Source organism: Dromaius novaehollandiae, chromosome 17 (assembly GCF_036370855.1).
Source record: "Dromaius novaehollandiae isolate bDroNov1 chromosome 17, bDroNov1.hap1, whole genome shotgun sequence".
NCBI classification, from domain to species: domain Eukaryota; kingdom Metazoa; phylum Chordata; class Aves; order Casuariiformes; family Dromaiidae; genus Dromaius; species Dromaius novaehollandiae.
Genome location: NC_088114.1, coordinates 5,841,823 through 6,087,695, shown reverse-complemented (window position 1 = coordinate 6,087,695; position 245,873 = coordinate 5,841,823). Strand labels below are relative to the sequence as shown.

Here is a 245,873-nt window from a genome sequence, read left to right as displayed (position 1 = left end):
CTTAAGAGAGATTTCTCCAATGAAGAATTCCTCACTGCAGGGTCTGAATCGCAGAGAAACACCCCAAAAAAGCCCCACAGCTACAGCATGCGTATCCCAAACATGAGAGAAGTCAGACTAGTGAGCCCAGCACAAGTACAAGGGATGCAGGATCTCCAAAGGAACGTAGGTATTTGGCATCTGCCTACGGTCCAGTAAACCAGCTCTCAGTCCCTCCCACGCCCTGCTCCATGAGCACCCATGTTACACAGCCAGCTGCCACCTGGGCTCTCTTTAGAAGATCCCTTTTAAAACAAAAGGGAGCACAAGACTGAGATAGGTCCCTGCGAGGCTCCCTCTAGCCCGTGGCAGGGGCAAGGCTGCCCCAGGTTTCGCTTCCTCTGCCGAGGCCTCAGCCCCGCACGGCTCCTGTCTGCGGCCACCAGCCGCATCGTGCCCCAGCGCGACGTGCACGCCCAGCCTCGTGCCATGGAAACCCCACCCCAACAGCTGCGAGAGCCCTTATGTTATGTCAGACTCTTTGAAATGAGGAACAGCACAAGCAAAATAATTGCTTTGAGGCCGCAAAAGCGCTCCACGCAGCTGGGGAGAGGCAAGGCCGGAGCACTGGGTCAGCCAGCAGGGTCCAGCCCCGAGCAGCACAAACCCGGCCTCTGCGGTTTGGGAGCCATGAACAATGTGGGCAGCTGCACTGGCAGCACACTGGCAATTTTAGCTTTCTGCCTCACCCTGAAAGCACGGGCTTTCAGGGCTTGCTGGTTCCTGGCCAAGCACACGGCCCTCTGCGCCCCGACCCGCTTGGGCACAACACGGGCTCCATTTCACGCCCGTAGCGGGGGCTATTTCCTCACCTAGGGCGACGCATGAGGAACCCACACGCTTTCCTCCTGCCAGTTCCCAGCCTCAGGACACCTAAGCAGGCAGAAAGATTTCTCTCTCCCTCCAAACACAGCCCCATAATAAAAAACCCCAAATAAGCTAAGACTCACTTTTTCCACGAGGTCCTTCCTGCGTCAGCAGCCAGCTGGCCTCCCGGGAGTCCCTTCCTCTTCTCTCGCCTCCAGCAGCCACCGCTCTCCTTCCCAGGTGGCCTCTCACCACGCACAAGCAACACATCTCAGCTGTGGAGCCCTTCAACCTGCTGTCCTCTCCCCCAGCAGGCCGTGCTCCTCGTTACTGCCTTCCTCAGGTGACTTCACTAATTACCTCCCCTTGGGCAGGCTGGCCCAGACCCGGTCCCGGCACAGCTGAGCTCCCCGGCCTTGGAAAGGGAAACGTGCGCCCTGGCCCAGAGCACCGGCCTCTCCCCGGGAGCACGGGCCCCCTCGGCCTTCCTCATGGGAAGAGCAACTCTAAGTCACTGCGCTTTTGAGATGAAAGGCACGCTTCTCAGCACAAATTTATTATTAATGAATTTCCGTCCTGGCTCCTTGACAAAAAGCCTACCTTGCGGCGTGTTATCTCTGCAGCCACGCGCCCTGGCACTCGGCGATGCCCTCCTCGGGCGAGCGCGGCCCCTCGCCAGCAGCGCCGTTCAGAGCCCCGTGCCGGTGCCTTTGTAACCGCCGCGCCGCAAAGCTTCAGAAATGTAAATCCTGACATTTGACCCAATGTGAATTTCTCAAATAAATGATATCTCACGGCCTGGTGGTTTCTCCCTGCTGAGAGGATCGTTTATGCCAGCTCGCTCAGAAATGGGCTTTGACAGAATTTTTGGTCAGCGGAAGATAAATTGAAAAATTTCAGCATCTGCCTCTGTCTCTAAAGCACCACATCCTGCAGCTTCAGGAAAATTAAATGTGATGTCAGGGCCGCATATTTTTTTTAATCCTCTCCCTTGTTTCTTGAAATAAGACTCTTCCTCACAGAGACCGTGCTGTTTTGAAGACATGCTCCAGTTCAGCTGCACGTTACAGGAATCAGTCAGACCACACAAGCCTAGTGGCCTCTTCTGGGCTTAAAACCTACGAGTAGCACAGAGAACCACAGTGCCAAGTCTCCAAGGAAAGAAAGAAAACCCCTCTGCCTCCTTCTCTTCCCTCTGAAAAAATGGAAGCCTTATTTTGGAAAAGTTTAACGGCTTTTATGTAGATATCCTACAAACTGTTCCCTGGTGTTTAGTAGGTCCATGCAGACAAGTGAGGAGTGCTCTGAATTTCCATCCTGCTCTGCACTGGGAATCCTTCACACACGTTTACCTGGGAAGGCATCAGGCCGTTGTGCACTTCCCTAGAGATGCACCAGCAGCTTTCTGGCCCCCTCCCCAGCCAGGGACCTTGCAGGATTAGGTTACAAATTTGAGAAGTTTAGAGGCCACTTTGGGCTCTTGAGATACAGAAGGCTTTTCTGGGCTTCAGGGAATGCCTCTGTGCAGAGCCTGGCACCTGGCCCCTGCCAGAGAGCAGCAGCAGCAGGGCAGGCTTTGCTCTGCCCACACTGCACAACCCTTACAAATAACCCTCTCCCTCTCTTCAAACTCAGCACTGCCCAAATACGAAAAGCACCTTTTCTTTTAAAGTTGCATGCTAGTGGGACTCGGGAGGAGCAGCCATAAACACCCCAAACCCTTCATGATTTGCCTTGCCATTCAACCAGGCCCAAATTGAGGTGAGGGCAGAGGCAGCAGGTACCTTGGCAGCAGACTGCTGGAAGCAGCAAGAGACAGTCACCTTGCTTACTTCATTTGAATCAGTGTCCTAACAGCCAGGCTGACACCTGTTACTAAAGGAAATACCAAAATACATAAAACAGTTTCTGCTGCTGAAGAGACCAGCCTGTGCCAGGAGAGGCAGTCATCACCCCATCCCTCCTACTCCAGGCAGCAGAGCCCAGCTCTCTACAGCTCTTCTGCAGCCTTCTCTCTTCTTACTTCCATGGCAGAAGCAAACCAACCCATCAGCCAGGGAAGTATACAAGTTCAGTTCCACCATGTGGCAAGACAGCTTTAAAACAACTCTTTTCCTAAACAGTCAAGGACTTCTCATATATATAAAATCAAAGGTCCAGACTCCCAGCTGCTCTCAGTTAACGTGGCTCTACCAGATGGCGTCAATGGAGACGCACAGATTTACAGCACATGTGGATCTAGACAGAAATGCTGTAGTTGTGACTAGCAAAACAGTTGATGCAGGATCTTGGAACTGGAAAGGCTTCCCAAACCCCCCCGCCCCCCCACCCGCAGGCCTCACATTGTGCAGGCCTGTAGTTAAACACATCTCGCCCTGTCTGAACCCATTTTCCACATTTCAATTACTATTGCATATCTGCTGCAGAGCCTGAGGCTGTGGTTCTGCCTGTTCACTGTAGGATGATGCCATATTAAGATAAGCAGTATGTCAGGTGTCTTCCTCTTATATCTTTAAAACCCCACCTTGTAGCCAATATGGAGGTTAGCTGAAATCCATCAGTTGATAACCTGGGAACTAAAAGACATCAATAACTGGCATGTGTTAGTGAAAAAGCAACAGAGAAAAACATTGCAAGGGCTTCAGGGATGTTATGTTTCCATTTCAATTTGCTCCGGGGAAGTGGCTGCACTGGCTACCCCGAGAATCCTGCAGTGCTTCTGAAACTGCTGCTTATGCCTCTCCTTTCGGCCACGGCATGTGTTTATGCTGGCAGTTGTATGTGACTGTCATCGTTTGGGAAGTGATTATTATGGCACAGACAAGATAAAAAGTCAGAAGTGTAACAAATGTACATGGTAATCTGCAGCATGTGTAAAATGCCATGTGCACGGGTGAATGGCACAGGTCCAGCCCTGGGCTACAGGCTGCAGGCAAAGGAGCCCCACATGTGTGTGAGGCTCCGAAAGCACCCGCTTGGGAGGCACTCTACAGAGACAGCTTCTTCTAATTCAAATACCATGACAAAATAATGTCATTGAGAACTCATACATGGCTAATAGTCAGCAAAATTTTTGCTCTTACAGGAGGCGTCATTTGCACTTTGGCCAATGCCACAATGATCATCACTGTATAAAACAAATACTATTTTTAAAAGGGCAGTTATCTCAAACATTCTGCCTCAGTCTGAATCTACACCAGAGAACTATACATACAATCAATAAACAAAAAAAGGAAACAATTGTGATTATTTCACTGTAGTACAATGAATAAATGGTAACTTTCCTACTGATAACAGAATATCTCTGCTCCTCTCTGGGAAAGTTGAATCCAACCTGAGTTGCACTAGTATAGCAATGTGTCTTTCAACACAAATTTACCTGCTGGTGACAAGGGATGGCAACATAGTTTCTCCTAGGAAACTTCAATTTTTTCCCATCCTCATTTCCATGAAAAAATGTCTCTCTTTCTTGAAAAAACATTTGAGCTTTTGGAGCAGAGGTGAATTAGAAATAATGTTTCTATTCACTGTGAAATACTTTTCCTAGACAAGATGGTGAAACAGCAAGGTCAAAAAAAACAGGCACATGCCATCATGAAAATACAGAGCAAGATGAATTCTCCTCCTAAGTTTTTCTCTCAGTAACCAACTGTTTATTATGTTAGACGGAGATACCATTTTCTCTTCTGATCCTGCCAAAACTCAGCAGCCGAAAACAAAGTCAGGGTGCACAGATCAGAAATAGTGATTTAGAAATCACTCCTTTCCTCTCGAGCCAGTATTGTACCAGCATCCCAGAAAGTGCAAGGGAGAGCTGGTTTTCTGGAGGTGCCATCTTTCATGTGTGCTGTAACCCACCGGGGCTGTTAGGAACATTTTCCGCCTTCTTAAAAATGCATTTTATACAATTATACTCTGTGTAGGTTCGTGCTACCCTGGCGTATTATTTTTGTTCTGTACCATCTTTCTTGCTCCTCTCCTGCTGTATTTTGCAGCTCCTTGCTGTAAATGTCTTTTTCACCTCAGAGACACCTGCATTTTCGCAGGAAGATATACTGATCCCTGAGGTGTGGCTGATGCATCACTGTGCTTAGCTTGTAAAGGAGCTGGGGGTCCTCTGGGATAGAGGGTGCTTTGTACATGTCAGTTGTGATTCAGTGCAACTTGCTTCCATCTGAACCTACTGTATCAATCAGAGAAGCAACATAATTAATTATGACTGGGCTGCAAGGAAGTTACACACATCAGAAGCAGGATTCCTGGAGTTGTTCATGCTGATGGTAGGCATGAAGATGAGCATGATTAATAGTGACAATGCAATGAACTGTGCCCGCCTGCTGTCCTCTCCTGCCATCCATCATCATCACCACATGTTGGGTGGGAAGGGGAAATGGTTCACAAAGGAAGGGTCAGAGCAGTGAAAAACTTCTATACGTCTCTATTCTTCTCTCTTCAGAAAGCAGCTTAGATTTTTTTTTCCAGTTGTTCAGCATTGGATGCAGTACTTCAACACAAAAATGACAGAAACGGATCCCTCCCCTCAGAAAAGAGAGGTTAATTTGTCAAGCCATGTAAAGCATTTTAATTACAATTTGTATAACGTATAAATAAATATTACATTCTTTCAGTCTACAATGCATACTAGGCATATCTTGTTAAAATGTCCATCTATGTTACTGGGTGGCAGGATTGATTTTGTCCACATAAAAAAACCCTCAAACTACTGAGTTTAGTAATTAAAAAAAAAAGGAATACATGGGTCTAAAGACACGAACTGACAAATAATGCAAGTGCTTCCAGCTAACAGTCAAGAGATAATACTGCTTGCCAAAAGGCTGGCTATAACAACCTCCTTTCAGTTACAAAAGATTTTGGATGACAGTGGTTTCCTCATTGCATAGACTTTGATCTGCATCCTCCATTAGTGTAAACTGGCACCGAGCGGACGTTCTGCCACTTTACACAAAGAATCTACTACTCCATTTTGTATTTGCTTCGGATTCATTACTGGTCTTCTATTTTGTTATTCAAAACAACAGCTTTACAATCTAATCTAGAATTTTCAGTCTGAGCTGGTCCAATGGCAAAAAAATCTATAAAATAGCTCCAAGTATTTCTTCATCTTGGTTCAATAACATTTCCCTCCCTTCAAACAGTGAGTCCAGAGGCCAGCTCTTCCAGTACAAGGACATAAACATTTGGGGACAATCAATGTCTTTCTGTCCATTCTTCTAGCTTTCAGAGCTTGATTAGAGCTGGTGACATTAGAATAAACAGAAAATTACAGAATGAAATTACAATTTCATGGACTTGGCAAAAAACAAAATCCAGGCTGTACATATTTGGCCTGTGATGGTCTCAGTTCCAGGTACATTTAAAATGCACCAGTGGGGCATTCCCATCGGTTGTTACTTCTAAATGCTAACATAAAACAGCACCTTCTTCCCCTGGTGAAACATGGGAACTTTGGTTGTGGAAATTTAGAACAAACAACTAAACAAACAATCCAAACCTGAAAGTAAAATTAACACTTCTTCCAAACAGAACATATTTCTAGCTAGTGCGGAACAATTGAGGCTTATGCTTCCAGAAGAGACACCACACTGAAATTATTAGTCAATATTTATCCTCTGAGTTCTTTAAATGTCAGGAAATTATTTGTAGCTAACTTAGAAACAAAATATTCTTGGTCCACTGCAAGCTTAATGAATTGCAAATTTTCCTGTTTTTTAAAGATCTTTAAAAGAAAAATACAAAATGGAAAATGATTCAGTATCACCTTGCAAGACAAACAGAAAAGTAAAAATAAAAATACCAGGTAATTCCTTCCTCCTTCACACACACTTTATGCCAAGGACATGTCTTCACTTCAAATGAAGGAACAGAAAGAAACGGATCGAGTAACAATCTAAAAAGTCTCCTTACGGGTCATGTGTCCAAAATCCTGATGTTTTATTAGAAATATAAACAAGTTATTGTTTGTTTCCTGTTTATTCTTTTCATGATCTCTTCTGTTCTTTTTTTTTTAAACAAATATTTTTGGTACTTTGAAACATCACTATCATTATGATTACGATGACCCATAAAATACATTTTCACAACCTCACCTTGCTCAGTTCATCATACTGGTCATTCCAATTTCTTATTCCTTTCTGCTATTTATATTCCACTTCCTAAATCCACGAATGGTAGAATATCCGCTGGAAAAACAAAACAAAGCGAAAAAACGAAACAAAAAACAAACCATGGACAGTTTGGCAAATTTCTTTCCCTGATTATAAAAACTGCCTTATCATTTCTCCTGTGGATTCCTTCCCCTCCCCCTCTTCTGTCCCAATATATACTGTAGAACTGAAGGCATCAAGGTGTGGTTAAACCCAGAAAACCAGCGAGGAGCTACACTTTGTCTTTGAACTTCTCCATGTAGTTTCGTATCTCTTTGGAGTCCCCCAGGTCCATATCCTGGCACACCCACTTAATATCATCATCATTGCTACTTAGGATTGAGTTGACAGTAGGACAACCATCGTCAGGTGGGATGGTAGTGAATGTCGTGAATTTTACCCGCTTCCGTTTAGATGTCGGAGAATGTAAAGGTTCGGATTTCTGTTCCTTTCCGAGTTTGCCCCCTGAGTCAGCACACCTATGAATCTGGCTCTGAATGTTCTTCTGAGCACTGCCATTGAGGAGCTGGTTGCTCTCCTCACAGCCCGTCCCTCGGTCAATAATAGTTGTGTGCTCATCCTGCTGAGGTGACACGTCTGCTGTGTTCTCCAGCAGTTCCGCTTCATTTCCTAGCCAGACCCAGTCATGAGAATGGGTCATAGTGGCCTGTCCTTCCACCAGAACCTGCTTGTGACGGTATTTCAGTGCAAATGTTGCACAGTTTATTAGGAAGACAAGAATTGCCAGGCAGAAGACCCCTAGCAGAGCATACATCCCGATCTCCAAATCGCTAAGGCCCCTAGGTGTCTGTACCAGGTCATTTTCCTCCATGCCTGTGTTGCTTTTTGGGAGGTCAACTTGAGCAGGGAAGTTGGTGAAGTCTATGGGAATGTTCTGCAGCTGGCTATCATCTGCGAGTTTGCTGCCATCCAGCCTATTGTTTTTAATTACTTTATTTTTTATTACGGATTTTGCTGTGGTACTGACTTTCCTGATGGCACTTTCCTCTCGCTCTGCCGAAGAGCTACCATAATATCGTCCATCCTGACCATATCGTTCCTGATCTGACACCTTGTGCCGCCGGTCACTAGCGTGGTTTTCAATCTCATCAGCATCATAATCTCCACCTGTATCGGAGTCGGCATCATTCTGGCCAAACTTGACTTTGATGTTGCCATTCCCCACAGCCAAGACACTTTTCCTCTTGGACTTTTGGCAGGCTTCAGAAATCATCATATCTACCTTGATTAATGTGCCCTGACCTTCACCTTCTGCTGTCACAACTGGCCATTTTAAGGCAGCATTCTGATGGGTCGAGACAACAGATTCATCTAATGATATAGCAGAAAGGGAGAAGTCCTTGGAGTCATAAATGTCCAGGGGAGTAACAGAGCTGTCACTGAATTGGATCCAGGTGCTTACCACAGCTTCCTGAAAGGAGAGGGACATGGTTAAAGACAGGGTCTTTAATAAAACAACTCAACCCATTGCAGCTCATCAGCTTCTCGGCTCTGAAAGGCAGCAGGAGGACGTGGGAGACAACAGCTCAACACCACATTCAAAGCACACCACGCTTCAACTGAAAAATTGGTCACATTTTTCACTAAGATTCCACCGCTATCCTTTGCATAAATGTTTTGCAAAAGAAAATATAAAATAATTGATATGAGATGTCCATAATACCAACATTAGCAAGCTACAATTTATATGATTTATAAAGAAAGCCATTCCTGTCATACAAAACCTGAAAGAGGCAAACAGAAAAATTACTAGAGGCACTTGACGGTAGACTTATTTTCCTCATGTTCCCCATGCAGAGGTTTCACAGGGAGCTGTCAGATTAAACAGGGCATAAATATCTCAGCAGGAATAAGGAGCTACCATAGCATCTTAGAAATGGCTGGAGCGAAAGATTCACCTGAAAGAAAAAGATTCACAGAACAATTGCCATTTTGCAGGAGAAGGGTTTGTTTTAAGTGAAACACACTTTATCCTCGAGATAATTAAAAAGTTCACTGTATTTCTATGTCAAGGAGAGGACGATGGGGATTCTGGTGTGATCTCTGTGATACACAAATGGCCTGGATTTAATTGGACTGTCTTTGTTCTCTGCAGGTAGCACTGTTAGTAGTCATCATTAGAAACAAATACAAAGCTAGAGGTCAGCTCTTTACCATTTGAATCCCATCCAGATGATAAAGATATTTACTTCTCCACGTCTCAGTAGCTTTCTTTGCAGGAGATTTCTTTATTTTTTCATTTGCTCCATGTCTTGCCTGTTTAGCCAGAATACCTGCAGGCAGGCTGCCGGAATGCAGCTTCACACAAAACGAACTTCTTTTCTTCACCAAACTTAAACTGCAGATAGCCTTAATAACTTTACATTTGGGTACGTCAGAACAAGTGGGTTGAAAATCACCACTGGGGAAAAATATTGCCACCCTGTTAACATCCAGTCATAATACAAATTTACAACCTAATATGGTTTTCAATTGGTTACAATTTGTTATGCTATGGTTATAAACAAAGGGAATTGCTACCCTTCTAGTTAAATTTAAAGCTTTTCAATGAAAACAGCAAGGGGCATTTAGCTGTGCAGAAAGCTGGAATATACTGAATATTTGATTTCCAAAGTGCTATCAGCAAGTTCTTAAGGGACTGAAAGAGGGAAAGTAAGTTGTGGCACAACAGGAAAGAAGGCAAAGTACTTGGTGATTCAAATGCACTTCAAACAGCTGAAATGCAGCCAGGGTAACTCAAAAGCTGGGAAGGGTGATGTGCATAAGGAAATTAAAACAGCTGATCTTTCATTAGAGAAACAATCCTGAAATGGGTGAACAGTCTGAAACACAGAGCTGCAGGGCACAGCTTGAATTTACATCACAGAAGTCTATAGTGGAGCAAACCCAGCCGTGGGAAAGTAAAGAATATTTTTCTAAGGATTTGTTTGGAGAGAAAAAGATGCATCTCCTCAGGGAATTTAACACCCTGGTGTTTTCCTTATCCCTACAGCAGAAGGAAGACAGCCTCACGTACCACTGGAGAGGTACCATAGTATCTTAGAAATGACTGGAGCAAAAGATTCACCTGAAAGAAACAGATTCATAGAACAAGGGCCATTTTGCTGGAGAAGGGTTTGTTTTAAGTGAAACACACTTTATCCTTGAGATAATTAAAAAGGTCCACTTATTTTTCATGAGCTTACGGAAGGCAAAAACAACAGCATCATTTCAAGCATATATCAGAGCAGGCTTGACATTGTCTACCAGTGATACCCTCTTTTGGAGAGCAGAATGAGAAAATGAGTGGAAAATTTCATAGGGTCAAGGTTGGAAATGAGGAGGCCTGCATCTCTTCCTAGCTCTACTATGGACTTCTTGCATAATGGGAAGGTCTCACCTCACTCCGTTGTTCCACATCTGCAAAAGAGGATTACATTGCTAAGTCTTTGGTGTAGTCCTTAATAGCCAAACACAGCACACCTAGTTTTACTGGCGGTAGAATGGCAAGTCTCAGCGATCTGGGGTATCTGTCCAGACAGAGAGGAATATGCACTAGAAGGCATAGATTCTTCTTTCCCGTCCTCTTCAAGATGTCCATATCCCTGTTTGGTTTTCCTACCTCGAAGCCCTTCTGCCTTACCAGCCCTCACATACCTTTCAGGTTAAGAGATATCCAGCACAGAAAATTTCAGTCCAAATAGCTAGAATTTGACAAAGTTGTAAACAAAACTACTTTTATTTTGTACATTATTCCTCTGCTAATCTGTACTCCTGGTTTTATGAAGCAGATGTAGAGAAGAATGAAATGGTAGTCAGCTGAGGTTGGTGGGCACACATGTGATTTACTATAGATAAAAGAGGTGTGCAATAGCCAAGCCATTATTTTCAGTCAGCACTGAAGGTTTTTTTTATTTCAAAGAGACTCTATTTTTATAGGAAGAACCAGCTTCTTCACAGCACAACACAAGGCTGTCATGCTTAGACTATGGACGACATTAATTAAAAGGAAAAAAAGAGAGAGAAAGGGGAGAGAATCTCAAATCCTGCCAAAATGCATTGCATCAGCCCAAATATTCTACTTGGCAAAAGATCATCTCCCCTCATTCACATAGTTAAAGGCAAGCTTAAGGCAGGGGAAGGAAGTGAACTTCCTAAATGATTATAAATTCTAAAAGGCCAAAAAGAAAAAAAGAAAGAAAAAAGAAATGATTTAGTGCCATGTCCTTCAAAGAGCTGTTTCTGCAAATCCTATGTACTGCATCAATAAATCCCCTCTAAATCTCTGACAAGGCCCTCCAATTACTATCAGCAGATGAAGACGGATTGGAGCCTTCTTACCTGCAAAGCTGCTGCCCCATGTCTGATGCTACCAACACAGAGGTGACAAATGTCAATGCTCATTAATTATTAAGCATAAACAAATAGTTTGAGGAATTATCTGGCTCTCCAGTTGTTCTTTCCTTCTCTTTTGCTCTCTTTCACATATGCACACACAAATGCATACTCATTTGCACTCTAAACAAATTAACCACAACTACACATTACTGTCAGCATCTCTTAGAGGACAGGATGATTTATGTGGTGACTGTGATGATGTGAAGTGAGTCAGATACTGTACATTAGATCACATCAATGACAGCACAATTCAGTGCAGAAGAGATAAAGAAATTACTTTGCAGAATCACTGTTGATTGCCAAATACCATGCTTTCTAGAAGTACGTAAAGCACTTCCTTTATCATTTTCCCTTGTGCCCTTTGTTATTCTCCTCCTCCATACCAGGTATGACTACATACCAGATCAGCAAGTTGGCCAGTTTTTCCTGACCAGCTGCAGTTCCACCACCTTTTTTGGCCTTGAATCACATTGCTGCTCATCACCCCAAAGATGCTACTTGATATACCTTCCTGATAAACAGCCAACTTGCACTTTGCTTGCAGTTAGTAGCTTTATCTCCCTTGTTATCCACTTGTTATGTTCAGGTGGGTAGAACACAAAGGGGGAAGTATCAGGAGGCATCAGCAGCATGGCACTAACAGAAGCCAACAGCACCTGAGGAGCTCTGCACTGCCTAAGCTGGCAAGCCTCGAACCCTGCGGCAGACGTCGAGCGCAGACCCCCTTTTGCTGCCTGTGTGTGTTTAGTTAAAACAACCAGCCTCATGACCTAAGTGACCTAAACGCAGAAGCGGAGCTGGTTTGGAAGCTCAGCATTAAGTACGTCACACTGAGAGCGAGTGAGTCCTGCTGCACTGCGCCTCACACAAGTTGCCTGTGAAAATCCGGGAGACATAGCGATGATTATTTTGCCCTTTAAAGCCTTACATAGCATCCGAAAGTCTGCTTATCTTACTCTGTTCCAGTGAGCCCATCTGTGGCATCACAGTCCATGTTGCTAGTTACCTTTCGCTACCAGAGACTGTGATTACAATGTGTCCTCCAGTACCTGCTCGAAAAAGCTGGGGTCAGTGAGATATCAGGGCACAACAGCTTGCATTCTTTAAGCAAAAATTAGGGAGAGTAAAAGATGTAGGATTGGCTGCATTTTAGAGATCCTGCTGCTTAGAAAGATGGATGAGAGGACTGATCGGTATATTTGATTTTATTCCATGCCCAGGAGTAAAAGTCCTTTTAATGGTCTTCATTCACCAAAGCACAAACAAAAATATTTGTGAATAAGCCTTCAATTGCTGGGGTCAGCTGCAATAGCCTTGGAGTGATCAGGACACCAAGGGCAAGAAATGGATGGCTGGATGGCTCTGCAGAAAACAAATGCATCCCTCCCTCAAACAAAGGCCAGGGAATACTGTTTTCAGCAGCTTCTATTAGAACAGCTCTCATTAGTTTATCGAGGGACTTGAATGCTGAAATGGGTTTCCCTAGCAATTTTATCACATGAAATATCAAAGTATTTCACGTGCATTTATTTTTAAGCCTGTGGCTTACATAGTAAAAGTTGGGCTTGATCGTTATGATGTGGAAATGAAAGGCTGCCAAGACTCAGATCTTAATTCAAACCATGCATTCCCCTACTGCGTATTTCTGTCTCTCCTTTTTGTCCAATCTGCTAATGTGACATTCCTTTCCAGTGGGAATTTGCTTGTATTTGCAAGGGGAGAATTCAGATTCTTATCTAACAATACATCCTTTCTCCCTCTCCCAAGCTGCTTAATTCCTTTGTCCTACTTGTGTGCCATGACATTGCTCTGCCACTTTAAAGTAGATATAAACACAATTTAAATGTAACTTCTATTGCCAGAATGGGATAATGAATCCATACCATAAAAATACTCTTAATATCTGTTACTTAACTCTGAGATGTCAGTGAACTCCCAGAACTAGTCTGCACAAAGGACATAAGTTAAAACAGAACAGCATTGTGTCAATCCAAAAGGCAGGGATGCGTAAGTAAGTCCAGCTGGTCTCCCTGGCTCAAGCAGTGCTGGGCACGGCACCTCCTATCAGAGTGAGAGCTGACAGCTTGGAGGACACCTCCGGAGGTGAGGGAGGACCTTGCAGGGTCGGGTCTTGTCACTGATGTCAATAGGAGTTACACGTGTGAAGGAAAAGAACTTGGCCTTTAGAAAGCACTAACATTGCTCTTTTTTGCCTAAGAAAATGTCTGTAGTTTTCTAGTAGCACTTAGAGATATATTAATGCAAACAGCTATTTATTAAAGACTTTCTTTTTTCTTTATTTTATCCATTCTCCCATTCAGTTCCTTAGACCACAGGCGATACCCTACAGTGATGAAAAAGCTATAATATGGCTGTGAGCTTCCCCTGCAGAGCCAGCTGAAATGTAAGAGTCCTTGAAGCTCACTCTGATCACAAAACATTTAAAACACTGAAAGTTTTCTTTTATTTATGATTTTGGAGAAGCGTTGGAGAAGTTGGCCAACCTGCATTTATTTTTAGTCACCTAAATTAATGATTCACTCTTCAGCATCAATGAACTCCCCACTGATTTCAAAAAAAGAGACGTGGGCTCAGCATCCCTCAGGGTCACTTCAGGTAATTAGTTGCCTAACTACAGACAGCGATACCTAACTTAAGCCATCCAAGATTAAAAATTTTGACTTACTCTCTTTGGATTGCTAAGTATTTGGGGGAAGTGTCAACTTTTAAAGAGTTGTGCTTTGGCTGCTTCATGCTACTTATGCAGAAATGGCGCAGTCATTATAATCAAGAAAATAATCTAGTCATTATGTTCATTGAAGGAAAGTCACAGCTAAAATACTAAGTTCATTTGTATGATATTGAAGGATGTGTAATAGCACAATCTGTATAATGCTTTATGCCTTCCATTGTACTATAGCAATGCACTGTTTAATTTGCAAGGGACAATACTGTGCCTGCCAGAGGCAATTACCCAAGGACATTCACTAATCTATGCTGAGGCTTGGCTATTGAAGATGTTAAAGCAGAGCCAACAAAAATATTTGACTAAGAACACACTGACTATTTTTTTCATACAACAATGTTGAGACATATACAATCATTTCTGAGAAAAATAAAACCTTCAGCTATCTTAGCTACTATTTCATTTGTTTTTCAGCTGTATCAGTAAGGTTTGCATGATTGATTTGGTCTTTTTATAAATCTGTTTGACAGAAAAAAACACATGTCAATAATGAAGTCCTTGAGACATTCATAAACTGACAAGTATATGCTTAGTTCTGGGCTGCCCCCAAGAAAATGAGCCCCTTCTTTCAAAAACACTTGATTTTCAGAAAATACTCAGTGCTTGCCTTCTGAAATTCCAGCTCCAGTAGGGATCTCAGGTGGTTTACTCCAAATCGCTAGTCACTTCTTGTAAATTTGAGCCACAAGCATTCCTGCATTTGCATTAAAGCCTCCAAAGACAAGTGGCTGAAATGTTATATCCTGCATTTATATTGCAAGCGAAAGGAAAAGCTGAATGTGACTCTATAGGCCATGCCTATGCTAGGACTGTTCCCTTCAACATCTTTTCTAGTGTGAAAACTATTCCTGTCTTGTATTTTAGTGATGCAAATGTGAAGTTCCCAAGGTCTCTTTTCAAGAGCCCTATCTTGGGCAAGGAGTGTTCCCTGCACAAGGCTGAGTAAGGTTTAGGCCTGAGAACAAACAAATGGCTTATAATCAAGTGGGATGTGAATTCCATAGCACATGGAATTAGCAGAGGCTTCTGGCATGAAGCCACTATGGAAAGGCCCTAGTAGCTGGGGGACTGTGTCCCCAGCAACCTGGTGTGAGCAGGACCGCTAAGAGGCAAATCTCGCAATGCTTGAGTAGGAGCTCATCATCACCAACTCCCCAGAGGAGTGACGCTCTGCGCAAAGCGTTCAGTGGGGCAGCAGACAGGACACTTCTCTTTCTCCCAGGAAAGGGGAGGTGGGTGGGATACAGATGTAGGCAAAGGGTAGGAAGGCTCCAGAGTGGAAGGGCTGAAAGGGGAGACAGAGATGGAAGAGCTGGCTCTGTAAGACATGGCTTTGCAAGATCAAGGAGCTCTAAGTTTGCTGGAGACTGGGACAGAAGATGCCTGGAGTGGAAAAAACTGATGAATTTGGGATTGCTACTAAGCAGCTAGGTTTCTCTGGGCTTTCCAGGTCCTGGTTTAGAAAAGTTTTTCCATTGCCTTCTAATGGAATCCAGATCCTGATTTTTTACACTTGAAGGCTGGAGAAGAAACAACAGATTTTAAACTTCTCTTACTGAGGAAAAGGTGTTTGACTGGCTCTCGTCTCCTATTTTATGGTCAGTGTCTTCAGAGAGCGCACAATGCAGTAGTGCTATCTGTAGGCTGAGCAAGAGGACAGTAGCAACATCACTGCACTGTCCAGCAGTGCCAGAATCAGAAGGTATTGCTCAGAACAGGGGCCTGGTATGCCCACCACTTTTGTGTCAGAAAGTGCCATTCCAAGGAAGCTGAAATTGTTTTGCAAAAGAACATCAGCTTCAACAAAGTATCTCATGAACATCATTCCATAACACAGATACTGGGAAAAGCAATTTCAAAACAAAACCTATTTTATGTGTTTATATTTTTATAAACTATGTTTAAACTAAACTAAATTACATTTATAGTTTCATATTTATAGCATTTACATTTTTTTACTCTTGTCTATTATTTCATAGCTTGTCAACTGTAATGATGTATAATGCCATGTCATATCATATCATATCACCATGCCATAATACAATATGGCATGCCATGTTAGGACCTCTTGGAATGCCATGTCGTAATATGTCATTACCTGCTCTTGATAAATATCTTTGCATACTTAGGACAGAATATCTATAAATCTGAACGGCTGATTAAACACCTCTGCAACCTTTCCAGATTCACAAGCTCTTTTATCTGCAGTCAGAGCCACGATACTTCCAATGATGCTGGAGGACAAACAGTGCACTCTGTCCTATACAGCAGAACTAGGTTAGGCATGCTTTAGTTTTTGCTTTTACAGTCTTTGTCTAAAGACAATATGTCAGGAGTGGTTTCTAAGCCCTGGAGAAGGGTATAAATGGGTTAATTACATAAGATTCTTATGTTTACAGGATGAAGTAAATTGAACAGATGGGCAGCATGTCCTTCTAGTTTGGGCATTTTCCTGTCACTAAGTTATAAAACAATCTAAATTATTTTTATGTTCCAGAAAATTAGGTAGCAATAATCACGAAAATGGGCCATAAAACTTGACTTGAGTTCTTTCCTACTTATGTGAGATGAAATACAGTTTTTGTGAGAGCAGTAGCTGTGGATGGCATTAATTGCGTGGTCCCCAGCCCCACTTGTCAAATCAACTGACTGAAAGAGCAATGAGCATACAGCTTGTTCCATTGCTGCTGACCCTTGTTTTTAGTCTGTTCCACAGCGACTGTTTGCCTTGATCTGGTGTCATTCTCCAGTCCTCTTTTCCATATGGGTTGTGACCTGAAACACGCTTCTTGAAAGACTCCCTTTATGGAGATGGAAATTTGCTGGCTTGAATTAAATAGGATCAGCAGAGTGATGCCCTAATGAACTGAATAATGAACCCCCAAAATTCCAACTAGAAAATAAAAGAAGAAAGGAGCTTGGCTGTCTGCTGTGACTCCAGGGGGAAAAACAAATGTATTTGGCTTTCTTCTGCCTCTATTTCATAGCCCTCCAAAATACTAAATTGTTGTGATACCCGCAGCTCTGTGCTCACTGGCATGGAAAACAAGGGCATGCTTATATAGCAAACAGGGACCACTATCTACAGACTGCCTGTGTTGCAACAATAAAGGCTTGGGACAGCCACAGATGTTGAATTATTTAAAGAAAGTGTACTAAAAATGTAAATAATACAAACATAAGTGTAGTCAGAACTTCTACTTAGGATTAAGTCCATATTTCAAGGTAAGAAATGAGAAGACAATTCCAGAGTGCCTCTAGAGGAAAGCGATTGCCAAGGCTATCCCGTGGCGCTTAGCTTGTAACCTTGCCACTGAAACACCATCCGTATACCACATTGATAAAATATCGACCAATCCCAAAAGGCAGCAACAGTAAAAACTGGAGTGCACACTACCTGCTTAGGAGTATGAAGCAGCTCTTGGGCAATGGTTGTAGCCACAATAGCCCGACTACTTGCTGTGCTTGGCTGAAGAAACAGTGAAAGCCCAGCCACCAGTTGAACTCCAAGGTCTGTTATGGTCACTTTGTCATCCAGCACAGTCACTGTCTTCTCTGCCAGGATGGAGTCAGACAGAGGAGACAAAACCTTTGGAGAAATCCAAAAGAATGCATTTAGGAAAAGGCTGATCAATTAAAACAAAATTTATTTGGTCATTATTCCCACTTGTCTTCAAAGTTTTAGGCACAGAAATGAAGTGACAGAACATGCTGAAAAGGCCATCTGGTTTCATGCAGAGGATGGGCAAAAAATGCTCAGTAGAGAAGTTATGACCAAGAAGACTGTACCCAATATTGAGCAGTATCCTGTCTCAGCTGTGTTATTTGCATCGCTTCATTTAAAGTGTTCATTTAAAACTTTCTTCCCCTGCTACTCTGGGTCCCAGCATGGATGAGCTCATTAGACTCATCTCCCAATCATTTCAAAGGGAGGTTAGCACCGTTTAGGATTTGTCCTTCACTTCTTTGCTTGGAAATACTCATCTCTCTGTCTTTGCCATTTCTGATGGAACATCAAGGCATTAGGATGTATTCCCTTTAATGAGACTGATGGCCATATGGCTATCTTTAGGGAACTGAGGATAGCAAATTTGTGCACATCCCTTTTTCTCCCCCTTTCATCTCACATCTATACCCTAGACAAGCTTTATTCACTCTTTCTTCATTGGCTTAAATGAGGATGCAGCTAACGGGAGAACTGCGACATGGCACTGGTAAATTCCACTATCAGCCTTTCAGGGTTCTGAATCAGGTTGTATTTTTGTTTCCTGATTAGTGTTTAAATGAACTGTTCAAAAGAAACTCAGCATTATCTAAAGATCTCTCTGTCTCAGAGTCAGAATGCTGCCCATCAGCTGACTGGTGGTAACCTGCAGCCGCGAGGGGCAAAGACTCTGAATTCCCACTGAGTCTGAAGTGCTGCCTCTCCTAAATGTCTCTGAAGGCTCTATGGTTTCCAGCTTCTGGCCATGGAGCATGCCTGACTGTAGCTAGCTTGGGTCAATGTCCTTGTGTGGTGTTGCAGAAGGCCACAGGAATGTTATGGGAAATTATCCCATTTCAAGATAGCAGAACACTGTATGGGAATGGCAGAATCTGATCCAGAGCACAGTACCTGCATTGTTGTCATTCCTACTTCCCGTCCGATCAATATCCTGCCATCCTGCAGCTTGGCAATGTGAGGTTCCTCCACTTTCATAAAATCCATTACCAGGTCTGTGATGTCAAACTGCCAGTCTGAGCCAAGGAGGTAGTTCAGCTGACCCCAAGGGCTAGAGTCCTCAGCTACGAACTGTGTCAGGACGCGCACCATGGCATGCTGGTACTGCAGAGTGCATCCTCGTCCTTTCCGTTCATCTTCATCCTCATCATCACTGTCTCTGGTGGGTCTTTTTTCATTAAAAAATGAAGCACAAGGAAATGTTTTCAAGAACGTTAGTGAAAACTAACATTAACTAGTTAATGGAAATTAGCTCATGGACAGTATCCCCTTAAGTAACAGCCCTCCCTTCTGCAGTGTTGGTACCACCGCTGATTCCTGGCTAATTAGCCTGGTGAAGAACCATTCGAATGGAGTATACTGCTTCTTCACCTAAGCTACTATGTCTGAATAGCACTTATTAACTTGGGCCAGCTGAAGTAAGTGGACCTTACCAGGGCATCACGCTGTACTCTCTTGCACATGATAGACGCACACAAAGGACCAAAACTGTCACAGACTTTAAAAGCTTTACTACACTTGCAGATGTCCCATGCAAAGCTGGGGACTCCAGCATTGCTCTTCCTCAGGGAACGACCCTGCATTTTGGGTGTAGGTGTTGTAGCTGTTCTTGCTGAGGGTTAAAATCAACTCCATTCTTTTCACAAAAACACCCAAGAAACTGAGCAACTCAAACCCACCTTTTGTTGGAAACAATGGGGACTCGCCAGCCTTTTATTTGGCTCAGTTCAGTGTCCGAAATGTCGATCTGAAGAGGCAGGCGTGGAACCCAGACTGTGATTTGCAGAGGAGCACTCAGATACTGATACGTGAAGTTCACGAGCGCGTTCACCTTGCCTTTCATTTCTTTGCCATTGACAAAAATGTAGTCACACCTGTCAGAAACCTAGCAGAGGGGGAGGAAGGAGAGAGAGAGAAAGAGGAGAAGGTAATTGCTGTGACAAAACAGGCTCAAAATGGAACCCGGGCACCTCAGCAACAAAAACAAACAGAAAAGGCTCCCTTCTCTTCATGCATGTTAATGACGGCCTTTTACACCGGGAGCAGCTGAGTGCAAAAGTCCCTCATAAGGCCAGGAGGCGTAATTACGTTGCAGATGCCTGAAGACTGGATCCTATTTCTGAAGCGGTGGTGGATTTTCTGTTTGTTATACAATGAGCCACTAGCAGACCACAGCTCTCTGGAATTTCTAATGAGCAAAGCTCCTTCACAGCTTGGCCAGGAGGAGCCCAACAAACCAAGACAGGTCTCATTGGAGGCATGCAGCAAATCAAAGCTCTGCCCTGATGAGTTTTGACCTCCACGGGGGGTGACAGTGCTTTTAGTCTAAAGTCAAAGCTGGCTCTGGAATGGATTTCATCCATTGAAGAGTAACCACAATAAATGTTATCTGTTTATAAATGTTTACATTTTGATTAAAGTTGTAAAGTATTTCTAAACACTGCAGTAGATTTATCATTAACATGTAAATACTGTCCTGACATATAAGCAAGCATTAGCATAGTCATGTAAGAGTTATATCAGTAATCACTGCTTTAATCAATGTTGTAATTTACAGACCATTGAGTTTTCTCATTTATTACCTTACTGAGTACTAGTGATAAAATCACTCCCGAATATATAAATCATTAAGAGGGATGCAGATAGTATGAAGTGACTCCATGTGATAAAGTCATTGTCATATCTATTCCTAAAGGTGTCATAAATGTCTAGGGAAATCCTGTGGCACATTAATCATATATTAAGTGGCTAGCAATGGGAGCTGTTACATTACTAAATGAGTTGGTATGTCTGCAGAAATTAACAGTAAACCCAGCAGATCTCTTCAATTCCTAGGCCTGCTCCCATCCCTTCAGAATCCTATTTCATCATCCATAATGAGTATCATTAGCAGTGGTAATGTGTCTCCCACCTGAACATCTATTTATACTATCATCCGCTCCCTTTAATCTCCACCCGCCCTTTCCAATACCATTTTATTCAAATGAGGTTTATCAGCTGGAAATGCTCATGTCCCCAGGCTAATCAAACAGATGGGTGCCCTCTATGACCACAGATACAGGAGCTAAACTGTTCCCAGTCGGACATCCACATCCAATTTGTATCCTCTGTCAGCATTAGGCACTGCTTGCATTCTGTAGAATATTTGATGGTGAAATTGCAAGAGGAAACCTCAGGGAACACAGTACAAACATTTCTATGACACATTCCCTAAAGAAGCTTATGCTCTAATGGGGTTGTGTGCACTGAAAACAGGATTACATACTACAATACTAGACCCACCTACTTGCTTAGGCTTCTGCCTCAGACCATCTCAGGCAGGTTAAAAAGTGGGAAGGTGGTGGAAATTCCCTCATTTCATAAATATGAATGGCATGCCCTGTTTTCACATGTGTTGCTTGAACGGTAATACCAAGAGGGCCTTAGTTCATATTAGGCTGCTTCAGAATGCCTACCTGTCTCATATAAAAGTCCTATGCAATGGAGATGCATCATATAATATATAATATAATACAGTGATTCAGAAGCCTGTCCTAGGTGGGCTGCAGTGCCATTGCATCAGCTTCACCTTGGGAGAGGAGAGCATCATGGAAGTGCTTCTCATGAAAACAACTCCGACTGCACATGCAAGCAAGAGTTACATGTCAGGAGCTAGTGTTGACTTCCTGATCTAGGAGTTATTTCTGCCTAAAGCTGTGTACAGCTACCAGGACGTATTGGGGGCATTCAGTCCTCTTATTTTCACTGCTAGTATCTAATGCAAGCTCACTGCTTAGCTGCTGTTTGATGGAAACAGGAATGTCCCATGGGTGACTCTCCTCTCTAGACACTGAATTCATGGATGGATAAACTTTAAAGGAATTCACATCTAATCAATACACCATGATTAAATGTTACCTGTGGCACATCACCCTCAGTGCACAGCTGGGTACAGGGAAGTCCTGGCTTACATGGACTCTAGTCTCTGTCTTCCTCTGTGATCTCAGGAAAGTCACTTCAACTCTTTCTATCCATTTCTTCCCCTGGTGTGAGCATCACTTAGCTCAGGGAGCCTTGGTTAGCGAGAGCTGGAGAGCCGCACTGCACCTGGAGCGGGGACCATCTTCTAGAGCAAAGCAGGAAGCAGTCGGTGTGCCCGGGGGAGAAGGCCCTATCTCTGGGACATTTGAAAAGCAGCTTCAGATATGGCTCTTCTTTTCTTAGCCTCTCTCTTCCTTTGCACAGAAGCTTTCAGGAGGCTTGTCAGTACAATCTAATCTAATTCTGCTTGGAGCAGCAACCATTCCCATTCTGACACTGGCTCCATCCTGTTCATTTCTGCAGTTGCTCCCAAAGGCAAACGAATGAATGAACCTTTTCGAGGCAGTTAATTGTCTGAGTTTCTGATTTATGCACATAGTAAACCATGTACTGATAAAGATTTCTGGTAACATGTTCAGCTTCAGATGACCTGGTCTGGCCTAGGTGTATGATTTAATATTATCTAAAGTGCAACACTGTCAGTAACAGAACAAATGCAACTGTCAGGGAGAAAACACAACAACAATAGTAGCAAAACTGCAATTCCTAAACAGTTCTGGGCTGAGATCCAATCTCCATCTTTATTTGTAAAGCTGCTATATGCCTTCATGGATATGCGACAAACAAATGGCTAAACAAATATATCCAGCATCCTAAGGAAGTAGCTGCTGGAGCTATCAGGCAGGCCTTAAAATTGCCACAGATTAATATTTATTACTGGATATGCATCAACCACAGTGGCAGGTCTTTATGACTTGCAATGAGAAAAACATTACTCTTTTCACCAAGTACAGGCATTGTTAATGTCCTTACATATGCTCTTTCTTCTGCTCCTTTATTTCTGATAAAGAGGCAGCATATGGAGAGTACAGTAGGACCAAAGCTTACATTGGATTGCATTACCGTATGCATTTTAACTGTTGTACTTTCAGGTAGCCATTCTTCTTGAGGTAACATTGCTTTTGACAAAGAAAGGCTACAGTTAGCGCTATACAGCAGCTAGGAGAAGGGAGCAATAACATCTCACCATCTAATTCACAATGTGAATGTGCTCTTCATATGCACAGGCTTAGGATACTCCTTCTCTAGAAACATTCAATTAAAGCTATTCCATAGTCTGCAGCTGCTGTAATCACTGCATTTCAGGTAAGCTTAGTTGTACAAGACTAAGTGGAATAAGAGCTAGCGGAATCACTTCCCTTTTCCTTGTCTCATGCAATACCACTTAAAAAGAAAAAAGAAAAAAGATTTCTCAGCCTGAGTGAACAAATCCCGATGTACTGATTCTGCTATAATTTAGAGCATCAGAACGCATGTGTAAGGTCTGATTTGCTAAGTGGACTCCCTTGCAAAAAAAAGGATAGAGGATTACATGACTGCATCACGTAATAACGGACCCCCTTTGCTCAGATTAACTCAGATGGAAATCACATCACGGTCATCTTGTTTCTGGAGCTACTCAAAACAGATGTTGTAACACTATTTTGTTCTGTTCTCATATGGGGTTAGAAAAGGTGCAAACACAAGACTGGTAGGGAGAACCTAAAACACAGAGGAAGGATGGTAGGGAGATTAAAAAGAGTAATAAATTAAATGGGAGCATATTAGAACTCAAAATCTTTTTAACTAAAATGGTGTATTTGTCTAAACATTTTTGATTGATGACAGTATCTCTTTTTTTTCCACCGGTGTTTTAAAACACCCGTGGGAAGGTCACTGAAAAATACAATGATCACCTCTCATCTCACAGTCTTGTCCACAATACTTTGAGGAAGTTTCTGAGAGAGTCTGGAAGGCTGGAGATTTTGCGTGAACAGTGATCTGCCTCTCACCTCCTGTAGTATTTATGCTTTTACCACGAAAACATTTTCCTTCTGAAACTGCTTTTTATCTTTGGCATCTGAAGAGGTGTGAGATGATGAAGAGAAAGCCTGCTTAGCCACCACCTTTACATGATTGCTTTTTTCCATTCTGGGTAGCAGATCAGCAGGAAGTTTTGCATTTTAAAGAGCTTTTTGATGCTATTTCAGCAGTTTCTTTCATTATTAAGCTGCATTCATCTACTTTTCCCCCTTTTTTCTGTTTTTCTAACTTCTCTCTAGATTAAAACTAAAATAAAGAAGCCAGACAGCAAAAGACAGGGCTAAGCACAATTCCCAAGAGGTTTCTTCTTTGTTTTTCTTTTTTTCTGCCATTACATTTTTGTGCCCCTTTGTAACAAAGCCCATTGCCTTTCCAAATGACTTGGATAGTTTCTCTCTGCCACAAATCACATTTTATTGAGCTGAGAGAACCAACTACTGTCTGGAAATCAAAAGAAGAGTCACTCCTGAATCACAACATATGGCACTAGCTGGCTTTGTGATCTGAGGAGCAAACGTAGCTTTCCACCTGGGAATGAACAAATTAGTTGCAGTGAATATTAAGGAAATTCCTAGTGAGGTTCCTGAAGAAATGCAAAACCTCTGTCTCTTCCTTTACTTGCTACTTTGCAGATTAAGGTCTTGATCCTACAATGAGCTCTGCTTTGCAGAACTGCAAGAAGAAAGAAGCCTATCACAGCATGAGCTGCCTGAAGTCACCATGAGGACTGCAACAACGTACTGCCTTGGACTCTGTAGCCATAAAAGGGACTGTTGACACTTCTGTAAGAGGGAGGAATAGGGTAACCTTGTGTTGTTGGGTTCAACTCCACTGCAGATTCCTGCGAAATCTTCATTCAGTCACAGACAGGTGGAGGCAGATGCTTTACAAGACAAATTCCATATCAAATACAAGTTAAGACTGTCTTTTGGAAGATGGTGAACTCAAAACACCGTCAGCTCTGTTTCATATCTGCAGTGGCCAGCAGTGGAACGAATGATGACTAGAAGATCTAAAAATGAATGGGTGTTATAGACCCTGTGAGTTTACTCCAAGCTTGTTTAATCCCCTAGTGGTTTTTCACCTCTGGAGACATCAGTCTCTACCAACAGGCCTCTGAAGGACAACTCTGAGGGACAAAAAAGAGACACTTTTAATGTAGCAATACTGTTAAGCTTATAAACACTGCGTATTTGCAAGTTGTCAGCCCATTTTCTAGGAACAACTTTGTGTGGCTTGGCCTTAATTAAACATTGAGGTTTAAAAGGTCTCAGAACTTTAAAATGGAACAGAAATGAAGAGATATGATAATGGTAGATGTCCTGATTGTATTCATTAGCCTATTAAATCTAGAAAAACCTCCTGCAAATAAAGACATACGTGCTTCAATACCCATCTGAAAAGTATTTTAAACTCTAGTTTTTGTCAGCTGCTTCACAGACTGCCTGGCTGCCATCACTTGAAAGTAAAAAAAACATTGTGTTGGAGAAATCAAAGGAAGATAATTATGGTAGAAAGGGAATTTGTTAAGTACACCAAGAGGATCCTAGCTGGCTATTGCTCAGTAAATGCAGGCAGGGAGACATAAATGATTAAAATTAACTTGTATTCTTAGAGATAAATTTTAAATGTGAGTGGCAAGAGCTGGGCCTGTGGGTGATGAGGACCTTGTTTGGATACATATGTAAAGCAGAGGCACCAAGTTAGTGACCACTCTAAATTAGGCCCAAATGACTTGTCTAAGGTCAGTAGTAGAAATGAGAATATAACTTAGGAGCTGTGACTTCTACATCACTCCTTCGAAAGTGAGACTGCTCTGCCTTATTTTATATATTATCTCCCCTCCTCATCAAACTTTGCATGAAGACAGTAATTACCTAATTCAGATCTAACTCTAGGTTCAGCACTTGGTTTGTGGAAAACTCTTTGATGTTCCAAACTCCATTTGGAGATAGCACCAAGCTGTCAGAAAATCTGCTTCGCTTTAGAATAATCCATATAAAAATGTCTGGACTGTAACAGCAGGAATATTGCATGCCAGGAGAAAGACATATCAGTAGGTTTGCATGATAGAGCCCCTAGGGTCCTTCATGTCTAGTACTCCTGACGTTGACTCTTCTTTTCACTAATAGTTTTAATACGATAGATAAAAAGAAGCTTGCATTCCTGTAAAGAGACCATACATCACAGAGATTTTTCTTCTGTTTCTGTCTCTACTCCAATCTGTTTTTATTGCTGGAAGAACATATTTACATTTGTGCAATGGTCTCATATAGTGAAGAGACTACTGCTGCAATTTAGAAGAACCTGAGTCTCTTCGCAAGACGCAGCACAGATGGAATCCCTATTTCTGACCCCGATGGTTCAACCCCGATGAGCTCTCTTCTCAGGGCCCGGCAAGGTCAGTTTTTTGTGATTTGTGGCTTCCAATCTTTCCTCTAAGACTTAGGCTGACATTCTCTTCACACTGTGATTTTGATGTGCCAAAAAGTATTGTCGAGTGTTCTTAAACGAATTAATCCTTTATTTAAGATAACAAGTTCTGCAGTACTTGAGCAGTGGTTTTCTGATAAACTTTCCTATCTGGCTGGAAAGGTTCAGAATCTTATATTTTGGTGTGTAAACCCATTTACTCATTTCTGTTATACAAATATAAGTGTTGCTAAAATATTCAAATATTACATAGATGCTTAAGTATTTATGAAAGCACTTCTATGAACAAAAAGCTTTTTCCAGTAGCTTGTAAAGGAAACTCAATTTCAACGAAAAAAATTTACAGGATAATTAGTAAAGAACAGTGATGTTCAGCAGTTTTCAAATATATGACTCTCCTAGTATTTTAGCTCAGTATCATCACTCTTACATAACAGAAGGGCAATTGAAGCACATGAAGGTTAAGTTTTGTGAACAAAGTCACTTGTTCCATTAGGAAATACAGAGCACCAGAATGACTTATCTGTTGACTACCCCGCCACATTACATATTGTCATATAGACTATACTAGACAGTGATAAACTTTCCACAACATTTTTGGACATTCCTTTAGAATTTTGTAATATTAATGTCCTTGCTATAGAATTTCATGATATTCTTTCAAAAAATCATCTGCAGAAAGGATATTATTCTCTATTAAATTTGAGAAGTTTTGAGAGAGACTAGCCCTATGTCTCTAGCCTTAATTCTAATTAAAGACTACAGTTTTGTGCATAAAGGAAGTCCTATGCTGCATGCATGCTAGGTGATGGCAACTGCTTCATAAGAAGGATTCGAATGCCTGGCTGCATAATCCTGAATAATCAATAAGCTGCTACTGGAAAATGGAAGCTGTCTCAAGGCCTATGCTATTTATTTTTTCATGTAAAACTGCTTAAGTATGGTAAGAGCTAAAGCTTCAGACTTGAGCTGTTCCATGATCTCTGAAATGGTATTCACAGACTTTGTGACACTGCTAGAGCAGCCTTCGAAAAGGAAGCATCCACTGCAGGAGCTGCTCACTGCTAGTGACTGCGACTTGACTTGCCGGAGCCACCGAACGTTCCCAGCAGCTTCAGCTGGAGCTGTGCGCTGTGACTTGGAAAGTGAGCCAAAAGCTTCCCGCACAGGCAGAGCAATAAAGGTAAATACAGTAATGAAGGCTTAACGCTGATGACTGTCATCTTAATAAATGAAAGACTTGTTTTTTCATGTTACAGGCAAGAATAATGCTGAGAGCTGTTTTTACCTAGCACCCACTGAAAGAAAAAGAATGAACTTGTTTCTGGAGAGAGTTGCATGGAATAATTACTCCCATTCTGGAAACAGTGATGAGGGAGGAAGGCAGGTATTACATTTTAATAACTGATTTAAGCCTTTTACATTCTGCCATTCTTAGAATTAACTTTCTGCAGTTTTCAATGGATAAAAAGGCTTGTGCTTTAATGTTGCTTTGTGCTTGTAAGCAGCTGCCACGTTCCAAATACGGCTTCAATCCCTGTGATCAGTCCTCAGGCAAAATTCCCAGCAACCTGCACTAAATAACACAGGGATCAAGCCCTGAGGGCTGAAGAAGAGGAGAGCTCTGTAAAATCAGGGCCGTAGTTTAGGAAGCAATTTGGAACCGCTCTGTTTAGAGGGTCTGCATTTTCAGTGTTAGCAGCCAGATTAGCACCATTAACTAGAAAGCCCCCAAAGCTAGAGAGCATTTCTTAGGGAAAAGGCTGCACATTACCTAATCTCGTTACAAAGATTTTGCTGGCAGCTTTGCAGAGCAGAAGCAGTACATTTAACTAACTGACTATCATTCACTGCGACAGAACTGAGAGAGTAAAAGGGGCACAAAATGCCAGCTGAGACTGGAGGGCATCTATTTGCTCCCAAATGACCAGCTTTTGAAGCTGAACTGCAGCTCCGCTGAGCCACAGGAGCGCTCTGCAGCTCGCATTATCGTGTAAACCCAAATCTGTCTTGTTTTGTGCACTCTCAAGTCAAGTAATTTCCAAAAACAGGGACAAGCAGAGAGTTTGGCTCCTATTCACTAGGGACATGCCAGACTATATATACAGCGTGAGTCCAAATAGCTTGCGTGGCAAAGCAGGATCACAGGATGAATGCAGTGACTTTTAATCTCTTTAAACTACACACTTTGGACAGTAATTGCTCATTTGTAAACATCACAGTGCTTTGCTGTTTTCTAACTTAGTATGTACCTACAATATGGAAATTCCCAAAGTGTGAATTTCAGCTATCGGGGGAAAAGGAAAAAAAGAGAACCATTGTTTCTTCTGACCCTGTATTGCTCTCAAAAAGTTTGGAGGAAACTGCTACTAATCCTCCCATCAAGCCTACAGCTGTCACAAGACTAATATTATTTCTCCCATTTCCTTTCTCGGTCTTGATCGTGCAGCTTTGAAGTTGATTTTGAAGCACTTTTGTGGGACTTCAGGCATTGTTTTTGCCACTCCGCTTTGATTTTTCATTTGTGATGTACAGGTTCTCCACACTGACATTACTAACACAGCCGGGGAGCTGAAGGAAGGCATGAGATGACAGGGAAAGAAGTCTGCACGGATACGGCTTAAATGTTTCTTAGGCTGCCCTTGAAATTTTTGCATATTATGTGACAGCAAGGTATTTACACCTTTCATTGCTGAATTTAAGTATCTCAGCCCACGTCGATTTTGAGTTTCAATCTCCAGACAGGCTGATGCTGGGGAGTAGGGTTATATATACATTCATGGGAGCACTTCCTCTGTGAAAGCTCCACACATTGCTAGCCTGTATGTTGTATTTGCATCTGACAGAAGCGTGCAGTAAAACTTCATTTTTCTAAAGCTTTTCTGAAGTTTTTCTGCTCTGCTGATGTATATTGATCCCAGTAAATCACAGGACTAGGAAAAGTATGGGGGATGGACTTTCTATTTGTAATTATGTTCACAATACAATACATCATATTAGATTTACCAGAAGAAAACCCAAAAAAGTAACAGGGCTGCAGACCAATAAAGCAGTGGAATTTCCAAGCTCTCACTGATCTGTTGTGTTTTAAAGGCTTCTCATTTTGACACAGATCTCAAGAATAGAAAGGATTAGAAGAGAAAAGGGGAACTATCAGATAAAGACGGTGCTGCTGGGTTTGCACTCGAGAAGAGATACGGCTTCTGCTTTTGAGGGCTTCCAAGGCTACGTGGGGATGCGGTGAGTCGTAAGCGTATTTGCAGTTCCTCAGCTGCCGCCCTCGGACTGCAGGGAGCCGTTTGGGGTAGACCCTCCGGGGAGGTCTGCGCCGCGCAGCGGGGCACAGGACAGGGACCCCATCTGTCCTGAGCCCCCCGGTGTGTCCCACAGCTCCGGCGGACCCCAGGCTCCAGGCCCCCCGGCAGCGGGGCTGTGTTGGCTCCGACCCAGCTCTCTGCTCCTGCTCCTGGAGCGAGCGGAGGGCTTGCACACCTGCGAAGGGCTTGCACACCTGCGAAGGAACACACACATCCCTCACGAGCAACAGCCCAACTCTTCTACGCTCCTGCCAGAAAGCTAGACCATTATTTTATTTTTTAAAATGAGAGCACTGGTACAATTTAGACTGTGCTCTGGGACGAAGTACCTGAAGGAGGATCCACCCTGCCTGAGGAGCTGCCTGCACGTTACCGCGGAGGAGGACTGGCAGTAGCTGCTGCTGTTTAGATCGACCCCTTCACGCTTTCACTGAGCCCTGTAGGACTCTTGTAAAACCGCATAAGAGAGATTTGCAAGCATCACATTAAAGTGACTGCACAGAATACGGCCGGGCTATTATTAGCCTGTATTAGATTCCTGGAAACCCCATCCAGGGTAACCTTCCACCTCTCCCTTTGCTTTACAGGACTGAGTTAGGAATGAGACTTGTTTTAAGCAGAAGTTTATCCACTTACTTGTTATTCAGCATGTTCATCTCTACAACAGTTGCACCTAGCTAACAAACTCCAAATAGAGTTTTATTTGACCTAAGTAAGAAATGAGCCATAAATCGTGTTATATTCACTGTACAAGCTTTTTATTGGAAGTCAGTGTTCTTCCTGGGTCGAAATTGCTGGTAGGAACAACCAGTCCTTTCTAGTCACTCCCTTGTTTTTATTTTCTCCTATAACCTGCACTAAAAACATAATGTGATGCCCTAAATCTTCCGAGACTTGAAGGCTTTGTAATAAAGCCCCACACAAAGAATATATGTGTATGCTAAGATGCAGAAATGCAAGGCCTGTTTGGATGCCTACCCTGCCGGATGCAGCAGGAGTCAGAAGGTCTGAGGAAAAACTGTAATGTGCCCATGATGTGCCAGGGTTTCTAACGGGATGAAATCTTCCGAAACTCTGCTTCCCCTTGAAATCACCATTTGCATGTCCCCGTCTCACCATTCCCTGGGTCCCGGCTTCACTCTCTCTTGAGTGCAGGTCTGGGAAGTTCACAGGGACCTGGGAGCAGCCGAGCCCGTGCAGCAGGCATGGGGACTGGAGCAGACTGGGCAGCAGAAGCTGGTGCTGCAGCAGGACGTTATCCCCAGTCAGTCCATCAGCTGTGTGGAGAAGCTGATCCCCATTCAGATCAATACACGTGCAGAGTGTGGGAACTAACCGTATCAGCCTTGCTTATGTGTGTATAACCGTGCTCTTCCAGGTAAGGCCAACCCAAATAAAGGACTGAATGTTTTCCCTGAGCTCCAGTGGCAGAAACCTGCTTTTGAATCTGAAGGTCCTGACATCCAGGCTCTGTATTTCAGAGAGCAAGCCATCTTGCTGCCTCAGTGCCTGGCCACTGATTCAAGTCAGAGTAAATAACTTTCTGGTTGTTGCCTAAACAATACGATGAAAGGCCATCTGTAAATACATACTCTTACTTTTGTTAAGAGTTTTTGCTTTGGAATAACCCTGGTACTATGATGAGACTTTAAGGAGCCTGAGGGACTGTTCCCATACCATTAAAATTTCAGGGGAGCTTTGCTGATGGCTTTAATGAATGCAGGACTTTAATGAGTGCAGGACTGAGGCTTAAGAGATCGATTCTTTATTAGCTGCCTGCAGCTCAGCCACTCAGCCTGGAACTGCATTCGACCTACCGGCAGAAAAATGCATAACTCAACTTTTATTAAAAATACCTATGGATGCTGCTAACTAGACGTTTCTCTGCATATCAAAGGGAAAACAGCATTTCTGTATCTAGTTTTAAGATAGATATAAGTTTTGCAAATACTTAAAAGCAAGGCAGAGCACTGAAAGTTCTTTGTAGTTAAATAAACAGCTGAAGAGCTTGAAGTATAGCTAACTGTTTAAGATTGGGAATATTAAGACAATAGTCAGGTATCTTCTAAATAACAGCTGACGTCTGTTTTTCATTAATAAATAGGGTCTTGTGATAGAGCTCCAGTTATAAAATTTTGAAGATAAGCTATTAAAATTAGTACACAACTATTCACTGATCTCTTAGGAAAATGCCCACCTGTCAGCTTCTTTCTTGGCAAACTGAGACCTTCCTGCAGCATGTGTTATAGAGCATCCAGACTGGCCTTTAATCTGAATAGATTCACAAATGAACAGCTGACTTTTCAACAAAAGTTTGTGTCTTTTTAGTGAGAATGAATTTCATTTTATAAACCATTTTCATCACAAATGGCAAAATCTCTGAAACTTCTATGAATCCTAAATAATTATTTCATGTGAGTAGGTTCACTGCACTCAGCAGTATTCACAGTGAAGTTATCCATGTGGGTAAATAACTACTGGACTGGGCCTTCAGACAAGAACTGTAGCCTTCACAGGTGCCTATAACTCCCATCACTATTGCTTTGAAAGCATTGACACCAGCAGCGTTTCCAACACTTGTCACTATTAAGCTAGAGTTCAACCATAAAAATCCCTAGCCAGATTTTCAGCCCCCAGCAGTTCAGTGTTGCTTTGATCCGGGATTTTGTTTCAACTTACTCTGATAAGAGAGGGACAGCTGTGACACTCTGCTCTGGTTCCGAGCTCAAACCAGAAATTCTTAATATTTTTCCAGTGGCCTTTACCTGTGGTTCTGTCTCTCTCTGCTCGCTGGTCCCAATGGAAACAAGAGCCCACATCTATTAACAACTACTGAGGGTCATCTTTAAGGTAACATCTCTGTTTCTGTTCTTAGTGATGACCCTAGCAGCTACATGTACTGATTAGTACTATTTGAATCCATATTTTGGTCTGAAAACATCTCCATGCTATTAATGCCATTTAAAAATAGAAAGAAACTAGTAAATAAGGTCTTCAGAATATGGTTTAGGATGACAACATTGAGATTATTACCCATTTTTTAAATTTACCAATTATAAATAATATAAATAAATAGGAGAATAAAATACCATGTATATAGCATCCCTTCATGTAGCAATGGCATAAAAGCTAGTCCAAGAATGACAAAATGCAAACCTAAAATGCTTACGGTAGCTTCTGAAATACACATAGACAGAAGATTTTTGAACACAGATTATTTCCATGGAAAAACTATCCACAACTTTGTAGGCATCCCCAAGAGTCTGCAATCTGGAGATGTCACTAGGTATTACCAGTCTCCTGAAACCCTGCTCCTTTCCACAGCACCAAACTGCAGCTGTTTTAGCAGCCCAATGACCCGGGAACCTGGAGCCGTGTTTGCTCTTGAACAAACTGCACCGAAGCAGCTACAATCCACTGGAATTTCCAGGAAATGGGAAGGTGTCTAGGTAAGGAACTACAATTACTCTTAATGGATCCAGATATATGGATCCTATTGGTAAATTCCAGCTTAGCACAGTCAAATTTGGCTGTTACTTGATTTTTACTGCCATAATAAATTTTGTGTCCACTTTTAAAAGGTTGGATCACTGTGTGAAGGTCTAGAGCATTCAAAGACTTTTAAAGTTCATGAAATCAACTGTAAATTTGGAAGTAGAGGAGCTGAATGCCGTTAAGAGCTGAAACAGGGTTATTAAAAAAAGTAAAAGGAATTGTAGTCAGCAGATTAAGCCAGGACACAGACTACGTGCTGAGCTGCCTAGAGACCATGCTTCTTATCCCTGGGGAAACTGTTACCTGTTACTTGCAGATATATCTATGTTTAGATGTCCACTGGGCTCTGCCACTGAGAACCATGTAATTGCAGCCAAACTGAAGGTACTGCAAAAATTAATACAAATGGGCTTTTACCTGGTGGCTGTTCAAACAGAAAGGCATAAACATTACCTCTGGGCTCTTTACATGAACCACACAAATGGACACTTATTTATTTGATGACTAACTATTACAGACTAAGTCCTAATAGGCACCGTCAGAAATTCCACATAACTGAAATTGAACCAAAATATCTGTGTGAACCTCTAGAAGGTGAAATGTCTAAGTATTAAACAGCTCTCATCAATATCTCCTTATTTTTCTTAGTTTGTGGTTTAAACTCATTAATCGGCTTTCATACCGGTAAATACGTACTGATGCTGCTATGATTTGCTGTGCTTGGGAACATGAACTGAAACATGTGAACACATTCCTTCTTGGAGATACCATGATCTTCCACCAGCAGGTACTATTTATAAACTGGGCATTTTTAAACACAAATGTTACTCCCAACAAAGCCTCTAAAACAACATTTTAGAGAGGAAGATGATATATCCAATGAATTTAACATAAATCTTGATGGGGACTTTCAAAAACGAATTAAGGATGAAATGCCTTTGTGCTTAGATTTGAAACTTGGAGTGCTTTTTAAAATCAGAATCAAAATGAACATTTCAATTTGACTTGAACCGCAAACTTCATTCCCCTATGTTAAGAAATTTCCTGGGAATTGGAACATTCTAGGTGAAAAAAGCCCTTTTCCCTTTATGAGGAGATGATAAATTTTTGTTCAAAGCATTTCATTGAACTCTATTTTTTAACTAACGGCATGATTTATAGCAGTTAGCACTCGTGTGCCACAGATGCATTCCTCTTGGGACTCTGCATATATTTCTAAATGTACAGAAGATAGTCTATCTATTCATCAGAGCAATTTCAAAACACTTCTGAAGAGAAAGAAATTACACCTGAAAAATTTCTCTAGTTGATTCCAAAAAACATTGTGTGTTGGCCTCCAGTTACTTGCTTCACTTTAACTTCAGAGTGGCTACACAGGGAAGCTTCTAGAAGCCACTTAAAAATGTTCAGCTAGTGCTGAGACTCCATTTTAAGAAAAATCCTTTTAGTGGAAATAAATTATTTCTGCAGAAAATCAGAGAAGAGTACAGCAGGTTCCCAAGTGCTAATCAAAGGACACAGCACTTCAAGGAAACCTTCCGTCCAAACAAATAGCTGGAGAGCTGCAAGAGTTCAAGATGTACTGCAATTACTGCGAGAACACTCTCGTTCTTGTGAGATTTGGGAATTTCTTTTCTTCTTGATCAATATGCTTCAAAACCATGAAACCCAGAAGACTTTTTTTTTGCGGAGGAGTTCTTATTTGGGAAATCACTGTGCTGTCATCTTCTGTGCATCATGGGGTGATGTAGAACAAACACCCATCAGATTTATTTTGTTCTCCTGACACGAGTCCTTCTCTAAATGGAAGATGTGGAAGTTCCGTGGTTGTTTTCACAGTCGGGAGGAACAAATCCCTGTGGGGCTGGAATTATTTGGTGAAATTCTGCAAGCTGTCTAAGGAAGAAGGCTTGTCTCGGTGATCCCAGCAGTCCTTCCTGAATTTAGTTTTTTAAAAATTTGTAAATGCCATCTTGTATTTTTTCTTCCTCAGGAACACTTCCAATGTGGTTTCCAACAAGGCTACAGTCAGGATGAACCCCAAGTCAAATTCTAGCTATTATTTTTATTTGTAGTAAGGTGGGTACCTTACAGGAAAAAAGGTTAAGAGGAATTCTTTGGAAAAAGCCCTGTGAAACATCTGATAGATAGGAGCTCCTCAAGCTCCAGCAGACCAGAGAGATTTGTTTGGCTTTGGAGGGTGCACTAGAAGGAGAAAACCAACTCTGCATCTCTGTAATGGCTTCATTTTTCCCACCTGCTTGGCTGCTGGTATAATAAATGCTTCTACATAAATTGTACAACAGTGCAGGAAGCAGCTGGATGCTGCAAGTTTACATAAGTTTTATTGCTTTCCATGAACCTACAAACCAAACTCACTGCAATACATAACACGGTGGCAGTGCTATTTGTACGCTATACATCCAAGAGAGCTGATAGCCTCTTAAAAACACCTAAAGATTATAATCACAAAGCCCACTGTGCTATGTGCTGTAAAGTCACATAACATAATAAAAACCCTGTTCCAAAGAGCTTATGGACGGAGGATAAAATCACCCTTGCTCAAAGACCATGCGCTATGGAAGCCCTATCTGGAAAGCTGCAGTGGGCTTCCCGGGGAGCACTGTCTTTGTACCGACTCACTGCACAACTGGGAATTCCCTTCAGGGCTGTGACTGCACATGCACAGCAGAAATAGCTGAGCTGCCTTAAGACCCTACCACCCACTGGTGTTTGTTACTGCGTAACATTAAGCTGCTAGCGCTAAAGCTGGCAGGTCATATGAGTGCTTTCCAGCCCCTTCTGTGCAGAATCAACTTGTTAATTCGAAACAGCCCTCAGCAGAATGTGAAGTGGAGCAGGGTGACTTTGCACTGCAGTTGCTGGGGCAAGCTTGTACAGTCCGTCCCACTGACTCAGCTGCAGAGGTGATAATCACAGCTGGAAAGGTGATGAGAAACATCTGGAGAGGCAGTACTAACCAGCTGCAGCAGAGCTGGTTTTGGAGTGAATGACTAACTGCGCACGGAGGACTTGAGGTGACATTATCACGATCTTTTAAAGCAAGGACACAGATAAAAATTAAACACCAAAATTCTGCTGAAACTCGGTGTGGTGACTGTGCTGATGCACTTAACTCTCTCTTTGTCTTTAAATACCTCCTCCTCGCACTACTGAAACCAAAGAGTGATCAATTTGCAGGACTAAATTTACTGGTCAATCCTGGACTATTATCCTGTTTTAGAGCAAGGCGTGACATTTCAGAAGCCAACACACAGCATGAACTTACCTTGATGACATCTTCATCAGAGGATTTGCACTCCACTGATTCTGAGATGTCTGTCACAGCACTGTTCTCCTCAATGGAGACCACTTTGATGGGCACGGCAACAGTTTTTCCGGTGAGAATTGCTGTGTTCAGAATTTCCGTGTCCTGCAAACGGAGCAAAGCAGAGCACTGTTACGGGACTGCCCAAGAGATTTCCAGAACACAAGCTCCAGCTCTTCAGCTGTGCTTATACTCAAGAGAAACAGGTTATTTCTCAGCAGCTCATCTAACCTCACCTGCAGTCAGGCTCAACTTGGTAAAATGTAGTAAACCCCCATCTGTACATTTGCTAAGAAACAACCATCAGCTGCATTGTACACTGTTAAACAGGGAGCAAAATGAGAGCAGCTTAGCTCAGTGCAGGCAGGAACACATCACAGGTCACCTCTACTTTTTAAGTATGTGCTGCTTTTCCCAACATCTACCTTCCAAAACATGAGTTCAGCATTTTTACTAAACTGGATCTCACTGGCAACATTTGGGATAGGTTGCAAAAGTCTGGAAGAAAAAATATTACTCTTTGAATCAAAGCCCATTGCAAAGATGGGGCCTCTCTGTGAACTTTGTATCTGGAACTGTTTCAATATGATTTAATTTCCTTTGATATGGCCGATGAAGAAATGTAAGGAATCCAGAAAGAGTTAGCGATTCTATTAACTGTAGAGAAATAACAAGGAAATCTGGAGTTTGAACTTGGGTCATGGCATATAAAAGCCTTTCAATGCACCATCAGCTAAGCTAGCTCTTCTAGCAACTGGAATTGTTTCATCATCGCTGTATTCCCAAGATTCCCATGCAGGAACAACTTTACGGTTTTCTCCAACTTTCCAGCTTTCAGGTCTATAAAGTGAATAAAATATTCAGCAAAATCCTCAGCACCAAAGTTGAGAGGACTGCAGCTACTGAAGTCAGCAGTAGCAAAACGGAGCACTGATTCAATAGACATTGTTTTCGATTCAAGTTTAGTGAGTTTGATATCTGGGTCAGATTTTCTTTTCATCTTGCAACTTGTTATTTCTCAGGTTCTCCTACAGCTCTCATAAGAAACCCCAACAAACTTTAAAAAAACTGTTAAGAAAAGGGATGTTGACTGTTCTGGGAAAGTAAGAACCCTACGTAATTCCTACAGCATTTACGGAAACCTTGCTATGCAACACAGTAAATCAGAGCCAAATTTATAAATAACGATTTTTAGGTGTCTAAGGCCATTTTTAGGAACTCCGTATTGTTTCAAAGGTGGAGACTCCCCACCCGATACAGGTTCTGCCAGGTGCCTAGCATTTTTTAACAGCAGAATATTGTAGGGAAATGCATGGCTTTTGGCACTTAACTTTTGCGAACCAAACTTGAAAATTTGTTTCCAAAGTATTCATTTCCTTGTACTGTTTTTTTCCAAAAGGCCAGAAACAGGCACAAAGGAGCAGATTGTGACTAAGAATTCAATAATAAACATGACCACTTTCTGTCTGCAGATTTCCAAAGCAACAAACGTTGAGCAACCCAGACAGGCTCACCAACAGGCAGGTTCAGCACATTCTTCACTGCCTGTTCGGCTATTGGAAGCACTGTGTGTCCTTGGAAATGGATCTTTTGCCTCAATCCCTTAACGCCTTTACTTATTTTTTGTGACTCAGAGTGTTAAACAGTGCGAACTAAGGACTCCAGGGTGAAGGAGCAGAAAGAGACTTTGTGGAAATGACAGGGCACCTTTTCAGGCTATCTCAGCTCTGCTTTGAAATGATTCCACTCTGATCCAGTTTGTCTTTAGCTACTGAAATGAATTACTGATAGAGAAATCTAATTTAAAGTGACAGGTTCAGAGAAAGAGAAATCCCATAAACAGAAACATCTTTCAGATATAAAACATACTGTGTGGCTTGGAGATTCATCCATGTGTGCATTTAATGGCAATTTATGATGTTTCAGACACATAAGAAAATCATATACACACAAAACAAAACAACCCCACCCCATTTCCAAGAGAAGATGAAAATGAAGAGATGTGGTTATGCGGTGAGGTGAAACTTAGGTGCCAGGAGCAACACAGCAAGTTCATCATCTGGGTGTACCTTGCAACAAACTGCCTGCAAGTCACTAGATCTTCCCCCAGTTCGACTTTGCTCCTGCCTGCAGTGCTGAGAAACCAGTGGGTCTAACATAAAGTCAAATAATAACACAAACAGGAGGGTAGGTAAGTGGGAAGCCCAGCAGACAAGACCACATGGCACTCTGACTTGCAGGAGAAATCCTGTGCTCCTAAGATTGCCCATGCTGTGAACCAGCAGGGAAAGACCAGCTTTTTCTAATCTGGTGCTACGCTGGGTGATGGGGAGAACGGCAGCAGACCACGCTAACTCGCGTTTGCTGCATCGCCAAGCAGAGCCGCTGCTAGGCTCTGAGCCTGCACCATGGCACTGCAACCACACCAGAGGACAGGATAAGAGTCCAGTATTGGAGACATGGCTTGAAAAAGCAGGATGCAATTAAGGTTAAATGCAAGGTGCTACATTATAGTAGCAAGAACTAATTCTATAAATACAGGATGGAGAAGATTTAACAAGAGAAGCTACTCTCAGAAAGCATTCGGGAGTTACAGTGGATCACAAGCTGAGCATAAGTTAGCGATTTCATGCTGCTGTGGTTTAAAAACAAATCAAAACAAAGGATCCTCCTGAAGTAAGATGTATAAACAGAGTATCACCTGTAAGATACATGAGGTACTCCTTCTGCTCCACTCGGCACTAGCAAGGCCTCAGCTAAAGGACCATGTCCAATTTTGAGCATTACACTTCAAGACAGACATGGATCAACTGAAGAGAAATAGAAGAGAGCGATGAGAGTAATCTGAAGTCTCGAAAATATGATCTGTGAGGAATGACTGAAAGAATTGGGATAGTTTAGCCTAGGAAAGATTAAGTGGAAAGATGCTCACTGTCTCCAGATATGTAAAAGTCTACTGAAAAGGAGGAAGAATAAACTGTTTTCCATATTCATGGACAGGGCCTGCAGGAACAGGCTTAAACTGCAACCAGAAAGATTTAAGTTTGACATTAAGACAATCTCTATTATAAAAATAATGATAGGGAAGTGCTGGAATAGGTTGTCTGGGAAAGAACAAAATGCAGTTTATCATAAGAGATTTTTTAAGTACTTTATATACATCTTTCAGAAATAACACTGGTTCTTTGAGCAAATGAAAGGGAGCAGAGGACCTCTTGTGGTTCCTTCCACCCCTCTATTTTATGATTCTGAAATTTTCCAAATGGACAATAACACAATATATATCTTGTATCCTAAACGATGCTATTTGCTTCAATCATCCCAAAATGAACCTTTAAAATGAAGAAGCTGGACAAGCAACTGTGACTGATAATCCTGCTTTGTGCACTATTACAGTACAGAACTCATGTCCCAGTTGTTAAGTAATAACCTGTCACTTCTGTTTCTTTCTTTCCAATAGGTCGTTACTGGGGAATCTGAATTCTAAGTGGGTTTGATATAAAGCTACGATTACAAAGGTTAAAAAACCTACTGAAATTCCCCAAAACCTTTCTGGAGAGAAGACACAGCAAATTTGACTACTAGCACATTATCAGCAATTAGAAACCTCAATCTTCTGCCCTTTGCTAATGGATTCATTAAAGGAAGCACTCTGCATTTGAATGGATTTATTTTGATTAATTGCTTCAGGTCAGCATCTGCACAAAAAATTGTAAAAGGCATAGTTTGTCATGATAAAGGCTACTGAAGTTCTACATACAGTTTTACAATACCAACTACAGGAATTTTGCATTCATGATGTGCACAGAGGAAATGGAAATATATTGGACACATCATCTAATGAGTCCATAGCTGGTACCATTACAATCAGTAGCGATCCTCAGCATTAGGAAGCAATTGGTAGCTACCTTGCTACAGCTTTGAGGAGAGATGGAAACCTTCATACTTCACCTCCACTGAACTCAGTTACAACTCATTGGTATTACACAGATTAAGAAACACTAAAGTATAAGCTATTAATATACTACACATTATGGCACAGGCAATTTTCAAATCTGTCACTTCCCTTATTTGGTCTGTAAATGCCCTGTGCTCTTCAGCTGTGATATTTAAACAGGCAAGACCAAGGAATTCAGTCTTACTTCTTTTGTCTCTGGTTACGACTGAAATAGAAAAAAGTACATCCTATACCCCCGTATACTGAATGGCCTTATGGTGCAACTTCTGCCTCCTCTATGTTTCCTTTATATTGCTGCGATAGAATCAAAGGCCTCAATGTGACAGAGAATCGGCCCACTGTCTGCGCCCATACACAAGCTGTTAGGCAGAAAACTGTAAATAATATATGAAAGGATCCATGGTCCAAGACTCCTCAAAAGCTGAACTGGAACTTCATAAAAATAAAAGGAGCTTAAGTAGAACTCTTATGTGTGCCTGCTCCACAATATTGAGCACTCTGAACAAGCACCAAAGACAAGAGGGCTCTCATTCAACACCCAGGACCGGCGTTTCCCTTACATTCGGCCATTGCTTCTAGCACCCTGGATTATCCATTGATAAACAGAAATTGCAGTTGAATCTTTGAGAATACATCAAGCAATATAAAGAAAACAATTGTTCTCACATCAGGCAACTGCAGGAAATATGATAGCTGGTATAGGTGGTGATTTTTATGTTCTATTTTTAAATGCAATATACTATCCTGTTTGCAAGCTAGTTTGGGAGTATACAAACAAGATTACTAAGAAACCTTTGGAGAAGCTAAGAACTCATTTAAAATGTAGGCACTTTTCAAAATCACAGCAACTTGGCCATTTCCACTTTCCTTAATTTTTAAAATCCCCCAAGAACTAATCTACTTTCTGTGCAGGCAGCAACTAAAGTTTTAAAATCAAATTTATTCTGTGTGGCAAAAGACTGAAAATGTCTGATAGCAATATTTGGACTTGTTCCCAATAAATTTAAAAATGGGGAAAGCCGTTTAAAGTAAATTGAGAGAACAGAAAGAGGATGAGTTATAAGTAGGCATCAATATCCAAGCTGGAAAGAAGTTTCTGTAAGAGTATTACGAACTTTCAAAAAACAAGGGTTGTCATTTCCAAAATCAAAATGGGGAGCTACTTAAGTAATTCCCACTGATTTGGAGGTGAGATGTGAGCCGTGAACTTCTTTGGGAGGCTCATGCTGTCTTTGCAGTACGATGAGAGAAACACGAGGTCTGACTGACACTGCAGAGACAAAGTCAGTCGTCTTGCATGAAGAACCGCCTGTCAACTCTTGACTAGGATCATCCTTTCCTGTTACCAGGGCATCGCTTTAATGAATATAGCATATGGAGGAAACCATTACTATTTGTACATACTTAACTAGCAAACAGTGGTATTAAGGAGTATTTTCTTTCTTGTTCCTGTACGGGTTATAGGAAGACTTTAGTGGCTAGACTTAAGGCTCCCACTGAAGGAGACAGTCAGACACAAACCATTTAGTTGTGTGCATAAGAAATGACTTTAAAAAGTGACTGAAAAGTTTGAACTTCAACCTAGTTCTCCTAAACAGAAAACAGTAAATGTCTTCACCCAACATAGCATTTTCTTTACCCACTAACAAAACACCTATCCTTTCCCGGCTCAGATAATGCCTTGTATCCTTGCCCAGCTCAAGTCAGCACTTCTTTTGCTTGATGGAAAATTTAACAAAGGACCTGAACCATCACACTCATCACCAAGGCCACAGACTGTCCCTCCTCCGCACCAACCTTCAGCATGTTTCAGTGGCCTCACAAATGAAGCCCAGAGGTCACAACAATGTAGTACCTAATACAGACACAGAACCTTCTGTGCTGGCACCTCATACCGCAAGCACGGTACGAACCCTCTGTGGTGTGAGCAACTTCTGTTGCTTATCTGTCTTCCCCAGATACACAAAGAAAGTAGGAGGTCTCAGTGCCTTCCCTACCTCTTTGTAGCTAAGCGCTCGATTACGTGTGACTCCAGAGCAAGCAGTCAGGACAAAGGGGATACTCGCATTTCATTTCTCTGCATGATTTGAAAAAACATTTGATCAAGAATCCCACGGGCAAGAACTGGTTAAATTATGTCTAGTGATTTCAAGTTCCTCTATATATGCCAATACCAAGTTACGACAGTCACAAATCTCCATACCACATTTATATAAAAGGAGAAGAATCAACTGGCATTACAAAGAAAAATGATGAGACCAGAGTCAGGCTTTGACACCAACATTACATCACATTGAGAGCTGAGTTCAGTGAGACCAGTTGCAAGTATCACCACTATGACAGAAAGTCACAAGCTTTGCTGCTTAGAAGCAGGTGAATTTTGGACTGCAAGCTAAGCCTGACATAATGATCGAGAGTACCATAAACTTTTGGTCATACTCTGGTCTTGGTTACTTCAGAGTTAATTTGGATAAAGCCCATTACGAATAATGTTGGTATAAACACTTTTTCCACACTCATTGTGCTATGTCACAGAAAATTCAGCAGAGCTGGTATTCAAAAAAATCAGTTCTTTTTTAGAGGTGGAAAATAACATCCATAAAGCTGATGTGTTCTAGCCAGAGCTGAGGAGATGCATGCGCTCGCATTTCGTCAGCTACGTATTCCTGGAAGTTAGGTAACATTATGGTTAACTCTGCAAGAATATCACAATTTATTCCATCGCTGTTTCAGCCAGGGAACTTCCACTGATGTCAGTGGGAGTTCTGCGCAAAGAGCAAGAATACAGAAAATGAGCCTTAGTTGCTAAAATTTAGCTGAAGAGCAAACCTTATGTTCATTCAACCTCGCAATCGTAAGAAGGCAAGCATTCAACCATGACTAATTTAGGAACTAATTCAACATTAAATTGCGGCAGAATGAGGAAGCAAAGTGACAGCTGTTTAATTAAACTCTAAATCCGATTAGATGGTGTTATCAAGAGAAATCCATGGGAGCCTGGGGTCATGAGAATGGTCCTGTTTACAGGCTGCAAATTCTGCAAGTGGAATCGCACCGAACGATGTTAATCATAGCTTACCATTAAGATTTCTTCCTCACCCAAACACCCTACCTCATGAGTAACAAACCTGTGTTGTAGATCTGAAGGAGTGACACAGAAAAGCCACTTAGGTTTCAATTTACAAGGAAAGTTTCTTGAAAGAGTTTGTGGGAAAGAGGCAGTCAGACACTGTCTACCTTAAAACCAGAAACGTATTTGCCTTACGGAAAAAGGACAGGAGCAGCGAGCCCTTGCATGGCGGTGACAGCACTTGAATTGGCGGGGACGACGGTGACACAGGAGAGCTGCAGGAGCCACACTGTGCTTCCAACCACTGTTCAACCCGTCACCCCGATGAACAGTGACAGCTTGGCAACAGTTACAAGAGATGAAGATGGAGATGTGGAAGACAGAATGTAAACTCCACATACGCCAGCTACAAATGCCATAAATATGCTACCGCTGAGCGCTCAGTTATGCAGCACGAGTTTCCAGGGCACCCGAGTTAGAGCGACGCGCAGCATCCTGCTGCACTGCAGACAATTGTTATGCTGATTTGTGAGGCTGGCTGACATGATGGTTGCAGATTTGGGTTATTAATACTACTAAGATTACAGCTGATTAACAAACTGACATTGTTAGGCAGCAGATTCTGTTTATCCACATAATCCTGCGATTAAAAATAAATTATACATTGAGCTTTCAGCCAACTGGGTTCTCTGACACTCCACACTCACAGATATTATGTATGAGAAGGGAAAGGAGCTGATGTTCAGTTTTTAAATTCTCAGCACACACTTCAGAATAGCAGGAAGGTTTCCAAGGACCAAAGAGTTTGCATCGTGACTTAGGGCCTCCCTGAGGCAAAGCCACCCCATTGCAGAGAGTGGTGGATGGCAGCTTTTGTCGGTGGGATTTGGGTTGCCTCTTCCCTTTCACTTGATTTCAGTCTTGCCCACCACATGTAAATCCTGCTCTGCTTCATTTCAGTTTATCAACATGAGGGCTTTTACTTCATTAGTACCATCACATTGCAAAAGAAATGGGGTAATGCTGTTCATCATTAAAACCAAAAAGGCAACCTGCTTACTTAATTCCATCCCTCTGTATTCAAACGCGGATCCAGATGGAGACCAGCTTACTCCATGATTCTTAGACACACAGTGCCAAGGAAAACAGAAAGTAATGAGCAACCTAATACTGGTGGAAAAATCAGGCCATTCAAAATCCACATAAGAAACAGATTTATTCAATAAGAGATGCCATTCCTGCAGTCTGTTTTTGATCAGGATAGCAGAACAAAAGGTCTCAAAGTTTCTTCTGGATGCTAATTCTTCTCGACACACGACAGCCCTGTAAGGTATCTTCTCTTTATTAAATCTTTGTTAAGTGGCCAGCACTGTACATGGCACAAAAATTAAGGACAATACCTGCCCTGAAGAAACCAGAAGACGAACACAGATAAAACCCCAGCCACAGGAAGGCCCAAAGGAGGACGTTCGCATTGCTCTGTCCCCTGCATGCACAGTATTCGTTTGACGAGCTTGATGAATGTATGTGATGCCTGGGGGTCTCTAGGGGTCTTGATGAGAAGGTAAATGGAGGAAGAGTGGAAACAGGGACACAGGGAAGGGATTCAGACCCACGTTTCTCATCTCCCAGAAGAGTGGCATCAGCACTGGCTGGGCAGCATTCACCCCTTCCTCTCGAGGCTGGTCCACTACAGGGAAACCACTGGCAGATTCCTGGGGCCAGAAGGAAGGAAGGCAAAGAGGCGCCTGTGGTTACGGCGCTCAGCTGGGATGGAGAAGTCTCCCGTTCAGCACAAGCTTTCCTTTAGCTTTTGTGAACCATGTAATTTCTGACAAAGATCTGAGTGTCTTTTCAAGACGGGAACTCAGTGTTCTGCAGCTGCAATGCTTTCTTAATCAATGATCTTGTCTGTTTACAGTCTCCGTATTGAGATAAATCTTAATTACTGGCCCCCCACAATAGTAACAGACCGTTCCATTTTCTTGCCTGATTGTACAGTTTTCAAAAACCCTACCGGTGGAATTTTTAAGTCCTGATAAATTAGACTCTGCAGGCAGTAAAGGGGAATGTGGAGTATATTAAAAGATACGGATGCAGAAAGATATGCTTGGATATCTAGTCCATGCTTTCTTTACAGTGAATCCACCCTGTTAGCATCTGAACTTCCAAAAGGGAACATAGCCTATGATTACTTTGATTTACCAGATGAAGACTGTATTGCTAAATGCAATTATATCATCACTCAAAAGTAAGCATCTCCTTAAAAAAGTAAGAAGAAACTGGAGCAATTGAACAAAATAACCCATGTGTTTAATTGCTGTGTTCAGTTTACAGTTAGCAACATAATTACACAGCTGGAAAAAGGTTATAAAGCCATTACTAAAATCTGTATATCTGTATGAAGGCCACATTGACTTAGGGTCACACCAGAGCCCTGACTCTATCAAGGTTGTTATGATAACAGGATCTTGCTTTTTTACTTCTTGTAATTTTGAATAAAAAAGAAAAATCTTATCCGCATAACCTGTTCCCAGGTGCAAAGTCTACAGACGATATTCTGGCTAGCAGAGAAACATGCAGCAGACACAGCTTGTTTCAGAATAAGAACAAACTCTCCAACAAAGACAGCAAGAAGCTTTCTGCTTCCTGAGTGAAGAAGTCTCACTAGCCACTAGGTCTAGAAAGGCGTAATGCCTCTGAAAAAGGTTATATATGCCACTTCTTCCACTGGTGATCAGTTGATGATCAAATTCTGATTTCTTTTGTTTTGGGATTAAATATTTACTTTATTGCATTTGTCATACCCACTAAAATAATCATATACAGTTCACAATGCCAATTCAAAACTTGATTTCGGAGCAATACTATCTTACCATAGGCACTGAAATGAATCAAGAGATCTCATTTCCTCTCCCTTGTGGGATGAGGGTCCAAGGAATTCCATTAATATTTCTTCCAGTAAAGCTCCACTGATGCTACTAGTATTTATTATTTGTATAAGAGCAACCCTATTCTGGCTCCACATGATAGCTGGGCCTCAATATGTTGAGCACTGACTATAATAAGAGATAGTTTCTACACCAAGGAGCAAATTTCAGCAACCAGATCAACTGATTCTCAGCCCAGCTTGGTGGATAACTGATTCTTGTTGTTTGCTGAACAGATCTAGGAATGAGAAAAAGCATTCCAGCAGAGTCTGACACAGTTTGTTTTTGGTTTTCTCATTGAAAAAATGCTCAATAGATGTTTATGTGTTCTAGTTTTCTTCGCATTTTATTTTCCAACAATATTTTTGAGAAATATGTAGTCCCAATATTATATCAAAACAAAAAAGATCAAATTACTTTTGTTTATAAACTATGGACTGCTCAATTAGCACTTGGGCTTGATGGGTCTTGATTTGATCCCTTATGGCCCTTTTAGTTTTTTTATGTATAAAGCTTTTGTTTTGTTTTATCTTAAAAATTTGTCTTAATCTAGCACAAAGCAAGGTGCAACTGAAAAACGTACGGTCTTTTCCCCTAGACATTATGGATTCAATTAGATTACTGATCCCTTGGAGAACTTGCATTCTTGGAGGAGTTTAGAAGATCCAGAGGCCCAAACTGAGGGGGAGTGAATTGCTTAATTATCAAATATTCTGGAGAGAGGCATTCCCTCCAGCAGCAACAACCATCATCCCTTCTGCAAGGAAAGAGACGTCAGACAGACTCCCTCCGACTCCGGACAAGCAAGTGCACTGTCTCCAAAATGCCTTCCTTGCATCCCTGCCGTAAGAACTACTCCAGTCCTCGGATCAGGCAGAAAGTAACATGTTCAGCTCACATGAACTTGTTATACTGCACTTGAGTTGAACATTTTTTTTTAATGAATCTGGTCCACAGGAAATAACTTCAGACCTTCCCTTCCACCCTAAATTAATCTGACAAGATGATCTCATTAGATAATCTAATCCCTTAGGTGACGGGAAATGCAAATGAATAGGGACATGAAATAGAATCCACAGTACATTTGCATGCTTGATTGTGTCTTCCTTTACTGTCTTAAAAGCTGTAAATGTGCATAGTTTGCCTTTTCTAAGTGTCTATCATAATCAATGTGTATCAACAGTGACCGAGCCTCTGGCTGGAGGCTACTCTGCTTCGCAGAAGCTGTGATGCTAAATTCAATTAGGTAGAGCTTCCTGAAAAGACAAGTATTATGCTAAAGCTCTCTCAACTTCCTGCTGACTAGAATGGCTGTGTCAGGATCCAGCGACCACTGGCTATTTTCAAAGAAAGATGGTATTTCCTGCTGTGTGGAGAAAGAGTCTGCAGCTGAAAATGACTTCAAACAAAAAAGCTCTGGAACCACTTAAAATGTAGAAAAAAGGACATAAGAGTGACTGGAGAAGATGGGAAGCAGAAGCCCACATTTTGTTTTTCCATACTTAGACATAAATGAACCAAAAAAATTTTTTAAAGATGCAAATGTGTAACACAGGCAACTACCTGCTCCTCTTCTTTGTCAGATTTAATTCCTCGCTTTTAATATTTTGCTAAATGGACTTAGAAAATGAGAGCATTTACATAGGAAACTACATTTTCTAGAGAGAAAAATTTCTAGTTTTGCATTGAAATGTGATTACCTGAGATACTCTGACTCCAGAATTGTTGTTGGTTATTTCGAGTATAGAAAAATGCAAACATAAGAAAACCATGAACTGACAGGTTGTAAGACTCCCTGTTTTGAGACCTACATACGTGAGAATCTTAGCTCTTGTTGCTTCATAGCATTGTTACTTACGGATATAAGTATATTCAAGGATACTTACAAATACACTTAGATCTGATGAATATGAGGCAATTAACTATCTTAAGTTCTCTTGAAACTCAAGTTTACATTTACATAGTGCATAAATTATATATATTCCATATACAGTAGATATGTGCATACAACTATAATACATACTCATAATATTTTTCTAACAGGCACTCTTAGAAGTGTAGCCATATGCTAGAAAAAGACAGCAGAATCAAACACACCAAGAACATTAGTTTGGTGACTGTAGCTATTTACAGCATTCCCAGGGAATGATAAATATTTGTTACTGATTCCAAAAGCTGTGCCAATAAAATGGCCTCAGAACCTGCAACATGTTCTGTCCTTTTTAATCATAAAAATAGCTTTTCATTTACTCAAACATCTAAGGAATAATTGTCTGGGAAAGCCTTCAGCTATGATGAACACCTCTCATGTTTTTCTCCATTGCTGAATGGTCCTATTAAGTATATCACAGATGGGAACAGGAACAGTGGTACAGCCTGAATAGGAGAGAAGGGCAATAGCCACCTGGTGATCTTATAATGGAATGGTTCATGGATGCTTAAGCAGCCAGGGATGGGGCTATATAATGTCTTCTTGCTGAAATCATTTCATGGCTTACAATTCTCTTTCTGTTGCAAAAAGACTAGCAAGTGAAATTTGTCAATTTAAGGGCATTTTCTAGGCTCAAGATGTATTAGTCATTTGTTCTCCTTTTTCAGGAGTCAGAGGAGATTATTTGGAAAAGCACCTCCATTTAAAATTGGGCTCGTTCTGCCATGAACCAGAACCAGCACAGCTCTGGTGATGTCTCCGGTCTGTGCGACTACCATGGGAAAATAGCTCGTAGTAACAAGGCAATTTTCATTAGCAATTTGAAACTCTTCCCACATTCACACCAATTAAATCTGTGGCACTGTTACATAGTTGGCTATATATCTATAATAATATTGCTATAATAGCTGTAATCAATAGATACTTGCAGATTGAAAATATACAAGCATATTAGCTACACATGCATGGATGCACAGACAATTATGTACTGTACATATATATGAGTAATCTATATCCACACATACACATACACAACTATAATGCAAAATAGATTATGAGGCATTCTGTGTTAATAGAAGCCACATACTTGGTTATAGACAGATAGAGGCAGTACTTTTCATTTTATATAGAACACATTTCTACCTCATGTATTTCATACCGCAATTATTTTGCAAACCTCATGGCTCAAATCCTGACCCCAGTGAAACCAACAGGGATTTTGCTGGTGGCTTCAATAAAGTGAGTTTTGTTCTGTCCAGCAGTATGAGGCAAGCCCTAAAGAAGCTGCCCTAACGTGCTATCCTTCGGTCCGACCCTGCACTCCTACAGAGCCTGGCTGACGTTAGCCTCAAGGACTGAGGTCTTATTCCTCAGACAAAACTGATTGATGTAATTGGCTGTTATGCTAATAAGATATGAAAGATATCAGGGTTTTTCCATCAATTAGTGACGATCTGGATTACAATATTTTTGTTGTGAGTTTATTGCTTGACGTGTTCACTGTAGTTGATATGAAACCAGCACCATCACTGACACAGATGGAGCTGGTAGAGAGGCAGGACACAACAGTAGCACAAAGTCATGCTGGACAGCAGAGATGGAAATCTTAACGTGGCTTCTGAATGATGGGAGTCAAGAATACCTTAAAGTGGCCTTCAACTGAGGGCCTGATACTTATGAACACCTATGTGCACTCTCTATTTGTTTCAGTTCAGAGCACTGTACTGTTCAGCAGCAGGAGGAAATGCTATCCAGGAAGCATATTTTAATAGAATAAAACTGTACATTGAAGAAATCCATATATTTTCAGACAATGAAGATGGCCTTTACAGGCAGGTGCTTCACAACAACTCTGATTCCCAGTCTGTAGCTCTGGGAAAAGAGTTAAGTGCCTAGGAATAGAGTGCCATTTAGATGTTCTTAGATATCATGCCTGGCCTCCAGATGCTCTTCCAGAAGGGCACAAGTCTCCTGCAGGTCCTGTGTGATACCTGCCAGTCCTGGATGGATGGCTCAGACTTTAGGGCATCTATAATGGTATTAGACACCTACGTTTAGGCACCTGGATCACCTCCTCCTTTCTTCCCCTTGAAATAATGTGGGCAAGTTTCCAACCTGCCTTCTTTGTGCTTCAGCTTCACACCTACACGGGGGCTATAGGACTTCCTCTGTCAAGAGTGGAAGCAGAAATTCTTTTATAACAAGTGAAAATGTGGTACCTACTGTAACCAGCTCCTGGGACTTCAGTCGGAGCCCCCAGATCCCAGTGAAATAAGCCATGTTTTATGTAGCGCTAACACAAGCCACGCTGACGATGAATAAACAGTTCAGTTTGGATACAGGAGCTGAAGTCTCATCTAGCCTGCTTGCTTCAGGGGAACGGCATGGTCCTCGTGGCACCATGGGGTCAGATGCACTCTACAGCTGGGGTGAAGCGACTGCAAATGCGTTATGGACTTTAAGGATTAAGTCCCAAGGACAATTTCTTTTTTTAAGTAACTGGGGTACTGCATGATACACAGATGATTTTTATGGCCACTGTGGAGGGTTGTGAACTTGTTTCATTTGGGTAGATTAACATGTCATGGATTATTAATGAGTTACTTTCTCCCTCTAACGGGGAGTATTCATCTTCAGCAAGTTTCTTAAGCTCTTTAATTTTTTGGCTGTGGAGTATGCATGAACACTCGGCTCAAGTTTGTGGATTTTAGAACTCCATTTAAAACAGTGGAAGTGAATCAGACGGCTTCTGCTAAAATCTTTTGACTTAATATGGTCTACTTTGAAATCAGCAAGAGAAAATTTCTACTTGCTCTTTCCTCATTTTGGCTGTACAACTTTAATTTTTGATACGCACAAGCTATAACAAAGACACACAATAGAGTTTCTTAGGGAACTGCTATGAAAAAGTACTAATAAAAATGCAGAAAAAAATCATTCTTATTATTATTTCCTATTCTTGCTCCTTGATTCTTTTTCCTTTTCAAATACTTTATTGATTTCACTGACTTCATAGCAAGCCCACAAAAGCAAAGCACACAGAGGGCAGAAACAAGATTACGGCATTAATGAGAGCAGATACTGTACAGACATCAGAGACTTAGTACAGTTAAAAAGATGAGAGAGAGAGTGACACACGGGAAAATTAAATTATTGACTAGGCACACGTCTAACAGACTGGGGGTTCTTACTATATATAGGAATTAAAAATGGTATATATGTAAAAGGAGACAAAGTAAATATAGGAAGCATAGGTATAATCACAGATTCAATTCTTTACTCCTTACTCAAGCAAAAATGTCCTTTCACTTCAGGGGCTGCTTTGCAGGATCACCGTGGTGAGGGGTTCACAGCTCCAGCTGGAGAAGCATCCTTGAAATATGCTGCTATGACTAATGTGTGTCACTGATATGAAGGACAAAGGGATCAAATCCGTTTACTTAAAGCAGTATTTTATTTGTTAGGACAACCTGAAGCAAGCACAGTGACCATTATTATCTTTATCTGAGTGTATCACAGCAACTTAAAACATTGTAAGAGGCTCGAAAAAGGGTCTGTGTGCTTGAAAGCTTCTCTGTTTTTCCTAACTCTGTTGGCTGGCCTAACAGAAGATATTACCTCGCTCTATAAACCTTGCCGCACCTACTTACACTTTTACTCTTCATGACTGGAACAACATAACCAGGACGGAGCGGGGGAGACTGCACTTTGCTTTTAAGCAGGGAGTTCTCGTTTTTAAAGAATCGGCACTACAGAATGAACCTGTAAATCAAATACCTGCTTTGTAACATAGGAAATATTAACTACTGTGTCCATTTTAAGGATGAGTAAGCTGGTGCGAATGTGAGTGTTGCCCAAGATCTAAGAGGCAGGAACTAACTGCAGACACGTGGCTCCCAGTCCATCAGACAACTCCTGTTTTTGCGTATCAGCGTCTCCCCTTGCTTAATGACTAGTCCATACTTTGCATGAGGTAAGAGCAGCGAGGAGGAATTACTGAGTCTCCGATAACTTATTTATTATCACACCAAACGCACTCCTGGAGCTTCCAGGCATTCTTAAAACATATGCCGCAGGGTGCTTGGTGCCAGCTGGCAACCGCACCCTTAGTCGCTGCTTTTCAATGCCTGCAATCCACGTTTTGTCCCAGATCCAGAATCTAAAACACAGTGTTTTCTGCTGGATCAATCTAAGCTTCAAGCCCGTACAAAACTTGTCGCTATTGGCAGGCAGACGCGCAGGACCCTACACAAAATGATCCCGAAGTACCTCCAGGTCGCAGACTGATCGCTTTGGTTTCTGCTGCTGACATAACGCGTGCGGCAGGAGGCCTCCGCCTTCTGTCAGCTCTCCCGAGCGGGAGGGAGTTCAAGAGCACTACGAGGTTACAGCAAACCTTCTGGATTCCACTCACTGGTGCGCCGCTCCCGAACACAAAAGGAAGAGAATTCACCTTAAATCACACACGCTGATTTTGTCCACACACTCTTTCCCCATCTACATCCTGGTAAAATCTGGTTTCTGCAAACTATGACAGATGTTTTATGCCTAGGTAAAAACATTTCACACTAAAAGAAAAAAATAAATGAGAGAAGTCATTCTCGCTGCGATGGCCTACGGGGAGGAAAGCTGCACAGAGAACCCGGAGGCTGAGGCTGTCAGGAGGAGTTGGGGGGGCTGGATAAACGGGCAAACGTCAGTAAGGACAGTGTTCACACGGTGCGGTAACACGCTGGCCTGTTTCTCAATACTGCGTTTACAGACTAACGTTTCATCCTATCCTTTTTCTCAAACTCTCCATAAACTTGAGCTATTGTTTTTTACACTTAGTTCAATCAAACCCCTCATTCCTGAAAAACAAGCACGGCTCTGCTTCTGCAGGGCCTCGGAAAGCAAAGGCCAGCACAGCCAGGAATCCCGATAGTGACAGTCACTATTCAATATTCCACTACCGCAATTAATAAAACTACCCTGTTGCCATTTTTCACTAACAGAGGATTTCCAAAAGCAAATTGCAGTAACAAATTACATCATTACAGCCTTTATTATTGTTCTGTGAGGTAACAAATCTTGCAGAAAGACAATCAGCTCTGACAGGAAAAAAACCGCGGAGGACAAATCACATGACTAGGAACTGATTAAAATTAATGTCAGTGTTACTTTTTGTTCCCGTCTGTCTGCTGAAATTCCCTCGCTCGCTAGCGTGCGGGCTTGCGACGCTCATGCCATGGTGCTGGTGCTTTAAATACTAGGCCTGACTTGCTTGGGAAGGAATTAAAAGCCTCGACAGGTCTGTGTCTGTGAAGATTTACACTGCCAGCCCTACAGCCGAAGCACAGCCTGCAGCACGCGCCAGGGCCGTGCGGCCACTGCCACAGCCTGAGAGTTTTGATCCGTTAATTCACAGCCGTCTGGGCATCAACCTGCACAGCCAGCGCTTTGGAGCAAGACCTTCATGTACAGCCCTCCAGCTTGGCAAAGCCGGCTTTACCAGCAGCCCCAGCTCCGGTGCTTCTTGGTACCCCCTGATGCCAGGTCCGTGAATAAACCAAATCCTATCACCGCTGCTGCTCCCCATGGTGCTGCCCTTCTCCCCAGGACAGCACTCACCCTGGGCTCGGTTTTACTGTTTTATCCCCCGCAAGCTGAAGCGGAGTTGGAGGTACGGGTTCCTGGTGCCTTGCTTGACAAACATCCTCAGAGCTCACAGTCTGGCTGGGTAATAAACTGTAAACAGGGTAAGGCAAACATGCATCCAATAACACACCGAAGGTGAAAAGTTGCTGGGTTTTTCTCATTATAACCCTGAGGCTTATACAAGTCCTGGTGAATTTTCTCCCCCTGCTCACTCATTAACTTCCTTTACGGTAAAGTGTCTCCTTGCTGTCTCGTTAGTCCCGCTGCCCTGCACCTCAGGGCCTCATTAATTAGAGCCAGCTAAACAATTCGTACTTCTGCTAGGCATTTCACCTGATGGGGAACAGTGAAGTATTCCCCCCAAACATTCAAACCTTCTCTACAGATCAAAACCATCATTACAAAGATGCCAATTAAGAGCAGCTGCTCCGGTTTTCCAGCGCGGGTCACAGGTAGCCTCCTCGGCGCTCAGGCTGGCTCAGCGCTGGCCGGCTTTCGGGCCGTGCCGGGTCTGCTCTCACGGCCCCCATCCAGCCTCGCACCTGCTTCAAGTGACAGCACGAGACGGCAGAGACCGTTTCGTCTCCAGGGTAATCCACAAATATGCATACGCTCAAATAAGTGTTTGGGGAGCGTCTGGGCTTGCATTTATCAGTTAACTCCAATCCCTCCTTCCCACCACGTTAGCATGAACACAGGATCCTGCATCCTGTGTTTCAGTGCCAGCTACCCTGTGCCCCCTCTCCCCTTCCTGGAGCTTGGCTTCATCCACCCTTGAAAAACTCCCAAAATTTCCTCAACTTGACTGGTGGACTGCAAATTTTCTGGAGAAGATTTTGACTTTTCCATCATTAGTCTGTGCAGCACTTAGTGTTGTGAGACACTCCGAGGGGAGAATTTAGGTACTTCCATAAGACTAGAAGTAAAATAATTAAGTCACTGGATGTCTCTCTGCACATTTTGGCTGTTTTGCCATTTTTTTATGGGGTTCTCAAGATCTCTCTCTTGTCAAGGCTGAGAAGCATATAATATATATAAAGTCTCACACTGGTATCTCTCCAGTACCAGCAGGAAAACTGGCAAAGAAAAAGAGAACCAAAAGTGCTCTATAATGGCAGAGATCCTTTACAGAATACTTAAAAAATGTGGAAGCTTGCTAACCTCATCTCTCCTTGGCACTTGAGAAATCCCGAAGTAATCCATTCAATGGCATTGTCAGAAATGAGGGGTGCTGGAAGAGGAAATTACATATACTGTTGTGCTGCATAGAAAATGACACACAAGTCGATCCAATGGAAAAATTAATTCCAGCCAGCTGAGATAGCCTTATTGATCCAGTCTCATTTCCTGCAAAAGGTAGGACTCAATGTGATTGTAGTAATGAGAAGGAAAACAAAAGCTAGTGGCAAAAGTGCAGTGGCTGTAGAAATGACGACTGGGACTTAAAAAGGCACTGTCAAATTGAGCAATTTTGAATTCTTTTTGCAGTCTGCATCTTCTGACCAATTTGGGCTCAATGGACAACAGCACATTCTTTTCTTTGCTTTTGTTTCCTGATGGGTGGACAACAAAAGAGCTTACTTTTAACAGATAAGATTAACCAATATGAGTTGCTAGTGGACAGTGTCTTGAATTGAAACACTGCTCAGCACAGTACACGACATGGTCAATTTATAATCAGGCATGCAGGCAGTTGAGTTCATCTGGTATAAATACAGAGCAACGACACAAACTTTAGTGAAATTGTACCCGCTGTAAATCTAAAGGAAGAAATGCTATTCTCATTTAAACGACTGTAACTTGACATAATGGAAATTGTAGGGATATATGTGATCTGGGTTACTGATTCTCTGCTACCAGTCAACATCACAAAACTGTAAGTCTGGTCTTTCGCCCAGAATACAGAGTCCTGTAATTAATCTGGGAAAACTCATGACTTACTTAATGGTATTATTTAGGGCTTCACAGTTAGCTTAAACTTGTTCCAGTTACTAAGAATAATAGGATAATTTTTAGATCAAATTTCCTTTACCTCACAGTATTTATTTGATGTAATTCATCACTTCATTATCTGACAAAATACATGTCAGCTGAAAAGTTTAATATGTGGATTATCTGTTAGTTTGTCTGTGTTACGTAAATTAGGAAATGGATGTATTTATATAGCTTCAGACTGTATCTTTTGGAAAGCTCCTGAACCGTGCAACTCCTCATAGTGCCTGTTGCACCCTGCATCATTCCAGACTCAAGGACTAACGGGAGTGGGAATTCTGCACTGCTGTGACCTTGAAACAGATGCAGCTTCATGGTGTGAAATGACTATGCAGGGATGAGAACTCAATTTTTGTAGGTCCATATTTTAAAATGGTATACCGGGACTTAGTTTCCCTTTATTGCAATGAAATACCTTAAAAAAGTCTGTACCTTACAGAATGGTATACAAATATGTATATACAAACCAACCATTGCTTTGGTAGGTACATTTTTGATGATGTGGGTTTTAAAGGAAAGGTCAACAAGCATACATAAAAATGGCAAAAAGCATTTTTGGCTTAGGCTGAGTCACAGCTCCGCATCTTAGATCTCCACTTATTTTTACAGAAGAACTCTGAATATATTCAGTTCTGAATGTAAAGAAAGGCATATGCAAACCAAACACCTCCTGATGAAACAACTTACCACAGAGCAAAAAGTATGCGTGGAACTGTACTGAGCAATGATAAGCAGAAGAGAATCTAGCACACTTTGTGACTGGGTTTGCCAGGTTACTCTACATAAAAATTCTGAACTTGGATTAATCAGTAGTTCACAGCAGGCTATTAAGCAGGGCGAAGATGCAGTTTGCATCAGCAGCAAGGCAGGGTGTGTAGGGAGAGCAGATGCCTCTTATTAGACGCACTGATGCGGATGGGGAAAAGACAAGCTTCTGGGCACACGAAGTCTGAACAGCAGCAACAGCCTCTCATGGCTGAGGACTGCTCCAGCTTCAATTTGCTTGTAAGCAGTTATCAATGGGTTACAGAGCCTAATGAAGGAAGCCTCTAAGAGCCATCATAAGTTTAGTATTAGTGTCATTTTAAAGAGGAAATATGCGTGGGTAAGTTACACGGCTTCCCACAGTGACAAAGTCCTTTGGAGCAAATTCAGACTGGAACTGTGTGCTCCTGACATCTGGTTTATGCTCCATCACTTTGAATACCTGCATTTCATGCAAGTCACAGTTAGAGGTGGACTAACTCACAGGCAGTTTGTCTTGTTGTTGAAGGACTCCTTCTCCAGTTCCACAGAGAGGGACTCAGATGGTCTTACACACATATTAAACGACTGATTGATCAAGCGACCACCCAGGAAAGAGTTTTACTTTAACACTGATGTTGCCTTACTGGCATCAAACAATGAACTTTATGTATAAGTCTTCTACCTTTTTCCAAAGGTTTGCTTTGGTACCTTCTACCAAAGCAAAATTTAATGGTATTAAAAATAGGTATTATTCATTTAAAGCATAAAAGAAGTCTCCTTCTAAATTTCCTAGCCCTTGCTCTAGCACTGAACACAAACATATAGACTTCTTAATTAAATGAGATTTGTGTGTGTGTGCATCCTACAAAGTGAACAAGTTTCGTTTTGTTTTTTAATCTAGTCAAGTGGCAAAATCAATACAGTTGGCTGCGTTTGCTCACGACAAGACAGAAATTTGAGGAGAATGTGGGAAGTTAAGCTAAGCAACCCTGTACACCTTAATTGGCAAGTTCTGAGGATACTTGTGATTAATTGAAGGTTTTAAAAAGCAGCTTAGCAGATAATTAATTAAGCTTCTACGAAAGCACTCTTCTAATTGATCCTGGAACAAGTAACATGAAATAAGAAACGCTTGAATAGGACACAGTTCAGACAGCAGATTCTCTCTACTAGACGGTTAAATCTTTGCAGCAGATTTTTCCTGTCGGTAAACTGTGGAATGCATTTTGTGGTTTACCTTAAGAAATCTCTTTGTTTTCTTATTTAACTCTCTTCATGAATTTTACAAGCCTCAATTTTTCTAGCTGTAGCATTTCACAGCTGTTGTGGTCTAAGTAAATAAGCGAGGCAGAGATCTGAAGGAGGGATTGTGTGCCTGAAATAGCATCTATCTTCCTCCGTCTGTATCGCTTGGTCTACCAAATCACATTACCCCTTTACAAGTCTTGCCTCAGTTAATTATTGCTACTCAGTGATGGAAATATAATATATAAATCTAATCTCCTACTCTGAGTGAGACACACAGAACCTCATAGCCAGCAAGAAAGACATACAGAATGAATAGCTGCACCAACTGCCATATTCAAGATTTTGGGAGTGAGAAGGCTACCGCATATGTCTGATGGAGATCTGTTCTTTGAAGCATCACCCCCCACAGTACTTACTTAACTAACACTCTTGGTTTGTGAAAATCAAAAAGCACCAGAGCCAGTTGGAATTACATTTTTCTAACTTTTTGTCTCATTTTTCTCTCTAAATATCTCCAGGGGTAAAAATTACTTTACTCCAAAATTACTTTGACTGTAACAACTTCCAAACTCAGGAAGAAATATACATCTACCAAAAATTTACGTCTAATTTTTGCCAGTTTTTTAATGATAAAATGAGACAAAAAGTCATTACAGTTATTCTCAGCCAAGTAGTTCTGATGTTCCTCTTGTTCACTGTAGTTTGTGGCAGTACTCATTGCAGCAGCATCATAGCATTGCTGTTTCTTCCTTGTCCACTCTATTTAGCTTTGCAGGCACAGGATCTGGGTTCTACTAAAACGCTCTCTGTTGAGTGTATGATAAATTTCCACTGATTTTTCAGCAGCTGTATCTTACCAATTGCTCCACTGATCCAAGTCCTATATGGCTCTTTTTAAATTCTAGGTTCAGTTCTCACTGACAATGTCAATTCTTTAATCTCTTCCATTCCAAAATACTGTAGCAACGATTGCACTAATCCTTTGGAGGCCCACTTTTGCATTTTACCTCTTTTTTCTAGGGTAATCAAGCAGAGGGCAATAAAGGGCACATGATCTTTCCTGCTTTTTAAGTTTTAGCATTGGGAATGGCTCACATGAGAGATGTTTTACTCCGCAAGTTGGAGGCAACCTTCGTGTTATACTCAAACGAAGGAAAGATTTGCTGCTTTCATCCCCAAAAAACTGACTAGGATCCCCATCAGACCAATGGCAGAGACTCGATCTGATCTTGGGAGACCCAAATCCTAATCTAGTACAATACCACTGGCAGCTCCTTCTTTCCCTTTTTTGGCCAGCTTTAAAAACTCTGAAGGGCAGATTTTACTTTTGATGTAACCGTTTTGCTACACAGGAACACTTAATGCTTAAATCACTCTAATCTACTTTACTGGCGAGAGGCTTTAAGAAACACACTTGCTGATAAACACTGACATCTAAGATGTAATTTCTGCCCAGAATAATGGGCTGAGCTTTACAGTGTGTGGTTAAGACAAAGTGTGCAGTCTGATTTCTCAGTAGACACAGTATCACCCTTTCTTTTTCCAGTGTGACTCTTGTTTCTGAGCAGCAGAATTGCCAGCTCAGCAAGAGATTAATGCCTAAATGAAGAAAGCACCCTGGCTGGATCTGCAGTGTTAGCTAGCAGAAAACTGTGAAAATTCCCCTTATCTATTAATATCTTGCTAGTAAAGCCAATTTTGCACTGGTATCCCATCCAACTGGATTCTATTAACACAGTATATTTTGGCTCCATCCAAGTGTTATCACAAGGTAGAGTAAAGAGAGAAATAAACACAGGAAAGCTTTGCAAAGAGAAAGGTTTAATGTTTCTTTAAACCCTCTGCAAAAATCACAGTGCCTAATAGCACATCTGTTGGGAATAAAGGATCTCACCACATATGATTTGTTCCCCCTTGAATTCATTAAGTTAGACCTTAGACGAACCATCGCAAGAGGACAAATTTTCGTCTAGAACAGATGACACAAGTCTGCACATAAAGCTTGAATCTTGTATGCAGGTGCAAAGGCATTAGACCCTGCTATGAGATACTAAAAAAAATCTTGATTCCCTCAGGTATGGAATAGAAGAAGCTGATGAATGATTTCAAAAATGAACAGGAAGGGGATGTTAAGTCTGCCAGTGGACAGACGTGTATCATTTGGTACTGGAACGCGTCTAACTCAAAATAAAATCTGACCAGAAGGGACTTCCTTAAGCATGTCCATAAGTCTTTACAGGACAGAAGCTCAAATCTGTATTTCCCTGTTCAACTCCACAAGCAATGAGGACAGCATTTCCCTATCAGACCTGGAATGCAGCACGGGCATTCTGCTGACTTAAGCAGACTTTGGATCAGGAAATTGCTGGGCACGACCTCATTTGATATGAGCAGCAGTTTCACTCATCAAAGTGAAAGAATATACTGAAGACCAGGATTTCCAGGAAATAATACTCATCTAATTATGTGCTGCAAACCACAGAACACTGTTCAAAGAAAAGACTGACAGAATTTCACCACTAAGACTATGCACAGGATGGAGATGTCCAACTCTTCTTCCAAAACCTGAACTCTAGCATTGATTAATGGTGGCATTCACAGCTCCTCTACTTAATGGCCACTTGTTCCTATTCTGGGTAGCTGGCAGTTCTGTGCTTCTCCCCTTCCTGAGGTTTGGTAGGACTTCCAAAATAAATGCTCACTGCCCACCTCACCTGCAAGTGTGGAAGGGATTCTTCTCAGCATGTACCTAAATCCCATAGAAAATAAAGTGCCTACCTAAAACGAGTGCACCTGAGATATAGGATACTCCAGTGAAATTTCTTGTTTGCTTGATTTGGAACAAAAATTTAATCCTAGGCTGTTCACTCATAGGAGAGGACCCTAACTGCTAGGTTGCATTGCTCCTACCGGCACTTTCTTGCTTTGCAGAAGTAGCTGCATCTTCATTGAGCCAGAGGAAGAGAAGATGACTGCTTCCACAAATCCCATTTGTGAGCCTTGTAAAGACAGGCAATAAGTACGATTTTACTGGGAGGTAGGTGGCCAACAAGTGGCAATACAGCACTGAGCAGAGCAAGTAGATTTTAACCTAAGGCATCCTTCCACATGGAGTGGACATGCACAGAAGTAAGGTAAGTAACATACTTGCATGATACTTCTACTTCTTAGATATGTAAGACGCTTGCATGTATCATGGAAGTCTATATAGAGTTCTTCAGTTCTGCTCAACACCTGCTTTCCTTAAAACTTACTACCAAGGCTAATCATTAGAAATTACATGACAGCCAAACAGAAGTTTTCCTGAACAGAATCTTGATCAATGTTTTCCTGGAGAGGCCGATGGCTTTTTTCCTCCCTTGAAAAACATTTTTTGTTTCTTCCTTGAAACTACAGGTTCTTACATCATTAGGGAAACAGCCAGCAAATTAGTATCAGCCTCAGCCTGCTATGAACCAAGCAACTTTAACTTCAGCAGAAGGTGCTCAAGGCTACCTAGAGTTGCTCTGCATATTGCAAGTTCAAGCCCTGTAGCACTAATGTAATGGAAAAATTAGAAATGGGAAGGTAAGTCTACTTGGCTGTGTGTTACCAGCTGGTAGCCTGGTGGGAACTGTGCGTGACAAATTCAGGATTTAAAGTCTGAGAGAGAGATTTTTAAAGTGGCAGCATCCTTTTCTTCTGCAGTAAATTAATAAGAATTGAAATTGTGTGACATGTACAGACTACTAAATGCGAGCATAATTTTAGCAAGTAGACCTATAGAGCTATAAAAAGGAAGGCAGGGCAGAGAGCACTCCTTTGCAAAGTTGCTGGTGTATGTTTTCTCGGGCCACACAAAGGTAGGATGGAGCAACATGCTGAAACAGTTTCTTACCATAGCCAGTGGAACAATTCCAACAAGATCCTTCTGGCAGATGAAGATTTCAGACAAGGTTACGTCTGTTGTCCCCTTCCGAGGGTATTCCACCTGCCAGGTGATGGGCTGCGTTCCAGAAAGGCTGCTGAAACTGGCTATTTCAAAGTTCATCTGCACGACCTCATTGAATAAACTGTTACTTCTGCAAAGAGGAAAACAGGGAAAGGGAAGAGCTATTACTTTCATTGAAGAAGGCAAATGAAGTGAATCATATTAGCTACTAGAAAATGCAGCTATTTACATGCAGATATAAAACAAGGCCTTTTCCAATCTACAACTTTTCTTCAGAGCAGACAATCTGGAATTATTCAAAATGGGTCAGCTGCTCTGTGAACACTATGTGAAGGGACAAAATCCAGGATAATGTGTCTGATGAAAGCAAAGTACATTTACTCAATTACTCTATCATTTTTTATGATTTTGAAATACGATTCAATCTTACAACAAGATGGACTTGACCCTAATGGGCTGGAGTCATGTCCGGTGCAGCTCATAAAGACAGAAGAGGCCAGAATTAGCATAGTGAAAAAGACAGTAAGATTCATTGTATAAATCCAACATCAGAGCTGTATAAATCCTTAGCAATGAAACTCAATGTAACTGAAGTTCATATATGCAGCCCAGAAGCCTTTCAGAAATCTAACATGCTTAAGTGGCAAAATGACAAGATTAGTCAAGACTTAGAGGTACCCTCTGGAAATTAAAAACCCATGCAATTGAAACCAAATAGAAAGAACAAAGGTAAAATATACTATGAAGTCTGGAGGGCTAAGATAATTTGAATAACAAATAGAAAAAGACAAGCTAAAATTCTCCTCCTTCACCTTAAATTTCTTTCACTTTATCAGAAACAAAAAAGGTATGAAAGGAATTTGCTGGACTAGCTGCTGGTTTTCTTAAAAAATAAAACATATATGACAAATTTGAATCAGAAAGTATACATTAACTTTTCTGGTGTTTTCCAAATGTCTTTCCACAGTGTAGAAAGTCTTGATATTTCACAATGTATTACTTCAAACTAACCATACTCTGTAATAATTTTAAAATGAAGAGAAAGACAGGCACCTGCCTAATATCAGTAACCCAGTTCTAGCCTCATCCAGCTTTGGATGCATTCACCAAACAACAGCTTCAATTATCCCTTTTGTTAAATATACAATACACAAAGGTCCATTTCTGAGAAAATCCATTAAGAATTGATCATGTACCAAGCACTTATATTCTCAATTGCTATACTTTCTTTTTACCTCTTGAACAGAAACCACTATTTTTTATTACTTAAGACATACTTTGTGCTTTACTTTGCATGATTACTTTAAAAGTAAATGCATTCCCCTGATAATTATTATTTTGATCATGGGCTTCCATTTGGATGGCTTACTCTGCAAAGTCTTAATATTCCCAAATGCTTTAAATTTATTTCCTTGCTGTTTTGCTACAGTGTCAAAAGAGAGACTTTCTAACAGTTGTGTGATAGTGGTCCAGGTTCGTCCATGCATTTAAAGAGTGATTTTGTGTAGTAATGTGACAGACAGATTTAGCAATTCGGAACTCAGGATCAGCCTATTCCCATTTGAAGAGTTCCTACCAAATAAATCTTATAGCTTGTAAATACAAGGCGACTGTGGTAACTGTAGTTTACACACTTCTGGGACATCCCAAAATGACTGCATACTGGATTGAACTTTGTAATTTATTTGAAAGCATGATTATATGCAAAGATACCTGAATCACCTGAGCTACAGTGTTCATTTAGCTGTTAAAGACACCATTATGCCTCAGATTAATGACACCTGAAAGGCTATTATTTTCACCGTTTCTAGGTCTGATGCTTAGTAACTGACAGAGGAAAAGTTTTTACATGTGATTGACTATCTCAGTGCTTTCACTTATGTTAAACAGAGAATAAATTTTTGCACACATCAAAGCTGTTATAAGAGATAATATATGTCAGGAAAGCTTCCCTTGATCAGCAAGTCAGAGCACTTCTCTAAACAGCCTCTGAGCAGATGTCAATGTGTAGCTTTACAACACTGAAAGCCCAGCAACCACACTGGTATGATCAGAGAGCTCCAGGTGGGAAGCGGTAGGTGGAAACAGCTTCTTTCCAGGCAGCCCCTGCTCCCTGGCGCAGCCTTACGTGATGGCTGATCATCGGCTGCTGGCTCCCAGCTCTTGAGAGAGCACAACCAATTTTCCCTGGTCCTTCAGACAATTTCTAAGAGCAGCCTGGAGCTCTGTTCAACTGCCTGTATCGCGAACCTGTGGGCACACCCTTGGGCCTGGTTTTGGGATATCCAGGTGAAATACCCAGAAGGAAATCTTTGGGCATCCCATTTTTATAGAACGTTTAACGGCATGTTAAACTGCAGCGTGGCCAGCTCACAGCCTGCTCTAGCTGGCCATCTTTAGGTATCCATACACCCTGTAACGACGTCCTGTGAGTGACAACAGGCAATATGAGGGGACCAGATCTTTTCAACGTGATTCCCCAAGTCACCTGCAGCACGGGCAGATGCTACACGTACGCAGCATGAACCTTGGCTCGGGCTGGTTACAGTTAGCATGCACACATGCAGACACATTTGGAAAATGCTTCAGTGATCATATTACAGGCAGGGACTGATCAGTGCAGACATAATGTTCTTAGGCTATTGTCTCAATATTTCTATTCCATATCTCACACGTATTTTTATATATTCTGTAGTTTATAAGTCAAGAGATCCTACTCTTACTCCATCCTAACAATATTTAGAGGACTCCAATACACCTTTTGGAGTTGTATTTTAAGGGCATGATGCATAATGATTTTGATTAATGCAATCAAAGAATATTGCAATTTTTTTTTACCTATCACGTGCACTCATATCTGCAGTACTATAGGGCAAAGTGCACAACCATAATATAAACTGCCCCGGATGGTAATTGCCTCAGTTGCACTCTGTGCAGTCTTATCTGCACTAGAAGCACAAGCAACAGTCTAAATCTCTAAGAAGCATTAAACTCCACCATAAACATGTGACAAAAATTGTCTTTCTTCCTCCCCAGTGTAGAATTGTAAGAATCACTCTTGCACCACTGACAGTTGCATCTGCCACCTTGAGATCCTCTAGGACTAAAGTGAGGGACTTACTGTCCATGCTCTATTTATACACCATCTGCTGCAGTGGGGTCTGAGGGCCACACACTCCCTGATGTCTTCCCTGTTCCACCAGAAACACAGCCACCTCGGTTCTGCACACAAGGAATGGCAGAGAGGCTGTGTGACAGGCACAAGGTCACTGGAAGGACCTGGGCAAGGAACTGACCTGTGCTTTTCCACATCTCCTGCGAACCACGGACCATGATTTTGGTATTACTGCAAATGGGAACTACAATACTTGATTTTAGTCCTAAATGATCTTTAGTGCGTGAATCTTAAATTTCAACTTCATCCTGTATGAGGCATATTTTTGATAACTGCTGAGCTATTCTGTGGAAGAAACCACTGCTATCGCCCTTTACGACCCTGCTTCAAAAACACCTACTTAATTTGGATTTCTAGTTCTCACTGAGCCCCTAGACTATTTCAGCCAAATATCTTCCTGGTCCATGAAACAGATGGGCTCCTTCCTCGCAAGGTATCAGGCTCTAGTGGTGGAGGGAAATAAAAAATGGTTCCAATCGAATTCTAAAATTCTCTAAAACATTGCTAAAATGCTTCTTCTGTAAAATACATGATATATAGTACCCAAAATCTGTGTGGTACAAGATAAAGGTTTTATTGGCACTTTAGGCTGACCTGCATAATTATTTCAACACCTCTATTTGTGAGTAAATGCACCCATCTCACTCTCACAGCAATAAAACCTTTATACAGTGCCACACCACCATCAGTTTCCTCCTTCTCTCTTCTTATAGAAGAAACAGAGAGATGATCAACAGCTGGGAAAGCATCCACTTGAAAAAAAAATATGCCTTCCGAGATGTGTAATGGCTGAGAAAAAAACTTCTCATGAAGCACATTTAATGTTCAGAGCTTGTTCACTGACTGAAACAGCAATTCCTTAATATCTAACATTTAGAACTGCTCAACAGCCGGAACAGCAAGTAATTATAAAACTTTTCTAAAGTACACAGCACGTAGTGATTACAAATGAGGCTTCAGGAAGGCAGGGCTTCTAAGGAATTGCTCTGAGGTGAACGTATGAGTCTAATTTGATTGAATTGAGAGTTCCCCTGAGCCAGTTCACTGTGCGGATTTATCCTGATTTATAAATATGTTAATCAGTCAGGGCTAGACTGGACCACACGCTCGCACAAGGGAGTAAGGGCCCCCTTTGATCTGCTGAGGGCCTGCTCTGGCTCCGGGTCTGCGCACCCGGGCGTAAGCGAGGAGCACTGAACCCCGCTTACTCCCTTGCCGGAGCAGATGGGCAATGATTAGGTGCTGCTCACTCCTGACAGCAGCGAGTCAGAGATGGGGCCGGTAATCTACGGCTGGCACCGGCCAGCGGTAATCACTGCCCGCAGAGCCCCGGGGGGACCGTGCTGCGGGGCTGCGTGCATGCTGCTGAGGAGCACTGTTTTAGAAAGAAGGGGGAACAGAAATTCTCTGTTAATGGAAAGAAAATTAAAAATGCAGAAATGGCAAAACAGAGGTGACGTAGGGAGAAACTGTGCCATGGAGCTTACCAGCTCTTGCCAGCTCTCTGGACAGAATACACACTTCTGGCATCAGCTAGTGTTCATTTAACCAGGATCCTTCATTTTAGAATATTTTTTGAGCATGTTATTAGTCATTTCTTAGGAACTATTTATTGATCATTCAAACCTCCAGTGCCTTGAGATATACTTCCCCTTAGCAGGAGACTGTTTTTGCATGGATTCCTAAGATCAGCTGCATCAAAAGCTGTATTTAATCCCCTCTTTAACACAGCAATTTAAAAACATGCTATCATGCACACCTGACCCAGCCATAAGCCCATGCTGGCATTCGCAGTGTGGGTGACACCACTGAGGCTGGAACACCAAACAGATTCACTTTATCTGCATCGGTCTAGGAACAGGTAGAGCGATGCTCAGTGGTGGCTCAGTGCTGAAGAGGGTTGCACCGGCCACGCACGGGCAGGGCTCAGCAGAGCCCCGGCGTAGGCACCTCAGGACCAGCGCTGCACGGGCTTGCAGAGTGCAGCGAGGGAAGGTGGATAATTACTAAGAAAAGCAGGGTAGAGACCTCAGCTGATGTAAGATCCAGAAACGAACAGAAATCTTTGCTGAATACCTGTCTACAAGTGTGGACCAGGAGTCTCCAATGAGAGATTTCCAAGTGTTGCATTATTGCTCTGTGTAATAGAGGAGTTTTGACTCTTAGATGACTGAATCTTAGAACTGCTACAGGCTAAATCAATAATTTTGATTTATTACAGTGGCCCTCAGAAGAGAAATATAAAAAACCTAGATGAAAAACATTTTAAACCAGCCTTTACTCCAACAGACTTTTACTGAAAGTCCCTACAGAACCAAGAATACTTTGACCTGCTGAAAATTTTGCAACCCTTTTCCTCTTTAATGCTATCCAGTTTGACAGTGACACCTTAATGCAACATCAGCACTTACTAAATGACATAAAAATTGCAAGGAGTACAAACCCCCATTTTCCCTCACTTACATTGCATATCTTACACTTCACTGAAATCAGTGTGATTAAGTATGTTACTACCACATACACTAAGATAAACTCTCATCAAAGGCCAGTGGTCAAACAGGACCCCAGAATGATCTGTACTTCAGTCCACTTAAGCTTACACACCAATTCCTCTTCCTATCTCGTATCAGGCCATGACGAGGTAAAAGATTCTCCTCCTCTATTACTGCTATTTTCAATTTCCTGCTCCTCCTGCACCTTTTCCTAACTACATTTGATAGCTGGGCTACCTGCAATGGACTCACCTTTGTATCAAGATGAATCACAGCAATTTAAGCAAAATTAACAAAACACAAAGATTAGAGTCTGATCTGGGAAGTGACTGATGGTGACTTTAAAGATAATGAAATGAGGCAGATAGCTCTGTACTAAAACATACTAATTCACTTTCATTGTTAGCACCCAACACTAACAAAAGGTGGGTAATTAGCAACCCAGGTTGCTTTCAATCAGTCACCTAGGAGCTAAATGCTCTAATATCCACTACTATTCCCTTGAGCCATCCATTTCCCCTTTGAAAGGCTTGATCAGCAAATGAAGTACAAATGCTAAGTATCAATTTATTTTGGCAGATACTTAATAAAAGCTGTAAGAAAGGTAATCCCTATGCAAAACTATGGAAAGCACGTGGTAATTAAAGAAGAATGCCAACTACTGGAGACAAAATGCAATTTAAATTTCTTATTTTGCAATATTAGCCTAGCTTTCATCTTTAAACCATAAAATCCAGCAGAGGAGAAAGAAAAGGATGAGCTATTTTGGCAATTAACATATAGGGAGGATGTAATTTCATGGAAAACTACCACATTAAAAGTATTATGAAGGTCTTTAAAGGAAAATATCCAAAGTATAACTCAGGAAACTCTTGAGCAACATAACTTAATTTATGTGAATATCCTTAAACAGACAATATTATCCTGTACTTGATTTCTTCATACAGCCCAGATGAAGAGCTGGATCAGTTAATAAGGTTTCTTAGCTTTCTTGTCATAAACTGTGATATAAAACATAGCCTTTTGATTAAGGTATTGGACTGAGACAGGAAATCTCATTTCACTTCCCAGCTCTTCCACAGCATCCTTGAATAACCTCAGGCAAGGCACTAAGATACAGATCCTTACTGCTAGAATAAAATCAATAGGAATTAGGCATCATGAAGCTTTAAAAAAACCTAGCATCTGTCTGCCCCTTTAGGCACCTGAATACAGTACCTTTAAAACTCTGGTCCTGAGGACCATGATCTCAGCTGGGTTCAACTATATTCCATGCCGGAAAGGGGCAGAAGACCACTGCATTATGCTGAGAGCTCCCACATGCTAGGGAAATTCTTAGATGGCTAAATATGCACCATCTGGGTGGCAAAAGATAGCTAGAGCCTGGGATGTTGTCTTTCTATGCCTTTGAACATTCCCATTTGAACAACGAGAACAATGATTTTTTTCGTCTTGTCTTAAACAATAATTAAATGTATGTGGTATCTACCTGACTTTCTCTTTACAAGCCTTGCCCACTGACACTAATCTCAGTTAGTGATGTTAATTGCTTTCCCAGAACAAACAGCAAAAGTCATGTTGTTTATTAGAGCAGAGAACAAGAGGAATGCTACTTGCCTGGACAGCCAGAAAGCTGAATGAGAGATTCCCTAATGGAGGCAGACCTGCCTGGGATCGTAATAACCCACCCATCCCTTCCTTCTATGCAGAGCATTTTCTTAGAATCACTAATCACCAATAAATGCTGCAGTCAAGATAGCAGGCTCATTAGTCTTCCCTGATACTACATCACATCCAGCCAGGTAGATGAGATTGATTTTCCTTTTTCTTAAAGGAAAATAGTGTGTGTCTCTCAGCCTCAGACTGGTACCATTACAAAAAGGCTACATGCACATCCCAATAGTGAGCTATCATCATCTCCCACTTTTATTTCATCTTCCATGCAGTTTGCACAAGATATTAGTCTGCTAATGTCTTTGTATAATTTCAGATAACAAAATACATTGGCAGATTTCTCAAAAAATAAGCTTTCTCAGTGATTCATCATCTCTTCCTTCCTCTAAGAAGGGCATTTACTACTTAGTATTCATTCGGTGCTGGAATTTCTCCAGAGCCACTATAAGTAAGCAGTATTTTCCTCTTTTGGAGATAGCAAATGTTTAAGCACTGAAAATCTTCCAAGTGACATCACTGAAAAGGAGACCATGAGCAGAGATTGTCACGGACATTCACTCCAAATCGCGTTCAAAAAATTTTTTAATTTGAAAATGTCAATGGAAGAAGGAAGTCAGAACCATTCTGATCAGTATTAGATTATATAGCTGTTTCACCCTGCTAAAAGCAGCAAGATGAGATCAGATTAAACAAGCAAAAGCATGTTTTACCATTTACTTTTAATTGCTTAGTTTAGTAGTTTGGGACCAGCTGGTGAAATGTGTTCAGAGACTGGAGAACACCTTTGAAAAAGCAGACTCTTTAAAGGTTTTTGCTGATTACAAATGTCTTGCGTGTGTGTGCTTTATTCTAGTTTTAAGGAACAGTGCAGCTGGAATTGATACAGAATAAGGTACACCGCGTTCTAAATCCATTTGTGGCTTGGATGGACTCTGCCTTCTCTTCCAGGCCTGCTTGTGTGTGTCATTCACGCCAAGTCCTACCTGTGGATGCTACTGTGCAGCATGACTCAGAGACAGATCACCAATTTCTTGTGTATGCAATCTCAGTTGGCAAACTGGTATGTCCTGGAAAGGTATTGAAAAATCAAGGTACCCAGAATTATCTATCGGTTTTTGAAAATAAGATCAAAAAATGGCACAGAGATGTAGGAGGGTCTGGTTACTGGACTAATCCCAAATAGGCTACTCTTTCCAGTGAAGACATGTCAGTTGTTGTGGATATTAGCAATTGATTTCTTTAATAACCAGTTACTAATACTGGACTGCATCCAGGCACTTGTGGTCTAATTCCTCCCTCAAATGACAAACTGACAAAGAAAGAGATGCAGTTGGAGTGCTGTCTGCTATGCATGACATCCCTCCAGGTATTGCTCATGTGGATTTAAGTGATAAAAGGCATTAGTGTCTGTTTTCAAATGAACTGAACATGCAACTGCATTATGAATCAGGTGGCTACACAAATCACATTTTTTTATATGGAACTGCATATGTAAATCACATGTGTGATACGCACATCTAATTTACAAGTCAGGTGTCTTCAGACTCCAGTTCATACGGCTTTTACTGTTGTTTTTTTTTGTACTGTTCTCCTAGCATATCTGCTGTTGGGCTACGCTTGATGCTTGAAAAATATTTGGGTGTACAGATCCCCATTCCTTTCCAAATGGCTACCTGCACTTGTCTCTTGGAAAAACACCTAGAAAGGTAAACATCCACCAGGCATGTAAAGTTGATAAAACATCTGCATTTCATAAAGGCAACTGATGTAAATAAAGCATGCACCTAAAGGCATACTAAAGGAAAACAACATATGAGTGTTGAATATTAAGGAGAAAACAACCCCAAGGCAAGATAAGTAAGTTTTTCAAACTTTATGGCCATGAACAGTTCATAGGGTGCTGGAAAGTAAAGCCTGTGGGTGACACTGCTGTCTCCTCTCCTGCATTGCACTGGAGCATGAGTGCAGCTTCTCTAATTCAAGTGCACAAAGAAAGTAAAGGGTTTTTTTAAGATCAGAAGCACTGACGTTACAACTGCTTGGTGGCAGCTCTCCGAAGGGATCTCCAATTTAGCTGAAGAGCTTTTCTAGGTGTCTGTGAAGCTGCCTGAGTAGAGAGTAAAAGATCTTGGAATGAGCTGCATCCTTTGAGAAATAAGCTCAACAGCTGCAATTTCATCACAGAGCAAACTCAGTTTGTGCGGAGTCCCTCAGACTAGAAGCTGCAGGGAACTCAATAATACTCTGTACAATCCAGACTTAGAAAATGTCATCCTAGGAAAAGTAGAGAAGTAGTTTTATTTCTAAAGAATCAATATATTTTCGCAAGCTTCACTAAGGTGGAGTCTGCAGCAGGAATATTTTTAGTTTCTTCCACCTCAGGCTACATCTCAGACCACATTATTCTTCTTATTGGTACTTGTATAATACGATGTCCTATTTAAATCTATTTCTGACTCTTTTCTTGTAAATTCTCTTTTATCTTTTATGCTACTTATGCATTCTTTACCATGCTACAGTAAAATATGATTGAGGTTAACTAGAAACATCAAACTAGTCCAAAGAAAAGATAATTTGGGCAAAGATAATAGGATAAATACTGAACTCAGCTCTACTGGTGTAAATCAAGTGGAACTTCACTTAAATGTGAGAAATGGTATCAACGAAAATTGATAGGAGAGTAGTGCCAGGCATAGTGGCCTAATTCTGATCTAGTGATTCTTTGCAGGTATACTTATACTTTAGGGCACTGCCCTGAATAATAGAAAAGACTGGTTCACCTTGAATACATATGTCCAAAAGTTATCACCACAATGATGAGTAGCAGCGCTTTGCTCTCTTGCAATCTCTGTAAACTCCTGCAATTATGTAGGATGATCCTGCAAGGTCAGACTTGCAAAGGAACATTTTACCATCTCTTGGCATAGCTTTGCTGCAGTGCATTGCGAGTTTATAGTATGAAACTGTGACAAGCACTGTAAAACCGAGGCTGTGCATGGAAGAGTGTGAAGGACAGGGGGACGGGGAAGCTCTGAAAGCATTGCTCACACAAAGCTTCCCATCTTCAATTCACCATTTTGGCCTCAGGCTGGCCCTTACATGATGACCATAGGAAAAAAGTGTATAAATCTATGAAGAATATGCATTTAGTATCTCTCAATGTACATTATGTATGCAGCTTACCAAATCTGTCCTCAGAAAGATATGAAAGAAATCATCCCAAAGCCAGGAAAGGGCAGAATGAGGTACACACTAACACGTTAATCACAGAACTCCCCCAACCCTGGGGAAAAGGGGAAGACAGTGCCTCTGAAACACCAGACAGCATCCAGATACTCCATCATAAGGAACAAAGTTTCCTAAAGTAAGACAGCGGCAATCTAGGTTAGAAGGCAAAAAAATGTTTTAGCTTTTTCGCTCTTCCTTTTTCCTTCCTCTGAAGGAGTAAAGAGGGAGAGGAAGCTGCAGGAGCCATCTTAGACAAAGAATCTCCATTTTGAGTTCACAGTGAAAAATTCTATCTTACCCTAAAAATAAAATTTAGTAAAATTATTTTAATGGTGCATTTTATAATTTTATCTTTTTGTAACTTTGTGCCATTATTTAAAATTCAAGTTTTTAAATAAAGCTGTTTAAATGCCTCACTCTTAACTAGTGGCGGAGCTGCCTCTGTGTGACCTGACCTCCAGAAAGGGAATCTTTTTCCATCTGCATGGGTCTCCTTAAACCACAGTGCTGGGATAGAAACAAGTTCCTAATTCCTCCTTAGGGTAAGCTTGGGATAACAGCACCTCATCCTGATTGAGTGGCAGTCAAGGCAGGGAGAAGTCTCCTCCAGGGAGCAGGCATGATTGACAAGGTTCTCTGCAAATACAGCACAAGGAAGTGGAGAGCACATGAACCATGAACAGACTGCAGGAGTTTGTTACACATGTAATTCAGGATTAGTTAAGTGATGATTTGAAGATTCATCTCAAAATATTCCCCTACATAAACTGAAAGATAAGGCCATACAGGTAGCACTGACCACTGCTGGTGCACCACCGCCTGGGTGGAAGAGGCAGGAGATGCTCGCTCACACCTGGGGCACCCCCGCTCAGGAAAAGGCTGGACTCCAGTGACAATTACAACTGGTGCAAAAACGCCAGCAGCGTCTGTTGGGATGTTTTATTCCACTTTCCCTTCCTCCTTCTTCCCCTTCTTTTTCCCCTTCCCGTCTTTCTGCACATTTAAAATATAAATGTATGATAGAGAGAGCTGACGGCAGTGAAAATCCTGTGGAAGTTAGACAATGATGTGACCAACTTCCACGGTCCGTGGTTAGAAGCCAGCTCCTATTCAAGTTTACAAAAATCATGGACCCCAGGGCTTTCAGCATCTGCAGCTCCGGAAATTTAATGGACAAATCTTTATTTTACAGTTCATAAAGCAAAGCTTCACAATATAGCCTTCCTAAAACCACCCACAGCACTCTTTCATTGTAAACTTAAAAAGAAGCTTATTAAAAGCTGGACCAACATAAATACCAGAGGTAGATCCATTCGATTTCACAATACAGTTATTTGGTGGCTAACTCTAGTAGTTCACTTCTCTTGTTCAAGGATAATAAAATGAAAAAATGTCCCCATGACATTCAGTGGCAGAAATGTCATTGCTGAAGTGCCTATGATGTGCAATTAACATTTTTAAAGAGTCATTTAGAAGGATACTGTCAGGGCTGATAGATTTGAGATTATACCAACTATCTATGTTTGGATTTCTGCATATTTCAGCATCTCCCTAGAAAGTTCACCCTTTCACTTCTGGATAGTTGTTTTTCTTTCTCCTTATGTCTGCTGTATAGAAAGTAGAGTATGTATTTACCAGTGACTTCTCCCCCACAGGAACATTCTGATGTAGTGCTACAGTTACAATCATCACGGTTGCAATCAAAAAGTTCTTTTTTTTAATGTTCCACTTTCCTCAAGCAAGTTGTATTTTTCTCCACAAAAAATATTTCTGTTTGGAGCAGAGAAAGCATACTATGGGGCAAAAGCATTTTGGTCTTAGAGTGGAGTTAAAAAAAGGAAAAGTAGGAAAGTCGTTCTCTGTTATGGATGTGGCAGTTGGTTGTTGTGGAAACAACAACACTGTCACCAGCAGGATGGAGATTTCAGGTTTAGAGTCAGCATTTTTGCATGGAGGAAAAAAGTCCTGCATCTTTGCTTCTTGGCAGTCCCGTCTGACACTGCTGCTTAACAGAAAGAAAAAGGACAGAAATACAGAATATATCTGCTATAGTAGCAGAACTGTCTCTAAACTAAATGTTCATCAAAGTTTCTAGGAGCTGCCAGCTACTTTTTAAAGACGTCATTGGACAACAACTGAATATTTGTATTTGCAGCTAAAATGTTTCTTCTAAGAGCTGATAGCGGACATCAGTTTTCAGGCATAGTGCAGACGTTTCTGTCTGCCTGTCAGGCACATGAAGAGCAATGTGTCCTCAATATTTCAAGAAGACAAATGAAGGAGACATGATCCTAATGTTAAATGGCCTGTGAGAGAAGCAAGTGCCTACTCTACTGACAAAATGCTTACAGATAAACTCCAAGAACAACTTTCAAGCGATGACTCCGACCTCTCTGGTTCTGTTCGTATCTGTATTGTCCCTACAGAGCCTCAATTAGAAAACAGCGAAGACCAATCTGTTAGTAGGTCTCAGTTTCAAATCTGCTAAATCAGTCCCTGATTCAAAGCAAGAAAATACTTCCTTATCACAATGGATTTGGATGAGGCTTTTAAGAGATGTCATGATTTATGGAGGTGACTTTCCATCACTAGGAAAAAAATGTTCATCTGAACTGGACCCTTAGGAAGAGCGTAAGAGGGCCAGAGGGAACCATATGCTGCAAGGTATCAGAATACCCTTTAAACAACAGTAAGCTTTTTATTAAAGAAAGTAATAAACAAGAGCGTAGCACAAAATCTATGTACCATATAGTTACATATTTGTCTCACAGCCCAGAACGAAGAGAATCTACTGTGATTTTTTTCCAAGAAAACATTACTGCCTTTTTATACCCCTTTTGCTATGCCTTTCTGCAAGAGGTGCAAAAAGTTTCTATGTAATCATACAAATGACATTAAGAGGACACTGTCAAGGAGGAGGAGAAACCATGTGAGAAAGCAAGCTTTCCCTTTTATATTGAAGTTTGAAGCAGTATTAGTCACCATTCCTGCTCCTTGCTGACTTTCTACACTTCACCTGATCAGACAGGTGGCATTTGACTGATGGCAGGCCAGTTTTCCAAGGCTCTGAAGTAATACAAAACCAGCGGCCCAAGCTCGCCTGTACACTTCGCATGTGTGCGAGGTGAGAGCGGTGGAAAGCCCATGTGAGAAGAGAAAGAGCACAAAGCGGCAGGAGCAGTTCGGCTCCAGGCGCTGCAGCTGGGACGCCATCACTCCGCGCCAAAGCACGGTCTGTCAGCAGCGGGCGGCTAGCAGCGCCGTTTCGAGACAGGGCTACCCGGGACGCACGCGAAGAAGGAACGGAAACTAGTTAACTTATTTGCAGTCACGCGGGGTGACATTCACCGCTGTGTGGATTTGTCTACACAAACCGACGTACCAGAGAACCGAACCGAGAGGCACATTAGAGACGAGGGGACCGCGTGCCAACTCGCGCTCAAACCACGGTGAGGCGAACCGCCGCTACCCCAGTCGGACCAGGCGCATCAAGCAGGGCCAGTTAGTTTCATTTCAAAACTAAAATTGAGTTATCTCCTCGTTAAGTGAGAAAAGAGTAGGAAAAACGGAGAGATTGGATCGTACAGGAAATGAGAAGAGGGCGCGTTATCAGACTTACAGCCCTCTTCTTCCAGAAGGTTCCTGAGGCGGAGACGCAGCGTGGCGACATTTGCAGGGCTGACGATGCCATGTGCTCAGATTTTTTGCGGGTTATGAAGGGTGAAGCCTATGCTCAAAGAACTGACCACGTCCCACCGCAAGCCTTACACAGTACAGGTGGTCGGTGCTGGTGTGAATTGTATACATAAAGGTTTCCTCATTCTTTAAACATGATTGAATTGGGGTCTGTAGTAACTACTTGCTAGTGGTCTTTCAACAAAACCTCTAGCTCTCAAATCCTATCGATTTGTCTGTCAGGCCATGTCTCTGGGCCCGATTCGGCCCTCGGTAACCCTGCCTCAAATACTTTTGCAGGAAGCAAAAGCTTGGTGCCAGCAGACACTTCAGAAATTACCGGTGTCGTTAACAACCCCTTCCTCGGCCTGCTGCCGGAGGGCCCGACCCCCGAGCGGGAGCAGGCCCAGTGCCGCCAGCTCCCACGGCACATGCCCCGGTAAGCTGCGCGTCCCCGTGCGGCCTGCGCTGCCAAGCTGAGGCAATTCAATTACATTTACACCTTTGCCCACATCTTAAAGAAACCTTGTTACTCTTGTTAATTGCTCTTCAATGAGAACGCGGGCAGAATATTGACTCCATAGCTGTGCGAACCTCAGATAAGAGACGATTCTTAAAGACAGCCATTAGCCTCCTGTCAGCACAAGCTGTGCTACACGCTAATTCGAACTGCCAGTGGGAAAATGCAGTTGGACTACGCGCGGAGAACATCCAAGAGCGCTGGTGTGGACTCTGATTTGACAAAACAGGAGCAACGCTGAAGAAAAGCTTTGGGAGGGGGAAGGATGACAGCCAAGCACTGACTGGGTGGTCTTTGAAATTAAGAGCACGAATATAAAGGAGTTTGCACCTTCCAGCCTCTTCCCAGCTACAGATACTTAACGTAGTTTGATTTTCCTGGGGTAGAGATCTGTCAGATGCATCCCCTTCAGAAGCAGATTATAAAAGAAATGAATCATGGACGCATTATTATTCCCCTCAGCATGTGGCACTTTTCCTTTAAGTACAGAAACTGTAGTATGCAGGAAATAATCCATCTTTAAAAATTTGTGTCAACATCTCTCAAAACTCTTGGAGCTGCAAAGGGAACACCGCTAACCATTCTCATGTGTCTGAAAAATCAGTGCGATGACAATGCTGAAATATGTTACATGCGACACTTTGCTCCTGACCCTACTTTCACTCAAGTCAATTGGCGTTCTGCTTTTGATTTCGATGGGAAGAGGGCCACTGTTTCATCGTCATCTCTCTTGAACCCACAGGCCCTCTCCCAAGCAGTAAAATCTGATTAGAGAAGTCCGGGCATGTCTCAACAATTTTCTGATGCCCAAGGCAAGCCAAGAGATGACCTTTCCCACCAGCAGAGAGCCACTTCCAGGCTGGTATTGACTATTCCACCAAGCGTAATGCTCTGCTCCCTGAGGTGACCTGGCTGCACTACATGTAGGAGATGGCTTTTCCTTTCGTTATCCATCTACTCCCCCGATTCAATGAACGGGGCTCACCGGCTGATTCTCCTCTGCTTTGCACCTTCGCCATAATTCCCATCTGTGACAAGACATATGCTGTATTAGAGTCACTTGGCAGAGTATTCAGCATAGGGCTGTGAAGGAAAGGACAATCAAACAGTAACCCTGCCCTCGTGCAGCGATTATTTCAACAAAATCGGTTCCAGGAATGTGTATGCTGACTGGTACCAAGTAAAAACGTCCACGTCCAAACTTTTTTGGTCACAAACCAAGAAAACCAAGAAAATAGCTGGAGCTGCCTGAATCATTCAAGTCACCTAAAATACCTTGATCAATCTGATGCCTTGATATCGCAACAGAAAAGCATCAAGTGTTACAGGGTCAATAGAATTCAGGCTAAAATTATTGAATAAATGCTTTCAATTGCAGATATTTTAAATTCTGGCTAATGCAGAGACAAAATCTCTTCAGAGTAATCTGACATTAAGAGTTGAATTTCCAGAGGTGTTCAACTCTGCTACCCTGATGAGGGAGCAGTGTTAAACCAACATGGTGTATAAAGAACTATCAAATACAGGTTATAAATTGCTGCAAATATCTTACTGTTGCTGACTGCAGAGTATACATTTTATACCAGCAAGAATGAGACTAACATATTCTGCGTGGGATGGGTCTTCTGAGTCTGTTACACACTCTGGACATGCTCTTATCTACATGCCATTTAACCTAAATGATTTTTGAAAATGGACAAATATGTTATTAAGGATTTTCAGCAGCACTGACAACTCTTTCAAGAATTACATTTCACAGGCAAATTAGTTTTTATTTCTGCAGTTAGGATGACTGTGTGATCCAGTTACTTCTATAAAGAGATTTGGCATTTATGAGCAATTTAAAGGGTTTCCCAAAGCAGATGGAACATTTTGAATACACAAAAAGGGAATTATAGGAATTTGGAGCTCCAAATATTCAAAAATAAAGACAAAATTGTGTCTAGGGAAGGAAGAGGTGCTCTGGGCTACTGGAGATCATCTCTTCATCCTCAGCAGATGTCAGGTAGCATACATTGACAGTATTTCCCAACACTAGTGTATTTAGATTCGATTCCTCTTGGTGATGATGTGGTTCATGGAATGAGAATATCTTGGTGAAATGGACAGAGAAAGGGAAGAAAAAAACAGAGAACATCTTAACTGGCCATATTAATGTTCACTATTTCCACGTTATTCCTATACCAGCAGACAAAAAAAAAGTTTCTGGAATTATTGATGTACTTTACTGGCAAGCACAAAAATATCTGTGACAAGCCAAAAAACTGAGAAAATTGAACTTGCAAATGAAATGCTGCGCACACGCATGTGCGTGTGTGTGTATAGTGGAAGCTAATAGAGACACAAACATCATGTTGGACAGGCAGAGTTTGTCAAGCTTAAATTACATCTGCTTTCCTTCCCTGTGCTCATTCTTAACCTACAGATTAGATTTACATTATCCTTACCTAGCCAACATCTACTGCCAACCCTCTTCAACACTTAACCATACCAGCTGGGCCCATTCCATGTACAGGAACATTGCCGAAGGGGATTCAGATCAAATCTTCTATTTACAGATAAATTCTCCTTGCTCACTTGCCGTCCCTCTCTCTTTCTTTACTTCAAAGCTCTGGTAACTGATTCTGGGTTAAATGGCAGGAATCTCAGCTAGCTCTATGCTGTTGGCTCATGAAAATACCACGTGCTCTAGTGTTAAGAGTCTGTGTCAAAGCCCTTTCTGGGGTCAGGGACTAACTGTATGATCTCACACCAGTCATTTGTCTTGCCTGTCCTTCTAGTAAGCCTGTTAGAGAATTGGTTCAATAGAAGAAAAGCAGAAGCTCCTTAAAAATGTATTGAGACATCTGAGTTGAACTTTTTGGGTGAAGAAGCTATAAAAAAATGACTCTGCAGTGAACTTTGAAATATCAATTTGTTAAAGAGGCAGTTATTCCTTTCCTGAGCAATGCTTTTCATGGTGTGAAGCCTTGCAAAGGGAAAATGATGAGTATTGAGAAGCACTTTCAAAAATATTCATGAAGGAGTGGGTGATAAGAAATGTTTCAAAAATCATTAAGGCTGCCTAAATATCTGTTCTCTACCAAGCCCAAGCTACGGTTTAAACCCTGGCAATATATTTATTGAGATTCTCGTCCCTGGCTGGATTTCCTGACATTTATGCCAAAACAAAATTCTGTAAAAGGTTGTAATAGGACTCAAGTGTTACTAAGTGTATGAATGAGCAAACAAAACAAATGACCTTCATTCACACTTGCCTGATCCTTCTGTGAACGCACAAACAATAGATCCTGACCACTTTCTCAGAGTCAAAGAAATATCCATCTTGGGTGAAATCATCCATATGCAGAGAGTCAGCAGAAGCTGTAAATGCCTTTAAAGTACTTCAAAGCAGGACTGAATTATGGCTTAGGCTCTTTGCAACTCTTATGTTTTCTTTCCTTTTACAGTATCCCACTGAATAGCATGCCATTGTGCTAAGTGTTGTGCATTACCTACTAAAGGACGATTTCACAGACTAGGAGACCTTGTGGGCCACAGAGAGGAAAAAAACAATAAAAGAATGAAAGGAAGTTTATTAGTCCCATTTATAAATGGAGAAATGAGGTACTGAGAAAACAGAGTTACTTGTCCCAGATCAGGCTGACTATCTGCAGCAGTCAGACACAGGCCCTGGCTCTCGTTTCCCTGCCTGAGCCTCAAGGACTGCCCTTCCTTCCCGCGCAGCTCAGCAGCATTTGCAGAGGGACCACAGGAAGCTGGAGAGTGAGGTGTGAACTGCAGCTCCATCTTCTAGATCCCCCTCTGGTGGTTTTGCTGCAAGACTATGCTTGCACTTCCTTTCCAAGAATACATTTCATTTCATTTCTCCCACAGTACTACTCAAACTTTTGGAGACTTTCATAATACCCCACCAAGAGCTCCCAATAGCAGCTAGAATTGCTTTTACTGCTGTTTAACACAGTATTGAATTTAAATGGCTAATGTACATGCTCCTCCCACACACACATGAACACAAACTGCTGCAGAACAAAACTTTAATTTATCAAATTGAAATGCACTATAGCATGAATTTATTGTAACACTGCTCATAAATGTTTTTATGCGTTTGATTTTTTTTTTTATCTTTTATGGTTTTGGCAATAGATGGAAAACAATCAAGGTTCCATTTGAAGCAGCCGTGTAAGCAATTCTCACTTAACAGAAGACAATGAAAAATTAATCTAAACTGAGTGTAACTAAGTTTTCATAGAAACAACAAAACCACTCAGACATTATCATCTTCAACAGATGTTTACTGTCTTCATTTACAAAATTACCTGTCAAATTTTACTATTTCCTCCAGGAAAAAAAAAGTGCCTACCCCAACTGTCTCACTGAATTAATAAAATGCTCTGCGTATAAGAGGGATATTACGGATCCCTTTCTTGCAATCATAATACTTAGCAGGGATGATTAAGGTGAAGTAACATTCAACACTCTCTTGTGGGTTTCAATTCCACCCTTTTAACTACAGGGAAAAAGTTCAAACATGTCTGGTGGGTAAAAGCCTGGGTATTTTCCTCCCTCCCTCTTACTCTCTGGAACATCTGCCCCTCTTTTCAGTGGGCAAAGCAACATTTGTCATCTCTGGAAAATTGTTTACTGCAAAACAATCACAACTTTCTTGATATAAAATATAAAAAAGGGATAATAGCAGAATGGAGTTATTTTCTGGCGGAAAGCTTCATTGTCTGGGGATTCATCTCCCAGTATCAGTTTGCTTCAGTGATGAATTGCATTTGAAGAATTTGGTTAGCCAGGAGAACATATGCAGCTGGCTAATGCCATGCAATGCGCTTGGTGGGAAGGATGCCAAACAAACATCAGGGTGAAACCCAAGGGTTCAGGGAACGTGCAGCCCGCTGCTGGTCTGACCGCCTGGCACCAAAGCCAACGGGAGACAGCAGACATTCTGATAATTGCAGGCTTGCTTGCTTACCTCGCACAACAAAGTCAGCAGCTTAGCATCTCAGGAAAGAGAGGATGACAGGAATGAGGAAACAAATACAAAATGACTGAATAAATTGTCCCCCACACGCACATTTCCCAGGCTGAATGCTCCAAACGGCTGTCTCAAGGGCTGCTGCTATGCCTGCCTCTAGATTTAGGAGATTTGAACGAGTTAATTATTGAAGGGCAGCTACAGCGAGTGGGATGCACAGCTCCTATTGACTTCCTTAATGGTGGTAAGATGTGCAAAGCCTGTGCACTGTAGCTGAATTTAAATTACAATGATTACAAAATATAAAGCCTAAAAAAGAGGATTTACACATGAGCAGATTTAGCTGAGAGACAGACTCCCCCAAGACCTACATTTTGTTTACATGCAAAGCAGACTACGCCTCTTAAATGACTTTAAATCCTGATGATAATTATTTATATATTAATCCACACTCCTCACATGGCTCTGAACCATAGTTCCTGCTGCTAAATGCCTTGGGGAATATTTACTAGTTTTAGGCTCATCGCTGCATTCTGGCCATTGTCCAGCAAAGCACTTCCAATGTGTAAATAGTCCTGCTGCCTTCAGTAGGTCTGCTGACGTGATACGTTAGACCATAAGAACATGTTGCTTAAATAAATACATAACAATAACAACAAGAGCAATACTAATACCTTTCTCTTGTTGCTTTTGGACAGAGCTTTTTATTCACAGCTCTCAGGAGTAGAGTACCATTATCCTATTTTATGATATGCAAGCTAGGGAACAGAAAGATGAAGTGACTTGACCAAGGACAAACAGAAGGCCATTGCAGAAATGAGGACAGCCTACAAGCGCATGGTTAAATTGAGTACTGAAGGCTCTGCAGAACCCTGCCTACTATGTAAGTGAGGCTTTGAGCACTCTGACATTGCTTTAAAGGAAATCAGTGAACTTAAATAGTCAGGATCAAATCTTTTGTAAATGATTTGTAATCTACTATCTTGTTAGCCAATCCAGCTCCATTCTCTGCAGAAAGTGCAACTAATGTTTAACTCATGTTAAAACTAAGAAATCACAAAGCAAAGGCTTTTACATATTCCTGACTCAGCAACAGGAACAAATTTGAACAGTCTCCATTGAGCTGAATTAATAACAATCAACATGCAGTTAAAAAAAAGGACAAAAAATTTCAGTACCACTTTTAAACAAAAACTTGTAGCTAAAACGATTTTAAAATCTTAAAGCGAAAAATGTTTGTTGAGAAATAGTGATGCCATCAAGCCCCTCTGAAAGATATCTATCCACAGCCATACCCATACGGATTTTAAATTCTCTGCTGATGCAGCTCTATCAGAGAGTTTGTATGAGTCAAGCTGACTGGTGTGGAAAATAGTTGGCAGGAAAAATTGGTACAAACTGTATGCAAAATGGACTGGAGATAGACTGAGGCTATCACTCTGTCTGGCTTACTGGCATGCTACTGTAACAACCTTTGGGAATGTGTACTCGATGTCACCTGGATCCAGGAATAAGACAGAACTAGCACTGGCTGAAATTTGCCAACTGAATGTTTTTGTCATCAAAAAATGCAGTAGCATCACAACAGAACCATTTCCACCAAGCATTATGAATATGAAAATGCAGTGCTTAATATTTAAAACAAAATAATATGGACTATTCCTAGATTTTACTGTCCTTATGGTCAAGGGAGGATACAGTGGAGCAGGACCAGTAGTAAGTTAGTGCTGATCCTGATGCTCTGTGATCAACAAGCTCCAAAGCTAAAACCAGCCACTTTTCAACAGCATCAAATTCTCTGGCAATTTGAAAAGGAAGGCAGGTGACATAATCCTGAACATTTCTGGAGACTCAGACTGTCCCAAATAAAAATCTCCAGTGGTATGAGGCTGGGCCAGGGCCCTGACAGCTCTCAGTAGGAGATTCCCTCGGCGTTACGTGGCCTGGAGGTGGCTGTTCAAACTGCACTCAGCGCTGTTTCCTTAGGCTAGGCACAAAATTAAAGCAGTGATGGATTTGCTGCTTCTGCCGTCTATTTGGCCCAGTTTCATAATGTGGCAGTGAGGAAATGCTGAACTCCAGTTAAAACACGGATGTTGCTACCACTTGTCCTAAGCTAAACACTCAACCCACTTACTCTTACGTCTCTTCTATTCTTTAAGCTCAACAGTCTTCTGCCTTCTCTGTTGTCAAGCTCAAAATACAGTTCTCTTTTCTCAATGCCAAGATCTTCCCAAATCTTTCTTCCCATCCCCCCATCACCAGAGCCCTGCTAAATATCCGGCACACTCTCTCCATGCTGCACTCCAGCCGTATCTGGCTTTCCTGCCCATGTTCAATTCGAGCAGCTAACAGAAACAGCTTCCCCCACTACCCCAAGCGCCTCCTGTTTTCAGGCTCTTGACTGTGTCCTCCCTGCCTCATTCTCACAACCTATAGACCAATTTGCAATAGCAGAAAACTATTACATATGCTACAATTTTCCATCTCAGTTTTCTACCCCATTTAAAGAAATAATCTTCCTTTTCAGGGTCTATTGTCGGATCTCTGGTGGAGAAGACAGGTGAATTTTCTGGAAGTACCTTAGTTCCACCTTCAAAAGTGATGGGATAACCCTGGGGTTTTCAAAAGCACAAGTGTACCTGACTACAGTTGCTTTCAAATGTGTCTGCCTTCTCTCAGGCAGTGGGAATTAGAGGCCCTGGTGCTTCTGAAAATCCCTATAGGTGTCAAATGGCTGAAATAGCCGTTCTTTAAAATCTAGGTATTACAAACTATACTCATCAAAGTATTTAGGCATTGCTTCACTTGGCACTGCAAAGCCTAAGTGAAACAGATGGCCAACTCAGGTTTCCAAAGGCAACTCAGATACTCAGGAGCTCAGCTCACACTGGAAGTCAATACCAGTTAATCTCCTGAATGTCAAATGGCACTTTTGAAAATAGCACTTTCCATTACCAATAAGGATCTGAAACTTCGTGCTTTTTAAATATCTGCTTTGTACCAAGTAATACCCCAAGCCCTACCTGTCTGTCTTTCCATGTTCAAAGGACAAGTGAATACTTCAGCAATACAGTCCCTTACAAGTAGGTCACCAGCAAATGAAGCACTACGGATTTCTTCTTGTAAAGGGCATTTTTAAGCAACAATCTTAAGGCTTAGTGAGGGGGAGAGAGCTGAAAAACCTACACACCCAGAATTAGCAGCACAGCCTCCTCTTGCTTGCCACGGCTTTAGTAGTGAAGTAGCAGAGACTACAACCACCGCAGGTAAGAACAAAGTCCCCCAGGCTTGAGGAGTGTTTAAGACAAATTTAAGCGGAATGAAGGAGGGCTGTGTCACACAAGCCTGGATGGCCTTAATGTCAGTGGGTCACTAATACTTGGGTATCGCCGAGGCTCCCTCCTGGACATATAGCCCAGCTCTTCTACAGCACGACACTCCCAGGGCAGGGATGGCTTTCTGGTCATGGCTATTTGGTGTCAGAAAACATGACTCAGACAGGAGAGGTTGAAACACTAGGAAATAAAATCTTTTGAATGCTATCTCAAAACACAGCACATAGGAGAAAATGCACTGTGTTTAAAGTGAATGTTATGGATATAACAAGGTATTAACCATTTCTCCCCTTGGACACTACAGACTCAGAAACTGGCACAGACCAAAGGCCAGCTTGTGACAGAGAGTTCCCATGTACCAGCCGTTGGATAATCTGGAGGTCACCCTAGCAACTTCCAGTGCATTCATGCTACAAATGAGTAATTAATCAAATCAATGTCTTCCCCAGGAACTGACTGAAACTGGAGGGAACTGAGTTGAGTGCATTTGGTATTTTTAACCCAGAATGTCAAGTAGATGAATAATGACCATTATCCCCAGTATATATCTTAGAAGAGGAAGAAGTTAGGGAGGTGTTTTCTACCGTATCAGTAAGTCTAAGACAGAGTAAAAAGAAAGACTGAGAGATAAAAGTGGAAACCAGTTTACAGAAGACACTAGAGGGAAGCCAGTCCTAGAGGCCTTTGAAGGTTAACTTTATGCCCTTTAAGGAAGATCTGGAAAAGCCTTCAAGTTCAGGATTTGCAAAAATAAGTTTTCAGATGTCATCATGATTTATTTCAATTCCAATGGAAATAGATTTGGGTTTGGATATATACATTCCCTTGCACAAATGTCAAAATATTATTGCTGACTTACAGCAACATGGAAACTCTCCGAGGCTGTTTCCATGGCTGAGTGGATAGGAATGCACGGCAGGAAGCCAACACCAGAAATGGCACACAGTGAACTAAGAAGTTCCATGTGCCCAAACTCCTTTTCCCTATAGAGGACTATTGTCATTAACCTACTCATAGCGTGACAATAACTTAAGGTTTTGGCCATTGGAGTCGGAAGCATTAAGATTTGAGAAAGAGCAATACAGAGACAAGGAGGAGAGAAGTTGAAATGCTCATGTAAACTACACTTGATTCTAATGAGACAAAAAGCTTTGAAAGGCTTGTGAGAGGTTTGGCCTGAACAAGCTCCTCTGTTTCTATCCTACTCGAACTTACGGAGTGCTTCTCCCTGCAGTCCTGCCAAGCCTGAGCACTGGGCGACCCAACTAATTAGCCCCTCTGAATACTCTTCTTCTTCAAATCCCCACTGCTGAGATGAGGTACACGAGGTCTGGTGATTTCAGTGAACAGTTCAATGCTGATCTGCAGAGCATCTTAGGCTTCTGAACTGTGAAAAAGCCTTGGGATATAAAGGTCCCCAGCTCTGCGCTCTTAGTGTTTAATCCGTATTTTGCAGTGAGAAGCAAGTAGTGTGGGCAGAGTGTAAGCCAGTTTCCTGCGAGCTCCGTAATAGGTGTTACAGAGCTGTATCTTCCTTGCCCTCAATCCCTCACAATCTTTCATTCTCTTCCTCTCTCACATAGGTGTTTCTCCACGTGAAAATTTTGGCTGTTGGACTTCTATAGGAAAACAGCACTTACCCAACAGGAAACAGGAAGGTGTCCACAGGGAGCCCAGTCCTGCTTTGCACACGTGCAGCGAGAGTGCTATGCTGTTGGGGAGGGGGAGACATCAGTGGCTCCGACCTCCCCTTGTCCCCCAGATTAGGCTGTGCTCCTACAGCAACAAGTCAGCGACCACGATCAGCAGCCAATAGCTCTTGAACCTCCGGGCTCTAACCCTAGCTATTCAATGCTTACGAAAATCCCACCTCTCCTCCCCTGCTAAAGGTGAAAACCTGACAGCAACTATAGTATTAAAGCATTCATACACTTTCTGAATGTGTCTCCAGGGACACCTGGAATAGCTCAAATAAATATACTAAAGGCAGAATTAGATCTGAAATGTATTACTGATTTATTATATGTATCTATGTTTAAATAGTAGAGTTTCTAAATCTTGTAGGGTACATACTTTAAAATCTTTACGTAAAGGATTTGCCTAAAAAGGAATCCTCACAATCTCTCTAATACCGTCATTCGAACAAAAGATCTCTCTTCAAACTCTTTGACATTATTCAGGAAACACCAAATTATCTGATTCAATGGGCTCATGGGAGTAAAGTAGCATGCAGCAATTCTCTCTTTAAAAACTAAATCCCTCTATAGAGGATTTATTATAAGAAAAAAAGGAAGAAAATAAATATAAGAAATTAAATAAAAATATAGGAAAATATAATAAAGATAAAATATAATAAGAAAAAGAAACAATATTCTTAAATATATGAAAAATTTCTCACACAGGCCTGAGCTACTCAGCAGCCGTTAATATTACAACGAGATGAAGTTTCCAATAATCAAAGTAATCTGAACAGTAAGTCATCCACCATAGTCCACAAAGATATGGCTTCAAAGTAAATAGGCAGGATTAATGGTCTTGCTTTCTGGCAAAATGAGCTCGAGCTTGTATATATGTGAATAATTTCACAGAGTGCAGAAACAGCTATAACAGAGCCTGACAAATATTTCAGTCAACTGTTTACTCCAAATAAGGTAGAGCTTTTATCTTGAGAGAGTGTCACTGAAACTAAGTCTCCCTCTCCACCTGAAGTGCACGGGGAACTCAGCACTAGAGGCATGGAAAATACGATGCAGATGAATGCAAATGATTTACTGCACTTCAGCAGTTAAAGCATTTATCCATCCAACATGTGGGTCACTGCCAAACTGCAGGACCTGGAAGGACTCCCTTGCTCTTGTGCCTGTGCACATCCACACTGGGTCTGTAAAAACCCCTGCGCTCTAATGTCCTCGTTCTGCTCTAAAAGGAAGTTGGTTCTGTGACTCTGGGTATCTTCTCAGATTTTATTATACATCCACACAGTGGTTCAGATCCACAACAAATCTCTACTGATTTGCATCACTGAAGGATGTGGCCATCATATGATGTTCGGTGACTACATGTTTCCTCTCACCTCAGCAATTTTATCAGCTTTAGGAATATTGAAAAGAGCAGGAGAGGCTGCTTGTCAGAATAATTCATATAGTTTTGATTAACAGAACATGGCAACAATCCCCTTTTTGAATGGTTCTGGAAGTAACATTAGCAAAAGCTGCATTTCTGGCCAATTCTTAGTGATCAAGTCCCCTACACTTATCATCATGTTTCTAGGCTAACTATTCCAAATAAGAGCATCATTGAGAACTGCTCTTATTTCCTGTGTGTTTAAATATTACTCATCTGTAATGCATAGGACTTTAATAGCTCATTGTGAGGAATTCATATAGATATAACCAAACTGCAGAACCATGCAAGCACAGACAGCCAAACAGATATGCAGCAATGAACAATATCTGTCTTTAAATATTCCTTCCCAGTCTCATTAAATTTCTGAACATTTCTCAAGACAAAAATTGAGAAACAGCATCTCCAAGTGGAGAGCCTCACCTTCCTATCACACTTTTTCAGAGATGACAAAAATGCCATAAGAAATGATAATCAAATACAATTCAAGCCTCTAAACCTAGCTGAGCAGTTGCTAAACTAACCAGAGAGGTTATATTCCCCGGGGATTCTCAGTGGTACTGGCTGAGTTCTGATTTGGTTGAAATCTAGTAGTTATAATGGAATATTTCATGCAGATTATATACATTACAAATTTCTTTTGCCTAGTGCATTCCAATGAACACTGTCACACTGAAGCTGTAAATTGTTTTGGGTAAAAGAAGAGGTATAAACATTGAAATTCTTGTTAGTTGGCTATCAGTAATGCTTTGGCTGACAGGGTAGCATGCTTTTAAGCCATCCAATAGCATTGCTAAATATGCCAGTCTCATTAAAAGTAGTTGAAATTGGAATGAATTCAGCGGTTAATGTCATTCAAATACTCTGGCAGTGTCATTATTGAATTTCTAGTAGTGTGATTACGAAGAGTGCATGCTCAGTCCATTAATTTGCAGCATGGAAGCCGAAAATCAATGGGGTGCTACTTAAAAATCCTTTTGTAATAATTAAAATCATGTATACAGGTATACACATGTAATAGGAGCGTGCAAGCTGCTCTTCACAGCTTTGAACAGGAAAGAGATTATCTAGTTTACTGAACTGTATATCAGAGAGAAGGAAGAAGAGAACATTAAAAATTTAGTCTGAAGTTGGACTGAAATTCAGACTGCAAAAGAAATTTTGCCATTTACTTCAATGAAGCCAAGGTTTCTTCCCTGGAAATTTAACTGGAACTAAAATTCCTGAAAAGCAATCAGCAATTTGGCACTGATCTATCCAAAAACCCTGAGTAACAAGCATCTCAGTTTGCTTTAATAAACTTGTTTCCCAGTGAAATTACTAATATATTGGTAAAGTCATAATACGAGAGTTGTCTGAACTCTTTGTGAAAGTCAGTGGGACAAAGTCCTAAGTGGTACGCGTCATTTCAGCAGACCTACGCCCATTTATAGCAGCTATTGACACTCCTAATTCTGACTCTTCAAAGTAATAAGGACACACTGCGGATTTTTCCAGGAAAAAATACTGAATTTCTCTGCTTAAGAAAAAGTGCAGTCAAAACACATTGGCAAATTTTGTGTAGCTACTCCAATTTCGTTTTCCATTATTAATTTTGAAAGCGTTACAAAGGAACATGCTTAACGAGCTTAATTCTACCATATTGCCTACTGAAAGCAACAGAACCCCGGGGGTCTTATTTAGGCAGGATTCAATGGATCATAACCAATTTTTTGAGGACTCTCAGACAACTACTACCATTCAAAAGAGCAGCCTGCTTCTACCTTGTCCAATTGCCAGGAAATACATAGTATCCTCCAAACACTTCCTATTTCTCCTCAGACCTACCAATTTAAGTAACAGAAACCACCTCAAACCAGGTGATTCATACAAGCACTTGACACAGCAAGACAAATTCTACACTGATTTATCCTCGAGGGACTGTGGCTACACAGCTCAGAAAAGAAAGGTTGCCTTTTAAAATGGCAGCATTTGCTGGTGCTCACCATGAAGTGATAGTGAAGAAAAACAACATCTTCCTTCACACTTATAATGTGAAATACCAGACGTAACCCTGCTGCTTGAATAGGAGGCAAATGATGACTTGCAAATGATGACTTAGAGAAGCCAACGGAGTAACCACTCCTCCTTGCATAAGACATTTATGTCTGGGGAACTGCAATGATCTCATGTGATACAAACTATTTTTTAGACTACAGGAGTTGCTTTGCCTACAGCAGGCAAAGATTCTTACTTCCTAAGCCTATAAGAGCATACACTATCTCTGCCTACCATGTAAAATGTGCAGGGAGAATGAAATGGAATCCATCATAATACAATACAAGAAGTCCTTCGTTTTGCTAATTTGTGTTATCTGCAGCTTGAATTACACAAACCGTGCTGTTTGCTAACAGCGCTCGTATGCTGTAAAGCGCTTTGCAGAACAATAATGATGATGCTTCGTTCATTGTGAAGCGCTGCTAACACGGCTGATTAGTACAGTTATGTAACGAACCAACCTTCTCCCTACATCAGCTTGCAAAAGTTTCAAATATGCTTCGCGCCGGGCAGAGACCCAGAACTACAGGCAAATAAAGGAGCCAACTATTTATTATTAAGAGTAGGAGCCTTGTCATATGTTAGGACCCTGCTGTGCTGCATCTTGTACAAATAATGAACACACACGGCTTCCGCGAGCTTACCAGCGTAGCAGAAGAACAGAGACAGCAGATGGATAGACAGACAGACAGACAAGAGTCCTTGAAAATATTGTAAAAACCACTGGAGAGCTGGACAGAGAGAGAGCTGTATTCATCTGAAGCCTAGTCATTGCAAAAACTTTCCTAAAAAGATAACTGAAGGAGAAACGGGTTTTGTGAGAGTCGATGCACTGCTGCTGTTATCCTAAGCATGATGACAAGAGGAAAAGCATTTACCTAAATCATGGAGTCTTGCACCATTGGCCATTCCAAGACCCCACCAACATTTCAGTGGAAGGTAGTAAGAAAGACAACCTGCGACGCACGAGTGTTTCAAAGCAGCAAACACGCATGGACTGATACACTAATAACAACAGTTAAATCAGATCTCCAAGCTGTTCCAGTTCAGGCCCTCATATTGGTTTGGTATTTGAACCATTATATTTGTAGTCACAGAACTGGATAGTAGAAATGAGTTTCTAAACAAACAGCTTTTGATCGTGTAAGGCTTGATCCTGTTTTCAATTACACAAGTAAGAATCAGTAGATTAAATTTCATTCAACTCAGCAGAGCTAAACCAATGTAAAACTGGTGTTAATGAGACAACAGTTAGGTCTGCCAACTGTTTATGAAGACTAAACTTCTTCTATAAACCCTGAATCAATCAGATAACTGATTTTAGGTGATAATCTTAATGTGCTTATGAAACTATTTTTTCATTAGATCTCCAATCGGAAGACATGTGATGGGTGTAATGACAGAGGTTAATAAAATGCATTTAAACTCATTCTGAATTTTTAAAAAGAGAGAAAACATGCAGTGTGTAAAGAACATCCAAGTTCTGTTTTGTTATCATTTAGGCCCCACCAGTGGTCCAACAATGAAGGACCGCTGAACTGGGAAGGCAGCGCGAGCAGCGTTCGCCCATCCCCAGCTGCAGGTGCACGACCAACCTCTCCGAGCCGACTGCGTGCGCGGGCGGCGGGGAGCACGGCTGACTGTCTGAACCGCAACCGCAGCCAGGCGCGGGGACCGCAGGGACAGCCCTGCCGCCAGCGGGGAGCTGCAAGCACACGGCACAGGCAACGCGCCATCAAATCCTCCGAGTCAGAAGTTACCATGATCCGCTAGTTTGCCTACCAATTTTGCCTGATTTGTAAGTCTTACAACAAACACTTAGCAAATACATAATAATTTTCTGCCTGGCTCATACAGCAGTCACCATTATTATATAACAACAACAGAAAGAAACAGAGAAGAGATTTTATCTGTACTTTAAATATAAAATAACTCATAAAACTGAAGTATCTTTGAGTGGAAATGTAAATGTGATATCAGTACGGTGGTACAGAAAGGAACAGTTCACCTGTCTAACATATTCTGGTTTGTCCAAGGAAGCGCAAAGGTCTCGGGTCAACGGTGGTACTTTACTGTCTGCAGGTGGTTGGTTAGCCACTGACAGAGGCACGGGATGGAACAAATTTTTTAAAATCATCTAATTCACTTCTATGAGACTGTAGTATATTTTCTAGAGGTCTCTCCTATCCAACACTAATAAACATGAGAAACAAGATGCCCACCAACATTTTGGAGGAGAAAAATGAGCATGGGACTTGTGTGCTTAGGACTGTCGTGTACTCTACCTGCCATAAAACTCAAATCAGCTGAGTTCAGAGGAGTTTTGTTATTACAAAATTCCTCAAGCAGCAACAGTATAGTGTGCTTATGTGTGCAAGAAACATATCTCAATTTGCTTTGACAAATACTAACAGAAAACATATTCACTATATTCTAGAAAGGTTTGGCTTTTGGCTCTTTTTCCTAGATTTTCTTCATTCTTTATTGCCTGACTGATTTATTTCCTCTGCTGTGAAAGTTACAGAGGAAAGCAGAGTTGCTTGGCAGCATGATATGCTATTGCTAACTCAGCTGTTTACAGGTTTCAGCAGATGTTTCTGCTTCAAAGACAGTGTGAGAAAAAAGACACATGCACAAATTCCCCTCCACCCCATTCTGCATCTTTTGTCTCTCATCTTCCACCGCATTACGATAGCTGCTAAAATCTCCTGTGTTGACTGTCACAGATAAACAAGAGCTGACTTTACCCAAAACTAGAATGCATGATTTAAGATGCAAAGAGAAAAAATTAACAGAAGTGTCAGCCCACAAATGTGCTACAGCAGAGAGAGATATTCACAGATAACCTAGTTACAAATTACAGCTTATTAAAGTGGAAAGTAATGACGATTGCTGTGTGCAAGAGGCAAGAGCACAGCAGCTTTCTGCGGACCATGCCAGGACCAGCCAGCCTCTCCTGCACTTTCCAAGAGCTCTGCAAAACACATGCTCGAATGCAAGTCAAAAGCGTCCAAGGCTGAAAAGTAGACAGTATGTTTTCTAGTCACTCTCTGAGAAATGATTATTTTGTCAGAAATCAAAAAATAATCTCACCCTGGATATCAAGAATTACAGTTATTATTGAATCTGTCTATCAGTTTGGAACGGATATAAAGCTGTCCCATTATTCCATGATCACACATCCGATTCAATTTAGTATGTGTGGGGCTCTGCTCTATTTGCATAATAATGATATGAAACAATATATCCAACCTGACTGGAATGCAGGGAAGGCACTGGCAGCAAGCGAGACAGCTTTCTCAGCACGGCTGGCTTATTGCATGCATTGGCTAAACCTCCAGCATTTGGTTTTGATAAGCATGTAAAAAAGCTTTTCCAAACTACACAGATTTGCTGAGCAAACAAATTTGATGCCTTCATTTGGGCAAGAAATATGTGAAGAATGACCTTTCTCTTGGTACTTCAGCCCTTCTGCTTCCCAACAGACCCAAGAATTCCAAAGTAGGCAAAAAAATGAAAATTAATTTATTGGAACTGGGCTGGAACTTCTGTAGAGATCACGGATGGATCATATTTTATGTACCTTGTTATCTCATCCCTATTAATTAATCTCTTTTCTTGGAGAGAAAGCCCATGGGACTGCCTTACTCCTTGGCTAATAGCATGTTATCTATAAAACTAGTGTAGTATTTTAAAATGCTCAAGACTGAATCTAACTCTGTTTCTGTTGAAATCAAAGATGAAAATTTATTTCAATGGTGCCTAACAACAGGTTTTCAAAAAGTCTCATACCAGATTATAATGTCTCATTTTGAATTACCAAGAGAAGAGCAAATATTGCAACAGACTTGATAAGAAAGAAAATACTTTGCATCTAGGATCTTCCATAGCACTCGTGCAGATCCTGTTTGTTTTCTGACCTGGCCTTTATCTGCTAAGAAGCAGGTGTCTGCGCTGATGACAAGTTAGATGCAAAGTCCTAGCAAAACTATTGGCTAATGATAATGCTTTATTATTTATTTGGATTATGATAGGGCCAAGAAACTCTAGTCACGGATCACGGCCTCGCAGTTGTAGGTGCTATATGAAAAGTAGGCAGAGGAATGTTGTCGTCATGACTATTGCTGTAATTATATCAAATTTGGTCTTTTTGAACTTGCATTACTGAAAGTACTGAAAAGAAAGGGTTCTTCAGCCACAGCGCGAGTCCTTGTTCATGAGGACTCCCAGGGAATTTGCTTTTCCTTAATGCAGCTGAGAGCCGCCCATTAAGCTGAAACCACTCGGGATTCACAAGGTTCAACAAGTTGCTCTGCTCCCTACAAGTACCAAGGCAGCAAGACATAAGAAACAAACATTCCCTCTCCAGCAGTTTGTGGCGACGCCTGCTTAGACACTGCAGCAGACATACGGAGTGGGCAGGGCTAACTACACATACGCCTCCTTCCCGCAGGCAGCTTACTCTTAAAAGAGATCCAAAAGATATTCTTCATCCTTCCTCCCTCTCCAGCCCAGTGCCTCCACAAACACTCCTGACATTCAAAGCGGCAAAAGAGGAGCCGTATGAAAGGCTCCTTTGGGAAGCAACCTTCTAACCTTAGTCTTCTGTGCCCTAGAAAGATACTGTTACAAGGCACAGCTGGCTGATCCGCCACCATATGTGTAGATGTCCAGTGTGTCTTTGGTACCCACTGCGTACACTGGAGACATCTGTGCCCCAATCTGACCTGAAGCAGGCGTTCCAAAATAAAGAGAAATCTTAAAATGCAAAGATAGCACGCAGAGATAAATTATCCGATAAATCAGACGAGAAAGGGTGGAGGGAAAGGATTTTTAAAGCAGTAGTTAAGGACTTGGCTAAATTATTCCTGGTATTGTTATTGAAAGCTAGGTGCACACATTCCCGTTCATCATTTTAAGCAGACAGATGCACATCACAGCAATGACTGGCCTTGGAAACTCTGAGGGTTGCACTGGTAATTTGCCAGCAGCCTCCAAGACTGCACCTAATTTGCACCAAAATGTGCATGATGCTTAAAATAAAATACTCAGCAGGGCCTGACATTTGTTCATATGTGACTTATAAATGAATGGAAATTGTTCTTCTCTTGGGGTTCAACAGTGAAAGAAATCCCATCGCTGATGTCTTCCTCCTAAAGTAGTTTTCAAGTCTGTACAAAGCAATTTCTGCAGACACAGATGTGATCTCCTGAAAATCTATATAATTTCCCAAGCATCTAATATTAGAGCAGTGGCATGTGCCATCTTAGCCCTGATCCTGTCTCAATTATCAGTCAGAAAGATGAACAACTAATGAAAAATCCTGACCCATGAGCACCAAACCTCTGAAATCTAGCAAAAACTGCGGTGCTGTCTGCTCAGACTGCAAGGTTTGGAGGCAAGTGGGCACCACCGCCAGTCTGCTGAGCTTTGCAAACCACACGGACCCCAAACTGTGCCAGGTGAAGACGACACACATTCTAAAAAAATTAGTATCATCCACCTACTTGTAATCTGTAAATATTCTACTGCATGTCCTTATATTGCACATGGACTGACTGTCTTCAGGTAAAGCTAGATACATGCAGTGCATGGCTTACTGTATTGCAAGTTTGAGATACGTTGTTCGTATATGCTTTACTTTTATTTTTTAATCACAAGAGAACGTCACTTCGCAGAAGTCACCTGGCCCCACACGGTGCTGCCAGGCGGAGGAAGGTGCTGCGCAGAGTCCGCGCGGCTTTCCCGGCTCCTCCAGGCCCCGTGAGATGAAGCACGACCTGCTAACATCATCGGCTCTTTCCATGTGAATGCACTGATACCCAGGCAGTGTTTAAATCTAAAAAAAAAAAGCGTGCACACGTGTGGTGGGGGGATAAGTGATTGCAATACAGCCTGAAACACAACCACCACATCTGGAAGCGCTCTCCCTGAGCCTGGCTCTTTATCAGACAGATGGCCAGAGAGCTGGGAGCCCACGGGCCTCTCGAAAGGTTCAAGGCCAAGAGGATAAAGTGCTACATCACAGCAGTTTTCCATTATGTCAGTTTTCCTAACATGCCTCTCCTTTCTCCCACGCTCGGTTTCTCTGCCCGGCCAGGGAGACAGACACCGCCGTGCTGACAGAAATCCAAAGCACCAGGCGACTCCAGGCCTCCGCAAACGCGGTACGACATCCATGGGCCAAAATGTCAACTTGCAAACAAGCCGCAGGCAGCTTGTTCCAGCCTACTTCCAGGCTTATGGGAGTAGGGAGAGGAGTTAGGCCTAGATTAGCCCTGGTGGCTTCTTCATAGTGCTTATACCACAGCCACACAATCCTCGGGCTTTGGCAGAGAAGCCAGCTTAAGCAGTTCCTTGAACTCTGCCTGTTGCTACCATCCTTCTCATCCCCGCAGTTGACAGCACACCGGACAACGGAGGCATGCTGTAAGAAAAAGACTATGAAAATTACTTAGATTAAAAACAGCCCTTGCTCTGCCCTGGAATAACTCTTACGTGCTGTAGTGGCAATATAGAATAAATTACACAGCAAATATGAGAGCCCCTTCACTGAAGTAAGACTAAGATACAGAAACAGTTACAATAGGAACCAAAAAAATCTTTTCATCTATCCTGAGGGCACACTCCAAACCTACCAGCTGTCCTCCAGAAATGAGAAGCAACACGGGAAACCAACTGCCCAAGCACTAATCCAGGCCTCGCTGTCACTAATCAGCACGCTGTTGCTGTCTTCATCATTAGCGAACTGCATCGCAGCACAAGGTGCATTATCAGGCACACAGGTGTTGCTCATTTCAAGCTGTTCTCAGTTACTTGTTTTAGTGGTAAAATTCATCTGAATAAATCAAAGTTAAGATGCTATGGTGTTTGCGTTTAGTAGCACAAATTTAAAGTGAACAAATAATACTTATTTAAGTAGAAAAGCATGGCCCACTTAAATTTCAAAATCCAATGGTAAACAATTTTTGATGTTCTATAGCTAAAATATGTCCTTTTTATTATTTATATAATGTGAAAGGTGTATTAGTTGCTAAGTGATGTTGCATCTGCATATAAAGTATTTGCCTCAAAGTGCTTACAATGTAATTATATCAATACATTAATAATGGTGGAAGGTTGTAAGAAAAGAAAAGCAACATGGGAGTGAAAATGACTAATTATGCTGAGCCTGGGGTTTTGTTTCCAGGGATTTGAAGGGGAAAGACCGCAATAGTTAACTGTGGTGTGTCAGGGAGATTCCCAAGTAAAGGAGAACAGTGGAGAAAGGCCAGAATTTCCTGTCTGTGGGCTGAACAAACTCCCTGGCTCACCCTTCCGCATTACGATCAGAATAAACCCTGGGATGCAACTTGCTCTGGCTAGCAAAGAATGGTTTGTAGGAGGCAGCACTCCCATGCACTGAGAATCTACTAAGAATTTAAGTGATAGTCTGACTTTGCAGCCAGCTGGAGATATGTGACAATCCAAGAGGACAGCCAAACTACTCCTGTTGGCTGCAATGTAGGAGGAAGAAGGTACAGCTGTAGAAGACCTTTCATTCTCCTTTCCTGCTAGTTCATTTTCCGAGCTGTGCTGGAACTAGCTGGTCACATAATGAAAAGCAACATATTGTTCAACCAGCTATTATTATCTCCATGACAAGCTGGATCAATGTTCATAAAGCAGTCAAGAACTAAAAATCTTTATTTACTTGCTTTTCAGAAACTCTTATGCAAAGATAGTGGAAAACACCTCTCTTTGCTTAAATGAACCAACATACTTATACATTCACTGAGTTTGCTGCAGGAGAAAAATAACCCATGCTGATGCTGGAACTCAAAACATCTACTGTGACCTTGCTATAGAACAGTGCAAATTGCCTAGATAAACTACATTGCTAAATTACTCTGAAAAAGCTGGTGGCGGCTCAGAAAGATCCCATTATGGGCTTGCAATTCTTGGCCAAATTAGATTAGCTTAATAGAATATTTGTGCTCTGCACAGAGAGCTCCAAGTGACATTCAGTAACTACAGTAATGCCCACTGCATCATATGCTTTTCTTTCTGGGATCACCATGCAAACACACGCCTAGCTGTCACTCCTAACTATTTAAAGTTTTAAAGTTATTTTATAAAAATCCTTATGCAAACTCATATTGTAAAATCTCTACTCCAATGCATTAGGTGATATATGTTGATAAGGTGGTGGGAACCAAGGTTTCTCTCTCTCAGTTCTTTCTTGTATGTTAACATTTCATTCAATCCTAGGTTTATCATGCTTTTGAAAGACAGGGACTATTTACATACACAAATGAAAGCGGTGTTAATTAAAACATCGACTTTTATTTGCATAATCAGTGCTAAAAATATTTTATAGGTTAATTAGACTTCATGCAAATTGGATAAAGAATATTTAATTTCATTTTTGATAACCTATTATCGTTCCGCAGTGACAAATACACTCAGAATTACACACCAGTTCTGAAGCCATGTTTTCCCTTTCAAACATATTTTTATACGTAGGCTCAAGTGATTTAGTTTTCTTTTCCCTTTATGGCCCCCACCCTCCTCCCAGCAACCTCTCCACTGAAAATCTCATGAATGGCAATGATATCAAGTATAAAAGCACTGAATCAGCTCATGACAAGAAAAGTTGCCACACTTCACGAAGTCTAATATTTACTAGGGACTCCGACTGGGCACAAAATACAAACGTTAAAACCTGCTCAGGTTGCGTCTGCCTGAAGACAGTACAAACCAGCTACACGGGAAAGCACTAACCAGCCTAACATCCACTGAAGATTTTATGATGCTCTTTAATGAACCCCAGTCTGAGGCTAATAACCAAGTGCAGAGCTAGTGTTGTGCAGATCTATATGATGAAAATGCTCTGCATGGACTAATGCACAGGAGTATTGTGAGAATTCATTAAGATGACACCCAGGGAGAGCCAAATGATTTCCACTAAAACCAACATTATATACCTTCATTATCTGTCCTGAAAGATGACCAGACTTGCTGAAAAATCACTAGCATATGCTTTAATGCTTGTGGAACTAGACCAACTCTCAGTAAAAACGTATCAAATGGGAAAGCAGCCACAGGCAGGCCGATCACACCAGTGCTCTGGCTGTGGCAGTTGCCAGCAGCAAATGTAGCCTTCTCCTCTGCCCGCAAAGGCAGGGAACTGTGCGTAAGACACTTACTGAATAGCCAAACTGGCCAAAAGAGAGATCTCTTCCAAAGCCCAGAAAGTTGACTTCTGCAGCAGAGCAGGAGGATTTGTATCATGTACAGGCTAGCCAATGAATCTCAAGTTCTGGAAGAAGCAGCTCATTGCAAAAAGGGATCCTTTTATATTACGCACAAGACAATAAACAGTGAAAGCTCTGAATAATCACCCTGTACCAAGCTGAAAAGTTACAAGGCTTACTGCAGAAGAATTAATTGGTGGCTTGATGAACCAACCACAGAGGCTGAGATATCTTTGGAGAAGCAAGGTCAAATCTATCAACTATTACTATGTTCAGCAAAAACCTTTTAAATCAGAGATATTCACATTCATGCCAAAATGTCCCCCCAAATCAATGCCTATTCTATTCATTTTGAAATTTAAGCTGATGAATTTTATTATCTGGAAAGTGAAATGCCCTGTTATAGATCAGCAGATGGTACTGTAGTTAACATAAGTGTCTCCAGATTTCCAGGCTAGAGGTTTAATAGCTAGGAGTAGTGGTTAATAAGAGCCCTAAGTCTTTCAACCAATGAATGGTATCGTGGATATAAATGAGTTTAATGTGCCGAGAATATGAGGTTTCATACCTGTTCCTTGAACTTGGTGCTATCCTCTGACAAATAACTGTTGTGGTCGAATGCTTTCCACCATTCCCCACCTCTTGTTTCACGTCCCATTGCCGGGGGTCACTTGTCTTTGCACCAAGAATGTTTACACCTTTCTTCACCTTTGCCCTGTTGGAAACAGCAATTGTAAAAAGTTTATAAGAGAGTAATTCAGGTCTGTGATCTTCATAATGTAGATCAGGCATGGAAAACTCAATATATCAGTACTAAGCTAAGTATTAGAGATGTTTTCAATCCACAAGCAAATAAAAGAGCAATATCATGAATACAGACCTGAGGCAAACTGTTACTCTTTTTGGAGAGACAACTCACTGTGTGCCTTTATATGTTCTGACAACAGCAGGCTAGGGTTATGATAAAGACTAAATATGCAGGAAAACCTGCACTCAAGCTTCTTTTCTCTCTTCTGGTAACAATTTCTCTCAAAGAAAAATCTGTCCCAGTGTAGAAGGCTCAATAAAGTTCTGTTCATCTGCATGAAGACAAGCTTGTGCTTGACCACTGCACAGATGAATGCTTTACTGGGATTTTAAAAAATAATCTACTTATACTCCTTATGTTATTCTTCTAGGTATCAGTGGACTGGTTCATTTTGTTGCTTGTCTACCTGGCAATTCCCTCTTTGTGACAGATTCCCAAGGAACTCTGTTTGAAATTTCTGGCCAGGAGAGCATGCAGCTATTGGTTAAAACACAAGTTTGTAACTTAGTGATGTTCTTACAGGATGCAAATCTCTGTCATTATTAGTTGTTATCTATCATGGAAAAGTTAATTGTATTTATCCAGTGATGCTAATAACATCAGCAGTGACTGTGTGGAGGCTTAATTAAAGAACATTTGCTTAATTAAGGAGCATTTGTATAAAGAACTACCAGCAAAGATGCTATTTGGATACAGACTGTTTCACTGCTGATCTTATGAGCTATTACAAGCAGCAGGCATGAGAAATGCAGATACTTACACAGCCTTCCTCTTCAAAGGACACTGAGGAACAAACTTCCGCCTGCGACGTGTACATGGGGAGCAGGGTGCCAGGTGGGACTACGTAGCTGAGACCGGCTTGGCCTCAGCATCAGAGGGAGAAGGTACCACGGCATGTATCAGTGTGGTCCGTATGGCCTCTAACCCAGCAGAGACTGGCTTCACCATAGCAAAGCATGGTGAAAAACTGTATTTTTCTAAAATACTTATGCAACCCAAAATTTTAGTTACTGAGGAGAAAACTGACATCTACTGAGATGTTGGTCTCTTCTTGAAATCTGTAAGGATTTGGTACCTAAGTTCCTTAGAAAATCCAGCCTTTTTGCATCTTTAGACATTGTAGTCATGAATAAGTTGAGAGGGCTTACTTCTCTTCCTGCTGCAGTTTTTTAACACTGAGACAAAACACAATTAATTTAAGGCGTTCAAGAGGAAAACAAAAATTTTTCTCAGTATAGAAGCAAAGTGCTAAATTTTCTCGCTTGAAACACAGAACATCACGGAGCTTCACCAGTTACAGTCTTGCTCTTGTAAAACTACTACAAACCTGATGTATCTCTAATGCCTTCAGATCAATTACTCAGAAATGAAATCAGAAAAGGCAAAGGGAGAACCTAATCCATTACTAAAGGTTCATTAAAGCATTAAGCCCCATTAACTTTTCCAGCACACTAATAGTTTAAATAAATGAACAATGTAAATACATTTCTTTAATATGAAAACACTACTATTGCTCTTGAAATTTGTATAATACCAAAAGGTTGTATTTGGTAGTATGTATTTTAGGAAACATTTCTTTTACTGTTATTATTTAGCCATTGGAGATAAGTAAAGACTGATCATTTAGATACTTTGTTCAGCTGTGCCTTAACATGGGTTTTGAAACGGCATAATGCCCATCAGAAGCAGGTACCTTGTGGTTAGATTTTGAACAGAATTACAGTTTCTTCAGCAGCTGCAAATTGCTCTTTCCACCATGCAGCTTGACATAGTCAATACCTGGGCTCCTGTTAATTAGGATGGGTATTTTGTATGGCCAAGGTTACTGGCAAAATCCACTGCCAGAGGATGAAAGCCCACAGCTATGATACCATTTTGTTAATTAACTACAATATGGGGCATTAAGTTGAGTGGTTTTCACATATGCCATTATATAATGCCCATTAAAAAAAAAAAACCTCCATCCTCGGGTAAAGTAGGTTATGTTTAGTGAGAAAAATCAATGCTGTGATTGCACTTAGCACTGGAATTGGGGTATGAACACCCAGAAGATTGAACTTCCTAAATAAATATGCAGAAGCACAATCTGCAACTCTCCCTCTAAAAAGGGCATTGAGTTTTACATAACAAGGTCAATGGATGAATCAGAATTAAGTCCGACAGTATTGAGCCCCATGCATTTTTAAATGCAGCCTGCACCCATATGCTACAAATGTTTTCACTTAATTTTTTATTTACCTAGCGTGAGTGCTAGCAAGCAAAAGTCTATTTAATTCCCTTCCAAAGATTCATTGACCTTGTTGTATGCCTGTGATTAAACATTAAATTTTTAAATCAATAATGCCAGCTTTGTATATAAAAATGTGTAAGTTACAGTTCCTCAATAAACCTTGAGACCAAAGACCTGGAGGCCAAATTGCTTGACAGCCTCCTGTATTTACCCACCTAACCTATGCAGTACATATACTTTCATCCTATTTACTTTAGGGAGGGAGGTATGGTGACAATAAATGGAGATGACAAACAGCTGAAATGCTGCAGGTTTCCTTAGCACATGGTTCCCCACTGCACCTGGCAAACTCTCCCCTTCGCCAGGGCTGCCGTTCAGACGAGATAACTGCGCTGGCCACGTTTCCCTAGCTCCAGTTGCAGCGACTGCGGACGCCAAGCCGTGGAGCCGTCCCGCGTGGTCTGCCGCAGGGGCTCCCCCAACCTCGCGGCCGCTTGCTTTCCCCAGCAGAGAGGGGGGATACACACACCCAGGACAGTCTCGGGGCACTGAAACTCACTCGCAGAACCTAGCTAATTCAACTCTGCTCTGTATTTTTCAAACTTTATTTCACTCTTCTTTTCCACCTCTTTGGGCATACCGTTTACCAACGTGCTGCTCTGCAGAGCATCAGAGATGGTTCGAGAGGCTCCAGGTGGATGGGCCTCCTCGCAAAGAGGCTTTTCGACGCAGCTCTACGACCCGGCAGCGCCCATCAGCACGGCCTTAGCTGTCAGCAGGGACTTCCACCAAAGGTGAGTCCAAATCCTCCTCTCCGACATTACTGCAGGCAATTGCTGCATTTTCTGTAGGTGTCACCAAATTTCTTCTGTCACTTTGAGTATGAGCTCTCTACAGTAGTAGTATCAACCAAACCACGTCCTCAAGTCCACTGACCAGCCATAAAAAATGGGCCCTTTCCTTTTCCTAGGTCTGAGCACAGATCCTGCTAAGCAACCCACCTACATACGCACAAAACTTCAAGGGCAGCTTATTTATTTGAATTTGACCGTGTATGTGCTGAAAGCTAAGCACAGTTTTTGATCTTTTGACAAAAGCAGACCTTGCAATGGCAAGATGAAAGAAACGCTGTCAGCAAGAGCAGAGCAGGACGGCGGAGAGGTCAGGTCCAGAGCCACAGGGCCAGGAGGACTCCAGCAGAGGCGGGTTTGAAGCTTTACGAACACATGGCAGCCAGAATGGGGAGGGACCTTCTTCCTAAGGTTATTAATTCACAGGGCAGGAAATCTCTGCTCAGCTTTGTCTCAAAATAACTGGGTAACTTCTCTTTCTCTCTTTAATTCTCGCAGAGGGAAAATTTAAAAATTTTGCTGGCATGCAGAACAAGCAGCATCTTAAAGACATTACAGAAAAAAGTCTCCAGCAGCTCACCTAGAAACCACTACATAATTTTTGTCAAGCCCAAGTAAAAATATTCTCACAAGTAAAAAAGTCTCACAATAAATACATTTGTGTAAATATACAATTTCCAAGCAAACATTCTATTTCCAAATTGAAGTAATTAATTGAACATGAAGATTTTCATTTAGCACCTTATCTTCCTAATTAATCCACTCTGATCAACTACAGATGAAAATCCAGCTGTTCCATTTTGCTGTCCTCAAATTTCAGGAAATCTCGGTATTGTTTAAAAATAATACTATACAGACAATAAAGGCAAAGGAATCAGCTACAGCCAGAGCTGAAGATGTGATCTATGATTTCAGGAGTCTCTGAAGCTCAAATTATAGTTTCCTATTTAAATTTAAATCTTGCATAACTGTTTACGGTCATGAAAGGGTTCTACCACCTGCAACAGTATGATATAGTGGGGGCAGATGGCTGAGTACTTCACAAATGCCTTCACATGCTGTACGGTTTTGCTGACCTGTGCTAATCCTAGAGAGCATCACCTCTAGCCCCAGAGAAAGTCACCCCCAAAGCCCAGATCCCAGCGGGGCTGCGTTGCTGGGGCTGCAGTGGGACAGATGAGAAGCCCAAGGCTGAAGCTCCGGGTAGGCTGGCGCAGCCGGAAGCTGATCCTTCCCGCCCGAAGCCCCTGGCCAGGCAGTCCCCCATCTCCCTTTAGGCTAGCGCTAAGGCCCTGCTGCCGGCAGCAGCCGGCTGAGCTGTGAGCATTCGTCTACTGACAGTTCTGCTTCCTGGCCTGGCTCACTGCAAGACGAGATGAGCAGCAACGTCAGCACCAGAGAAGCCCGACACGAGGGGCCGCGGGCTGAGCAGGACTATGCCCTCGGCAGCGGCGAGCTGCTAGGCTGGGCTAATGGTACCCTCACGCTGCGCCCAGACTGAAAGTTTGCCCTGCAGCTTGTGTAGACAAGGCTGCACTAGAGAATAAAAAGCTAAATCCAAACTAACTTTCGATAATCAGTGGGCTCCATAATATCTGGAAAAGTTTTCCAGACACTAAACCTTCTGGTTCTTGTTAGACTGTTTCTCTCCAGAGGGTTAGCCTCAGCTCTGTGTCTTTCGTAGCCTGCATAAACGCCATCCTATTCTCAACTGCGCTCTGAGCTGAGCACAGGCTGGTTTTAGAGCAGTGACCACTGCTTTGCCCAGACACTCTCTTCAGTTCACATCCGGTACCCAAGCTGCTGCGCTGGAAGACTTTTCTTTAGGAAGCATCTAAATATAAACATTAGAAACAGATGCCAGTCCAGCCTAACTTGGGGGATCAGTTCAGCTGCAAGGTAGTTCCTGGGTCACATGAGCTGAGTGTAGGCATGCCACACACACCACGATGGGAGAGACAGAGCATGCTGCCACTAAATCATCTGCATTTCCACATGCAAATCCCGTCTATTTATATTTGTCAAGTTGATGCTTCAACTTAACAAATACTGACCCCTTTTGGTCAGTCTTCTCCAGTGCCTCAATGTTTCTTGCAACTATCTGCTAACCCTCCCTGAGCTGCCCGGACCAGCAGAAGCACTTGCCGTTACTGATTCCAAAGGTCACATTGTAAGAAGTTACTTTATCGCATCTCCCGAAACCCAGAGCGCCTCTCCTGGTGGCTTGTTTCTGGGCTGCGTTTTACAGTAAGTCCACAACCTTGCCAAGTTCTGCCAAAAACATTTCAACTTCTTCCTGCCATGATTTAAGTCCACTCCTTCCCTTCTTTGTTCCCAGAGTAAATCAGGAGATTAAAGCCAGCTGCAGGAACCCATAAAATCCAGGCAGGAGACTAACCACAGCAATTAAGCAAGATTTGTTTTATTAAGCAAGTCTTTTTCCTTTCATTTTTCTATGTGAAATGAGTTGTTAGATCTCACCACAGATCCGAACGAGCAGGAGGGACATCTGCCTCACAAAACAATATTCATTAAAAGCCTCATTGCTGGTTTTAGTAGAGAACCCAGAAGCAGAACAGAGCTGAAGAAAATGACCTGGTTAACAGCGCTGACCTTCCAAATATGCTCATTTAATTTGCAAAGTAGCCACTTAATCTCACTTACTCTGTCCGTCTATGGCGTTGGAAATATGAGGGAGTGGATGTCAGTCCCAGGCTTCCTGCATGACTTTGCACAAGCCACAGGATTCCTGTTCGCTTCGGTCCTGCAGCAACAAATGGATCTCTACCTGTGCTTCCCACGGCCTCCTCTTTGCTACGGAGGGTTTCATTTATAAGCCACAGGTACAGGTAAGCAGTGCAAGAGGGCCCCATTTCAACTGAGGATTTCAAGTACCAATAAGCTGCTGCTAATAGTATTTCAGATTTGGTTCCTGTTACGCTGGCTACTGTGAAGTGCCATCCACAGGTGCATTTTGGTTTCGTTGACTTCTAGATTTAAGGCACGGCCTAATCGTTACTAAAAGGGAGGATCTTGCTCCTCAGAGCATCCTTTCTTCTCCAAGCATTTTCTTCCTCATTGAGTGTCAAGAAAAGACCTTCAGGAAATGGTGTTTGAAGAAAAGGGTAAACACTCTTGAAAATGTCAAAACAGTTAATTTCTAGATATTTATCTCTCATTTTTGGCCCCTTCCCCTTTTCCTTTCACTTCTTAAAATGTTGGTCCATTTGAAACAACTTTGAAAAAAAATGCTATGTCAAAACAAAAATTTGGAATGTTTTACCCTGAAAATGCTGCAATCAAATGCTTAAGAATCTCTAAAACAGAATGCTTGAGCTTTTTTGAATATAGGTTTAATTTTGTGAGCAGCTGAGACATTTCAGTATTTCTGAAACTTCCTCTGTCAGCTGAATTGGACTAAATTCAGCTGCCCCAAAACTGCATATTTTGGTGACTTCACTGTTCATCAAAATTATATAAATTCCTTCCACTGCCAGCGAGGAATCCTGGGACCTGAAATTGCTCAGGGGCTGTTCTTTTGTAGTGTTTCTTACATTACTGAAATCCCCTGAGACACTAGGAAAATTAGCTGTCCTTTAATTCAATGGGAATAGGTGCTTCATATCCCTGAAGAAGCTTTGAAGAGCTCAGCTGCAAGGCACGAGGTGGATGCTGTCAGCTGTGTTTTTATTTTTTCCAAAAAAGAAATCAAATGTACTTTGGGATGTCTCATTTCTGTGGTTAACTCTTTGTCAGCACTGTTCTCTTGAGGCCTCAAATATCCCACCATGCATTTTAGAAGAAAAGAAAAAGATACGGTTTCTTGGATATCACTACTTAAGTTGCTGAACTAGTCAATTAAGCTTCTAATATATCTCATGGCAAAACTGCTTTCTCCAGCACTGAAAGTTAATACCTTTTCCTCAGCACTGGTTAAAGGATTATAGGAAAGACAGGAAAAAAAAAAAAAAAAACCCAAACATATGTAAGCAGGAGGGAGCTATACAACACACACAGTCTGGATTTGTCTTCCTAACTGAGAGGAAACTCAATCTGAATTTACAACCTGTTACAATCCTGCCTCCAGCAAAGATAAACGCTAAACTCCTGATGTTCACAGAAGCTGTCCTGGGGCTGCTACTGCATTTCACTCGGACTCTTCAGCTCATCGGGCTCTCAGAGAAACCACCACATTTCAGCCCAGATATCACTGAGAGGTTCTCAAATCCCTTTCTGAAAAGGGCAGAGTATTTAAACCTGAGACAGCTCATAGGAGCCCAAAAACCAAGGGAGCTCCTGCAATGGTTACAACACAGCCCTATTCGGCTTCTGCCCTGAATAACTGCACTTATTTAGGTGTCAAAATTTCAGGTGGCCACTGACATCAAGCTCAAATCATCAGAGCAGTAACAAGACAGGACCCAGAGAAAAGGATGGTCCAAGTTCGAAGCAAGCAAGGTGTTGCACCAGACACTGCTGTTCAGCATACACCTCCAATTCAAAGCTTCAATAATTTTCTTTGGACGTAGCAGTTGTCACCAACTCCCACAACGAAGTATTGCAGGGTTCAGTGGGTTTAGTCATGCCTCAGCTCCAGAGTCAAGTGGGTCTGAGACCTGCACGGCTACTAAGAAAAGTGGAAGAGGGAAAATAAAGCAGAAAAATGAGTGCTTTCAATAAGAACCACCCCATGCAGCTTCTTCTTTTTGTAATCCTTAGTATTCCTTAATGCCTGAGGCTGGCATCCCAAAATACAAAAATCCCTTCTGCTTAGGGAGGATCCAGACCCCACTGTGATAAGCACTGTCCAAGTACGGAGCAGAAACCCCCCCCCCCTTTCGTCAGCGCTTACCTTATAAGTATGAATCAGCAGATGGGAAATACAATTTGGGAGCACAGACTGGTCAGCTTGGTGGCACAACCCCTTTTCATTGTCCCTCACCCGTTACTCCTGGACTAAGCAAAAATCCTGGGTTCCCAAGAAAGGCAAGGGAAGATCTCAGCGAGAGGACCAAAGCCTGCCAGTGCCTGGGAGGCATTTTCAGCAGTGCTTTAAAACCATCATACTCCTCATGGTAAGCGTTTTAGATGCACTGGCAATCTTATGTGGGGAGGGGACAACCCAAGTTTGCAGTTTTCTTGTGATTTGTCCACCCTTTCCATTTCTTTAAAGGTTGAATGAGTGGAATGACGTTTTATAATCCAAAACTCAAACCAACCAACAGGTACATGTCAAAAATCTAGCTCACGGCCTCTGCAAGGAGTGCAAAGAAGTTGATGCATAATCACGTCTAGTTAAAGTCCCTAGAAAGTTTGCAGCAGGATCAATACTTAATGGTGAATACTCTTTTGTAAATGAGTAATTATTCCTTGTAGGAGTAAACATTGCACATTATGCCTTCTGCTGTGTTGTCTGTTGGAAAGTGAGTCGGAATAAGCAGCTGTCTCACCCCAACACATGCTTGCAGAGACAGACAGAGACAGACAGACATGGGTGTTGAGTAAACAAGAACGTACCAGGGTGAATCCAGACTGCAGAGTCAGCTGAACCTGCTAAATACGAGCTCACCACTTCCACAGATCTACTTTATAGGATTGGAGAGACTTTGCAGATAAATACATGCATTGAAATTACATTCACTACCTGTGTGCAGTTTCTATTATTACAAAAAGATCTCTAAGCTGAATGTTTGTGACACTCTCCCAGCTAGCAGAGCACTAGCATTGCTGAAAAAAACCCTTACTGTTTGCAGTATTTATTAGGATTATTACTTAGACCCCAAGTGATTTTTCAAAGTAATTTTCCCCTGCAGTCCCTTTGTGTTTTTAATCCCATCTGCCCCCCGCCCCCCTTCAGCAGCTGTTATGGATGCAGTTTTGCTATCAGCCATGCAGCCAGGAGGGTTGTGTTTTCTTATCTGTGAGGGAAATATAACATTGCTGAGATCAACTTCTAGGAGGAGGAAGGGGCAGGTGTCCTTAAAACATCAAGAAAGAGAGGAGCCATTCAGCCAAATAATTGTTTCAAATGTTATGTACTTCAAAACCTGTACTAGTTATGAGAGGAAACGGCAGGTTATCAGCCGTTTCATCCCAAAACGCAACACACTCTTTTGTACTCTAGTGTAGCTTAAATTTACTCTAGGCTAGAGCATTTCCCTGTTGTACTGCAGAAGATCTCTCCCTAGATGCCTCCGCACATCCCAGGCAGCAGGGAGTCTGCTGACTCCACAGGGGCTGCGTTAGGTCCTGCCACCTCTCCTCTCCACCAACCAGCCAGGGGCAAGCTTTTGGCACAGACAAGTGCCAAGACTGCAGTCAACAAAGTGGGAAGACTGCTGGGAAAAGTAAGTGCAGATTAAAATGAGAATCATAGCGACAGGTTTCCCTTGTATGCCTTGAACCATAACTCCAGTGTTTGGTAATGGTTCTTGCTTTGCTCACACTTGCACAGTCACTTTAAGGCACATTAACACTGCTGTTATTCTTGATTTTGTTTCAGATCAAGCAAACGTGCTTTAATCTTCATGTTAGGAGTGGGCTAGACATGCTACAAAGATAGTCTAGGGGGACAGAGTGCACAGAACTGCCAGCTTTCATGTTTGAATTCAGGCTCAATCTAGTAAAAGCCGCCAGTGATCTGTACAATCGCCTCTGAATTGGGCTCTTTCATTCTTTAAGCTCACCCAGTAATGGAACAGAGCCTCGTGCCTTGAGGCACTTGCTGGTAGTTTGTGTATTTAGGTACAGATCTGAAGTCGATACAAATATTCCTGCTGACCTCAAGGGCCTTGGATCAGCTGCATCAAGCGCACATGGGCTTCCGCGGGGCTGCCACCTGGCCTGCCAGAGCCGCGGGCAGGCTCAGCAGGCAGGGCGCGGGCTGGAAACTCCCCCTGCCCTCCCAAGCGAGAAAGCAGTGCTAATAAATCACGGATGCAATGCGGTTCGGGGAGTTCAAATACTGTAGAAAACTACCCTCATCCTCTTGCAGTTTCTTTTGTAATTTAAACTCGTATTTCTCTCTTCTTGAAAAGTGACTGAGTGGAGAGACAGCCACATAATTTTCTGATCATAGAGAAACATCCAAAAACCTGGCAGGTTTTGCCGTGTATATGTATGTCTGTATACACACACACGCCCATCATTTCATATACAAAGATTTCTTCCTTCTCTCCAGTCTTCTCCTCTTCATGTCAGTTCCTCCGTATTTGCTTTCAATTGTTTTTACGTGTCTCTGCAACTCCTCCTGTAACAGTCCTTCTTCATTCACTTCTCATTTATTTTCACCCTCCTCTTTCGTTGATGGATCTGGCTGATCAGCTCAGTCACTGCTGAATTACAGCTGAACTTCCAACCTGCCCATCTCTGCTTTTCTTTGGCAGTGCCGAGAGTGCACTCTGAATCCTGCCCTAGACCTTCAGCTTCTTCTTCTTTTGAATTCACTTTGCAGTTGGGACACATCACAGTGCAGAGGTGTTTCTTTTATTTTATTTTGTTCTCCAAAGGAAATGTAATGTCAAAAATGAGGTAATCATTTCCAGTAAGTGCGGACTTATAGCCCATTCACTGCGGCTTCCAGATGATACAAACACAGGCAAGGAGGGGTCCTTCTGAGCCTGGGAAGTTGTGGTGTCCAAAAGTATTTGCTAAGTTAAATGAAAAACCTCTCAACTCCTACACAATTCTTTAGCAGAGAAACTCTCTCCACCTCATGATTATGTCACTGTCCTTCCTGATCAGTTATCCTGCTCCTCTTTGGGACAAATTCTTTCCATTAAAAAGCTGATTTGTCTTGGTTGGATCTAAATAGACTCAACTAAGGTATCGCAACAAAGGAGTCTCCTTCAAGTCTTTGTACGTTAGATAAGTGGGGTCCAATTCCTGCTACAGAAAACCAGGAATAACTATTAACTGTAATAGCAATGGGTCTGTTCAGCTGTAGGACTGTCGCACCAAGGGCACTAGGAGCTTGGGTAACGACTCACCTGCAAGTTGCTTTCCTCTCTCCTTTCGTATGTGTATGCTTTGGTTTGTCTTACGACAGGTTTAAATATCTAATTATAAAAGGAAAGGCAGCTGCAGAGCATCTCAGCCAGCTCTGTCCTCTCTGCCCAAAGAGGGCTGTCAAAGCCACCTTAAATACTCATTACAGACTATCAAAGAAAGGCTTTTCCTGTAAAAACTCAGCTGCAAGAAAGGGAATAAGGGCAACAATCCAAATAAAAGCACGACTTGATTTTTTTTTAAACGAGGTATTGTTTGCCCTTTTTAAAAGGTTGAAAAGATTTTTTAGGGAGATTGTTGCCTTAGGACTGAGCGGGCAGAGGTCTTTGCATTAGAAACCACAAACCTTTTGTTTATCACTGTACAGTTACAGGATCAGGTTTTATACCTTTGATTTGCTGAGCCCATTTATGTCATCAATATTATCTCAATAACCATCGTTAGACATACCCAAGGGCAATAGTTCCCTTGTGCTGTCATCAGCCATTTCAGCAGGACCTTTTAAGGACCTATTTTTTCTGAGGATGAATCTGCACTCGAGGACAACTGTGGACTCCTGAAGCCACAGTGAACGGAATGAAGTCTTGAGAGGTCAACAAACTGCTGAGCTCCTTTGACATATTGCAGGAATCAGCAGGAAGATTCTGGGATGTATCAGAAGAAAACCAGCTGTTGGTGAAAGCCAGGGGCAACAGCTTGTTCCTGGATGCAGATATTAAGGTCATGATACACTTAAAAAAACAACAAAAAAAAACAGAATAAAATGGATCAAGATATTTATAACTCTCATTGTGTTTATTCCTTCTCTTCGCGAGGATTATAAATCAGCATAAATCACATCCCCTTTTATCTCCTGGGGAGTCTTTTTATCCCCTCCATGACTCTCCCCAAAAGTTATTTCAATTCATCCAACTGTAGCCAGCTACTAACTGCAGGGATGAAAATCATTTTGTTTCAGCTTGATGCAGCAGAAAAGCACTAGACCTAAATAGCATATGACAGGGCAGAACACACAAGCACCTGATTTAGGGTTGCACAGGCTTCAGCAGCAACAAAAGGATTTGCTTTCTGAAAATGCTGAAGCAGCTACTACCCGACACTGTCTGTATCAGCCCAATAACATTCAAAATGAAACACTGGGTAAAACCTCTCTTCGTGCCCTCTAAGTTCTTCAACCTCTTAAGCAATCTCTGGTTAGAGTCTTTGGCACCCTGGATTTCCCCCATTTCATTATTTCGTTGGCTCTAGTTTCAACCTTCAGCCGGCAAAGATTCAGCTAGTCAACTGCCACAGAGAGCTTCAGGCATAAATACATTAGCTTACACATTCTTCATTGGGCCAAAACCCCAAGGAAAGCAATGCGGACTTGCAGCATTCCTCCACTCCATTTCCATGCCATTCTGCATGCTTCCCTACCGGCCTCTATCTACTCGAGAGCTGCTGAGGTTACTGAGCAGCCACAGAGGGTGGCATTACCGGACTCGCACATCACGCAAGCCCAATTTAATGCCCTAGCAACCTTGACCAGTTCCCTGAGCCATTCACTTCCGTATGTGAAAGGCTTAGATAAAAACGCTAAGAGTTATGGGGTACACAACAACCAAGGATATAGAGAAGTGACAAGCACAAAGAGAGGAATATGAATAATATACAGACAAGGCCGTTATTCTAGGTACTGAGGGAAAGTGCTTCTGCTCCTTACAAAAGGAGGGATTTATCTTTCTCTGATCAGAGGTGACAAAGCTAGAATGTTAATGCTACAAAAACACAGCTAGGGCAGTAAGAAGGCTGCTAGCAATTTCACTTTGATTTCATCAGCCGATCATGCGATTATACGTTTACTTTTTTGTGAGAAGCAGACACACTTTCACACTTGGAGCGTTCCAGGTGAGAGGCAAATTACCAAGTCCCACATCTTTCCACAAAATTCCAGATAGGTATTTCAGTCAAGAGAGACCTCATTTTCCCAATCATCTGTCCATTAGGCCTGACTCTGCTACTGCTACTGACTTCAAAGGGGATAAGACTGGGCATCAGATACTAAGTCTTCTCTCAGTGACATCACTTTCACGCAGACATCACTCAACTCAGGTCAGCAGAGCCAGTTCTTATCCTACCTTGCTGTGGATGATCACCAAATCAGGCCTTTAGCACCTAAGTACCTAGCACCTTCAGTACCTAAGCTTCTCTACATTTTTAGTACATTCTCTCAAGCCAACACTAGCTCTTCTACTCCCCTGCCTCAGTCCACGTGTCCCTGTAAGCTTCCAGCTGGCACCTGCAAACAGGGCACCTGTGTTTGTGGGACAAGGCTTATTAGCTCTCAGCAACGTCTACTGTATCAGAAAGAGCATCACATGAATGCAATTACATTACTTGCAGACCCAAGCTAGCTCGTATGCACCCACCTTGCACAGCTCTATGCTCTGCTTCAGTGCTCACAGAGCTGAGTTTAATGTAAATGCAAACACGTCAGTGTCAACATACCTCCAGCAAACACAGAGCTGATAAGGCTACTCAAGTGAGAATACAGCTTGGATCATATCGTTATTACTATTAGCAGAAATAGCAGCCTCACGAGAGTAGACAGAAACCCTATTATGCTGCTGTACTAACACATTATTATAGAGTTTATATCCCAAAAGGTTTTGTTAAAGGGAAAAGGAAGGGATGAAGTCACACTGTAAACTGCTGAAAGAGTCCTGATTTTGTTAGCCTCAGCACCATGTTCATGTAACGGCTCAAACTGCGTAAGGCCTGGGTATTGCCCATTTCCACATGGAGCTGAAAATTTATCATAATCCCTGAGGTTTGTGCTTTAGCTGTGTTGTTTCTATCATTACGAGGGAAAATGCATGTTAATTATCAGCACGGAGAATTGCTAGGATGAATAAATACTAACAGTATACTTGTGTTATATGGAGCAAAATTGCCAGTACAATTCCAAGTAATCAAGCAGTTAATAAAGCCAGTTTGCACTGCATATCCAGAAGGTGTCCCAGCCTCGCAATAAACCAATATTGCTGTGTTATAACATTGAACTGTCCACAGCAGCGTGCTTGCCCACAAGATGCTTTTGTTTGTGACTTCATTTTATTTCATAGGCTACTACAGGCCATTTTCACTTTATTTATTACATTTTAAGGCCCTTATCTCAGCATATAACAAGTAGCAAAACAAGGTGAAACAGAAACTGTTTCAAATACTTAACCACTGTTACAGAAAAGCCATAGTGGAAAGTTTCAGAAGAAATCTCTCAAAACTAACCCTTGATTAAGGACCTAAGTCAGGTAGGTAAGTTTTGGACACCCTCCCTGGGACTAAGTAGATATATCTGAGATACAGGGGGAATGCTTATAACATCTGATATGGGAGCTGCAGACCTGATGACAAACACCTATTCCCTGCAAAACAGAAATGTACATATCTGAGACAGATAAAGTAAGTATCTGGGTCACCCAGGCCAGACCCAAGCTAACCAGCCCTACTGAGAGACAAGGTCCACAGGGAAAGATTATCGAAGAACAACAGCAGGTCCTTCCTCCTCCAGGTGACCTGTTTGCTCTTGCAACGTTTCTTCATTCTCATAAAGTTTTGCACCTTCTGTTTTGGCTGGGAAGTGCATTTATCCATGTTAGAAAGGCGGGCTGGTACAGGCCTGTAGGCAGTCCCCGCACCAGCCAGCTTGGCACTGACCCAGATGAACGCTGCCGGCATTAGGGCTGCAGGCTCGGCTTCTTCACCAGCCAGCGGAAACAGAACTACTGAAGAATGCTCTTAGTCGGCATCCAATTAAGTCTTTCACTATCAACCTGCTCCCTGAATCCAATTTTACTAATTTTTAAGAATCTTTGCCCTCTTAATCCCATTATAGTGGTGTTTTTGAAAAAGATTTTGCTGCAAGTGATTCAGAAAAAATACACCACCTCCACCATCCTCCTTCCGCTCCTTCCTTCCCCCAAAAACGGTGACTTTCCACATTAACCCCTGAAAATTCTTGAGCACTTCGGAATTTCTCTGAAAACAGATGCTTATTTTTGCCCTTTGGTGCAGCCCTTCTGACTGGCATCTCCCAGCCTCTGCAAGGGTGGCATTTGGAAGGCCAATGACCTATTTTTTTATTTATTTATACCCCCACTCTTCACAAAGCTTAAGGCTCCAGGATGAACGCATTTTCCACAGTGCACGCTGGATCCTCTATTGGCTAATGACATTTGTCTAAAGCTTCTGGTAAAAACAAGGACTGCTAGCTGAGCTGCAGTAATACCGAGGGTAATGCTAGGTTCACGAAGGCAATAAATCCATCATGTGAATGGTAGCAGGGAGATTTATTTGCCAGTGATAAGGCAGAGTTGAAAAGGGAGAGGTTATGAAATCACTACTGTACAGAAGAGGGGTATAAAGAAAAAAAATTTGTATTTTTACATTTCTATTAAAACTCTTAAATGGAGTTTCATGAAGGGGAAAAAAGCAGGAAAATAATATTTTTATTCCCCTGAATATTCATAGCATTTTAATTATTAGAATTTTTATTGCCCTCTATATGCATGTTAAATGAGGCTTAGTAGCAGCAATAAATAATGTAAATTTTACAAAAATAAGAAGTCATCTTGCAGAAGTGGAATCAAGCACGTGCGCCGATCTGTGCCTTCTTCATTGTGATTTCCATAGGAGAATGGAAAGGCTGGCTTTCACGGACAGGGCTAAGGCCTACGGGCACACGGGTTGAAAAATAACACTACCTTTTCATTTGTAATCTGAACAAATTTAATGTAGAAGCTATTGATGGAAAATGAACTCAGAACCTCACATTTCTATTTTTTCCAGGGTAGAGCTGCACTTTAAGTCACAGGCTGTATTAATGGAATAAGTGCATGTGTCTCTTGCAGGCCTGAAAAATAAAGCACTGAGAAGTAACATATGGAATATGCCTTGGGCGAGAGATTTTGTTGTGGTATTGCTGTTTCACTAATAAAACTGAAATCATGGCATGAGCGCACATGCTCCTGTAAAATGTTTCACAGGAGGTTGCCTAAAATAGAGGCACCCAAAAATTCAAGTCATTTTTTATAAAGTTGCTCATCTCAACTATTCAAAACGCAATGAACAGGAACCCCAAACTCACGTGATTCGGGTTCTTTTCATCTCCTTCTAGGTGCTTTGTTTGCTTTTGGGCCTGTGCTATCGAGTTTAATTTCTCTGGGAAGTTTCTGCAGCTTTCCTCTGTGAATACAAGGCCTAGAAACCTCACTTTGTTACTGGCAGCTGCGATATGCCCCAGCTGCAGCAGGGGAAGCCGCTTTACGAACGACCACCAAGAGCGCAGCTCGCCAAGGAGGCGGTGAAGGTCGGCCACGTCGGTGTGAAGAAGCCCCATACTTCTATAGGTAGAGTGTTACTTCCTGACCTCAGAGTCGAACTGGAGTCTTTCAGTCCATATCAGTAAAGAGCTTTAAGGCAGAGGAGCGATAAGCATTGCAAGTACAAGGACTACGGAAGAGCCTCAGGCCTTGAGATTATCTTTACTTTCCAAAGTCTTCAATGCTGGGTCCTGACAAGCAACACCGCTGTCTCATGCTCAGTAAAAATTTGTGTTCTTCCTCTCTCTTCCCAATACCTAGCTAAGCCTAAAACTGAGCAACCTCGAAAACATTGATTCCAGTGAGAAGGTCACGAGCGCTCAGCTTCTCCTCTTGAAAACAGCTACACAGTAAGTCTGCCTGGTTCAGAAATGCCCAGGTGAACAGCTTAACTTCCACTGAGTCTATTTTGATTTTGAGTTCACAGTGTCCCTGGTTCCAGAGGAATGTGCTTTTCTGGTTGCCTTGTTTCACACGTGGAGTCACCGACTGAAAAGCCAAGCAGGGAGGGGACTGGGAGTCTCTGAAGCACTGGAGAACAGCAATGTTTTGCCACAAACTATCTTCTGCAGTGTCAGACCACTCAGAACTGCAGTACACATCAGCATCTCTTGTTTTAGCTCCTCAGTTACATGTTGTGTTCTGCAGACCCTAGAGATAGTGCCGCTTTTGCTTTCTTTTCTCCCCCCCCCTTCAAAAATATTAAGGAAAATTCAGATGGTTATCTTTCCAGCTTTGGTTTTCACTGGGAAACAGAAAATCATCACGTGAAAACAAGTGGAGCTGTTCCTTCAAAGTCAACGAGTTAACAACCCATGCTTTGGTGTAATGATATGGGGTAGGAACCATAAATTGAATAGCACCAAGGGAAGAAGCCCAGAGCATCCTTTGCATGTGCTGCATGGAGATCCACCAGTTTCTCCTGGTGTGTTCCCAATACTCCACCAACTGTGTCAGCAGTGCACAGGTCAGCTCTCAGCACACAGCTCTGCCACAGTGCAACTCCAAGAAATGGTATCATGGGCCGGGGCAGTACTTGGTAATGTCAGAATTGCAGTGAGCTGTTCCTGGGTACAACAGTGCACTGACAGAACTGTTCAGTTTTCAAGATCTGAACTGCCTGCATAAAAACACACTGAGCAGTACAGACAACACTAGTGTTCAGCAGAGAAGCCATAGCTAGCGTCACAAAAATCCTCTGCTCCAAGGTAAGCAGAAAGGACAGATTTTTGGACCTGTTCAGCCCCAGAAAATGAAGAAAGGTTGAATGAAGGTACACCAGACATGTTATACTGTCATATTTCTGATAGTGAAGAGAGTCCCATCTAGCACTCATTGAGTCCATATATTATTTAATGCCAAGAAAGAATACTTATCTGTGCTGATGCATAACCTCTAACATAACAACTTCATCAACTAATGAACAAAAAAAGCTGGAATGGAGGTTTCATTCCTTAAGGTTTCATAACTCCTTGATTTAATAAAATACAGCACAGTGATTTTTTTGCCTTCTTTTCACTGTCTGCATCAGCTGCCTTATTTAATATCCAGCATGGAACCTATTTGATGATTCCTGTACAGCACTAAGCATCAGGAGCTTATGTTTATACCATATACTTTCTGTGGTTGCTGTTGGATAGTTAGCATCAGCAAACATGTCTTGTGAACTCTAAAGGAAAAAAAATTCTATTCTGTAAATGTTTTGGCAGCAAAAATGTTTTGCATAACCTCCAGGTTCCATGGGTAAGTGTCACTGTGTGAAGGGACACATGCAGTTTTTCTGGATCTGCAGCAGAAATAATTAATTAAATGGAGGAGACAATGAACAACAAGATTTAACAGGCCAAGTAGCGATTAATGTCCTGTTCCCTTCTGAGAATTTAGGTAATGAATCTGATTTTACACTTCATGTTTTCAACAATGTCTGGAGAGAGAGAGAGTAATAGAATGTCCATTATCCTGGCGTAAGATTGACATATTCTCATAAAATGCTTTGTGATTGTATAAATGAGACCGAACAAAGGAAAATCAAGAGCATAGAGCACATATAAAATGTCCACAGACACCTCATTTTTTTCTATTCAGCAGGAAGCAGCAATGCAAGCAGAGCACTGAAAGGTACATTAAGAGGCATTTGTGCATTTCAGCATTTCTCCCTGTCTTACCTGAAGGTGCTTGCTAAATCCAAAGCATATAAATAAAAAGGAGAAGGAATCGAGTATGTGTGATCCTTGGTGCTGATGCTGACTTTTCATTGCTAGGGTTCTACTTCAGATATGGTCCATATTCATATTATTTATGGACCATTATCAAAGGTGTTGCACTTGCAGGCAGAAAAAGCATTTCTGTTTATGATCCAAGCCGTGCTAGCACTGTTCTGTAGAGGGCAGGCAGCTCAGAAGGGCTGAATGACTTACCCAAGGTCATACGCTGACTAAATGGAAAAAAAAGGAACAGAATGCATAAGACCTGATTTCCTTTCACATACTGCCTTGCACACCATGAAATCTAACGTTATCAGTGACTGGTTTGTATGTTTGAGTTGGGAGCGTGTGTCCACTTACAGCAGGAAATAGCTACTATTTACTGGAGTCTCCAAAGATAGGTCTGAGAGCAAATATATGACAGAGATAAAGCAAGACCACTCCACTTCAGATATGAAATAACTCGGATGAGGAACAATCGATAAAACAAAGTTTCCTTCCCTTCATCGTACCTAACAGCCACGTAAACAGATAAAGGTTTCCAGGTAAGAGGCATTTCCCAAACCAACTCTGCAATCCCAGACACAAACAAATACTGAAAGTTGAGCTTTCTGATAGAGCTATCAGTCAGAAATAGCTATTTTTTCGGTTACAATTGATACTGACATAGGCATTTTCTCTCTTATTCTCCAAGTTATTCAATTTATGAAACTGTCAGTCCTTTGTGATACCCACAGCAAGTTTTATGAGATAGAGAACAATTTTTTTTAGCTTGTCAAAGTCAAACAATTTGTGAACAGAGCTGCATGATCTGGCATTTCCAAAAAAGCCTTTTGAAATTATGCAACCATTCTCCCCACCCATGTCAGGCTGGGATGGGTTTAATGAATGCAGGATTGCACTAAAATCAGTCTAGCCTCTTTCCGATGAGAGTGAAATTTCCTCCTGTGCAGAACACCAGCCTAAAGCCTATCCCCACCATTTAAGTCTTCAAAATAGGATTAGGGAATTTAACTAGCACAGAAGCTTTGTATTTTCCATCTAGCTTCTTAATGAATTTTAGTATTAATGAGAGTGAGCATTACAAATGAGCATACAAGCTTCTTGACAGCCCCAAAGCTTTGGAGCAAACAGTTCAATGCCTGAGCTCTGCAGCGCTGAGCAGCGCAACGTTGTTTGCTTTTGTGCTGAGATAGGATTTCAACACAGATTCACAGAAGTGAAAAGAAGTAAGTGATGGATCTTTTCCTTCCTTTTTATTATTATAAGGGATTTTTCAGTCTGCTGTTTTTAAGTTGGTTTTGAGTTGGTACACAAAGCCAGTCTTGCATAGTTGCTGGTTTTACTACATATTACTCTTTAAATACTTAACTTTAGAAGCAGTTCCTGACAGTCTCCGTGACCCAGACCACATAAACAAAGGTATGAAGCACAGAAAAATGAAAAGCCCACATTAATTAGCAGCTATTTACTCCTTTTAATAAGCAAAGACAGTGAAATGAAAAGAAAACTGGAAGTCACCCCATTATCACAAGCCATGCTAATCTCAGATACTGCTGCCCAAGAAGTTTACTAACTATAATATTTCTTGGCACTTTAGGCACGCATGTAGAGTGACTTTATCTAAGGATCTGAACACCATGTACAAGCATTAGCTAATTATATTTGTTGCCACTATGGTAATATTAGAAACACTTAGGCGAGAGATAACAGTAGGGTTAAACCACAGAACTGGGTGTCTCATGAGACCCGTGTTTAATCCAGGCTCTGTCACAGGCTGTCTGTACAACTGTGGGATTTTTTCAGGTCATCAGCTCCATCGCAACATAGTTGCCAGGTCTCATATAGTGGTAGGGTTTTTTTCTTTTTTTCCCCTGCAGTATTAGATGACCAGAGGCTCCAGTTATAATCAAAACACTAGATAAACTGGTAGGAGGAGAGATTTCTATCTACATGTCAAGGAGACAAGTCTGAAAGAAAGGGAGCACTGCATCACTCTCCGAGAGATGAACTGCTTACCTCGCACAAGTTTGCGTAAGAGCTGAACTCCTACCGTCCATGTCGGGTACTTGCCAGCATCTAAAACTCCAGAATGCTTTGGATTTGCTACACACACAAAAATTAACTACAGCACGTGCTCAGTAACTTTGATATGGACATCTGTCTTACTCTACGTGTGATGTAAAATCTGCAGAGTAACTGTTTATTTGGGATGTATGAAAAGCCCATAGGAGCCTGCTCAATACCTCAATGTTTGCAGAAGAATAAGGAAAGGGATAGGTATAACGAAACCTGTAAAAACAGTAGGCTTCCACCCTGACTAGTAGAGATCAGATGTACATCTAATCCCCTACCGCAGGATCAGCTTCCTCCTTCCCATCATTATTTAAGGTTTGTAAAGTGTTAGCAGACATTCTTTTAGAAGCCAAAATGTAAGTACAAACTTGTTGCTAATGTGTAACTCACTGAAGACGGGATGTCAGGAAGGAGATGATTATATTGTGAAGGAGAGGGAGAGCTAGGAATGGGACACGGCCATCCCAGTTCTCCTCTCTAACCTCACAGACTACCTAATGAGGAAAAAGAACGAATGCAATACGAACACGAGGAGGTTTAGTCTCCAAACCAGACATACGCCTGCCTTTCATTAGAGTTCCTGGGAGATGTAAGCGCACATCTGTCAGGAGAACCAGACCCCATGAAAAGGCAGGGATATAAAATCCCAGATCACTTCAGAGAGGCAATAAAAACAATATGGAAAATTTATAACAATCCAATGTAATTGTTCAAAGGTAACTGCTTCAAGGACTCTTATGAGGCTTGTAAAAGTTTTTCGACTGATAAGAAAGGGACACCATCTGTAAGATGGGATAATTGAGAACGTTGTTCAGCACAGGTTTTGCAGAAAATAGGACAGCGATGAGCTTGTACTGGTTACTGACCTGCTAATGTAAATGCAGAGAGAAACCAATTCTTGCTACCAAGACAGTATGACTTTTATTTCTGCACAAACATTTTTAAACAGAGAAGTGGCCTTCACTCCCTTCAAATGCGAAGTTACACAGTAAAAAGTAAGATCACAGGCCCCAGACTGACAGCTTTGTTGGCTGGGTGAAAGCAGACATCCACTGACTCAATCTATGACATTTTCAGAGCTTTATGCAAGAAAGCTGTGACATCCATATAAACTGGTCTAAGTACTGCAATGAAAACATAGCTTGGCATGTTTATAGTTCAGAAATGCTTATCTTTGATCAGGCAGGTCAGGGAAGCTATACATTTGGTGGTCAGACTTGGGGATAGGAATGATGTGCTCTGGTCTTTCCTTTGCTATTTACTCACTCTGCAATGAAGCCATTTAACCTTTTTATGCATTGGTGTATTCTCCAAGTAGAACAGGCACGAACATAACTTAAAATACCTTACAGGTGCCCTGCTTCTGAACAACGCTTTTAGAAGGCTTAAATGAATAAATTTAACTTTTAATTGAAAGTCACTATAATGTTGTCTCCTCCAAAGCTGAAAAGTATTATCAGCGTTTGCAAAGATATCCAGTCTGCTCTAAATTCTACTATATTCTTGGAAACAGTATTGTCATCTGAAAAGAAGTTTCACAGGCCTTTTTTATAGCTTATATATATTTCCTTGCTTCAGAAGTTTAAAAATATTATTTTTCTCTTGAAAGTATTAATCTCCTTCTGAATACCTTCTTAATCTATTCAATTGCATTAGAGTTTTTCCTGTTTGCTATTAACAATGCATCATTTAGCCTCATTTTTGTTTTAATCATAACAACAGAATCAGGCCAGGTTGTCTATGCCTTTATCTGATAAATGCCTTGCTTCAAATGTGAATATATAAATATTGGCAGAAATTGGCAAAACAACAATATATTTATATTTGAAAATACAAAGTAAGTATTGTAGGGTATAACATCCCTTACTGGAAGGGAACATTAATACTGTAGACATAAAAAGTACAATGAGTCTTTTACAGCATGTTTATTTGCAATAATGCAGTTGTCATGTTTGCTTGCTTATGCCTCCTTTGAATTTTCTGAAATTACTAGTAGAAAACGTTAAAGCCGAGAAGGTAATTACGATCACCAGATTGTCACCAATGATTCAAAGAAATGGAGCAAGCCTATAAATTATAATAGCCTAAATCAAGCTCAGGTCATGAAGAGCAGTATATATTACAGTTGCACTCTTTGGCCAAGTCATAAAAGATGGCGAAGCAAGGCCACAAACTGGGTGTCAAGGTGTGTGCATGTTTTCATGGTGAACCCTCGACACCACCATTTGCTGCCTACCGAGCAAGGAGCGGGAACAATCTACAGTGGGTGTTGTGTGTAGGCATCGCTGCCAGCTCAGGGAACAGGCAGTCTGAATATGAAAATGATACAGATTTACCAGGGAAACTGAGGAAGCCTTAGTCCTTCCATTAGCACAAGAAAATGATGAGATCATGGCCACACCGCTGAACCCTTTGCCAAGGATGCGCTTAGGCCTGCCAAGCACCTGCGAGGCACTGCCTTTGCCTTACTAGCAGCCCGGGAACAGAACTCCTGTGTGAAGGATTCAGTCCTGGAGAGCTAAGGACCAGTCTCCCAGGGGACTTTGCCAGGAGACAGAAGCCTGTCATCTCTTGTTGCAAAGTGAGGTTTTTGTGTGCAGGAAATGCTGGCTTTTACACTGAACTGCTTAAAATTAGAAACACACAAAGCCAGAGAAAAGATACTGAGATCATTAAATCTTTATAGGTATCTTAAAATTCTATTGACAAGAAGTAATAGAGGAAAATATAAAGGATGGAAATGTGGTAGCCAAGGGCCATTGCACCACAGTCGAAAAGCAAGAAGGGGTCAGAATTATTTGCAAAAGTCACTGTTAATTCCTGGTATTACTGAACTTGTTGATCTACTTTTTACACTAATTGGGGAAAGAAAAAGATGATACATTAAGATAAATGATACTTAAGTGACCTGCACTTTATTATGGTTAGCTTTACGCCCTTTTATTGATTTTGCATGTCTACACTCACATTCCCCTTCAACCTTCCCCAGATTCTCCTTTCTGATTAGTATTCTTTCCATAGCATCTTAGCTTCACAGAGGTTAAGGGACCTTGTGAGACCTCTACTCCAGTCCCCTGCTCAAAGCAGGGTCAGCAGTGAATTCAGATCAGGCTGCTCAGGGCTTTTTCCAGTCAGGTCTTGAAATCCTCAAAGGATAGAAATTCCACAATCTCTCTGGGCGTCTGTTTCAATGCTTAATTATCCTCACAATAATATTTTCTCCCTTTCTATCCAGTCTGAATCTTCCCTGCTTCAATTTATGACCACTGTTTCTTGTTCCCCTACCTCACACCTCAGTAAAGAGCCTGTTTCTGTCTTCTCAGTCACCTTCTCTCAAGTAGTGGAAGACCGCTATTAGGTCCTGTCAAGCCTCCTCTAGGCCAAACAAGCCCATGTCTCAGGCCATCTGCTCTAGCCCACCAGCTCAGCAGTCCTCCATTGCACCTGCTCAAGGTTACCAACGTGGTTTTTACTGTTGGGTCCAGGGGTCAGCCAAAAATTGGAGGCAGTGTCCATTTGCAGCCTAATGAGTGCTGAGGAAAGGGGAATAGCCACTTCCCCTGATCTACTGGTTAACTCCTGTTGATACAGCCCAGCACGCTGTTAGCACCCACCACTGCCCAGGAACACCCTAACTCACAGCTAGCTACTGCCCATCAAGGGTTTCTTCATCTCTTCTGATCTGCTGCTTTCATTCCTACAGCGAGCATAAAGACAGAGCAATGTACAGCAAAAAGAAAACCTTGATGATGCAAAACTTCATGAATGAATCCTGATGAGGACACCTAGCCTGCTGGCACATACTGAAACACTGTGCCATACTGGTCCGGAAAACTTGAAAAGCTCCAGAAGCAGTGCTGTATATAAATAAATGCCTTGCCACCACACAAGATATCTGATCATAGACTATGTTTGAAAAGTGAGCACTAAGGTTGAGAACAGCTTTTTGACTCTGTCTAGATGAATCATTGTGTTGCCCATTTCTGAAATGAAATCAACCAGTCGCACATCAACGCTGTCTTCTAAACATGAACTGAAATATTTGAGTATCCCTGGGAAGGCAATTTTTTTTGACTCAACACTTTGCCATCTAACCTTGAAACGTTAGATGTTGTAAATATGATATAGTGCTGCTATAAAGGTGGGGGTAAAGTGTCTGAAATTCAAAATGAGAAGGCAGTGGGAGGAGGATTTTCCCCTACCTTCTACTGTACTGTTCTGATACTTAAAACCCAGAATCCTGAAACGTTATCTTGCACTACAGCAGAAAACATCATTCCTACCTATCTGAAAATGCCTAAGTCATTATAAAATGCTATTCTCCCAGTCACAGTATATTTTGCACCCACTTTGCCCAAATAGAAAAGTTTTCATTAAAACTCGTTGGAGTCAATAGATGTCCAGTTGATTCTGATAGCCTCTGGAGCAACCTGGGAATTCTGCAAGGCACAAGATCCACTGGAGACATCTGAGATGACCAACAATGCAGTGGTTTGGGATTTGTCTTTTAACTTTTGTATGAACAGGGTATTATAGCATAATCAGTAGTCTTAGTGCTGACTTGCTTTGTTATCAGTTCACACTTCAGAAACATAAGAAATCTGTGCAGCTTCTATACTGAGCCTTTCTTCCCTTGCTGATAGTTCAATGCTTTAACAAGATATGTATTAAATTAGAAAACAGCTGGTGGCTGCACATCTGAAAACATAGGGGTTTTTGTTTGTTTTTTTTGCCTTTCCTCAAAAGGAATCATGGTTAGAACTTTTTTGATGAAGGCCTGCACAAAATCCTTAAAATAAGTCTTTAAAAATATCCTGACTATCCTTCTGCATTCCACTGATTAAACAGCAACATTACATCCACAAAGAGAGTTTGGCCTCTCAACAACAGAAATAGATCTTTGTGCACTTACTTTTCTAAAGTTAGTGATGAAGGACTTTGAGCTATGAGCTATTTACTGGTAAACATCATACTCACCGTGTGCCAGAACTGCCAAGATAGGGTCCTCTAATAATAAAAGGAAGGATCTCAACCTCCTGATAGTATTTTCTAGGGAAATAATATACTTTCTTGATAAAGTGCCAGATGTCACTCAATACAGAGACATTCTCAAAAAAAAAAAAAAAAGAGGAGGATTTAGCTGGTCCAATCCAGGCCAACTCATTATCTGATTTCAGATATCCCCCGCTTATACATTTCTTTTTGATTCATTTTTTCCTCCTTATAAGCTGTTAATAAATATATCTCTACTCACTTCCGTAAAATACTTCAGGAGCATCAAACATAAAACTCAAAACAACAGAACAGGAAGGGTGATGTTGATACTCAGGCTGTTTCTGCCCCTGGTTCCAGCCTCCCTTCTCAGGCCCTAGGAAATGTTCACGGCAGAACTCTTGCTGCTTTAGGCATTAGCAGCCCTGGGTGTTTGTTACCGCCCCACGATTGGATATTGGGTGCTCCTCTGCAGGATGGTCTTCAGGAAACCAAAATCACCAGCTGCTTCTAACATAAGCCTTTTTTTTCTTTTTTCTTTTTAAAACAAACAAACAAACAAAAAAAAAACAGCTCTCTTCTCTAAATGAACCTGCCAGTGAACTACACAAGATGACATTAAATGACTTCTATACAACATCCCAGCTAAGCCAAGAGAACACTGGAAGAAAAATGGGCATATTTGGGGTATCTGTGAAGAATGATTGCAGGTTACTAAAACCTGCATTTGTTTGGCAATTCAGGACAGCAGACGAAGAGGCCACGTGAAAGGCACGCTCTGTGGCACGGTAATGGCTGAGGAGGCAATCTCCCATCTGAACACAGAAATGAGCATCGGATGGAGACAACTCAGATTGTTTGGTCCTGATGCATGGGATAAAGTATTAGGGGGAGGAGGTAAAAAAGAAAAGCTGACACAGAGAGCTAGAAAAAGGAGAAGAGTGAGGAATACAATAAACCCATCATCTCCTTAGGAGAGCAGGCAACTTCCTGAAAAAAATTTCTATGAAGGAGCATGAGTGATTCTCAATGGTGTCATATTTGCAGTTGTAGTAGCTGCTGCTTAGGGCCGTGATCATTGCTTTGACAGTAATATCGGAGGAGATTTTGTCATTTTCTGAAGTATTAGGACACTTAACATTACGGATGGTATTGCTGAGTCAGTGATCAGTGTCTTGTAATACCTGGCATCTCCCTCAACACACTGGAATTGCTATATGGATACACCGGAATCTCTGCTGTAGTATTTAAAATACTTTCCCAACCTTCACAGGCAGGCAGACAGTGCTTGCTCACGTAAGGTGCTCCAAAGACAAATACTAAACCAAATACATGTTGTTTAAAAAACTGTCCTCAGGATTTTCAAGCCAACCGCACCCTTTTTTGGGGGGTGTCTAAGCCTTTGTTCTGAGCTGTCTGAAGTGGGCAATAACATACACACTCTGAGTGCTTCCAGGGGAATAAAATGAAGATAAGTAGAACAACTGCAGAAGTGAAATACTACTTCTACTGCTGCCACGACAGGAGAACCTTCTGTTTCAAAAGTCTGCAAAATTGCCAAGCAGAGCTAGTGAGGAAACCTAAGGATTCAGAACCACACAGTCTTAATGAGATTCAAACGCTCCTGAATTTTCCCTATACATTTACATATTCAGTTGTTCCATTAAAGGTGACTAAAGGGTAATTCTCCGTTTCCTCCCCCACTCTGTTAACTTTAACAGCTAAATGCTGGAAGCAAAGAACAGAAACCAACATAGGGAGCTGCCCCGAGTTTTTAGAATATGGTTTTATTTTATTTAAAGCATTTGCTTTAGGATAGCCAGAGAGATTCAAGCCCATCTTTAAAAGAGCCCCTGGGGAACAGAGCAGACAATCTGAATTTGCACAAGTGCAGCTTCAGTTAACCTCATTAATACAGAATTATCTCTGTGAAAACAGCAGAGGCTGATGCAGAAATCTTTGGAATTTCAGAAAAACACATTTGGCTTTTAATTAAAGACTCTTTCTGTGAAGCACAGAGCAAGAGTAGATGAACCAAGATTAACAAGGAAACTTTCAACTGCCCTGCCTCAAACGCAGGGACACGACCCCCCTCTTAATTTTCAGAAGCACTCACGTTTCTAAGTTTCTTACAAATTTTTTCTTCAAACCTGTCTATAAATTATTCTGGGTGTCAGGACAGGGTATAAATTATAGCAGGTTCTTCAGGACAGAGTCTGTCTTTCAGTATACAAAGTCTGTCTAGGACCCCAAAGCTCTACGAAAGTACAAGTAATGATATCTCTATAAATATTTTTCATGTAACATAAGATATTAAGGAAATGATACGGATATTTGTTAACAATTTTCTCAAAGGAGTCTGAATAAGCTTATTTAAGAATCAAAATGTGCAACGCCTGCCAAAAGACCATTTCTAACACTCTAAGTCTAAACTGTTATGGCTGTGAGAAGCGCCCAGTCTCTAAGGCTGAAGCGCAGGCCCAGCGCTGTGCCGGGTGCTGCGTGGGAAGGAAGCGCCCGCAGCGCTGCAGCCGCGCTCGGCTCTGCTCCTGCTCGTCACCTGCACGTCACAGGCCTGCTATTGCCATAGCTCTTGTACAACGCAGCAATTTCAACAGGCGCTGGCGTTTGGAGCACAGGAACAATGACAAAATATTTATTTTACAAAAATAGAATACTTCCCAAGTATCAAAGAAACTGCTACAGCTACAGTTAACATCAACTAGCAGAATCTTCCAAATTTATTGAACAGATTAGGACAGGTTAGATGAAGGGTTCACTCGCAACTGTCCTCTCTTGTTCTTCTCTGCTTCTTAATCCTATTTTTATACTGGTCCATAAGCACCCATCAAGCATAAAATGGCTGCAATCTTCTTCACAGCAAGAGAGTAAGAACTGTTTCACTGCGCATGGGCTGGCTACCTGCGTGATACAACCTCGGATCTCGCAGACATAACCAGGAATCGACACTCAGACCCTCGCAAAGAACGGGAAGATGGTCAGAGGAGCCGGGGCGCCACTCCCGCAGCAAGACAAGCCATCTCTCACAAGGCTGCTCTGCAAGAACGCCAGCTACCACACGTTTGCAAAGCCTATTGGAAATCACTGGCTTAAATATCGAGCTGTCTGAAAAAAAGCAGAAAAGTCCCTCTTAAAATACACTGCTCCTTTGCTATAATGTTTCCTTACAAGCTATGGATTTGCACTATACATTAAGAGTTGAGGAACCAATAGAAAACCTAGTGGAAAATGGTTTAGCAAACAGAATGGCCAAAGTGTCATTAAAGTATAGGAGGTAGCAAGAAGGCCAACACACATTTGAGAAAGTTTGTTTTAACATCACATTTCTCGCAAGTGTCAAATCCAGGAAGAGCAACTGCCTTCCAGAATCTTTGGCCAAACTCCAAAGTAGTAACAACAAATTAGCCGTGACAGTGACTTTACACGGCCCTTGCCACCACAATTGTCAGTACGTTCAGTCCCACAGTAACCTCATGAAATAGTTTTTTACTGCCATGTTTACAGATGTGAAGAATAAAGGGACTCGAGAGATTTGTTCATCATAACAGAGAAGTCTGCAGCAAGACAAGAAATAAGCGCTCCGATGACTACTATGGCTACCTATTTCTCAATACAAGCACTCAGCTAAAAAACTGCAGTTCAGATTTCCTGCTTTAATCTAATAAAACCTGTCTGTAGATTTTGATCAGTTCCAAGTGGACGGGAATCTGATGGGGAAGCCAGCAAACCTGCTGGGCTACCCAGGTGTCTATGAGTGGTTCTGGGATTTACACCAAACTTCTGGCTCTAAAAGGAGATGTCCCATCAGAGAAGAGCTGAATTAACAGACAGATGAAGAAATGGTGGAAAACTTCTCCTTATGTGACTCAACCCGGGCTACAAATGACTCCTCAAAAATAAATAAATAAAGAAGCCCTTTTTTCTTCCAGCTGTCTGAGCCTTCCCTTTCAACATACCATAGAAAAGGAATCACAAAAAAATGACAAAGTATAAGGAAACTGGAAGAAAAACAAAATGATTTTTGCCCTGTCTCCATAAAAATATACACAGCCTGATAACAGCAGCATGCGAACAGGCAGCACAGCAGAATTCCTTATTGGTTCAGACCATTCGCACGATTTGATCCCTTGAATTATGTCCCAGCGCGAAGAACCATAAACAGGCAGAACTGACTGCCTATGCTGCCCTATCGAGCCCCCGAATGGGAATTTCTGATACTGGAGCCAAAATTAAAGTAAAACTGCTTAACCTTTGTATTTTACTAGCTGACCTTTAAAGCTGACAAAAGCATATTTTTTTCCCTTGAAAAGAAACAAAACCATTAGGGAGCCAGGAAGTGCTTTATCTTCATCTCGTGACTCTCTTCCAAAAGCTTGCATTACATTTTTGTTTCTCATTTGTGCCAGTTTGGTAATATGATTACAGGATGGTATTACTGGCTCAAGCATGGCCAGTATACAATACAGCAGAAGCATGCCTTGCCATCAACAAGAAGAAAATCTATGTGAAAGATCTGTATGTATGTGTGTGTGTGTGTGTGTGTATATATATATATATATATATATATATATATATATATATGCAAAAAAGCATTTAATCTAAAGACTCAAATGGAAATTTTACAGAGATTTTACATTAGCATGTGCCAATGTAACACAGCATTTAGATTTCTCTTATACTTAAGTGTCATTTCTCTTGCATATCAATCTGCATGATGCTATCCTTAACATGATTCATACACAAAAGCTGTTTTTTTCATGATAGGTTCTACTGTGTACACTTGCACGTTAAAAGAGCGGGCATTAATATCTTCAGCAGCTACACCTTGCGCTTCATTAGAAGTTTGCGGCTGCATTGGGGGAAGTAGAAGGGTTCAGACTTCCCAAATGCTTGTGATTAAAGAAGAAAAATCACCTGCTTTGAGAAAAGGGGGTAATTTGCAAATGAACCACCTATCTGCTGGCATTCTAGAGCTGTCACCCTATTTTACTGCCCACCAGAATCCTTTAGAACAAAGTTAATTTTGTAGGAAAAAAAAAAACAGTCAGAAAGCTGTTGCAAGGGTTTAGGTAGGCTGAGAGGATGTGGCAGAGATAGTTTATTTAATCTTTAATTAAAGGAAATGACCACTCATCAGTAAGATAAACAGGAATCTAAAAATATTCTCTCAATACAACTGTGATACATTATGCAACACATGCACACTGAGATCTGTAGTGTCTGGTCCTTGAGAATTAACAGCCGACTATTGCTGGCTTCTAACACTCTACCTTTTGGACAAGTTCATCAATTCCCAGCAGCAGCAGAGTAACCTTGATGTCCTCGTGACTGCAACTTGCCATTGGGTCTAAAGAAGCCTAGCTTTGCTGGAAGCAGGATTTTGTTTACTAGCTTATGCATTTCTCTGTCAAACATCTTAATCTCTAATGCCTGCAGAAGGTTTTGAGACAAAGTCTTACTTAGCATTTCTGCACTGGCCTAATCATAACGCATTAACATTCATTAATTTTAGGGACCCTTTGTCACTAGAAAAAGAATGTTTGAACCAGAATGTACATGCTGCATCTGCTGAGGGTCTCCTTAATGCTTCTTTCTCTTCTTGCAGATACTGCTTGACTCCTGTTTTAGGAGATTTTGTGCCACCTATAATATAAATTTTGATTTGCTGTTTTGCTGGGGGAGGTTACAAAGATGCAGGTTTTACCACTTGACTTTTTCCATTGCTTCTATGTTTAGATTATCTGTGCTGTTACAATCCCAAACACTGAATGCTCTCTGCAGCTGCATAATGTAGCACAGATGCAGAGTAAGCTCCTCTCTATATAGCAGCATTGTGTCACAGCATGGTGCAAGGGATGGGAAGCTATTTCTGGATCTGATACCAACTTCTTGCTTGACATTGGATGAGGCCTCTTAACCTCGCTGTTCTTCAGCCTTCTTCTCTAAAATGCTGATGATAATATAAACCCACTTGATTGCAAAGAACTTGGAAATCAAAGGAGGAAATTTCAAAAGTAATGCTATTTACTCCTCTCTAAAACATGCACATCTGTGATGAAAGAAAATAACACTCTCCATGTCTCTGTCCCCATCCAGCACTGAGATGCTGTTTTTTTCCACCCCAATTTTTTGTCCATCTCACTTCCTCAGGCTCTCCCAGGCTTGCTACAGACTGAAACTTTGAGGTTTGGCCCTTATTTTTTCCAAGGCCTATATCAGCATCTGGTCTAAAATTCAGAGCTTCGGTAAACATGTTCCTATTCCGACCAATCTCCTAATTTAATCCAGACTCTGCTATACTTATCTGTATTCACTGGTAATATGTCCTTTTCACAAAAACCTCACCCAAAGCTCTTTAAAGTCTATAATACCATAGCACGCAGAGAGAAAAAGCAGAACCTGTCCTTCGGTAATCAGGTGTTTGGGAAGGAAATTCTGACCTGGCAATATCAGAGATAGGTTGGCACAACATGGAACAGAAAGGCTCCCACTCACTGTGAAGCTGACCCAAGCCACGCGTGACTCCTCTCTGTTCTGAGAACAGCTGTCACTTGGCAAACAGTACATACTGTGAAATGCTCCAAAGCCCACTTAAACCAAGGAAACCCGACAATGTGGATCACTTCCAGCGTCCCAAGCAGACCTCCTGACAGAAGAGGAGCATATCAAAGATTTACCACTCTTCCCCAGTTTGTACAACCTATCACCTACCAGATTTTGACAAACCAGCACTCTAAAGTAGGACACAGCCATAACTCAGGTATTCAAAATAATAATAAGGGATTACATGGACCGTCACAAAGATACTGCAGTGTAATTTCTTCTCTCGGGATGTCAGAATTTTTTCTACTTCAATGAGCACCCTTGTAGAGGACTCCAGTTACCATGAAAAGATCAAAATACTTGCTTGGATTTCACTGTAATCTCATGTAACAAAATGTGTGTGAAGGCAGCTAGGTATTTTTAATATAACAAACTACCTGTGAAAAGTGCTTCTTCCTCTCTCCATCATAATTGTTTAAAAGAGTATGAAAATCTATTACACTTTCAACATTGTACTGAAATATTATCCACAGGAAATGCAGAAATATCTGGAAACCTTTATAAACTCTGACTCTTTGCTCAGTGATCCATGTTTTCATCATCTATGTAAAGTTTTCTTTCCAAAGACAAAACTGTAAGACCTCGGGAAAGATCCTTGCTAGGCAGAAGTATTGATGAAGTCAGTGGAACTGCATTGATTTATAACAGCCAAAGACTGAGCCAAAAGAACAGGCTCAAAGCATATTCCTGGTTCTACCACTGCTTCTAGCACTCTGCGACATGCAGTAAGCCAGTAAGAGCCAGATTATTTGCTCTACTGACTCTGCAGCAGGAGCCCTCACTCACATCACAGATGTTGTTACACCCCAGTAACGGTGCTCAGGATCTCTGCAGTTAATCTGGCCCTCAGCCACTCTGCACGGGCAGTGGCTAATACACATCACGATACTTACTAAAGGGTACTGCTAGGCTGTAATAACAACGTGTCTTTTCCACAGCAAAAAATCATTCAGCATCACAGAACTCCAAAGGGCTTGGTACATACGTTTTCTGCATGTTCAGTCATGACAACATTGCATGGCAGTGGCCACTTTAGAAGAAAACCTAAATACAACCATATACATAACCTCAAAATAGCTACACTTTTCTACCTTCCTTATACCCCTAGCTTTGTTACCTGAATAATTGAAAGACTAACGACAGGGTCTGCAGTAAGTCTTATCATATTTGGAAAAGGCATGAACTGACTGTCAGGGTCTGAAATGTAACTGAACCCCAAAGCACCTTCCGGCCTGCAGTGCCACCAGGCATTCTGGTCATCAAGGCATATGAGGAATGAGCGTAGGTATAGCTACCTCCCTGCTGAACAAAGTGTGCACCAGGGAGCGAGGGGGAAAAAAAGCAGATGTGGGACTGTGTCACAGCCATGCCCTCACAGAGACATGGGAGCAAGAATCATCTACAATTGCTTATGCAAACCATCAAAAATACCTCTTCAAACAGAGCACAAACAACAGACTTCAATGTGTGCACCGCATTCATAAATTATTGCAGCACAAAGTTTTCTTCTGTTGCCAGCAAGTGCAAGAGGAAGGGTAAAGGAAGGCTGAGTTTTTTTCCCCAAAAAATATTTTAAAATTTTTGGGGGGGAACCTAAATGAAATGAACTTCTTATGTGTTCAGCTTCGATCTATACTGCACATTACTAAACCACCATGCATAATACAGAGCATTTGACAGTCTGTGCGTTAAACACAGTGCAGGGTTAAGCTAGCCTGCACACCACCAAAACAGAATGGAAAATAAATACAGAAATGACCCATCTTTAAAACTAACTTACCTATACCACTCTTTGACCTACGTATTGCTATATATTCCATTATAAACAAGAAATGGAGCAGACTCCATTGACTCTATTCAATATCTCGTTAATCTTGTCTTCCTCACTCAAGGTTGGTTTCCATTATAGGTGGAAACTGTTTTTGGACAATTGGAAGCGACTTGATAAAACAGTGGACAGGACTACTGTGGTCTGAGAACAGCAGGAATACAACTGCAAGGGGTTGCCTCACTTTGATATTTTACATTGCAAGAACTCACAGCATTTTTTAAAGGATATTAACAAATAAAAGTTCAGAAATAGATCTTTGTGAATAATTGAGTTTTTTAGTGGTTTGGCCTGACCAGTAAAGGTAAAATGATTACTCTCAACATTGAATGGTTTGGGGAGTTGTTTGGATGGTTGTTACCAAAAAGAAAAAATGTTATTGGATGAAGTGAACATTTTTTTTCATAAACTGAAAGGCTCTGTTTCATTTTCAGGTTGTTCAGCTCTTTCTTAAAATAAAATTTGCTGTATTAATTTCTTCAATTGCTCTGAAGTTTTGCTCTTCACTGAATACATCTTTTTGCCAAGAATTCAGCCAAGCTCAGCGCCTAACAACCCTGAGCTGTAACACCATAAAGATGATGTTTTTCCTATTATTGGAAAGAGGAAGCTATATAACATTTCAGAGAAATAGTAAAAGAGGCAAGGGCACAAGAACTGTTTATAGATTTGCAACTACAGAAAGAATTTCAAGAAGACAGCACATCTGATCGAGTTATTTTGCATAAGACAACATGAGATCAATATACCATATCTCAACGGGAACAAGAAAGAGTTTCGAATGACCACAGCTAGTGAGGCACTTGGTTGTAGCTCACCTGAAAACCAACCTCTATCATGAGAACAGGACATTTTTTGGACACTGAAGAAAGCTCTCTCTCCTGATACACACTATATATCCATCATACCTGGCAGAACCCTCACCAAGCTACTCACAAGCACCAACTGCACTCCGTTACACTCAAGAGAATCACAAGGCAGAGTGAATTCAGACTTCTAAATTTTCTCTTCTCATTTATAATGCCAACCTCCAATTTTTGCTTTTATGGTAGACCACAAACTGTCCTAGGAATGCTACTGCAGAATGATGACTACTTGAATCTTGCATTATGTATCACGCTTTGTTACAGTGTAGTTTCCTGCGACTGTGAAGCACTTTGCCGGTAAGCTAGCAGACATGCTCATTTGTTTATTTCAAACCTGTTAATAGAATATTCATATTTCATATTCTTTATGCTGATGGTGCATGAACTAATCAAATTTTCATTCTTTACTTATGCCATAGAAAACAAAACCCAACTTTAGACACATCAATTGCCAGCCAAGATTTTTTCAACCTGAAAACAGCCAATTCACATGCCAAACACTACAGTTGTCACTACCTTGTCCTAAGCTGAGGTTCTGATGGCAGTCTCAGCCCTGTTAAATATTGTACATAGAAACAGGCTGTGAGACTGGACTCTTGAAGACAACACACAATCCTGCTGAGTCCTTCTAAAAAGCAGCATTGCTTTATTCCTAGTAATCATGCCCCAGGCAGATGGGATTACAAGGCTTTCATGATTGAATTATATTTGTTTATATTTTAATGACACGACTAATCATAGGCTGTTATAGGGTGAACGTTGGCAAAATTTAGCTCAGTTTCTTTCACTGATCTGCAGTTATTAGAACTGGTGGTAATCTGCAGGTTGGTCTCTTACAAGTCTGTTGTCTTTTCTGTGAATTTCTGTCTGCTTCTGTATTGCTGGTTCTTGCAACAGCATTTCAGAGCATTTTCCTACTTGAAGAAAAATGGGGCTTTTCAAACGACTTAACTGAGCAATCGGAACATTAGTTGTAGACAGATGAGTAGCACCACCCATTCACGGCATGGTGGAAAATTCTGTTTGCTCACAGAAGGAAAGTAATTCTTGCAATGAGTGAGAAAGAGAGAGATACAAGTTATTTCTCTGCCTATCATCATAGCAAAGCAGTAAGTTTCATTTCTGAGCTCATGTTTGTGTAATGATTTTGCAAGACAGACTTGGCAACTATTTTGTTCTAATTTAATAAAAGACCAGAGTTTTCAGCAGTGACTAGTCACCTGCAATACTCAGTCTGAGACACTATAAAGGGGCATGACGTGCCCTACAGTGGGCCTAAAAAGACAGACTTCAAAAATCTGGTGAGTCTTACTATGATTTTGGAAGGTACTCAGAAAGCTAAAAACGCAGAAAAGGATGTAACATATGATCCAATTTTAAAGAGAGAGACTGACACCCGTTCTGTATTGGATATCTTAAAGTCTCTCTTCAGGCATGCTAAAAAGAGACTTATAAAAACCTCATCCAAAGTTAGTTAAGCAAAATAACCTGTATGAGTTTTTCAAGCAAAATACTACATTCTGCTTCTTGAGGAATAGTTGTGTTTTCGGCATGACTTAATAAAAACTGGTTTTGGCAAGAGGGAGATCAGGGTATCCTCAGGCAGCAGGAAGAGCCCAGCAACCCTTCCTTGGGGAATGAAAAATGGAACTGACCTGCACTGCTCAGGGGCAAGAATGGGGGGGGGGGGGGGGGGGGGGGGGGCTGAAAGATGGGAAATAAAATTCTAAATTCCTCAAGCTTTTCTATTCCATTTGGCACAAGGAGATGGAAATATGAGGTGAAATTGCCCATGACCCTAAACTCCACAGAGTGTTTGCAAAAAACTACTTGCAAACTGCAACGTGGGACAAAGAGATAAGGGAAGAGGTGTTACAGTGCTAGACTGACTTCAAACACATCTGATTAAAAAAAAAAAAATAAAAGTACCTAAACAGTACTCTGAGAGCAGCAGTATCTCTCCTTTGCAGTTTTTCCCATATCAGCAATCAGGGAGCTCTGTCAGGGACCTCACTACCACTGACCCACTATCTTAATCACATGCCATGTTAAAATACATGAGCCAAGCGTAGGGTAGCACTATAAGATCTTCTCCCTTATTCTACTCTTTGCACTCTAGGTTCTTAAGGATGCTTCTACCCTCATGAAGAGAAATGGGATGCGGCCAGCAATGTAATTTCATGTAGCTCTTAGTCTGAGTGACATGATTATTTATCTTCTGTTACTACGGAAATCACCGCATAAAGAACTTGTGCATGGGCAGCCAATTTCAATGTCAATAAAAGCAAATACATTTAAAGAGATCAGGTTTATGCATTATGCAAGGAGCTAAAAAAAAGGCTTATATTTGTATCATGTTAATTAAATTGACATGGTTATTGCAAATCATTTTGTTTCACCTGTAGCTGTAATTAAGTGACACCACTTAATGAGAGGGATCGGCACTTCTGCAGTGAAGTTCCTCTGACAGTGAAGGATGGTTCTGTTTACATCGCTCATCATTTCACGCTCCCCAGTGCTGATGCCCTTCCAGTGCGGTAAACACTGGTTTTAAAAAATAAACAAACAGTCACAGGCATTTGTGATAGCTTTTAGCTATTTTGCAGCCTGAAAAAAACCCTGTGAAATAATCTCAAGTACTATTACTTTGGAAAATAGATTTTTAAAAGTAAAGTATCAAAGTAATCAAAATGAGAAATTAAAATTTTAACTGGCATACCCACTATGATTTATTTTATCTGTATACACTAGGCAAAATTCTGTTCTCTTTTGTGGTGATTTAATCCTGGGATTATTTACAGCAGATCTAAAAATCAGTTTGGCCCCAAGACTTCAAAAGAAATTAATATAATGAGAAATTCAAAGCTACCTGTATTAAGTGTTTACACAGTCCGGTGACAGACACTCTAAGAACACGCTAGAGACAAGACAGACAGACAGGGACGCTGACAAAGCTCAATGTTACTATGTCTTTCTACTTGGATTTCTTTGCTTGAAGCTGCAGTCTTTCACCTGAATGCAGAACACACACCAAGTTTATTTTAAGGTGAAATAACAGCTTCTGCTGACATCTCCTGCCACTATGTGGAAGTGTGATGGATGGCAGTAAGAAGACATATGAGGCGTCACAGGATTTTGCCAGCACCAGCCACACCAGCCATATGTCCCTCATCTGCATAGCCAAATTTGGCAGAACTCTCTTATTATGGCTCATTTTGTGGTCTCTGAAAATCCCATAAGTATTTTCCTACATGGAGAAGTGTTACCACATTAATTGTAATAGGATTGCTTTACTAGGCAAATGGGAACACTGCCAGGATTTAAGAATTAGGCATCTTGATGCTCAATATTCAAGAACAACTCAAATACAAGATTCATCTGGAATGCCTACTGGATCTTTCAATTGCACCATCAGATTGGATCTCCAACGATGTTTTTATGCTTTCAAACTTGAAAGTGAATTCAGTGCTTTTGGAAAACAAGGACAAATAGAAATGCTGTGAGCCAGGAACACTGTTGGCAAGGTCTATGAAAACTCTTTCACCCACTTCTGTGAGAAGATGCTATTTTTATCCCAGGTCATTCTTGAAAAGATATGATCCTTCAGGTTTACTGTGTAATGCAGTCAGAACAAGACCGGACTCTCAGAGGACTTTATATTACTATGGGAAATCATATTTCCTAAGCAAAATCTAGATATGTCTGGAGAAAAGTTTCACTGGAAAAGGCTCCTTACAGTACTCCATTGCCATTTGCTGTTGTTCCTAGAAGTAGCACAGAACCTCTTCATATCTTTGTTAGTCAGACTGAATTTTCTTAAATTTGTCTATAGCTGAGAGGCTGAAAACAAGTATTGACTCCTGACAAAATGAAATTGCTTTCATTAACTAATGACACAGAGAAGTATCTATGGAGACTAAAATGAATGAGGATAAGACTTAAGCTCCAAAGAACCCTAAAAGTAAAATCAGTCTTGAAAGGAAAGCTGATTTCTCAGATTCAGACAAACCTGACAGTTCTGCCATTTCAGATCCCGAAAGCTCAGGAGATTTCATGATCTGTGAATCCCAAGTCCAGCGGTCCCAGAGTTCAATACCAACATCAAACTCTATTTTACATGATATCCACATAAAAACCATCATCTCCACAGCAGACCACTGAATCTTTCAGCTCCAGTTTTGCACCAGCTGTGAGGAAATATTTAAAGACTATATATGCATCCCTCTCAGCAGCGGCAGGGATTTTGATTCCAGTGTATGTTAAACACAATCTGTGCACATTTACTCCCTTATCAGTCCCACAAAGTCATGGGTATACCCCTGTAAAAATAACGAAGACAAAATGAGGTTTTCGGACATACAGTTCACGGAGGGCCCCACCGTGGGTGCATACCTTGCTTAGCTTGATTAGGAGTCATTTGACACCGGCTTACAACAAAGCACTGTCAAAAGTCAGAAGAGCAAGATTCAGTCACTTCATTACTAAAGGTTCTCGCAAGACAGACAGACGGCTGTCTTGAGACGCATCACTGGCACTACATACTAATAAGTGTTTGCAACCATCCATCTTCACAGACAGATATGTCTGCTGTCTGCAGATCACTAAGCAAACTGGCAAATATCCAAAGCCTCTGTTCTTTCTCTCCCTCTCTTTTTTTGGGCCAGAGGGAGGAAACTACACCTTGGCAATTTTCCCTCTGTTTGTCACTACTATCTTGTTTCAGCCATCAAAAGTACTGTAACATATATGTAAAGGCAAGACCACCACCTGCATGGAGGAGAAGGCAAATGCTTCGACTCATAAGTCCCACTCTTTGCACAAGCCATAAAATCCCAGATCTAGTCCCAGGCCCTACACAGCCCGTTTACAGGGGACCGAAAAGTGGAGTCTAAGAACAGGCATAGAGTTCATCGGCCTGTCATACACTTACAGGAAGAGTCCGCTTCTGTTGCTTGTAAATAAATTGATATGCACATACTTGTATACAAATACTTCTTTATATATTTCAGTAAGCACTAGGCTGAGAAACACACAGTAGAGCAGGAAACTGCAAGCTACTTGCAGACTGCAAGCCTACTGCAGGTTATTATTGCAGCCACGCGCATGCCCATCGTTTTGCACCAAGGCTTTGCAAGGCTTGTATTAATTCTTTTAACTACAATCCCTTGATGACACTCACAATCGGTGTTTTAAATGCACTTAGTTTTAATAAGTCTCAGTAGATTGTTTGCTTTTCCAACTATTAAACGCTTATGAATAGGGGAATATAAGCCTGGACAGCTTTCAGCCTTTCTTCTATAGATCCTGACCCTCTTGTCCTGAAGGTGGTGCGGCTCCCACTGACATCAGTGAGAGCTTTTTGCCTGAGAGAGGACTGTGCCATCTGTTTATTTAAAAATAAACAAAGTGAAGCGTATCAAAGAGAGTGGTGGGTGTTCAGCTTCATTATCTGGAAAAAAATGACCTTATTCCAGTCCAGGGAAGGCACTAGAGGCCAGAACGGTTTTGCAAAAGAGGCCTGATTTGACTTCCTCCTGCCACACCTCGGAATTTCAGCTTTGCTAACGGCCATCTGTGAAAAGCACAGCCAGAGAGGATTCCTCCCTTACTGCTGCCCAAATGTTTTTTGTAACAGCCAACCAGTTTTAATAATGGTTTTCAGTAACTACAAACCTCAGATGGTTTCCAGCGCCCTGAACTCCACAGAAAGCATTTACAGTGTAGCCTACGACCAGGGCCCCCTGTCCTGCAGACCTTTGCGACATAGCATAATCGCTGAAAAAAGTTCCTTTTAATCACCTTGTCCTACTTTTACTTTCTATAAAAGCAACAATAAAAACATCTTTTTTATTAATAATCCCATTTTAAGCTTAAAATACAGCCAATAGGAGAGAATAAAAAATTACCTACTAAAGGCAGGAGTTGAAAGTCACAGCGCTGAAACTAATAAATACCATATTTATATAAGTATGTGTATATAAGTGTTTCAGGTTTCGTAAGATCCCCTTTGCCAAAAATGTGGCAGCTTTATTTGCTAGTCTCTGTGGGCAACGTTATAAGGAGTCAAAAGAAAACAAGTTTTCCTTTCAAATAAACTTGACCCATATATTTTAGACCTGTGTTTCCCTTTGAATCCTAGTGCCTCTTTGATGGTGCGCTACATATTTTTCCCTCTGTCACACGGCCTTCCCGGTTTCTGAAGCTAGGAATCCAAAGTCCTCTCTGCTCCTTCCCCACTTGCTTCAGGCAGGTTGCTCCAAAGCCTCTCCACTGGTTTGCACGCAACCTTCAGCTGCTGCACATCCATCATGACAATTTCAGAAAATCTTAATGGCAAACAACTCTACAGAGTGAAACAGGATTCGCCCCTGAGTTACTTGTGACACCTGGCACTTGTGTGTCCCCTCTTCCTGCATAGCAGTCGATGCATTTGTTCTTTTGTTCCAAGCTCTTCCTGTGTGGGAATTAGCTCTCACTATCCTCCTTTAGCTAGGATGAAGATTTTTTTTTTTTTAAGGTGTCTGAAAGATTTCTTGCCTCACTTAAGCTTATACAAAACTTCTGCATTAACAACATTCTTGTTATTTTAGAAATATCCCTGCCCATCTTAACATATTGGGTAACAGGGTGCAAAGGCATCATGCACTGAAGCATCCAACAAGACACAGGACCTTTGAATCCAGAAGTAGGAAGTTACCATAGTGGGTAAAAGGACTTTAACTCTTTGCGTGCAGGCAACAGCAAATTTACACTACTGCATAAGGCCCACCCAGCATGCAAACGGAAAGACTCACCCCATCAATGTACTCTAGGTCCATGATTATTTATGCCCCGTTTTTTTCTGCTAATGTATTTACTGACCTCCACCAATATGCATTTAACAGAAAAGCCGTGGTGGTGCTTTCACCAACGTACCTCTCCAGCAAAGCTGTTTCACTTCTGTTCAGCCTCTTTGTACTTCTGCCCTCACTAGTACTCTCGTATGAACAACTCTAAAGAGCAGTGAGTGTGCTGCTTCAGAAGTTATTTCTCTTTCTGGACATCTCGTTTTAATTATCTGTTTTTAACAGTATGACTAATTACTGTAAGAGGAGACTGTGATAATCCGGAATCAGAGTGCAACGTTACAGGCTACTAATCTTTAGCACAATTACTCAATTTCTGACCTGATCATGTCCTCACCGAAGTCAATGGAAGCTTTGACACTGATTTAAGTTGTCACGGGATCAGATTTTGGATCAATTTAAATCCACGCCATTAACTGCAACCTTTACATAGCATTTACATGCTTGAATGACTGAATTTTATGGTACTACCATACCAACCCAAAAAATCCTGCAGCCAAAATGGGTCAGACCATGAGGTCATTAGCCTGAACAAATTCCTATTAACATCTACAGTCTGAACATACACTGATTGCAACAGGACTAACACAGAGCACTTGATGAACGTGATTTTTACTGAGAATCAAGTTGATTATGCTTAATAAAAAGCAGAATTTTTCTCCTGTCTCCAACACTTCATCTATATATACATTTTGTCAATGTGGAAAGCTCACACCTGGGAATTTCATGGTTTCTAAAGTGAACATATGTGAAAAATATTTCTGGATGAACCTCCTTCTATTATTACAGCCATTTCAATGAACCTCAGAAAAATGGATGTTCCAGTGAGAGGAACCAGTATATTCTGAAATTCAAATCCATCATGAAAACACGCCAGTGTTTTTACTAATAAAAAAATGTTGTAATAGGGCAAAAAAGGTCCTAGTCAGGATCAAAGTGCCTGGTTCTGTACAAACATATCCCCAGACATTTTCCCCATTCTCCTATAGATAAAGTGCATGGAAGGAAGAGATACTAGTTAGATCTTGCATTGCAGGATGAAACAGGCAACTCTCAAGAGAGCTTCACCTTGCAACATAAACGAACATGGATATTCAAAATCAGTTACACGTGTCATCTAAAAGCTAAGCTTATTCCATTTCTCCAACATGCCAGAGGCTGCAAAGGAAGTTTACCTGTCTTTTATTGTTCTCCCAGTTTCTTCTCATTTCCCCCTCTTCTTTCTACACCTATGAGGCCAGATTGCCATTGACCTATGCATATGAACACAGAACACACCATAAATTTCTCTTCGTACAACCTTTGCACAGAGACTCAACGATCAGCTTTCAGATTGGAGAATGTGCAAATAGGGCCCAGAAGACCAGCTCTACAGAAGAAAGCAGAGCCCTCTTCCCTACCATCTGTGCTCACTCCTTATTAGGGTCACACACAGCAGCAGAAACCATTGGTCAAGGTGCAGACTGGATAGCTAAATATTGGCTTTCCCACCTATTTATACTAGGCAATCTAGGATTTCTCAGGAAAGATGATGCCCTCTGCATGCAGGACAGTGTAGATGCCTGGCAGATAGAAGGTTTTGTAAATGAACTCTGGCCATAGGGAAAGCAAAGACCAGCGCTTGTTAACCCAGCTAGATCTGTCCTCTGCTTACACACTTACTTGAGCTCAACACTTAAGTATTACATAGTATACTATTTGAGAATACAAAAATATCTTAACATTAGGCTAACTAGACAGTCATGCACTAATTCTTTGGCCATAATAAATTTTTATGCAGTAAGAAAAGCAGGAAAAAACCCCCAAGAAAACCTCAGTGATAAATGCTCCTGTTCATGGGGCTTTCACTAGCTGAGTTCAGAATGACAAATGAAAGACTTCAGATTCATTTTTTGTTTTCAATAAAAATCTTGTTTAACAGTGTCATGAATATTCATGCTTTTGGCCCAGCTCCAGATTAAGCAAGAAGAGCCAAATCAAACACGAAAACAACAGTCCACTCGGCTCCACAAAAGGAGGATGCATTGAATTTTCTATGCTAAAGTATACACTTACAAAAAAAAAAGCTACAAAACAAATATTGCTGTGACTGTGCTCAAAGGGAAATCAACTCCCCCTACACCAAAGGCAACCTCTTAGTACGATAAAACAACAACGTTGGGCAGTACTCACTAACTGATCCAAATCACACCACAGTCAGTAACGGGTCACGTGTGTACAGCCCAGAGTGCAAAGGCCGAGGAGCGGCTGGAGACGCACAACCCGGAGCAGCCTCGGGAGCCCGCTGGCTAAGCCGGGGGTGCTGCCCCGGCAGTGCAGCGGAGCGGTTTGAAAGGCGCTGAGTGCAGATCTTCCGCCCTGCACCCCACGCAGAGGGGCACAGTTATAAACATGCTCTCTATGGAGGCATTCTAGCAGCTGTCTGGTGGCCTCAAGCAGCCCTTGTATTTAGGCGGGTCAAGGACTGGATTTGCAACTAACACCAGTGCAGCAATAGGAGAGAGAGAATGACTCCTAGCATACAGTTTTTCCCTACGCCTTTGGGTACTTGCAGCTCTCTCGTGAGCTGGTTCAGTGATACAGTCCCAGTGTTGGATGCATGAGATGTGGAAATACCAAACGAGTGACAAATGAGTGCAGCCTGATCTAGTGGCACTGGGGATGGCATCCAAGGGTATCCTATTCCCTCACCCACTGCTTGAACCCTTACGCACTACCACTTGCACCAAGGGAGTATACTTATAGGTACATGATAAGCACGTAATACACGCTTGCTTCCATACAATAAATGATGAGAAAGGCAATTGTCTATAAAACTATTATTTTAGAAAAGTCAGAATAATTCTCACCATTATTATTTTGAAGCCTAACCATGTGGAAATGTGATATACAAACACTAGAACGCTGATAACATTCCGTCCCCTCTCATCACATGCTGCAAAGATATTATTACTCCAGCATAACAGAACCCAAGATGCAACAGATCAAACGCAAGTTTCGCATTGTGTTTAATCAGACAAGGGAAATTACAGCTCCACTCTCCATATTTCTCTCTTCAGTGAGAATGTAAGGAGTGGAAGGTGCTGATAAAGCAAAAAGCTGAATAGGCTCCTTAAAGGGAAAGAAAAGAAAAAGAAAAGTTTAGCCAAACAGAGAGGAATACATGAAAAATAAATCTCAATTCCCAACCCAACCAATACTTACTCACTTCTATTAATTTACTCATATCAGAATATAAAGCTCAACTGAAATGATCCCATCAAGATCTGCACAAGAAACATAGTAAAAGTTAAACATAAGAATTAAGGTTCAACTTAAAACAAGCTGGAAAAGCATCTCCTTGTCCCTCTACAGCATACAAAAAACAAAGCAAAACAAACCCCACATCATACAGCTGCTGTTTCCCAATCTCTACTCAACATACCCATGTCTGAGTGTTACACTGCTACAATGACTTCATACTTGTGCCTGTCAGAAAACCCTTTCTGAGTATATCTCAGAGCAGGGCAGGGGTCCTGGCAAACATTGCTCTGGAGCTCGTGACAACTATCTCAAGCACGTGCAGCTAGTGGTCAGTGAAGCCGTTTTCTAGGTTTGTGACCCATCAGAAGGCAGCGGTGCAGGCTCTTTGCTGGTGTAGCAGCAGAGACAGCTTTCCACGTGCATATACCCGCAGACCAGCTGGAGAAGGAGGAGGAGCTGTCTATTGCCCAATCAGTAACTAATGGAGTGTCCTGGACAGACTGTGACAAGCAGGAAATTGCAGATACCGTAGCAGAAAGAATCTGTGACACACGTCCAAGAACAGAAAGTTTTATGGTGATGCAGATGTGTGGCCAGAGCTCAATTCAGCCCACGTCTGTAATGATGCATTTACTCACTTGAGCTGGGCATCTCTACTCTACGTTATATGACCATCTCTGTTTTGGATCGCCTGTTTCTGAAGCGTTTTTCAAAACAGCGTGAAAACATAGCACTCCAAATTTCCTTTCCATCAAAGAAATATGATTATGCAAAGGCTCTTACCCACATGAGCAGTCTGGACTCTCAGAACCTGCCCCAAGGTTCTGGTAGGACTGTCCACATGAGTCTGCCTGACGATGTAAGGATTTCCAGGCTCAAACATCGCCCGGTTGCTTTTAATTTCAGGTGATAACCGAGATGTTTAGATCAGAAAACAAGCCAAATCTAGGTATTTAGCACAATCAGCTTTAGCTATCAGAGGTCAGGAAAACTCACTTAGAAAAGTGTTTCTTGTAAGATTCCAAGGGTGTTTTAAACTCTAGGCAACATACTTGGAAAGACACAACAAGCATAAATAGCCAGACTTTAGAATTTGCTGCCAACATCAACCCCGGTTCCACTTTTCTCCAAACTACCTATGTGGAATGAATTCCCACCAGACAATCTTTCCTGCTCTGAATGATGAAGCTCTAGAATGGAGCAGACAAAAGACAAGAGGTTTACCATTTTTTTCCCTCAAATCTTAAGAATATGCCCAGACTGTGTTAAATGCAATTTGTGTTCCTCATCTTTTATTTCTCTGTTCCAGAAAAATAAAAAGAGAAGAGAAATAAAACCAACAGATATCCACAGAATAAAAGCTTTTTTCATATTTTTTTCCTATATTTTTTTCATATTTTTTTTTCCTGAAGTGGTAACTGCAATTTTGAATATGACAGGTTCATTTACTTATACTAGTAAAGACTTGCTTACTACAGCCCTCTTGCATTTTTCCCCCTCTTCTTTCATGTTTCTGACTCTGAACCCATGGTGTTTGGCAACAAGACAAACTCTGGAACCAATGTAACTAACTGGGGCGGGGGGGGGGGGGGGAAATCTCTTCAGCACCATTTAAATGATTATCAAAATAAACACCCCTATCCACTGAGACATTTTAGTAGAGAAGGACACATGGATGTTCACTTGCTCTTGCCATGAATCTGTTAAATTTCCTCGTTAAATAGCTAGGATTTAAATTAAAAGACATAATGGAAATGAACAGCAGTGGGATATGTGGAGGCGGACATAATTACGCAACACAACAGGACAACCGCTGCCTTTCTGAACAATCAGCGCTTCCTAGAACAAGGAGTTCTTGACCATTTCCCATTCCCAGGGATCGCTCTTATATCCAGCCGAGATCTAGCCATGACTCACTCTCATGTAGCACTGTGAGAACAAGAGAGTTGTTGTGGCCCTTCCTTTTGAGCACTTCTACCTAATATCCCTAGCGTACATTGTTAAGCAAGGGACCCCAGAAGTGACTCCTTCTGGTATTAGCTTTAGTAACGTGGGAGGAAGGAATACTAGCCCCAAACTAGGATAATCAATAACATTTAAAACCTAGCTTTGTCATTCTCTTGCTTTAAAATAGCTACAAAAGTTATAGCTGATTCTTAACAAGTGAGTAAGCAATTAGATCCCTTTCAATAATGTTCATTAGAGTACATAGCACATTCCCACCTGAAGGATTTTTTTTTTTTTTTTTTTTTAGCATGATCTTAAGAACTGCACACTTAACTCTGGCCACAGCACATGTCAGGTGCAGTTAGACACAGGAACATTCTTTCTGCAGAACTGGGCTCACAGCTTCAATCCTGCAAGCACTTATATGCAGGCAGCCTTTTTAATGGGATTGTTCCCAGTACAATGGTCTATGAGACTAAATTGGGCTTGATTTTAGTGCAAGGTGGTGCAGACTGTTTCCCTCACGGGAAAACCTTGTAACACTTAATAGATATGAACCTAAGAGATCTATAAAGATGTTTAACGAGGTTCCATCTGAATTACTCTAAAAGCATACAGAATATAATACCAAACATGCAAGCCTCTTCTCGTAGATAAAAACTAGATTCTTTAAAACAAAGAGAGAACTGCTACATTTGTCATATAATGGAGCCAGGGAGCAGGGAGAGCCCTACCAACCTTGCAGGAAGGATTTTTCCAACAGGCTTTTTCCCTCCCGGAAGAACCAGCCCTAGCAGCAATCCCTGCATGCAGGTGGCACATGGGCTGCTCGGTGTTAGGACTCAAAGCAAATCACCCCCCCTCGCTGTGAAGGAGGAATGGTAACACGTAGCTCTGCATTTCTGTCAGTCCACCCAGCTTCTGAGGAAGTGGGTGGCAGAGCCTGCCTCTTCCTCATGGAAGGGACTGCGGCTGCCACGTCTTCATGTCCCTTGTCACAAGATGCTTGTTTGCTAAGGCAACGAAATAGAAATACTGACACAGGAAAAGAACGGCTACTCCCATCGTCAACATTCAGAAGAAGGATAGGAGGGATTTTGAACAACTGCCAAAAGTTCATGGGTTCAGTTCAGTTTCAGAACAGAATTGTTTAAGAGCAAAGACAAAGTTAACATGTCTCATCTGCTATTAGATCCCATTTCCTTTAAACACTCAACACACAGTCAGAGACTGTTCCCACCCTGAAGTATTTGAAACCTAATTAAACATGAGTAGGAGAGAAAATAGAGTTGAAGTAGGCGACATAAGATTATGCAGGAGTTGAAAAGTAATACTAGTTTTATGCCAGGTCACGAGACTTTCAGTTTATTGCTCTCTAACCACTACAGTCAAGATGTATTTGCACAGCTATGGCACCCATTAGGATCACTGCTGGAATCTGTAAATGATGAATAAAAAGAACATATTACAGTGGGTTTTATGTCAATGTTTACTTCAAGCACAAAACAGAAACAGTTCTACCACAGCAATGGACAAAGTACCCATCACCTGAGATGCTATGAAAATATGACAGTCGTAACTTTGGTGACATGGAGAGATGAGGCATATCTAATTTCTGAACAACTCTTCAGGATTTCTTTGAAGTTCTTTTGGAAAACTAATACTAAAATTCACCAGCTGTTACTGTCTATAGCCAGCAGATAAAATCTTTGCTTAACCATGTCACTATTTCTGCCCAGGGTTAATTACAAGAGTGTTGTGTAATCGTTTTGAGACCGATAACAAGAGAAACGTTCTTAAGCAGTACCCTAGAGTCTTAGAAAATGGAGATTACACATCCACTTCATGATTTCTGGCCAGGCTAGACTGCTGTTAGCAATATCCTTAGCAGGGCTCCGTACAGCTTGATTGAAGATACTAACACTTCACAGAAGTCACTGGGGGATTGCTTCGAAGCTCAATGTCACCTAGCTCGGACCCTAACAGAGATAAAACCACAAGGTTTCTGTGACTTCCCTCCAGAGAGTCTGCTGTGAAGTTGAGCTCATTAGATGTGGAAACACCACATTCACATGTCATCATGAGCACAGCAGTATCTGTCACGAAATCAACGTCCACGGATGGACTGTCAAGGATCCAGGTCACATACTTGAGTGCTGTGGTGCTACCTGCAAGGCTGCGTGACCCTCCCGACACTGCAGCTGCCTCGTGCAGCACTGCCTGCCTTCTCTTCTCGCACAGGCCCCGAGCCCCTCTGCTCAGTCCAGCTCCGTCCTTTTCACAACGTATGAGGAGTCAAACGAACTAAGACTCCGACACCATCCTTTTTCATCTATCATCTAAGAAAACAGTATTATAAAATACGCAAGTGTGCACTGTCCGCTATCATTGTCATCAACAACAGACAACCAACATCGACCAAGTACCTACAAAGAAAAGCGTTTGGCTGTTCCCTTCTACTGCAAAACTGGAATGAGGCTGCTAGAGAAAAGCAAAGCTGGTGCTAACGTGGCTGCTCGTGAACGTCGCAGAACCCGCAGGGATAAAAAGCAGCCTGAAGCTTGTGAATATTCTCATTAGCTTCGACAGGACTAAATTTAGATAAGTTCCTAAGTGACGGGCTCCCACTGTGGGTTGGTGTTTCCTTTCTATAGGAAGAGCTTTCTGTGCAATCAGGCCTTTTTCTAAGCTAGACATAACCTCAAGCAGAAAAATATTTTTGTTGCTACTGGTGGTATTTCTACAACCTGCTGAGGCCAAGACACACCAAGTGAGTCAGTGACTGCAGTAATTAACATCACAGCACCTAATTTTTAAAAGCTACAGCAAAGCTCAGAATCCCACAGGAGCAGCCATGCGATGCATATGAACACTTAGTTCCCTCAGAACGGAATCCACAAATTCCCAATACACCACAAAAGGAAGCCCCCAGGCTGGTCAGCAAAAACACTGAAGATGGATTTGTATCTTAATGCCCTTTCTTAGGCTCAGCTGTCTTCCCCAGCACTCATGGGGCAAAGTCATACCACACTTAGTACGACTTTATGGTCTAGTAGGTCGCTCTTATCTGTGAGCCTGAGTTGTGACTCACGATGCACAAACCGGTGTTCTGTCTAACGACTCGTCAAGGGGGGGGTTGAGGAACCGAACTCCAGACTTTGGTGTTTAAGTACCACTTCAAATGCATATTCCCTCTAATGAGTCACTTTTGTATAAGAGACTCAGTCTCATAGCACTTTGGAAACCAAGGCTTACGTCTCAGAACCAGAGCTCACAAGGAAAAGCAAACCGTTTAAAGCAGTCTGACAGCTGATAATGCAGAGGGTTACGGCACAAAATGCTCTCTTGCCCCCCCCCCTTCTTTTCCTTCAAGATATGTCTTATTCCTCAAGTATTTTCTCTAGTCTTGCTGATCTAAGCAGTGATTTGAAAACCTAAAGGCATTTGTTGGAGCTGATTAGACTGCTAATGTAAATTAACCCCCTGGCAGCTTTGTTAATAGAGACATTTTATAACACACCAGGAACCAGAGAAGCAAACCAATACAGTGAATATCCTTTTAACCCACTCTGATCTAAACTATAGATTAATCAGCCTGTCGGTGCACTGAAAGGTCCACGGAAATGCAACTTTCCTGCAGAGGGAATATTACACACAGCACGACACACCTCTCTGAAGAGGCAGACATGCAGAGCAGCATGGGGTTTCAAGGCAGTATAGAGCACCCCAAAGGGGTCCCAAAGGAAACAGCAACACAGCTGGAGTCAAACGCTTGGTATGTCATAGGAACGCTCAGTATCCTGTAAAAATGAACTCCTAAGACTAGATCAGCAGTTCCCATTGTCCCCATGCCTTTTGCAGAAGTTTTAACTGCAAAGTGCCATAAGAACTTTTAAACAATTTAAGTTTGTTGTGTATGTGGTGACCCTACTGAGGAGGGAGAGCCCACCAAAACAGAAACTGCCATCAATGTGATGCTTTCTGTCAGAAATAATGAGCTCCACAAATGCCAATAAAACAACAGGGATGAAACCACCAGATTTTAGAGTTCTACTGGGTCAGGTCCCTATTCTTGGACTGCCCTACTGCCGCCCCCACCAAAAAAATCTCCCCCAAAACCTTGAGCTATGACTTGCTGATGTCCCTGCCAGTAGCACTCTGGCAAGTCGCTATTGCTTTTACAGCTTTAACAGATGCACCAAGTTTTAAATCCTTTGGATACAGCTTTTCTCAGGGATACTCGTTTCCATTTGGACCATCAGGCTTGCACGCTTTGCTGCTTACGGCGGCCTTAGAGCCCCCCAGCCCAGCAGACAAGCACACGGAGGGCTCCCAGGAGCCTCCCTAATGCATCAGAACACAGCCTGCTCCAGGCGGCCAGAAAACATCCTCCCTGTTAAACCAAACCCCACTGCCAGTAGTATGAGATTTCCCTCCCTACTGTTAGCTGGGGAGAGCCAGGGTTTATACAGAATGATCTCTTAATGAGCCACCATTGTTTCTAATTAGGCAAGTAACCAAGGATTTAATTAACTGGTGTAACTTGAGTTACGCAAGTGGCTAATAGCCTACTTAGAAATTAAGCAGAGGTACCTTATCTCATCTTTAAGTAGCCTTGCACAAGCCCAGGCTTTTTGGAAAGGTCGGACAGAGCAGAAGCTAGCAGGAGGCATATCGTACCTTAGAGTCATATCTCTGAACAGAAGGAAAAAAGCCAGGGGTGCCAGTGGGCATTTAAACAGCACATGCTGCAGCACTTCTGGAAAAGAAGCCAGAAATGATTTCACTGCTTTGCTGCAACTAGAGGGGATGGGAAGGGGAACTACTTACAGGAGGCGATTTTAACAAGAGGCCTCAGTATAATGTTTTTAAAACTCAAATATGCACCTAAATTTGCCAAAAGTTAACCCAGAACTTCAGCTTCAGCACTTGATGCACCATCTATAGCAACTCTCTGGCTGACTGCTGATGCAATAGTTTTGTTTTCTGCTATTTACAGTCCTCCCCCTGCAATGGCCCCCATTAAATTTCTTGTACTTTTCCAATGAGCAGACTAGCGAAAAGATTTTAAACTTAAATGCCCGAAGTGTAAAAAACCACATGTGTTTTACTGAGCACTTCAGGTTTGTCTGTGCTCTGCTAAACGGATTTCATGTCTTTGTCAGGGTTCCTGGTTATGTGACAGGCAACACCTACATGGTCGTAGCTGCAAGCTATCAAGTGGATATGGCCCTGCATTTGGCTCAAAGAACCCACAGATTTAAACAAAGCACACTCTGTGTACATGCCTGCTTTCACCGTATAAAGAACATTCCTACCAGAGTGACACTACTGATAAGTCAAGCCTTACAAGACTTCTGTGTGATAGCAAGTCCGCTTTACAGATAGCTAATTAAGGTGTTAAGAATAGTGTTATCAAAAGGGAGTCTATAACATTTGATTCTCAGTGCCAAGTACTCAGGGTCTAGTTTCCATGGACTCCTGCACTGCTGGAGCTCATCTCCTCAACGTCCTGAGATCCCAGGTGGACCCTGGCTCACTGGCTGCAGAGCTGTGCTCCAGTGATTCATTCATCGGTGGTCAGGAAATCGCTTTCAAAGCACGGAAGAGAGACTCAGTCTTCTAACAACAAATCCAGAGTTTATTCTCAATGCTAAAGGGTACTTTGCATAGAAGATGTCAATGGAATCATTGAGAAGGTCTCTCAAGCACAGCCTTTTTAAAGGCTTTTAAGGAGGGTCAAGAGAAAGGTGCCTGTCTTCTCTTCTCTAGGTAGCTTCAATTTTAAATCAATAATCAGTTCCTTTCCAAACTTTACCAAACCTTGCTGACTGCTACCACGGACTCAAGTGAGCTCTTCACCTCTTCATTTGTCCTGGTGAGAAGCACCTTTTCTCAAACTCTGTTTAAAAGACATCCTCACCAATTTATCATTTTTGAGAATGAGTCACTTGTTTGGAGGACCCAGCTGTCTCTGGATATGACACACTAATGTCCATGAGAAGTGCCTGCTAAGGGCTAATGAAATTTAACTGGAGTGTGATACCGTTCTCTCAATATGACATTAACAAAACCTATATGAGGAGACACATACCATACGTACCATGACTGAGTCTGTCATGTCCTGCAGTAAATGACAGACTTAGCAGGACTTCAACAGACCATGTCCCCATTGCCTGCTGAACCAGAATATAAAAGATGATAGCACACGATTGCTATTAATTTTTAACCAGGCATTTATCTTGCAGAAATCTTAACGAAACACTTGCAAAGTGCTACCACACTTTGTCACTCGCAAAAACAGTAATACCCGAAGTGTAACAACTCTTGTATGATTTACTGTCACTTTACATCCCCTACGGGGATCTGAGGCTGACTCTACTGAATGCTACATACAAACCAAGGCCCAGTCTCTTCTCTGAACTGTGTATAGTACAAACAAGCAACCTGAGAAGAAGGTGAAGACAGAACAGGGACAAGATGATGTGCCCAAGGTCACACTGTAAATCCTAGACAGAAGCAGGCAGAGAATCCAGGTCTCTTGACTTCCTAATTAGTGCACAACAGTGACTAGACCACCATCTTTCTTTTATTAACCTGTTCCATAATTTACCTGTAGCTCAACTGCTACTATTCATTTTATAGAAGGGATATCTGAAAATTCAATAAGGATGAAAGTTTCACAAGGCTGAGCATCAGACAATTAAGCATATAAATCCTTCATCATGACCCAAGCAGTAATCCATAGTTCTGAATGCTTCTGCAAGCCAGCTCTGACCTAGCACCTGATTTTATGGGCCTATCCAATACCATAAAATCACTGGGAAATTTCCTTTGATGGTCTGAAAGATTAGGGAAGAGTTTCTTCAGTGTCTCTGAACCTTTATTATAGGTTCATTTCTGAGACCACTACCTTAAATGACTATTTCAACTGAACAGTGAATTACTTTAACTTTTCAGTTTTGACTTCATAATAATTGACTTTACTGAAAAAGAGACAAAAAAATGTGAATAGAATACTCTGAAAAACCTTAAGCAGCAAGTTTACATTTTGTTTATTCAAGATGGAAACATGAATGGAGAGATTCTATCTTAAATGAGAACAAATGACAGTTTGCTACCCAGACTGCCTGAGATGTACACTTTTTTTTCTACAGTATAAAAATTCACTAGTGAAAGATAGTTTTATCTGTGCCTCAGAATACAGAATGCATGTTTACAGAGAAGGTTTAAGGTAGAGTAAAAGGAAGTCTAGCATTCAGAGACTGCCTGTTATTTTTTATATTCATGTAATAGCTAAAGCTGTGGGTCTGGATTTCTGAAGATCACATCTACTTTTCAATTGGAAATGGAACATGAAACAATGAGACAACAGAAGCAACTTCTAGGGCTTCAGACTCCTTTCTCTTCAGATGTGGAATGAATTGCTTTTGTGCTTAGATGTTTCCTAACAATAGTGAAATCACTTTTAAATATTTAAAGTACTGCAGAGGTGCGCATAGGAAGTGAAAAACATTTTGCTGTCATTCATATCTGAAGACACACATGTACACCCAGATGACTGTCCCACCAAATCATTCTGCCCTTCTTCATTGCACTCTGAGCTCTATTAGATTTAAAATACGGAGCAGTAAAAAAAAAACCCACACTCTTCAAAGATTTCACAGTTGGAAATCAACATTCCTTTTACTGTGGAAAATAGGTACCTGGGACAATTTGTCCCAAATTATGTGTTAAACACAAAATGCAGAGTGAACTCAAGCTCTGCTTTTGGTCTCCTGCATTCTGGTTGAGCTTCAGCGTCAGCCAGTCATTACCATGTCCTTTTCATTTGCAGACAGTGGCGCTAGTACATTTCAGCATTAAAAAATGATAAACAATTAGCATAGGTAAATCTCAGGCTATTAAGGACTATTTCATAATAATGTAAGATTAAGATGTCAGTATCTAAAATTCAACAATAATTGCTTGCAAACATTATTTTTCTTTCTTTAACACACAACAGGAAGAGCAGCTCAGGGCAGGGCTGAGCACAGACCACTCCTCTGAGCAGTTTGCTCCCTAGGGAGGCTCCAATAGCTCTTCCATGCAAAACAGGCAAAGTTACTGCTGGATGTCACCCCTTTCCATGACTGGTTTCTCCAGAAGAGCTGTCTTTGAATCCTCGAGACTCACAAACAAACAGTACACCGACGTTGTGACCACCATTTCTCCTAGCTACAGCTATTCTTTAGTGCTACTCTGTGCATATCTTCCTCTAGGTTTTCAGCTGTTCTTCATACTACCTAACTGCTGCCAATACTCCTCAGGAACTGACATATAAAGCTGCCTCAGCTGATTGGTTTAATAGCTTTCCTCACTGCATTTATCCTTTATCCTTCTTCCAATCTGTAGATTCATTATCACTACTAATTATCCATTGTCTTGGGTTGATTTGTTTGCTGGACAAAGGTAATTCAGTAACACCATTTACAAACCACAACCCTTCAGGAACAATGAAAGTTGCACTGCAAAATCTGTAATTAATAATCCCAAGTGGACAAAAAGTATCAGCGTTTTTCACTCCTTTTCTCTAAGCAGGATAGATGATAACTTCATCCCCTTTCCCTCTACTTATCCTGCTCAATACCTACCATAAAGCGGGTTATCTAGCGGTTCGGCACCTTCTACAGTAAGTTAGAGATTAGCTGCTGCCCAGCAGTGTAACCTAAAACACTTAGCACTCCCACATCTTTTGCTTTGGCCCTGGGCTATACAGCACTCTGCCAGATCAAACGTGGTACATCACGCCCTGGAAAATGGATGGAAGGATCCTTTAATAATGTAGGTGGAAAAGCAGAACTACAGAACAAAACCAGCTATGCACACAGGCCAACCTTTTCAAAGCTGCCTAATGCATTTAGCTGACAAATTCCTCAGTACTACAGATAGGAATTGAATGGCCAGCTTCCCAGTTACCTATGAATAGCTCAACCACAGCATATACACGTAGTTACATGTTATTTTTTGAAAGTTAAACTCACAAGACTAGTCTGTTTTCAGTATGGTTATGATTTTTCCCCCTTATCTGTAGCATGACATGCGTGAGGGAAGTTCACAGGAGCATTCAAGAACAGGATCTTGCCCTTAAGGATTTTTCTATCTAATCCTTAAATATACTCAAATGATGACTCAGAAAAATCTGTATTTACAAAAATGGGTGAAATGACAATCAGCCACTGTAGTTCTGCTGAAGCCAGAAGTGTTAATTTATGGCAGCTCTGGGAAGAACACAGAAGACATAAGTGACCTACAGTTTAAATATTATTATTTTCTTGGTGGATCTTACTATCTAAAGAAAAGTTATAATGATGCTACATTTCTTCTGTTCACAATCTACCCAACTGCTAGAGGTAAAAGGAATTTTCTTGACTGAGCAGTCGCCATCTCTCTTTTAGGGGCCCTGAAGTCCCTCCCTATGGTAGGAATGCAGCACAACTCTTTTTTTCATTTCTTAAGTTCTCTTACCTACTTTTCCATTCAAGCTACTGCTGATAATATATGGCAAATCTGGAACCCCTTCCATCAGAGGAAATCAAAGTCTTTGAGGAATAGGACTGAAACAGGCTTCACATTCCTGAGAAGAAAGGCATACCATCAAATTTTCTACTTTATGTAGAGAAAAACAACCATAAAGACTCAAAGATCACCTGGCAGGCCAAGGACAGGGCCACAAACAGAATCTATAACCTACAACCTACCAATATTGCTTGAACCACTTCACGACAGCCCCTGACGCAAGAGGGGGAGAACTCTCTGTATATTGAGATGGTGTTCCTACTGCGGTAATGCACTACGGTGCATAATTCGGCCTTACTTCCTGCCGTATTAGTCATTCTCTTTGACTTTACTGGTGTTCTTGGGCTGATAAATTTATGGATACAGTAATGGGATTCTGAATTAAGATACAATTTAAGAACACAGTTTCAATTCCAATGATTTGTGGATATGAGGTCATTTAGACCAGTCTACTTTACTTTTGCCAGAGAAGATTTGTAGCTACTATTCCTCCCCCACCCACAAGCAATGATCACATGCTGTTTGCTTCAGCACTATATGTTGCAATACTTCAATGAAAAATATACAAGAAGCAGAAAATAAACAACCCCACTATGCCTGAGGATAATGTGTGGTGTGTTTTCCTTTAGGATGATTAAATGTGAACACATGTCATAGGATGTAGGGGTTGCTCTGCCAGGAACTCATGAATATTAGAGCGTACAGCCCTCTATATAACCAGGCAAATGGCCACAGAGAAGGTTAAAGCAGCCCCTAGGCAGGCACAGCATGTGCACTGGCCACTTTCTAGCTGCTGTTTTTGCTCGACTTTTTTTTCCTGTATAGGCACTTTATGGATTCCTGGTTCAAACTCTACACTCATTTACACCAAGAAGGTTTCACTGAAGACAACAGATTCCTACTGCAGAACAGGAAGCTGAGCTTGACTTTGCCAGCCTTTCCCCAGCCCTCATCCAGTAAAAACACAAAAGAAATCTCAGCAGGTGACAGAACGGGCTGCACAGTTCATGCCTCGGCAGACAGTGCCACACTGGTTTCACCAGCGGGTATTAGCTCTCGCTTCCTCCTGCGGTGTCAGGTAGATGGTTAAAACCATCCCCATTCCTCTCTCACAGACTTACCCTCCTGCACCTCACCAGAGCGTCCACCTGATGCCTGAAAAACTGTACAGATCACCACCTTTGGTAGAAATAAGGGACTAACATGCCTGCAAGACAAAGTTTTCAAAACTGATGATTGCTTTGGAATATCTCCCACTGCTTTTCTTCTCTTTGGTGGTGGAGAGAAGGGAGAGAGAGGAATACGCACACTGAACAGTGCTGATTTCTTCAAAGCGAGTCAACCTTCCGCTACGTCTCAAGACAATCACCACCTTCCCACCCCAGCTGGAAGCAGGCAAAAGCCATCTTCTTTTGAATCCTTGTCTCTTCAGCCTCTTGTTCTTGTGTCTGACTCAAAGTAATTTTTGCCTGCTTTTGGCAAAAGGGCACATCAGCAAGGGAATGTTGCCTAAGCTCTGCGTTTATGATAACATGGAACAGTAGATAAACTAACAAATGTCAGATTATTCACTTCAAATAAATCAGCATCACTTGTTCCCAAAACCAAAGTCAATCCAGTTTGTCCATAATAGTAACTCACGCAGGCAACTCCTGCTGTCCCACATTACCATTTCTGTCCGCTGTACCTCTCAGCATGCAAACGATATCCTCGCCTAGGCAGTCAGATTCATTTCTGAGCAAAGACATACATCACCAGATTTCAACAAGCTTGTTTATCTCCAACTCACTTTTCAGGAAGATAAAAGACAGCAACGCGCAGCTCTTCAAAGGGTGATCCCCTCTCCCATCCACCCAGCAAACACCCCAGTTCATTGCCTTCAGATTTTTTCTTTCACCACAGCTGCGCTTGTTATGTGGAAAACTATTCCGTCTCCACTATTTTGTGAAAAAGGATTTTCAATAAAAGATAAGCAACACAGTCAGAAAAGACTCTTCTCTATCGGAGGTTTCACTCAGTAAACAGGTGTCTGGCAGATTATCTCACCAACTTAACCAAAGCTGCAAACATCAGAATGATTCTGGGATGACTAAAATCCCCCTTTTTTAAAATAAAAGCCTTTTATCTGCCAAGCGACACTTCCTGTTCTAAAGGCTATTCTCCTCGGTAGTTGTCAACTGTGTATTAATCTAATTCATATGAGCCTTAGAAATAAATACTTTCATGTGCAGAATCTTTTGGGAAACTCTGGTTCCCTGGGGCTTTAAAGAGCAATTGTTGCTTATCACCGTGGAAATTTTCCTTGAATTTAAAGCCTGGTAACCAGAAAAAAAAGATACATCAAATATTTCAGTGATTAACAAGTTTTCCAGTCTTTGTCATCCTCAAAGGATTTTCATCTGATTTGTAGGGAAACTGCTGAAGTAGAAAATGAAAGGAAACTGAGCTGACCCAGCAAGGCAGTTCTTGTTCCCAGGTTCCCTTTTGGCACTCCTTTCCAAAATAATGGCACTTACTTCTAACAGTCCCTTACAATCAACAGCAATATCAAACACATTAGACCTTATTTTAATGGGTATATGTGCTGCCAAAAAGACAAATGCTACTTAAACACAAGTAGATAGTTAACCCCCCTCCCGCCAAAGGGTTCTCAGAACCAAACCACTCTGTGCAGGAGAGGCAAAGCACTGCCAGAGCACTTAAGAGAAAAGCAGGTAACTGAAGTTTTGCTATGTTTAAACTCTGCGCCTGTGCAATAAAAAGCTGATTTAAAAGGTCTGTAAAGCAAAGAACTATTCTGGTGCTTTACTGTCCGTTGTACCATAGAAATGGCCCCACTAAGGCAGTGAATTGTCATGGTTTGTATGTTGTTGCAGAACATAAGCATGTGTTAAATGGAGTGTATGTTAAAAACTTCCTAGTGATGGAGGCTTTCAGCCTGTTTCACAGTGTCCAAGAGTGGGAAAAAAATGGATTTCAGTGCCTAGGATCATCCTTCAGTGTGGAAGAACCCCAAGCTGCTTGAGATCCATCCCCCACCCCCAACATGTGTGTGCTCCCATGTTAGGAAAGGCAAAAAACAACCTACCATACCTGAGTATGAACTGATCCACCGTAGAGTTGTTGGCGATTGTCACATAAACATTCACAACCTCTCCTTGTTTGACAGGCTTTGAGGGCAACCAGATGACAATATTACTGTCCAGCCGCAGCTCCATAAGCTGAGAAGTCTCCTGGCCTCGATAGAGGCTGACAGATCCGATCCTCTGTAAGTGGGACATGGTTTCATCCATGCCATCTTTTCCTGGCCGGATAGCATTGCCCTTCCTTAAATCCTCAGCGGTACACTCCCCCTTCTCATCTCCCGGCTGGATAGTGTAGTAAAGCTCCACAGGGCTCCCTTCAAACTGATCCGGTGCCTTCTTACGGCCTGCGACAACCGTGGGGGGATTAAACCAGCTCAGCAGGAGTTCCAGCTCTGCCACACACAACCCCAGGTCCCCTTTCAGCCTGCAGCTGCCTCTGACTTCCCGCGTCTCTCGAAAGGCAAACACCCGCAGGCAGGGCAGCCGCTCCGTGGTGCTATAGTCATCCCAGTCCCTGCCCACAATGTAGAACAGGATCTGGACTTTGGGCTTGCTTGGGTAAATCTTGTCACTCATTATGTAGGCCTTAAGTTTCCAGTTATAAGTAAACTTGTTGGTAGGTCCAAAAAAGCTGGAAGTTAACATTAGATCCTGGGGCACGACTTGTTCAATGGAAAAAGGTCCATAACTGGCATTTAATATAGGTGGCCTCTTGGCTTTATATGGGAAGAATGATTCCACCCTGGACTGCAAACTGGAATTTCGCATAAAGTCCTGGTTGGCTTCTTTGAGAAAGAAAGATGTCTCGGCACTGAAGATCCGATAGCTCACAGGTAGGTATGTTGGTAATGAAGAAAATCTCTGCATATTGTCCAAGACCCCTCGACTCTCTGTCACTAATAAAAGAAAAGGTTATGTGCGTTAGATCAGAACTGCTTACAGGTTCAAAAGAATATTTACTGTAACTTTAACGATGCTACCTGATTAGTTGGGGACCAGTACAATTTAATGCAAAAATGTCTACAGTGCAGTGAAATGCTTAACTAATATGCAGCTAACATTCTTCTGTGTTACATACCAGAAAGAAAAACTGATGCAGACATTGGTGCTACCTTGCATTTATCTATGAGAGCATCTGTCATGAATATGCACATACAGACACACAGCTGGTACATAGAAAGGGCTGTTCGTAGCATGATCAGCTATCCATAATTCATTTAGAGTTGCATATCCACTGCAGCGGTGCTTGGGTGCAATGGCCGAATACGGAGCTTTGCTCTAACACAGCAACATCACTCTGTTGGACGAATAGGCTTCACTGGAGAAATATTCACTGAATACTTTATTGCCTGTCACCTGGATGAGAAATAGATGGGCTACTTTTCACTTCTATTCAACGTCTCACCTCCCTAACAAAATTTCAGACAAACATGCGAGTTTGCACACACCGATTCTCTGTTAGGGACTGGCCACAAATCAGCAGCTCCAAAGAAAGTCTCCCAAAAGCAATTCCATAAATACACAGGGTGTCTTTCAAGCCACCTGTGCTCACTTTCTCCACTCTTCTCCTGGCCACACCACCCCCTTAGATTTCCACTCACTTAGAAATTTCCCTCCTGCTTTTTCAATCTTTCTGTTCAGTTAGAGCACGCATAAGGTGGTCAAGTGCATCGGTAAGGTCTGCTGAGCCCGAGCCCCAGCCCCTGAGCGGCTGCTAATCGCCGCCACGGCAGGAACGCTTCCGAGGAGATCAGAGTTCCTTTCTGCTCCACAGCCAAAGACAAAAGTTGCTTTTCTAAGACCTGACACACACCCCGCTTCCCTCGCTTCCTCCAACAAGAAACTGGGCTCTCACCTTACTATCCCTGACGCTATGGTCTACACCTTCTTATAGCTTAACAGTGACAGTAACTCGGCTTTCAAAGTTATTTAAACACGGATGCACATCTCACAAGCTAGAAATACTTCAACAGGTGCTTTCATGTAACACACACTGTCAGTATATAGTGGCTGGTTTTAAGTTTCAGCTGAATATCAAATTCCTTCTGAACAAAATGCATTTTGCCTGTTATAAAGATTAATAACAGATATAATGTGGACAAACAGGATGTTGAAAGGGAGAATTTATTATCTGGTTAGGGCAGGCAGAAACACAGGACAGTCTGTAAGTGCAACATGTAGATTATGTAACACAGCTCCCCTTCCTAACTCTCACTGCAGAAACTAAGCTCAGGCACGGAAGGCACGAAAGTGCTGATGCACCTAACGCTAGGCTGTCTTTCGTATTTAAAAACAGACTTCGCCTCAGACACACATCAGTTCCAGTGTCCCTGGGGAATCCCAGCAGAGGCAGGATTTAAGGTTCTGTGTACGTGCACCTCTTTAAAGAAGAAAGGCCACAGCAAGGACAACACAGCGCGTGGACCCTGCTGAAACACTCGGGACCACCTTCCACCAGGGAACCCTGCAGCAACAGACTCTTCTATTAGCCTCCTCCCAAAGCTCTGTGGCTTGAGGATTTTTTCAAATAATAGATTCACTGTCTTTCTAGCATGTCTGGCTGCTAGCACGTTAATTACCCAGGCAAATTTAATTAAATGTTTGCAAGTAATAAATAATCAATATTTGTCATTACAATTGCCACTGCTGACAGATAGCTTGACTACAATTCTGTAGAGTGAGCATATTGCTGGCGCACTGCAATTATTCAGCCCTGCAAAAGTGAATAGCTTTGAAGGCAGGTGTTAGGCAATTAAGAAAAAGGAAAGAAACAAAGGTGGAGAGGGAGAAAAATCAGAGCTCACAAAGGATGGCAGGCATAAATTTGATGAAGTTCATTCATATTTAATTTATGCACCAGCACTGGATGGTAGAATTAGTTTTCTCATAAATGAGTGAACTGCTATTACTGGACAAAAAACAAGCAAACAAAAGATTAGAAAGCAAAAAGCGAGAAAAGAAAAAGGCAATAGGGCTGCCAGTGAAGATTCCAGCATATCATGAGTTACCAGCACAAGACCCCTTCTGTCAAGCAGAGTCATGTTTAAAATGTAACATCAGTTTAACGTACTGTTGCAGCCCCGTAAGTCTCCAAATTTTGGCATACATTTTAGCTCTGCTGGAAAGCAATCTACAGATGGCACCTACTGCACAGATTTTTCCCTTAGCTGAATCAAAGTATCAGTCTTTTAGGATTATATCCTGAAGTGATGTAATACTGAAATAAGGGATGCAAAGAAGATGCACTGAACCGTGATGGACCTTCCAGGAAAACTGCAAAGCCTACGTATTCCTTCTGGTCCAGGAGCACAATAGGAACTTGGTTGTGACTGAGGCAGGAGCAATTTAGTCTCACTCTTCTCTCTGTATTCATTCACCTGCAATGGATGAGCCAGCTGAGATTTGGTCAACATCCTGAATCCCTTTGCAAAGGGCACAGTCGTTCACATTTACATGACAGACACCACCATCCTTTTAGAAATGGCCCATTTCCTACCAATCCTAGCAATCAGTCTGCATATTGAATTTAACTTGATGAAGCATGAGAACTTCTTTACTAGGCACCCTCTTGCCAACAAAAGGACAAGTGCTTTGTAGTACTATAGGGCAGCAGGCTCTAATTCAGGAAAGCATAAGCACTTCCTTGAATGTAAGCATTAATTGACTTAAGTACAGAGGCACACCTCTCTGAAGCATATCCGTGATTAGGGATGCTCTAGAATCAGCATCTTAGCCACTACCACTGAGGGAACACCGTTGCCCTCAACAGGCGGGTAAGGAGTGGAAATACCTGAGGCATGCTGCAGAGACAAGTGAACTGCTATGATTTCAAAGGGCTGCTGATCATGATCTATGCCCAAAGCTTAACAGCTGTTTTTCTCTAATTCTCAGGACTTTTGCTGTAAACACATTATCCTCAGACAGACACTGGTCTCATTTTCACAGGCACTCCATTTATTCTGAATCAATCCCATGGAAGACATAAGTAGGACTTGGCCTAGTATTAAGAAAAATGGCCATGCAACTTCCACTTAAATAAACTGAATGCAAACTGCAAAATCTATTTGGTCAGACTGAAAGCAAAAAGAACAAAAAGCTTCACTTTTTTATTGGGGTCTAAAGATTTCTGCTTCCTGTTGTACTGTACGTAATGCAATGCTGTAATTCTATACTGATGGCTGTACTTTAGACAATCTGTTTATTTAAATGTTTCAAGCCTTTTACTGATAAAGCTAGTAGTTAAAAGTGTCCACTGTTTTAGAAACCCAATCATGTGCAACAGCATCTACAGGCCATCATTTAAGGGATTTGTTTTATACTCTTCATCTCTACCCAATAACCTCCATGTCCTGGTATAATTAATTACCAGTGTCTCCAGAGAACTTTTTAGTATGCTTGATAATCAGCTCTGCTACAAAGTTCTTTAATTTATCAGAGAATCTATTTAACAAGATACCAAGGCTTTCCTGTGTTTCATATCATAATTTATTATTTTAAATACGCATTAAGCATAAGGTTACTCTGGCTAGCTGAAAAATAAAAAGATCACCTGCTAGAGAAGAAAAAAGAAAACAGGCCTTCCTCTGGTGTTCAGGTGTTCCAGGGTGGTTTTCTCAGTTTTAATCTTTTTTCTGACCAATCACTGAAACACATTTCTAGAGTTTTATGTTAAAGCAAGGCCAAAATTTAAGTGCTTCATTCCTATGACAGTGTCACCTGTGGGAACAATATTTCACTGCCAGTTTGGCCTCTGATGTGGGCACAACTGTATCAGTAAAAGAGAACTGTGTTCCTGTGACAGCAGTGCTATAAGTGCATTTATACTAATAAAACATATTCACAGCAGGGAAGTGAATCTCTCTAAGCAGTTTATCTAAAGGGTGTAAACATATCCTGAGCAGACTCTGGATGCTTCTTCTCAGAGTCTGGATCCTTAGACAGAGCTTGTCAACCTTGCAATTGGGTTCACGCGAGTAGAACTCACGTTTCATAAGGGCTTTTTCAGGCTAAAGCAGAAATCTAGGCTACAGATGAGAGTAAGAAATGAAATGCTGAAACACCATTTCTGTACTGAAAACTAACCCTCATGACAACCAGCTTGACTCACAAACAGGCAATAAGTGCTTTGCCCTTCTGAATTATCAAACGGGAGCCCAACTTGTCCAGAGATGGAGTACAGCCTGAAAAAGACTGAGAGGCAGAAAACAAAGTTACTATTAGCCAACAACAAAAGTTAAGGCTTACAAGTAATTACTCCTCCTTCGTAACAGCCTAGTGACTTTGTAATCCTTCTTCTGGCATCACATGCCTTTGCAGCACTTCATCTGAACCTAAACAGGCATCTGTTAAGCACATCACCGGCTCCAGTGTGACAGTCCAGCTCAAATTCCTATAACCTAGCAAGTTCATTTTTGGAGCTGGATATGAAATGGTGAACTCTGATCTCTATTATTCTTTCTTGGATTCCAATGTGACGGGAATTTTCTTTAGGGGGATTTAACAGAGCTGGAGCCCTGATTCACTGGAACAATCATAAAAGCCTGATATTTTTTAAGCCATCCTTTTATGAGGTTGGTTTGAAAGAACTTTCTTTTGGATTGGGAATTAAGAGTTTAGATCGTGGGTGGGAGATTACTGGCCAATGTCCATGTATATTCACTGACTGATGTTTGATGAGCCACTGAGCCTTCAAGGAAACCATCTGCCTATCCCCCCAGCCAGAAGGCTCCTAGCCAGAGAAAGCCAGTGAGAAGCAGAAGACAGCTGCCTATGCAAAGGGGTAATGCAAGCAGCTTTCCCTGCACCTTGTATGGCCCTCACAAAGGCACATGTACACTCCTTCCAGGAAGCAAAACACAAGAAAAGTGGTAGACAAATTTCCTTCTCTGTGTTCTCCTGTTTCCCCAAGCACGTACCCTAGGACATCACTACAGCTGAAGGTTCCAAGAATCCTGCAACTTTTAAGGCAGGATCTCCTTTTTATAATAGGTTTACCCACTGCCTCGTCTCTCCCTTCCTAAATGTAGTTGCAACCACATGTTGCATCATACTGAAACTTTTTTGCCCAACTTCCAGGCTGACAGATTTCCAAGAGCAACAAACTAGTATTGTTTATTTACATCCCTCCACTCAAACCCTGTAAACACCGTCCCTCCTGATGCTTCAGGAAGACTCCCATTCCCATGCTACCCCTATCCCAGACACGCTGAATGTGTGATAAGCACGTTATACCAATCCTCCTCTCACGAAAGTCCCTGACCTTTCGATTTTCTTCTGCTATTCCAACTTCCATTATTCCAACCCTGTCCTGCTGCAGCATTGCCAATCACATATCCCAGCTCAGGGAATAGAGAGAAAGTAGGGAAAGAATAAAAGTAGGAAAGATGCATTTAAATCAATACAGATGTTTCCCTTGCCACAAAATGTCAACGGTTATGTTTTCTTGCTCATTTTCCATTAGCTTTCTACATTGGCACCACATCTAGTGACTTCAGAGCATGTGAGATCTTGTAGCAAATATTCTTCTTAGAACCAGACCTCAGCTAAAACTGCAAGAAAGAAATGCCAGTGAATATTCATTTAGATTTCAGAATGACCTTAGCTGTACTTTCAGCCCGTCTGCATTCCCTTTTCTTAACATACAGAAAATTGAGTTTTGCTATTATTAGAAAGGTTGGCTGGAACTTAAAACCAGACAAACTCAAATTAAAAATATGGAACACACTGAACTGTGACGCTGATTAATCAATGGAACAAACCACCAAAGGGAGCAATGGGTTCTCCATTTCTTCACATCAAGACTGGATTCCTTTCCGAAAGACACATTTTTGTTAACCACAACTTATTGTTTCAGTACGGGGATAAAGGGAACCTAATATTCCCTTCTGGCTTAAAATCAGATGGATCTACAATCATTCAAGAAATATTAATTAGAAAACTCGTATGACAGAATAATTGCAGAAGCCACGTTTTCAATTTCTCATGCTTGCCCATCGGATGTACTTTCTCACCCAGGGAGAGAGCAGAGGGACTCTGACTAATTGCACATAGGCAATGTCAAGTGTCAAATGCTTGTGGTGAATGCTTGAGACCAATTCATGAAGTCAAAACTAATCTGTGGAAACACATCTGTCAAAGAAATCCATATAGTGAACATATCTGAGGGAAACTGCAGTCTATTCTCACATATTCTGTGAGCACAGGAAGAAGGCAATTTTGTCAAATAAATGATTGCTAACAAAATTATTTTCTCAGCTCTTTTTAGAATTCAGATTTCATTAAACTGAGACCTGAAGTCCAGTGATAAGAATAAAATAGCAGTGTTTCCTTGACTGACCTGGAATGGCAGATTCCCTGTTTGCACGTAGGGATACCCTTGGTAACCAACCAGACGTTACATTTTAAGCCCAGATGTAGACTGAACCTTATTTAGTCCAGTTCACACAGAGTTCAGTTATGCTACATCAGACAAAGACTGGCAGGGAAAAATATTATCAATTATTTTGAACAGGTTTCTTATTTTAAGTGGGACAAACAGATTAACTTACTTCACTCAGTATTTTGTTAAATGAAAACTGCCCTAATATTCTATTCAATAGGCTTCTCTTACATACTTAAAGCATATCTTTAACTGAAATAATATCCTGTATCTTATTGCTGCCAAAATCTTCAGTAAATCTCAACAGACATTCATGGATTTAGTACAAGTAGGAACATTTCCCCCCTTCTTCTCCAGCAGAGGCAGAACATCGTCATTTCAGAACTGTCAGGGAACGTGACAAAAGTACCTCAAATAATGAATGAACAAAGGTACACCAGGAACTTCTGCATTTCTTTAAAACACAAAACCAAGGGCACATTCACTGAAGCTAAATGATGGGAATCCAAAGTGGATAAAAGAAAATGTTTCATAGAGCGTGTGATTAGATGATGGAACTCATTGCCAGGGAAGAAGTCACTGAGGCCAAGAACTTAACAAGACTTAAACTGATGATTTGGATATTTGGAAAGATATGCAGACTATCTACAGCAATGTCATTAATTACGAGCAAAATTTTTGAACTCTGTTTCAGTATTTATCTATTAGAAACTAGGATTAGACATATGACATTAGACAAATAGCTGTTTTGCGATGTATAACCTTTCCACAAACAGGAAAGAGTGTCTTTAAAGGCTAATTTGCAAACAAAACAAAAACCTACAGAAAACTACATGTTAGAGATGTATTCCCCATCTTTTAATGACAGTCTACAAGCTCCAAGTTTTGATAGTCATAGTTCTATGCATCTGACCCTTTCACTGCAGAAATTCTGAAATATCCTTTTATTGCAAACCTGTCTTCTCTATCATCCCCAGTTCATATAATTGATACGTGTGTTAGTCAAAGAGTGCGTCTGACATTCAGGACCAAAATCTATAAACTGTTTTCTCAGACTGGTTGATGACCTTAAAACTCTGTAAAACAGTGTACACGCAAAGGTCAGTGAAGGTTTCAGAAATGGCTCCCACTCCCAGCGCTGACATTACAGAATGTCTGTACTGCTGAGACCATCTGACATATCTAAGCTGTTTTACTGTTTAGAATCAAAGATAAATTCCTGGAACTCAAATTTCGGCTAATGAAAGCTTTTGTTAAGAGATAAGGTTTGAAAAACTTCTATACAGGCACCATTCAGGTACCAAGGCTTTCTTCCCCTTGCAAGTAACTGCAAATGTCAGTGTCCTAAGAGCAACATACAGCAGGTAAAATGTCATATGATGGCCTTTCGCTGCAATGCTGCTTGCCTCATTGTGGCACACTCCATGGCTTCTCCATTCATCCATTGTGTCAGCGCTAGAAGTCCAAAGCAAGTAACACTTAAGCTGATTTTGTCTGATAGCTATACAGTTGGGGGGGGGGGGAAGGACTGAGGACACTAGAGTTTATTCCTAGCTCTGCCAAAGATTTACGGTAGCCACAGGCAACCTCTGCAACCCAGTTTCTTCAGCTATGAATTGAGAAAAGCTATTGCTAAGTTTGACTGACTTGTGATTAAAACACATTGAGATCATCACACAAGAGACTGAGTAAAGCACTGAATGAATCACGTTATTTAAAAAAGCAGGCAAAAATGACCCAACAGGAGCCAGAAAGTGAGGAATAATTAGGCTATAGAACTAGGATTTTCTAACTTAACCAGTAACTTTTGAGAGACCTGGATTTCCCACTGGAGGCACTCTGCTGAAGGGGTCTCATTTGCCAGGGGAGTACAATCACAGAAAGCCAGGACAGAAGACGTCTCAAATTTAGCTACCAAGATGACGACACACAAAATCCCCAATGACGTTCTAAAACCTTGACTAGAGTGTTTATTACATGATCATCCCACAGTAGAAAGTATTTTTTAATTACTGAAGTGTTGTAAACGTGGGGACATGTGTGCAAATCACAAACATGGAACAAATAGTTTTGGCATTGGCAATATGTCAATTCCCTGTCCTCTCTTTCTCTCGTTTTTAATGGCGCTGTGCTTTCCTCTGCTGTTTGAGTCTTTGTTAGCTGCTGATAGGCACTCACTCCTCTGTTCAGACACTAAATTACTTTACACAGGCTCCTTGTTTAAAAGGAGATTAGGATCTTAGAGCTGGAATGGCACAATTTGCTCAACACTCTCCACTGTCACAACCATCAACAAGAGCTGGAGTACAAAGCTCAGCGTGAGCAGGGCTCAAATCTGGGCAGGGTGGAGCTTTCAGCTGCCCAGGTTTAGGAGGAGGACACAGATGATTCAATGCATGAATTGCAATGTTTTTCCCCTCATCATTCAGTAAGAAAAGGGGAAAATAATAATAATATTTGTAAATAGGTACCTTAGAAACAAAACCAATCAGAAACAACAAGATTTTGTATTACATTACCGCCAAGAGACTTGCTCTGAGATTCAATCTCCATTACGCTCTGCATTGTACAAGTATAAGGGATACTCCTCAAAGAGCTAGATATAAACTAGCAGTGAATAATTCTAAGGCTGAAGATAAAGAAAGGATTTCTCAGCATCAGACCTGGAAAGTCTTTTCTTGGGGGCAACAATCTACTCTCAATATGCATCCTGACATGTTGAAGACTGGCATCCTACATTTCGGAGTCTATATTGTCAGGGTCCTGGACTCCAACATGGAATAAACCCTTTCTAGACCTATCATCCTATGTTAGCAATCTAACCATGCACCATATGGGAGAATTTGCCCCAACAACTAGAAAGGGAACTGAGGCACAGAGTGACTAAATGAGCTTTGCAGGAGAGTTTCTAGAAAGCTAAGCACAGAAGCCAAACATCTTTAGACTCATCCGATGTCTTTATCCACAAATCCAACCCTTCCATTTCTGAACCTTCTTTGTACAGAGACTGATAACAAACTTATGGCAAAAGCCGCAGGATTTTTTTTTAGAGGCTAGATAATTCATACTTGCTGCTGCAACAGCCAATAATCCTATGCAAGCCAACGGGAACACTCTGTAGGAACGGGAATTCCTAACCTGTGAAGAGTCGCAGATTTGGATGCCCTAACTGGGAAAGAATAATTTTCAAGATCCTGTACTTACAACAGACCTTGAATCCCCACGCCACTGGAAATGCTGAGATAAGGAACTGGTCTCATAATACCAAAAACTTAACACAAGCACCATATGTCTTAATGGAAATCCAAGTTATCTTTAGGTCCAATAACATTCCAATTTCCACATGGATTCTCTGGGGTTTTGTTTACATCCTTGAGAGTTTTTCATGCTCCAGTAGACTATGCATCAGCCAGTCTTAGATACATGCAACAAAGCAAAACCCCTCCTGGAGAGCAGTTTCATTTCTTTAATAGCACTTTCCTTAGACCTGTCATCATAATGAAAATGTTTACACAAGAGCACTGATAGCTGACAGAAAGGATATGTGACTTAGATTAGTGGCAGTTTTAAACAACCACCTTCAATAAACCTTTCAGCTTCCCATCCTATGGTCTCAAGGGAATTTTTCTTTTCAGAGGAAGAAAAATGTTATTAGCAAAAGAACGGTTCCATCATCCTACCCAGTATTTGTTATAAAATACCTTGTTTTGTTTAATTTATGCCCGGAATCTGCAAAAATCAAGCTTAGTAGCATAACTCTCAATTTACGTTTCAGTGCTGGAGATCTAGACGCAGGGTCACATGGAAAAGATGTTGATGACTGCCTAAGGCGGTGACACACGACATGGCAACAGTGCTAGTTTGCATTCTGGGAAGCATGGGAGATACCCTTTCAGCAGATCACAGATAAAGCCCAATAGCTGCGCTCAGCACATGGAGCAGGAGAGAGACAGTAGCACTGCACAGCACATATCAGGTGAAAGCATCAGAACAAGACAGTCTAAGAAGGCAATACGATGTGCAAGTCTCAGGGTGAACGTGTAAGACTTGGCAAGACAAGGTAGCAAATGCTTCTAAGATTAAATTCTAGTCACTAGACTTTAAGGAGTGGTAACTGAGTGCCTAAATCTGTGTTACCTGACATCTACACCAGTGCAAACTTAGTGCAAGGGTATGATTTGTGAAGAGCAAGAGCACTGAAGTACTGACTTAGATTAGCTTCAACTGCTGCAGAGCTCCACCCATGAAAAAGTTTCTCTACTGGTATAAATCAACATGGTTCCACTAAAGTTAGAACATCTATTGTGTGTTACACTAACCAAGAACCCGACCCCTATGAATTTTTTTCTAATTGTCTCTTGAAAGGAAAGTTTATTATTTGTATTAAAATTTCATTTGACAGTGAAGACAGATATAGTTATCCCTTTTCTCTCTCCCTTCCTCCTACATGAACAAATCAGAAACAAAGCATGAGCCTTTTTAGTACTTGTGTGTAACCACATGCCTTGAAAGATATCAGAACATCCAAAAATCCTGGCTACAGGGGTAGGGTGGGTACCTGGGGGGTAGCCTTGCCCTTTAGGGAAATGAACTCAGTGTCACCTTTAAACCTCCAAGCAGTCTTTGCCCCAGAGCACACAGCAAGCTCACTGCAACAGCACAACAGCAGCACAGAAACCACGTGGAAGCCCCTCTGGTTAAACACAGTGGTCCTTCCCAGGGATCAGTTAAAAGCGATGGTTAAAGCATTGGTGCTGTTGTGGTCATAGCACCTCCAGCAGCTGCCTCTAAGGTGATATCACCTAAAAAGTGACCTTGTTGCAGTGGCAATCCTTCCTTCTCTTTCCATTTTAAGAGGCTCCAAAGGGAAAACAAGGCAGGAAGGGAACAGGGAGTAATCAGTGCCGAAAGCTGTACTAATGCCTAAGAAAAAGGGGGGCTGGCAAGGGGGCACTGGGAACAGCCCCGAGGGCAGCCTGGTTTGCAACACTCTTCTGAAAGCATCCCCCAAAACCTTGCCTCCATAGTGAGCACAGCTACCCTGTAGCATCTAAACTCACAGTATCTTTCTACACCACAGTGCAAGGTGCTACTAGCATTTCTGGGAACAGCACCAGTTTGTCTCTGCTTTGCCTAAGAGCTTAGTCCCTGTAGAGGAAACAGTCCCAAGATGACTTCCTCCCAAAACTGTGCCAGGTGAGGACATTCTTTATCTTTACTGTAGACATAGGGAGGCTCTCCACATTCAGAGGGGAACTGAAGAAACAGTGCTGGTCACAAGCAGGAGGTTACAATAGCCCTTTGGATCTCTGCATATTACTTCTGAACTCCAGTTGATATAATGAACTTAATGTACTTTTAACAGAAAATTAAATAGCTGTTTTCTATATCTTACAGCAGCAGAATGGGACCTTGAGTCTAGTTATGTGTTTCTCAGCTGTCTGATAACTAAAGACCTACCAAAAATTGTGTACGATTCGACCCTGCAGAACAATGTTCTTGTTCAAACCCAGGTCCAACTAGTAGCCCGCAGAGGCTGGATTCAGTCCAATGGATGCTTCTATCCAACTTGCCGCCTTTCCTCCAGAGGAGACTGGGAACACCTATGTGAGCAAAGAATGCCAGAACAGCCCCATCCTCTGTCTGTTCACAGCCCCATGCAGAAAGCTATCTGCTGTCACTAACAGAGCAGAGGGCAGCGGCTGCTGGGATGAGCAGCCCAGACCCAGACCCCAAATTCTTGTTTCTCCCAAGCGTCCTGACCCAACTCCCAAAGCTCTGCAGCAGTATTTCAGCTCTCCACAGCAGCCACTGGCTGGCTGGGTGAGTATTGGTCCTGCTGGGGTGAAGGCAGGACAAAAGAGGGGCCCTAGGCGCCAATCCCCACAGCAGCTGAACTTCACCCATTCTGTAAAGGGCTCTCTCCAGCTTAACTGCAAAGAAGTGAGTGGGTAAAGAACTGAGAGGCAGAACAAAGGACTATGGTTTCTGTGCTGTTAGGACTGGGTATGGGAAAGTAAACTACAAGCATCGGAATGAGTTCCAGGAGAAGGCATCCTGCAGAAGGACACAAACAAGCCTCATGGAATGCTCAAACACAGTGAGGAAAAGCAGAGAAAGAATTGTGCACAGGTGGTTGCAGTTCTGTTTTTATTGTTTGAAGTAGAGATGATGATTTAGAAATCCCTCTTTAAAGTCTGTTTTTATTTTATTCAGTTGCCTTTGTCATCTATCCAGAAAGGGTCAAACTACAACCACCATCTGTGCAATACCTGAGGAAAGTGTTTGGGAGAGGACATCTGGCAATTCCAATTTCAGAATTAGGATGCAGGAACTAATGAGACCAAGTGCTTCCTTCCAAAACAAAGTTTATACTCAAGAAATAAACTTGGAGGCCAAGAAGAATGAGACATGTCCAAGATGAAGATATCTTAGAAGAACCTGGATGCAATAGATGAAGCCAAACAAAAGTCTGGTGAGCCTTCAAGTAATGAGCCAAGGAAAAATTGTCCTGTGCAATTCTAAAAGTACAACAAATCTGTACTTCCTGGGGCTGGTAGAAAGGAGAATCCCTTTCTAAGAATCCTACCTTACAGTTGCTCCTCAAGTGTCCTTAAAGTCACTGACAAATGACTGTGATGGATGCAAGCTTGTTATTTGCTCTGCCCAGTTTTGTGTCACTCAGCATATGACTCTTGTACTAAGAGGTTGAGTGTGTCATGCTCCTAAAGTGCAGTGGCTCAAGAATCAGTGAGACCCCTCTGCAAAGCAATGAAATAGAGCTTTGCTATACGTTTTGCAAGATGTGTTTTTGCCCTTTCCTAATATAACTTCCAAATCCTCCTCCTCCATGTACCTGTCAGAGATCCCTGTTTAATTCACACAGCTAAAGATACGAAATGCCTCCTACATTCTACCCCCCCACGCCCCCAGGTGCGGCTCTTAAAATTAATTTTTTTCATTTCTTTGCAAGTCATCTTCATTCGGCCTGGCTCCTGAGGGAAATTAATGAGTGCTCACTGAATATGTTTACATAAGATTACATCAGGATTTATCCTATTAAACATTAGGAGTATTTTTGATCTGCCCTCTAAGGGCTAGAGAAGCTGACATGGCTGACCAAAGATGTCTCAATGCAATGAACACAGTCCACTCTCTGCCACTCACAGCATGGGCTGCACAAACACACTGCTGGTTTGCAACGTGCAGCAGGCAACCGGATCGGCTTCGGTGACAAAGCAACTTCCAGCAGAGGCAGGGGTTATGGCCGAGTAAAAGCAGCTGGTTTCACTGGACATGTTAAGGGCTCTGTTGTCAGTGAGATGCTGCAAGACCAAGACCTACTCGAAGTCCAAGAGCCTGTAAAGCCCTGGCTTTGAGCACAGCTTTCATTCCCCACGGCTGCCCCTAGGCCAAGGCAAAGGGCTGTCCCCACTGTGCTTCGGGAGCGAATCCCAGCGCTGACTGAAGGGGAGGGAGGCCAGTGACACACAAACCAATCTGTCAGGTGCTTCTGTCTACCCACATATAATTTTTCATGTTCATCCATACAGGACCCCAAACTCATTCCCAGATTATCTCCTCAGAAATGCTTCTCTCTGCCTCAGGATTTTTAATCACTGACTAGAACAGCTACAGCATTCACAGGTAAAATTCAGCCTGCAAGTTCAAGCTCCTAGTGGGCTCCACAACCACAGCTTGGCCTGCACTCCCTGATCTAGGATCTTTTGGAATTAGCAAGTTGAAAGACACTTTTTGCTAACTCCGATTTGCTTATAATATGAACTTTACATAAGAAAAATAGTACGTACTATTAGATTGTATATGTGCTTATGCATGTAACAACCATACAGGCAATATATACATTTGTGCACACAAAACAGAGTTCACTTCTGTATGATAAACTGTAAATCAAAGTCTTGATCTAACTCTCAGACTGGCTGACCATGTTATGCTGTCTCAGCAAGGAAGGGGCTAAATACCTTCCCCCTGTTGTAACTTTACTGAAGCCAGATGACTTGCTTCAGAAAAGACTGCGGTCTATCATGGCTAATGGGATCAAGACAATACTATGTCACCAATGATTAAAGATGCCTGTGGCTTCTGGGAGGCAGAAACAAAGAAAACCTTTGAGCTAGAAGAGGGGTAAAATAAAATTCACTGCTGTCTCCACATCTGCAGCTTTGTCTCCACATTCATTAGTTAACAAAACAGTAAGGTCAGATTAAGGGAAAAAAGTTAACTCTCTATTAAGGAAAAAAATTAAATTAAGATTCTTGCCAGGCATTATTCAAACATGACCAGTTTACAATGCTTATCTTGCAGTTCCTTTTGACTCCGTGTTTCTTCAGGTAAAGCTAGCCAACTAAAGCAGAAGAGTGCAAGAGTCATTAACTATGTCATGCAAGTTCAAAATCCAAAACTGTAATGGGAATCATTTTTCCTTCCAACAAACAAATATAAAGTCAACACTACCCTGAAGTCCCAGAGTACTGTATTAACACTTGTGTAAGCTGTAGGGCTTTTGGACTGCGGCAGTATATTCTTTTTCCTTTATAAGGCTATTCAAACTTGTCTGAATTTAAGTTAGCTAAAGCTGTTTAGCCACGTATGAGCTCCATTCATGGCTGGCTGCAATAAATGTGACATGCTGTAACCCGAGCAGGCAGTCCTGCTCACTTGCTGGGGATACTCATTCAAAACTGAAGAGAAAGAACAAGAGAAGTTTTAGAGATGCTGTAAATACTGAGCCACTGTGGAGTGATGCATGGTACTTGTTCTCCATGGAAAGATGAGCCCTGTGGGGAGCAGGCGGAGGGCAGCCTGTCTACACCTGGCTCCTCTAAGCTAACAACCTATATGGGTTGTTTTGCTTTAGAGGCAATAGGATGCATTTGGGTTTCAAAGACAGATATAAGCATCTTATACCCTTGATGGACACAGCTCTTAGGAGAGCAGACAGTGTAAAACTGCCCAATGGACTGTATAGTAAGGAGAGGAAAAAGTCTCTTGGTGTAAACTTAAAGGGAGGATCTTCAAAGGCCAGTCAGGTTTGCAGTCCAACAACCCTGCCAAGTATTCCTTTAATCCTTTATTTACCAGTAAATCTGCCATTCTGTTCAGCAGGCTTTTACCGGTATTGGGTTTCAGCTTGAAACCCAAAAGCTGTAAGCATATGCTGTGTAGCCCTAATGAGAAACTCAATCTATTAATGGGCAGACCTTCTCCGCAGGACCAGGTCTTGGCAACATGAGTCAGTTCCTGAACTTTCACCTCCCACTTGGCAGCATACCAGACTAACTCCACATCTCTCAGCTGGCTTACATTATCAGCTCATTATTAACATACATCATGACCAGATCTCTTTTACATGCACCCAGCAAACAGGAAACTACACGAGGGGAGGGCTCCTCATTTTTGTCTGACTCTGGAGCTCATAAAAATGACTAATTAGAACCAGCTATAGTGGCAGGCACTGTGCAGAGTTACTCACACGTGTGTGCTCTGCACCTTAGTCCTGATTCGGGAGAAACATTGAAATTTCATGATAGTCCATGGCCATCCATGATAATCAAGCACCCCTTCTCACTGCCACAGTATTTTACAGCTTAACAATCTGTAATATATCTAAAAGATATATATACCTAAAGATAAATATACCTAAAAGACCTTGTGTGAGACAGATTGCTATTCTCATTTTACAACGAGGGAACCATTATGCAGACAGAATAGGTAACTTATCTAATGTCACAAAGTTTACAGCAAAGAAATCCGTTTCTAGAAAGTAGTCCCTCTATATGGACTCACCTCTGCAGCAAGAGTTCTGGGAACTCTTTGCAGCCAGTTTCAAGAGATTGGTGTATATTTTAGATCCACACACTCGAATGATTCAAAGCCTTACTTCCAAGTGGCTTGCAAGCCACTACCAATGCACACACCATGCTGGGAATGCATCTCATCATGCATGGAGATGATACTCTTGCACACTAAGAGCCATTCTTAATGACAAACTAGTGTTTTGTTATGAGTTTCCTGCATTTTTTTTTCCTCCTTACAGGATTAGTATTTTTTAAATTTATCTTCCAGTTCCCCCTGCCCTTACCAGTCATCCTTATGCTCAGGAGATTTGGCAAAAGAAAAAAGAATCTTTCTTCCAGACTACTGGTTCAAATCCAATCCAGCCAAGCAGTAACTGCAACTTGCATCAAGCGGATAGCTGCGTGGCAGCCGGGCTGCACAACGCCCACAAGCAGTGCCCACACTGGAGAACGTAAAGGTAGGGGAACTCAGGGAGCAAAAAAGGTCAGAGAAGTCTCTTCAGGTCATAAAGAGGGATATTAGTGGAGTAATCTGGATTAGACTAATGCTGTTACACACAGCATGCTGTACTTGTACGCATCTTAGATGAAGATGCACACACATTCACTTAAAGCATACAGCTCACACCTGTTTTGAAACAAACTTGCAAGAAAACTAGCCTAAAAGCTAAACAATGTGAAACTTAGCAAAACCTGAGAGTCTACACAAGCCCATACTTTTCTTTGGCTGCTCAAAAGGTAGCAATTTATATTCTTATTTTAAAATTAGTTGTGCTTAGTATTATTTTTCAGAGCTGATCTCATTTCATAACTTGCCTCCTATTCAGACAATTTATGCACAGATGCTCAGAGCCAGAAATCTGTTCTCATTTAATCCACAGCAGAACAGGTAAAGAGTAAATATATTCCATATAGACTCTTGTCTTGCTGTCTCAGCCTCCCATAGCATAGGGCATGATGCAATTAGTAGCTGCCAAATGACCTGCTGTTCCAAGAAGTTTTTGTCAGCTCTGTTCCTCTGAAAGTTTGCATGCTGGTTACTAGAGAAGAAATAATACAAAATGCTCCTATAGGACCAAGATCTTCCAATGCAAAGAGCTGGATTTAAATTTTGAGTACTTTGAATGCACCATCTTTTCCAGAACTATAGTTTAGAAACCTGCAGTGATCAAAAGCTGAAAAAACTCTGTGGAAGCAATGATGATTAGAAAAATAAAATGCTTCAAATCAGTTGGTCAAGAATAAACCATACGACTCATCACTGTAATTACTGTAAGAGGGTAAACTCTGAACTCAGATGAAAGTTTTGTTATCTACAAATAGTAATTTTAAGGTAATCCCAAAATGTAGACATAACATTCACAGAGTTGCTGAGTAACCTTAGGCAATTAATTTATACTTAGATAGAGGCACCAAGTAAAATGAGCATGAGTCCTTTTGCATGAAGAAATGCCTGGAGCCTTAACTAGTGCTCATAAAATGGTTTGAGATCTTTGAAAGAATCAGAGTGTGTAATGGAAAGTGGTATTATTAGTATCATAGAACCATACCATATTAAGTTGCCTTAATACATTATAGTCAACTCTAACATTACAATGAGACAAAATATATATTTAAATATATAGTTTCATGAATCCTTTATTCATTTATATTGTTCCACAAGACAAGAGATGTCAGCATGAACACAGGAGGGAGAAGAAGGAGGTACAATTTGCTTCCCACTAGATACTTGGTGCCAGTCTCACTCTAGAGTTGGGAAATTTCACCCTGAATAATTTTTTATAGTAGGCACAGGAAGTCTGAATCCTATTAAGAATAAGAAGGGCACAATACTGATCCAGTTAAGTCAATGAAATTACTCCTCCTAACTTCCTTGGTACTTGGGACTGACCTGTGAAAGTCTAGGCAAAATGAATTAAAATCATTTCCAATATATAGAACTGCACCTTTTTCTCTTAAAAAAATAACCTGGATTTCAGCATTATTGTAATAGTTTCCACATGACCACTGTGCAAACACAACTGGTATGCCCCACAGCAGGCACCCACTTCTATGGAATGGGAGCAGCCTCTCTACCTTGTCTTAAACACCTGCATTTGTAACCCGATTTCAGAGATGCTGAGCTCCCTCAAGTATCAGTAAAGTTAGCCCAATTAAGAAGCAAATCAGTCTGGTGCCTACATATGGATTTAGCAATTTTACTTTAGGTTACCCAGTTAGAAAAACACAATTTTTTCCTCCTCTAAATGCTTTCAAATTAATGAAAAAATCCACATACCAAAGGCTGAACAGAGATTCACACTTTATGAAATCTGCATATAAATCTGCTGAGATTCAATTTTAAATAGAAGCAAAGTTAAGTAAGATGTTTACTGCTCAGCATTTCAAAATCCCACACCAGTTTTATCTTACATTTAAATGTTCTAGAGGCACTAATACCATTTTTTATTAGTGTATATGGTGTTTGCAGCTTGAAAACTATAAACCTTGCTTTTTGCCGAATAAGCTACCAAATAGCATTACTAAATCTGCCCTAACACCAAAGCCAAATACAGCAGAAGAGGTGCTGACTCACGGCTGCACTGCCATCTTTTTGGTCACAGACCCTCCCATCGCACATTCAGTTCTGACGCTGCAATGGCAAAGGGATGGCTGGTTGTGCAGCCCAGAATCCGTCCTTCCCCGCTGTCAGCCAGCAGAGGAGCTCTGAGTAACTCAGCAACTTCCCTGCCACCCCAAGGTTGACTCTCCAGCAGGCCACACAGCAAAAGGAATTGGTCCACTTTTAGATCAATCAGACAAATCACATCTGAAGAGCAAGGACTGGTACAGCAGTTTACATTTCTCCCACTGCTACTCCGCACTGCCATCAAGGGATTTCTGCACCGTTAGATATTCCAAAGCACCATCGTCTAATGACTGTTAGTGTAGCATCATCTTACGGTAATCAACGCCCTTCCAACTACCTCGCCAAGCCCCTAGCAGAGAGAGCTTGGTCACAGCAAAAACACTGCAAGGTCATTTACTATCTGATCTCCATAAAGTAGTTTACATGAAGTCTACTGCTAACATGTTTCCACATTCCTAACGTCACCAGAAGTTTGATAGTCCCCGATGACTTAACTTTCTTTCAAGTTAGGAGAAACAGGCCTAGTTTTGACTGTGTCTAATCAGACAACATGAGAAAATAAAGGCTAATCAATGTATTTTCTATACCATATTCTTTTACTGCTGCTAGCATCTGGTTAGAAATTTAGGGAATAACCTACAGGTAAGTCTTAAAATGTGTGGACCTTATTCAACAGGTCTATGTTGTCTAGTTACGCATGCTGCTGATTTCTATAGACTAATGGCAATTGTTAGAGATACCTGCAAGCTTCCAGTACCTAAAGACAAACCAGAGATTCTTTCTGAAAATGTCTATCAGCCTTCACCACACCTGCATCAGTGACTCTTGTCTTCCTCAGGCATTCTATCCATCTCGAGTGCAAAAAGAAATGTGGTTTCCATGAACGCCGTCTCAAACAATGCACGTGCTTGGAATGTCAGGAACAGACCTATTCAATATTCTCTGGCAAACATCTCTGTTTCACAGTTGCAATTACAGGACCAGCTCTCACTTATCACGTAAACCAGTTTCTGAATCTGATGTGGGCTTAGAAGAACATTTCTTCAGATCAGCTTTAGATTCATCCGCTTTAACAAAAGGGCTCTCCTGATATGCATTCAGTTTACGCACTTGAGTTACCATGTCTCCTTAAGCAGCTACAAGCCATAAGTGCAACAAATACACGAAATATTAGTGGCATTATTCATGTAAATACATGGTTTTCTGATAGTGTTTTTAAAGTTACTAATACAACAGCATAAATAAGGTTCTCTGATAGAGTACCAGCAGTGTTTGTCATCAGGAATCCTTTTCATGATATACTCATGTAGGTAACTTCTCAAGCAGATCATCATTCCTGTAACTGGCAAATGACAGCATGAACCGCTTTGTCCTGTTGAGGCTCTTGTTCTGCGTTCTCTGTTTATTTCCTTCCAGCCACAACTCTGAAATACTATCACCAACTCCAAGAGCTTCGATTGAACCGTAACAACCTCACAACAGGAGGTGAAACCTCACAAATGTCCCTTTGGCTTTTTAACTCCTGAAGCTCTCATTAGAAATGTCACCAATCGAAACAGCCCTTTAAAGCTAAGTGTGGTCTGACAGTCAGAGCGATATTGAATTGACACATCTGGATTTTACTCCTACATCTCTAGATTCATTAAGATGCTAGATACCGATTCTTTTCAATCTTATATAAGTAATAACTACTTGCAGTTCAGATTTTCTTCTCCACATGTAACTCTACCTCTTACCATCACTGACATGCAACAAATCACAGATATCTCGCTAACCTGGGACAATACCCATCCTACCCATGTCTCAGTTTTATTTTAAAGTATGCGGGAGGAAAAAGACCATAAAAATACATAGCATTATTACTGTTTCAGTCCTTTAAGATATGTACTGCTATGCAACATTCACAACAGCTCATCTTGCCTTTCCAATTGAAAATGCATTCTCAGCAGGAAACACTCAGATCTAAACATTTCACCCAGTTAATCTTTCTTTCTAAGCCCTCTCAAATCCCATATTTTACATCTGAATTCTTACATCTATCTCCCAGACTTCCCTCCCATCTACTATGAAAGCATCTTGAAACATTTTTTTCTGGGGGGGGGGGGGGGGGTTGGAGGGGGGAGGAAAGGAGGGGGCAGGAAGGGGAGAAACCAACAGCTGATCAAAACCAAGATTAAATCAACATGTTTCCGGTGTAGGTTTAGATCTGTCTGGGTTTCTGTAACTACAGATATGAGAAGGAGTATTGGGTGTGTCAAAGCTCACCATATGTGGCAATTAAGGGCTAAGGAATAGAGTTCAAGCAGCAGAAAGACTTTTTAAAAAAACAATTGCTTGGGGGAAAAATGAAAACTAGCCCATGAGCAATGAAAATGATCTTACAGCAAGTCTTTCTCAGTATGCCTCTGAGGCTGTATAAGACAACTCTTCTCATGGATAATGTTTTTTTTTTTATTTCTACTATAGTATGTCTGCCAAAGAAGTTCTGAGAAACATGCTTTAAGTATTTTTCTTATTTTAACTTAATGCTAAAGAACACTTAGGCATCTGAAATGTAAATGAAAGTAAACCTTGCCACTATACACTAAAAAAAACTATTTAAGATGTAACTGCTAGACTTGCACTGAAGTTAAATCCTGCAGTACTCCAGAAAATCCAGATCCATCCTAGAACAGCAGAAATATATAGGTTTTTATTTTTGTGGATTTTTCATTGTTTACACAATCTGCCTCCAGCCTCTACAAACAGGCACTGATGGAGTAAATGCATTGGTATGCATTGGTTCATCTGCGAAGGAGGGGATAGTCGCAAGATAAGCATTTCCTTTATTTATCTCAACTGTTAATCGTTCTGTTTTAATTCCAGTTATTCACTTTTATTTAGATACATCAGCTCTACTTGTGAAAAACAGACTTGATGAAAACACTTGTTATACATCCTCACTGCCCTTCACAGTGGAAGTCAGTATCATTTTCAGAGTTTTACAGACAGTGAAACTGAGGAACAGATGAAACAATCTGCCGAACTCATGGCAGAACCAAAACCAGGACCTACTGAACTACAGGACAGAGGGACCGGTACTGCAATTGCACAAGACTTGAGACATGAGGATGAAAACACTTTTTTGAGCAGTTCTTCTGTTATGCCAAGGACAATTATATTCACACATATTCATATCAAAGGAATTTCATCTATTTTACATGGATCAGCAAAAAACTCCAGATAGCCCTAAACTGCAGGGAAATTCATATCCCGATTTTAAGGCTAAATTCTACTCCAGCTGTTTACAGAATTCCCCATGTCTTCCTCCAAAGACATCTGGGATTGTTGCTGCTCTGTGTTCTTGCCTCCAACAGAAGCTTAGCTAGATTCTGTCTTCTGGGTATGTAATCACTGCACACTAATGTGGCAGTGAAACAGAAGGCTGTTCTGGTGTTAAATTCCCTAGTTACCCAGATAACTGCTTTCCCTGTTCCCTTGCTAGTTGCTAGGACTCTGAAGGTTCAGTGGTAATTGCAGTGGTTAAGACTTCAGTGTTGTTGGAAATGAACCAAAGTCTCTGAAGTGCAGTGGGAGGTGCAGACTGTCCTAGTATATTCACTGCCTGTGCCGACAGTTCCCTCCCATCATTAATCATTTTTTATGGGAAAGTATTTGCCTTGAAATTTTTATTTGAGTGACCCCAGTGGGGTCACTCTTGCTTCAGCAAGACATGCTTAGGAGATCTTGAGAAAAGAAAGAAACATCCTGAGGGTAGAAAGAATCATCTTTGAACTCAAGGATGATACAGTGATTAAAAGGAAAAGAGCATATCACATCATTAATTTGATTTGCGTCTCCTAATTACTTGCATTACACCCTATCTAGGTACAAAAACTAGTCTCTCTACAGCTTTCTAGTGAAAAGTCAAACAGACAGTACTGTACGCACATTCAGGGTGTTCACAAAGTTGTTTTTCTTTTTTTAAAAAATCATTCCTAATGTTGATTAGGAACCTCTAGATCTTTTCTTGAAGATCAAAAGTATCAGAATCCATTAAGGACTGAAGAGCAGCTGAATAAATATAACAAAATGTTGTTTGCTGCAGGTACTATCCACACATAAAAATGAAATTATAGCTCTTGATATGGCTGTGCACATGCTGTAGACCACCACCAGGTATATATTCAGAATTACGTATAAAAACCATGCCTAAAGTATGCTAAGACAGACTGCTATGAAATTCTTAAATTAGGAAGTACAAGAGTTCAATCTGTGTGCAATTTTAATTTCCCTCTGCTGTGCACATCTAATGCTAAATTGTGTGACTACCTAGCATTCTCACAGGGCCTACATCCATGGCATAAAGCATCATGAAAATAACCCTACTACATTTCAAGTCCTTTCTTCAAAGCATGAAGGCTTTAGAGAATCTCAATGAAATGTAAAATATTAACCAAAGATTATTAGACAAAACATTTTTCCTCTAATTTCTTCCCCATAAAAACTGAATATCTTTCACTTTTCAGAAAGTAAAATTCAGCCAGAGACAAACATCTGGTGCTGAAATTTTCAATTTAATTTACAATGTATTTACAGACAACAGAAAAAAAGCCCCATAACAGGAAACGTCAGGCAGCCTCGACTCTAGATGGCATTGCCAGCTCCTGCTAGAATTCATTTGTTTGCACAAAGGTATCAAGCTCATTGTGATCTGGAATCTGATATGGTCTTTCTGCAGTCAAAGAAAGCATTTTTACTGAATTGACTGGAAAAAAAAAGAAATCAGAGAAGGAGGTATGTGTCCAATAATTGAAAAGTGTCCAAATAGTTAAAGTGTGTATTGTTTTGTTTGAGTATTACTATTAGTTATATTTCCAAAGAATTGCATATTTAGTAGTAATTAAAAATGATGTATACATTTCTGCAGTGAGTAATTGCTTCAGTGCCAGTAGGTATGAACTGTGAATATTTATAATTCACACTGCATTGAGCACAGGTCAAATGCTACTGTTTCATTCCCCTGATTACAGGATTCAGTTAAAATCATGAGTGAACTGCAAATGCCTTGAATGAACCATTTCTATTTTGCATTGCAACCGTGTTAATTCATCTAAACAAGAAACCCCAAATACCATAATTCCTTGTATGCTCAAGCAACACAGTTGCTGAACAATTAGCCAGATTTACTTCCCATCTATACTTCTGGCAAAGTACTGTGTTTCAGGAGGTCCAGTAATATCTCTCCTTTGCAAAGGTCATAACACGAGGGGAAAAGCTGAATGCGGTCTCAGTATCTAAAGACAGTTAGCGAGCACACACTGTTTTTCATGCAGACTTTCTCTGCCTAGACTACCATCACCCACCATAAAACAGTGATTGTTTATAATTCAGTTCTACTAGTCAAGTCAGAATAAGTGTATGTGTAACCATGCCTTACTTCATGCATTTAAAAGTGGACATGGAAAGGAAAAGGTACATATTCTTTCATTTTGGCCATGATATTCATTCTTTTGAGTTTATTGCTGTTCTATAACATTTCATTATTGTTCAGAAATCACTTTGGTAACAGAAATAGCCACCACCAGACAGGACTGATGTACACAGACCATGTGCATGCTTCCAGGGCAGATGCTAGGAAAGGTTTGACTGCCTCACAAATGATCTCCAACTTGCAGAGGGAAGAGGTGAATCTTGACCAAATAATACCCGGCCACCCGGGTGAGTGTGACCACACTGGGATGACCTCCTCCTCCTCCTCTTTCTGCAGGGAGGCAGGTTCTATCACCTCTGTCCCCAGTGCAACACAGCCTTTGGCATTACATTAAAACACTACTTAAGCCTGCTTCCGTGACAACTCTTTACTTCAGATGATTGTTTTTGAAATCTAGTAACAGCAGTTCATTCCTGAGCGATGAAACACTGAAACAGCACTCCTAAAGGGAAATCCGAGTACCATTTTAGTATGTTTCCTACACTAAATAGGATCACATCCGTGGCTAAAGTGAAGATGAACTGTTGTTCCATCTTTCTGAGCTAACTCCCCTTCCCAGGAACCAAGTTAAGGTTATAGGGTGCATCTAGGGTGCAATCTTTCAAGCATTAACTTGCATAACTGTAGTTGGAGTCCAGCACCCAGAGGCTGCAATTCTGAAACTCAACATACAGGGCTCCGGAAGTATGGCCATTTCTTTCCGTATTTACTTGAGGGCTAAGCTCGTTTGAAAGCCTGGCCCCTGGGGTTTAAGGAAAATCCAGTCCGCAGCACAGATTCCCTAACTCTGCAGTTGAAAATCTAATTGATGTCAATGAGTTTTCCACATGCTGAACAAGCAATTGATGTGCAACAAGGCTGCTCACTATAAATAAGGAATCTGAAGTACAAACAGGGAAATCTAGCTTTTCTAGTTCTACCCTTATTTGATTTTCCAGTATCATTATTAGTCTACTGGTTCTACTAAGAAAACTCAAAAATGCTGTAAATTCTTCATCCAGACCTAAAATCCAAACCTGAACCTTTTCTTAGAAACAGCTTTGCTGCTCAGCCTTTGGTAAGACATTTGCATTTTTTATTCCTAATCTAGATCAGAAGCATAAAACCATCTAGATGAAGTAGGAAAAAAATAAATCCCACCAATACCAATAAACGTATCTCAATCAACAAAGTATAAAATATCTGCTAGATGGTGTTATGCAGACTCAATAGCTCATTTTATAAAAATGTGTCCATCTGTTCCCAGGACTCCTGCCCCTAGATTTTTTAGGTTTGCTCTTTTCTGATAGCAGTGAGTTTTATACAAATTCTATTCATGGGAAAAATCACTTAAAAAGCCTTCCTCTACTGCTAAGATTGTTCAGCACTTGAGCATACATAGAATTTCAGAGAAACTATAGGAATGAATATAGTGAACTAAGAATAAACTTAATATTTATGGTAGTTTCTCCATTATGAGCTACTTTGAACCAAAAATTGAGGGTTTTTTTTTTTTTTTTTTTTAATTTTCAAGTCAACCATGCTTCCCATTGATTTGGGGCAGTCTTTGATGCACTTACAGGATATACCAAATCAGAGAGAACCACACTGATCCCTGAAAGCTGGTGTTGTTTAGTGCTAGCCTCTGTGAGCTGCACTGAATGTCACCTGTTTGTTGCTACTTTTGGTGGAAAGTTAATACATCCATCCACAGCTAAATCCACTTGGCTAAATTCATTCATTTACTTTTAGTTTTGCCTTTAAGCAACTTTCTAGATGTCTGAAAAGAAAGAGATAAAGCAATTACTCGATTTCATCCTTAGGATTTTAGCTCTCAGGCTCGGCATGGTGCCTCTTTAGCGCTTGATTAGTGTCTAAATTCTCCACAGATTAAAGAGGGTTGTCTTCTTTCTCAGTGTATTATACACACTGAAGAGAAAAGAAAAATCAAAAGGGCCCAGACATCAGTGGGTATAAATCAGCTCAGTTTCCTTCAGCTATGGAGAGGCTGTGCCAATTTACACATGGTAAAGATCTAAAAATATTTTTCAAGCAGATATATACATTAAGTATGCTATGAAGTCTGAGCTGTGATTTTGGAGCCTGAATTAATTTCATAATAAATAGCCTCTTTTAAAGAGGTAAATATGCTCTCATCAAGTGAGCTTCTAGAGCAAACTCTGCAGGATGTTTTGAATCTGTGCCCCAGAAGTCATTGACTATAAATTGGAAGAAGAGAAATGGTTTGCTCGATACATGAAGCAGGGCTGAGCAGAGGAAAATAATTAGACAAAGCTACTGTTATAGTCCTCTGGTTTACTTCTGTCTGAAAGTCCTTGAATAATGATCCAAAACACACCACCAGTGATTACCGTTTCCTGATGATTAATCAACTGCAAAGTCATCGTCTTTTTTTCTTCTTCTTCATCTCCCTGAGAACAGAGAAGGAAGTCGTGCAGTGGCTTATTGAAATGAAGCATTCTTGGTTTCAGCTGCTCTGTATGAGCCCCACATGGGGGCCACACATTTCAGCCTTCGGCCCCTATCTTCCTTGATCAACCCCCTTAATCTGTAAATTATTTGTACAAAAGGGGAATAAAAAGAATGTGTGCTCTCTCCCCCCCCCCTCCCAATCTCTTTAGTCTGCCTTTAAGCAAGCTTTGAGAAGCACTCCTTTTGTGGTCTGTAAAGCGTATGCAACAAATGCAACAAAACTGAAGCTTGGGAGGGAATTTCATGGATGTGAACTCTAAGTAAATACTAATCTCACAAGAGAGATCAGAACCTATCCCTCCAGCTATTTTCAGATATCCCTACATCAAAAGCCAATGGTGTAAGCATTCCTATGAGATACTAACACCCCTGAACTTCCAGACCTAAACTGCATTGGTTCAAGAGACCCTATATGCTAACAATTTAATTATGGATAGCAGTAAGATCAGATGTTCTTCCTTCTATCCTTACTCCAAACCCCAATTATGCTCCTATAGCTTTATTAACTTTTTAACACAGTACCAAGGAATCAGATGTGTATGCTTGACAGTAGGTATATTAACTGATGATCCAGTCTCAAGTTTGTAATATTACGTCAATTTAAAACGTAAGTGATGTCTTTTTTCTTCCTTTTATCTTTTCAGTTTTTGCCATGAACAAATTTAGCTTTGCATCTCTTTTCGAAAGCTCACAAATGAAACAAGATTATACATGAAGGTGATTTGTTTTTCATTATCTGATAGAAATGCAACAATTAAATATGAATACCTAACAGAGAAATGCTAACTTTTCAATTTGCTTCATTTAATATGGAGTGTTATATACACTTAAGTTTGCACTGTGCAAGGTCTTATTACTGAAGTCTGGGTCGCAGTTCTGAGCAGCGCTCCTACTTGGAAAAGCACTGCAGCCCATGCTTAAGGATTTTCTGAAAATGAGATCTTAGCTCTTACCAACAAGAGACTTCTCACTGACAGAAGCGTTGTAATGTTGCCTGAACAACTTTCAAAACTAAGAGGCTATACATTCAAACTAAGATCTTTACCGGCAATACAGTTTCAGACGTGTCATGTGCATACCTGCCAGAACTCAACCCTACTTTGATACCAGAGGGACAGGTACAACATGGAAACAGAGAAGCAGCAAGTGTCTTCCTCAAAGTTACATCTCTGATGAAAAAATCTCAGAAAAAATATTGGCATTTGGTACTCAAGCCAGTAGTAAACCATATGTTAAAGAGAGCAAACAAAATTAATACCGGGGGGGGAAGGGAAGGAAGGAAAAAAAAAGCTGAACCTTACAAGGAGAAATGCAAGATGGAGATTTCAAAACCATGATCTGTAAGAGAAGTCCAAGAAGCATTTCCAGCTCAATAGTAAAGTGTTACCTGATGTTTGCTGTTTCTAACAATACTGGCTGCAGTACACCTATTCCAGCTGGGAATTAGCAGTAGCATAATTTTCAGAAACTCATCCTTTAATGCCCTGATGAGACACACCTGGGACTTTTTTCCTATATTTTTAAGTCAGCTTTACAGAGCAGATGTTAGGTATTGTAATCAGTCAGTCCTTTTGGTCATTCCCAGCTGGGATCAGAAGTATGTGACTCCTTTCCATACGTCTGGAAATACAAAAACAATAGAGGTACAATCTACAAAGAAAAAAAGATTGAACAATAATGTTTTTAAAGTGTACCAATAACTAAGCTTCTAGTACAGCAGCTTACTTTGTTATTAAAACACATGCTAGAATATATTATGTTAAAAAAGTCATATAAAGCTTTCATAATACCCACGTCAACTGCCTCACAAACAAGTACACAACACCTGTGAGAAGTAACCAGCTCATGTGTGTTATGGACAATGTGCCTTTCAAATTATTTGTATTATTATTATTATTTGACCCCAAAACTGTGATTAGAAAATGGCAAAATCCAAGCCTTGTATTCAGCTACTGACAGGGTTTTGTTGCGTTTAAAGATGCACACACACAAATCATGGTGAGCCTCTGCATTTCTCTCCCTTCCTAACATAACTTGACCAGAGAATGCAGCGGGGTCAGACCACACAAATACATGAATCAAGCTTGATTCTGGTTTACAGAAGTCAATGGAGTCACACCACAGATGGCCTTTAAATCTGCTCTGACCTGAAGGACTGATCAAATATACTGGTCAAATTACCCTGGATATTTTTCTTGCCACTGTCACCATAGTATCTTAATCTTGAGTGTGCTTAGCTTCAAAGCACCTCTATGAGACTATATTATCCCTTCTTATATCAGGTGAACACAGATGTGAAGTGATTTGCCCATAGCTACACAAACAGCTCGTGGCACAGTGGGGAAATTTAATCTACACCCTCCAATTTCACACTTACAAATGTAATACCAGCAGAGGTAGGTAAGATATAAAGCTTCTCTTACTCATAGCGGTGAGCCCTTACTCATGGAAGTTGCCCAGTGGCATAAGGACTAACTGAAGATCATGATCATGAGACTACAGCCAAGCTCTAGAGCAGAGAATTTCTTACATCCTTAACACAAGTCTAGAGGCACTTCTTATACTTTTAATTTCATATGGTCTTAGGAAGGGCTGCTCCCAAACTCTGAAATCAGAATCTCAAATTCTGATTTTTATTATACTCATATTAGGGAAAAGCAATCATGAGCAGTATTAATGATGTAAAAATTATATTCTGAGTCATGAAACTCAGGCAAAATGAGAACTAATCTAAGAGAGATCACAAATTGAACATCATTTTAATTCAGAGCCACAAACTCAGATCAGATGCTTTTATACCTTGACAAGGCTGGCTTGAGTTGGAAATCTATGATGAAACATAAAAACCAGGGAAAGTCCTATGTGTTGCTACCAACACAGTCAAGAGAAGGGAAAAATCATCCCACAGAAATTACGGCCTATTTCTAAATGGAAATAATATCCTGGTCCTAGAACTGTATTAGCATCCTTTCTTTCAGAAAGGAAAGCTCATGCGAAAGTTGCCAAACAGATGACAAATTAAGGGGGGGGGGGGGAGGAGGAGAGAAATCTGATGAAAGAAAATAAACCCAATTACAGAACAAGACTGGATTTTTCAGTTTTGGCCACAAGGGCAGGTCCCCCAGCTTTCAACAGGAGCTCGGTATTCATCTTTGCTAGACCCCTTGGAAGATTCCACTCCCACCGTCCCAGCAGGTTCATCTGCTCTGGCTCTGAAAAGATTACATCAGGTTTTGTTGTTGTTGTTGTTGGGGGGGTTTTTTTTTTTTTGCACCTTTTCTAGGATCTTTACTGAAGTGAGTATATTTCTTGAACTGCCCTCACCCCATTTTCCATTGCACTGGAAGAGGTGCAGAGCAAAGACTTCTTAGTTTAATTTTCCCATCTTTAAATCCACATATTTCCTCCCTGCACTCAGCAATGGGAAACAGATTCAAACAGCCTTAAAACACTATCTCAGCAACAAAGCATGCAATGTGCTCCATCTCATCTCTCCACTCCAACTGAGTTTACAGCAGTGGGTGGTTTTCAAACCTAACATTTGATCAAAATGAAAAACTGGGCATTCCTTTCACCCTATGACAGGCAGGCTGATATAAATCACAGGCTTCCCAGCAAGGGTTCTTCCCCAGACAATCAATCGTGGCAGTGTCTCAAAGCTCAGCCCTGGTCATTGTAAAAGAAAGTTTCAGGTTTTTAAAGCAGCCCTGGGCTTTTTACAACAGCCCTAATAAAACCAAAAAAGGGAGAAAATTTATGGTATGGTTGTTTGCGAGGGGTGAAGAAGGTGTTTCCCCTTTAAAAGCTTTATTTTCAGAGCTTTGCTCCTGGTGGGTTTGTGCCCGTTTCTGCCTGTATTATCTGTATTTTACTAGCACTGAAAGCTTCCAAACCAGGGCATCCCTCCTAGTATTTTACATACAGAGGGGGAAAACATGAGCTCATGCATTTCTCCTTCATTGTTTTATCAGTAAACAGAGAACTGCTTCATTAGTCACCACCTCAGGAAAAAGCTCTCAGATCTGTTTTCTCAAGGAGAGGACTGTATTACAGACACCCTCTGGTTCTGATTTAGTAATGCAGACAATGTAGACAAGCATTAAGTAGTAGCTATTAAACTCTTGTGTGCGCAACATCACAATGTCTGATCAAAGCAAAGCTGATACCATACGCAGTACCATAGCTTTTCCTTGCTAACCCAGTAGCCTATTAGAAATGCCCTCCAGTCCCAACAATTTTAAGCCTTGACTTCAAAAGATCAGCTTATCCTCCAGGGCTAAGCTGACTGACAGGTGGGGGTCAGGACAAAACCCAGTCCCTCCCTCCAGCCCCATCGTATAGAATTGCACAATTGGCCCGGCACATTAGGGGGTTTCTTTTGCATTCCTCTGAGGCATTTGAAAGAGGCCACCTCCAGAGTCTGGACACCGTATTTGATGGACCACTAGTCTGTACCCCTGTCCCAGCTTTTGTGTAGCAGTAGTTAAGTTTACATGAAGGCTGTACCATGAAGAGGCAAGAAGTTGGTGTTTTTGTAGGAGCTAGCTATTAGATTATGCAATGGAGTTGCAGCAGGCTAGTTGCCTTTAGAGATCTATGGACCTGCCAGAGGTGGAGGACATAAGTGAGCAACACTGTTTGCAGCTGCTGGGCCCACTTAAACAGATGCTGGATTTCAAGGGTTTGAAGAAGCGAGTATTTGTAAAGATGTCTATCCCAAGTCCGCCGTGCTGCAGGACAGGAAGCATTAAAAGTAACAGTGCAACGAATATAAGGAATGCAGGTTACAACAGATGCATGCCTGGACTAGTGTTTCTAATCTACTGATTAGAAATTGTAGTTATCGAGGGTAGCAATATATACTCCAGCTGGTCCTCACTGCACAAGATGGACTCTTGGGAGCATCTGACAGAAGAAAGGAAACAGCTGCCACTCAGATTTGGGCTTTTTATCACACTTGGGATTTGCCAAGAAACAAGGTAGTGAAATGTAATATTACAAACACCTATGCATTGATTTATATCAATGAATTACTTGGCAGCACTCTGCAGAATGAGTCACTGATCACAAGGTTCAGCTTTGGTATGAGCCAATTAAAGGAGAAAAAGAAAAGGCAGACACAGTATAAGAACATACATTACAAAAAGAGGAGGCAACAGGAGAAATGAACGTAGTGCACATGGAAGGGAGAAAGAAGCAAGCAAATGCAGAGAGCTTTTAAAGAGCTGTCCACTGGGGTGCATGTGGAGAGGCACCCAAAGATTTTTCCCTTGGGGTGCATGCATCGCCAATCAAGAGGTCAAGAACTACTGCAACAGACACTATGGTTCAACCATCTATCACGCTCACCCCCAGAAGGGAAAAGTCATGAGTTTTATATTTTGCAGCTTTGTAAGGCAGACAACAGAAGTCACACTTGGTCAGCATTATTTAACACACAAAACCTCCCAAAAGACTCTAGTTGTACTTTTTACCCACTCTCCTCTTTCTAAAAAGAAAGTTAGGACAGGGTAAGAATCTTGTAGAGCTGGACACTTCGCATTCGCTTCAAACCCATGCATTGAGCAGCACATCCTCACCGAATGTTCCCTTCTGTCAACGATGCTTGTACCTCCCATGAGCTTATCAGTTAAATGGAAGCCTGTGTTATATGCAAGCAAGACAAGAGTAACTTCCATCAGCTGAGAATCTACTCTATTCTGCCTCACCATGTTTGGCCACCTTACTTACATCAGGTAACACATTATTCTCAGAGAAGTCATTTGCAGTGTAAAATGTGTGAGCAGCAATGGATATGCCTCAAGTTCATTTCTCTCCACAAACTCAATGCTAAATTTCTCTTTACAAGTCTTCTTGGGATCCAATCTAGGCAAACAAGAGCAATAACTAGGTAATGCATGCAGAGTGTTGTTTCCCCAGTAGACAAAAATCTGTTGCACAGAAATCTACATCCACATTTTCTGCCACAGAATACTGGAATCCAGTAAACAACTACATTGGAGATTATTTATTCAAAATATAGGTTATAGGAGGGGACTCAAAACTTTAGGGAAACTGGCTTTTCCATCTTTAGAAGAACATGCACATGAAGCTGGCTTAAAAAGCCTTTTCCCACTTCCACTTGCGATTTTGGATTTCTGCTGCCCACTGCTACCCAAACTATACACAACAGCTTTAAATTTAATAGCCAATTCACCAGTACCAGAACTTTTCAGCCAGTGGTCTTCAGCTCTTTGTCACTACTGTGACAAGTCATTAATTACTCAAAATCAAGTTTTTGCCAAAATAGCCACAGCATCAACTAGCAAAGAAATATAAAAACAAGGCTTGGGCCAGTGAGCTGTGTCCTGCAACCACAGGCAGCTGTGCTAGAGAGATTTGCTCCACAAAGGCCCACAGAATGCGTTTCACATGTCATTGCACAGCACCACACACATCTAATAAGTATTTTTTCAAATATGAAAAATAAGCATAATGAGAAACAGGAGGAAAGCAGGAGAGATGCAAAATAAGTAACACACAGGTATATGACAAAAATGGCTGATAAGCTTAAACGCTGATCAACATTTTAAAACTCAAGGAACAAATACACCAGGCTCCTTGAAAGCTCATGTCTTCCTAGGAAAGAGAAGAAACAACACATGGCTATATTCAAATTTAAATATGTTTAAAAACAACACTTTATTTCTCAAAACAGCATCTTGTTGATACAGTCTGGTGTGCTAACTAATGGTAATGCATGGGACCAGATCCTCAGCTGATTTACATTGCTAACTTTAAATAACAATGCATGACTGGACAAAGTGCCTGTTTTATAGCATCCTCCCTTTCAGCATCGCTCTTGTCTCAGTTCATTTCCTCATGGCATGCTTTGTTCTTAAAGCAGACTTAACCACTCATACATCAAAATATTTAATCAACATTTCTTAGTCAGAAAATAATCCTGCTTTAGACTAATTCAGTGAGAGACACTGCAGTGGATTCAACATAAAAAGGGGTCAAAATGCATTTCCGAGGGTGCTTTAGAAAAATCAATGCTGACATGTTTTTAATGAAAATCAATAAGTGACATTAGATAATGAAATAAAGGTCTAGCAGCATTGCAGGCAGGCCGTGTAGGAAGTAACCAATGAGGTTAGTGCTTGAACATACAAGCTGCATATGCTTAAAAAATAAATAAAATAAGTACCACCTTTTCAAATGAGAATTTCAAAACCTGCTTCCTGCAAACAACAATGACCCAAGGGCTTACAATATCCCTTCTTCCCTGTTCCCTCCCCCCCAACTCCAAGTAAATCTGCCTTAGGAACCAGTGTCACGGTTCCTCTAACACTGTCTCTCCATTGGGAACCACTGACCCGTGGAGCCGCCGCGAATGCTTTGACAAGCTGTGGTGCAGCCTCAGCAGGGGAGAGAGATCCATTAAAAGCTGAAGTTGTGAAACTCTTTAGAAGAGCCCTGTCCCTTCTCAGAGTAATTAATTCTTTGACTGCCACACTGAGATGCAATGAATGAACACATACTCTCAGGAGTAACAACTATGCTAATAGGGAGAAGCTGTGCAGACAAAGAATACAAGTGCTCATTTGAATCGGGTTAGCCTCTCTATATGCAAACCAACGGTGCTATACACATGTCTGCAAATCAACAAAACTGGAAAGAAACCTACCTCATAGACCAATATTTACAATGGTCAAAAGCTTAGACTCACATATTCTTTATTTAAGCCTTTGACATTCTGTGGGAGCCACCAATGCCACTTCTGCGCAAGCAATACAATCTCCACAGCAGCTTGTAACCTGTAAGGTAAATCCCCAAAGCTTTGGAAACAGGCACCTGGAAGGTCTCTCCCAGCCACATCTGAACAGGACACCACCACAGCCACCACTCCATCAAGATACTGTACGGAGACCTGCTACTGAAGCCATGCGTTTGAAGAGCATTGCTCTGGCCGCTGTTGGACTCGGGCTCTCCACATTTGATTAGGATTTGAACAACTCATTCTCAATACTGAGCTGTCTCTAAACCCAATCAGTATCCTCCCAGATCTAACTGTAACCACACCTTTATCAAGCAAAACTCTATGTCCCATTTGGCAGTTTAAAACTTAAAGTTCAACCTTACTGCAAGCAGAACCTGGGGGGAGGGGGGGGGGGACGTGGAATCAGTATCCATATCATTATTGTATACAACTGTGCCTTACAACTTGGTAGCAGAAAGCAAGTCCACCTGACGAAAAAATGCATATAAAAAAAATTACTGGCTACAATATAAAAACAAACGAGAGGAAACTAGCCATTATTAAATAACATACTGAGAAACAGGTGAATAAAAATAAACCTTCCACTTAGAGATGCACAAGAGACCCTCACCTCTGTGCTAGTTCTATGCTTAATTCATATCTTTAAACAAAACTCTAAAGCCATTCATAAAAAACTAAACTGAAATATAAACAACTCTGGTTCCATTGTTTTAAAATGCCTTTCAAAAAACAAACAATGAAATCAGCAAATTGAGTAAATCCTAGCACAAATCTAGGAAGCATTGAAGTTTCAGTGAAAACTAGCAATATTCAAGGACAGATTTTAAATAAAAGCCTACCCACGGAGTCAACAAGATGACTGCAAGATTCATTACAAAGTCAGACATGGTGTTTTGGCTTCTGGCTGGACAGAAGGCTGTAGCATTAACACATGGTTCATTACAACAGAATTAGAGCCTGGTTATTCAGTACTGCAGAAATTAGGGATGGTACACATCAAACGGATTTTCCCATGAAAATACAGGGCCTCCAGTCCAACCCTCGAAAAAAATCACTAATTATGGTGCAGAACCAATTTAAATTCACAGAGTAACTTCTGTTTGGCAGTTTTGTCTTGTTTTTTCCACAGTAAAGGATTTGTCATCTTCACAAAAAGATGCAATTGAATCTTTTTTTTTAATATCACAGCAGAAATTTGATCAGAATTAAGATACAAAAGTGTAGAATAATAAGAATGAGTTTAACATTTTCTCTTAGGAAGTGTACATTGATGTTTTATTAGCAGGATAAATTACTTTTTCACTTCATAAGCAAGGCCTGTTACATTGAATTACTGTTACAATTCAGACAGTTATATGTAATGAATCACAGAAGATTTTAGGCCATTGCCATTTAACAGCTAATTCCTCAAACTACAGAATATGTGAGCTCATGCAATTAGTCTCCTACAAAAGTAATGAAAATGCCTCAAAAAAAATATTTGCAAGTAAAGCCACCAAATATCTTGGGGGAAAAGAAAAGAGCTTCCTTAGAAATATTTTGTGAGGATTTTATTAATGCTAGTACATTATTCTTCATTGATTTTGACTGAAACACTCACGGTAAAAGATGCTATTCAGTGTAACGAAGAACACTGCAATCTGATTTAGCATGTTAGGATGCATTTGAAGAGTTTGTACTGAAAACAGGTTCAAGTGATGAAAGGCATAGAGATCTGCATAGGTGTATCCTTTTATGATATATATGTGCGTGCATGTGTGACACCAGATTCTCAACTGGTGAGAATCAGAGAGCTCCCTCAATACTAGAAGAATATCATAAATTTTCCACCAGCTAAACTTTCATGGCATTTTAATTATATGTAGGATTTTACAGAAGATATAAATAAATGGTGCAGTAGCTCACTAGTTTACATTTCTGGTTCTCCATTTCCTACAGAAAAATCCTATTTTTGATGATGCTGGGAACTCGTTTTTTGCAAATCAGTTTCCACTGAGCTCATGAGGCCATTTCCAAGTGCTGCTCTCTCTACTTTGCAAATTCCTACCCACCTCCTGCTCCCCACTGACTGCAGCGTGAGCTGGCCCAGATCCTCACCAACAAAAGTAGGATAAAAAGATAAAGAATACAATACAGGTGTCCCCATGATTCACAGTGAAAGTCCACTGTGTCAGGACATTTCTTGTATCTCACTAAGTCTTTAAAGAGGAATTTGAAGGGGAAAAAGGGTATTGGTGAGAGATGGTAAACAGTATGGAAAATATGAAAGGAAGCAACATGTGAGGAGCTGGGAAGAAGTAAATTCAAAACAATATATAAATCTCAACCCTTGCAAACTGATCCAAATGCAGGTGGTAATATGGAAGTGTAACAGTGCTGAAGTAAATAAATATGCTGCTAAATATTTATAATTTGAAATGCCTTATTCATGAAAAAAATACTTCTATGTTACCACTGATCAATTGTTCCTCTTTTACATGGGCTGCTTGATCTAGTGGCCGCTTGGTCAGTTCTCTTCTTGACACTTGCTAAACTAATCTGATTAACTAAATTAATCCCCAGAAGCAGCTAGCACATTTTCTAAATGTGCTGGCTAGCTGGAGATTTTCTCCAGCCTTATTGCTATAGCTGACTCAGCTGGCTGGATGGCTGACTCTCCCCTGACGACGGCCAAATGAATGGCTTTATAGCCCTCATTCCCCTGGCAATATGTCATTGAGTTTAATAACAACCTTACCGTTCTTCATCCCTATTGGCCAAACACCAATGCATCATTAAACAAACCTGAAGTAACATCCCTGCTACCTTTCAACATAAAAACACAAGTTATCACACAATTCATGCATGCCAAATACAAGTCAGACATAGAAGCAGCTCACCAAAAAAAAAAAAAAAAAAAAAAAAAAAAAAAATCCTAACAGAAAGTGTTTTTGCAAGCACAGGGTAATGGAAAGAAGCAATGGGAAGTCAGGAACACCACTGGAGTATGCATTTTCAGCATAAAGAAAAAAAAACCCTGCCAACATGAACAGCTACATTAACATACTGGTTTCTCTGGCATAATACTTCCTTTAATATAGCAAAAGGAAAGTGAAGTCTTATCCTCTCACAAAAGGAAGAGAATAATGACTCCTATAGCAGCTTCACCCCCTCCAATGCTACACTAAAGCATGCTCACTCAGTTGTGAGTGTAGGTATCAATTTTCTATTTTCAAGTACCAGACAATGAACAGCTAGACTATCGTACATCTTCCTCCACTAGCCCTTCACCCACAGCCCAAGTGCCATCCTGACCCTCTCTGAATCCAGGAGTCCCAAGGACAGACCCTCCTCAGAGAGCTCGCTATCATTCAGTAGCGGCTCTGAAGCTCTACAGACTCAGCTGTGCAAGCTCTACCATTTGCTGGCTTGATGAGATTTTCCAAGTGATTTTATTAAGCAACAGCAAATATTTTATTCACAAGATTAACAGGGGGTGGAATTTTGAAGTTACTTCTTCATCTCTCCTTCTCCTGAATAATATCATTCCATTTCATAAAAGCTCAAGAGGGACCTTATATGTCAATCCCTGCTAACAAAAGCATAATGAAAGAGTCAGTTACTTCCTCAGTTACTGAAAGGGAACACAAATGAATTCCATAAAGGAACAACTGAAAACAATCAGTTTAATGCAGAGTTAAGAACAATGCTTTTACTTAAGGGGAAAAAAAAGGGATAAGAAAATTAAATTTGGTTTCTCCCAAACCATCAGTTCATTTCAATGAAAAAAGCCCACCTTTCCACTACAAAATTTGCAGACGTATTAATCATTACAGCAAATGCCCCACCCTTCAAAGCTGCTATAAAAGGTTTTCTGGAAGTAGACTCCCTCCATATCTTCAACAACCAACATACTCCCTTATCTACTGCACAGCAGTGCTGTTAGCTGGCTGTGGTTGGGTAGAGATCATAATGAAACCCATTGCAAACTAGATGTTTGACTTATATCGTGGCTCAGAACAGCCATTATTAGATAGTTTTCTTGCAAGTGACATTTGAGAGAATCCTCCTGGACTACATCCTGCTTCATCTGTCTGGCCACATCACGTCATACAATCAAACCAACAGGTGCTCCTATCTGAACATCAATGCTCGCTAAGAGCATCTCTACGCACTAACTACCGAGTATCCGTAACAAAGAGCTATTCTGAACAATTAGAGCAGTGTTCTTTTAAGGGCTTTCTGGGCTTTGCAACTTCACTGAAAGGCGGACAGATACTCAGCATCTCTCTAGATCATAATTCTAAGCTTAGCAGGATACAAAGCCCTGGCTCTAATGGCATGAAAACACCTGTCTGAAAGGGGTAAAGATAGGCAAAAGGCAAGCAGCTCTAAGATCTGTTTGGCTAATCTAAGGCAATTAGCTCAAGCAATTCATCCAGCCTCCTCATCCCCCTGAGTCACCACATGGAATAGCCCGTGCAAAAGCAAAATACATCCATTGACTAATTTAAGTCTTCACTGACAATGACTGATACCTTGTCTGGGGCATACAGGATGTGCCAACTGTGTTATCCAGTCCAATCATGCTGTCAGGCTGCCTGGATACCCTAATACCTTCACACAGTAAAGGTACTGAAAACGAAGGGATATAGACTTTCCTCAGAACTGCATCAAAGAATGTTCCTTGATGCATGAACTTCTGAGAGAGGAGCTGAAGGTCAGGGAGAATAACTAGAATCCACTTAGCATAGACAAAACTCACAGCTTAGCTACTACACACAAGTGAAAAGCACAGTTCACTAATGAAATGCTCCAAGGGAATGGAGTAGACCAAGCCAGTCCTTTCCACACTGAATTCCGACTTCACTAACGAACACATTACACCTGGGACTGCAAAAAGTAAATCCCAGGCTGAGTGAGCTTTTCACCTTGACTGAACAGTTCCTAGTTACTCTGCTGTTACAGATGGCAAATGGGATCATAATAAAAATAGCACCCAGCAGTCATTTTAAAGAGACAGAGCTGAAGCACTGTCTTTACTGGGAACAGTGATCCCGTTATACCAGGTACACTGGTATTGCAAGCTAGCCCAACCAAATTGAGAACACCAGTCAGCATCAGTGCTGCTTTCTGACCCCTTGCAAACAATACACCAACCCTCTTCTCACAGCTTACATCCCATAAGCTGTAGGCCTAGTAAAGCAGTAGAAGGAACTGAGAAGATCAAGCATCGAACAGAAGTCTGATTTGACAATCAGTAGTAGGCAAAAATAATGTCCATTCCCTGTACAATTGTTACTATGTGTCACATACGAGCAAAAAGCTACATAACTATATGTAAGTTTCTGTGAGCAACTACCAACTTATTTTTAAGTGTCATGCAGATTTTGATCTTCACCTAACAGTAGATACCTCAGCAGGAAGAGATCAGACTCCCCTGCTTGTTTCTGTGGTCATCTCCTTCCCCCATGCTAATCTCTGCAGGCTGCCAACTCCCACATGGGTGCACATGGGAGCTGGAAAACTCAGTTTTTACCATCTTGTTTTGTTATGATAGTTGGCCAACCATTCACCTTGGGGATTGTTCAGCATCTACTTTCAAAAGTTTTAGCATGCCGTGGCCCATTTTGGAGAGAGGCCTTCCCGCTCCTAGCAGCGGTGTTACGCTGGGCATCGTTAAATGTGCAGCAGTTGATGCCAATGCTTTCCATGCATGAGGTTGTCACCTTGACTGCAGGTACCCTCAGCAACAAATGAAGGGTTTTACATGGCAGCCAATACAGGGAGATGGAAGAGCAGAGGCACAGAGCTGGGAGAGGGAAGATGATTTCCAACGGGGAGGGAGCAAGATGGAGCAGAGTAGCAAAGAATAATGCATTCATCCCCAAATTTTGAGCTGTTAAAGCTGAAAGGGGCTGTTACTGTGACAAATTCAGGGGTATCTATATGAGCACTGGTGAGGAACAGGGAAGGATGTGTCACATGTGTGGGGGGAAACACTCCTCCCCCTTCCACACATCGTCTTCCCCCTTCCCATGTACCTGGCAACATTCCCTAGAGGCTCACCAAGCACTGGAGGGGAGAATACCAACTTTGTGCGATCTGAATAAGGGAGAGGAGAAAAGGGGGGAGGGAGACACACAGAATTACTTTTTCATTCAAATGTGAAAATTCAGAGATATGCATGGGTATAAGTAAGGGGGCCTTAAATATTTAAGTCTTCTCCAAGGCTTTCACACTAATCATTTAAGCCAACCCAACATCTTAAAAATCTAAGGAATTATCCAAAGCCTTTTTGTTAAGCCAGTTCTAAGGATACAATCAGTTTCTCTCCTCCCCTGACATCACGCAAAGCAACTCAGGCAGCAGTTAATAAATCTAAGTCCCTGTGATGGATTTCATCTTCCACAGGAAAAACGCTGGAGAGGAAACCAAAAAATAAAAGAGGATCTGAGGGAAATCTATTCATTGATCAGGGGAAGCAGAGGACTAAATTCAGCTGGCAAACAGCAGCCTGGCAAAGGACTCATGAAGACCGCTTCCGAGTGTACTGTCACAGCTTTGTCCTGTATTATATAAACTCTAATTCAGTCTAAAGTGCAGCATGTTCTTCTTTGCACCCATCCAACACAGCAATAGTCCAGCCTTTTAGATCCAGTTTTTGGATCTGTTCAAAAGAGCACTATCCTGTGCAAATCCAGCCTCTGACTAATATCTCTCAATGCCAAAGATGTGTCAGATGACTATCTCAGGCTCATCTGTAATTGGCATATCCTAGTGTAGAAATCCCCACCTTCCATAAACAGAAGATCTCACAGTGAAAGACAGTCACTTCTTTTCAGCACTAATCTCTAAAATGACTCACAGTAATTCCATACCTAAAAAAAGGCACAGAAGAAAAATCTTCCCCTGCACTACAGAGGATTACACTTAAATGCAAGCAGAAAGTTTTGTTGAACAGTAGAAGGGGTTAAATTCCGCAGAGAATGGAAAACAAAGCTAAAAAGCAGTACTTTAATTAATGTTAAAACACCAATTTCAGTCCATTTCTGTGCAGAATGCAGAGGCATTCTGGTTTGAATTTCTTCACTGAAACCAGAAGATGTCTATACATTCACTCTTCACTAACCACCAGAAAGCATATACTACAGCATTGTAAGCTTGCACTGGGTACAAGTTACAGCATACTTTGCGGCTGCAAGGCACCTGAAGAAGTTAAGGAATCTCAGAGAGGAAGCAGCTAAATGCATAACCTGTTGATTGCTCAGAAGTACAGCTTCTGAGGTTGAAATGGGAGGGGTGGTTGGAAGAGAACAGCATCTGTGAATCCTGAACAGATTCAGAACAGTGTCAGAGTACGAGCACAGCAGGGGGAAAACGTCCACGATAGAGGCAAAAAGCTTCAGAGAATTACTGCTATCTAGTTTCTCCATCATTGCAAATAATCAAATAGATTGTAAAATACTGTCTCAGTATTATACTGAGACAGCTGTAACAATTAGAGCTTTAACAAGCTCTCCAACACAAAACGCTACAACATGGCAGTGCTGTGATCTTCACTCAAGCTGTCCAACTGAGAAGGGAGGTTGCACTTACGTTAGCTGGTATTAGCACACCACTTATCCAGTTTCTAAAAGCAGAATTAAAACCTTCTGCCATGTGCTGACACCTGGCTGCTGTCACACTCATGCTTCATTTACTGTTATCACTGAAAAAGGGGAGGCTTCAGCAAAACCAGAGGGAGATGAGGAGAAAGACTGTTTCCCATTATTGTCGGTTCATTCCATGTGCCCGCTCCTACAGTCTTCAGGAGTCAGGAATCCTTGAGAAATCACTTGTCAGGAAAAATTCACCAATTGTCGAATTCACAAATCTGGCCTGCTATGTCCTCCTCTTGTTCGCACAATTATCACAATATGATTTCTGTGCAAGCACCCTGGATATAAATTTAACCTTAATGCTGTGTTTCCTGGGTTTGTAACTCATGCTTTCTGAATAATCAACATTCCTGCAATATATTTCCTGACTTTAGAAAACAAGATGAGCATTTTCTGGAGAAGGGAGTCCCACAGGTAGGCTCTCCATAATGTTCTTAGCATTGTTTCCCACCAGCTGACTCCTGCTATTCTGTTCCAGCGCTATTCCTCGCACAGATCCAAGCTGTGCAGCTCTACCACAGCTCTTTCTTGTGACACAATGGAGATTGTTCACTGTAGGCTAGGCTGAATTCACTGGCTGTGACAGGTAATGGTCCCTAGCTCTAATAGCTTAACCACACTTTCACGCCTGCCTCACTGCTAAATCCTCTTTTCCCATATTCCCAGAAATAGGTAAAATAAAGCAGTAGAAGAATTACTGCTTAGCTAGTCTGTGAGCCCTCCAGCAGCCCTCAGTGTTTTCTACATTCCAGATGTTCCCAGAACCTTGCCGGAGCAGTAATGTTTCACTTGCTGAGCCTAATCAGATTTATAGAAACATTAATATTATTTGTTTAGCAATTTGCCTACATACTCAGTAAGTATAACATGTGAAGAGTAATGAAAGAGAACATTAAAAGCAAAATTTAAAGAGTCAAAAATGTGAATAAGAAATCAAGTGGACAGGGTCGTATTTCAGAAAGGTACGCTATCTTCTTTACTAATTAAGAGACAGCTTTTCAGAAACATTTTTACAACCGGGGTTCTCACCTGTTCAACATGAGCACAATTTAACTGCTAAAGACCTGGGAGAAAATGTTTTTCATGTTAAGAGAAATAAAACACCCACAGATTTCCCAAGAAATGAGAAAAATTTGAAGAGAGAAAAGAAAAAAAAAATACTATTTTGGCCTGTCTTAAACACATGAAAGGTCCTACACCAAGAAGAGGAAGTCTCTAACACTCTCAGCTCTAGACTCTCTGACCTGCTCGGAAACTTACTCCATGAACCCATCACTTTGCAGTCTGCTGCCAGATGTGGTGATTCTCATATCCCTGCAGATTCAAAACAGAGCAGAGGATCTGCAATGTACAGACACCCAAAAACTCCATTAACAAGGCTGTTAAAAAGCATGCATATTCCAAAAGAAATTTCAATATGGCCATAGCAAAATATTCAGCAGTCACTTATATAAGCACCCCTAAAATCCAGAAACACACAAAACTTTTTTACCATTGATTTTTATATTAAATATCAAGTCCAGTCTCAAGTGAACAAAGATAAGACCTTGAACGTTCTCATTTTCCTCTAAGCATTCAATTTGCTAACACACTTTAGCTAAAATTCCTGCTTAGTCACGCCTGACACAATCTAGTCTTTTAGGCAAACATTCCCTCCATTCTGTATGCTATGGCTGCCAGCCAGTTTTCAGCTGATGTACCCAGCATTTTTCTGCTTGTGTCCAAGTACAGTGAGATCTCTTAAACCTGCTCTCACACAGCATTTTTATCCTTGCATATGCTCTCCGTTTATAAACCAACTACATGCATATTTATGTACAGACAGATCCAAACACTTCCACATTAATTTTGAAGATACCAAGAGGAAAAAAGTCAGATCCTCTAATTCAGGCAACATACAGCAAATATGATAACTGCACATCCCAAAATAAATAAATCCTTCTGCAAACAGCAATCAAAGTGAAATTATTTTTCACCATGTAATTAAAGCTTTGTTGCAGGTTGATTGAAATGAAAAGGCTGTGACTCTTTAGAAAAATATCAATAGAAAAATATCACAATCCTTTCCAAAAAAGATTTTCAAAGCTTCTACAAAAAGGAAGTAAGAAAGAGGGATGGACTAAAACCTTCTGTTAGATGTCAGCCTATGAAATTGTCACTGAAGGCACTTCAGTAGCATTTCCTAAGCTCCTCAGCAGCCCAGCACTGAATTCTCTCTCAGACATGTTCCTTAAAATCCAGAGCTCTGCTTATGATCACACAGAAAATTCTGTTGAACAAAAGCAGCGATGACCAGTGCGCTGGCCCACTAGTTGATCACCATTCTCACTACCAGATCCTCCCTACTTTAGCTGACTACTTGGTCCTGATATTAAGAACAGAAGTGGGCTAACACTTTCAGAAAGAATGAAAAAGGAAATAACATGTTTCCATGTTCCCTGAAGTAGTGCTCTTTGGATGGTGGATGGCAAAGACTGCTTCCATAAAACTTATGCCACATCCACATGGGTTGGTAGGATTTCATCAAACAAGGGCAGAAAGATCAAGAAGTCCAAGTCACAACCTGCACTTGCTGATGCTGTGGTGAAAGTCTTCCACTATTGGAAAGCAGCAGATAACACCACTGAAGTCAAGGAAAGCTGGGAAAAAAAACAGCTTAGCCCTTCAGGCCACCAGCCACCTCTTCTACTCTTGGCACAATACCGCCATGCCCTGTCCTTCTCAATACTCAGGACAAAACACAGTCCTTAGTTCTATTCCTATACTATTCTTAGGTCACTGATGCCTGAAGCTGCAAGGATATCAAGTTTCCTTAGGTTGAAAGGACACACTGAATACCTCTGAACATTCAAATCTCTTTCTTCTAAGTCCTTTCTCCAAAAAAGGCCTGCTAGAGGTTTCTCCAGAAACACAGCAGAACAGCTGCTACTCTGGAAACTGTTAATTGTTTCCCAAAATGTGATTAATTTCCAAGTGATTATTTTAAGGTAGTTGGTCCATTGCCTCAGCTCTAATTACATTTCTCTTGTCAATTAATTAAAACCATGCTAAGTGAAATACCAGTTTTTATTTAAAGTTTAGGGAAAAAAAATCATGGGATACAATTAGACATTACCAGACGTGATCTCAGCAGGTTTTCAATTATTCTATGTATAATAGATCCCTAATTCAATATAAAGCTGTAATTAAGAATGTAATTAACTTGTGGCATTCTACTGATGTCATACACCACAAGAACACAATGAGCTACAGTTTTTAGTGTGGTATCCTAAATGGATTGTTCTGTTTCATTGAGAATGAGAATGAATTAGGTACATAAGAAAAATCTACCATGGGAACTTGGCCAATGCAATGGTCACATTTAAAAAACAAGCAAAGTATAATACAAGAGCAAATAAATCTTGCCCTGACAACAACCACCTGGCCAGAACCCAAACTCACACCCGGTACCTATCGCAGGAATCAGGGGATCTACCTTTGTATCAGAAAGCTAGCTCACTGACTGTCTACACAGTTCTTGAGGACAGGTCTAGCACAGCATGTTTGCAGATCTGCTTATAATTTGGATGTGGGCAGTCTGAGCAGGAATAGCAGCAGATTAAGCTGCCCGATACTGGTTCTGGTGATATACAGAGCTGTTGAATGCACACAGCAGGCAGGGTCCCATGTGCCTTGAAGAGCATCCTCCAGACTTGACTGAAGCACAGCTTCTGGGTTCACCGTCTGTATTAAAATCCCAGATCTCAGTCAGGGTTTTATAATATGACATGGTGCATCCAATCTCTGCTGAATTTGGGGTTAGTTTTGCTTTGTTTTGCATAAATCCTTGCTATCTTTTTCTTCCGCTTCTTTGGAAAGACACCCCACGAATTTCTTTTTATAACAACATAAACAGCAGACAAGGCCATTTTCAAAACATTAACCACCACATTTAAAATCTGTAAATAGATTCTCTCTACTTCACTCTTAATAGCTTAATTTGCCAGAGTATTTACCTAGCCAGCTCTTAAAGGAACCAACTGCTTTTTCTTGTAGGAGCCTAAAGAAAAGAATAAAAAAGCTTAAAGGTAAAGCTAAAAAATGCATCAGATTATAAGAATCACTCCTAATTTCTAATCTTGACCACTTCCTTATCAAGCCCACAGGTCAGCACCATTCTTGACCTTGAATATGTTAAGCCTGCATTCCCTGATAGTGGTAAAACACTTTAACGGATTCCACAGTATCTGAAACTTGTCTGATATACTGTCTGCTATCATCAATGGACAGACAAGAATGCTTCCAGGTCAAGTCCAATACCAAGTTCACTGATCTTGGCAAGATGAAGCTTTAAGTTGCAGCTTTGCTATCTCTGCTGCCATAGGATCCAGTTCCATTCAATCCCAGCTTCTCAGGATATGCCCCTAAGGAGCCATTACTACCTCTCCTGCAGGTCAATAAAGTGACACAGGTAAGAGGCAAATAAAAAAAATCTATCATGTGTGTACAGTTTCCGCTGCTTTATCTCAGCTGAAAGCTACTAAAAACATCTTATAAAAGCGTTCTTAAATCAGATACTTCTGAAACAACTCAGAGGAGCACATGCAGCAAGCCAGAAGCAGGGCTACCTTTAACCAGTTTATAGGGAAACGTATGTTTGGTTTTCTTTTTTCCTGCACTCTGTTCAAAGGGCTGTGAAACGAAGCCAAGCACAGTCATAGGCTCTCCTTTCCAGTACCTCTGCGACTGGTAAACTTCCAAAATACGCACCGCTCGCATCCATCTGTGTTGCAGGTCCACCTCCATTCCCTGCAGATGCGCCAAGCAGTCTGAAATACTTCCACTGAACTTGCATTTTCTCCTCCTTCCTCACAACTTCACTCTCCTTTGATGAGGAGTAAACACACTCTGGCCTATCCAACACCAGGACGTTCACCTCTTGAATGACGATAATACAAAAGTGTTAAGTTCACCTGCCCACAGAAATCTTCTCAAAGTAGTTATTACACACAGATAAGTTCAAAAGTTACCCGACAAAGCCCTCTACGTTCCCTAAGATATCCCTCCAATAAATCATAGCCAAATGCTCTCTTTACATTCTTTGCTGACACTGTCAGTTTCTAAACAAAATGGAAGTGATTGCATTAATGGATTTCCCCCAGTCAGGTAAAGAAAGGTTCTTTGAACCACAAGATGTTTCTTTCAGCACAAAGTGTCACTGAAAGAATCCAAGTTCAAATCCATTCCCACATACCCAGGGACTTTCTTCAGGCTTCTTACTCTCCTTCCACAGCTCAAGATGTTGGCACTCCATGAATCAATCTCAAAGGATATTAAAAGCAGCAGGAATAGCCTACAATGAGCCAGAAGGCTCCCTCACAAAAAAGAATGTTAAGTTTGCCAAGTCAAGCACTAAAAAAGTAATAAGGAAATCCACACTTAAACTTAATTCATCCCCACATACATATGCATTAAGATGCAGCCTTTAATGACGTATTATTTCTTCCAAAGAACTTCTGCCTTAATGCTGATGAAATGGACAGCTGCTCACCATTTCCTTATTGTTATGTATGACCCTATGTACTAACTCAAGACACAATATGTAAGTGTTGTACTGAATTATTAATATCCTGATAAGTTTTTTATGCTGCTTGTCACAGTACTACACAGAGCACTTCACAAATACTACTTTTTTCCCCACAATGCCCTCCAAGAACAGGATTTTTTTATTGCAGGAGGGTGACCTGCAGTACAGCAAAATTAGCAGATGCCTCTGAGAGTACAGTTGCTAATACAGATGCCTAATTTAGAAAACCTTTGGCATGATTTTCTAAAGAATACAGTATTTGTGCAAGTTCACAGCAAATCTCTTGCTATCTTTAGAGACACCTATGAAAAAACTGAGAACATAATATAAAAATAAGCAACTTTCAAGCATAATACTAACTCTGTGTCAGGGGCAAGAACAGAATCTAGCTTTCCAGAGTCTTACTAAACTGTTTTAACCATCTTTCTCTTTCTACAGTTTCTACTTCTTCCATGATACACAGGTTAACCTGCAAGCTTATCCAGCACATCTGGCTAAGTAAATAACAAAAGGATTCAGAAAATGGAGTACCAATTGCCAAGGGAAGTTTGAGAGATAACATCAGATGCTCTGAACCAGACATCCTCCGTCTTCTTTCTGTACTTTGCACTTGCCTCATGAGGACAACCACGTGGTCTTTGAGGTGCTATTAAAAATGTGTTCTAGGATGCTGTCACCAACATTGAGTATGAAAAACAGTGACAGCCACAGAGGCTGTTTATACTCAAAAATGCCAAGTTCCTCTCCATACAGATTCTGAAGTTAAACTCATACTAAGGCATCTACACACCTTCCAACTTCTGCAACAAATGAAGCACAAGTCCACAGGCAGTAATCTCCTTCAGTACAAAAAAGAATTTATTCCCAGAAAGCTATCCATCCTGGGTACAAAATGAGACAGCGCTCCTATAGATAACCACCTGTTCCTTAACCCTTGTCACCCCATGAGATTGTGTCCTCCTTTTCTGCATGAAATGGAATAGGGGAAGGAGGCGTTTTGAGAACCAGTGAGACAGCCTCTGTGGCTGCACAGCCTTTGCCCTGGAAGCTGGGCCCATGGTGACTTATGAAAGTTAAGAGGAACATACCTGGCAAAATCTGTACATGGGTTCCTGCATCTGAGATGCAGCACACTCCACAGAGACAAGGTTTCCAGCCAGTTCACCTGCCACACACACTCTTTCATGTCCGTGTTTAGAACAGACTAAACCCAACTTTCAGACATAGACCTCTGGCAACTTTGAATAGATTTTTCAATGGAATTAGCTCGAAAGCTATATGGCATAAAAACACACTGAAAAAAAACATTTTTAGCCCTGCTTTTACTTGTCTTTTTAATGCTGGAATAAAACAGGAACATGTTTGCAGGAGTTATCTGCAGTCATGAATCTTGCTTATTAAAAATGAATGCTGGCACTCATATATCACCACCACTGCAGAAAAGGAGATTAAGGAAAACATCATCTATCTTTTCCTCCAACAGTGAAAAAATCACAAGATTTAACCCAACTGGTGCTGTTTACCGAAACACTTCTGGCTGGCTAGAACTCTGGATTTCTAGCTGGCTTTGTTCTTGGAAACAACTGAACCACTTCACTGAACTTTCCCAAATAAGCCAGAAAAAATGCAAAACGGAAAACTTCAGCTAAAGCTGTTACAGCTTGAGAAAGTCACTTTTTTTTTTTTTTTTAAATAAGGGTATTATAATGAAAGGTGGTGAACAATTGTAATCTGGATGCGATTTTCTGATATACAGATACCTACAACAGGTCTGATGAAAACTTGTGACTAAAATCATCTTATAAACTATCAGTTCAGACCAAAAAATGAACCCATTTTACTACACTTCCCTGACTTCTTTTTTGATATAACACTGTGCCATTAGAAAATATCACATATGCAATGAATTAGACCACAGACTTTTCATCTCCTTAAACTGCTTTGAAGTGTTGCTTAGTAAACCCACTAGAGTTAGTTTTTCCAATGAAGAAAGATTTCTTCGCTGGGTCTTCATATTCTGAGTATTCCATGTGGTCTATATTTTCTGCTTCTTCAGAACAGTTTCCTTAAAGCTCACACTGTTTGATTTCATTTTCAGTTAAGAGGAAGTAAAATCTGAAATGTGGTCAGACAAATTCATATCAATCTGAATGACCCTCTGGAAGCATTTCTCTCTCTCCAGTGACTAAAGGAACAGAGTAATTAGGATCTTAACTTAGACACCTAAGCTCGCATATGAATCTGGGCTAATTGGATGGTTTTCCAAGTGCTAACCACTTAACAGAGATTACAGGCACATCTGCTCTTTGAAAAATAAGTCTACAGGTTGAATTAATCTCACCTACATTTATGATGCTATAATGCAAACGTCCATGTGTGGATGAGTTGTTGCTCCCACTGTAGTGAGTGAAGATGCAAGCAACACTCAGATGAAATCCTGAGAGCAAGCCACCTCACTCTAAAGCATAGATCTGCATTTGGTCAGATGACTCACACTGCTGAACAACAGGGACTATTGACCAGATCACCAACGACTGTGATGGGTGCAACACAATTGACACTCCAAAAGTTAAGCAATCTTCAACCCCCAAACACAACTCTAAGAGCTAAAGCATCTAGATTCTGTAGACTACTAGTGAAAATATTGTCCTTTCACTCTTGTCTCATATCCCTCAGCTGTACAGGGTAGAAAGTAAGGCTAACATTCAGAAGCAGTGAGGGTTAGATGAAGACAGAAAGCACTACACAAACTACGTATTATTCAGTGAAACAATAGATAAAATGAGCAACTGCTCTGCTCACAAAACTTCCAAAGTATCTGAGCTTCTTTCTGTGCCACCTAAAACTCTATGCAGGGCTATCACAAAACGTGGGATGGCATAACTCAAAACACTGGTTACTTTTTTGTTTCCATCCCAAAGTAATAAGCAAGCATAAATATTTTTAAACTCCTTTGCTTGTAACAGCCATGTAATATGGATTAAATGTATTTAAAGTTATGTGAATACATGAACTCAAATACAGTGTTTAAAACATTTTCCCCTTAAGTATACAGAAACAGCAATTTTTAAATTGCACCTACTGTTTATAAATGCAGACAAGTGGGGGGGCGGGGGGGAGACTGACTTCCAAAATCACTTCAACTCTGACAGTACAATTAGCAGTGCCAAATTTTATTTGGCACCTGAACTAGGTCCCCTCTTCCAGCAAGTGAATATGTAAATGCTGTAAAAGAAGAATTCATACAAAATTGTCCTCTGCCTGTGAATAGCACTAAGAATGTCCTCTTCATCCAATATGTTCCCTTTAATAGGAAGACAAATTGCATGGCAAAATGAGGTAGAGTGAGGATGCTTCAGCAAGCAGCCATGAATTGGTAGATATACAGACCAATACATATGTGGGCTGAAATGGTGATGAATGGCAAAACTCTTATTGAAGTAAGTAGAGCCAAGATTTCACTCATGAAACACATCATTCATTACAGAAGAGCTAGAACTTGACCACCTAACAGTTTATGCCAGTGTCTTGGCAGTTCCTTATGCACGAGGAGTCCACAGGCACACAATAATGAATTACAAGAAGCCATGAGAAACTAATAAGCACTGGTGACCCCAGGGATTCAATCTGACACACTCTTATTAAATGATAAATGAAGAGAGTAGGTACAGGAGCCACACAATATAAAAAAATTCAGAACATTGCCAAAGGTAAGAGATTCATTCCAGGGTCTAGGTCAGGATCCAAAATTTTATATACAAACAGAACTGTAGATTCGACCCCAGCTTTATAGAACACTGCTAATTATGAAAGCAATTTTTCCCCCTTCCCAAACAGAACTAAAACAAAATCAATGCAAGTTACTCTTCAAATATGCTATTTGCATATTGGGACTCTCCTGAGCAATACTGCCTAAAGGCATGATTTTTACCTCAAACCTGTTCTGACATTATAGCACTACATGATCATGTTTAAACATCACCTGATACTTCCAGTTAAAGTGCCACAGTTTCGTCACTACGGCTAATTTAAAATGTGTTTTCAAAATTCAGACAAAATTTCCATGGAAGCCTAAAGCTTTGAGGACCTGTGAAGCTTCCAGCCCAAAATATAGTGACATACAAATTTCATCCACGAAATAACCAAGGCAGTGCCATGAATCTGCAGTTCCCTGAATAACTGCTTAAGTTTAACAAAATAAGACCTTCCAGATGGACACTGCACTGTAGGTGTTTCCAGACCAGATCACCACATTTGTCTTTCACAAGCAACACCCTCCTTTCAGCCACAGACTGCTTGTGAGGCTGCAGGGAGAAGAGACTGGTTCGCACTGCCATGCACAACTAGAAAAATTCCTTCTACCATTTTACTAATGTTCCAAAGCATGATATATTAGTCATCTTTTTTGGACTGATTCCATAGGCTAATGAGCAGCTCCAGTGAATTGCTGAGTGCCATTACGTGACACTGATCTCAGATCAAGGCTTTTTTTCCTGGGTAAAACTGAAACAGTAATAACTCACATTACTATCTAATCAGCTGCAGATGTTACTGTAAAAAGAATGAGCAATTCCACCTCAAAGAAGAAAATATTTTTTCTACCCACATTATGATAACAAAAAGGTAAGTAAGTGCTATAGTCACACCCCTTTCACAGATCAGCAAATTAAACCAGAGAGGGGTCACCGAAGCATTCACATTTGCACTTCAGTCAGAAGAAATAAAGGAAACAAGGGATCCTGCCCACAATTTCTTGTTCTTCATGCAAAAAGTCCCTTTTCCCTCCAAGAGGGGGTGGCAAGAGGGCATCAGCTCGGGAAGAGAGCTCCCTATTTCTGAAATCTATTAATAGATTTCCTTCTGAAGTTGTCAGTAGGATGAACTGGATAAGCACAAAGGCATTAAAAGCAGCATCAGCTCAATAGTGTCTTCTCATAAAAGAGAGTGTTTGTGAACACCTTTGAAAATCAACATGGAGAACACTTCGGTATTAGAGTCACTTTGCTAATTGAAGCTTTTTTAAAAAAAAAAGTTTTATCACCCAAAGCAGTGAGACTCAAAAGACATAGCAAGACAGACTCACAAAAGACCAGTCAAGAATAAAGAGCAACTCAGGTGGCATCATACCAGCTTTTACAAGAGGCACAGGCTTTAACTTGCATTGGGCATTTGCAGCTCTCTTTGGCTATTAACGCCACAACTTGTGCAAAGTGTCTCACATGGAAATTCATTGAGCAAGCATTTTATGCCACAGATGCTGCCCCCACAAAATTTGGAACCCTTTCTAGTCATGCTCCCCATAGCTCATATTCCCCATACTCATAGCTGCTGTATGACTCAAGTCTGAATCCCGTATTACAGCTGCAAAGAAAAGCATCTTTTCCATCTAACAAGTCTGCCATTGCACACCAGGAGCTGTGAAAAGCAACATCAAGTATCAAGCAGAGCACCAACTAGAAGAGCAGAGCAGGTACAGAGGAAATTCCAAATTGATCTAACCATTGAAAGTGCAGAAACATTTGAGGAGTGACAACCTAGAGCTGCTAGGAAGTCTGACTAAATACAATTTGCTTTTGGGGGAGTTTTTAAATAAGTCTAGTGCAAAACAGGAACGCTCCAGAGTTTACAGGCTAATACAAGCAGTAGTCCAGCCTCAATAAGGGGCAACCATATTCAGTCTGTCTTCCCTGATGTTTTGATCAGTGAAAATTAACAGGCACTGGGAAGTCAATACTGTATTACCTTCTCCACAGTAGTTATTTATTGTATTTGCTTCTCCTTATTTCATGTCAGCAGAGTGATAAGTCATTTGATTCTGCAGAGTGCAAACAAACATTCTAGCTCTTTCTACAGAGATATGAAATTAAAAAGAAAAACTCAGGTCTTGCAAAAATAAACCAGGTTTAAAAGATTAGTGACTGATAGGGCACAATTACATTCTCCACCAGCAAATACACAACACCATGTGAGGAAACACTGAAAATGAGTGCACACAAACATGCTCCAACAGCCCTGGAAGTAGTGCCCCCCCACCCCCCACCCCCAGCTTTGCTCTTGTAAACCACTGAGCTCTTGACTGAAGTTCTGAAAAAAGAAAACTATTCAATCAGAAGCAGATGCTTGGCATGGAATATTTTAGCTGAAACAGTTAATGCTTGGAGAGCTCATAAGAAACTAAAACCAAAGTCTTTTAATGGCCATTATAACATCAAGCAATGCTCCTAGTCCTGTTTGTAGTAACAGTGCATGAAAGTTAATATTTTTAGTTTTATTTCAGGAAAACAACTTTAACTTAAGCATTAAAAGTTATATTTATCTGAATGAGAATATGGAGATATTTTAATATATGCACTTTAAAAAAAAGACATAGAATCAACAAGAGGAAAGAAAATGCCCGATACAGAAATCAAAGTTGTATAGTGCTTCCAAGTGCCTCTCATGTTCTCTGTGTTTAATATCCTGCACTGAACGTATAACCTAAACAGCTCCGCAAACAATCTCTTCTTACTATGCTGTCACATGAACAAATTAAAGCCATACCGCCCCAAGCGTTAGGCTGCAGGGCCATAATTGTTTAAGCTGTCCCTCCCCCACTTGGGCCCATCCTCTTTTGCTTATACAAGCAGTCAGTTGATCCCAAGGTGATATAAACTTACCCTCCTACAAGTGAGGGTTTTGGTTTTTTTTTTTTTTTTTTTAATGTGTTTTATCTCCTTGAAGCAGTTTATAGAGGAATTGGAGACAGGCCACTGCTGGCGCAAAAGGAGAACGGGCAAATCAAGTGGCCTGGGCAGGGTTGCTCAGCTTGGGAGAGAGCAAGAACCAGAAACCTGGCAGCACCAATTTACATTGCCTTAAACTGGTGAGGAATTGCACCCTCAGGCAATACAGCTGGCTGTAAAGTGCAATTTCAACAGGACAGAAATGCTAAAGTTTTGAAGTCTTCCTTCATTCTAAGGCAGAAGAAGGAATTAAATTGTTATGCAAAATCAGAATTCATCTCAAAGGTTATTTGGAACAACAAATCTTTTCACAGTAATCATACCGAGATGGTTCACTTTTGTAATATTGAAACAACGTATTAAAAATACTAATGATATGTTCTACACAGTATATATGCTATTACCAGTCCATATTTGAATACATTCAGTGGAAGTCAAAATGATCATTTGAAGTGAAATATAGCTACCTGAATGAAAAATAAAGTAAAATTCATTTAGATGAAAGTACAATAAAAAAGTAAATTGTTTAACTATTTTTCCCATTCAATTTTGTAAATTATATCAGTTTCAGAAATATTTCCAAACAAAACACTGATCAGTTGAAAAATTTTAAATCAAGGGGGAAAATACAGCGATTACCTAAGTAATACAATGTCAGATGCACTGGTAGATATTTTTCAGCCTCTGAACTCCATGATTCCATGTTACAGTTAACAAACAGCAAAAACTAGCAGACCAACCCCTCTGTTACACCAATATCTTGGGATTTCTGCATACCTTTTATTTACTTAAGACTTCCTCTTAATGCACAGTAAAAATAGCTTTTATGTGCGCTCAGGAGACCATTAAGGATTTGTTCCATCCAAACGTATAAACATTTTTGTAGAAGTCTGTTTTCATAACTGAGCAAACTCTCATCCCCCCTTTGCATTCTTATTTATTTAACTTCAAGGTTTTCATATAAGTGTCAAATTCCTAACCACTGTTCGCTGACTTAAGTGTTTGCCTAGAATTATTGAAAAGGCCAACTCACTTAACAATTCTCAGCCTCCCACTGCGGCAGGTCTGGGGATCCTTAAAGAGCAACACGTACAACAAAAAAGTACTGACTGCACAAATTCTGGTCCCAACAGAAACTAATGCACAAGACTCCACTCTCTTAGTTGCTGAATTTATGATAAAAATTCTACAAGTTTCACACTGTCCTTGTACAAAATTGAATCTTTTATAACAGTTGTAGAAGAAAGTGGAAAATGTTACACTAGAAGAAACAATTAACAAAAAGGGTGCTTGACCTTACACGTGACACTTTAACACTAGTGGATGCTAAAATCAGATTAAATTGTTACTGCAGTATATAATAAAAGAAGTGTCCACTTAAGAAGGCTTGTCTAGCTGTTTACATTTGTCAAGCTGCTGAAACTGCACAGTACTTTCGATAATGACAGTGGAGCTGTGATTAGCATGATCTGTGTTATTCAAGCAAAAGAAGTGCCAGAAAACATTGTCTCTGAGCACAAAGTTACTGACCCAAGATGTCAGTGATGCAATAGTGAGACATTAGCACATTTCTTAAGCACAGTGGCAAAGAACCACTTATTCAAGATGTACTTCCCTAAAGAAAAGTTCAGCTAATTGACCAGTAGTGCAAAGATGCCTGTAATTTTAGTGATGGGGATGACACTTTGTTTATGGAATTCAAACTCAACAGATGAATATGCTTTAGAATAGCAAAGAAAATAGAAGAGTAGATTCACTGGGTCATTCCACTAGGTACAGTTGAAAAGAAAAATGATGACCTGAGGCTGTGTATTGACCCAAAAAAATGCACACAAATAGATAAAGAGAGTATTTCCATTTACTAACTAAAACAGACACAGGCACTACTGGAGTAAAATTACTTCCAAAGCTAGATGCATCCGCAGGCTTTTAGCAGATACCTCTAAGTGAGGAGACTGCAGAAGCTATGAACTTTCAATGCACCATTTGTCCGTCCCCGTTTCAAAGGGGTCACATCTGTCACTAGAGCCTGAGCCAGTCCACAGAACACAAAACAGTACAACTGTCTGAAGAGCTGAACACTGCGAAACTGTTTTTTCTAGGGTACTGAGTCTGTAGGAAGACTGAATAAAATATAAAGGACACAGGCCTGTAAGAGCAAGCCAGGACAACAGAGTTTGAACCAGATAAGGCAAGTTGGCTGGCCAGTAAGTTATTGCACATCACTATGAAGGAGGTATCACTCACATTTCAGTAAAACACCTTGAGTTAACACCTTACAGCATCACAGAATATTACCTGTATTTGTATCGCAGTAGTGTTTAGATGATAAAAAATAAAAAGGTCCCACTGGACAAAGTGGCAAAGCAAGGATCAAGTCTTCCACCAAGGAAACTACAATGTCAGCAGATAAGACAGATCAGGAGTAAGAGGGAAATGACTCACCAAAACTCAGACAGACATCCCTGGCACTAGAGGCCAGATCCGATTCCTGCCACGCAGCTTCCCTTTCACTCAAAGGGCATTCCTCTTCAGCATCGAATCTACCTAGTATGTGTTTCCTTCAAACTGAGGGATTAATCTTATTTTCATAAGTCACCCACAATATTTGCTTGCCTTCTCTGTCTTATATCATCAGTTTAGCTTCCTAGTATCCTTATTAGGCTATTTTCAATTACTCTCTCTACACATTTCTTCCACGTTCTCTCAACTTGTTGCTATTTTGCTTTCACATCTTTCATCATGTTTTTTCCTTCACTCAATAGCCAGGACACATCTAGTGTAGCCTGTTAGATGTGAACCACTGCCAAAATCTCCGTGTGGCAGCACTAATTGGCATGCAGCGTGTGAGCAAATTCCCCTCAATCAAAGGGTTTACCACAGACGAAGAAAACTAGAATACAGCGCAACAAATCTGACTCTTCTTCAGTTGCATGATTATATGCTGAAGATTTGAACCTTTCCTTAGTCCATTTGCCTTAGACTAACTGCCTTGAAGTACAACGTGGCCCTAACGGCAGTTATAAACAGCTCAGACATGTGAACGGCTCCTCTCACTGCAATGGGGCATTTCCTTGAAAACCCTACCATAAGAAAGTCTGTATGCCAGCGCTTCTAGCAAATTTATCATTATTCATAGAGTTTCTAGCTATTCATTACAAGCCAGTTTTTCAGTGGTGCTGACCTATCACTTCTGCTGATACCAACCAAAAAAAGCCCCACCAAATCCCAAATCTCAAAACAAATCCCTATCCTTTCTTCTCAAACATTTTATCAATACTTACTAATATTAAACAATTTAAGTAAGCTTAATAGTGTGCTATTTATTACCTTGTTTCATATGAATACTTAGTTACACAGATCAAGAGCCAGGCACATATTATGCATTACAAAACATGTCATACTTGTAATCACTTCTGTCACACAGATGTGCATTTAGAAGCATGTTTGAACAGCCATTTACAATATAGCAATGGCTACATACTTCGCTAGGTAAGTATGGTGTCCAAACTTTAACATCTACTACAAAATATGAAAACAAGATAAATTAGGATATTAATAGTACTATTTCCATTTTGAAAGTTATATGCAAAAGACATTATCCACTTATAAAACTCTATGCTATTATAATTAAACATAACGCAAGTCCCTACTGTGTTTTTAGTAGCACTAATGGGATGAAATTAAGAAATAGAAAATCCAGGATATTTTTCATAACATTAAGGTATACCATGCTATTGAACCTCCAAAATAAGTTATAAAAATTTCACTGTGTGACAAGTCTAAAACTGGAATGAAATGATATTCAAAATAAAGATCCTCAGTCAGTTCTGAGACCACTAACTAAAATGAGGACTTATATCAAACAATTGTGGTATAAATGAGCGCAGAACCAAAGCAGCTGCTATGCCAACCTCTGGATGCACAACTGCATATACATTTTTGTACAAACACTGTTATGAGTGCCTAGAATTCAGGTAGTTCCATGCACATTTGACTGCTGTTCATGTTCAGTATTTCTTTGTACGTGCCTATTTCTGCTGCAAATGAATCTATACTGTGGTCATGCATCCTTGACTTCATTTTTAGGACTTACTACGTTCTGTATTTCCAGTTTCTACAATTCTTGTTCTAGCTCACAGCAAATCTGAAACTGAGACTTCCCGGTTATCTATTATATAGTAAAATAAATCTGCACACTTGCCTTCACACTTAATGCTCTGATTCAGGAAAACAATTAAGCAGACACCTAACTTCAGGCTCATGAATACCTCCTATTGGCTATAAAGAGATTTAAGCACATGCATTAGCACTTCGCTGAAGACAGCTCATTTCCTGAAAGGAATATGTATATATACTTGGGATTTACTTATGCAAAATACAATTTTACACACATATGTGCCACCTAGAACACAGACATCCAGTAATTAGTATGTAAAGCATGTGCATGTACCTAAATGCAGAAGCACTTTTGCATGCTGACTTTTTTATACAATTTGGTCTGACTAGAGGCATGGCTTAAATCAAATGCCAAGCTTCTTTCTTGAGATTGAATGAATTAACATTATTAGCCAGATAATAACCACAGTATAATGCCACACTGAAGCCTAAGGCAACATTTCAGGAGAATTTTCTTAGAAATTCAGGCCTGATAGGAGATGCTAATGAGTTCAGAGAAGTAAATATAGTTCTTTAAATAACAAATGACAACTTGTCTATAATAGTAAGTTTCTCAGCAGATTTACAAACCTTTTTGCTTGTGAACTAGAAAGTGACTTTCATTTAGTTGGACTTTAGCTCTCAAGAACAATCACTATCCTAACATGCCAACAAAAAGTGCAAATACACAAGAGGAGAGCAAATGAAACACTTGTTAAGGCCTCACAAGAAAACCATACAAACACCTTATTTAATAAGTTTAATTAACTGGCTCTTTTCTAAATTGTACTGTGCAAAACAATGCTGAGAGGCAAGTTTCTTGCTCAGAAGCTTTGCTTTACTTCTCTGCAGGAAGCTAGTATTTTTTTCCTCTTTTATTCTCAAAGAACACAGCCCAGAACCTCTCAGCAGCTGCTGCTGGTAGCGGCTAGCTCTGGCACCACTACTGACTTTTTTAGAGCATAGTTTAGTCAACATTGACCCAGGTTCCAGCAGAGATAAATGGCTTAACAAGGTCTGGTTGTTTATAACCTCTTGGTGTAGCACTTTCTCCCACTTTTAACAAGTGTAACCTACAGGTTTCTCTTATAAAATTGTTTTCAGATAGAAAATGTCCACATGTTGGTGCCTAACTCTATTAAGTCTAATGCAAATGCTAATTTGAGAAGATGCATTTGTGACTGTCAAAGCAGCGTAGCAGGAGAGATGTACTGCTCTAGAAGAAAGCCAGACCCTCTTTACAAGTCTGGGTCTCCTGCAGTCTCTGAAGGTGAGCAGGAGGCTAATATAATTCTCACCTCCAGACTGCAGCAATCAAAACAGAATCCCATATTTTAAATTCCTCCCATCAGCACTTTTACAGCATGTTGAGTCACTGGGATGTCCATTAATTTTAATGTACTATATCAAAATGACTGGCATTAAGCAGGCCATGCAATTTTCTGCCAGGCACTTTGTTTTCCCTACCAATCTGGGAAAAGTCCCTCTACGAATGGCCGCAGATTTGGCCTTCGCTTCACTCTGGAGGTACTTCTGTATATCTCCTGGCTGCCTCTACAATCAGCTACCCTGGGGAAGGGGTTGGCAGGACTGGATTGGAACAAACTAAACAACGAAGGGTCTTTCACTAGTAATCTTCTTATGTCAGTCAAACAGCACCACTAATACCAACAGGCTAAAAAGCAAAATGATTTTCTGTTGTTAGGGATGGCAACAACAGAATTACTGAGGGTTTTAAAGGTTCCCTCCCCAAAGAGGAAGGGGGCAGCTGTTTTTATAAAATAACATCCACAGCTACCATGGTCTGAGCAGGAACTGGGAAGCGTCGAGACATGGCAGTCACCTACAATTCTGCACAAAAAAACCCTGTTTGGATCACGCACATACCACAACTCGCATCCCTGTATGGCTCCAGAGCAGATTTGCCTTTGCCAGGAGCTCCGCGATCCCACCAGCTCAGTAACGGGAAGATCATCAGATCGCTCAAACGCCTCTGCGCTGACACCGACCTGCTCCTCCCCGCGGCGGGACCACGAGCATCGCGCCCGGTGCGGGTACGTGCAGCAACGGGGCGGGAGAACGGGCAGAAACCCAACTCCAGCATCAGCTGAAGAAGGTTATTCCATAATCCGAACACTGTCACTGTATCACTAGTGCTTCTTGCAGTCTTTTCACCCCTCCACAAACTCTGTCCCAAACAGGGACACTCTCCCATAGAGAAGACCCCAGCATTACAATGCAATAATTAACACTATTATTTGCAAATACATCTTGAGGCAAAAAGAACGGAAACTTTCCCCGTTTTCTCCTATCAGTCAAAAGCAAACTTGCAAGGTCTCTAAACAAACAAGCATGAGGGGAATTAGAAATTTTAGAACAGCAGAGACAGGGAGAGGATTAAAAAAAAAGAGAGACAAGGGGGAAAAGAAGGAGGAAGAAGTCGTTTCGTTCACACGCTGCTACGGGGGAAAACATGAAGCTCGCTCGGGAGGGAGCTTCAGTCAGTGCCCGAGCGGCTGCAGCGCAGCCGGGCCAGTCTGCGGATCAACTGGTGCCTCCACTCTCGGCCCCAGCAGACCGGGGAGGCTCCCGCCCCGCGCGGCGCCGCCGGCGGCAAGTGCCTGCCGCTTACCTCTGCAGAGCAGCGCTCCGAGGAGCAGGCTGACAGCCGCGCCGCCGGCCCCCGCCATGCCGAGCACACGGCGCCGCGTCCCGGGCGCCGCTCCGCGAGGCTCCGCCGCCGCCGCCGCGCCGCTAGCTGCCGCCGCCGGCCGCCCGCGCCATGGCCGCGCCTCGCACGCACAGCTCCCCGCGGGGCGCAGCCCGCTCAGCGCCGAGGCGCGCCGCTCGCCATGCCGGCTCCGGGCCGGCCCGCCCGCCCTCGCCCCCTGCCCGCCCTGCCCTAGCGCCGGCGGGGGCGGGCCGGCGGCGCGGGGCTGACAGGAGCGCCGCCACCGCCGCGCTCCCCGGGCAAAACTTTTGAAGCGGGCGAGCGCGGGGCGGGGAAGGTCCCCGAGCGCGGGGGGAGCCGCAGGGGCCGGGGCTGCCCGCGGCCGCCCGACCCGCAGCGCCCTCGGCCGCCGCTCCGGCCGGCTGCGCTTCCCCTGCCTTTATCTCGGGGCCGGCGGCGGAGGCGCGCGGAGACTTTTCTCGGAGGGGGGAGGCGAAGCCCCATCGCCCGGCGGAGGCGGTAACCTGGGGGATGAACGAGGACGCGCTCCAATCAGGGGGAAACCCCCACGAGCACCCGCGCGGGCACCCGCGGCCGGCCCTCCCCCTCGCCCCCCCCCGGCGGCCGTTGGGCTCGCGCTGGCGACCGTTGGAGCTCGCGCGGGGGGGGGGGGGGGGGGGCAGCCCCCCCCTCAACGGCCGCCTGCAGCGGAGGGGGGCGCGCGCGCCCTGAGGGGAAGCCGCCCCCCAGGCAGCGGCTGTGGGGACCCCGCCCGCGCACCCGCCTGTCGCCGAGCGGGCGAGGCGGAGACCGGGACCTGGTGTCCGTCCCCTCGCGCGGAGCCCCCGCAGGAGAAGGCCGACGAGGTGAGGCCCCCCCCCCCCGCCAGGGCGCCGGGGCTGCCGAGGGGGAAAGACGGCTGCCGAGCTCAAATGGCGGGAGAAGGGCTGAGTCCCTCCCGCCTCAGGGCGCCGGTGCCGCTTGGCCAGGTCGGGGTGAAGCGCAGAGGTCAGGAGGGGCGCGCTTGGGCGAAGGGCCCGGCCTCGGGGCGCGAGGAAAGCCCGCACAGAAGTGAGGGACCATCACGACCTCGTTTCTTCAGCCTTGCTTTCTCAAGCGTTGGCTGAAGCAACATGTATTTAAAATAGCAAACAAGAAGAGAGCCCTACTAGAACAGGACCCTTCGTTGCACATATATGCTTCCCTCAGGAGAGAGGGTGAAAAACATAGCAGGTTTTAATCACGTTGCTTAAGGCATTACAACCTCTAAGCTGAAAAGATGGACCCACCTGGATTTTGCCCATCTCCAGCCCGGTCACTGCTTCTTCCTCCTCATCCTCTCTTTCCCTTCCTTCTGTAGGAATCTTCAGTTCCTTCTTCCAAATGTAATTCTCAGGCCATATTTTTATTCCCACTCATTTAATTTGATGCTCTCATCTGGGAGTCATGGATGACTTTGGCTGGTATCTCTTTCTCCTCCTTCTGGCCAAAAAAGCAAGTATGCATAGTCCAACACTTAACATAATTTTTGCTAGAGCTGTGGTATAAAGTAGCAAGGTATATTTTATTCAATAAGAAGTACTAAGCACAAGAATCACCTAAATAGGGTGTAAAACCCACTATTCCTTAACAAAACATTGCTTGAAAGCAATGATTTTGCTTGCAACCTGCTGCTTTTATCCCGAGAAGTTAGGCCCTGACCCTTCAGGCAAATACTCACAGCTGGGCCCTTTTCGTTGGCTAATTGACTAAATTGGTGAGATCTGTAGCCAGATACTGAAACAGGAGTGAGCACTCTTCTTTAGGTATTTTCCGAAGTAAAATGAGTAAAACTTACTTTGACTGATACTAAAAAAACCCGATATGTGGGGCATTATTCCCAGTGTAATAAGCCAAATCAGAAAAGACTACCTTAAAGTATAGAATCCTAATGAGGAACTGAAGGGAAATTTATCTGTAGTATGTTTTGCATTGTCATGGTCTACATGATTTTATTGTCAGTAGCAGCTAATTCAAATCTGGAAAAAGCAAAAAGAGTATTTCATATGGATGTAATTCTAAGACAGTTTTCCTTCATAAGACTGTAAAATAAAAAAGCTTTTCTCAATGAAAAACTCATTCAAAAATGTGCAACATTTTTGTGTGACATGTCTCTTCTACTGTGATCATGAATTCTGCTAGACACTACAGATACTTGTTAGATGAGCTTAAATATAAGAATCCTGCAGCCAACAGTAGAATGCAGGAGCTAACAAACATTTATGCCCTGTCTGCACTTGGATTTGTAGATAATGTGTGTATACAATTTATCTGATTTATAAGGTAAAGCAGGTACAATCAGGATAAATGGCATTCCTTACCAAGGGACCAAAAAACATTCTATTGTTATTCATAAACTACCAACATTTATCATCTTTTCTTTGAATTGTGAAGAAAATTTCAATTTAATGTGAATTAGAGAGAATATGAGATAATTTGGAAATACCAGCAAGTAGGGTATGTCCTATTGTCAAATCCAAATTGCAATGTATATAATGTTATTTGTGTAAAATAAAATGCTCAGAAAAAGGTTTTGGGTATTATGTGTAGAATCCATTGGCAAAGACTTTCATAGATAAGAAATAGAAGTCAGATAACAGGGTGATAAACATGGTATAAAAATCTGAACAGAATAGATTTTGCTATCAGCTATCTTTATGCCTTTGCAGTTTGATTTCTTGCAGTGGATGCAGCTGGATGCAATTTTTTAGGTACCAGAATTTTCAATAGAAGCTATGCCTAAGATGATTTGTTTAGGTTGGCATTTTCAAAGGAACCTGAAGGAGTTAGATATGCAAGTCGTACTCAAATTCGAAGAAACTAGCTTAACATATTTATTAATTCATTTATAATAAAAATAGGGGATGCTGTGAAGGATTTAAAACAACAATATATTTAATAGCAAACATAAAAATAGAGGAAGGGTATATCTGAAGGCAAGGGGAAAAGGAAGCTGAAAAGGAAACCTAAAAAAGGAAAATGTAACATTAAGATGCAAAAAATACAGAAAATGCCATTACCAGTCTTTGATGTTGTTCAAATTCTGCCTGTGAACATGTGAACAAAGGTGTTCTTTATATGTTAAATTATATCTAATCCTAAAATTTGTTTTGTATGATATGTTATTGATACAGAGTGGTTTTGTCTGTTTAAAGTTAGATTCTGCCATTTTATTCATGTTGATTATTATGATACTCCTCAAATTATCCTACTGAGGTCAAGTAGGTTAGTTTGCAGAAGCTGTATAAGATGAATGGATTTGAGTTTAGTCCTAAGAAATCAGTTCTATTCTCATTGAAGTTTATGGAAGTTTAACCCTTTTCAAAGGGTTAATAATGTGAGTGAGGAGAAATGGTTAATTTTTTTTTTCCAGTGGATTTTACCATTAACTTTAGCTTAGACTTAGCACGTCGTCGTAATGATGTGTCAAGGTGTTTGTTCTGAATGCAAGGAATGCTGAATAGTGTATAACTTAATTTTGCATAGATTTTGTCATAATTTTGTTGTTTTTCAATTGTAATAAGTATTTCATGAACAGATACTTTTAATATAGTTACATAATTTGATTTATATGAGGGAATCTCAAGAGTTTATATCTCAAATTTTGATGTCTTCGTGGGCTCTTACATGTGTGACTTAGAACATGCACAGCTGAAGTTTTTGGTCTTACATGCAGTGTATTGCCTGCATATATTTCCTGTAAGGAAATATGGAATCTCCTCAGAAACAAATAGATGGTGACAGTGGGCTAAATTTGCCTTCTTAGGGTCACTCAGCGTCCTACAATTTTTGAAAGGAGCCTGCAATGTACTTTGGGCTGGAGCTGGACCTACCTCAAGGTCTGTTGCAACCTCCACTTCAGATTTTGGGAACAGCAATGTTGAGGTCATGTGCCAATTCACTGACCCAAAGCTGAAAAATTAAAGCAGCAAGAAAACCCCATCAATCAAAGCACATATTGCCATGTGCAAATAGCAACTGATAGGGGAACTCACCAGCCTGTATGTAGGCACTGAGATCTTTTGAACAACTTGTATTTTGCAGGTGCACCTACTGCATCCATACAGAAGTTCTGTATGGCAAACATACCTCACCAGCATTTATCAGATGAAAACGTGGTCATACACTTTGAGGAGTCTACATGTTAAATAGGTGATTGAATGTTACAGTAGGCACTTACAGCTATCCAATTTCATATTCTTTTGTTGGATAAGAAAAAAAGCTATGGTGTTGTCTTATACTAAACATGGAAATGTATAACATTCATCATAAAATGGAAAATGCTTGAAGTACAAAATTTTACACATTTTTCTTAGTGTGCAAATGTGTTTATTTTAAGGGGAAAAATGGACAAATTATGTGCAATGTAGACTTTCTGTAACAAAATCAAAAACGTACTAACGAGACCAAAGATGGGACTGGAAGCAAAAGTATGTCAGAAGGAATAATCTGATAGGACTTTAGAAGGGCAGACACTGGGGCTGTGGTGTTGCCAGCAATTTAACACTCCTGGCATAAGTGAGTATAATAGACATTACAGCCTGTAATCTTGATTTTAATCAGTCTATAATGAAAACTAGTCTTTGACCACTGCTATGTAATTTACCCCAAAAATGTATATCGGCCTTGATACACGCGACTATTTTTGGGTATGATCATTTAACACTGACTGTGTCTTACTACTTGAAGGCCCATTTAACTTGTTCTCTGTTTTTACTTGCCATGTATTGTTGTCCTTGGCACTATATCATACAAATGACTCTGCCTTTCAGTGTGACCTTAAACAAGTCACCTACTCTATTCCTCAATGTCCGTATATGTATAATGGGATAATGATACCTAATAGCTTCTGTAAAGTGCATGGGCATGCAGAGGAAAAAAGCAATGTATATATTCTAGCATTCTTTAAAATTAATAGGACTCAGTGAATAAATAGTTTTCTTATTTAATGTATGCCTCTCTTTCTGCTCACGTATTGTCTGCAATTTATTCATAATTGTTTTTTTCTTAACTCAGTTGATTTAATATAAATTTAGCATTTCTTTTTAAATCCTTGGGATGCAATCATGGCTCGTTTACTGCAAGTGTCCATACTGAAACTGCATTCTGTGTTGCTGCATGTATACAAAGTCTCAACAGGAAGAAAAGGAGGGGGGTGGGCCCCAAATTCTGCCAATGATCTGAGGCCATGTTAAGGAATAGAGTGGAAGAATGGTCAGGATTCAATTTTATCCCATCCTTGTACCTGGATATGTTATCATCCCTCTTCTTTCTTCCATGCTTTGTTTTGTAGCTGGACGTATTGCCATTTAAGGTGATTTTATTATACTTCAGCATGAGCATTTCTCCTTGAAATAGAGATATAATCTCTTAGATTTGTTCCTTTGTGCTACATGCAGACAGCATGGCATGGGTTTATATTCAGCATATTTTGTGTTTATTTTTCTATTATAGTGCCTAGAGCTGTCATCTTTTGGGTTAACTAATTTGTTTAACAAGAACTTAGGATCATAAGATGCCATAACTTGGCTGAGTCTCTGTGATCTTTCCCAGTTACACTCATGATTGCATGGGTCAGAAATTTGGGTGGGCGCAAGTGTGTATCCTTCAGAGCTGGGGAGGAGGTTTCTTTTTTGACCCAAAGAGCACACCTCAAAATCTAGCAGAGTCCATTGAAAAGAATAGTAGATATTCAAATCACTGATGTCACGGGGAGCGAGTATGCTGCCTCCCCTCCTACCTTTTAACGCTGCTACAGAAGTGAGATGAATTTCAGTAACAATGGAGATGAAATGCCAGGTGAGTAACAGTATTTTTACATATTGTCTAATTCTATTCACAGATGGTTTGGTAAAGTAAGGGAAGTATCTCTTGTCTCATTCCTGCCTTTGCAAAATATGTAGTGGATCAGGAAGCTTTAGAGAAACAAGTCCAAGAAAGCAATTTCAAGGTGAATGGTATGTCATTTAAAATGGGACATTTGATAAAGAATGTATAAGGATCTATGAGTCTTTTCAATATTTGAATTTCTGGCTCCAAAGGCCTTACCTGAGACATAAGCTTTAGAAAAGTCATGCTATTAGCTAGATGAAGAGTTTAGTTTTCTGTGCTTTTATAAAAAATTACTCTATGTTCATGTAAAAGCTTTTCCAAAGTGTTCAATAATCAAAGTTTTTGAACAGTCCTGTCTTTTTCTCAATGTTCTAAGAATCTTTATTATAGAATAGCTGTACAGAGTCAGACCAAAGGTTCACCTAGCTTGTTTCTGGCAGTGACCAAAAACTTCTTGGGAAGGCTACAAGAGGAGGGCAAGTGTGCAGTGGTACTTACTCCTTTCCCAAGCTCTAAAGATTTGAGGCTCAGGGAATTCCTGAACCAACAATTGTATCATTGTCTTTGATAATGCTTGATGGATTTCACTCCCCTGGATTTTTCTAATTGTTTTTGAACCCGTCCACATTTTTAGCATCCACAAATCCTGTATCGATTCTTGAAGCAAATACCAGTGGTTTTATACATAAATAATGATTCTGTGTGACTTTATTTTGGATGACAAGCTTGTGATAACTCAGAAGAGTCAGTTTTTCATGAGCTCCATACTTCTAGTAAAAACTCAAATTACCAGTAACATTTGAAACTATTAGGTTCCAGGAACATATGCAAATATAACTTGATCATTTGTGAAAAGCAAAACTGAGCAGAACTTGAACAGAGCTATGGCTAATTATTTGTTTTCATATCACAAACACTTGCTGAAATCTCTGGCAGCATTTTTCTCAGTTTCTTTCCTTATTTCTTTGTTTTATCCAAGTATTATAGCTTACTGTAACCTGAGACTGCATACTCTTGGGAAGGATTCCCTTCTTTCATAAAGCTGGGCACTCACTGAAACAATGGGGTCCAGGACTAATTATGATTTCTGGATTCTATTGCAATAGGGGTCTATAAACCAGTAATGCCTATGTCTTATATAGTGTTTTTCATGTGTATACCTTGTAGCAGTTCTGTATATGAGTAACATTTGGAACAACTCATCCACAAGTTTTTCTGATCCCTCTTATTGCTTCCTTTACATTTATGTATATAAAATACAACAAATCAAGGTATCTTGAGAAGCTTCAAATATATATATCATAAACAACTCTATTTAGTATATTTTCTGCAGTGTGAATTAATTGTCTTAATATAGATGTACTAAGGACACAAATATTGTCAGATATAACACATTTGAAAGGTGTTTGTCACTTTACTGCAGGATGTTTTGTTTTGCTTCAAGTTAAGTCTTTGAAACACTCAGGCACATCTGTTGCAGGTTGCATTTTGAAAAAGGATAGCTACTTCAAAGTGCTGTGTCCAGGATAAATTGCTAATCCAGGTGAACCCCTTGACACTTAGGCTCAGTTCCACCATTACTTTAAACACGTGGTAACAATTATTAGACTCTAAAGCTGTATTAGACATACCAGATCTGTTGTAACTGTACATGTGAATAGTTACATTAATACCATATTCTCTGACAATGATAACAGAAGTGACAGCATCTGAGCAGGGGTTAAGATAAACATCTTTCATCATTTTCTTAAAAAGTCTTTTTTGCCTATTAGGGTTGGTTTAAGCTCAAAGTAGTGAGTGAGTTTTGTTCTAAGGTTTTGGATGAAGGGGAGTTTTCCAGCTGGGTGCTCGCAGAGCCAAATGTGGGTGAGTGCCTTTGCAGTGCGAGCAGTGCCCTCTGGTGCATCAGCCAGGGCTGCCTGCATCGTGCCAGAGGGAAAAAACAGGGCACAAGGTAGGCTTCCTCCCCCCCCCAATGCATCTGGTACTCAAGAGCAATATGAAAGTACGAAGTTTCATTACTGTGGCACACAGATAAACAATATTCAGATCATTCTGTGATCATGATGGATTATTTGGTCGTAACAAGCATATTATCCTTGCTTAATGAATGGAACATGCCATTTCTTCCTAGCCATTGTCAGTCTTTGATGCAGTACAATTAGCAGAAGTTCTCATTTAATTACCTAGCATAATAGGACCTGAAAAGCTGAAATTCAATCTTTCATATAACTACTGCTTTTCAACAGTCCCTTAGGCTAATGCGGATAATGTTCTAACCTAATGCATATTATTTATAAAGAAAACATTGCAAAACAAATACAGACTTACAGGAGTATAATACTTCAAATTGCTTTAGGAACTGTTTTGATTACTGTGACCAATAACTGTGGTAAATTCGTAAAGATGCAATTAAATAGTACTTGTTAAAAATTAATAATAATCTAGCCAGAAGTAGGAACTTTAATATATTACCTCTGTCTCTCTCTTTTCCCCATCAAAAGAAGGAAGTTGACAGCAAATACATTTGTAATGACATTTTAGATACAGCTGTCTTTTTAATGAGAAGAATTCTGATTCATGCCTGTGTTGGGATAGATTTTATTTTAAAACATAGAAAACTTCCTTTAAGTGCATAAATCATGTCATAAAAATAACCATTCATAGAACTAAGCCATTTATTATGACTGTCTCCAGAAAACTAAAAACTTTCAAAACTCACTTCACTATACATTGTTCTGTTCAGTCTCTGTTATACATTGACACTTAATTGTGTAGGAAGCATGGAACAGGCTACAAAGTTCTTACACTAGGGCATTCCAGTTCTGTGCAGAAACACTGCAAACACCTGATATGATGCTTATGTTTCAGGGGGTTGTACTAGATAACCTGCAGAGGTCCCTTTCAATATAAATTATTCTATAATTCTATCTCGTAATTTATGTGACACAGAAATCACCAAGTTATTTTAGGGGGACTTCTTTTAATGTGAAGGAAAGGAAAAGGGTTTTTTCCAGTAATAGCTGTCCATGCTGAGCTCTCAGTAAATGCATCTCAAAGAACATCCAAGCAGAAAGAGAATGAATCTAGTTTGTTCTTTACAAGTGTCACCAATCCCTTAGAAATCATTGGTGTTGAGAGTAGGAGGTTAAACTAAGAGAAGAACTTAACCCAAGAAGCTTTAGAAAAGCAGGTCATTGGATCAAGGGACTACAGTCAGCCCTGGATGTTTCTTGCAGAAACCACCATCACTGTCACCATCATGAGACTTTTAAAATGAAAGGTAATATGACTCTGCAGATGAGCCATAGACTATTTATTATGTGCCCATTAAATATTTGTGGTCTGAAGATCACAGTTGGGCAGTCTCTGGCATCCACAGAGATAGGATGTACACTTCATAACATCCCCTGAGATCAATAGGAGCTCACAAGGGAGTCTGTAACCCTGCCTACACTTCCCTCTTTAGTAGCAGATACATCAGACTTTGTGGTTACAAAGTGCAACTCAATTACCTAAAGTGATGTGTTTTATTTAGACCGAGCAGATCAAGGCAGGAGCCACCCACATAACTCTTCTGTCAGTGCTCACTGCTTTTTTGACTGTCTTTGCCAACAGGAGTTAGTAAAAAAAAACCCTAAAGATGCCCACAGAAAAATAGATCCAACATCTAGCTCTGTGGCTAATCTTTGATGTTCTAGGCTGCATCATTCAGCAAATTCTAAGACTTCCAATTGATAGTTTAACGGGGCCCATGCGCCAAGCAGAAATAGCTCTTTAACCCTTGAATGTCTTAGATAAATCACAGTATCAGAACAGCAGGACATTTTTCCATAGTAACAAGATGGAAATTTGGCACTTTGGGCTCAGAAGTGTCATTCCACTGAACTATGGCTCCCACTTTGAGTGCCATAAATAGTCAGATTGTGCGTGAAGTCATTTTTCTCTGCTGACACAAAAAGCATTATAAAGACTCATTGATGAGCTTTTTTAAGCTTCCTTGATTTCTCTGTCTTCTCAAAGATCTGTTAGACTTAAGGCTGACATAATGGTTCATATATCAGGAATGTTTTTTTCCTCTACTCTTCATAAAGTAGGAATTGTCCAGGTTCCCACAACTGTGTACAAGCAACATGTACTGGGCTAAATTAAAGCTGCTCAGTGAGACAGCTTTATGTTTTGCCTACATTGCCACCAAAAGCAGCTACAGAATAAGTACAGTTAAATTATCGTTTGCAGTAGAGCTGATCAAAAGGCATAAATAATGAAGGATAATGTAAAGGTAAATCAGGAATTTTATTAATTTCTCTATTAACGCAAGGCCGAAGAGATATTCAGTATAAGTGCAAGGGCAATTTTAAAATTGTCCTTTTGAATAGAGGCAATGTTTGTGGAAATCCTTACCACAGACACCATTGGAGGAAGAAATTTATAGCATTAGAAAAAGAAGGGAGACTCGTATGGAGAATGCCCAAATTTACAATAGTGTAGCATTTACTCAACTCTTCAAGTTTCAGAAATTTTATAAAACCTCACCCATCAGATTATTAGCTAACTTTTAACCTAAGAAAGTAAGGAACTCTATTTGCTGGCAAACTATCTTGTGAACATGTACAACAATTCCTTGTGCCTTGCTTGAAGCAGATGCAAGATACTAAATCAGGGGAACCTCTGAGTCAATAAGGTATTCTGACTTGTATGTTCATAATAACTGAAGAAAGATTTAATTAGAAATAACCAAGAAAAGATAATTCCCTGGCTTTTAATTGCTAATTTCATTTGAAAATACAGCATTTAATTGAATCAGTAGTCAGCAACTGCATTAATCCAAACCCTTTGCTGCAGCTGCTTCTAAGAGGGTTAAACTGTGAGAGCTTTTGCTACTCTTACCTGATTTTATGATGAGGCTTAATTTAAAACTACACATGACAGCATACTAGAATACTTTGATACTATTGTCAATAAAATAGAAACATAATTGTCTTCTGTTATTAAATCATTATACTGCATTGGCACCTAGAGGTTGACATATCGTATTTGTGCTAGGTATGGTACAAAACTGTATTAGATACGTCTTGGACACAAAAGCTTGCAATCGGCAGCATAAGAGTTGGATGGAACTTCTCTGCAATTTTCTGCTACAAAGGCATGTGTTATACTTTCAAAACACTCAGTCAGTGCTCTGATTTCAAATACCAACTGTGTTTTCTTGTCTAAAACAAAGTAACTTTCATCCAGAGGAAGCAAAGACAACTGCACACTTGTGACCTCTAAATAGATAAAACGTCCACGTTTTGTGTGCAAGCCTTTGCCCTCTCTGTCCTGTGGGATGCTTTTCCCTGGGAGAACGAGCAGTAGAAATTATTAGTGTTCCTCTCGTTCTCCTGGAAAGATAGCAGTCTCAATCCTTCTCTCTGAAACATCCATAAAAGCCTCCTCCTAACTTCAAGGGCAATAGCAGGTCTGAGTGTTCACTGTCTCCTAGAATATTTGTTTGTGGACATTTCTCATTTAATTCACAAAAGGTTACTGTGTTCTTTCCTTCTGATTGGTGACAGTGATTTAAACATCATGTCCCTCTGGGTTTCCTACGCTCACTCCTTGGATGAGCAAACAAAACCAGACATTGATCTTGTTGGGTTATTGCTCTATCCACTGTGCTTGGCTGCCCAAGTTCTGTTAATTTGAAAAGTTTGAAAAAAATAAAGCTACAAAAAATACTTCTGCATCAAGATTCCATTTGGGTACCAAAGTGGAAGACCTGGACTTTAGTTTGTCTGAGTGAAAGTTATCTATATTATAGGAAGTAATAGCTTTTCCTTATCTGATAAGATAATGTGGAGACTCTGTTTTGAAGCTTGCAGATACTATTCCAGTGGGGGCTTCTTATAAATTTCAGGTGAAGAAACAGTAGGAAGAGCACATGATTACCTTTAGTCTTCTTCCAGTTGCATTCCTCAGCCTTAGCAATTGTCAACACTGGACAGTCATTTCAAAACACTGCACATCCATTGTTCAAAGACCACAATTTAGTCATGTTATGAAGTAAGATTTTTATTTAATACAGATTGAATCTGAAGCGCTTGGAATATCAGAATTGTATTTCAGTGAATAAATTGAATGTATTTGATATTAACAGAACACAAAAGAAAAAATCCATTGCTTAAACCATTGGTATGTAGTTTGATCATTTAGATAGCTGCTTGATGTTAATAATGCCAATCCCATAAAATACCCATATCAGAGAAAGTAAATTTTATTTGCTTTAATTTATGATATTGAAAAGTGCCTACACCTTTTAAGATATTCAGACTGGGGTTAATTTTACATACAATGCCTTATTAAGAAGCTTAATGGCGATTCGAAGTGAGAAGCTATTCAGACTCAATGGTAGTTAAGTACTTTCTTCTAGGTCAGGCTTTTAATTGGCCCTAACTGTGGAAAAAAAGGGTGGAGGACTATAAAAAAGAGAGGAAGAATTTCTGTGGATTGATTGAATGTCCAGACAGAGCAATATTTTAAAGTGGAAAAGAAAAACCATGAGTTCGCACTGGAAATGCTAATAGATGGTGAAGTTTCAGTAGGGAAGCAAGTTCCACAGTTGCATACAAGCTGTTTGAATAAAGGAAAGACTCTATTTAAGTCTGTAGCAAGTTGTGTTTGTTCATAGCAGGAAGATCCTGACAGTTTTCTGGAATTTCAAACCCATCAAATTACTGTTTTAGCCAAGGCAGAGCATTCTTGGTCAAAGCATGCCTTTGGTATGTCTCCATCAGATGTTGTTAATGTGTACAGTACTAAGCCTTTCCTCTGTGAGATCCTGATGCATGCAGAAGCTGCTGAACATGGCTAGCTCTAGGCAGACGCAAAGGAGGCAACCGTCTTCAGCAACACATTGCTGGAGGTGCGGCAACTGACCCAGCCACTTGCTCGGGATGTGCCTTACAGCCACTGCCACTGCAGAAGGAAAGCTCAGGCTTGGTGAAGGGTGGGAGCTAATTCCAGGGAAGCGGGCAGAAGGGTTGGCCTTTCCTTCAGCTGCAGCAGTCACTCTCTGCTGTCCTTGCACATTGCAGAACAGCAAGTCTGACACCCCATAGCTTCATCTCCCACCATATTTCTGTCCTGTCCTCCAGTGCTTTCTTCTGCCTCTTTTTCTGCTTGCTATGTGTCCCGCCTGTTTCCCTTATATTTACTCCGGTGTTCAGAGGCCCCCCACTATAATGATTCAGCTCACATAAGCGGTAGAAAAAAACTGGTAAAGAAAAGGCAAATACTTTCCTGCTTGGCTGACGAATTGAATCAGTTCAGTGAATACTCCAGGAAAGCACCAGAGCTAGTGCAAGGGTGACACAGCTGTGGGTAGGCAGATGAGGAGGCAGAAGCAGAGAAGAAGGAAGAGGTCTGTCCCTTTCAGTGACAGCAAATAGTTAGGTTTCCTCAGCTGCACTGTGAAACCATACCCCTAAGCACTGGGAAAAGGTCAGAAGAGTCCTTTCTTAGGCTATTATAATGGACTAATATAACCATTAGCAGCAGTACATCAGCAGTTCACAAATACAGAAAGGGAGTAAATTAGTTAGGATATTAATTGTCATTTTTTTTCTTAGTTCCTGTTCTTTTTCTAATTTCCAAATTAAGTGGGAGAAGTGTTTTTGTCAGTCCTAGTTAGATTCAGAAAGGAGAAAGGTAGTTGAAAGAAGAGAAGTTTCCTCTGAGGAGGGATCTTTTTACTGTGCATTCCAGGTGCTTGTTCATTTCTCTTTTGATCATGTGAATGTTTTACTTCAACTTTCATAAACAAACATTTGCCTTAGATAATATAAAGAAATCTTCGAGTATTATGAAAACACATTCCAGCACTACAGAGCACTGTGAATGGTCACATTTACAAGGTCAAGCGTTCTCACCAAAAGACCAAAGAGGCATATTTTATTTAAACAGAGAAAGGGTGAAGGGACTTAGACCATTGAAAAGGCTATTGTCTTTCTTTCAAGGGACTGAGGAGTTTAGTTCATGAAACAGAAATCAGATCAGACCAAGATCGAGCCAGATGGCTTTGCCACCTGACAAGGTTAGGCAATCTGTCTGACCTTGTTAGGAAGCCACAGTGAGTGGAAAATAATGCCCACTTGCCACTTGCACCTAAAAAGGTTTTTAAACAATAGTGAAAACCTAACATGTCAATTATGCGGTTTATACTGCTAGAACTAATGGGAGGATAATTTTAGTGACCTGCTATGTTATTCCATTATTACCATGAACTGCACGGCAGAGGGCCCTGTAGTACAGCTACAGATAAAAGAAGGTTATTTTATAAAGCTCCATTCATTTTCTGATGCCAGCTGAGATAGTTGTTTTAAGCAACTGGAAGCTTGCTTGTATTTGTCCATATGCATTTGGGTTTTCTCATGTTCAAAACAGCAACCATTAGTAAAATGATGAGCAAAATGCAGTTTTACTATATTAAAATTCATTACTCAATTGGACAAATAACATTTTCTGGCTGAAGGAATTCAAACTAGGACCAGCTTCTCTATTAATTCTTGTAATCTTTCACACCCATAGAGGACATGGGTAATGTGCTACAAAAATAAGAATAGTGATATTACACCACTTTATGCCAGTATACAGGGATACAAAAAAGGTAGGGTTAGTGGAGTAACAGAGTAACAAATCAATAGTGGGCTGGTACTGTTAGGCAAAATATTTTTACCAAAGCTGTGGAAAGATAGGAACTAATTTGCTACATACTGTTTGTGAAACAACTTCTGCCTTGTTTCCCAAGCCTGGAATTTTGCAAGGCTTATGACTACCAAAGCAGTTACAAAAAATTCTTTCTTGTGTTAACTGGAAAAAGGCAAAGAGAGTAAAATGGTCCAAATTTGAGGTTCCATGTGTTGTTTGGAATACTGGTTCCCAAACTTTTCCATGCTATGATCCTCATGCTGCAATCAAATAATGTTTCAAGGACCCTTGTTCAACCACAAAGAAATGTTGTGGATGTTTGAGCCCTTGCTGTAATCTCTGGGGTGAAAGAGTGGTCTTAGCAAGTTAGAAGGTGAAGAACTCAAAAAGGGCATACATGAGTCATAAGTAGATTTGCTGGATGTTTGGACCATAAGCTAGAGTGCTGAAGACGCCAGACCAATGGAGTTCCTGTTCAGACCATCATCCAAAAGCAGGGGTAAGAATATAATGCAGATATTACTTATGCTTCTTCAGGGGCTGGCCAAGAGAATGACCCTGGGGCTGTTAACATCCTTTTTTTGGCAGGGAAGGGAAGTGGGAAAATTCAGGACACTGGATGAAAAGTTTAATCTGAACATGTGGCAAACTGTCTGGACCTTATACTATCCCAGTTAACCCTTTGTACACACAAATGAATTCTTCAGTGGTTTGTAACTTTCTAACAGCTAGTTGCACCTCAATGAATGTACATTATTAACCTGTGATTCTCTTTTTCTTCCTTAGAGTTTCCTTTTTTTGTTGTTGCACAGCCACAAATTTTTCTTTCAGATTTCTTTTCCAAATCTTTCTTTCCAGCTATAGATAGCTCCCACATTCCAGATTTCTTGTTTTGTTAGCATCCAAGTTTGTAGTTTTATCTCCTATGATGCATCATTTTGATGCACTCAGCACCCCACTGCCTGACTGACTGTATATAATTGCATCCACAGGCTTAGCTGTAGTGGCTTTAGTGTCATCATATTGTCATTGCTATGAATTTATATTAAAAAAACTCCAAATGCAGCTGGTAAGAGAAAAAATGTATGACATTAGTAAATACCGACAGCATCCTGCATCCTGATAAAGTATGTAAAGGTGTATTCAGAAAAACACAATAGTCAGCTAAAAGTCAGTAAGCGCAAATACATTACATTGTCTCCAAAGAGCTCTTGTACACAGAATATGTCAAACAATCTGAAAGTCCTGGTGATAATATTCTGTTACTATGAGATGAAAAAAAAAGGAAGCTTCAATTGCAATATTGAATATCTTTTTGGTAAGTGTCAGACTTCATTAAAAATGAATTGAATCATTAAAGTCTTTGGATAGTGGGAAGAAGGACAAAAAGATTTTCATTATTGCATGAACAAATTATTTAAAATCTATGCACTGTGATACATTTCCACTGTTAAAGATGCTACTGGTTTGGGATCTAACAAAATGAGATTGCTAATAGGTTAGGATATATTCTGTGTGAGCAGGTGTGAGAGAAAAGGCATTAAATATTATCAACATCTCTTATTTCATTGCATTATGATTAATGGTCCTGATCAAGATTGAGGTCCTACTTTAGCTGGCAGTGGGCTAGTTGAGTTTACGGCCTAATTAAGAAAATATATAAAGTGAGAGGAGAAACAGGGCAGTAAAGTACCTTCCACAAGATCACGTAGTATGTGGGATAGAACTGGGGAGAAATCTGATCCTGTTTCTTAGTGCAAGGTTGCAGCCACAAGCCTAGTTTGCTTCCTTGGAGCGGAGTTACTTCAGGCCAGAGCTGAAATGTGTCAGTCTGCAGGGGCTGTATACATTCCTATGTTCAAATACTTTGTGTTACTGAAGGGGGAGAATGGATATTTGCAGCTACACCAAATCGTTGAACATAGCATCTGCGGAGGATGATGCATGTATTGAACTGACAGTGTTGGAGAGCTGAAAATGTATGAACTTGGGCAGTTCGGTGATTTTTTTTAATTGTTCTATCTCTGAGGCAGTTTTGTATCACTTTTTTCCAAGACAAATCTATGACTGTAATATAAGGTATCAACTTCCAGCAGGCAGGTCCTCAATACAGTTTGAATTCATACGACAAGTTTCTTGGATTTATTTTTAAAAATTCATTAATAAAATAACAGTTTTTCCTTCTTTGTTTGTATTTACTCTTTCCTTCTTAATTAAACAGTAAATAGGGAAAATCTATCCAGGCAACAGAACTTCCATATATAAGCTATTTGACTGTTATGCCCAGGGACTATGCTGATGAGCAGCTTAGTGACAGTGGCTGTCCATATTTCTACACCTCATCTTATGTCATGGATAAATGGGAAAAAAGCAAAAGAGATTTAAGCGAGCTGTTGTTTCAGAAGCATTCTGTATTATAGGTAATATGCCAGTAAGAGGTGGAGGTCTACAATATGTAGCGTCGTTCTTGGGATTTGTGAGGTTATGATCATTTATTAGTTTTGGACTGCAAATGGCTTCTTGTATGCTGTCCTCTTCAATACTGGTCAACAGACTGTTTGCTCAGGCATTGTAGAAGAGCAGTGGTTGCTGAAAAAAAGTCTTCAAATAATGAATTTTGGAATTCTCTTTGATAAGGACTAAAAAACCTTGAAAGGTCTGGAACAGAGTTTACTTAACGGATGGAAGACTTTTCATTGGCTTTCAAAAAACTGTAGATCCAGTCCTTAACTAAACCATGAAAATTTGTCCCTTCAGGAGAGTGAATGCCTGTCTAAGTTGATGTGCATCTGAATTGTAATATATTTTGTTTTATGTAAATATGAACAGCAAGATGTATGAATTAGCGGATGGAAATAAATAGATTCTGGGCTATTATTTGTTAAACCTTTGCTCATAACACCGCAACTTAGCTGCCTTTATACAGAACTACAGCTGCAGAGAGGCCAGAAGAATTCAGCAATCAGATAACACAAGAACAGTGATTTCTAAAACACCAGGGTACATGCCCATTTCACTAATTTTCTTCCCTTGTATCTTCCACTAGCAATAACATCAATAGGATCAGATTAGATTCCTCTCCTCATCCCCAAAGAAAGTGGGTAAAAACAGTATGACCATCCCTCTTCCACTTTTCAACAGATAGTTACTGATTAGTGGAGAATGAATAGACAGAAACACCCCTTTGCCTGTCCTAGGGCCGTTGCCCTTCCCTTTTTTATGAGGTTCAGTACTGGGTATGGAGAGCTGGTGGGCTGAGCACTCCACGCTGGTATAGGAGCATGTCGGGCAGAAGTAGTACGTATTTCTCTGTGCTTTTATTAACACGTCAGCTCTTTCAGAACTGGAGGGATCTCTTCAAGGTGAAAGAAGGAAGTACCTTCTTCCTTCAGTTCTGACTCTTTAAGTCTGAAGCCTATATTATCAGTTCCTGAATGTGATTTTTCTGATGTGGACACTCTTTATAGATCAGCATTATTTGCCCAAAGTACATCACAGACAAAAGAAGTCTATTCATTTTCCCAAATGAGCCTGGGATCAGTCTCTCGGTAAACTGATACTCCCAAATATTTCGACACAGACCAGGAAATGTTACTGACCTTTGTATTACCTCTGGAAGGAACCTTTCTGAAAGTGACTTTCAGCTAAGAAGTGCTTTTCGGATATTTCAGTATTGTATCACTTGAAGCTTCTAGTCACTCTAGAAAAGACATCTAAATTTTTGATGCAGAAATTACTTTTTAAAAGTCAGGAATTGCCAAAGATGTGGACAATGTCTGAGATACCACTGTTATCACTTATTCTGAGCACAGGACGTATTTAGTTCATAGCATACTGAGAGCTCACCATCTAACAGCCCAGGCAAATCGCTGAAAGAAAAAGCTTAAATATCTCCCTCCCCTCCTGATCACCTGTTTTAGAGCTGTCCTTAGATGGTGAGTACTGGTAAATTTTTGTGTGCGGAGCAGAATGACTTTGGCTTACCCTCATGTGGAGGGTCATGTGTGGACAAGAGAAACATTTAAAAAATTGTGTACTGACTTGAAAAAAAAGATCCTGCCCATCAGGAAAGAGCCTTCTGATCCTTTGTACTTCAAAGATGTGATGATAAATCTGACTTTTTAAGGATCACACACAAGTGACTTATGGATAGCAGGGACAATAGGTCATGGAATTATCCAAAAAAAAAAAAAGACAAAATAAGAAATGACTGTTATGAGTCATTAAACAAAATTCTGGTTATGTTTTATGTACTGTTGAATAAAGAGCTCATTGTTATTTATTAAAGCACCATCACTAACTGATAAACCATGTTAGAAGAGGATGGATTTATTATTGTTCCCATACAACTAAAAGGTTAGCATCCTTCTGACTGCAAAATAGTACACTTGCGGCTAATGGGAGCATTTAGCATTTAGCAGAGCTGTGAAAAAATGTCCTTGATATTTATCAATAGACCAATACCATTTTCTAGGGCCAGCTTCTAAAATCTTCAGACACTGATAGGAGATTTTAAGCTTTTCTCAATTAGTTTATCGTGAGTGTTTTACTTGCAAATGTTAATACAAGAAAAGAACAAACAAAAAATATGAGCCCAAATTGTTTCAAATTTTCTTTTAATGGAATTATAAACAGCAGGTCAAGTTGAAAAACATCTTCTTCTATTACTACCTTCCAAACTTTTTAAACTAATAAATGGTATGCCGGGCAACAATGCAACTACTAGTGTTACTCTTTAGAAAATCACTGAGTGTCTGGTTTTGTATTTACTGTAACTTAATGTTATTCTGATCAAAAAAAGGCTGACAAAGAGGTAAATAAGCCAATTTCAAAATGTTGACCTGTGTGTCAATTAGTGGGGACTCTCAGTTAAATCAAACAGCAAGATCTTGTAGTTCTGTTCCAATTGTAACAGTGTTCACAGTGATTTGGACTATGGGAGTTGAGTTTTATCATAAGTAAAATGTAAAAATTGCTGTGATAGTAACAGTAAAAGAATAAAAGAAACAAATCATGATATTATTTTATCTACATCCTCTAGGTGAGAACCCTGAGATATCCACATCTGTCCAAGGCAGTGAGACTTCCTGCTTTACTAAATTAATAGCAATAGGTGTACCTCATGTGGTGCTGAAACCCTCAGCCAAAATTTCTTCACCCTTAGATCAGAATTCACTGATCAGAAGGGATCAGTATCACTTCCGATGTGCTGTCTTGGCTGATCAGTGTTGTACACTGATGTATAGCAGGCTGTGAGGTACATTAAGTAGTCTCTCAAACATTCTCTCTTTCCTCATTTAAAACAGTCAATGAACTGCCTACATAGGTGATACGTAATTAAATGTTGTTTCTACAAAATGAGCTCATGTGCTGATTACTGGAATAAAATCTTGAATATGAAGTGCCTGGACATCAATAATTCATAAATCAAGTATTTTGTTTCTTTGTTACGAAAGTTAGTTAGATATAGCAAGTATTTTTCAGTTAGTAGAACATATGTTGAAGGAGGACAGACTTCTCCTGGTAGGTGTGAAAGAGTTTAAGAAGAAAATGTGATGAAATATGCACATTCTGTCTATAGAGATGGGAAGGATGAAAGGAATATTTAGAGGAAGAAGTTCTGTCTGCAATGATTCTCACTGTCCTTTAAGTTAAAGAAAAGGAAAGATACATTGCTTGAGCCTTTTCTACTACGGCCTTTAGAGCTTTAAAAGATGAAAGTAGAACTCTTTGAACATGAAAACCTTCAAGTTAAACACAATTGTTCGAGATTTAGTAAAAGAATTCAATCAACTCTTACTAGCATGTTCCTTGTACATCTTCATTTGAAGCACTTGCAATATACCCTAGTATATCCATAAAAAGTACTGCATTTGTTCAAAGGGAAGTGCTTTCCACATTGTACATTTATGTAAATTAAATTGCCTGAGCCATTAACACATTGGAGAAAATGTTGGAGAAGATAGTTTTAAATAAGTTGCAAATGTTACTTCATTCCTGTAGGCATCTCACTAAAGCCTTTAGTCATTTAAAATCAGGGTTTTGGATATGGTGTATTTATGTCCTTATGCTTAAAATTGTTTATTCTGAGTTGTGAAGTGCATTTCTTAGGGACTTTGAATGCTTCTAGTACTGCAACAGTATTTTCCCAGAAATAAAGCATTTATCTGCTGGAGGTAGAGCTAACATCTGGTACAGATCATGCATTAAGTATGACATGATATGATATCCAGTTGGAGGGAGTGAATCAAATGTGAGAGAACAATAACTATACGAAGGAGGAGAGAAAACTCTACTAATTCAACAGAAGCTACTATTTAAATGTGTTTGCACTTCAGAAATGGTGGCTTAGCTAATGTTCTATTTTCTTTTCTGTAGGGCCTTACATCATGACGATATCATGACAATAGTTGGGTATATTCTCATAGTATATTAAATGAAATAACTGACATGTCATGTGGAGGCTGTTCTAGTCCTTTTCCTTTCCAGTCATGGACCATGGAAATCTGAAACAATACTGTTTTATGTCAGCTGACTGGTCGCAGGAATGTATTTACATTCCGTTGATGTAATGTTTTCTCTAGATTTTACCTGGCAATGGAAATTAGTCCTTCTAAACAAAATCCACACTTGCCCCAAAAAGGGAGAGAGCACTGCAGAAGTTAGTTGAGTGCCCAATGAAATCAGTGAGTTGAGGCATTTTATCTAGGTGCTACAAGAAAGTCTAGCCCTGTGGTTTGCTAATCCCTGAGGAGTTTCTGACAGCCTCAGCACATAGGTATTGCATTAGATGGAAGCCCTGCTGAGAAGACATGTCAGCTGGGTGTAGGGGGAAGACAGGCAAGATTAAAAAAAATATATTTTGAGGAAGAAAAGAGAAGGCTTGCCAGTAGTTAACTTGATCTAGAGAGACATGGAGGCCCTGCATGAATAAAGAGCATTCTACTTAATTAAGATGCAGATATTTCTCATTTGTCTGGTTAAAATCCTGGTGATTTCCCTTTCCATCTTTCCTTTTCCCTTTCCCTTTCCCTTTCCTTTTTCCCTTAAAATATTACTTTTTCTGAAGCTCTCTCTATAAGACAGACATTCTGCTTGAGTTATTCCTTGTGGAAAATCAATACTCTGTCTTCCTCACCTACCCCCAGTGAGCATCTTGAATCTTGAACTCAACCACTGTAGAAGTTTCAGACAGTTGTTGCATAACTAATGTGCTTAATCCACAGAGGGAAGAAAACATGTCAGAAATAAGATGGTGTGATAAACTAATACTGTCATTTGGGGACAGAGTGAAAAGTAAATTAGTGAAATCAGAAAGCCATTTTCTTCATGATTAGGCACCATGATGATGACAGTAATTTGCCATTCACTCAGCCCTCTGTCCAAGCCTGATGTACAGGGAAGGATGCATCCATCAAAAAGAAGCATGTTTAATTAATTCATGCTATGCTCCACTCCTTACTACATGTAATGTGCTAAATGTTATAACATTACAGTACAACATATTTACACCCACTCATATAATAATTAGTGAATAATTTATTTCCCACAGTGGCAGCCATAAAATGTCAGTTGGCCCTGGCGTGCAATAATAGCAGAGACATAAAATGGTATATAAAATTTTCCATGAAGGGGTCTGATCCTGATGCTGGTGAAGGTATTGACAAAATTACCTTGACTTAAATAATATTTAATATTTGATTCTAATGGAAGAAACTTTTCTGCCTGTTCCTAGCAGCAGTGACCCCAAAATGCATTGCAAATATTACTAAAAATTGTTATCATATTTTCTAGATGGGAAATCTCTTTCACAAGTAGTGATGGAATTCTATCCCTGTTTATTTTTCTGCAGGAATTAAGCCATGGATGTCTAGAGCTAAAAGTAGGAGCCAGAAACAGAATGCTTTACTTTGAAGACTTGACCTGTCTAGACCTGTCTAGTGCTGACACAGGTAGCCATTCTTTTATATTATGTACACTTTTTAGCTAGTGTGTCACAGCTATTTACCAGCTCCATCACAGTAAGCTGTAGCAAATCAGGGTTTCCACTCCTGCACTAATCAGTGAAATGAGAAATGGGAAAAGTGAGAGGAACTGGGGTGAACAAGGGGTCTTTGGCTGACTTTTTGACTGAATTTTTCCTGCCAAGTATACAACTCACAAATCCTCTCTACGTTTAGACAACTTTAGAAAAAGACTTTAAGCCAGAAGTTTTACAAGTGAATTGTTGGCCCCTTTGAAGCTGATGCCTCTTGACAGATAGTAATATAGGCAACTTTTTAAAAATACTTCCTATAAGAACATTTTAAAACTTATTTTGATGCTGTTCATATATTTTAAATGTTTACTTCAGACTTACTGCAAATGATTCTGAAATTATTGTCACATATTCTGAATCCTGCTTCACCTTATATTTGACATACAGCTCAATGCATAATACAAGGGGCAATATCTATCTATATAGGTTTAACGGCAAATTTTAATTTCTCCATTATTTTTCTTTCTATATGCAACCCCTTTGCTAAGAAATCACTTGTCTTTTATGAGTGTAAACATTCACAAAGAGTCAATCATTGATTCTTCCACAGCTGAAATTCGCTTGAAGTGTAGGGGAAAAGTACAAAAGGGATAAACCTCTTCTGCACTAAGATTGCTATTATTATTCAGACAATAAATATATATATGAAAAAGATATTCAGTCATCTCTACTCATTACTAATTTTCAGATTTTCTTGTGCAATCTATTTATGAAGTATTATTAGTTAACTACATTTAAGTATTTCTGTTACTCTGATCTTATGTTTGTTGGTGTTGCCTCTTCCAGGTTCCTGTGGCTTTTTTGGTTATGGCACTCAGGATTTCAATTTACATATGTCATTTTTATAGGACTAGTTAAACCTCTGTTCCCTTTTCAGTTTTAGATGCTCTGTCTTTATCTTTCCTTGAGTGAAAATCCCCATTTTTCACACTCTTAGATCTTAGGCTAATATACAAAGCATGCTTCTGAAACATATGGCTAGATTTGTTGCTTCTGATTCTTCCATTTTGAGGTCTACCATCTGTGGTCAGTAGACTTTTTCTAGACAGTCGTCTAGATGTGCTCTGCAATGAGCTCCACAGCACCAAGCCGTCCAATCCCCCAAATTAGGAGATCTGTTAAAGGACCCAATGGCTTGTTTCTGGCCCACATGCCCAAGTTTTCTTCCCACAAACTCATACCGTGGGAGTAGAGGTAGTGTTTGGC

At 41.1% G+C, this 245,873-nt stretch overlaps 1 protein-coding gene and 1 long non-coding RNA gene across 3 annotated transcripts; both read right to left on the bottom strand.

Annotated features, from left to right (window-relative positions):
- Positions 1-3,637: 3,637 nt before the first annotated feature.
- On the bottom strand, positions 3,638-222,614 carry TMEM132C (transmembrane protein 132C). Its single transcript, XM_026114607.2, has 9 exons — positions 222,032-222,614; positions 159,789-160,677; positions 99,825-99,971; positions 61,721-61,904; positions 36,293-36,436; positions 19,555-19,760; positions 18,770-19,043; positions 17,552-17,743; positions 3,638-8,442 (listed from the first exon to the last, which is right to left on the bottom strand). Exons 1-9 carry the CDS (start codon positions 222,087-222,089, stop codon positions 7,243-7,245), a joined length of 3,294 nt encoding a protein of 1,097 aa, XP_025970392.1. The 5' UTR covers positions 222,090-222,614; the 3' UTR covers positions 3,638-7,242.
- On the bottom strand, positions 144,861-145,634 carry LOC112991832 (uncharacterized). Of its 2 annotated transcripts, none has more exons than XR_003261361.2 (3): positions 145,372-145,634; positions 145,152-145,213; positions 144,861-145,058 (listed from the first exon to the last, which is right to left on the bottom strand). It is a non-coding gene; the product is annotated as an uncharacterized LOC112991832 (long non-coding RNA). The 2 variants fall into 2 exon arrangements; XR_003261360.2 differs by having other exon boundaries at positions 145,156-145,213.
- Positions 222,615-245,873: the final 23,259 nt, after the last annotated feature.

Bases quoted from the DNA above. Each gene is read 5' to 3' on its own strand.
- TMEM132C (XM_026114607.2), bottom strand. From the start codon at position 222,089: ATGGCGGGGGCCGGCGGCGCGGCTGTCAGCCTGCTCCTCGGAGCGCTG. The intron at 36,437-61,720 runs GTAAGAAACTGT...CTCCGTTTGCAG, and splicing joins GAATTGTTCCACTGGCTATG to GACACGGAAATTCTGAACAC. The intron at 19,761-36,292 runs GTAAGTTCATGC...CCCCTCTGCTAG, and splicing joins CTGATGAAGATGTCATCAAG to GTTTCTGACAGGTGTGACTA.